A 247,619-nucleotide genomic window follows, 5' to 3' on the forward strand; every position below is an offset into this window, starting at 1 on the left:
TGAAATTCAGGTAACTTAATAACATTTAGTTTTAAAAAAGATATTTATAACATTTCAGTGGGAAAAAATCAAAACATTGTAAAGGATGTGTTTGATTAAGTGAGGTTATTTTATGGTTGATTAAGTTCAAATATTTTAAAACAGAATCCTGCCCACAAACTACTTTTCTCCCCTGCAGTAGGAATGGCAGGTGAATTGTTTCTTCTTTATTCTACAGCTTTAAGTCCAACCCGACATCAGCAATCCACCCTTTCCCTGTTGGTCTCTTTCTGGGGGGTTGTAATCCTTGGTCTGAGAGAAGAGCACAGCACTAATCCATTTCCTTGAAAGTGTTGGAGGGTGAAATGAAAATCCATGTCCTGTCTCTCTGCACATGGATTCAGTTTCTATGGTAGGATCACATTTTAATTTACAGTAGGTTAAACACCTAAGGAGCAGGTAGAAATGCCAACTGCTGGCATTAAAAAAAAAGTCTAGGGTAGTTCTTGCCTTGCAGATTTTGTATACAAGTAAATGAAAACTGGTATCTCTCGGGGGTCCCTTCGTGGCCACCACTTATCTGCCCGGGACTGGCAAGGTCTCCGGCCTCTCTAGCTGCGTTCTGGACACTGACACTTTGCTACTAGCTCAGGAACAATTGCTTTTAGGTGACTGAGGGCTATATACTTTAGCAGAATGGAGAGAGAGAGAGATGAACAGTCTTTCAGGGAAAGAAGTAGTCTTAGAAGAATAAGTCTTAGCAATCTTTAGCAGAGAGGCTCAGATGCTCTGCAGGCAGGAAAAGGGACAGAGTCAAAGCGAGCGGGTCAATGATAGAATACCTACGCTCCCGACTAGAGGCAATCTTGTGGCTCTTAACACCACAGGTGTAGAAACTGCCAATCACTGATGCTCTCCTCTCCCAAGCTCTCATGTTGGTTGACAGAGCAGAATCCCTCCCCATGCCCTTTTCACCAAGGTGTCACATTGCGGAGCTACAGGTGTTTCTTATAACTCTCACTCCTCCTTGCCATATGCTATATGGGCTGCTACAGGTATCTTTCAAACCACAGCACAAAATCGATAGATTTAACAATGAGCACAACATAACTTTCTGGGTGTGGTTTTAAAATCTTTCTCCACATCTGTCTTTCAAAAATATTTGCCTGGGAATCTGTATCTCACCTCTATGCCCCTGCCCCCAGGAATAGAGAGAAAATATATATATTGTTTGTTGCAGTGGTGGACAAAAAGGAAGGTTGAAAATATACAACACTGTTTTCATTTTGATGCTCTGGGAGTTTTCTTTAATTTTTTGGTTCTCTCTTTTCATTAGTGTCTTAGTTCCATCATAATCTCTTTCTTTTGTTGAAAATAAGTATCTTCACTTGCAGTAAGCTGTCATCGCATACTTTATGCACATTTCCAAGTAGGATCGGAGGAGCAAGTGTAGCTTTCAAAGGAACTCCCTACCTGCCAGATCATAATGATCTCGTGTCCAGAACAAAATGTTGACTTGTGCAAACAGTGAGCATATCACTAAGTTATTTTTACATTATTCCTGTTTATTTAAGACAGTTGTATGTAAAAAGATATAAACTTTTGCCTTGCCTTGTATTCCTCTTGATGTGCCAGAATACATAAACATCTTGGGCTGTGTTGTAATTTTCTTGCATGTAATATGTGATTATATATCTATGACCAATAAAGAAACCCTGATAGTGATACAAATCCAGATTTTTCCATTGTCTTTCTCATTCCTACATGATCACCAACCTGTTTTAAAAGATACCAAACCATTTTCTCAATATTTGACACCACCAGTTTTAACAGTGGTAGGCACCTTGGTGGTATGTAGTGTTATTAAGGGTATAATTTGCATTTTTCTGGTAGTAATTATGCTGAGTGTCTTGTCATATACTTTCTAGAGCTTGGAAATTTTCTTTTATAAAGTGTTTACATGAATGTTTTACCTTTTGTATTGAGTTGAATGGTGCGTTCTATTGATTCTAGTTCTTTGTAACTTCTCAATACATATCCTTCATTGGATATAAAATCATGGTCACCTAACAATGGATATGTTCTGAAAAACGAGTTCTTATATGGTTTGTCATTGTGGGCATTGTGAACATTTGGGCAAGAATGTACTTGTCCAAACCTAGATGGTAGAGCCTTCTATCTGCCCAGGCTATACAGTGTGACCTGTTGCTACTGGAATACATATTTAGACAGCACGGTTCTCTACTGGAGGCACCTGTAACACAGTGGTAAGTATTTATATATCCAAACATACCTAAATGTAGAAAAGGTACAGTAAAAATATGGTATTATAATTTTATGGGACCACTATCATATATGAGGTCTGTCATTGGCCAAAATGTTGTGCAGGGCATGATTATATACATTGGAAGTATCTTTCCCCACTCTCTGGCTTGTTTTTATGCCTTTAAAGATATATTTGGATGAACGAAAGTTATGTATTTTAATATAGTCTAACTTTCAGTGACAGTGGCTTCTACGTCCTGCTCAAGAGACATCTTTGCCTACTACAGAGAGATACTCCTACGTTTTCTTCTAGAATCTTTTACCTTTCACGGTCTACAGTTTCTATGGAATTTGTTTCCATGTGTGATATAATGTAGGCACACTGTTCACTGTAGATTCAATATGGATATTCAGTTCACCCAGTACTTTATATTGAAAAGACTATTTTTCCCACCTCGTTGTCATTTACCTATGCTATAATTCAGGTAACCCTATGTGTGGAAATCTGTTTATCTGCTTCAATGATCTGTCAATTCTGTTTTAGATGCTGTAACTTTACAGTGAGTCATGACTCTCTAGTATGTAAGTCCTTTAGGCTATTTGACCTAAAGATTGATTTTGCTATTCTTGGTTCTTTAGATTTTTCATACAAATTTTAGAATTAGCTTGTTACTCTCTACAGAAAAGGTCAAAGGGATTTTAATTAATATTAAAGTGTTGCCTGCTAGAAATGGCCTATTAGTTTGGTTAACTGGGGCACAGTATTTGAGAACTGAACAATGGAAGAAGCTTTAATTTTAGATGAAGCCAAATTTTAAAGAATTTTGAATGTCATTTAAGGATTTAATACTTTATTCAGTATACAATAAAGAGGCAACAGTGATCTTTAAGCTGGGAAGTCAGATGATTAAATTTGTATTTTTTGCAAAATTCACCAGAAGTCTGCAATCCATGCCCTACTCCAGCCACCTAAATTCCCACATACCTTACATAAATTTAGTTATGTTCATTCCTAGGTGCTGGGAGATAAGTTATTCCCTCCATAACCCAAAGCAGAAGGAGAGCCGTTTCATCCCTGGTGTTGAGGGGAGAGACCTCCCATGTGACAGAGTAAATACAACCAAAACATACTTCTTTCTGATGCACCAACATTCAACCCAAGCCTTGGTTTGAGAGGCAGGAGGGTGCTACAGCGAAGGCACAATTCTTTGGGATGTAACAGCAAATGCGACGGCCATGACTCAGGCTCTGGATCTGTACATGAATCACCCCCAGCACCCCTCCATCGCCCTTGTCCTTCCCCCTAATTCCTGAGGCAGGGAACAGACTCAACCCTGAAAATGCTGGAGACAAAATACATCAGAAGCTACACTATGCACAGTAACACACACACAACAACTGATTAAATGATATGCAACCATGACTCAGACTCCTCGCCCTCAAACTTCCAACCCAGATAGAAGGAGCGATCAGGCTGACCTGAAAAAGTACAGAAAGTTCTCTTTCAGAAACTGGCTAGTCATGCAGCTTATTTTAAAATTCATAAGCATTTGTAGGACAAGATTCGAAAGAAACAACTATTAATGAAAAGAAAATGAGAATAGTAGATAATTCAGTTATCAAAACTAGGCAACAGGAACTATCTAGTTCATTAGATTTTGTGTTGGGAAGATAAGATCTGAGTCCTCCTTTAATTCCCACCCATCTCCCATGGGGTTGTGGAATTCCAGGTGCAGTCTTGTGGCCACGTGTAACTTGGACCACTTTTCTAGGTCAAGTCTATAGTCCTCACCCTGATCAAGCTTTTTCCCCCCATATGTATCATAGAATTCATTGGAGGTGTGTTTTGCAAAAGCGAAATAGGTCAGAATAACTAGAAGCATTTGAGATCTCTTCCCTTCTTCCCTTTTAAGTCTGGGTAGCCATCCTAGACTGATAGGCTTAATCTCTGTCCAGATCTAAGGGGAAACTTAGCTCTTTTTAACATTTTGTGTTTTCCCTAGTAACAGGCTCCAAGGCCAGCTTGAAAAGGCTATGAAAGGCTTGGGCATAGTGCCCAATTCCTCTGAGCTTCCTGGTTCAGCTCTCCAGGTGAGTGGAGCCTCTTCTCGGCTTTGGCAGGGAGACACAGAGGCTCTCAGGGAATGGAGTCAGCAGACATAAGGTCTACTCAACATTTTCCCAGCACAGCCTGGTACTTATAGCACCAGCTTCCCATTGAAACTAGATATGTGTTTTCCGGAAGTATGACCAAAGCAAGTTCTCTAAAAACATCAAGACCGGGAGAGAAGGTTGAATGCATTTGACATTTAATATTCCCTAAAGAAACATCATAGAAAAATCAAAACCTCACTGGAACTTTCCTTTTTGGTGTTGGCATTTCTTCCTACTTTGATTTACACAGACCAAGGTAGGGAAGGGGATGGGATCATTATCTTGTGAACGTTTAGGACCCATAAAAACATCATTCAGTTCTGCCCATCTAGAAAACCCTATGCCACATCCCAGAGAGGCCTGCTTGGTCCCATGGGTCCCTGGCTGTCCCAAAGCCGTGAGAAGCCACAGCACACGGATAGGTGCAAACCTCTCCCTGTGTGTGCCACAGCCTCTCGCGAGCACAGCTCCTGTTCTCCTTCTCTCCCACCCCACCCCTTCCTGATTGCACCACAGCTCCATTCTGAGGCCAAACGTGTACCATGAAAAATACTCTGCCCGAGGAGAGAAAGAAAATAAGAGAAACCCCAAGGGGAATGTATGATATTAGGCTATCCTTGAACAATGGTACCAAATTTCAGCTGAATAATCTAGAAAAAGATGCCAGATATAGCAAAGTGATTCTGCAGTCTGAGCTCATCTGAATCTCTCAGACCTTCCTCCCCTCCCAGGATGACTAGGGGCCCTCCTGTCCCACCTCGGCCCTCAGCCCTCTTTCCCCACTGACCCAGCATCCCCATAGACAGTGCCTGAGACACATTCTGAAATTCAGGCACAGAAAAATGTGCAGTTCCTTTCATTCTAATACAAAGGGACTGTGACAGGAACTGGCAGCTACTTTCCACGACCCACCCATATGATGTGGAAGGAGCTGGGACTGGAGTGATTCCAATGTGTGACAAGGAAGAGTGAAAAGTTTAGTAGGCAACTGCCCACACCTGTCTGCCCCCACAAACCCTATAGTATTGGGGGATATAAAGCATCTTTGAAGGACACTCACCTTTTAACACTTTTAATGATAATAAAGATGTTAGTAAGGATACTCGTCAAGTACAAACCATTCACAGTCTTTTCGCTAAGTTTTTCATGATTGTTATCTCATTTAAATGTCATGACAACCTCATCAGGAAGTTTTGCTAGTATCCCATTTTCCAGATGAGGAAGCCAGGACCAAGAGGTTATATGCATAATGGGCTATCCACAGTAACCCAGCAAATCTATCAAAGCTATGCTCTCAAACTCCATATACCACTTCCTTCAAAAATTGTTCCCAAGCATACAGGTGACATGCTGTTGAAATATAAATAAAATTCCATGATTAAAAAAATAAAGCTAGAGGTGGGCTTATCAGAATATTATAGCTATGCAAAATGATAGAATGGATAATATAAGAATATATTTATTATGTTAAGACCTATTTGTTACCTCCAAACGTTCTAGCTTCTGTGGAGTGCCTTGCACAAGATTAACAAATTATTTTATGATTAAATAAGAGGTAAACATTTATTTACTCAGTTATAAATATTTTTCTGTAATTTAGACAGAGTAAATTCAACAGGAATCAGCAAGTTCTCTATCCTGGGGGCCACATCGAGGGCTACCAGAAATTCCAAACCCAAGGTTGTAGAGATGTTTACCATCCTCATCCAATTAGCCTATAGAACAAAACAAAAGTGGATGGTTTTTATATATAGAATGAGAGAATGGTACAGATTCATTCATAAGTGAAATTATTTGTTTTATGTGCCATGAGATCTCCAAAGGAAAAATCATTTCTGCCACAAACAGTCTGGGAAAGTTAACAGGTTAAGATAAAAGAAGTGAGTATAAAATCAGGCTCAGTGCACAGGACAAGAAGGGCGCTGGAGAAACAGGGATTCCCTGAGCCAGACACAGGAGAATGAAGAGCTCTGAAGACCCAGAACTCAGGGCTGAGACCCACCTCTCTGAATGAATATTCAGTATTCATTCGTGTCCAGCTAACATCAGACACACTGCTGAGAACTAGAAATACAAAGACAAAAAGACGTTGTCTTCTCCTTCAAAGAGTTCTCAGCCCAGCGGAGAACAAACAAAAATCAAGCCAGAGGTAATCTGTGAGCTTTCTGTGACCCCCGACCTCTTCTACTTTCCAACAGGTCGCTCCCTGAGCCCATTTCTGCTACTGCAAAATCACTAATAATTGAGATGAAGATTAAATTAGACAGTATATAGAAAGCTTTCAGAAAAAAAGTTTTTGATGCTGGTGATATTTAGAATGCCTTCATAGACAAGAGAGTCTCATCCCAGCTATTCATTATAATCATCTGTTTGTTTTGAATGCCTGGACCCCGCTCCAGATGAACCCTATCAGTGAAGTGGCTGGAGGTGGGCCTGGTCATCACTTTTGAAAAAGAGCCGCAGGTTAGTGTCACTTGCACGCTGTCTGGGTTGACATGTGGACGGAATGAGGAAGGCAGGGCAGCTTCTGTGTTTGCAGAGAGGGAAGCAGAAAAGTGAGGCTGCCTGGAACTGATGAGGCTGGACTCATGCAGCTGGTGTAAGAATCTGGCAGGAAAGATGGGAAGGGAAGTGGATGTGCTCCACGCATTGGAGCGGACAGGAGTGGGTTATCGGCCTCCCTTTTGCAACTTATGTTTCCCCTGAATGGCTCATCTCAAACTCTTCAAGTTCTCCCCTTAGACTCTCTTGCCTTTAAAATTTCTTTGAACATAGAGCACATTACAAACCAGAAAACACACTAAGAGGAACAGCTACCCCACAGGTAGAGCAATCAACAGCAGTGGCCCTTTGGAGGTCTTATGTCACTGGCATGTCACAAAGGGCCTCCTGACCTGTGGGCTCTGGCGACACTCTTCTTAGTTTACAACCATCCTTCTTGGTTGGCAACTATCTTTAAGGACAAAAAGGGCATCACTGAGGCTGCATAACCTCTAACATAGCTGTAAATCAGTAGCTGGCTGATGTTTCCAGAGAAGCAATCAGAGTGAAAGACACTTAGAGCCCCTAGCAAGTGTGGGCAGCCACTTAAATCAGTCCTTAATGTCTAGCTTGCTAGGAATTTTCATCTTCTCCACTGTGAATGAAAAGGAAGACATGATCTGCAGACAAAACCGGCCAGAAAGGAAGGGGCATTGATCCCACTGCCCACAGTTTAAATTTCCTGGTGATGTTATTATTTCTTGGCAAAAAATCACAACTGGATTAATGTAACCCGAAAGCAAGCATGCTAACTCCAGTAACACGTTCCCCTCCTGGAAGTAAAACCAGCAGAGAGGGCCTGAAACATTGATATGCGAGTCACTGTCAGGCTATGAGTCAGTTTTCTTCTCCAGGCAATTAGCAATTACCAGCATTTATTCCGTGAACTGGAGTCAGGCAAACAGACAGACACTGACAGTCTGTCATTATCACAACAAAAGAACCACAGCTTTTCTCCTCCCCAGAGGAAGGAAGGCTTTAAGAATTCTTCAACTTTCAAGCTTACATACTTCCCAGGCCTGTGATTTATTTCATCATCAACCTTAAAAATAATATAAAGTTTACCCATTTATTTTTGAGAGGTTCCTTGCAGATGGGCCTCTCAAGAATCATAATCAGCCCCAGCAAGTGCTAAGGGAGGGCACTGGACACAGACGCACCAGGTGCACCCACAGTGGCTGCGTCCACACTCACCACCCTGTGACCAGCTCCCAGGAGAGGCGCCCTTTCTACAAACTTCCTGCAACTGGGACCCTTGCCACACCCTCACTCTGCTCTTGTTTTTATGCGATGAAATCAAGTCAACACTTTCTTGTCACACGTCAATTTCAGGCCAGTACTAAATGCTGTAGAAATCAGAATGAACAAATGACCCATGCACAGACCCAGCACCTTGGCCAGAACCTCAGTAATGAACCCAAAGGCAAACCGTAATCCACACTCCCTGGTAATCTAGTTAAAATCTGGCACTTTCAAACTGGAATCAGATCCCCTCTAATTCTCACTGGACGCACGATTGAAGGCAAAGCATTTAACTACTTTGACCCTTGGTTCAGTTTTCTCATTTATCAAAAGTCTAAAGCTACCCAATGTAAAAGATGTAAAGTAGGTGACACAGGGTCCCTTACACACAGTACACAGGTAACATGTGTTAATGTTGTAAGTCACCGGCTCAGCCTAGTCTTTGCCAGCTGGCAAGTGACAATGTTCCACTGGTTAGTCCTATTCTTAAGTCTCAGTGCTATATTTCCCCCACCCCCTGATCTATCAAATCCAAAAGTCCAATTCTTTCCATTAATTCCCTCTCAAATTATTCTGTCTTGGAGGCTTTGACTGGGAGAGGCGGCTAGACTGCTCAGCAGGTCTGTGGTCTGAAGCCCATCAGAAGCTCGATACCATTTTCCCAGCACATAAGCCTCTGTTGCTGCCTCGCCTTGCATCTCTCGTGATCCAGGTTATACAGGGATTTCTCTGTAGATGTGGGGCACCTGGAACACTAAAGATTTCTCCTTCCCGGGGTGCTCAGGCATTTAAAAGGGGAAAAGGTCCAAATAGTCCACCCCTCTCTCACTCTGAACTTGTTATCTTTCCCGTCCTACCTTTGTCCCTGTCTGCAGGACTTGGACTTCCAGCCTTACAGACCTTGGGCTCTGCCACTCCTCCCACTCTTGCGTCCACCTCATCTGAGGCTCCTCCAATTCCATCAAATAGCTGTGACCTGTCTGAACCCAAGTGTGGGCCGGTCCCATCTCACGATTCTCCCAGGTTCTGTACCAATCAGAGATTGTGTTGAACTTCCTGCACATTCTCTGCCCAGAGTAGAGGAACTCCAGGCAAACTCACAGAAGAGTTTTATCACTAACTTATCAAAGAAACATGGTGGCTAATATAGGCAGACGTACACGCACATAAATGCACAGGTATTATACATGTGCAGTAAGAGGTCATTAATATCATTCCAAGCACTTTTCTACAGGAACCCAATCTGCTTCTTGTATTTTTCTGAGTTCATGCTTCTAGCCCTCTATCTCAGACTGGCATACCTAGCCCCTCTCTCACTATTGCTCCATCTACATCAGTACCTCAGAATCCAATTCAGACTTCACCTCCATGAAGCCCTCTTGACCACTACAATATGCAGTCCTTCGCTTCAGCACCATTTATTAAAATTGTGATTCATGTCCAAGGGTGGGGGCTTACACCTATATTCCCCCCTCTCCGAGAGGCCAAGGAGAACAGATTGCTTGAGCTCAGGAGTTCAAGACCAGCCTGAGCAAGGCAAAGCATTTAACTACTTTAAGCCTTGGTTCAGGTTTAGTAGTTTTTCTACTAAAAATAGAAAAACTAGCCGGGCATTGTGGTGAGCACCTGTAGCCCCAGCTACATGGGAGACTGAGGCAAGAGCCCAAGAAAGTCTGAGGTTGCTGTGAGCTGTGACACCACTATACTCTAGGGTGACAGAGTGAAACTCTGTCTCAAGAAAAATAAATAAAACATAATTATGCATGATAAAATTTGACAATACAAACTGTATATCCTTTTTAGTACAGGAGAGATAGAGAGTAAAAATTAACAAGATCATAGAATGAAATGTAAAAATACAAATTTATTTTTCCTTCTATAAATTATTGGGAAGAAGAGGCTGGAGACAGGTAGCTATCTGCTCTGATGTGAATGTTAGTCCCCTCTGAAAATCATGCTGCAATTTAGTTGCCACTGTAATAATGGACCTTTAAGAGCTGGTTGGGGCCTAAGGTCTCCACCCTAAAGGGTGGGAATAGTGCTGTCTTAAAGGAAGCTGATTTCCCTTTTGTTTCTTGCCCCTTCTGCCTTCTGCCCTAGGATGATGCAGCAAAAAGGCCAGAGGCTGGCACCTTAATGGTGGCCTTCTCAGCCTCCAGGACTCAGAGCTGATGAACTTGTGTTCATCATAAAGTACCCTATCTGCTGGTATTCTGTTATAGCAACACAGCACAGACTAAGACATGAAATTTTCTTTTAAGAGGTAAGTGAATAGCAGTTGAGGCTGGGAGGGCCTGGTAACCTACTAGTGCACCCATCAGCTGTTTCTTTTCCTAGCGGAAGCAAACCAGTGATGGAATCTGGGTGTTTGGAAAAGATAGAGGTAAGCTTTTCCCACAAAAATAAGCATGTCATAACAAATGCTTATATGTGTATCAGTTAGCTATTTCCACATTAATGCTATGATGTAACAAACACCACTAAATCTCAGTGGCCTACAGTACTGTGCCTGCATCACACATCTCCAGAGAGACTGGGATTCTGTTCTTCTAGCGTGGGCTGGGTTGGGCAGCCCTGCAGCTTGCCCCAAGCAGGTGCTGCAGCAGCTCCTTCTCATGGTTTCTAATCCTACTTGGAACTGCAAGATAGCCAGTAATAAAAAGCAACTACTGAAAAACTGCAGCTACCATTGCACTTGATGCTGAAAGTTTGGATGCTTTCCCCCTAAAAACCGGAAACAAGGCAAGGATGTCTATTCTCACCACTCTTCCTCATCACAGTGCTAGAAGCTCGGGTCAGTGCAATGAGATAAGAGAAGGAAATAAAAATCACACAGTTCAGAGAGAAAAATACAAAACTTCTGTTCACAGGTGACATAATTATACAGAAAATCCTCAGAAACGTATTTTTCTAATCTTCCGAACTAGTAAGAAAGTTCAGCCAAATCATAGGATTTGAGATCAACATATGTAAAAATTGATTGTATTTCTATATAATTGTAATGGACACGTACACACCAAAATTAAAAATATAATACAATTGGCAAACACTCAAAGTATGTGATACTTAGGTGTTAATCTAACAAAAAGGGACAGGATTCATGTACTAACAACACTGATGACATAAATCAAAGAGTTCTAAATAAATGATGAGGCGTCCCTTGTTCAGGGGCTGAAAGACTCAACATGCTAAGTGTCAATTTTCCCCAAATTAACATAAGCGTATACAAGTTTTTATGCAATTTTATTCTGAGAGTGGATGTTGCTTTGTCACCTAAGCTCAAGTGCAGTGGTGTCATCATAGCTCACTGGAACCTCAAACTCCTGGGCTTTGAGCAATTCTCCCGCCTCAGCCACACAAGTAGCTGGAACTCTAGGTTGGCACCAACACATCAGCTAATTTTTCTAGTTTTTGTAAGGATGGGATTTCACTCTTGCTCAGGCTGGTCTTGAACCCCTGCCTGAAGTAATTCTCCTGCCTCAGCCTCCCAAAGTGGTAGAGTTATAAGTGTAAGCAACCACACTCAGCCAGTTTTTATGCAACTTCTATCAAAATCCAAGTAAGATTATTTTTTTGTGTTAGTAGATATAGACAAGACTGTTCTAAAATTTACATGAAAGGGTAAAAAACTAGACTAGCTAAAACATTTTGAAAGGGAAGAATAAATTGGGCAGAAGCGGTCAGTCCTATTTCAGTAGCACAGTAATCAAAAACTGTCTGGTACTGATAGAGGGACAGAGACCCAGATCAAATGAATGGAACGAGAACCCAGAAATAGACCCACACAAATATACCAAACTTATGTTTAACAAAAGTGCAAAAGCAATTGCATGGATGAAAGATAGCATTTTCAATAACTGTCTGGAGTAATTGGATATCCATGAGCAAATAATTAACCATGATTCATAAGGTTAATAAGCATCATGTCTTCTTCAAAAAGTATCACATTGTTCTTCATGAAATGGCCTAATGATCAGGCAGTGTTAGCAGGGGACATCTGCAAAGCAGTGGGGCTTTAGCAATACGTTTGCTTAACTTACATACTTAAAGAAAGAAATGGGGGAAGAAATCTCACATAATCCTACCTTGATCAATAACTTATAATGGTTAATAAATACTTAAATTCTAGCCAAAATTTTTGAGATGTGAATGGAGTACTTTGTGCATTACTGTATAAAATTGGTGTTTATGGTGTGTTGTGTGATTGCTAGTGAATGATTCTGGTAGTCACTCATACACAAAGGTGATGAGTTAGGAAAAAAACAGCGTTTGCATTCTTAGGTGTTAATAGGTGCATTCTGCATTCATTCTAGGGGCTGACAAACCATAGGGTCAGGAGAAACACAGTATCATCTTCAATGTGCTGTGGTTCCCGGGGTACCCTTACGCAGCACGGAATACCAGAGCAGAAGGGGGAGTGACTGTCTTAGGTCAGGTTCCAAGGACAGAACCAGAGAGGGGGATTTCTGTTGAAGGGAAATATTGAGGAGGGCTCTGGGAAGCAAGGGTCTTGGGGCAGAAGGAAGGGCTGGGGAAGAAAGCTGAAGAACAAAGGGCCAACTGGCTTCCGTCTCCTGGCAAGGGATGCTCTGCAGTCCACATTGCACCACGGAGCTGGTCCTCTGTTAACACGAGGGAAACCATTTGTCTACCCTGTGCAAATCAGTTATTGGTCACTGGCTTCTGGGGAGAAGGGGGAAGGGAGCAGGACAGCCTCTCCAGGGAGGCAGCTGAGATTCAGCCACAGGCCAAGCTCAGGAGAAGGGAGCAGTGGGGAGCTGTCAGCAGCCACCTCTCATTGGGGTTTGAACCCATCTGCCTGATCAGGGGATCTAAACAGGCACCTTAAAAATCTAACAGAGTCCACCTCGAGTCTTGCTCAGGTCTTCTGGCATTTCATGTTCAGTTTGCTCTATAGGCACAGTCTCAATTTCTGAGAAAACTCCAAGAAGCAAGCTAGGGTGACAATGTCGCGACCCCTAACGCTCTGATGCCACGGCCACATGAAGGAAACAGGCGTGACACGGAGAGAAGTACAAGCTTGCAAGAGGTGGGCTAACCATAAGTGCAGAGTATCCCCGAGCAACCTCCCCAGTAGCTATTTATTGAGACAGTACATGACAGGTGAGGGGCGTATTAGACAATGACTGCGTGCCTAAGGATTGCCATGGGCTCGGGCTCTCTCCCTGGGACTCCAAAGGATGTTTACGCTTTAACACCTGCGGATGAGTTGCCCGAGGTCCGATCCCAAGCTGCAAAACATCTCGCCCAGCGGCTGTCTGGCTGTCCTTGTCTCCTACATGACAAGCTATAGCCTTGCTGTGCACTTGTTCCTAAGGCCTTAGACAAAACATCATCCCCCCGCACTCCACCACGTGTTCTGGATTCCCCTCGGCTCACACTTCTCCTGTCTGACGTCCCAGGCCCTCATCCATGAGCCATCTGAGATCCTGTCACCACACACTTGTGGAACCAGTTCCTTCCTTGCTCCTTTCCCGGGCAAGTTCTAACTGGGTGTGGCAGTACCAAGAGATGCCCCCATGGGTGTGTAAGGGCCAAACATCTTTCCACTTCCACAAAGTAGCAGCAATCCTACTTCCTTGCAATTACCATGCTCCATAACCCCTGCCAGTGTGCCAAATCCTGTAGTGCCTGCTGGTTTTCTAGCATAAGGAACCCAAAGGAATGAGGTGGCAGCCATGGTTTTAGGCTTGTTGGGATTTTCTGCCTGTTGGGGACAGGGTACCATATAACAGCCAGTGTTCTTTCAAAAAGTATGTTATATTTTGAAGAGTGATGCTCCATCCTCACAGGGTGTCTTCCATGGCAGGTGGCTCACCTGCACCTTCAAGAGACTTTTCCCAAGGTCAGCAGCTTCTGAACGTGTAGTATATGGTAGACCCCTGCTCGTCTAAAGTGATAGAATGTGGGATCCCACACATAGAGCAGACATTCCGGAGCCCTTGAATAGTGGTATTGACTGAGGCCCCGTGTAAAGGGAATTCTAATCCATACGTGGATTACTTGTCACTGATAGGATGAAGCATTGCCTCTCACCAAGTGGACGGGGTCCAGGCTAATCAACTTGCCAAGAAGTAGCTGGTTGGCTTCTCTAAAACACAATGCTTTATGGACACTGCACTGATTTGTCATCAGTGAGCAAGACATTCAGCGGCAGCAGGTGCCTTCAGCTTTGGTGAATGTGGGCATGTTTGGGGGCCATGGCTAGCCACCTGCTGCCCCCTGCCACCATGTTCTTTCTGCTCACGAGCCCATCACACAAGTGGTCAACAAGAGATAGGGAGACATCAGCCAGCAACTAATCTAGTACCCTTGGAGCTGCTCTCTGGCAAGTGTAACATTCACTGGCAGATCAGATCCTCACATATGGTGACTACCCCCACCGTGACTGCCCTACAGCCACAAGCCTCTCTCCCGGACCTCTTTGTTTTCAGCGTCCTTTGGGTCGGTTCTCTTTCCACTCAGCATGGATGGCTGGATGCATTACCTGACCCTCTGCCCTTTGAAAGCTTTTCATTCTCTGCTGGCTTTCAGAGTCACCATCTAGTGAAGTGATGGGGCAGCAATAAACTTCCATTTTTAGCTTGAACCCATTAATGAACTGAGTTCAGATATTTTCTTCCTCTGTCTGATGATGAGAACTCTCCCATGAGGTCAAATATTTTACTGGGGAAGAGGTGACTGCATTAGTTTTAAGGAAAATAGGTGGCTGGGGTTACCTGTTCATGCCATTTTCTTGTGCCCTGTGCAACTGCTTATGCCTAACTTGGATATAGCACTTCCATTTTATAATGAATTCCTTCCAGGCCTCCCTCAACGTAGGTCTGACTGTACCCAGCTCTTGATTTTTATTTCTAACTATAAAATAAGCATTTATGCCCTGGTTAGACAATCTATCATAATTATGTCTACCAGGGCTAATAGCAAGTCAGGAGCGATTTTTCAGTAGTAATGCTTCCTCTGTTGCAAATGGCATGGCATTAACTCCACGCTATGACTCTCCTATTGGAGATTGCCATACATTCCAATTTTTTTTTTTTCTGTATTGTAACGATCCCTACTACCATAGGATCCCTACCATGCCCCATTCCTGCTATACACTCCGTACTTGCTCCAGGTTCCACTCAAAAGTAGAAGCACCCCAATCATGCAATGGGTGAAGTCAGAACAAACTTCCCAAATACAGAATATGTTGCTTTCAAAAGTTGACAAGGCCCACCCAACATAATGCTTCTTTCTCACTGGCGGAAGTACAAGGTGCAATAATTTGCCTTCTACTTTGGATGAGATGTACTGGCTTGCTCCAGCCCATTGGATCCCTGAATATTTCATGTACTTGATGGTAGGCCCTTGAATCTTTCACTCTCCAGAGTTCATGTCTAACCAAAGTCTCAGAGTACATGCACTTCTTGTTCATCAAGTTCTTGTTGTTTATTACATGATATCAATAATAGAGTGGACCAACATTATATTCTGTGCAGTGTCCAAATGGTTCAAGTCCCTTTTGACCATATTGTGACACACAGCAGGGGAATTAATACAGGCCTGGGGCAAGACCACAAATGTGTACTGACATCCATTCCATATAAATAGAAATGATGGATGTTGAAAGGAAGGTACTTAACCTGGTCATATACTTAGGCTGGACTCTGCACTAGTAAAAATAGCCTACCCACCACACCAGCTACAAATGGAGATATAACTTGCTTGAGTTTTCAGAAATCCATTGTAATTTGTCATGATCCTTATGTGTTTTTCAAGGGCCAGACTGGTGAATTGAATAGGTATCAGTGGGGACCACTACCCTGGCATCCATAAAGTTTTTAAGAGTGGCATTAATCTCTGCCATTTGCCTCAGATGTAATATTGATTTCTATTTACCATCTTTCCTGAAGTATGTAGCTTTAGGGACTTCTGTTTGGCCTTTCCCATAGTGATATCAATTACTGGTCAAAGACCCAACACAAGAGTTCTTCCAAATGCTGATTAATGACCATTCCAATTACACATGTAGAAACCAATGAGGACATAGGCCATTTACCTTGCCCTCTGTACACCCCTACCCTAACACCAGGGCCATAATATTTTCAGGTAGCTCCTGGGAATCTGGAACAATTTGGACCCAGTATTCAATTTCCCTTGAAAGAGTTATATTTTCCCCTCTCCCTTGTACAGTCTCCAAGTAAATGGTTATAGGATCCTTTGGGAAAGACTCTGCGAGTTACTTGAATTTCATTGCATGGTGTTGATGAAATCTTCCTCATGAAGAACAGCCTCCTGGAAACTGAGCAAGGGAGTGTGAGTTCCTTGTGAGGTAGGTGACCTCAGCATTCTGCATACCCATTCAATCCTGTGTGTGAGTGTGCATGCACGCACACAAGATACACAATGTCTGACAATTAAGTTTGTGAGCTGGCCCTAGAAAAAGTGCTACCTACACACAGTGGTATACCACTGTGGTCACCAGATGGCCGAGGGGAGTACCTCAAAGGTGACCATGGTGATGTACAGCAAAGAGGTATGTAGCACCTTTTCTAGGATGAGTTTGTAAACTTAATTGTCTGACCTTATGTGTGTGAGGGGAGTTGGGGGGGCAGTGGGTGGTTTGTATGTACATATCCATGTTGATGTCCCATATATCTCGTCTCTTGAAATACCATCTTCTCTTGTTCTATTTGCAATCTCTCAGGATCCCTACAGTCAGTCCCAGCTCCAGGCTGTTACTCCAACCTGGCTGCTGCCTATTACAGGAACTCTGATCACCTTGTTTATGACTACTAAGTGCTGCCATCTGGCCTCCAATATCCCAGGATTCTATCAGCCCCACTGCTCCTAGAGAGTTACTTTCCTTCACAGCTCTCCTCTGGCAGCTGCTGCTTCCAGAGGAACCCTGATATGCTTTTCAATAATGCTGGGAGCCCCGCATCAGCATACACCAATTGCCTTGGTAAATGATGTCCAGCCAAGGCACATCATCAGCTAGTGGGATGAGCTAGCTACTCATATAATTCCCTTCTTCCAGCCTTTTGCCCACTTCTTGGGGCCTTTAAATCTCTTCTTCCACAGTCTGCCCAGGCAGTTCTATTCCGAGTTGGAAGTGTATCAGAAACCTAAGATTCTGAGGCCTAAATTACACTTTGCTCTATGATACTCAGTTCTCAAAAGTAACTTTTTCATGCTCTGTCTTTAAACACAGATATTCTTAAATCCTGCTCCAATTATCAAGACTTCTCTTCTTCATTAAATGTGACTACCTCCATCTCCAAGCTTCCAAGGATAGCCATTTCCACAGCATAGCAGCCTCGTGTCCCAGGACTGTTGCCAGGGCACTGACTCCTATGGCATAGAAGAGGGCTGCTACGTTGGGCCTACAGCCATAATCTCACCTTATCTGGCTTCACATTCTGCGCTTGCGTCCCTTGCTCCAGCCCCTTCGGGCGCTGTGCCCTGGATCCATGGTCAGCAGGTTCTGCAGCTCTTCTGAGGACCAAGGCCTTCCTCCTTTGCCAACCCAGCCCTGCCCCCTGTCAGGTGATGCTCAGATTGGCCGCACTGACAAGTCAGGTGGCCGGGAGGGGCAGAAGATAGAAAGCCTGACAAGGACAAGCTCTGCCAAGCTCTGCCTCTTCCCCAGGGGCAGCTGCCTCGTTAGGGCAGCTGCCCCTGGGGAAGCTGCTGAGCAATTTTTAAGCACGGGGATTTAGAACCTTCTATCTCCCAGTAAGGAGGGTTAGGCCTCCTTCGCAGGCACAGAAGTTTCAAGTGAACCTGGGGATTCCAGTTTCTCCAGAGTGTTTACCCACACAGACCCATCCGGCATCATGGGGTCTTGTTCCTTTTCTGGGGATCCTGGTTTTGGTGTTGGAGACTGGCTGAGGCCAGGAATTTAATCTTCTTAGAAATTGATCATGTGCACACACATGATCACACATGAACACAATTATTGTATAGGCACACACATGATCATCCACATACATGATCATACACATGCATGCAAGATCATACATACACAATACTACGTGCAATGATCCATGCCTATGTGTGCACCCATGATTATACATACACAATCATACTGCACACATGACCATGCACATACATGATCATACATACACATGATTGTACATACACAATCATACTGCATACACGACTATCAAGCACTTCAACTCTTTATGCCCTTTGCCTGCAGAAAATTAATGTCACTTTAAATGCTGCCAATGAGCCTCTCTTTCTCATTTTGCTGTAGATTGTCCACAGAACTGAAGCTGTTCCTCCCTTTACTGCATCAATGACAATCAGCTACTGCCTCCCCCAGTGTCTCCCTGATACCAGAGTCATTGCCCAGGCTGGAACACCCCCTTCCTCCTGCATCGCATCTCAGGTCACTGAAAGGTAAACCCTCAGCAATCACAGACCAGGAGTGGTGCTGTCCCCATTGTATCCAGCTGGCTCCACAATCAGGGAGTAGCTACCTCTCTAATGCCATCCCAAATTAGAATTGCCCATTTCCAATTCTAACCGCCTTAGGTCAGAAGCAGAACCTGAGACAGGCATCTGGTGAAAGTGATTTACTGAAGTGATGCTTTCAGAGGAGCAAGGGGAGAAAACTAAGCAAGAATGTGACTTCAGCTGAAAACTACATTCATCCTGGCCCCTCTGGGAAGCTCTGGAGCATGAATTGCACCACAGAATAGGTTCCAATTTCAGGCAAGGGGAGTGGTCTTTGTGCCACATCAGTCAGTCATTGGTTGAGGACACCATGTTTGGAATAGTGAGCATGGCCCCCTGGCCTAAGTGGCTCTCCTTTCACTGAAGGCAATTTTCTAGGAAAGGAGCTATTAGGTGTAAAAACTTACAGCACCTGGGGAATGAATGCTCTGGCAGGATGCCAGGGTCTGAGCAGGACATCAGTGGTACCTACAACAGTATCTTTCAGCACTGAAAGATCCAGACACCCTGTTTGCCTGGTAATTCTGTCCCTCCCTGTACCTCTGGCTGAACAGAACTGCCAAGACAAGCTCAGAAGAAACCCAGTGTTTATGACTTTCCAAAACATGTGACTAGAAAAACTAGCAGACTAGCATCAAGGAAGTGCCTATAAATTCAGGTTTGTTTATTCTCAGAGAAATAAATACAATGCTGGAATTGTGATTTACATAGGTCAGGATCTATGGAAATTCTACTTGATAGTACACTTCAACATCAACACTCACTCAGAAAAGCCCCCATGTGCTCTCATGCAGAAGCAAGCTTCAGTCCTGGCCAAATTCATCCATCAGTCTGACATGGCACCGGGAATATCATAAATCCAATTTCTGAGACCTGCATTGCCCTTCGCTTTATGATACTTGATAAAAAAGTCAAAAGTGGAGACGTTGGGAAAGCAAGATGGCAGCTGAGTAACAGCTTCCCTGCAACTGGGCACTGTGAGTCTGGGGAGATAAGACTCCAGGCATCTCTGGCTGGTGGGATCTGCCTATAATCATCCCTTTGAGGACACAAGGAGTCAGCAAGAGACTTCTGGACCCCAGGAGGAGAACAAAAACGGTGGAAAACTGGCAAGTGGTTGCATGTGTTCGATTAGTCTAATCCCGCCGGCAGCTGTAAGACTGCAAACTGTAAAGGCCTTACCTGTGAACTGCCTTGGTGTTTCTGGACTTGGCACTCAGTTGAACTGCCTTGGGGAGAGCTTGGGCAGGAGTGTGGAGAACCTTGCAGGTTGTCTAGGGCCCAGACTGAGCTGCTAAGCCCAACGGAGCTAATAGTGTTCAGCTATGGGCCGCAGGGAGCCATTGTGAGAGAACTGCCCTGGCAAGCTCCACCCTCAGGGTGGCAGAGCAAGGATCGGGTGGGAGCTAGTCATCTAGTGACTGAGCAGCCTAAAGGCGGGGACTGAGCCCCCTTACAGGCTTAACCCTCAGGGGCAGAATGAGACTGGTTTTAGCACACAAGGTAAGTGGATAGCCACTTCAGTAGTGATCCCAGAGCCAAGCACTTTCCTGGGAAAGCTTCTGCTTAGCCAAGTTTAGAAGTTTAAAGTGCCTTTTAAGAGGGCTGAAGAGAGATTTAGGGTCTCCACCATGTGGGGTTTGAGAAATCAGTGGAGGCCTCCAGTCGTATCAGCATTGCGATTAACATCTCATACCCCAGGTTGCCCAGACAATATTCAACAATATATATATATATACTGTTTTTTTGTTTGTTTTTTGTTTATTTTTTTGTAATGTTGTTTTTTTGTTTTTTTTTTTGTAGAGACAGAGTCTCACTTTATGGCCCTCGGTAGAGTGCCGTGGCCTCACACAGCTCACAGCAACCTCCAACTCCTGGGCTTAAGTGATTCTCTTGCCTCAGCCTCCCAAGTAGCTGGGACTACAGGCACCCGCCACAACGCCCGGCTATTTTTTGGTTGCAGTTTGGCCGGGGCTGGGTTTGAACCCACCACCCTCGGTATATGGGGCCGGCACCTTACCGACTAAGCCACAGGCGCTGCCCTGTTGTTTTGTTTTTTAATTTCAACCTTTTCCCTACAGATTTTTTCTTTTCTTTTTTTTTTCATTCTTTTCTTTCTCCATTTTTCTAGTTTAAATACAATTTCTTATTCCTGCCTTTTTCTTAGAACTTCATTTTTGCTAGTGTTTCTACCCCTATTATTTGTTTTTTTACCCAATTTTATCGGGTAAAGTTTTCTGTTTGCTTGTTTCGGTTTGATTTATATCATTTTTGTCTTTCCTGTCTACTTGGTGGAAGTGGAGTACTGTGTCTGATCAGGTTAGCAAAGAGCTGCTGACCTCAAGGAAACCACCCAACCAGACATCCCCAAAGGTTGGGGTATTTTTTGAAGGTTGTGTCAAAGTACCCTACTGTACACCTATATCGCTCTGTCTCCCTCTTTCTGGGCCTCTCTTCTTTTTCTCACTATTCCCTTTTACCCAACCCCTCTCCTTTCTCTATTTTCTTTTCTTTCTTTCTTTTTCTTTCTTTTCTCCCTTCTTGCTCTTCAAACTTCTCATCCTTCTGGTCCTGGGCCAAAAGGACTCATTGAAACCCTAGTCCACAGGCACAGAAACTGAAAGAGCAAGAGGAAGTGAAAGGAAAATTAGGGCAAGGAAACAGATAAAAGAAATCACTCATGAGGAAGAATCAGCAAAAAGCTCCTGGCAAAATGAAGAACTAGTCCAGAGCAACCCCTCCAAGACACCATGAGGTAGCTACTGCAGAGGATTCCACTTATAAAGAAATGTTAGGAATGACAGAAAGGGAATTTGGAATACACATGATGAAAACAATGAAGGAATCTGCTAATAAAGTGGAAAATAACCAAAAGGAAATCCAAAAACAGAATCAAATAAGAGATGAATGATATGAAGAATATAGAAAGGATGTAACAGAGCTGAAGGAACTGAAGCAGTCAATTAGGGAACTTAAGGATGCAATGAAAAGTATCAGCAACAGGTTAGACCATGCAGAAGAAAGAATTTCAGAGGTAGATGACAAAGTTCTTGAGATAACTCAGATAGTTAAAGAGGCAGAAAAGAAGAGAGGGAAAGCAGAACATTCACTGTCAGAATTATGGGACTTTATGAAGCATTCCAACATACGAGTTGTAGGAATCCCAGAAGGAGAAGAAGAATGCCCCAGAGGAATGGAAGCTATACTAGAGAATATTATAAATGAAAATTTCCCAAATATCACCAAAGATTCTGACACACTCCTTTCAGACGGATATCAGACCCCAGGTCGCCTCAACTCTAACCGAGCTTCTCCAAGACATATTGTGATGAACCTGTCCAAAGTCAAGACAAAAGACAAGATTCTGCAAGCTGCCAGGAGTAAGCGCCAGTTGACCTACAAGGGAAAATCCAACAGAGTGACTGCAGACTTCTCTAATGAAATTTTCCAAGTAAGAAGACAATGGTGTCTACCTTTAATCTACTTAAACAGAACAATTTCCAGCCCAGAATTCTATATCCTGCTAAGCTAAGCTTTAAAATTATGGATATACAAACATTGAGGAAATTTGCCACAACAAGACCAGCTCTACAGGAAATACTTCAACCTGTTCTACACACTGACCATCACAATGGATCAGCAGCAAAGTAAGCACTCAGAAATTGAAGAACAGAACCTAACTTCCACACTGATGCAAAAGATAAAACTAAGCAATGGACTTTCACAAAATAAGATGAATAGAATACTACCACACATCAATTATGTCAATACATGTTAATGGCTTGAATTCCCCACTGAAGAGACATAGACTAGCTGACTGGATTATAAAACACAAGCCATCCATTTGCTGTCCGCAGGAAATATATCTGGCTTCAAAAGACAAATTAAAACTCTGAGTTAAGGGTTGGAAGACAATTTTTCAGACAAATGGAATTCAGAAGAAAAGAGGAGTTGCAATCTTATTTTCAGATACATGGGGATTTAAAGCAACTAAAGTCAAAAAAGACAAAGATGGTCACTTTATATTGGTCAAGGGAAAAATACAACAAAAAGATGTTTCAATTCTAAATATCTATGCACCCAATTTAAATGCTCCCAGATTCTTGAAAAAGACCTTAATCAGTCTCAGCAATATGATATCTGATAATACCATAATAACAGGGGACTTTAACACTCCTCTTACAGAGCTGGACAGATCCTCTAAACAGAAATTAAACAGAGATATAAGAGATTTAAATGAGCCCCTAGAACAACTGTGCTTGATAGATGCATATAGAACACTCCATCCCAAAGATAAAGTATACGCATTCTTCTCATCACCCCATGGAACATTCTCCAAAATTGATCATATCCTGGGACACAAAACAAATATCAACAGAATCAAAAGAATTGAAATTTTACCTTGTATCTTCTCAGATCATAAGGTACTAAAGGTGGAACTCAACTCTAACAAAAACGTTCAACCCCAAACAAAGGCATGGAAATTAAACAACTTTCTGTTGAATGACAGATAGGTGCAGGAAAAAATAAAACAGGAAATCATCAACTTCCTCTAGCATAACAATAGTGAAGACACAAGCTACCAAAACCTGTGGGATACTGCAAAAGCAGTTTTGAGAGGAAAATTTATTGCTTTAGATGCCTACATTTGAAAAACAGAAAGAAAGCACATCAACAAACTCACAAGCCATCTTATGGAATTGGAAAAAGAAGAACAATCTAAGCCTAAACTCAGTAGAAGAAAAGAAATATCCAAAATCAAATCAGAGATCAATGAAATTGAAAACAAAAGAATCATTCAGAAAATTAATGAATAAAGGAGTTGGTTTTTTGAAAAATAAATAAAATAGATAAAATATTGGTCAGACTAACGAGGAATAGAAAAGTAAAATCTCTAGGAACCTCAGTCAGAAATGATAAAGGGGAAATAACAACTGATCCCACAGAGATAGAAGAGATCATCTCTGAGTACTACCAGAAACTCTATGCCCAGAAATTCGACAATATGAAGGAAATGAATCAATATTTGGAATCACACCCTCTCCCTAGACTTAGCCAGAAAGAAATAGAGCTCCTGAACAGACCAATTTCAAGCACTGAGATTAAAGAAACAATAAAAAAATCTTCCAACCAAAAAATGCCCTGATCCAGATGGCTTCACACCAGAATTCTATCAAACCTTCAAGGAAGACCTTATTCCTGTACTGCAGAAATTATTCCAAAAAATTGAGTAGGAAGGAATCTTTCCCAACATGTTCTATGAAGCAAACATAACCCTGATACCAAAACCAGGAAAAGACCCAAACAGAAAGGAGAATTTCAGACCAATCTCACTCATGAATATAGATGCAAAAATTCTCAACAAAATCCTAGCCAATAGATTACAGCTTATCATCAAAAAAGTCATTCATCATGATCAAGTAGGTTTCATCCCAGGGATACAAGGCTGGTTTAACATACGCAAGACCATAAACATTATCCACTGTATTAACAGAGGCAAAAATAAAGATCATATGATCCTCTCAATAGATGCAGGAAAAGCACTCGATAAAATCCAGCATCCTTTTCTAATTAGAACACTGAAGAGTGTAGGCATAGGTGGCACATTTCTACAACTGATTGAAGCTATCTATGACAAACCCACAGCTAATATTCTACTGAATGGAGTAAAACTGACAGCTTTTCCTCTTAGAACTGGAACCAGACAAAGTTGTCCTCTGTCACCTTTACTATTCAACGTAGTGCTGGAAGTTCTAGCCAATACAATTAGGCAAGACAAGGAAATAAAGGGAATCCAAATGGGAGCAGAGGAGGTCAAACTCTCCCTCTTTGCTGATGACATGATCTTATACTTAGAGAATCCCAAAGACTCAACCACAAGACTCCTGGAAGTCATCAAAAATATACAGTAATGTCTCAGGATATAAAATCAATGTCCACAAGTCAGTAGCCTTTGTATACACCAATAATAGTCAAGATGAGAAGCTAATTAAGGACACAACTCCCTTCACCATAGTTTCAAAGAAAATGAAATACCTAGGAATATACCTAACAAAGGAGGTGAAGGACCTCTATAAAGAAAATTATGAAATCCTCAGAAAGGAAATAACAGAGGATATTAACAAATGGAAGAACATACCATGCTCATGGCTAGGAAGAATCAACATTGTTAAAATGTCTATACTTCCCAAAGCAATCTACCTATTCAATGCCATTCCTATTAAAATACCAACGTCATACTTTCAAGATTTGGAAAAAATGATTCTGCATTTTGTATGGAACCAGAAAAAAAACCTGTATAGCTAAGGCAGTTCTTAGTAACAAAAATAAGGCTGGGAGCATCAACATACCAGATTTTAGGCTGTACTACAAAGCCATAGTGGTCAAGACAGCATGGTACTGGCACAAAAATAGAGACATAGACACTTGGAATTGAATAGAAAACCAGGAAATGAAACTAACATCACAACCACCTAATCTTCAATAAACCAAACAAGAACATTCCTTGGAGGAAAGACTCCCTATTCAATAAATGGTGATGGGAGAACTGGTTATCCACATGTAAAAGACTGAAACTGGACCCACATCTTTCCCCACTCACAAAAATTAATTCAAGATGGATAAAGCACTTAAATTAAGGCATGAAACAATAAAAAACAAAGAAAGCATAGGAAAAACACTGGAAGATATTGGCCTGGGGAAAGACTTCATGAAGAAGACTTCCATATCAATTGCAACAACAACAAAAATAAACAAATGGGACTTCATTAAACTGAAAAGCTTCTGTACAGCTAAGGAGACAACCAAAGCAAATAGACAACCTACACAATGGGAAAGGATATTTGCATATTTTGAATCAGACAAAAGCTTGATAACTAGGATCTATAGAGAACTCAAATTAATCCACATGAAAAAAGCCAACAATCCCATATATCAATGGGCAAGAGACATGAATAGAACCTTCTCTAAAGAAGACAGATGAATAGCTAACAAACATATGAAAAAATGTTCATCATCCCTATTTATTAGAGAAATGCAAATCAAAACCACCCTGAGATACCATCTAACCCCTGCAAGAATGACCCACATCACAAAATCTCAAAACTGCAGATGCTAGCCTGGATGTGGAGAGAAAGGAACACTTTTACACTGCTGGTGGGACTGCAAACTAGTACAACCTTTTTGGAAGGAAGTATGGAGAACCCCCAAAGAACTCAAGCTAGACCTCCCATTTGATCCTGCAATCCCAGTACTGGGCATCTACCCAGAAGGAAAAAAATCCTTTTATCATAAGGACACTTGTACTAGACTGTTTAATGCAGCTCAATTTACAATCGCCAAAATGTGGAAACAGCCTAAATGCCCACCAACCCAGGAATGGATTAACAAGCTGTGGTATATGTATACCATGGAATACTATTCAGCTATTAAAAAAAATGGAGACTTTACATCTTTCGTATTAACCTGGATGGAAGTGGAAGACATTATTCTTAGTAAAGCATCACAAGAATGGAGAAGCATGAATCCTATGTAATCAATTTTGATATGAGGACAATTAATGACAATTAAGGTCATGGTGGGGGTGGGGGAAGGGGAGAGCAGAGAGAGAAAGAAGGAGGGAGAGGTGGGGAAAGGAAGAGCAGAGAGAGGGAAGGAGGGAGGGGCATCGGGCCTTGGTGTGTGCCACAACTTTTGGGGGCAAGTCACAATTGCAAGAGGGACTTTACCTAACAAATGCAATCAGTGTAGCCTGGCTTATTTTACCCTCAATGAATCCCCAACAATAAGAAAACGTCAAAAGTGACTTTTTAATGTTTTGTCTTTAAGTGCAGGTATTGTGAAAACCTGTTCTGATTATTAAAATATCATTCCTGTTACACCTACGTACATATGAGTTTTTTGTTGTTGTTGTTGTTAGTTTGTTTGCTTATTGCTGGGGATTCATAGATGAGTAGTTTGTTTTAAAGCCAGGAATCTCTTGGTTTTCTCCTCATAAATATGGAATTATATTTTCTATCATGGACATACCATGATGAACTCAAATTCAAGTTACATAAGGACCTTCATGCTTGTAATTAAAACTTGAAAACCTGGAGTAGGTGTGAGCACTCATGCCTATAATCCCAGAACTCTGGGAGGCCAAAGCAGATGGATCTCCTGAGCTCAGGAGTTGGAGACCAGCCTAAGCTAGAATGAGACCCCCCACCTCTAAAAATAGCTTGGCGTTGTGGTGGGTGCCTATAGTCGCAGCTACTCAGGAGGTTGAGGCAAGAGAATCACTTGAACTCAAGAGCTGGAGGTTTCTGTGAGCTATGATGCCATGGCACATTACAAGGGTGACATAGTGAGACTATATCTCAAAACAAAAACTTGAAAATCCTGGAATTTCTGGGAGATATTGACGGCTCATGGCAAATAAGCAGGATATTTATAAATGAAGATTTGTGGTAAGCAGGATGACATCCACATCCTAATCACTAGAACCTGGACATAGGTGACAGGTGATAAAGGGGAATTGACCTTACAAAGGAGAGATTATCTTGGATTATCCAGGTGTGCCTATTGTAATCACCAGGGTTCTTAAAAGAGTCAGCCCAGGAGGGTCTGACCAGAAAAGGAAGGAACAGAGTGTATGAGCTGCTGAATTTGGAGGAAGGGGCTCAGAGGTCACCAGTGCATGTGACCTTAAGGAGCTGAAGAGATCAAGGAAACAAGCTCCACCAAAGACTCCCCAGGAATGTATTATCCCAGAACTGTAAGATAAATTTAAGATGTTAAATTTGTGGCATTTTGTTATCATAACAAAAGAAAACTAATATGAGATTGTTCTAGAAATCATGAACACCCTGCACCTCTGTCTTTTGCTAATCCCTTTGCTCTAAAATAATTTTTATTGGCAGGGCCTGTGGCTCAAAGGAGTAGGGGCCAGCCCCATATACGAGAGGTAGCAAGTTCAAACCTGGCCCCGGCCAAAAACTGCAAAAATAAATAAATTAAATAAATAAATTAAATAATTTTTACCACTTCCATGTGGGAGCCTAGAAATATTTGGTGGTAGCAAGAGGGGGAAAACATAAAGTGGGGTTCAGCATGTAACATGAGAAGTGGGGAAAAGGGTGAAAGGAAAGAAAAACTCCTCTGTGTTTATACATCAGGCAGGTGAGTCAAGTTCAAATACAGGCTACCTCCTCTGGTCAATGGACCCAAAGGAAAGGCAATTTATTAGGCTATCTTAGTATATTCTTTCTTCATTTTCACAGAAGTTTTTAATGTATTTTAAGGAACTTGTATGTCACAGGTTGTAACTCTTACAAAGTGCAGAGTTTTAAATTTCTCTAAATTTTGCTAACCATCTATGGATGCTTAGCAATGATAGACAAGTCAAATTGTGTGGTCCAATGGAAATTTTTGAAAAACCTAGATATCATTGTACCGATAAGCCTGTCAACTGTGAACCACTGGAGAAGACCACATCAGTTATTGCTGAAATACACTCCCCAATGTAATTAGATCTTTTATTTAAAAATAAATACAAGATGTCTTAGGAAATGCCACCAGAGGGCACTACAACCTTTGCAGAAGATGAACGAGCCGCCATTTAAAAACACTTACCAGGCAGAGGATTTTTTTTCTCTGAGGGAGCAACACTGCAGGGCAGAAAATGAACACCCGTGGCCTATTTCGATTTTTTTTTCCATGTCATTTTACTAGATACATACTTTTAATTATTTTTATTTTCATCTTAGACGTCAACCTCAAAAACAGAGCAGAAGAAATGAGCCATGCTTTTTTTTTTTTTTCGATTCAGTCAAAGGGGTCGTTGACAAAGAATGAGAGCACAGCAAAATTTAAGATCATCATTTCTACATTAACATCTTGCCCCCAAACACCATGCAGTGCTAAAAAGTCCATGCATGCAAGAACATTAAAGTATGTGGTGATTATCAATCCTGGTTTTTACCAGGGGCTATTTAATGTGGGGCATGCTTCCCCTGTGCACTGAAGGTACAGACATATCAATACAGAGCAGTTAAGTCTCCTCACAGCAAGACACATGTGAAGACATAGTTTTATGGGGAATCCATTTTTAATGTTTTCCGTGTGGCGCTGTGGTCATATGGAAAAGAGTAAAGAGGTACAAAAAATGGGAAGGAAATCAATTCCTGTCTCAAAACATCCACAAACACGTGGCCACCCAGTATCTCAGTCAAGGACAAAGCAGCTTTCCCCAAAGGGTGAAATTGTCCCCCCTCCCCAGTCCATTTCAAGTGGGCTGTAAAAACTCTAGGTCAAGGGGCTTTTAAAAAAAATAAAATTACATACTTCAAAACCCTAGGCTGTGCAGTCAACACCCCCCAGTTTGGGGACTTGATTTTTGTCTTGGGAGATAAATATGCTAAAAATTGGAAGAGAAATAAATTGCAAGACCTCAATCAAACATCATACTCTATTAGAGTGAGGGAGAAAAATGCATCCTAAAACTTCATTTGGAGATGACAGCTTTTCCATATAAAATAGATAGGCTGGTTATGAACCTCCTTGACGTACCTGTGTAGTTATATCAAAATACTGGTATATTGTCTTTTCTTACAAAGAGCTGTGTGTCCATGAATTTAAATATGGCTTAAAGTTATACAGCAACTCTCCTCAAAATAATTTAAAAATATATTTCTTTTAATCTGTTTCATCTCTGTGATATTGTTTGTGACTTAAAGGCTACCTGATGAAGTTATTATAATTACATGAGAAGAAATTGGGAGAAAAAGTCCAGGGACTAACAACAATCACTAAGTTGGGTCTCTGACAGCTGAGAAAATAAACCCTCTCTGTGTCTTTAAATATAACTCTTTCATCCAAGGATCTCACAGCACCTAACAAATATTATAATTTACAGAGGGAAATAAAGGAAGCACAAAAGCATCAGGTTAAGTTCCAACTTGCAGATAGTCCATGAGCAGGTCTCTGCAGGGCTTTTAGTGAAAGACTCGTACTCAAAGGACACAGGCCCCTCTGGGTCCCACTGGATAACTTAGCAAAAAAACCATGATGGCCCCCTGTGAGCTGAGCCCTATGTGATGGAGCACATCCTCCAAGTCACTTAGCGACTCCCTAAGGGTTCTGCCCTGACAACAACTTCACAAGGGAGCAGTCGAGGCTGGGGCTGAGTCCTGAGACTCAGGCTTCAGTTTAGGCTTCCCCACGTGGGCTCTGGGCCAGGCACTTCACTGTAATGAAAATCCACAATCTCCCCACAAAGACCAAGGGGCAGCAGGCGGGGCAGGGGTGGGGCTCTGAAACACACCAATTGGCGAACTACAAAGTGCTATGTAAATATAAGGCATGAGCTTCACATTGAAATGTGACTCTAAACACAATCTCAGGCTTTCTGGAGTCTTTGAAATCCTATACGTCAGGATTCTTTCTAGGCCTTTGATTTTTTCTGAGATTTGAGCTGTTGTGCAAAAACTAAAGATTCTTAAAAGCAGCGGATGCCCTTCAGATGTAGAACAGACCCTCAGACTCAGTGTGTATTTGCAACATATTGACTAGGGAAGGAATCACATAGGGCTCCAGTTTGGGTCTACAGGCTAACAATGGAGAGAAAAGGTCCCTTCCACAAAGAGGCGTCTTCTCTAGACCCTAATGCTTAACGGGTGCCACAGCTTTAGATCTACTTATGCAAGAGGTTCTCCCCTTCCTTCCTGAGTAGCCATGGTTCTGTGTCATTCCACAGACCCTTCAGCTATCCATGTCAGAAGTCTCCCCTGACACTCCTTGATACTACCCCAAGTCCATTTCAGAGATGACTAGCAGGCAATAAATGGAAGTAACCCCATTTTCCCAATATCCTTTAGACCAGGAAGTAACTTGGGGTCAAGAGAGGCCAGCCCATGGCCTCCCATACTTTATGTCACTCTTCCTCTCACTCCTCTCTGTCCCTCTACCCTCCTCTTCCAGCCCCAGCTGAAGTTGAGAACTCACAGATGCTGCCCACTGCATCCTAGAACAACCTGGTCCAGAGCAAGGGATTTACAGAGAGGAACACAAAAATGAGCAAGCAACTTGCGTCCAGAAGGGCAGGGTGCAAAATTGTGCAGGTCAGTCTAGCTTTCATTTCGGGAGATTGCAAAGTAAGCTTTAATAATCAAAGCAGAAAAACTTCTAGATTGAAGTGTCTTCGAAAAATAACTTTAAGACTTGGTTATCTCATGATTCTTTTCTACCTTTAAATTTGAATGGTACTAAAGAAGTTTACACTAAAAGGTCAATTAAAGTAGCCAAAGAAAAGCATTCAGATGTATTTACATGTCCTGATCAAAAGCCTGTGGAGCTCAATTTAGGAAAAACTCTTTGGAAGTGTACAGGCTGATGCTGCAAACCAAAGAAAAACAGGTGGAGAGGCGACTGGTATCATGCTGTTATTTCCACTATACTATTCCTCATTCCCTCAACACTCTTTACATTGTGAATCTTAAACAATCAACCTTCTCCTGGTGGCTAATCACAGAAAGAAGCAATGATAATTTCCAGAGTAAAGAGGCAAGAGCACTGTCTTCTCAAATCAAAGCATCAGGGCGCAATCTGCGAGCCAGAATGTTACTATTCTCAGATGCCGACTCTCAACTCACTACAAGTCAGATTCACCTGCCATTAGCTTCCGTTGTGTAAGAGGGATGTATGCTGGGCCAAATGGACTGACACTGCCTTTTATCTCAGAGAAGCTTCTGGGACTACAACTTGCTTCCTGTTTTTTTTCTTTCATAATGCTAAGGTTGTATTTTGTTTACAGAGTATTAAGACATCTTAGTAAAGCTTGGAGAAATGTTTGACTATTTCCACTTAGTTTGCAGATACAGTTCAGGGGTTATTTCCAGTTGAATATCATGCCACACTCTGAAGGCATAAAACAAAATGTGTCATATCAACAAATTTGTTGGGGGCAGGTAGGGCCAAAAAAAAAAAAAAAAGGTTCCTGGTGGGCGGTGGTTATTCTCCTGGTGAGAAAGACACCATTCACGGTGATGAGTAAGTGAAGACTTTTATATCTTTTCTCTATGGCCTTTCTTTAACCACACCGCCAAATTTCTACTTGTCTTCAATCAAAGATGACAGTTTTATTTCATTTGGGGTGATGCTTTTAGGCATAAATGGCATAAAGCTTAAAGTTTATTTATAAGAAGGTATAACCTAAAATAAGAGAGTGACTTACCATAGAACAGAGATATAAGAACTCAGAGAGTTGGGGACAGAGGGTAGAAGAAGAAAATGAAAAATTACAAATATACACCCCAATATTTTCCCCACGAGATTTCCTGAGCATTTTTTGTACATTATAGTGCAACATCCTAGCTCCCATGAATCAACAGTATTTCAATTTTTCTCAAGCAAAAAGTATAAACTTCAAGTATACACTGAGCAAAACATATGATAGTATCTCATCTTTTAAAAGACTAGTAATTTGAATGTCTATAAATATATTTAAATAACAAATATAGTTAGCTATTCACACGGCACACAAATCTACACATAAACATATAAAAATAAAACAATTACGTTATAACACTTTTGTTTCATGAAGTTTTTGTGTTAGGGTTTTGGTGGGGGGTTTTTGTTTTTGGGTTTTTTTGTTTATTTGTTTGTTTGGGGTTTTTTGAGTAAAGATATTAAAACAATTCAGATGCCAAAATCATCTTGTCAATGTTAATCCCAGGAAACGTGGATATAAAACCATACTGTAATTAGGCACCACAGCCAAGGACAAAAGCAGCTACCATTCCTTGCTGGTTCATTACTATCTCCTACGGGTGGGTAGGGAAGCTAGGAGGGAGTAGAGGTCTCTGTGATGAGACAGTTTTCTCTGGCTGTTATGAGGAAAGGAGACATTAATCAGATTGCCCATCCTGGATGAAGTGTGAAAATGCCAAGCTGTCCTTTGAGTGAGTGGAACGTAGAACACCCTTCCTCCTTCAGCTCTCCCACACACCACTGTCTATGAAGTATTTTCTCCACAAGTGGAAAAGTCACCATCATTTTCTACCAAAAGCAAGAAATATTTGTTCCACAATACCACCTTTGTCTTGCTCCACTTGCTGCTGTGGAAAATAGTCCTCCACTCAAAAAACTATTTGGGGCACTCATCTACCCAGCAGGTGGAATATCTACATTCTTCTTTTGGAAAACAGAATGTTTCTATGAATAATTATCCCTGGTAAAGCTTGTTTTTCGTCCATAGATGATTGTAATTCTCATGAAAGCCAGGAACAGAAGATGTATTTCTCACATCCCACCCAGAGCCTAGCATCACTCTGAGCACTCCCAGTACGAACACACACAAAATATCCTGTTCGGCTGAACTCCATCATTCCAGTTTTGACAGATGTATTTCTATCGGAATGAGGAGTCCTGCTGTATTTGGTCACTGTCTTCAGCTAAGTTGCATCTTTAGAGGGGGGAGTGGATGCTTGAGGGCCAGGGTTTCAGTTTTCCTTTTAAGGAAAAAATGTGAGCTCTTGCAGCATCTTCAAGAGTTGCTTGTGGTAAAATGTAATAGAAGAAAATCCTGGCTTCTTCTGAAAGAGAATTTTCAGCAACAGGCTGAAGAAGGTGGTTTCTCGAGTTCCTGGGGGGTGTCTTCAGGCGCAGGCATGGCCAGCTGCTGCTGATAGATGTCCTGAATCAGCAGTGTGTTCATGACCTTCCACTCTCTGTACTTCCTGGCCGTCAGCTTCGGATCGTCCAGCAACTGGTTAATCATGGCCAAATCGTGTTCTTTACACTGTGCAAGTACAAAAAGACGAGGGGAAGGGAGCCATTGTGAGTATCTTAATTTCAATGAACTACCTTCAACCACCATTTTAAAAATATACAAACACATTAATCATAAAATTATTGAAGCATTTTTGCACATTAATATTCTAATCCCCACACCAACCTAAGAGATATGGTAGGGCATCTGTTTACATACACTTGCCATAAAAATGTTTAGAGTCCTACCCTAGAGTTAGTGGAAGACATATAGCCAGGGTCTTTCTACGTTGCTTATCTCTGATCAATCTGTTATTCTTCACCACACTGATAATTCTATCTTGGTGTGAGCATTATTCTTCCTGAAACTTATAATTGTATATATAAGCATTCCCTTGACCATATTGAAAGAAGAGACTTATAAACTTCCATCAAAACAGTATATTCTTGGCTGGGCTCAGTGGTTAGGGCACCAGCCTGAGCAACATACAAAAATAAATAAATAAAGTGGGGTGTGGAGGCCCAAGGCAGGATGATTGCTTTCATCAATGAGTTTGAAGGGGCAGTGAGCCTGGGCAATAGAGGGAGACCCTGTCTCAAGAGGTCAAAAAAAAAAAAAAAAAGACTCATTCCTTTACATTTTTCAGATTTCACAAAAATTCCATCTTTCAAAGAGGGCTTTCATCTCTTTTCTAAAAAATCAATCTGTAAATATTCCCTATTACTGTACTTTTCTAATCTCTATCATCCATCTTTCTACCTATCTATATTTAGCATTTATAAGTCTATCATCACTTATTATACTGAAAAATTAATAATTATGTTTGTTTATTCCCCTCCTAAAATATAAGCTTCATAATGGCAGTCCTTTTTGTCTGGTATCCCCACTGCGACAGCCACCACATGTCTGAAAGAATGCCTGATGCATGGTAGACTTATGCTAAATGCTTTTTGAGGAAATGAATACATGAAATAAGGAAGGAGTGAATGAATTGATTACCTCTTTACTTTTTAATCTCTTTTGCATCATGAGCCCAATTTAGAGTCTGAGGAAAGCCCCTCCATAACTAAACAAAAACTATACAGACATAGATAGGAAGATAGAAAGAGAGATGGATAATAGATACAGAGAGATGGGAGAACTTCCTTCCAGGAAGGAAAAAAAAAATAGTGCACTAGGAAAATGAGCAAAGAGGGATAACACAGAGCTGGACCGGGACCCTGAAGCAGAAGAAAAGAAGATTAAGTGGGTGATGAGAGGAGTTGTTTACAGGCAGTCAGGCAGAGGCACGTTTCTTTCTCTGAGTTCTCAAATTCTAAGCTTCAAAAAAAAAAAAATCTTTTCCATAAAACAAGTTTTCATCCTCACCGTAGTGCTATTAATATGAAGTTATTTAAGGAGTTTTATCTGGTTCTAAAGAAATCTAGGCATATGCTTAAGACGAAGATCCTGATATTTTCTTGAAAAAAACCTAAGACCTTTGAAGATCAACAAAAATTTTGGAAATGCATTTTTAAAACGCAAAAGTGAATTAACCACTTTTTAAAACATGAAGAAGGTTTTTAGAAAAGGGTCTCTTCAACTTTGGGCATTAAGCTAACATTTCTCACATGGTTTTTGGCTCTAAAAAATTTAAGTTTCTTATCATTTGGTTCAAACCCATGTTAGTTCTTTTATGGATAAAAGGGGAAAGAAATGTAGACGAGAATATAGAGGAAGGAAATTAAGGAAATAACAAAGCCGTCCAAGCTCCCTCCTAGACCAGGCAGCCCGGGGCTCAGAGCCTCACGCGATGGCTCCGCTTCTCCAGGAGGATTCTGGAAAGCTTTGAACAATTTCCACAGCTTCTGCCTTGCTTTCTGGAAGGCAAGCAAATTTTGGCATAGGTTCCAAAATTATAGTGAAAGCGAGAATGCTGTACTTTCAATTTTTACTCTGAATATTCAGATTATGGCTTCACTCAGGCCTTATGCGTTAACAAAAATGTGCCCTACAAGAGCAGTTAGGAGGAGTGTAGAGTTCATTTCTCTTTTGACATAAGCCAAAGTAACTCTGAGAGAGTTTCAGCCAGATCCACTAATCATTTATTTTCAAATTAAAACAGAGTTAGCCAAAAATTTAGTGAATGCTGAGCTGTCAGAAACTTCCTAAACATCCAGATCAGTGGTTCTCAACCTTCCTAATGCCGTATTTTCATTGTTACAAAAGGGTCGTGCCCCACAGGTTGAGAACCGCTGATCTAGAGTTAGCATATGACATAATAGTTTGCTCGACTTCCTAGAATTTCTCTGGGGAGCATCTGTTCCAATGTAATCCCAGCATAGGCATTTTTCTTTATTTATAGAATATGGCTATTGCTAAGGTAAACATTACTATTAAAACAGTTTCCTTGTTTCTGCATGAAACTCTGTTACCTATTCTTGTCCGCACTCAAGATTTGAAGTTTTTTCTATTGAATAAATATTGTTATTGTAAGGTAACATGCACAGGAAAGAGTGCACTAGCAGAAGAAACGTTTGTGCTTCATTATCACAAAATGAACACTTCCACGTAACCATCGCTGAGGTCAGAAAACTGCCCACACTCAGAACTCGGAAGCTACCTGTGCCCCCGCCCTGTCTCGATCTCCTGTCTTCCTCAAAGACAATCACTCTCTTGACAGCTTTGAATTTTAAAAACAGTTTTAAAAAAATCACTGTAGCCTTTCACCCTGAATAAACACACATGTGCCAAGTTATCTGTCTTCATTGAATAAGTTGCTATGCTTTGTTTTTGTTTTCATTCTTCAACAAGGCCAATTCCTCTATCAGTATGTCCTCCTATCCCCTAAGGTTAATAGGACCACATGGAATTTGTTTTTTCTTTATATAATTAAACTACACTTTTTCTTTCCAGCCTCATTTTTGCAGACTTTTAGGGTGCTTACATCTTCCACTGACTAACCAGGATGTCTGACTAAGCCACTCAGTCTGTCTTTGTAGCCTTGTTCTTTTGATTGCTGACATTTCTTCCTGGGAAGGGACTCAAATTGTTAATGTAAAAGGTCATGTACAAAATAGAATTAAATTATAGGATCTGCCGAGGCTTTCCAGAATCTATGAATCTTCTGCTAATTCAGGACTGTTTTGCAAAGTATCCCGGCCTCCTCCTGTTCATGCTATATCTAAATGTGAAAGCAGAACGCTATTGTTATGAAGAACCATTTCAGTTATGTGAGGCCCTGAAAATAGCTTCGGTACGTCCTGTACATGGTCCGTCATTCCCATTGTGAAAACATCTGCTGATCTATTACCACAAAGTATATACTTCTTCCCCTGCCAGGCTCCAGTGGCATTCCTTAGCTGCAGTGCCTATAGCTGACAATCACTAAGTCTTTGCTGTATCTGAAGTGTTTAATATTTCTTTTGGATATAATACAGAAGAATGGCACCCTTGAATGAATCAGGAAAAAAAAATCAAGGTCTTATTTCTACTATTGTCAGCGTTTATTGAGCTAGGTGCTATGCTAGGTACAAAAACAATTTATACGTGACCCTTGCCATCTAAGAGTTTTAAAATCTGAAATATTATTTTGGAGTAAATGTAAAAATCAAGTCCCATTGTAAAAAACTGCCTTGGATGCTACTGTGTGAACGTCCTAGTGCTTTAAGAATGCCAAGGTCATCTCACCCTATAAAGATTTTATTCACTTTACCCACACAATCATGCTGTGGTTAACATGCATCTCTCTGCAGGACCCATCATTGTTTTTCACCCCACATCCATAGACTACATCCAGTCTGAAACTTTGTTACCTTTAATGTGCTATTCAAAGTTCGGATTTTGTGGAGTTTCTCATTTATGGATGGATTTTTGCAACGCTTAACAAAGGACTTTCTCAACTCCTTTTTGGTTGAAGGTCGTCGGTCCCCAAGAGGAGACAAACTAGCTTGCTCTAATGATTTGTACAGCTTCTCCATTTCATCATCTTCAGATGCTTTTGTTTCTTCTATTTAAAAAAAAAAAAAAAAACAGCAATCACAATAAATTCTGTTAAAATCAAGGAAAGAACATTCAATAGTGTGGTCCTAAAGCATGGCCTTGTGGACATTTTGATTTTAGACTTCTAGTCTCCAGAACTCTGAGATAATACATTTTTGTTGTCTAATCAATTTGAAGTGTAGTTCTTTGTTGCTGCAAAGCCATGCTCTCTTTGAAGACACTAGGGAAGAAACTGGTCCAGACCTCTGCCTTAGCTTCTGGTGGTTACTTGGTTTGTAGCTGCATAACTCCATTATTTACATGGTATTTCTCCTGTGTGCATGTCTCTGTATCTCAACTTCCCCCTTTTATAAGGATACTAGCATAATGGATGAGAGGCCCACCATATGTTAGTTAAATCTCTAACAACCCCATCTCTTAATAAATTCACATTCTGAGATATTTGAGTTTAGGACTCCAACATACAAGAGCCATAATTCAACCCCTTAACAGTCCACCCTCTGGCCCCCCATGTTCATGTCCTTCTTGTGTGCAAAATATATTCACATCATCCCAACATTTCCAAACGTCTTAATGCACTCCAACATCAACGTAAGACCACAATCTCATCCAAATACTATGTGTATCTTGTACAGTGAGCCCAAGGTGTGGCTCAGGGGATAATCATCCTAGGGCAAAACCTGTGAAACAAGACAAATATCTTCTTCTAAACTATAATGGTGGGATAAACAACCAAACAAACAACTAAACTATAATGGCAGGATACACACCTTTAAGTTTGAGAATCACTGCTTTGGGTGACTTCTTAATGCTCTTCTCAGAACTGCCCTTTGAGAGAAGAAATCTGCCTGTGTTCTATGGTTTTGATCAGAAAGCAATCATTACCAACTGGCCACACAGTGAAGTGACTCCCCCATAGGAACAAGCAGGGGACCACTTGTACTGGACTAAACCAGTGGAAGTTCTACCATACTGGCTAGTCATTGATTCAGAGAAAGTTGTGTGTTTTAGGTCAGGCCAACCAGGTCCAGGAAAACCCAGTTTCAGGATTTTGGTTTGGGGTATCAAGAAAGCAATCTCCCTCTTTTTTTTTTTCCTTAGACCGATTGTTGCGATGATATGAACTGGAAGCTTCCAGGAATCATCTTAAGAATGATAATAGAGCTGATCCATCCTGAGACAGATCTTGATGGCACTAATGGAAACGTCTCAGCCTATGGGGGGTGCGATCTGTTATCATCATTAATTACTCAGTGTGGTGTTCAATCATGCACCCGAGAGGACCTCAAATATTAGAGAGGTTACCCAAAGAAAATCTCAAACTCCTGATATTGCTCTAATTTCTCACTAAGAACTTCAGTCCTTTATTTCTTCTTTCCCTGAGAATAATCTTGGAAAAAAATACCCAAGGAGATTTCTTTTACCACTACATACTCTCTAATGTTTATGTTTCACTTCCTATCCTTTCCTGTCCTGAAAGCAAGCTTGAGAAAGGACCCTATAAAAAGTATGGCATTATAAGGAATTGAAAAAAAAAGAAAATGTTTCCAAAGGGAAGAAGAAAAGCATACAATGACTATCTAGGAGCATCAAAATTAAGCAAACTTTACTTACTTTATAATTTACTCTTCTAAAATTATAGATCTTTAAGCAAGAATTAGTTTTCCTCCATGGACTCCAAGAAGTCACTACAAGTATTCCCAATACTCTTTCATGAAATGGAAAGCAAACATGTTGGATTAATATTATAACTGACTTAAATATTGGTCAGCACAACCCCTTTTTCCTCTACAAAACAGTCTCAAAAAAGAGAAAAATATAAAAAAAAGAGGAAAATATTCAAAACATCTGAAGATAATTACACTTTTTTGGCTCAAGCTGTGTGCAGATATCAAAAACAAGCTTTAATCAATAAGCATAAGGAAAAATGTTTAACATCATTACTCATTAGGGAAATACAAGCTCAAACCATAAACAGATACCACTTAACTCCCACCAGGTGGCTAAAATTAAAAAGACAGACAGTAGTAAGTGTGGGTGAGGATGTGGGAAAATTGGAGTCCTCATACATTGTTGGCAGGAATGTAAAATGGAGCCATCACTTTAGGAAATAGTTTTAGTTCCTTAAAATGCTAAACATAAGTTACCATGTAACCCAGCAATTCCACCCCTAGATATACACCCAAAAGAACTGAAAACATATGTTCACACAGGAGATGGATCAAGATGGCCAACTAGACACAGGAAGTATGGGCCTCCTCCACAGAGCAGAACCAGAATAGTAGCCAGATTCTCCATTTTGAACAGATTGTCTGGAAGAAAACTCTAGGATTCACCAAGGAAGCAAAGGGAAGCACTAAAAGTGGTTAAAGAGAGGGTTCAGGGCAACTTGCATGACTAGGGACTGGCTAAGAGCTAGGAGAAGCTCTTGAACATAGCAAAATAGTATAAGAGAAGCCCCCTAAGCCACATACTCCAAATCAAGCTTTTATAATCTCAGTTAAAAGAGAACCCCTCCCCCAACCCATGCAGGTCTTGGCCTCACATAGGGAAGAGCCTAGAGATTGCACAGAGATATTACTCCAGAAAGAGAACCCACATAGAATCCCACAGACATCCAAGCCTAGAGCACCTTGAGCTAGGTGTTATTCTGAGAGCCTAAATAAAAGAGAAATGTGGCTATGTCTTCAGTTGCTGTGCAGTTCCATGGGTGGATAGAGGAGCTCAAGTGTTCCCATGTACTCTTGAGAAGATCCCCTCCACCCTGCTGCAGGCTTCTGTCCAGACTGAAATGTAAGAAGATGGCATTTGCCACACTTCTTGCAGTGGGCAAGAATCTGTGGAGCCTCTCAGGTTCCATGCCCATAGTGCCATTTTGAGAGTTAACGCTGGGCTGCACCTTTCCCTTGAGCCAAGTTCAGGCTGATGTGGCTATAGCACCTGCCTAGTTTGGGCTGATGTGGCTCTAGCACCTGCCCAGCTGAGGAGGGACCCGGGAACCCAAGCTCTCCTACATATACATAGGACATTTCCCACTGCCCTTCCATAAGTTGCTATGAGAATGAGGTGTGAGTGGATCACACCGCCCAGTTTCTTACTTTCTGAGAGGGAAGAAAAATCAAAAAGTTTAGAAAAATTGCTTAAGAAAATAATCCATAAATATTTCCCAGGATTAACAAGAGACTTAGACATTTAGGTATAGGAGACTCAACAATCCCTTCAACAATTAACAATATGACAAAAACAAAGACTCACATATAAATATTAACCTTAAACATAAGTGGATTAAACTCTCCACTTAAAAGTTATCTATTGGCAGGATGGATATTAAAAACATGACACAGTCATACACTCCTTACCAGAATCTCACCTTACCCATAACAATACATAGAAACCAAAAGGAATACAAAATGATAATCCACACAAACAAAAACCAAAAGTGAGGTAGAGGAGTTACAATTATATCAGATAAAAGAGACTTTAATCAAAAAACAGTAGAAAAAAAGACAAAGAAGGTCATAATATAATGATAAAGGGGTCAGTTCAGCAAAAGGATATAACAATCCTAAATATATATATACCCAACATCAGAACACCCATATTCACAAAACAAATATTACAAGAACTAGGGAAGTAGATATGCAGCAAAACAATAATAGTAGGGGACTTAATATTCCACTCACAGCACTAGACTGATCATCAAGACAAAGTTAACAAAGAAATATTGGACTTAACTTGCACTTTAGAACAAATGAACTTAACAGACATTTATGTAACATGTTACCCAATAACTACAAAAAATACATTCATTTCATCAATAACTGGTCTATCTTCAAGATAGACCATATATTAGTCCATAAAATGAGTCTTAAAAAATTTTAAAAGATCAAAAGCATCAAGAATTTCCTTAGAACACAGTGGGATAAAGTTAGAAATCAATACAAAGAATAACTTCAGAAACTGTACAACATGTTCTTTAATAATCATCAGGTTGACAATAAGAAGGAAGGAAGGGAGGGAGGGGAGAGAGAAAGAGAAAGAAAGAAATTAAAAAATGTTAGAAACAAATAAAAATGCAACCTACTAAAATCTGTGAGAAACAGCCAAAACAGTGCCAAGAGGAAAGTTTATGGCTTAGAATGCCTATATCCAAAAAGTAAAAAGATAACAAATTAACATCACACCTCAAAGAATCAGAATAAAAAGAATAAATCAAACTCAAAAGTTGGCAGAAGAAAAGAAGCAACAAAAATCAAAGGAGACCTAAATGAAATAGAGTCCAAAAATACAACACAAAGAATCATCCAAACAAAAAGTTGGTTCTTCAAAAAGATAAATAAACTTGTTAAACCATTAGGTAGACTAACCAAGGAAGGAAGAAGGAAGATCCAAATAAACAGAAATGAAAAGGTGACATTACAACTGATACCACAGAAACAGAAAATATCACAGGAGACTATTACAAACATCCATAATATACTCACTTAACTATAAAATTAGAGGAAATGAATGAATTCCTGAAAGCATACCAACTCCCAAGATCAAACCAGGTAGAAATACAACTCCTGAATAGGTCAATAATAAGTAGTAAGATTGAATCATTAAAAGAAATCCCCCCCAAAAAAAATGTTCAGGACCATATTGATTCACACCCAAATTCTACCAGATTCAAAAGAGAATTGCTACAAATCCCAATAAAACTATTTGAAAAAACTGAGAACAAGGGCTGGGCACATGTAACTCAGTGGTTAGGGCACCAGTCACATGCTTCAGGGTTGGTGGGTTCAAACCCAACCCAGGCCTGCAAAACAAAAAAAAAGGAAAGGAAAAAAAAAAAAAACAGGTGTCATTTTGGGCACCTATAGTTTCAGCTACTCAAGAGGCTGAGGTAAGAGAATTGCTTGCACCCAACAGTTTGAGGTTGCTGTGAACTATGATGCCATAGCACTCTACCAAGAGCAAAAAAGTGAAACTGTCTCAATTAAAAAAAAAAAAAAGATTGAGAAGGAGGGAATTCTCCCTAACTCATTCCATGAAGCCAATATTTTTGGGTCCCACCACAGGATCAGGGTCCTTTTAAGACCTGTGGATCTGGTAGTGATCGACTGAAGAAAAGTAAAGTTAAAAGCGGCGAGAGATACAGACACAGGACATGCAAAATAGAGTTTTCAAAGGTAGAAAACATAAGGGGCCACTGTAGTTTGTGAGGTTCCAGCAAATAGTCCTGAGTGTTTGTTCCACTCAGCTTTTATTGAAGGCTATTATTTCATTTAGCCCAGAGGGTAAGCTGATGAAGGGAACAAAAACATCAGCAGTTTCTTTATCTATGATCATTAACTTTGAGTTTCTGATCTCCCTTGAGAAATCCGAAACTTGAGCCTTGTGTGGAGACAGCCTCCTGTCTGTGGTCACACACAGATTCCTTGTGGGAGGGACTCCCCACTAGTTCTCTGTGGAGCAGATGCCTTGACAGTGTCAGGCTCCTCTGAAGAATTGGTGGAACAGAAGAATTTTCCTCTGATCTCCACCCCAGAGGCATCTTCCTCTGTGATAAGGGTTCAAACCCCCTTGCACATATTTCAGGGCTGGAGACACTCCTTTTATCTCTGCCCTGGCCATAATACAAATCCCAAGAATGGGTATTTGCTTTGACTGTTGACGAGGCAGGTGACGGCCTAGTTGATGTTGCCCCCTTGCACACAGATTCCTTCTACTGCCATTTTCCAGAGTGTTTACAGACTTAGCAGGGGTGTTTGCATGCTGTATCCTTACAGGCCAGGCTTCTAGCAAAAGCAGGAACTGCTCAGAAAATTTAGCTACTGGTTTAAAAATAAACTAGTTAAACTGTTTTTATTCCACACTGCTCAGCTTATTTCTCTGTTTTTCTCTTTTTCTGAGGGCATTTTCCCTTGCTAAGAATGGGGTCCTTGATCCCCATTCTGCCTACAAATATCATCTTGATACTAAAGCCAGGAGAGGAGGCAACAAAAAAAGAAAATGATAGACCATCATCTCTGGTAAAAACAGACACAAAAAAATCCTTAAAAAACATTACTAGCAAACCAAATCCAGCAGCAAATCAAAAAAAGAAAAAATTCACTACAATCAATTGGGCTTCATCCTAGGGAGGTTAGCATGATTCAAAATACACAAATCAGTATATGTGACTGGCCACATCAACAGAATTTTTAAAAAATGTATGATCATATCAATAGATGTGGAAAAAGAATTCAATAAATTCTAGCATACCTTCATGTTAAAAATCCCTTAAAAATTTCAGCATAGAATGAACATACCTCAAAATAATACAAGCCATATATGACAAATCAAAGCCAATATCATACTGAATGGGGAAAAGCTGAAAGCATTTCTTCAAGAATGAGAACAAGACAAAGGTGGCCACTTTCACCACTTCTATTCAACATAGTACTAGAAGTCCTACCCAGAGCAATCAGGCAAGAAAAAGAAATAAAGGGCATCTGAATTAGAAAAGAAAAAGTCATTTGCTGGTAATATGATCTTATATCTAGACAACCCTAAAGATTCATCTAAGAAACTCCTAGATTTGATAAATAAATTCAGCAAAGTCTCAGGTTATAAACTCAACAGACAAAAATCAATATTGTTCCCTGACTTTACCACAATGAAATATAGCAATGTAGCAAAGTAGCACTTGTAGACCAAAAATACATACAAATAAAAAATTAAATAAGTAAATAAAAATAACTAAAATTAACACAAAGGTAAAGTGAACCTGTTGTGTTCACTGAAAATGAAGACAGAATTCACCTAAAAGTCACATATAATGTTCAAAAAATGAACATTTTCTATTTGAATTCATCATTTGAATAGTAAGGAACCAATATGTTCCAGTATGATTAAAGCTGTTGGGGTGAGGAGGGAAAAAACAAAAAGCAAATTACCAATGAGGCTCTTGCCTCTCAACCATCCATCTTTCCACAGAGAAAACCTAAAACTAAAAGACTGAATCTGTGACCTTTAATAACCTGATTCCAGAATAGGATTGTCCAAACATAGGACAATAAAATAATAAATGGTGATGTTATGTGGTCAAAAGATACTCTCATTGGCTTTGTGTGTGTGTGTGTGTGTGTGTGTCATAATCTAAGAGATATATAAGATATTACTAAATACTCAGGAGACATACATACTGTGATCCAACTCAGCCCACAATCTTGTCAGGGATATAATAGTGTTTTCACTGTTGCTAATGGCCAGTGCTTAGGTCTTCATAGGACCAAAATGAATCCAATAATAATAGAAGCAGGTGTAATAAATAATAAATAAAATCATAGGACAAAAAAAGACCTAATAGTTATAGTCACATAACAACTCACAGCTCGTACCTGACCCTACAGCAAACTTGTGAGAGTCCTTCCCGAATGCTGTACTAACACTAGCATGGGCATGTTAACCCTTTCTATCTACCCTGGAACCTCTGCAAGGAAGCTTTTTATTAAAGTGATACTTTTTAAATTTCCTTTTCATTTTTTATGTAAATATTTTCCTAAATTATGATTTCATATTAGAAACACTATATTATTTCTCTCACCTTACCAGATCATAAATAGTAAGAAAGAAAAAAAAAAAGGTTGGCAGAAAACACCACTCATTCATCTCTTTGCCACTGGAAATGAAAGCCAAGTTAATTATTTCTATCTCTCTTGTTTCCTGAAAGCAAAAAAAATGAATTTGTCTGACAGCCAAAAGTTTCTAATGCAATTTTTATCCTTCTTCTCAGGTGTATATTTTAGTCTTCCTACATAAAATAGCAGGAGGTTGATTCCCATGGCTACATAAGGCCCTTATTTTATAAACAATCTCATCTCACCTCACAAGTGTCTTGTCAAGGAAGATAAGGATGTTTTTTATTTTGTGGATGAGAAAAATAAAGATTGTTGGAAAGCAGTAAGTGATTTTTTTCAAAATCTGAATCAGCCAGGGAGTTAAGAATAAAAGTTTAATTCCACATTGTACAGTTCTATGTGCTTCTAGATGACTCCTCTCACACTTCAATAGGCAAACAATCACCTATGCATCCAGTTAAAATGCAGATTCTGCTTCAGTCCTTCTGGAATGGTGTTGGGATTTAAAATTTTTTTAATACTCTTTTTCTTTTTTTATTTATTATTTGGATTCATTGAGGGTACAAAAGATTAGGTTACGCTGATTGCGTTTGTTAGGTAAAGTCCCTCTTATAATTGTGTCTTGCCACCAAAAGGTGTGCCATACACTGTGACCTTCCAACCTCCGCCCTCCTCCCCCGTCCCCACTTGCTCATTCCCCTTCTCTCCCCTTGTATTAAATCATCTGCTGCCTTCATATTAGACTTGAGTACATTGGATTCTTGCTTCTCCATTCTTGTGATGCTTTTACTAAGAAGAATATGTTCTACCTCCATCCAGGTTAATACAAAAGATGTAAAGTCTCCATCTTTTTAAATGGCTGAATAGTATTCCATATTTCATAGCTTGTTAAACCATTCCTAGGTTGGTGGGCATTTAGGCTGTTTCCACATTTTGGTGATTGAAAGTTGAGCTGCAATAAACAGTCTAGTGCAAGTGTCCTTATGATAAAAGGATTTTTTTCTTCTAGGTAGATGCCCAGTAATGGGATTACAGGATCAAATGGAAGGCCTAATTTTGAGTTCTTTGAGGATTCTCCATAATTCCTATCAAAAAGGTTGTATTGGTTTGCAGTCCCACCAGCAGTGTAAAAGTGTTACCTCCTCTCCACATTCACGCCAGCATCTGCAGCTTTGAGACTATGTGATGTGGACCATTCTCACTGGGGTTAGGTGATATCTCAGGGTGGTTTTGATTTGTATTTCTCTGATGATCAGGGACGATGAGCATTTTTCTCAAATATTTGTTAACCGTTCATCTGTCTTCATCAGAGAAGGTTCTATTCATGATTATTGCCCAGAGGTAGATGGGACTGTTTACTTTTTCTATTGATTAATTTTAGTTCTCTGTAGATTCTAGTTATCAACTCTTTGTAGGATTAATACTCTGAAAATATTTTTTCCCATCCTGAAAGTTGTCTTTTTGCTTTACCTGTGTCCTTAGCTGTGCAGAAGTTTTTCAGCTTAATTAAGTCCCATTTGTTAATTGTTGTCGTTGTTGCAATAACTGTTGAAGTCTTTGTCATAAAATCCTTCCCCAGTCCAACATCATCAAGAGTTTTCCCACACTTTCTTCTAAGATTTTTATTGTTTCATGTCTTAAATTTAAGTCTCTTATCCAGAGGTCCTCAAAATTTTTAAACAGGGAGCCAGTTCACTGTCCCTCAGATGGTTGGAGGGCTGGACTATAGTTTAAAAAAAAAACTATAAACAAATTCCTATGCACACTGCACATTTCTTATTTTGAAGTAAAAAAAACAAAACGGGAACAAATACAATCACACTGCCGCATGTGGCCCACGGGCCATAGTTTGAGGACCCCTGCGATCCATCTTGAGTCAATTTTTATAAAAAGTGAAAGGTGTGGGTCTAGTTTCAGTCTTTTACACAGGGTTACCCAATTCTTCCAGCACCATTTGTTGAACAGGGATTCTTTTCCCCACTTACAATTTTGTTTGGTTTATCAAAAATCAGATGGCAAGTAGAGACTGGTTTCGTATCTTGGTTTTCTATTCTGTTCCATCTGTCTATGCCTCTATTTCTGTGCCAATACCATGCTGTTTTCATTACTGTGGACTTGTATTATAGCCTGAAGTGTGGTAGGGTGATGCCTCTGCATTTGTTTTTATTAGTAAGAATAGCCTTAGCTATATATTTTTTTCTGGTTCCATATAAAATGAAGTACTATTTTTGCCAGTTCTTCAAAATATGGTGTTGGTGTTTTAATGAGGATTGCATTAAATCTGTAGATTTCTTTGGGTAAAACAGACATTTTGACAACGTTGATTCTTCCCAGTCAAGAGAATGGTATGTTCTTCCATTTGTTAGTGTCTTCTGCAATTTCTCTTCTTACTTAGAGTTCCATAATTCTCTTTAAAAAGATTTTTCACCTCTTTTGTTAGGTATATTCCTAAGTATATCATTTTCATTCAAGCTACTGTGAAGGGTATTGTGTCCTTGATTTGCTTCTCAACTTGGCTGTTATTGGTGTATACAAAGGCTACTGAACATTGATTTTATAGCCTGAGACATTACTGTATTTCCTGATAAATTCCAGGAGTTTTGTTGTTGAATCTCTGGGGTTTTCTAAGTATAAGATCATATCATCAGCAAAGAGGGAAAGTTTGACCTCCTCTGCCCCCTTTTGGATGCCCTTTACATCCTTCTCTTGCCTGATTGCATTGGCGAAAACTTCCAATAATAGCGGCGATAGTGCACATTTTTGTCCGGTTCCAGTTCTAAGTGGAAGAGCTTTCAGTTTTACTACATTCAGTATGATGTTAGCTGTGGGTTTGTCATAGATGGCTTTAATCAGCTTAAGAAATGTGCCACCTATGCCTATTTTCTTAAGTGTTCTTGTTAGAAAAGGATGCTGAATTTTTGTCAAATGCTTTTTCTGCATCTATTGAAAGGACCATTTTGTCTTTGCATTTGTTTCTATTGATATAATGTATTACATTTATTGATTTGCATATATAAAACTAACCTTGCATCCCTTGGATAAAGCCTACTTGATCACGATGTATAATTTTTTTAATGAGTAGCTGTAATCTATTAGTTAAGATTTTGTTGAGTATTTTTACATTGATATTCATTAGTGAAATTGGTCTCTAGTTCTCCTTTTTAGTTGTGTCCTGTCCTGGGTTTGGAACCAAGGTGATGTTTGCTTTATAGAACATGTTGGGGAAGGTTCCTTTCTTCTTAATATTTTGGAATAGTTTCCACAGTATAGGTACAAGCTCAATTTAGAAGGTATGATAGAATTCTGATGTGGAGCCATCTGATCCTGGGCTTTGTTGTTGTTGTTGTTAGCTTTTTTATTGTTTCTGTAATTTCAGTGCTTGATATGGGTCTGTTCAAGAGATCTGTTTCTTCCTGGCTAAATCTAGGAAGATGGTGTGATTCCAAGTATTGGTCCATTTTCTCCACATTGTCAAATTTCTCGGCATAGAGTTTTTGATAGTAGTCATAAATAATCTCTTGTATCTCTGTGGCATCAGTTATTATTTCCCTCTTTTCATTTCTGATTGATGGTATTAAAGATTTTACTTTTCTATTTCAGATTCATCTAGCCAAGGGTTTATCAATTTTATTTATCTTTTCAAAGAAAAGATGAATTTTATCTTTTCAAAGAAGTTTTATTTATCTTTTCAAAGAAAAGATGAATTTTATTTATCTTTTCAACTTTTTTTCATTAATTTTCTGAATGATTCTTTTATTTTGAATTTTATTTATTTCTGGTTTAATTTTGGTTATTTCTTTACTTCTGCTATGTTTGGGATTGGATTGCTTTTCCTTTTCCATTTCTTTAAAGATGATTCATTAGGTTATTGATGTGCTCTCTTTCTGTTTTTTGGAGGTAGGCTCCAAATGCATTAGGATCTGATGCAATAAGTTTCCCTCTTAGGACTGCTGTTGCAGTGTCCCACAGGTTTTGGTAGCTTGTGCCTTCATTGTTGTTATGCTCAAGGAAGCTAATGATTTCCTTTTTTATCTCTTCCTACACCCAACTGTCATTCTGCATAAGGTTATTTAATTTCCATGCCTTTGTGTGGGGATGGAAATTTTTGTTGGAGTTGAGTTCCATCTTTATTGCCTTGTGGTCAGAGAAGATACAAGGTAAAATTTCAATTCTTTTGATTTTGGGGGGATTTGATTTGTGTGCTAGGATATAATCTATTCTGGAAAATGTTCCATGGGCCAACAAGAATAAAGTATATTCTTTAGCTTTGCAAAGGAGTGTTCTATATATGTCTATCAAACACAGTTGCTCTAGGGTCACATTTAAGTCCCTTGTATCTTTGTTTAGTTTCTGTATAGAGGATCTGTCCATCTCTATAAGATGAGTGTTAAAATCCCCTGCTATTATGGTATTATGAAATATCATTTTGCTCAAACTAATTAATGTCTGTTTGAAGAATCTGGGAGCATTTAAGATGGGTGCATAAATATTTAGAATTGAAATGTCTTCTTGTATTGTTTCCTTCACCAATACGAAGTGTTCATCTTTGTCTTTTTTGACTTTAGTTGCTTTAAATCCACTTGTACCATCCACGAATGGATTAATAAATTGCGGTATATGTACTCCATGGAATATTATGCAGTCTTAAAGAAAGATGGAGACTTCACCTCTTTCATGTTTACATGGATAGAGCTGGAACATATTCTTCTTAGTAAAGTATCTCAAGAATGGAAGAAAAAGTATCCAATGTACTCAGCCCTACTATGAAACTAATTTATGGCTTTCATATGAAAGCTATAACCCAGTTATAACCTAAGAATATGGGAAGGGGGGGAGGATAGGCGGAGGGAGGGTGATTGGTGGGATTACACCTGTGGTGCATCTTACAAGGGTACATGTGAAACTTGGTAAATGTAGAATATAAATGTCTTAACGTAATAACTAAGAAAATGCCAGGAAGGCTATGTTAACCAGTGTGATGAAGGTGTGTCAAACTGTTTATAAAACCAGTGTATGGTGCCCCATGATCACATTAATGTACACAGCTATGATTTAATTAAAAAAAATCCACTTGTATCTGAAAATAAAATTGCAACCCCCCCTTTTCTTCTGATTTCCATTTGCCTGAAAAACTATCTTCCATCCCTTAACCCTGAGTCTTACTTTGTCCTTCAAGGCTAGTTGTGTTTCCTGCAGATGACAAATGAATGGCTTGTGCTTTTTTATCCAATCAGCCAGCCAATCCATTAACATATATTGAGATAATTGATAAGTGTGGTAGAATTCTATTCATCTTATTTTGTGAAAGTCCATTGCTTAGTTTTATCTTTTGCACCATTGTGGAAGCAAATTTTTGTCCTTTAGTTTCTGGGTACTTTGCTGGTGGTCCATTGTGATGGTCACTATGTAGAATAGGTCTAAGTATTTCCTGTTGAGCTGGTCTTGTTGTGGCAAACTTCCTCAATGTTTGCATATCAGTAAATTTGATTTCTCCATCAATTTTAAAGCTTAGCTTAGCAGAATATAGAATTCTGAGATGAAAATTATTTTAAGTAAATTAAAGGTAGATTAGCTTTGCCCCTCCCATTTACAGACTACCACAACCCCAATACCCTCTCTGGGAGGTTGTGGAATGGATGGCATCATCAGGGTTCATGTCCCTTTTTCTCTCTCAGACTGGTCCTACATTAGTCAGAGACTGGGTTCATTCTATACAGATCCCTCAAAATATTCTCAAGAATTTAGGTATCTAACCCAATCACATGATCTAACCTGGCATGATTTATATGTCATCCTCACCTCCACCCTAACTTGGGAGGAGAGAGCACAGGTCTGGACTCAAGCCCAGATTCATGTGGAAGGCCTGCATAGGACAGACCAAACCCTATTGGAATGCTCTAGAGCTGTTCTTGGGGAAGACCTCAGCTGGAATTATCAGACTGAGACTCCTGGAGTCCACTTCCAAAACCACATGGTCCAGTGTCTTTTAGAAGGACTAAAACAAAGCAGCCCATAAGGCCATCAATTACAATAAATTAAAAAAAAAAAAAAACAGAACTGGGATGAAAATCCTGCTCAGTTTTTAATCCTATCTTAATGAAGCTCTCCACCTATATACTTCCCTAAAACCAGAGAGTACTGAGGACGCATTATTAACATGCATTTTATCTCTCAGTCTGTGCCTGATATTCAGAAAATACTCCAAAAAATCCCCTCAGGGCCCTCAACTCCCCCCCCCTCCATGAGATCTCCTTGACCTGGATTTTAATGTCTTTAATAACCAAGAGGACACTTCTTAGTGACAATGCCTCTCAGAATTAGATAAAACCTAGCTACTTCTTGAAACTCATTGGGGCACTCTGGAGGAACTTAATCTCCCCCAGGATGGTGTTTCAAGTGCAGCAAGCCAGGCCATTGGGCAAAGCAATGCCCAAATCCAAACCATTACCAACCTGCAGAGGTTCTCTTTGGAAGTCTGACTGCCCAAGTCCTTCTGAGAACCTAGTTTGCAGTCACTACCAGGACCTGGTGAAATTTCCCCAACCTTCTAGGTCTAGCTGCAGAAGAGTGAAAATTTTTGGGAGAATCAGAGTGCCCCCTGGATGATCACAAGATCTGAGCTCCAGGGATTTTTGCTAGTGGAAGGTAAGCCTATTTATTTTCTAATAGATATGGGGGCAACCTATTCCACACTGCCATCATATAAAGGTCCTCTAGAACAGACAGACATCTTAGCGACAGGTATTGCCAGTCATGTAATCCACCCCCACACTACTTCACCTTTATGGTGCACGCTTTCTGGACACTCTTTCTCATATTCATTCCTTATTATTCCTACATGTAAGGTCCCCCTACTAGGTAGAGATATCGTCTCAAAATTATAAGCAATGCTGATGATTCCTGCCAGCTCCCACTACCCTTCCTGCTCCTCTCCAACCCCTCCCCTACAACCCCTCCATCCTCCCAAACCCACCTCCCTATAGATCCTATCATGAGGGACACCTCTCTCCCTTCTATATCTTCCCAAAACACCCATTCTCATTGCTCTCCAATCCCAACATTCATACCCTTCCCTTAAACAATACCCAATCCCTAAGGTAGCCCTCAGGGGAGTTAAACCACTAATCCTCAAACTTCTGCCAGCTGGTATTCTCAGACCTATTAACTCACCCTATAACACTCCCATTCTTCCTGGAAAAAAAAAATAATGATGGTTCATATTAGTTAGTGCAAGACTTATGGACCATTAATGAAATTGTTCAGCCCATGCACCCAGTAGTTCCTCATCCCTATACCCTGCTATCTACTATTCCTTCTAACACCTCCCACTACACAGTTTTAGATCTCAAAAGATCCCTTCTTTATAATCCCCATACAGGAGCTCTCCCAACCCTTCTTTGCCTTCACCTGGACAGACACTGATTCTTCCACCAGCCAAGAGCTAACCTGTAAAATCCTTCCACAAGGATTTAAAAATAGCCCTCATTACCTTGAACAGGCACTTCAGGCCGACCTCCACAGTTAACTTTCCCAGGGAATTCCACAATTCTTCACATATAGATGACCTTCTTATATGCAGTCCCTCCCTCACTGTCTCCCAGCAAGACAGCATTCATTTACTCTCTTTCCTTGCTAGCAAAGGATATAGAGGGTCCTCTTCCAAAGCTAAATTAAAATTAACCTCTTCCTCTGCCCAATACCTTGGCATTCTCCAGAAATTTAAATTTTTAACAAACTCCTAGTTGATGCCAGAACTTCTGGTCCAAGAACCATACTTTGAGTAACAAAGCTAGACTATCTGTTAGCAACTTTTTATGCAATGGAAGAGAAAAATATTAGAGTTACAACTAGCAAGTTGAGATTTGTCCATAAAGCACCACTTATTTTTGTGCCATATCCTAATTTAAAGAAAGAAAAGGAAGAAAATCTTACTTTCTGGCTTTGCTCAAAGGAGTATGTCCAGAATCACTGCTCAAAAGCATCAGTACCTCATATGTCAAGTTGGTAGGAATTTGGGATAAATGTTGGTGACCCTTCACATTTGTTAGACTAGCTCAGAATATCTCAAGGGGTCAGACTAATGAACTTTCTCCCAACTTAGATCAATTAGGTGACTAGGTAGACTCAGAAAGATACACACTCACATACACATACACTCTCTCTCTCACACACACACACACATATATACACACGGTGTCCATAAAGTTCGTGTGCAATTTAAAATTGACAAATATATATATATATATATGATCCTTCCTGGTGACAATAACAACCAAGAAAACATTTTTAACCAAGTTAGAAGTTCACTGCTTTCCAAGATCATGCCAAATGAGGTGCTGCTCCCTTCCCTTCCTCCTACATACCCCATGCTATTGTCTGTTCTGACAGGATAGACATGCTCTAGTAGGCTCAGAATTTGGCTGTCAAATCTGCATTCAGATTATCTCTTTAAATTCTATATTTTTAACTTTACCTCCCCCACTATCTTATTTTTGGTCCTTCCTTGTGCTTTCTAGAATATGGTTGTCTATTTCCTATTTAGACCATGTAAGGCACTTGTCACAAAAAGAAGGAAAAAACTACATAATCATCTGGGCACTAAAATGCCCTCTAAGACTCTACAGGTGTTATTTAATATAGCACCTGATGCCAAAAGATACAAAGAATTCTACAGGCTTTCTCTAATTAGTAATTTTGATAATACTACAACATAGCAAAAGACTTGAAATCAAAATGGCAGACAGAGTTAAATTATTTAATTAACAAAAGCTGAATTAACTTATTTTAGCCTTAAGGAAACTACTGACCAACAGCATTTATGCTAATGTGTAATGTTGAGAGAGAAATATCCTATTTTTGCTGCTGCTGGTAGAGATAACTCTCATACACTGAGTTTTTGCTATGTGACAGGCACTGTGTTAACTATTATAGCAACATTATCTCACTATCTTCTAACTCTATGAGGAAAGTATTATTAACCACGATATGATATAAAGGAGACGCTATCAAAACATAGAAAGTTAATCTTGGGCGGCGCCTGTGGCTCAAAGGAGTAGGGCGCCAACCCCATATGCCGGAGGTGGTGGGTTCAAACCCAGACCTGGCAAAAAAAAAAAACCCTCTTTCACCAGGCCAGGCACAGTGGCTCACACACCTGTTACCCTAGCATTCTAGGAGACCAAGGCAGGAGGATCCCTTGAGCTTGAGAATTCAAGACCATGCTGAGCAAGAGCAAGACCCTATTTCTACTAAAGATAGAAAAATTAGGTGGGTGTGGTAGCACATGCCTGTAATCCCACCTACTCAGGAGGCTGAAGTAAGAGGATCTCTTGAGCCCAAGCATTTGAGGTTGCTGTTGAACTATGATGTCACAGTACTCTATCCAGGATGACAGAGTGAGACTGTGTCTCAAAAAATAAAAAAGTAAAAAAATTCTTTTACCAAAGTCACAAAGAGACAAACCTAGATCATGATCCCAAAGCTCATTGTCTTAAATACTGCAAATATATTCGATATAGTTTCTTTTGAATAAAGTTCAATGAAAACTATATATTTTAAATCAAGCAATACATAGTCACTGAGAAAAGACTTGCCAGACCAAGGCCCAGGTCTCTGCTTGCATGATTCTGTCTTCAAAGGGAACAATCCCCATTCAGTCTCTTCTGCCACAGTGTCCTTGTTTTGTATCTCAAACCCTCATGCACACAACACACAACACATATACAAAAAGGTAGGAGGAAATGCTTAGAAAACACAAAAGCGGAGTTTAGAATACACCAGCGGGGAGAGAGAGGATTTCTTTAAATGCCAGGTAAAAGCAATTCTTTGAGAGAGCAATCAGATTAAGAAAAACGGAGAGCTCATGCAGGTATAAAACTAGTATTTTTACTTGTGCTTTTGTGCGTTTGAGAGAAGAGTAGTATCACTTTGATTTCCTTCATTTTTCTCTTTTTGTTTTACCATCTCTGCCACAGTCATTTACAGGCTTTTCTCGTGTCTGTTTGATCACAAGTGATGTTAATTAAGACAAAGCACTATGCTTCTACTGTATTATTGCTTTTATTGATAAGAACAAATCTAGTTCATTGGGTGACCTTCATATACTTCCTGTTTTGTTATCATTGTGTCTTGTGGTAGCGATTTTCTGAAATAATCTTAGGTTGAATCCATTGCTCAACCCTCTAATAAGTAGTTTACATTCTTAAAACAGAATGTAAAGCTGTTTTATGAATGTATTCTTCCAAATAGTTGAGCACCCAGGATTAAGTGAAATATTTAAAGTAAGACAAAAAAATTCAGTATTTGCTCACATCCTAAGAAAACAGAAAGCATTGGCATGCACACAAAAAAAGACATTTGGTCAGATTTTTAAAAAAATTATATTCAGGAGGTGAAGGTTGAATGTGAAAGAAATGGGAGGGAGAGCTGGAAAATCACCTAAACCAAGGGACACTAACCCAGTGCATTGTAGATAAACCTGTCAGCTGCCACCCCATAACCTGCTGGAGCCATCAACCGTGTGGATCTATGATGGGGACAAGTAAACACAAAAGATAGACATGAAAGTTTCAGAAAACGGAAAGGGAAAGGGATGATGCTGTGGCCAACCCTTCAGGACAAGAGCAGAGAGGCAAGAGGAAGGAAGAAGTCACCTCATCTCAATTTCACCAGGCAGAAAACAGAAGTTCACCTTTTAAGAGAGAGCTCTCTTTTCTCTCTTTTCCTTACCTCTGTGATTATTATCTAGTGTAATCTACACACTTGCATAACATGACCTGCATCGGCAGACACACCATGTTAACACATGAAATGACTCAATGCTTTCAAGACAGTATTCTCAGTAAATTAATTCTCAATATTCCAGAAACTTTTGTACAAATTCAAAATGTGATATTCTAAATAAAACATGAACATGTATAGTAATACGATGACTTTTGACATAAGAAGTGTGTGTGTGTGTGTACACACATAGTATAAACACAAAACCTGTACATAGCAGCAGGTTCCTTCATAATTTCCCAAACATAGAAGCAACTAACGTGTCTTTCAAAAGGTGAGTGGATAACAAACTGTGGAACATTATTCGATTATTTTTAAATGACCCAACAAGCCACAAAAAGACGTAGGGGAAGCTTAAGTTCATGTTGCTAAGTGCAGGAAGCCATCTGAAAAGGCTGGGCATTGTGTGATTCTGATATGTGACACAGTGGAAAAGCTAAGACTAAAGAGGTAGTGGAAAGGTCAGTAGCGGTCAGGTTCTTGGCGTCAGGTTCTCCAGTCCTCGGCTGGCTAGGTAGAGCACAGGGGATTTTTTTCAGGGCAGCAAAACTCTCTTCTGTCTGATACTATAACAAGGGGTACATGACGTTACATTTGTCAGAACCCACAGAACTAAACGATACACAGGGTGGACCCAGATGTAAACAACAGGCTTTACTTAATAAAAATACATTAATATTTTCCATCAGTTCAATAAGTGGGCCACACTAACGCAAGGTGTCAGTAACAGAGAACGCTGCATGGGGAAGAAAGGACATACATGAAAACTCTTTGTACTTTCTGCTCCATTTTTCTATAAAATCTAAAACTGTTCTAAGAAATGAAGCCTGGTAATTTTTTGTAAGACTATCCACAGCAGCATTTTAAATAGGAGTCCAAACTGGGGGTGGGAGGAAATGTTCGTCAACAGTAGATACATTTCTCATCATACAGCAAAGTGATGGAGTTCTATAAAGTAATGACATTGAACTAATGCCAGCTACACAGAATATCACAGGGGTTTCTAGAAAGCTGGCTAATTTCTATTCTTTGACCACAATGGTGGCCACATGGATATTGTGTGTATACGCCTGCAGGTGTGTGTGTTTATACAGTGTTTTAGATAGAGAGCTACAGAGATATAACTCTTCTGTGTACATGATATTTTTATACTGTAATAAACAACCCCCATGAAACAGGAGAAATGCTGGCGCATATTTTTTCATGAAAAAAATCATGAAATGAACTAAAAAAACAAGTATTGACTCAAACACAGGAAGTTATAAGAAAGAGGGAGAAAAACTGAAGAACTTTCTGTAATTCTCTAAACCATCTATACCTCTAGACCACATGAGAAGCACAAGAGTTCTGCCCCACCACCCAACCAACAAGGGAACCCTTTGAGATCACTTTGTCTCAAAGCCACAGGAACTTAGAAGTGACCCTATCATCAAATATGAAAGACTCCACATTTTTTTCTTTCAAGTCTGTTTCCATACTTTATACAAATAAAAAATGCTCAAATAACTTTTGATAAAACACAATTTAGGTAGCATAGCAGTCAAGGGATGTCTAACATAAGGGACTTCACAGATTTATTGTTGTCGTGACAGATGCAGTTTCTATCTGGAAGAAATGTGGGTTCTTGGCAGGAATTCTGTGGCCGTGCACAGTGTACTTGATACTCAGAGCAGATCATTTTTAATACTCCCCTCCTCTACTCCTAAATCTGTTTTTATACTCCAAACCTCACCTCTAAGTTTACTTCTGAGTACAAGATTCCTCTTTCCACAACCTTGCCGCGTCCTTGGCCTTTTGAACTTCCTCATCTCTCATCTTCTGTGTTCTCCAACTCCTTAACCCCTCCTACTTCTTTCAAACTGCATTGCCACCCTATACTTAACGTGCCCAAAGTCCAGATCACACTTGTCACCATTGTCAAAACCCTTGCCCCAGGAACTTCCCACCAGTCCTTTCTGCCAACTCTTGGGTGCCAGATAAGTTATAGGAAGTAAGAAGAAAAAGATGAGATTAAAAAAACTTTGCATACTACGAATGACCTAGACATACTGCACACATGTGCAGGTAACATAATTATCATAACTTTATGAAATGGATAGGGCTCTTTAGCCACACAACCCAGGGGAAGAGAAAGCAGGTGGTGAGTACCCACACCTGACATCAATGCCCTTGAGGCCAACAATGATATATTCCAAGTTTTACCAATATTAAATATTTATTCCCATTTTCAGATCCCACTTCTCACCCAATAGCACAAAAAATCGGAAATATTCCAGGACTATATTAAGTACTAATGGTGCAAAGCCCAAGATGAGTCTTTACCTGGCATGTTTGCTAAAGAATACTCTCTCCTATTCTTCCTCTTTCCACTGACCACTCAGCTGTTACAGAAGTTCCCTAAATCTTCTTATTTCCTGTCTCCCTTTATTCTATTCTCTATATCCTAAAGCTTAAAAAATGTATAAAGTATTGTTCGAATTATGTGATTATCCTGATCGGACGTATTCATCCATTATCTATTGAAATTAACTAATGTTTATCCCATAGTCAACACTGGCCAAATTTCCTTTCCATCCCCTTTTCCCACCTCTCCCGTCTCCGAGCACAGATCCTCCTATGTGGACATAGTCTTCAGTTCTCTTTTAAATCCCTACAGCATTTGGTTTGCATCTTTCTGGTGGCACGCGTCTTATTGCTTTCTTTTGTTAAATGTGTCAAATTCTTCCCACTCACTTCATTAGGTTTAGACCAGAAATTGTGTTTTGCTCATATTTGTATTCACTTTAGGAAAAAGTATGTGTTAGGTGCTCAGGGAAAAAAAGGCTACATTAAATCTAGCCCAGTATTGGGCTTAATTTTATAGTATCTACTTGCTTCCTGAGGACACACAGCACCCAACACCTGCAGCAACACTCAAAGTAGCTAGCTAAAATAACGTAGCACCTCTACTCCTCACACTCCGATTGTGTACAGTTTTTGCTAATATTTGTTAAATCCTAACATCTGGCTCATTTATGACATTTTCCTGTGAAGTCATGCATGCTATAGAATGCTTGTGTCTTCATTAACATTGTTTTTTACTCGGCTGATTATCTACCTGACTTCCAGATACATTCTTGCTATACCTGTACTTGACAGTTCATTTGCATAAATTGGGTATTAGTCTTGGTAGCTGACATGCAGACTTTCAGCATCCAGGGCGTGGTTACTCCGTTCATTGAGTGAGCAGTGGTGGCAGTGTCTCCACGCTGTCAAAAGGTAGCGTGTGTTGTACATGTGTACATCAAAAGCAGACTGTGTGACTTCTCATCCCATGGGCATAAGTCAGGGGCCAAAAATCCTCTCACAAAAGAAAGGAAGAACACAGAGCAAAACTGATCTGAAATGAACCTTCCCTTAAACCCATCGTCTCTTTTCCCACTATACTTTGTAGAAAGACCCAGTGAAGAATTCCTAGAGTTCTCATGTAGAGTGACAACAGGCTGCAATTAACACCCTGCTTTTACTTTTTAATAGCTCACACTACAGGAAGAGATGTCTAAAAGGATATTTAAATTCAGCATAAAATTCTAGCAGCCACAATTTTAATTGCATACCAACTGCAAAATATTTTTTTCATTGTCTATATAAAAAGAAGGGTATAATATATGCTGTCTACTTGTTTCAGAACTCAGTTATTAACCTTTAAGAATCTTTTCTAGAATAAAAGCTTCTTTCTTCAGCAAATGCATTCTGACACTGGGACTTAACCTTCTAAAATCCCAATTCCTATTTTGGAGTGGGTTAAGACTTCAGTCCCTAACATAAAAACACCCTAAACAGTATTTCAGACAGGGATTTCAGAAATTTTTTGATTGACAACTCAAAATAATTTTTAGAAATCACAAAAGTAAAAAGTCACCTCTTCTCAAACACATACACACACACGTAAAAAATGCAGAACGCGTAATTTGATTACTCAATGGCAAGTCATCACAAACGCAAGCAAAGACTGGGTTGCTGTTTCCATAGCGATGACTTTCTGGGGTTTAGCTCTTCTGGGAATTTAACCAAGTCCCCAGCAGCAGGAGAAAATCATCAGGGAAAATTCTCTAACATATGGCAACTGCCAACAAACCAGGAAGGAAAAAAATACTTTCATTTTCTTTTCCTTTTTACCAGGAGGAATGTCTTCACATCAAGCTGTTTGATGAAGCACACAGATTTTGTTGGTCACTTGGCATAGAACTCAAAACTAAACAATACCAGGTTTTTTCATTCTTACATTAAAAGAGCTGTTGGTACCCAGCCAGGCTCTGCAGCACACGCGTTCCCAGAATGGCATCGAGACACAAGCAAGAATTGCATACATCTTCCCACAAGCCTCGATGATGGTCCTAAGGGAAAACTCTCAATCTGCAGGGTCGTCTCTTAGGAAAGAACTCAAATGGCGATTTATGCTTTCGAAGCTAGGCTCATCCTGGGGTGTGGATGTGTGTGTGTATGCATGAAACTTTTTTTTGGTTCTACTTATGACCTAATGATTAAAGTAAGAGTTTGCACCAGAAAAATTATAGATGTGATACTTTTTATTATTATCTGGAAGGCTCCTCTAAGCATAAGAACTAGATGACCTCTAGTTCTCTTTCTAGTACCTATTTTCAAAAACAAAAATTGTTACTGATATGCCGTGTGCAATCAATATCCAATGAAAATGGTTGCCACAGAGTAAGTAAATACCACCAGTAATAAGGAATGCATTACTTTCCAAGGAGCCCATTCTATTTTGAACAGCTCTCACTGTCAAAAAGAAGTTTCTTATGCTAAACCTAAATCCATTTTCTTTTTACTTGCATCCTGACTTCAATTCTGTACTCCCAAGGAAATACATTTAAGCCCAGTACTTTGTCTATATGACAGCAGCTCACAAACCAGAAGCCAGCTCAAGTCTCCTCTTTTCATTCCTCATCATCTAATCTTTAAGTGCCTGTAATTTTTCAAAAGAAGTGTTGACTTTCTTTCCCTCTCCTCCTCATCCACCTCTAGAAACAGTTTAGTTTGCAATGACTTCATCACTCCAGTTTTTCTATTGTATAACAGATATTTGTCCTACATTGGGGGTATCAAGAAAAATGCCATCAGAGGGCAGGCAGGTAACTCAGCTGTGCAAAGCATCTTCAGGTAAGGCGTCAGAGAGAGGGACAACTGTCATGAATTGGAGAATTAGTACCAGCCTCAGCATTCAAATTTACATATTTTAAAATGCTACACACACACAAAAAAAAAACTTGTTTTTTTTTTTACAATCCTTAGTCAAATTACACTGATACCAAAAACTAAATTAATAAAATACATCTTAAAATATATTGTAGAAGTTAAAGAAAAATTTCCAGTTTGGGGTTGGGGGGACAGAGTCATCTACATCATTAGGCAATCTGACCAGCTATTATGGATATTTAGTGAGTCAACTTTCTCAATAGTATCCTCCCCCCCCCCCCCGAATACAACCCAAGCTCATTATTCTCTCATGACTCAGTACCTTTTATCAGGCAAGCTTGTTTTACAATAGAATGGATAAAGCATAATCAGAAAAGACACACTCTGATTGAATAGTCATAAAAAGAAGTCACCTCTGAATAAAAGGTAAGGACCAATTATTACAGAGTATTAAAAAAACTTACATTATTAATTTCTATGCACCACTAACTCTTTCCCTTATTAAGACCTAAAATGTCTTTCACAGCATAGCTTGTGTTTTCCTTCATATTGAAAGGTTCTAATGCTGCCCTTACAGTACATGTAAGTTTTCTACCTTCCTATTTTCTCTACAAGCGCATTCAGGCACCAACTGGCCAGGAAGCCAGCATTGTCTGTGGGAGTGGGAAGGAGGCCGCCCTGAGTGCCCGGTGAACCATCCTGGTGATGTTATGAATACCAAACTATACCTGGTTTAACTACCATAAGCTCCAGCACATAGGAACGGGTAGGGAACCCGTGGCCTTAAGTCAACATATGCCCTTCTGGATCTTTAAGTGATGCCTTTTGACTGAATCCAAATTTTACAGAACAAATCCTTCCTTACAGAAGCAAGATTTTGTTTCTGAGACTGGTGGAAAAGTATCATTATTTTGTGATCTCGTGTCTCATAGTTCTAGAGCATTTGGTTAGTTATACAGGAAATAATTAGCGGCCTGGTAGCTGGAGTGGTCCACATGGACACACTTCTACAAAGGCAGCCCCTGAGCTCAGCCACACTTGACTGCCTAATCACTGAATTGCCATTCGTGAGTTTAACCATTCTCATTCCAAATTAACATTAGAGAACCACATACACACAAATATTTACTCTCTAGAGGAAAATAAACAATCTCTTGGTTTACCTCTGTCCATGATCTTTGATCCTATAGGCTTATCCGGGATGGTTAGATGGTCTTGGTTGCTACTCAATGAAGAAGTGTCATCGCTAGATAAAGAGTTCAAAAATCCACTTTCTGACATGACAGAACTGTTTTCCAGGGCCTTGAGACTGCTTGCCTCCGAGGGTACAGGGGAATGAAGCTGCACAGCAAATGTCACAGACTGTCCCAAACCTTCAGCAGCAGATGAGCTGTTAACTATGTCAAGCCAGGACTGTCTTTCTTTAGATAACGAGGAAGAAAAATCGCTGGGTGTCTTTGCTGTGTTTTCCAGGGATGAGAAAGAACATGATGTTTCACTTGATTTGAGTGAAGATGAAGATGCCTGCTGTCCAGCCTATTTTTCACAAATAAAACCAAAAAAGAATAAAATAAATCATGATTAAAGCTGCATTTCTACTTTTCATTTTCAATAGAGGTGCCCCGGGGTTGTTTCAAAAAGTGACCGATGATAAAAGAATCAAAAAATAAATGTATGATATTTATTTCTGTTTCACCGCTACTAGGGCACCTTTCTCCAAAACTGAATAATACAATTTTAAATTCACTGTTCTGGGATCTGAAAAGTCTCCATACCCTGATGTCCCATATTCTTTAAAGCTCTCCAGAAACTTAAAAGACCTCTTTGGGGAAATCTGTTAGAATATTGAAATACACCTTGAACAAAAAATATTTTGCAATCTATATTGAATTTGCACAGATGGAACAAAAACTCTTGAGCTCTTGAGAAAAGTGATTAGGAGAAAGAAAAAGAGAAAGCCAGACAGAAATCAAAATAATGTTAGCTGAGTGGAGCTCGGTGATGTGGACAAAGCATAGGTATTTAAGCCCTGACTATTAATCAAATATTTCTTAGCATATAACAGTATCGGCTTATAACTGCACAGGTTAAACTAAAGGTTTTTAATTTAAAAACTTTAATGAAGTTTCGCCAAAGAAAGATACATTGCTACCCTCCCAATTTATTAAAGAGCAACAACAGCTGCACCACTGATGCTGGAAAGCAGGCTGACGATACATCTTCAGACAGCAGTTCCTGACACACACTCCAAGGACACATCGCAACATTTTCAGCAGGACGCAGAGAATACATTGATGGAACACTACCAAAAAGAACCCTCTCTTGGAAAGGACTTTATTTGTTCTGAAACTTTTGCTCTTGTTACATTTTGATGTTGAAAGATAAGCTTGATAACTAGGACCTCCAGAGAACTCAAATTAATCAACATAAAAAGAGCTAACAATCCCTTACTTCACTGGGCAAGAGAGATAAACAGAACCTTCTCTAAAGAAGATAGATGAATGGCTAACCAACACAGGAAAAAAAATGCTCTTCATCCCTAATTATTAGAGAAATGCAAATCAAAACCACCCTGAGATACCATCTAACCCCAGCAAAAATGGCCCACTACTCAAAATCTCAAAATTGCAGATGTTGGCATGGATGTGAAGAGAAGGGAAAACTTTTACACTGCTGGTGGCACTGCAAAATAATACAACCTTTTGGGAAGGAAGTATGGAGAATCCTCGAAGAACTCAAATTATACTTCCCATTTGGTCCTGCAATCCCATTACTGGGCATCTACCCAGAAGAAAAAAAAGTCCTTTTACTGTAGGACACCTGCACTAAACTGTTTATTGCAGCTCAATTTACAATCACCAAAATGTGGAAACAGCCTAAATGCCCACCAACCCAGGAACGGATTAACAAGCTGTGTATATGTACACCATGGAATACTATTCACCCACAGAAAAAGATGTAGACTTAGGGTGGTGCCTGTGGCTCAGTGGGTAGGGCGCCAGCCCCATATACCAAGGGTGGCAGGTTCAAACCTGGCCCTGACCAAACTGCAACAACGACAACAAAAAATAGCCGGGCATTGTGGTTGGTGCCTATACTCAGGAGACTGAGGCAAGAGAATTGCCTAAGCCCATTAGTTGGAGGTTGCTGTGAGCTGTGATGCCATAGCGCTCTACTGAGGGTGATAAGTGAGACTCTGTCTCTTAAAAAAAAAAAATGTAGACTTTACATCTTTTGTATTAATCTGGATGGAAGTGGAATACATTATTCTTAGTAAAGCATCACAAGAATGCAAGAATCCTATGTACTCAATCCTGATATGAGGACAATTAATGACCTAGTACACCATGAGGGGTGGAGGAAGGGGAAAGCAGAGACAGGGAAGGAGGGAGGGAAAGGGGGGTCATATTGGGTGGCTCATCTTTTGGGGGGTGGGACACAATTATAAGAGAGTCTCTATCTAACAAATGCAATCAATGTAACCTGGTTCTTTGTACCATCAATGAATCCCCAATAATTAAAAAAAAAAAAAAAGATAGGGCTTCTTTTGAAAAACACTATATAAAATCTGTCTTTATAGACTTTTCTTTTTTAACGTTCTCCATAACAAAATAAATATTCAACAACTCTATGTTGTTCCTCTATTTATAAGTTTATACGTCATTAAAATCCAAATATCTAGATTCCAGGGCTCTACAAGTCACCCGGCATCTCCAGCCGCAGTAAAGACAGAGTTGGCATTGTATGCTTCAGTTTCATTACATCATCCTGTCACTACATCAAGAATTCAAAACTCTAAGGAAGTGGCAGGAAGGAGATTCTTAGAGGCAACCAAAGAGCAAACCAGGATCCTCCCAAACACAGTCAGAATCACTGCAACTAACTCCAGAATAGTTGGCTTTCCTCCAAGTCAATATGGTCTCAAGAATTTTGTAGGTGCTAAGCTCTAAATTTTGATGGGAAAAGCCAATATTTACCCAATGTGCACATGCTAGCCTCAGCTTGCATACTAGACATGGACTGTCAAATAATCAATAAATCCACTTTTAAGTAACATGACATTAAAATGTCTAGTTAAGATGCTTGCTGATCACACGCACCATCCCAGTAATAACATATCGGCCCCAACATGAAAATTTTCCATTCAAGAAGATGTCAGGTAGCTTGGAAACTGGTTATCCTAAATCAGTCAGGCCATTTAACAACCAAGAGATCAAAGATCTGCAGTTCACTAAGTAAAAGCCTAGTTATCTTGAAGACAAAAATGTACAACCTCCAGACTGTCCAAATAAACACCAGGAATCATTTACTCATTTGCAGGATCTACAAAATAAATATTAACAAAAGTCTCTATTCTGGCCCTGTCCAGACGCATTCCCCTATTGTGAGCTATTTTTGTAAAACTCAACTTCCATGTGATCAGCTTCCTTTTTCGGAAAAAGACCAAGCGTGAGTTTTTCCTGCAGCTCCTGCTGCTGCTACTTTAATTTGATTATAGCAAACAGAGCTGTTTGGGCAAGAGACTGTGTACACAGTGGCTAAGGAAAGATCTGGTAAGTCAGCATTAGCAATATCCGGCAGCATGTTCCTGTTTGTGGTACTTACTACGCAACTCAGTGCAACATGGTGCTTTGGGGAGTCTTACAAGTACATTGCACAGAAGGCACTGAGCTTAGAGGTCCATGCTTGACGTTGGCTGCTTGTAATTACAGACTGTTAGAAATAACGAGCCACACCTCAGCCTCACACTCTCTACAAAGCATGCTCCCATGTTGGATCCCAGGTTCACTTTGATTTGTAGCTTGTCCATCTTTAAACCCGTGAAAACTCCTCCTAATCTAACAATATCTATAGTATTTTCTCATTTCCTTTTTCCTCTTATCCAATTCTTTTCCTTCATTCTTTCTCTTTATTTTTATTCTTTGCTCACTCTTCTCCATTTTAAAATCAACATCTTAGGCCAGGCACGGTGGCTCACCCTTATAATCCTAGCATTCTAGGAAGCTGAGGTGGGTGGATTGCTGGAGCTCAGGAGTTCAAGACCAGCCTGAGCAAGAGTGAAGCCCCACCTCTGCTAAAAATAGAAAACTAGCCGAGTGTTGGGGCAGGTGCCTGTATAGTATAGTTATTCAGGAGGCTGAGGCAAGAGGATTGCTCAAAAAGTGATCGGCTCAAGCCCAATAGTTTGAGGTTGCTGTGAGTTATGATAGCACAGCACTCTACCCAGAGTGAGACTCAATCTCAAATAAATACATTAATTAATTAATTAAAATCAAGTTTTAAATGTTATATGGTGTCTAGAGAAAATGAGAAGTTGAAAGCGTCAAAAGTCTACCCACTTCTAACTTCTTTAAGAATAAATAGATACCCTTCCCACTATCAATCTTCTAAAGCCTTATCAAGAAGAAAGAACATAAAAAAATCTTCTTCCTCATTATCTTGTGGAACAGGGATCAGCCTATTACAAGCAGAAGTCCGAACTGACCTGGTGCTGAAGTTTCTCTGCTGATCTTATAGCAATTAGAACAACTGAAGACTAAATTTGTTTTACTCAAGATTTTAATCTGTGATAGTCTTCACAAAAATTATTTTTATATACTGTTGAGCTCACCATCACAAAATAAAAGTTCAACACCCAAAATACTGTTTAAAGTAAGAACTTGGAGAAAAAATTATTTTTATCCCCAGCCTCAGATATCTAAGATAGACTATACCATATTAAACAAAACAATAACTTGATTCATGTTTTAGGATAAAAGTTACTATCTGATTTTTTTAAAGTTTCATTTGGTTAAATAAAAAGCCAAAATGTTATTTTAACCAAATGCCTTGCCTGTCTGTTTTTCAGAAACTAGAAAAAAACAAAAACAAAATCTGCCTGGGAAATATGTGAGCAAGTGGAATATATCCTGTTCCTAAGGCAAAAAAATCTAACTGTTCAACATTTATCTGACTATTTTCCAATATATTTCCTTAGAAAATGTTAGCATTAGTGGCCTGCCAAAAGATGCTCAACTTACAACTTCTCAAAAATAACACTTGATTGATTCCTCTGAGTTCAGTGACCCAACTTACTGGTCTCCTAAGCACACCTTCATTTATTTATTTTAAAACAAGCATTCCCGAAGTGTCGACTGCAGGTTAGACTGCCATTGTGTAATGTAATTGAGCCATGAACCTTCATCCAAGACGAGGATGTAGTTCCTTTTATTTTCACCAAGTAGAGTTCCAGACACTAGCTACTATGGAAGTGATGGATAAATAGGACACGTTCAAATCAAGAACATCTGTTTAGAAAGAGAAATCACAAAACAGAGTTTAAAAAAAAAAAAAAACAGTGAGATTTGCTCACTTTTAGCTGACAAAGGACTAATACATAGAATAATAAAGAAAATATAAAATCAAGAAGAAGAGAAAGAGGAGGATGGGAGGAGGAAGACACAGCTAAAAATGTACAAAAGACTCACCAGACCCTTCACAAAAAAGAAAATGCAAACAGCTAATAAATGTGAAAAGACTCTTGGCCTCATTAGTAATCAATAAAATGTGAACTTCTCAGGGCTAAGGTATTGGAGGATTCAATGATTATGTATTTAAACCACCTACATAAAACTTGATACATGGCAAGTGTCAAAACCATGAATCAACTTCCCCAGTGGTCCTTGTCTGACCCTTTCTAGGGGCCATCTCTGTAACAGTAAGTGCATCCAACTAAAGGAGCTCTCTGCAGTCTTAACATCCATTAATAATATGAACCTACATTAGGTGCTTCCAGAGCTCTGAATCATATTCACCTCTTCTCTAGTGAATATACAAAACCATCCCACATGCAATTTTAATGCACTGACTGACCTCACTCCTGGCTTCCTGCTATCTTTCTGACTCTACTACTTTTCTCTTCACACTGCTTTTCCATTTTCTTTAAATTTATCTTGCATTGTTAGAGTACACGCATTTGGGCAAGGCACTTAAATTCTTTTGGCAAAAAAGTAAGGCATAAACACTGTAAGACAAAGTCCTGTAAGTATTGGCCTATCACCTGGATGCCCTTCGCATGAGGAGCCTGTGGGTCACCCGGGGATAGGCCGAAACAGTCATACCAGCAGGATATTACAGAGAAGGCTCAGAATCAACACCCTGAAAACTGTACTTGCTCTTTGGCAGATACCCTAATCAAACCCATTCTAAATATTTGTTGTTCAAGGTAGTTTCTGCCCAACTGGAAGGAATGCTCTCGACGCCTCGGATCAGTAACTAACAGACTACTTACATCTGCACATACTGAAGGAGACTGGGTCTGGGAGGAGTAGGAAGGGGGTGGTGTCTCCGTGGCGATTTCAGGATCTTCCTGTTCACTTTCACTGTAACATTCTAAGACAGAAATGAACATGTTCAGTGTTCCAATGCCGTTATCACTTGACTGCTGAAATTGAAATCTGGCTACGTGATTTCAATCCATTGCAGAAGATAATTCCTCAACAGAGGTGTGAATCACATACTACAAGAACACGGAATCACTAGGGATTAATTTTAATCATAGGAATATTAATGAGCTGAAATTGGCCGGGTAACTGGACCATCAGCGGTGCACAGAGAGAGAAGGGAGTACCAGGCTGGGGGAGGGGCCGGCCCAAGTGCGTGGAGAACATTACAGGGACACAGTAGAAATTGAAGCTGAAAGGTCACTGAAGCTGGGTGATGGAAGGCCTTAGAGGCCAGGACCAAAAGGCTTCTGTGTACGTATTCACACCCCGACAATCTATAAATATGCAGTAGTTGCTTATTTTGTGGAACATAGGACCAAGAAGATGTTTCGGACACAGATTTCATGCTACAGTGTGGTATTCCTTTAACGTTTCCAATCCAGGCACCGTGTCTTCATGTCTACATCTAAGATTTTATAATTTTGTTATGACAAAATGTAAGTCTCCACTTCTGATTCCTGAGTCTTACATGGCCTGTGCGTTTCAGAAATGTTATTACCTCTGTGGCCCTGGCACCTCTTCTCAACGCTAAGGAGTAATTGCATTGTCACAATTAGACTATAGTTGATTTTGAACCCTGCCTCACAATCTGACCTTCACATACCTAGTGGAAATAGTACAAAATCAGAGAAGAAATAGTGAGACTAAAATTATCTGACCAAACCACAAGGAGATGGTGTCTACGAGGAAGAGAATTCAGCAACTGGGGCAATCAAACATTTGCACGGGCAAACTGAGATGTCAGTGAAGCCCACAGCTGCAGACGTGTGGGTGACGTGTGACAAATATTCACAGCCAGCAAGGGAAGCTTATTCTGGGTTGGTAAGTCTGTGTGAATCTGTCTGTCCCTACATATCATTTTAAATACCAAGTTTAAATACCATCAGGATCAGACTATACATAGAATCTGACATTGTTTTTTTTAATCCTATTTGCGCCTATTCTAATATTCTTGCTGAATTGCCAGAAATTTAAAGTAGAACATACCTCCATCCTTTGTAGTGGATTCATGATGGATTACAGCTAATCCAAGTTTATTTAACCACCTAAAATTCAAATAGAAAGTAAATGTCTGACCAGAGAGATTGGTTCAACTTACCCGTTCACCTCCCCCTAGAGACCCTTAAGGAGGACATCATGCCCAGCATTCTTATGAAATTAAGTCATCATTCTATTTTCAGCATGAACATTTCCAGAAACAGCATAAGTTTTCAGCATTGAAACCTAAGGCCTTGGAGTCACAATACTTAACTTACAGAGGTACCCTTTATAAGTACAAGAAGTGCCATGGCCCCTTATCCAGCTGGTGTGGTCAGCTAAATTAGATGGTCTAAATATATAAGCACATACATCTTCTTTTGTAATTGTGCATTTGCAATTTTTAGCAACCATTAAACTTTTATTGTCAGGTTTCATCACTTGGCCATTAAAGTTATTGAGTGCTCTCTCTATAATTCTTAATAATGTCTGTTTATTTTAGGAAAAAAAAAAAAAGACCATCTATTACTAACCCAGGGATATTTTTATGCCAATCGGTAAAACATCCAGTTAGAACCTGACAGATATTCCTAAACTGGGGAAAATTTTAATTTCTTATAGAATTAAAATTAATAATGTTTACCATTTTATTAACACTGGATTCCAACCATACATCAATAATGAAAGTAGAACTAGACAAACCTTAACAAACTCCCACTTGCCTTAAACCTTCAGACCACTGCAGTTCCTTCTCAGTGGTTTCGTTAAGAACATACTTTAAAACACAGATTTGTAAAAGATAGCACACAAAGCGAATCTATTTCATGTATTACTAACCACATAATCTTATACTTACAGAGAAAACATTATTTCAAGACGGTGAAAATCTAGATGATTTATTTCCCATTTCTTTTCAGTTTTCCATATTTTTAAATAGACTCCATGCTGCATATTCATTTTTTTTTTTTTTTAGAAACCAGGGCATTCAATAATAAAGTTAACCAATACTGACAAAAGCATAATAATAATGCTACGTATTTATTGACACATTTATACTTGTGATTTCTTCTACTCCTGAAAGACCTCATGAACAATTCAGCTGCCACACTTACACCAGGACATAAATATTGGATGTTCCCATGTCTATAGTTGCCAACTAATTAGGATCTTTACCCAACCCTCAGTCTTCCATGATCTTACTGTATCCATTATTTTCTTTAACAGAAAATGTACAATAAGTTTGATTTTTGAAAATAAACAAAATAGGAATTTCTAACGAAGGCAGATGAGCTCTAGCCTTCTTTAAGACTTTTACTTCAGCACCACAATAAACACAAGCTGTCTGATGGCCACATAACATTGGACCAATAAAGAGCCAGATTATGCCATTGGAACCTAAAAATGTTTATCAAGTTTCAATAGAATAAAAGGCAAAATAAAGGAACAGAAAATTACAGGAAAATAATTCTTAGTCTTGATATTATTTTAAGAAATGTAATATTCAAACACAAAATATTTTAACCACTAGATAGGAAAAATTAAAAATATTGATTTCTAAAAAAAGTGATTCCTAATAATTAGAAGAAAATGGAAAAATGAACATTCTCATCTTTTACTGAGTTGAACATGAAAACCAACACAACTGATTTTGAGCAGGCAACATGATTATATTACTCAAGATTTAAACATCCACCCCCTTCACCCAACAATTCCAATTGTAAATATCCATCCTACACATAATTTCACGTACACAAATAAATATGGAAGAACATTAATTGACCAAAAAAGGCTTGTCATGGCAAAAAGAAAATTCCCAGAGACAATATAATTGTCCATTAATAGGAAAATGGATAAATAACTTATGACATTGATTCTATCAATACCATGTTACAACAAAACTGATAAAAAGGCTAAGATGAGAGCAGGGTCTTGTACTGACCTGGAAAAGATCCTAACATACTGTCAATTGAAAAGAACAAGTATAGACCAATATGCTTAGTCTGACTTAATTGCACTTTAAAAACTGTGTGTTTGTGTATGGTCATGCATTGGTATACAGAGAAAAATTCCAGAAAGTATACATCTGTTAAAAGTGGTTAACCCTAAGAAGAGTAGGGAAGTGAAGAAAGGGGTATGAGGAATTGGAAAGTGAAGAGAGGGGTATGAGGAATTTTTCACCTTTTTTACTTCTGCACTGGTATTTTTATAAGACTATGTTTTATGTATTACTTAAATAAACATTTAAAGGTAAGCAAAACACAATAAATTATTTGGTTCACTTCTTAAAATACCATTACAATTTTTAGTTTATATCTGATTTTGTAATTGTATAAGCCAACCCTCCCACCTAAAAAGCACATTAAAGTGAAATAGGATAAGAAAAAAAATTTTTTTTTGTTTTTTTTTTTTTTTTTTGTGGCTTTTGGCCGGGGCTAGGTTTGAACCCGCCACCTCCGGCATATGGGACCAGCGCCCTACTCCTTGAGCCACAGGCGCCGCCCGAAAAAAAATTTTTTTAAGATAAAGACAAAACATAGTTTAGAATTGAGAATGTCTGAAACAAGAAAAGGCATTCTAAGCTCCTTTCCAGAACACAGAAACACAGCAAGATGGAAAAGCATTGACAATAAAGATTCCTCTCAGCCCTCACCCAAAACTCCTGCCCTTTTCAATGCAACAGTTAGTTCCTTGCTGTGAAAAACTGGTGATTGTTTACAATTGTGTTTGAATGTTTTCTTTCTAGTACACACGGGTTTGGCATACCTCCTTTGCTAAGAATGGTTTTTTAAACACAATGACAGCAGGAAAACTTTTATTTGTGGCTAAATAGATGGATGTACAAAAGGACTTATAGTTACATAAAAGAAGATGACAGATGTTTCCTGGGAGTTTGTTGTATTTTAATGTGTGCGTTTTGGAGGAGAACAAGTGTTAAGAAATCAATGCACAAAACAAGAGCGAATTCTCCCCGCAAACACTGAAAAACACTGAGAGACCAAGGCTTTCATTACCCTTAATGTCTTACCCCTGTGCTTTTAAATTAACAATCACTGCAGCACATGTGGAGTTTCTATTAAACGTAATTACCTTTCCCTTCATTGTTCCTGGGAGGAATGTCACCATCCAGAAATGCAGTTACCCAAGGAGGGGAACTTCTAAAACTTACCTCGTCACTCCAAATGCCACCCCCAGTCCCCTATAGCCCGCATCTCACTGAATGATACCCAGACATATTATGTACTGGCTCAGACAGGCTGCATCAGTAAGAAAGGAAGCTTTTCAGTGTTACTGCAAAATAAATCTCTCAATATCATCTACATAGTTTTGTGGGAGGAGGGAGAAATTTCATTGCTTATTATTAGAAAAAGTCATCTTTGGAATAACAAAACTTAATCACGACATTACAAATACAGTAGAACTTCCATACTTGACCACCTTCCTACTTGACCACCTCCTATATTGACCTCATTCTCATAGACCGGACATGCACCACATGTACCTGTCAGTACAGTAGTCCTGGTTCCCTGTGTTGATCAGTAAGTTTCAGTCCCCTGGGTGGTCAACTTACAGAAGTTTGACTGTGTAAGAAATTGGGATATATTTCAGGCACAGACAAAATGAGCCATGTACCCATAACCATTCAGATGGGTGATTTTCAATTGTCAAGGTCACTGAGAGATTCAAAAACATAGGGTTAAGACACTTCAAGTTTAAATTCCAATTCACATTTTGTTTATATGCTGGAAAAGATAACCCCTGACAGAATTTCACGCAAAATTAACCAGTCTTCACAGCGTAGACAGGCAGTAAAAGATGAGCCTTGATAACTGCAGCCAGAACATTACATGGTCGTGTCTATAGCTAATCGTCGTGCAGCTCTACTTGCCAGTGTCTACCACCAGAGAACATAAAGCTGTAGCTGAGTGGTCTGGAAATGCAGACTGACCCTGGGGAGGTAAGGAAGGGAGGTGGGCAGCTGCATAACTCTGCTGTGTAACTTAGAAAGCAAATCTGTCTGAGATACAACAGATTCAGATGACCACGGAGGGGTCTCACACTTCTATGGGTTTAAAAATGTATTTGATTGGGTCAGAGGAGAAATTCACTAGGTAACAAAATGCTTAGAAACAATTGTCTTGCTGGTAAACTCAGTGTCACCCATCCCTTGTTGGAGAGAGAACTACTTCCAGAGAATCGGCCACAGAATGAGACGGAAGGATGTGCTGGAGAAGATAGGCAGAGATGCAGGGTGCTTCCAGAAAGCAGCAGCCAGGAGTGACAGGGGACACTGAGGAGGGGTGGTGGGCAGCACTATCTCATTGCCATCAAAGACCAGACAGGACCACCGGGGACTAACTGATGGCTCAGCCTTCGTGGGGCTCCGAAACCAGTGGGCAAGACCATAAAGCCTTCCCCCCCACAGGATTTGTACCCCACGGATTTCATTACCAGTACAGGCGAGAAAGATAAGTAAAGAGCTCCGACTGTGAAGACTTTTAAATCCTCTCCTTTTATGTGCCTGCTATTATTTTTCTCAGATGCTTAAGAAAGCCCAGGGGAAAAAGCTAAAATCAGAAGGAGGGTAGAAACAATTTCTTTCTTTGTCCAATGGAATGAATGACTTGTTTGGGAGACTCAATGGTCGATGCCTGGCCTTGTCTTTCTAACACGGGGCTTCCCAAATGTCTGTGGTACAAAGTCATTCTGCCCTCACCTGACAGGCTGCAGTGGGGAGGTGAGCACAGGGGACAGATGACAATGCTTCTAGCAGAGCTGCTAACCAGATGTCCTATAAGAAGGGTGTGTGTGTGTGTGTGTGCGCGCGCACGTGCATGTTTGGTGAAAGACAGCTGCTTTCATTTTCTAGAGCAAGAGGGTAAATCAAAATTGTATAGGACAGACAAGTAAGAAAATCATTGTGAATAAATAAAATAGACTAAGCATAAACTCTGTGAATAGAGAGATGCTGTGTGGTTTTTTATTTGCTGCTGCACAGCACTGCTGCAGTGGGGCACATGATGGGTGTTCCATAAACATATCTTAAACTGGTTATGGGAAACGGACACCAGGAGTTCTGAGAATAGGGCTGGCTCTGCTGCTCGGGTCAGTACCTTAAACACAGCCTGACCCAAGTAATGGCTGTTGTGATGTGATCGCATCTGAATCTGAAGCAGCAGTAGGGACTGTATTGAGTAGGTAGTGGTCCAGGCATACAGGCCATGCATTGAAACAAACTAAAGCATAAACGGAGCTAAAGATCAAAATTTTAAGTGAGATACTCTCTGAGCATGGACATTTTGCCAAATGTTCAGGAGGAGGCCCCAAGAGGTGATAAATACGTGAATCATCATGATAATCGCACAGCGCGTGTGAAATGCCGTAGAGCGGTTTTAATGCAGAAAGCTGAGAGATCAGTTACATAATACTTTCAAATCCCTCTCCTCATTTTAACATTTTCTTATCATGGCTTCTGTCGATTTCTTTCTCAGCTCAGGGATTCTCCCAGAAAAGTCTATAACCTCCTCCTAAAATAACCATTTTGATATGCATAGTTCTCCAAAATGCTTCCAGATAGAAGCAAGAAGACTTTACAACTTCTAAAGAAAATCCCTAAAGTAACAGAAATAAATAAAACAATAATCAATATGCACATAAACTTAAAACTCCAATACCTGCCCAAGGTAATACACTCCCATAGGGCTGGGTTTACAGATGTCCTCTACTTACACATTCATCTCCTGCATGTTCTCAGCTGCAAAATAAAAGGCCTTGATCTGTGGATGGTTGACCTTAAAAGCACTGAAAAGGAGAAAGGCACAAATGTATCAGAAATTAGTGTTTATTGTCATCGATGGGTCTAAAAGCAAATCAGTCCAATAGAAGCATTCTACACTTGTCTGCTTTGCTTGTAAATTTATAAAAACTAATTTAGTCACATTAGATACCTATTGTCTAGTCCCCATTTCACATAGGGAGCTGAGGGTCAGTTTATTATATCAGAACAGGACACTTAGCTGCCCATTGAAAACATATGGACAGATCCTTTTCTTTTCACTTGCTAACTGGTTTGCTTTGCCACAAAGATACAATAAATTATAATTTAGAGCAATAGAGGTATCACTTCAAAATATCCAGATCAACTCCATCAGGCAAAGTACTTACTCAAATACAATCATATATACAGAAGAATTTCATTTATAGATCTGGAACTTTTTCATACCGTGATAACACATCAGAAACCTTATCCAAGGAACATTCTTTTAGTAAAGGAAAAATGCCAGGCCAATTTTAGTTGAAAAGTATAAAATGTTGAAGATAACAAAACATAAAACTCTTCCATTTCACCACTGAGACCGGAAGTCCTGTAGCACAGGCCAGGCTGTTTATAAATAGCCAGTGGAAAACCACACAGAATGAGCCCTGCGTGTGTCACTGCAGGTGAGCAGAGACACCAGACAGGCAAAGACTTAAAGCAAGCTCTGTTTCATCAATTTTCTTAGAAGTAAATAATCAATTTCTGCAACTACTAACATAGGATAATAAGGAAATGCCCCTTTCTGATAACACTGCAAAAGATGTCAAAGGTAGAAGAAATAATTATAAGAAGGTGAACAAGGACACATATGCAAAAGACCAGGATGTGTCATAGGAAAAGCACTCAGATGGGGATCGGGATACTGGGGTTTAGAACCAGCTGTCCCTTGAGCCTTAGGCAGGTCACGGGCTTCCTGAGTGGTCTTTCTCTCAAACAAGGACCATGAGCTGCCAACTTCTTTGATCCTTGTTGGGTCTCAAATCTTTTGGACTTGAACTATACAGAGTATAATTCTCAGGCTGAAGACATCTCAGAGAACTTAATTCCAAGGGTGCTCAGACAACTCCATGAACTAAGGAAATGTTCTTGCTGTCCTACCTGCAGCTCTGATGAAACATATTTAACTATCCATCCTCCTCTTTACAAGGACAAAAACTTGACATCTGACCTCTCTGCCAGCCCTGGATGGGAGCTTGTTCTTGATTCCATCATACACACAGTCATCAACATTCCATGCCAAGGCTTCATGGGGGGTTTAAAACCCATCTGCTCCACAAAATGAAATTTCAAAAAATGAGAGGTTAAATGTTTCTGTTACTATTTTGGGTGCCAACCCCAAATACTCAAAATTCTCAGATACTGAGTTTCCTTCACTCACTTCTAAATCACCACATCACTTGATGAACGTTTAAAAGAGATGTTATCACGGCTCAGAGTTTTGTGGCGGATGAGAGAAAACTTACTGCTTTTTCTTGCATTCAGATGCTCTTTCAACCGTGAAATCAGGCAGGTTGACAAATCCATCAGCTTTCTCTGCCTGAAACAAATACATATGACAAATAGAAATAAATACAACAATCCTAGAGTTTCGTTGATTGAGATTATACACATGAAATAGGCATAGTGCACGTGAAATAAGGGAGCTACCTCCCTCAATCAGCCCGAATTAACCATGAATGTGTCCCAGTACACAGTTTACAAGAGAAATTAATATTCTCTTGATAATGCACCCAGATCCTTCCAAGAGAAGGAACCCGACACAGCTTAAGATTGGACAAAGGCAGGCAGAGGATCTGTCCAAGCCCTCTTCCTATCTCCATGAAAAACACGAGCTAACCCATCAGAGTCCCCAGCACCCTACTCTGATAAACCACCACATAGATGAAACCTAATTAGCATTCTTAGTGTGGCAGACAGAGCCCTGACATTGGAGGTAGCCAAACTCCATTCCAATCATGGACCTGCAACTCACTGGTTGTTAGGACTTAAATGAGGTCAGATAAATAAAACACTTAACAGACACTCCACAAACATTATTTCCACTCCCAAGTCTGTAGACAGTGCTTTGGCGATGAACCTAACTACAGAGCTATGTCTTGCAGAATCTCAGTCCCATAATCAATTTCTAGGAGTTATTGCTACGAAAGAAACACTACAGAAGGAAATGTTGCTTTGCTATGTCCCCAACCCCCCAGGGTGCAGATCAGACTGGTACCGCCTGCAGCCTGTTAGCAACCAGGCTGCTCAGCATTTATCCATCAGTCACCTGAGCCCCACCTCCTGGCAGATCAGGGGTGGCATTAGATTCTCAAAGGAGCATGAACCCTACTGTAAACTGTACATACAAAGGGTCTAGGTTGCAGGCTCTTTATGAGCATTTAATGCCATCCTCATCCCAACGCCCACATCCCCAGTCCAGTCAGTAAGAAAATTGTCTTCCCTCATGCCAAAAAGGTCGGGGAGGTATACTTTTGAAGACATAGTGTAAATGTCACTTTAAATCATCAAAAATATTATAGGAATGTAATCATTGTCCCACCTCTCTAATAATTTATTAATCTATGTTTAATGAATAAGCTTATCTGAGACACAAGGAAGCTAGATTGTTTGTCACAGTTAGAACTCAAATTTCCTTTCATCTACACTGGTGTATCTGAGTAGAAAATACATATAGTCCATAAGATTAAACATAAATGAGTCAGTGGTTATCAGGAGATGAGTAAAAATTGATTTTGAAAATACAATCTTAATTTTAAAAGCTGGCTATTAAATTAATACCATGGTTGCTTTTAGTCACTTCATCATCCTGTTATTTCCCTTATTACCAACTAGAGTGCAACTTTCATTATTTTCTTCAGAAAAAAATGAACCATCAGACATCCAACTCTATGCCCACCTTCTGTCTCCTATATGACTTGATCTATCCAAATTCTTCATTTGAAATGTCTTCTTTTTATAACACTCAAAAATCAGTTCTAGTAAGTATCACTTTGTTAAAAGTATATATGCATAAGTGTGTACACTGGATAAATATATAATACATAGAAGGAGATGTTCAACTTATCTCTGGATGGGCTGCTTAATTACTGGATAGTGGTTTCAACAATTCTATCTCTAAGAGAATATAAATTATACAAAGAACATAGACTGTGTAAGTCAACTTTTTGTATAATGTACAATGCTGGCCTTAGATGGTGGCTCATGTCTATAATCCCAGCAGTTTGGGAGGCCAAAGCAGGAGGGTCACTTGAGTCCAGGAGTGTAAGACCAGCCTAGGCAAAATAGTGAGACCCCAATCTCACAAAAGCTTTAAAAAATAGCCAGTGCAGTAGCTCACATCCGTAGTCCCAGGTGTTTAGAAGGCTGAGGCAGGAGAATCCCTTGAGCTCAGGAGTTTGATGCCACAGTGAGCTGTGATCACACCACTGTACTCCAGCCTGAGTGACATAGTGAGACCCCGTCTCAACAACAACAACAACAACAACAGATGCTTCCTAAGGGTTCTCAATTAGCATTATATGAAAGTATAGTTTTGAAAAACTACGTTAAATTCCATCCGTTCCACTTCTAAATACAAAGGTTGAGCATTCCTTATCTGAAATGTTTGGGGGTAGAAGTGTTTTGGACTTTGGATCTTTTCAGATTTTGGAATATTTGCATATACATGCTGATTGCACTTCCCAAATCCAAACATCCAACAGCCAAAATGTTCCAGTGAGCATTTCTTTTGTGCATGATGTTTGAACATCACATTGGTATCCAAAAAAGTTCCAGATTTTAGAATATTTTAGATTTCAGATTTTCAGATTAAAGATGTTCAACCTGTATACCCAAAGAAATGAAAAACAAGTACTGAAATAAATACATATGCATTCATGTCCACAGAGCCAAAAAAGGTGGAAACAGCCCCAAAGGCCATCAGCAGATGAATGGATAAACAAATTGTGGTACATCACTACAATGAAATATTATTCAGCCACAAAAAAGAATGAAGTACTGGTATAGGCTAAAGGGATAAACTGGAAAACAGTATGTTACATGAAAGAAATCATCCACAAAAGGTCACATATTATATCATTCAGTTTATATAAAATACCCAGAAGAAGAAATCCACAGAACACAGATCAGTAGTGGCCAGGGTATGGGAGGCATGAAGGAGAGCAGGGAGCTGCTGCTTGGTGAGCATAGGGTTACCTTTTGAGCCCATGAGAATGTTCTGGAACTAAATAGAGAAGGTGGTTGCACAACATTGGGGAAGTGCTAAATGCCACTGAATTGTTCACTTTAAGATAGTTAATCTTCCATTATATGATTTTCATCTCAATTTTTAAAAAACTTTGTAGGCGGGCTTTTGGAGCAAGATGGCGGCCGAGTAGCAGCTTCCTTGCATCTGGGCACCGTGAGTCTGGGGAGATAGGACTCTGGGCATCTCTGGCTGGTGGGATCTGCCTATAATCATCCTTGTGAGGATACAGGGAGTCAGCGAGAGACTTCTGGACCCCAAGAGGAGGACTAAAACAGTGGAAAACTGGCAAGTGGTCAGATGTGTTCAATTGGTCTAAACCCACCAGCAACTGTAAGTAAGTACAGTAGCAGCAAGACTGCAAAACGGAAAGGCCTTATCTGTGAACTGTTTTGGTGTCTTTGGACTTGGCACTCGGTTGAACTGCCTTGGGGAGAGCCTGAGCGGGACTGCGGAGAACTTTGGCCGTTGTCTAGGGCCCCAGTCTGAGCCGCTGAGCCAGATGGAGCTATTGGTGTTTGGCTGTGGGCCACAGGGAGCCATTATGAGTGATCTGCCCTGGCAAGCTCCGCCCTCAGGGTCGCAGAGCAAGAATCCGGCAGGAGCTGGTAACCCAGCGACTGAGTAGCCTAAGGGCGGGGTCTGAGCTGCCTTACAGCCCTAACCCTCAGGGACAGAGTGAAACCAGTTTTGGCACACTGGGTAAGTGGATAGCCACTTCAGCAGTGATTCCAGCAACAAGCACTTTCCTGGGAAAGCTTCTACTCAGCGAGTTTACAAGTTCAAAGTGCCTTTTAAGAGGGTGGAAGAGAGATTTAGGGTGTCTACCTGCTGGGGTTGGAGAAATCTGCAGCCTCCAGTCGTATCAGCACTGTGATTAGCGCTCATACCCCAGGAGACCACGTGTTGCCCAGACAATATTCAACAACATATACATACTGCTTTGTTTTTGGTTGTGTTTTTTTTTCTGTTATTTTGGTTTGGTTGTTTTTCTGTTTATTTGATGTTGTTTAGTTTTTTAATTTCAAACTTTTCCGTACAGATTTTTGTTCTTTCTCAATTTTCCTAGTGTAATTATAATTTCCCATTGCTGCCTTTTTCAATAACTGGAACTTCATTTTTGCTAGTGTTTCTACCGCTATTATTTGTTTTTTTCACCCAATTTTATCCCGTAAAGTTTTCTGTTTGCTTGTTTTGGTCTGATTTATAGCATTTTTGTCTTTCCTCTCTATTTGGTGGAGGTGGGGTACTGTGTCTGACCAGGTTAGCAAAGAGCTGCTGACCTCAAGGGAACCACCCAACTGGGCACCCCCAGAAGGTTGGGTTTTTTTAAGGTTGTGTCAAAGTACCCTACTGTACACTTATATTGCTCTGTCTCCCTCCTTCTGTGCCTCTCTTCTTTTTGTCAATATTCCTTTTACCCACCCCCTCTCCTTTCTCTATCTTTTTTTCCTTTTTGCTCATTCCTCTTTTCTTTCACCCCTTTCTTGCTCTTCAACCTTCTCATCCTTCTGGTCCTGTACCAAAAGGACTCATCAAAACCTTAGTCCACAGGCACAAGAACTTAAAGAGCAAGAGGAAGTGAGAAAAAAATTAGGGAAAGAAAACAGATAAAAGAAATCACTCATGAGGAAGAATCAGCAGAAAACTCCAGGCAACATGAAGAACCAGTCCAGAACAACCCCGCCAAGGGACCATGAGGTAGCTACTGCGGAGGATTCCACCAATAAAGAAATGTTAGTAATGACAGAAAGGGACTTTAGAATACACATGATGAAAACACTGAAAGAAATGATGGAAACGGTAAAGGAAACTGCTACTAAAGTGGAAAATAACCAAAAGGAAATCCAAAAACAGAATCAAATAAGAGATGAACAATATGAAGTATACAGAAAGGATATAGCAGAGCTGAAGGAACTGAAACAGTCAATCAGGGAACTTAAAGATGCAATGGAAAGTATCAGCAACAGGTTAGACGATGCAGAAGAAAGAATTTCAGAGGTAGAAGACAAAGTTCTTGAGATAACTCAGATAGTAAAAGAGGCAGAAAAGAAGAGAGAGAAAGCAGAATGTTCACTGTCAGAATTATGGGACTTTATGAAGCGTTCCAACATACGACCTATAGGAATCCCAGAAGGGGAAGAAGAATGCCCCAGAGGAATGGAAGCCACACTAGAGAATATTATAAAAGAAAATTTCCCAAATATCACCAAAGATTCTGACACACTGCTTTCAGAGGGATATTGGACTCCAGGTCACCTCAACTCTAACCGAGCTTCTCCAAGACACATTGTGATGAACCTGTCCAAAGTCAACCCAAAAGAAACGATTCTGCAAGCTGCCAGGAGTAAGTGCCAGTTGACCTACAGGGGAAAATCCATCAGAGTGACCACAGACTTCTCTAATGAAACTTTCCAAGCAAGAAGACAATGGTCATCTACCTTTAATCTACTTAAACAGAACAATTTCCAGCCCAGAATTCTGTACCCTGCTAAGCTAACCTTTAAAATTGACGGAGAAATCAAATCATTTACGGATGTACAAACATTGAGGAAATTTGCCACAACAAGACCAGCTCTACAGGAAATACTTCAACCTGTTGTACACACTGACCATCACAATGGATCAGCAGCAAAGTAAGAACTCAGATATTAAAGGACAGAACCTAACCTCCACACTGATGCAAAAGACAAAACTAAGCAATGGACTCTCACAAAATAATATTCTATTCAAAATATGAATAGAATAATACCACACTTATCAATTATCTCAATAAATGTTAATGGCTTGAATTCCCCACTGAAGAGACATAGATTGGCTGACTGGATTAAAAAACACAAGCCATCCATCTGCTGTCTGCAAGAAACACACGTGGCTTCAAAAGACAAATTAAAACTCCGAGTCAAGGGTTGGAAGACAATTTTTCAGGCAAATGGAATTCAGAAGAAAAGAGGAGTTGCAATCTTATTTTCAGATGCATGTGGATTTAAAGCAACTAAAGTCAAAAAAGACAAAGATGGTCACTTTATATTGGTCAAGGGAAAAATACAACAAGAAGACATTTCAATTCTAAATATCTATGCACCCAATTTAAATGATCCCAGATTCTTGAAACAGACCTAACTCAGTCTCAGCAATATGATATCTGATAATACCATAATAACAGGGGACTTTAACACTCCTCTTACAGAGCTGGACAGATCCTCTAAACAGAAATTAAACAAAGATATAAGAGATTTAAATGAGACCCTAGAACAACTGTGCTTGATAGACGCATATAGAACACTCCATTCCAAAGATAAAGAATATACATTCTTCTCATCACCCCATGGAACATTCTCCAAAATTGATCATATCCTGGGACACAAAACAAATATCAACAGAATCAAAAGAATTGAAATTTTACCTTGTATCTTCTCAGACCATAAGGCACTAAAGGTGGAACTCAACACTAACAAAAACGCTCGACCCCACACAAAGGCATGGAAACTAAACAATCTTCTGTTGAATAACAGATGGGTGCAGGAAGAAATAAAACAGGAAATCATCAACTTCCTTGAGCATAACAATAGTGAAGACACAAGCTACCAAAACCTGTGGGATACTGCAAAAGCAGTTTTGAGAGGAAAAGTCATCACTTTAGATGCCTACATTCAAAAAACAGAAAGAGAACACATCAACAATCTCACAAGCCATCTTATGGAATTGGAAAAAGAAGAACCATCTAAGCCTAAACTCAGTAGAAGAAAAGAAATATCCAAAATCAAATCAGCGATCAATGAAATTGAAAACAAAAGAATCATTCAGAAAATTAATGAAACAAGGAGTTGGTTTTTTGAAAAAAATAAATAAAATAGATAAACCATTGGCCAGACTAACTAGAAATAGAAAAGTAAAATCTCTAGTAACCTCAATCAGAAACGATAAAGGGGAAATAACAACTGATCCCACAGAGATACAAGAGATCATCTCTGAATACTACCAGAAACTCTATGCCCAGAAATGTGACAATGTGAAGAAAATGGATCAATATTTGGAATCACACCCTCTCCCTAGACTTAGCCAGGAAGAAATAGATCTCCTGAACAGACCAATTTCAAGCACTGAGATTAAAGAAATGATAAAAAATCTTCCAACCAAAAAATGCCCTGGCTTTTGGGCAGATGGCTTCACACCAGAATTCTATCAAACCTTCAAGGAAGACTTTATTCCTGTACTGCAGAAATTATTCCAAAAAATCGAGTAGGAAGTAATCTTTCCCAACACGTTCTATGATGCAAACATCACCCTGATACCAAAACCAGGAAAAGACCCAACCAAAAAGGAGAATTTCAGACCAATCTCACTCATGAATATAGATGCAAAAATTCTCAACAAAATCCTAGCCAATAGATTACAGCTTATCATCAAAAAAGTCATACATCATGATCAAGTAGGCTTCATCCCAGGGATGCAAGGCTGGTTTAACATACGCAAGTCCATAAATGTTATCCACCATATTAACAGAGGCAAAAATAAAGATCATATGATCCTCTCAATAGATGTAGAAAAAGTATTTGATAAAATCCAGCATCCTTTTCTAATTTGAACACTGAAGAGTATAGGCATAGGTGGCACATTTCTAAAACTGATTGAAGCTATCTATGACAAACCCACAGCTAATATTTTACTGAATGGAGTAAAACTGAAAGCTTTTCCTCTTAGAACTGGAACCAGACAAAGTTGTCCTCTGTCACCTTTACTATTCAACATAGTGCTGGAAGTTCTAGCCAATACAGTTAGGCAAGATAAGGAAATAAAGGGAATCCAAATGGGAACAGAGGAGGTCAAACTCTCCCTCTTTGCTGACGATATGATCTTACACTTAGAGAACCCCAAAGACTCAACCACAAGACTCCTAAAAGTCATCAAAAAATACAGTAATGTTTCAGGATATAAAATCAATGTCCACAAGTCAGTAGCCTTTGTATACACCAATAACAGTCAAGATGAGAAGCTAATTAAGGACACAACTCCCTTCACCATAGTTTCAAAGAAAATGAAATACCTAGGAATATACCTAACAAAGGAGGTGAAGGACCTCTATAAAGAAAATTATGAAATCCTCAGAAAGGAAATAGCAGAGGACATTAACAAATGGAAGAACACACCATGCTCATGGATGGGAAGAATCAACATTGTTAAAATGTCTATACTTCCCAAAGCAATCTACCTATTCAATGCCATTCCTATCAAAATACCAACATCATACTTTCAAGATTTGGAAAAATGATTCTGTGTTTTGTATAGAACCAGAAAAAACCCCGTATAGCTAAAGCAGTTCTTAGTAATATAAATAAAGCTGGGGGCATCAGCATACCAGATTTTAGTCTGTACTACAAAGCCATAGTGGTCAAGAAAGCATGGTACTGGCACAAAAATAGTGACATAGACACTTGGAATCGAATTGAAAACCAAGAAATGAAACTAACATCTTACAACCACCTGATCTTCGATAAAGCAAACAGGAACATATGTTGGGGGAAAGACTCCCTATTCAATAAATGGTGTTGGGAGAATTGGATGTCTACATGTAAAAGACTGAAACTGGACCCACACCTTTCCCCACTCACAAAAATTGATTCAAGATGGATAAAGGACTTAAATTTAAGGCATGAAACAATAAAAATCCTCAAAGAAAGCATAGGAAAAACACTGGAAGATATTGGCCTGGGGAAAGACTTCATGAAGAAGACTGCCATGGCAATTGCAACAACAAAAAAATAAACAAATGGGACTTCATTAAACTGAAAAGCTTCTGTACAGCTAAGGAGACAACAACCAAAGCAAAGAGACAACCTATACAATGGGAAAGGATATTTGCATATTTTCAATCAGACAAAAGCTTGATAACTAGGATCTATAGAGAACTCAAATTGATCCACATGAAAAAAGCCAACAATCCCTTATATCAATGGGCAAAAGACATGAATAGAACCTTCTCTAAAGATGACAGACGAATGGCTAACAAACATATGAAAAAATGTTCATCATCTCTATATATTAGAGAAATGCAAATCAAAACAACCCTGAGATATCATCTAACCCCAGTGAGAATGGCCCACATCACAAAATCTCAAAACTGCAGATGCTGGCGTGGATGTGGAGAGAAGGGAACACTTTTACACTGCTGGTGGGACTGCAAACTAGTACAACCTTTCTGGAAGGAAGTATGGAGAAACCTCAAAGCACTCAAGCTAGACGTCCCATTTGATCCTGCAATCCCATTACTGGGCATCTACCCAGAAGTTAAAAAATCCTTTTATCATAAGGACACTTGTACTAGACTGTTTATTGCAGCTCAATTTACAGTCGCCAAAATGTAGAAACAGCCTAAATGCCCAACCCAGGAATGGATTAACAAGCTGTGGTATATGTATACCATGGAATACTATTCAGCTATTTAAAAAAATGGAGACTTTACATCCTTCATATTAACCTGGATGGAAGTAGAAGACATTATTCTTAGTAAAGCATCACAAGAATAGAGAAGCATGAATCCTATGTACTCAATTTTGATATAAAGACAATTAATGACAATTAAGGTTATGGGGGGGAGCAGAAAGAGGGACGGAGGGAGGGGGATGGGGCCTTGGTGTGTGTCACACTTTATGGGGGCAAGACATGATTGCAAGAGGGACTTTCCCTAACAATTGCAATCAGTGTAACTTGGCTTATTGTACCCTCAATGAATCCCCAACAATAAAAAAAAATAAAAAAAAAAATGGAGACTTTACATCCTTCGTATTAACCTGGATGGAAGTGGGAGACATTATTCTTAGTAAAGCATCACAAGAATGGAGAAGCATGAATCCTATGTACTCAATTCTGATATGAGGACAATTAATGACAATTAAGTTTATGGGGGGGAGGAAAAGCAGAAAGAGGGATGGAGGGAGGGGGGTGGGGCCTTGGTGTGTGTCACACTTTATGGGGGCAAGACATGATTGCAAGAGGGACTTTGCCTAACAATTGCAATCAGTGTAACCTGGCTTATTGTACCCTCAATGAATCCCCAACAATAAAAAAAAAAAAAAAAACTTTTTAGGCTAAGTTATTATTATGCAAATTCCCATAATTGATTTAGAAAAGAAAAATCACTTGCACTCACCATTTGCTTCTCCTTTATCCTCCCATCCATGTGCACACTCACTGAAACACCACAGGTACCATGGACTCCATTGACTTGTGTTCCACTTAATTGAACTCTACCAACTGATGCTCTGGCCCACTCCCTCCCTTTTGAAATGTCCTCCTATTTTGGCTTTTTTGGCAATACATTAGAGCTGCTCCCTTTTTCCTCCAGCCACTCATCACTCTCTCTCATGGGTTTTCTTCTTGGCAGGGTTCCCAGAGTTCTGTCCACCACAGACCTATTCCCTTCTCATTCCAATATTCTCTGCTGCTGATCGTACTGAAACTCCCATGGTTTCACACATCATTGCACACACAAATCCAAAATCCATGCCTCAGCCTGAGATTCAACCCTAAAGCTCCCATGCCAGATTTCCAACTTCAAAGTGTTCCTACTGACATGGATATTCTATGGGTTCCCTAAGACTGACAAACCCACAGCCAAGCTCATCATAAAACTCCATAAAGCTCCATAACACACCTGCTCCTCTTTTTCCCATGTTCCCTACTTCAATGAGCAGTATCCAGTTGCCAAAACAGGAAACCTGGGAGACCTTCCTGACTCTTCCATTCCCTTCTCAGTCCCCACGCATGGAAACACCACGTTGTTCCATTAACCTGTCACAGGTGTTCGGTCCACATCTTACCTGTCACCTCCTTTCATGTACCACTAACTTTTTCTTGAATTACTGCAAAAGGCTTCTGAACTGTTCTCCTAATTCTGTCCCTCCATCCAATTTAGTGTCCCAGTCACAGTAAATCTTTGTACAATGAACATTCTTCATGACACTTCTCTAGTTAAAACCCTGCTGTTCCCATTTGCCCTTGAGTGAGGGCGAAGTGCCTCAGCAGAGGATGAGGGGTGAGGGGGTGGGAGGGTGGTCCTTTAGGATCAAGCTGTAATTAATTCCACAGTTCTATCTTCTCTAATGTCCCTGCACCCTACTCAACTAAAAACAAACAGGAAAATTACCGCAATGCAAAAACAATACTCCCATGAAGGCACCCAAATGATATCTTAATTATTCTCTAGACAATTTATTTTCAGTATAAGAAACCCATCTCAAATAACGACAATACAAAAATCAGTCAACAAAGGTGAAACATACTTATATGAGGTCAGATGATTAAGTTAACGAACTCATCCTTGAAAAAGTGCTACATACCTCATTGATGAGTATCACTACAGTCACCAGATGGCTAAGGGAAGTACTTCGAAGGTGACTGTAGTGATATTCAGCATGAGGTATGTAGCACTTTTTCTAGGATGAGTTCATGAACTTAAATGTCCAACCTAAGATATATATATGTATCAGCAGTTCTCAACCTGTGGGTCACAACCCACAGGAACTATATTAAAGGGCCATGACATTAGGGAAGTTGAGAACCACTGATATATATACACACACATATATATTTATATAATATAAATATGCTTATATTATATTATACTTTATTAGGAAAAACATATATAAAGTTGTAAATCTATTTTTGTGTGTGTGTGTGAGAGACAGCATTTCACTTTGTTGCCCTGGGGTTGAGTGCATGGCATCATCATAGCTCACAGCAACCTTAAACTCTTGGACTCAAGAGATCCTCCTGCCTCAGCTTCCTGAATCTCTGGGACTATAGGTGCCCACCACAACGCCCAGTTAGTTTTTTCTATTTGTAGTAGAGACAGGGGTCTGGCTCTTGCTCAGGCTGCTCTGAAACTCCTGAGCTCAAGCCATCCGACCATCTCAGCCTCTCAGAGAGGGAAGATTACAGCTGTGGCTACTACACCAGGCAGGCTGTAAATCTTTATTTGGGCAGATTCCTTTTCTGCATAACTAAAATAGCTGAGATTCCTTCAAATTGAGGCCCAAGTACATTTTAGTAAAGATCCCTTAATATTTCCCCCAGAAAAATCTCTTTATAAGCAGAGCCATTTTTATTATTGCTCTGAAGACATTTAAGCTGTATTAAAAATCATGGATAATGGTGTCAAAAATGGTCCTTGCTTATTTGACTTGCAAAACAGGTCTCAAAAATGACAATGACAGAGGACAAATCCTGGAGGAATGACGATTCCTTCTTTTCCTCCTCGAACTCCTCTCAGATCCCTCGTTGCCTGTTCCATTAACTAAAATAACTGTCTTGAAGGATAACCTTCCTCTTCTATAATTCCTAACTTTCTAAAAAGTTTCCTGAAAGTTCTGTACTGATACCTGAAAACCTCCCTCCTCATCTAATGTAATGAAAAACTTATTATCTTGCCAGAGGTCCCAAATCGTTCTTTGACAAACTTGTTTCTCCAAATCTAGCCTTAAATTCTGAAGCAACACACTACATGTCCCCTTGTCCGCTGATGTTCTCTGATCTCAAATGTCTTCCTCCTCATCACCCGGATCATCCACTTTTCCCAGCATCTCAGATTTGGTTTGTCTCAATGGAGAGTCTTGCACGGTTGCTGTCATCAGACAGCACTCAATACACATTTTTATCAAAACTATCAGTGTTAAAACTTGGGAGGAAAAAGTCCAGGCTGCTGATGTCACAAATTACGTAGACAGCGTTTGAATGTCCTTTAACACTGTGATCTCATTTACCTACAAGGGTTTACACTTTACCTCAATATTTATTGAGGCCCTTCTCTATGCCAGGCAAAGATATATCAGTAAATAAATAGAAATCTCTGCTCTCAAAGGAAAAAGAGACAGTAAGCTCAACACGTGCCCATCTGAAGTATGTAGTGTGTTGTCAGGGACAGCTGCTATGGAACAAAGCAAAGCTGATCAGAGAGGAGGGTTCCAGGGAGTGAGCAGGGCAAGGTGTCTGCTGCTCCCTGACCTATAATGCCATTCCCACCTCATTCCCACCGACATGTTTCCAGGATTCCACTTAGATATGTCCTTCTCCAAAACATTTTGCATGCCTGCTCCCCAAGCCTGGAGTAGGTGCCCTCCCAATTGGCTCCCAGCACTAGGGCTGGGCTTCCCTTACTGAACCTCAGTATCTCTCTTACTATGTTTACTTATCTGGTCATTTGTATGTGAGTACCATGAAGAAAAGAATTGTGGCATTTATAGATATTATTTATGGACAAGGCAGGTATTCAATACATGTAGAATAAATAAATAAATTCTGTGAATGAATGACAAGAACAGTATCTTTTTCCTTTGACAATAAAGCATTAAAATAAGATGCAGAAGCCACTTTAGAAAACAGTTTGTCAGTTTCTAGAAAACACAAACACATAATTATTATTATATAATACCGTAATTATTATTGTATGACACCATACGATTATCCAGTGATTCCACTCCTAGGTACCTTCCCTAGAGAAATAAAAGCATAAGTCCATGAAGGGATTTGCATGCAAATATTTATAGTGGCTTTATAGGCCCAAACAGGAAACAACCTAAATGTCCATCAACTGATAAACAGTGTGGCATAGTTATACAATGGAATACAATTTAATAATTAGAAGACGTATCCACGGTACTCAACCCTACTATGAAACTCATTTATAAGCACCCACGCTTCCATATGAAAGCTATAACCCAACTATAGCCCAAGATGAAGGGCAAAGAAGAGAGGGAGGGGAGAGGGTAGGATGGGTGGAGGAAGGGTAATTGGTGGGACCACACCTACGGTCATTTTATAAGGGTACATGTTTTATAAGGGAACATGTTGAATCTACTAAGGGTAGAATATAAATATCTTAATACAATAACTAAGAAAATGTGGTGAAGCTGTGTTAACCAGTTTGATGAAAGTATTTCAAATTGTATATAAAACCAGCACATTGTACCCCATAATTGCATTAATGTACACACTTATGATTTAATAAAAAAAGAAAAAGAAAAAGAAGAAACAAACCACTGACACAAGCTAAAACAAGGATGAGTCCTGAAAACATTCTACTAAGTGAGACACAAGAGACCACATATCACTATGTGATTTGGTTGCCTGGGGTTAGGGGGATGGATTAACTCCAAATGGGTGTGAGGGGTCTTACTAATATGATTTAAAATTATCTAAAATTGATCAATTATGATAATTGCATCACTTGGTAAATTTACCAAAAACTAAATTCTATGAAATGTACCCCCACTGATGCTATTTTCAAAACCCAAGACGCAGGAAAAGTTTGGGAATAACAATAAAATTGCTCCTGGCTACCGGTGAGACTTGGAAGCAAGTGGAAGATGAGGCCTCCAGCAATCCCATTTATGACTCAGTATGATTTGTTCAAACTTCAGACACAAAATGTGGTTCATTTTTCTAAAATTCCATGGCTTAAGTTGAACTACAGGAACTTTGGAAAATCAGTATTTTATACGAAATTTGCCACTTCAGACACTTTAAAAATTAAAGTGGAACATTAAATTTTAATGTTGAAATGATAGTGCACAAAGGATTTTTAGGACAGTAAAAATACTCGGTATTTTTATGGTGGATACACATCATTATACCTTTATCCAAACCCACAGAATATACGACACTGGGAGTGAATGGTGATGTGAACAAAGGACCCTAGCGGATGATGAGATGTCAATGTAGGTTTATCAAGTATCACAAATGACCCACCTGGTGGAGATGCTGATAGTGGGGGAGGCTGTGCATGTGTGGGGACAGGGTGTAGAAGAAGTCCCTGTAGCTTCTTCTCAATTTTTGTATGAATCTAAAATTGCCATTTTAGAAAGCCTTTAACAAATTTAACTATAACAGGACATTATATTCTAAGAGTCAAATGCAAAAAATAAGTCTTCATTGCCATAATGATGAGTACCTCGCAAAATAGAAAAAATGACTACTTAAGACCTAGAGAAAAGAGAGGGACGTGTATTACAGAGTCAAAGTAGGTCAAAGAAAACCAAACCATAACCAAATAACATAGGAATCGTTAAATATTTCTTGATTAAAAAATAAAAAGTATAATTATCTCGCTATTTTCAATAAAACCAAATTTCCATGATTCTAAAACCTGATTGTTTTACACTTCAGTAATTCTGAAATCAAAAGGCACCTTAGAATCTATGTATATTTTCATTGTAACATTTTTCCCCTAAAACCTGTTATTAAATAAATTATAGGTCTTAAAATAATTATAAGCTTAAATTAGAGAGAAAAAAATAGTTTAAAAAAATAAAGATTTCTTTGTCATATACTTTTGTGTTTACAAGTGAATATGAACTTGAAATTCTTGAAATAAAGAAAATTTAAGAGAGGTTACCCGTTCAATATCAGACTCAAGAGAAACTGCAAAACTCTCCATTTCTCTAAATAACTCTATTGTTTGCTCAGTTCTGCCCTGAAGTCCCCAGCATGTTGAAAACACAAATTCTAAACTGAGCCAGGTTGAGTTGGCCTTTGCCACACCAGCGTGGAACATTTGCCACTAAATATTCATGGTATACATAGACTGTGACCACTAGGGAAACCTGAATTTTACTCTCTAAAATTCAAGTTAAAAGTAAACTGAGATTGAAACAAAAATACCATAAAATTACTTGTTCAAGTTCTAGTTCTGTCGAGGAACAGTCACTCTCCTGCACTGCTGGTGACGATGCAAATGGAACTCACTGGAAAGAGACTGAGCAGGGACCAGCAAAAAATGCGTTTACCCTTTTCCACTTCTGGGGTCTGTCCTAAATATACCTTGGACAACATGTGTAAAGGGATATGCCATCAGCACTATTTGCATATACTGAGGATTGCAAAGAATGCAAATGTCTACCATCAGGAGACAGCTGAATAAACTGAGGTCTCCGCACTCACTGTGAAAAAAGACATGTGTACAGACAGAGCAAACGCCAGGATACCGTGCGAGGAGAAGAAAGGGACAGGACCGCATGCACAGTATGCGGATTCGCTGTAAGAAAAGGAGTATGGGACATGACTATACATTTGCCTGTATTTATAGAACAAAACAAGGAAAAATAAACTGAAAAGAAATAGAAAATGATGGGGAGGGAAAAGGGTAGAGACCAAAGGCACGAGTGAGACTTATCTGGTCATAACATGTCACACAGATTTGACTTCGGAATTGGATGTTTTTTAAAAATGTTTTTAGAGACAACTCCTAAAATTAAAAACAAATTGAAATAAATACACCTCACCGAATGTAAACATGGTGACGTAACCCCACACAAATAGTACTCTGAGAGACCACAGAGCACAGAATTTTGAGGAGTCATAGTCCATGCCATATAAGGGCTTTTAGTAGTGACGTTGTTAAGATAGTTTGGGTAGTTTTTCTCTGCTCTTCCCCTTAAAACTCACACAGATGCTAAAGCTTTCCTCCTCCTCTCCATGCAGTAGTGCCCAGGACACTGCAACTCACCTCCCTCTCCCTTCAGAAGAGGAAAACTGAAGATTAGCACACCAAGGTAACCCGCATCCTGCAAGTGCTAATAGTACAGAAAGCCGCACTTATTAGCATCAGACTCAGACAAGCACTGCTCGGGAAGCAAAAATCTCTTTTTACTTTTTTTTCTTTTTCTTCTAGATATAAATAGCATGCCTTGAAGTGAGAGTGCTTGAAATCATTTAAAGAAATATATAACTCTGAGTGACATCTAACAGAAGCTAATGGTTATTAAATCCTAAGCCCATGCCAGTGAGGTAGCACTATTATCACAGCCATGAGAAGGGAACTGATCTCTCTCGGGGTGCTGGAACACAAGACTGATCAGCTCTTTACCTAGAACACCAAACCAGACTGCCATTATCAATGGGAACAGCATGTGCTATTAATAAAGTGGCAGAACTCAGACCAGCCCCAGTAATCAGTTAAACCATTCTAATTGTGAGGCTGAAGAACTTCTGCATAGCTCAGATAATCCCAGGGGACGACACAGGAGGACGGGAGAATCTCCAGTGGTCTCCTGCAATACCACAAAGAGCCCAGATTTGGAATCTGGATATCTTGACGCCAGCCACTGACTGTGTAATTTTAGACTGAAGACTTAACTTCTCTGAGCTAGTGTCTTCACAGTGGAAAAAATGCATAGAAGCAGCCCCTCAAGGCTAAATAGAATTAACATAAATATAAATAACACTAAATAGAATTAACATAAATGTAAAAAACACTGTAAAATTGTCTAAAGTATTTTAAAAATTAAGATTTCATTATTGCAAATGGCCAGGAAATCAGGAAACGGAGTGAAAGGAAAACAAAAGAAAAGGAATAAACCCAGAAAGAAAAACTCATGTAAAATAAGCTGTTTGCCACCATCCTCATCAGCAGAGCCATCTGGATAGAGCTTCTATGTCTGACCTCTCTCTGTCTTCCTCGTATTCTTTGCACCAGATTAATCATTGGAAAAAAAACTTTTTAATTCTTTGGAGAGCAACAATGCTAGCGAGTTTACTATATTCTTCATACATTGTTTGGGGTATGTATTTGTTAAAAACACCATTGCATTTGAATTTATCTAAGATTACCCCAGGAATACGATTAGACTCTGACCCAGAGAATCTGTCTTCTTACAAATGCCTAGAAAAAGATATTCTAGACAACATTTGGTAAATGTTTGGGGGTAACAAACAGAAAGTTCCCATTTCTTACAGAACCCAGAGATTCTTGGCATTAATTATAAAAATAGACAAACTGTGATCATGTGAATTGTGATGGTTCTGAGGCTCCCACAGTGGCAGAAGAAAGGGCTCTGGAGAAAGGAGACCGCTCGTACCAGACGCTGCTGGGGACCCTGCCACGCACCCTGCTCCTCACCACCTGGGGCCTGTGGCTGGACCTTCGACGGCCAGCACCTCCATCTCTTTGCAGGAAGGCCCCTCTGGCTCCTCTTCCTGGGCAGAGGTGCTCTGGATCACTGGCCCCACAACGAGCTCTCGACCATCAACTGATGGGACCAGGGGTAGTTCTACCCCCGCTTTTCATACCAGTTCCCTTGCCCCTTGGTATGAAAACTCAAAGGCACATATTCTTCACAGACCCTCCCAGATAGCCCAACAGGGTTAAGCTTCAGTCACCCACGGTCACACTCTGCTTGCTTGGGAGCATCATTAGCTAACTTTTTGCCCCCTCTCACTTCCCTATCTACTCCCTTTCCAAGTATTTCCTGAGTCACTTCCCTAAGAAACTACTTACACCCAAATCCTCTTCTCAGGATCTGCTTCTAGGAAACATAAACCAAGGTGCCGTTACACTCACAGAAAACATTTCTATGTGTGGGACCCACAAGCAGCCCAACTGCTCAGTACCACGGTGCATCCTAACCACCCACACTGTCACCTCAGGTCCTGGGTAAGGGGTGACCAAGACGAGGCTGGCCTCCCACCTCATCATTCTCACTTATGTTCTTCTATTCCCTCACGAAGGGAATCATATTTTAAATGAAATGATTTACTAATGAACTTTCAGGTACTCTGACATACAAAGATAGTCATTGCTTCCTGAAGGTCATTTTAAAAAACAATTAAGAGAAAAACCTCACAACGTAAAGTAGTTTTGTGTTATCGTTGTGTGTGGTGTAAAATGCTCAGCACTGCACACACGCCCGCACACGCGGGGCTGTTCACGGTCGGCCCCCTCCAGCCTCCTCTGTGTCCTGTTCTTTCAGAGCCTTTAAAGCCTTAAACCCTCCAGAGATGCTATGGTTTTCATGTAGACGGCCTGGTGACTTCAGCAGCATAGCAAAATCAAAGAAAAGTAAGAAAACAATAAATAAGAAGAAAAGAAGTTGAGTGGATGGGAAGAAATTCTACTAAAACTCAATATTACAGAATAAATTATATCTCTTACTATCTCATAATGTCCATCTACGGTCCATGGTTATTGCAGAGTCGCAGGAGAATAAATAAAGGAAAACCATTTAAGAAAATTTAAAATCGGTGCCTTTCCTTTCAATGCTTGAGATTTAGGAGTAATAAAAATAAGACTTATTCTTTTAAAATCACAGTCAATGTAATGCATAATCTTGCTTTCACACAATGTATATTCAGTCTTTAAATGCTTTAGAAACTTTCAGATCTCTACATGCCACAAGTTCCATGAATAGTGTTAAGACACTACTCAACAACATCAAAGCCAATTCAAAATTGGACAAAAGAGGGTTCTTCCCCAAATGCCCATTAAGCACAGAGAAAAAGACACTCAAGGTCACTGGTCATTAGGGGATGGCAAACCAAAGCCACAGTGAGACAGCTCCTCTCACTCATCAGGATGGCCAGTATAGGAACAAAACAAAAAATAAAACAACACAGAAAATAACAAATGCCAGTCAGGTTGTGGGAAAAGTGGAACCCTTGTATACGGAAGATCAGAATGGAAAATTGTTTGATAGTTTCTCAAAAAAATTAAAATAGAATTACCATATGATCCAGAAATTCTGCCTTTGGTTATATATCCAAAAGAATTGAACACAGAATGTCAAGAAGAGATTTTTTATGCCCATGCTCATCTCAGCGTTATTCACAATAGCCAAAAGGTGGAGGCACCCCAAATGTCCACCGGCAAATAAGGACACTTAAACAAAACCTGGTATGCCCATATGATGGAGTATTATTCAGCCTTAAAAAGGTAGGAAATTGGGACCTGCTGCAACATGGATGAGCCTCAAATTATTGTGCTGAGTGAAATAAGTCAGTCACAAAAGGACAATTACTGCGTGATTCTACTTACATGAGAGACCTAGAGAAGTCACATTCATAAAGACAGAAAGCAGAACGGAGCTTGCCAGGGACTAACAGGGGAAAAAACAGAAGCTGTTTTTATTTAAAGGACACAGAGGCTCAGTTTTGCCAAATGACCAGAGTTCTGCAGATGAATGATGGCGACAGCTTCACAACAGTGTGAATGTCCTTGATGCCGCTGAACCATCTTTAAAATGCTTAAGAAAGTAAATCCCCTGCTTATTTCATTGCATTTTTAAACTTCTTTCAAAATTTAAAAATAATTTTAAAACTACTACCCTGAACTCATCACTTGTCAGTAAAGGATGAAATGCATTTACCATGGTAAGTTTCATAAGATTCAAAGTGTGGAAGGATCAAGGAGGAAGATGCTGTCATGAGCACTGTCTCTGTCACAGGTAACAGCCACCTGGTCCCCTTTATGTCTCACAGCTAAGGAAAGAGAGGCCCAGAGAGATCTGAGAATTTGCCTGAGGCTGTCACATGGCTGCAGCAGCTGAGCCCGGGAAGTCTTCTATTTCAGCATGACAAGTCTTAGTGCCTTTTCTTCAGACATTATTTCAAATGTGTCTCCCTAAATTCTAACTCCTTAAAAAAAATTAATTTCATATCAAATGTCCAGTGCATGGCTCCCTGTTGAAATGTACCTGAAGCATGCTCTCCGAAGATTAGAACAGCAGCACAGTGACAGGTGAGTTTTTTCAGTTAGCTTGTCTGCCGAGGCAGCTGGAACTTGGCCCTTAAAAGAGCTGGCTCTGGGATGTTAAATCTTCAGATAAAGACTTCTCGGGAAAGTCTAACCAAAAGTTCAACTTATCTATGGGTCACTTCTCATTCTCATGCAGGAAAATCTGCCCACATAGTCACCACAACCTGACATGTTACCTGAACACTTCCTCCCAGGCAGGACTGACAGTAATGAAGACCAGTGTCTCATAGTCCATTCTCCCATCTCATGGCTTGAAATCATCCTTTACATACGTATATTTTTACAGTAGGTGTATTTTTGGATTCTCCAACACAGGATAGGCCATTGTCACCAGCAGAAACTCTTTCTGGTGTCCGAAAATCCTTAGCCCAATTCTTCTACATCCTAAAGTCACAACTGAGGCAAGCACATTTCCTCTGAAGCATACATAAAATTGCTTCTCTTTGGGTATATGTCTTTGATTTTGTAACATTGCTTTTAGCTATACTTGATCTTCTTGAAGTATCTTTGAATTATGCAGAGATAGTGTTCGTGGTGAAAGTTTACTTGTCAGTTCTCTCACAATGCTCCCTGCAGCCCACAGCCGAACACCATTAGCTCCATCCAGCTCAGCGGCTCAGTCTGGGGCCCTAGACAATGCCCGAAGTTCTCAGCACTCCTGTTCAAGCTCTCCCCAAGGCAGTTCAACTGAGTGCCAAGTCCAAAAACAACAAAACAGTTCACAGAGTTCATCTTGAGAGAAAATTTGGAAGAGATAGAAGGTAGAAAAGTGAAAAAATGAGAGTCAGCAAGGAAACTGATCAGAAGACACAATGAATGGGGAGAGAGGATGTGCCTATGAAGTGACGCCGTCATCCAGATGGTGGGAGAGAACACACCATCCTTGCTCACAAGGAGCTTCGTCTGGGAAAAGTGAATTTAGTATTTGAAATATTGGAACCAAAGCAAAGATGGCTGACTGAAGCCAGTTTTCCACAGAGGCTCCCTTCCAGAAGGAGAGTAAGGACAGAAATTTAGCAAGTAACCTGGTGGATTAGAGCTGCACCAAGAGAAAAGGTTGAAGAATGCACATCAACCCCGCTGAGGTGAGCTGCGACCCAAGGATACAAACAACAGGTACAAAATCCATCACCAAGCAGACGGGAGTCCCCTCCCCCACGAGACTGGTTCGGAAAAGGAGCAGAGTTCAAAGTTCCTCCCACTACACTTCACAGGAGAGACCTAAAAACTGTACCTACCTCCCCTGCTTGGGTGCAACCTCATTCTCCTGCAAGGCATAAAATTGTATAAAATTGTATATATTCTCTACCTGCAATTCCGAGCTCCCAGCACTCCCCTCCACTCTCACTCTGAGGTCTGGAGGCCTGCCCCCCCAGGAGTCCAGATTCTTGGGTGATTTCTCAAGGGGTGTGGACAGGGCCTAGACTGCAGCTGGTCAGTGCTCATTCTGTGGCACGAGAGTGAGGAGAGGATGGTCGGCTGAGAGGGAACCCATGCCAGAGCGGTGGTGCCCGGAGGCACAGAGCAGCAGCCATTTTTGGCAACAATAGGCCTCACCCCCAGATATTCCGAAGCCACACCCCCTGTCTCCCTGGGTAACCAGAGGAGGCCGGGTATCTTCTCAGGTGGCAAGCACCGCAGAACAGATCTGGGACTGAAACACAGGCCCCGTGAGTAAAGGGTTTGCCTAAGGCGGTACCAGCCTGGGTAGAGTGCAAGGACTAGAAATGCACGTGCAGAGTCAGGAAATTTTCAGGGCAGGACTGACCCAGAGGACTGCTTTACTGAGCTTAAGATGCACCTGGCCCTCAGGGGATAGTCAGGCTATAGACAAAGGAGGAAAGAGGCTAACACCTAACCATGCTACGAATACAAATCTGCAGGAGCAAAGACAGGGCCTGAGGCACAGATTCTGGGAACTCAAAACAGCTTCTCTTTTGCAGGGGAATTTAGCAGGGACAAAAACAAATTCCCTCAAAGTTGTTCTGTTCTGTCAGTAACATCAATCAGAGACAGGGCTGGAACTGTGTGAACACCCCCCAGCCTCCATCAAGCACCCGAGGTTGTCAGGCCTCACCTGCCCCTGCTGGATAGAGGCAGAGCACAGCAGCCTGGCTGAGCAGATATACATTTCCTTGTGATTCAGGCGGGTGCAAACCCCTGGAATATCTGCTCACTGGAGGCAACTAGGTCACAGCCCTGCGGGGCTATCAATGACTGGGTGTGACAGAGGTGCAAGGTGGCGAAGGAGGCATTAAACTTCACAGACTAATCTATTTGCTGGGTGGGTCCTCCTGACTTCACAGAGCACCAGAGAAAGTCATATTAGAGTTGTCACCAGACCCCTGCGATCCATTTACCAGAGACCTTTTAAACTCTCCCACCTGAGACAGGTGCTGACTGAGACAATTGATTTGGACCTTTTGAACTGAGCCAATTGCCCAAGGACTATTCAAGTGGTTCCCTGGGTGTGTGGTTGTAGGAAGGTTGGATTTTCCTTTTCCAATTGTTGCCTATGGGGGACGGGATAACTTAATTGCTGGTATTTCTCCACAGCTGAGACTTCAACCCAGAGTAACTGTTTCACCAGGGTCAAACAGAGACCAGCTAAAAACAAGACAGAACCACTTAGCCCCACCACACCAAACAGGTCCCCAGTTTCTCAGGCCGTAGCACTGTATGGGTCCTCAACAAAGCTCCAGGGGAAAAGTCAAATGGTGTAAAATAATCATGGGGCAGAATCAGTGGAAAAACTCTGGTAATATGAATAACCAGAATAGATCAAACCCCCTCTCCCCACCAAAGGAAAGATATGGCAGATGTAACTGAAGATCCCATTCATAAACAGCTGGCCAAAATGTCAGAAATCGAATTCAGAATTTAGATTGCAAACAACATTAATAGAAGGGAGGAAAATTTGGAATCAGACATTCAAGGAGCAATTCAAAATTCGGAATTAGAAATTCGAGGAGAAATTCAAAAGTTGTCTCAAGAATTTAACAAATTGAAAGACAAAACCACCAAAGATTTTGACTGTACTGAAGCAAGAATTTTTAGCCCTCAAAGATCTGAAAAATACAGTAGAATCACTCAGTAACAGAGTGGAGCAAGCAGAAGTAAGGATTTCTAAAATTGAAGACAAAGCTTTTGAACACTCCCAAACTCTCAAAGAGGAAGAGAAATGGAGAGCAAAAATAGATCATTCTCTCAGAGAGCTCTGGGATAATTCAAAGAAGGCTAACATCCACGCCATTGGAATCCCTGAAACTGATAAAGTGGCCTCACAAGGCACAGAGGCCCTTCGCCATGAAATTATGAAAGAGAATTTTCCACACATGCCAAGAGATTCTGAAATTCAGATAGCAGACAGTTTCAGAACCCCAGCACGACTCAATAACCCAATAAGACATCACCCAGGCATATCAAAATTAACTTCACTAAAGTTAATATGAAGGAGAAAATTCTGAAAGCAGCCAGACATAAGAAATCCATTACCTACAAAGGGAAGAATATTAGAATGACTGTAGATCTCTCTGCTGAAACTTTTCAAGCCAGAAGAAGGTGGTCATCGACTTTTAATCTCCTAAAGCAAAATAACTTTCAACCCCAGATCCTGTATCCAGCTAAACTGAGTTTCATTTATGATGGAGAAATTAAATACTTTAATGACATTCATATGTTGAAGAAATTTGCCATAACCAAACCAGCTCTTCAGGATATTCTCAGACCTATCCTCCCTAATGACCACCTCAATCCTCTGCCACAAAAGTAAACTCACTCAGAAACTTTTGATCAAACTCTAACTTCCACAGTGGCGAAAGTATAAAAAATTTCCACCAGACTTTTGAAAAACTCGACACCCAAAATTTTACCAGACTTATCAATATTCTCCATTAATGTGAACGGCTTAAACTGTCCTCTAAAGAGGCAAAGGTTAGCTGACTGGATACAAAAACTCAGGCCAGATATTTGTTGCATACAAGAGTCACATCTTATGTTAAAAGACAAATATAGACTCAGGGTGAAAGGATGGTCATCCATATTTCAGGCAAATGGTAATCAGAAAAAAGCAGGTGTTGCAATTCTATTTGCAGACACAATAGGCTTTAAACCAACAAAAGTAAGGAAGGATAAGAATGGTTATTCATTCTTGGTTACCAACATTTGTTAAGGGTAATACTCAATATGATGAGATTTCAATTATTAATATTTATGCACCCAACCAGAATGCACCTCAATGTATAAGAGAAACTCTAACAGACATGAGCAACTGATTTCCTCCAGCTCCATAATAGTCGGAGATTTCAACACTCCTTTGGCAGAGTAGGATTGATCCTCCAATAAGTAGCTAAGCAAAGAAATTTTTGATTTAAACCTAACTATCTAACATTTGGATTGAGCAGACATCTATAGAACATTTCATCTCAACAAAACTGAATACACATACTTCTCATCAGCCCACGGAACATACTCCAGAATTGATCACATCTTAGGTCACAAGTCTCACCTCAGTAAATTTTAAGGAGTAGAAATTATTCCTTGCATCTTCTCAGACCACCATGGAATAAAAGTTAAACTCAGTAACAACAGGAATCTGCATACTCATACAAAAACATGGAAGTTAAATAACCTTATGCTGAATGATAGCTGTGTCAGAGATGAGATTAAGAAGGAAATTGCCAAATTTTTGGAACAAAACAACAATAAAGACACAAATTATCAGAACCTCGGGGATACCGCAAAGGCAGTCCTAAGAGGGAAATTTATAGCACTGCAAGCCTTCCTCAAGAGAACGGAAAGAGAGGAAGTTAACAACTTAATGGGACATCTCAAGCAACTGGAAAAGGAAGAACATTCCAACCCCAAACCCAGTAGAAGAAAACAAATAACCAAAATTAGAGCAGACTTAAATGAAATTGAAAACAAAAGAATTATACAACAGATCAATAAACCAAAAAGTTGGTTTTTTGAAAACCTCAATAAAGTAGATAAACCTTTGGCTAAACTAACCAGGAAAAAAATATTAAAATCTCTAATCTCATCAATCAGAAACAACAAAGACGAAATAACAACAGACTCCTCAGAAATTCAAAAAATCCTTAATGTGGGTGGCGCCTGTGGCTCAGTCGGTAGGGCGCCGGCCCCATATACCGAGGGTGGTGGGTTCAAACCCAGCCCTGGCTGAACTGCAACCAAAAACTGGCTGGGCGTTGTGGCGGGTGCCTGTAGTCCCAGCTACTTGGGAGGCTGAGGCAAGAGAATCGCTTAAGCCCAGGAGTTGGAGGTTGCTGTGAGCTGTGTGATGCCATGGCACTCTACCGAGGGCCATAAAGTGAGACTCTGTCTGTACAAAAAAAAAAAAAAAAATCCTTATGAATATTACAACAAACTTTATTCTCAGAAATATGAAAATCTGAAGGAAACTGACCAATACTTGGAAGCACGTCACCTTCCAAGACTTAGCCAGAATCAAGTGGAAATGCTGAACAGGCCCATATCAAGTTCTGAAATAGGATCAACCATACGAAATCTCCCTAAAAAGAAAAGCCCGGGACCAGATGGCTTCACGTCAGAATTCTACCAAACCTTTAAAGAGGAATTAGTACGTATATTACTCAACCTGTCCCAAACTGTAGAAAAAGAAGAAAGACTACCCAACATGTTCTATGAAGCAAACATCACCCTGATCCCCAAACCAGGAAAAGACCCAACAAGACAAGAAAATTATAGACCAATATCACTAATGAATATAGTCGCAAAAATATTCAACAAGATCCTAACAAACAGAATCTAGCAACACATCAAACAAATTATACATCATGACCAAGTTGGTTTCATCCCAGGGTCTCAAGGCTGGTTCAATATACGTAAATCTGTAAGTATGATAAGTATGATTCAGCACGTAAACAAATTAAAAAACATAAGTTAAACACAAATTAAAAGACCATAAGTTCTCTCAATTGATGCAGGAAAAGCTTTTGATAATATCCAGCATCCCTTCATGATCAGAACACTTAAGAAAATTGATATAGAAAGGACATTTCTTAAACTGATAGAGGCCATATACAGAAACCCACAGCCAATATCATATTGATGGAGTTAAATTGAAATCATTTCCACTCAGATCAGGAACCAGACGAGGCTGCACATTGTCTCCACTGCTCTTTAACATTGTAATGGAAGTTTTAGCCATCGCAATTAGGGAAGAAAAGGTGATCAAGAGTATCCATATAGGGTCAAAAGAGATCAAACTTTCGCTCTTCACAGATGATATGATTGTATATCTGGAAAACACCAGAGATTCTATTACAAAACTCTTAGAAGTGATCAAGGAATACAGCAGCGTCTCAGGTTATATAATCAACATTAATAAATCGTAGCCTTTATATATACCAACAATAGTCAAGCTGAAAAAACAGTTAAGGACTCTATTCCATTCACAGTACTGCCAAAGAAGATGAAATATTTGGGAGTTTATCTAACAAAGGATGTGAAAGATCTCCATAAAGAGAACTATGAAACTCTAAGAAAAGAAATAGCTGAAAATGTTAACAAATGGAAAAACATACCATGCTCATGGCTGGGAAGAATCAACATTATTAAAATGTCCGTACTACCCAAAGCAATATACAATTTTAATGCAATCCCTATTAAAGCTCCACTGTCATACTTTAAAGATCTTGAAAAAATAATACTTTGTTTTATATGGAATCCGAAAAAAACCTCGAATAGCCAAGACATTACTCAGAAATAAAAACAAAGCAGAGGAATCATGCTACCAGACCTCAGACTATACTATAAATCGATAGTGATCAAAACAGCATGGTACGGGCACAAAACCAGAAAAGTAGATGTCTGGAACATAATAGAGAACCAAGAGATGAATCCAGCTACTTACCGTTATTTGATCTTTGACAAGCCAAATAAAAACATTCCGTGGGGAAAAGATTCTCTATTTAATAAATGGTGCTGGGTGAACTGGCTGGCGATCTGTAAAAGACTGAAAGTGGACCCACACCTTTCACCATTAACTAAGATAGATTCTCACTGGATAAAAGATTTAAACTTAAGACATGAAACTATAAAAATACTTAAAGAAAGTGCAGGGAAAACTCTTGAAGGAATCGGCCTGGGTGAATATTTTATGAGGACGACTCCCCAGGGAATTGAAACAGTATCAAAAATAAGTTACTGGGACCTGATCAAACTAAAAAGCTTCTGCACAGCCAAGAACACAGTAAGTAAAGCAAGCAGACAGCCCTCAGAATGGGAGGAGATATTTGCAGGGTATGTCTCCGACAAAGGTTTAATAACCAGAATCCACAGAGAACTCAAACGTATAAGCAAGAAAAGAACAAGTGATCCCATCGCAGACTGGACAAGGGACTTGAAGAGAAACTTCTCTGAAGAAGACAGGCTCAAGGCCTACAGACATATGAAAAAATGCTCATCATCTTTAATCATCGGAGAAATGCAAATCAAAACTACTTTGAGATATCATATAACTCCAGTAAGATTAGCCCATATCACAAAATCCCAAGACCAGAGATGTTGGCATAGATGTGAAGAAAAGGGAACACTTCTACACTGCTGGTGGGAATGCAAATTAATACATTCCTTTTGGAAAGACGTGTGGAGAACACTTAGGGGTCTAAAAATAGATCTGCCATTCAATCCTATAATTCCTCTACTAGGTATATACCCAGAAGACCAAAAATCACATCATAACAAAGATATTTGTGCCAGAATGTTTATTGCAGCGCAATTCATAATTGCTATCATGGAAAATGCCCAAATTCCCATCGATCCACAAATGGATTAATAAATTGTGGTATATGTACACCATGGAATATTATGCAGCCTTAAAGAAAGATGGAGACGTCACCTCTTTCATGTTTACATGGATGGAGCTAGAACATATTCTTCTTAGTAAAGTATCTCAAGAATGGAAGAAAAAGTATCTAATGTACTCAGCCCTACTATGAAACTAATTTATGGCTTTCATATGAAAGCTATAACCCTGTTATAACCTAAGAATATGGGGAAGGGGGAGAGGGAGGGGATGGAGGGGGGAGGATGGGTGGAGGGAGGGTGATTGGTGGGATTACACCTGCGGTGCATCTTACAAGGGTACATGTGAGACTTAGTAAATGTAGAATATAAATGTCTTAACACAATAACTAAGAAAATGCCAGGAAGGCTACGTTAACCAGTGTGATGAAATGTGTCAAATTGTCTAAAAAACCAGTGTATGGTGCCCATGATCACATTAACATACACAGCTATGATTTAATAATAAAAGAAAGAAAGAAAGTTTACTTGTAAGAAAATGTATGCAGGCCAGGTGCAGTGGCTCACGCCTATAATCCCAGGACTCTGGGAGGCTGAGGCAGGTATATTGCTTTAGCTCAGGAGTTTGAGACCAGCCTGAGCAAAGCAAGACCCTATCTGTACAAAAAAAAAAAAAAAATGCTAAGAGGATTATCCTCTAATACACCCCAACCTCTGTCACTAACACTGGCAAATTCTTCCAAATCAGCAATACCCAAGCTTATCACTGTCTGCTGAGAACTAGACAAAAGAAACCAAGCATTTCAGAGCTCTTGGGGTTTCACAACTAATTGTCAAAGGTTTGGAAGGAATTGAAAAGAAAACACTATTGGTAAAATAAGCAATCGTTCCCATATCACATGGAGATATGGAGATAACAAGAAGTCATTGTTAATACAGATGACCTGATGGTAAAGCTATGACAGGGGAGCCATTGTTTTACAAATACATTCAGGGATCTAGTTAGGTACTGTGACACATGTCTGTAGTCTCAGCTACTTGGGAGTCTGAGGCAGGAGGCTTGCTTGAGCCCTAGTGTTTAAAGCTGTAGTGAGCTATGGTGTGCCACTGCATTCCAGCCTGGGCGGTAGAGCCAGATCACCCCACCCCATCTAAAAAAAGAAAGAGGGGAGGGAGGGAGGAGAAAAAGAAATACATTCAGGGATTTAAAACAAAAATAAATAGTAGAACACAATGATAACATTGTAGTCAGTAAATAAATTAAACCAAACATCCATTTTAAAAATCTTTCCATATATGTGAAATTATATTGTCAGAAGTAGGATAATTGAAAACAGTCATCAATAGCTCCTATGTTCAGGTTTCCAGGGGGAGTTGAACTAACATTTTTACCCCTTTGATCTATGAGTCATCATTTTGAGGTAAACTGGTCACTTACAGCTGCTAAAACACCATAATTTTCTGTTTAGATATTAATATTTTACTTCATTGTCCCTTCTACTACAAATTCTAGGAACAAAATGTTCATTGATTTCAGTAATTGGTTTGAATGGTCTTCCCTGAAGAAACATTTTGAAACACTGATGTTCAGTTTGGGATCCTCTCCTAGACTGGTTGTTGGCTCTCAGTGTGTCCCAAAGACAATGAATGCAGAGTTCAAATTAATTAGAAGCCACAATTCTCATTTTGGTAGAACTCGGGGAATATTCGGGTGGTCGACATGTTTAGCTGACTTATCTAACCAATGGATCATTAGGTAACACAACATTTAATCCCTTAAAAAATATTGGTGCTTACTCTGTATCTACTACTGCTAGGATCCAGAAACACAGTTAAAATCAGACAGGAATATGTCCTCAGGTGCCAATACATCATTGGAAAAAGAAAAATATATATATGATAAGCTATGATTAAAGTATCATAAATTCTTATAGAATGTTTTCCAATCTATGAGAAACTCATTCAGATACTTTTCCCAAACTACACTATAAGATGTTTACTGATGAGAGGCACAGAAGACTTCATGTCTTTTTCCCCGGGAGAATTAACCCATTCTTCATTTTTCTTAAGCTGAAATAAAGGTACTATACATTTACTGAACCTTCCAGAGCAGTTGTCTCCCGAAAAGAGAAATGAAAAACCATCTTACAACTTTCAAGTAACATTTTCTACAAGAAATGAAAAACCATCTTACAACTTTCAAGTAACATTTTCTACAATTCAGTTGAAGCTAAAAATTGATTAGATCTTTGCTATGGAGATTCTCATAAAATTGATTTCAAGAAATCTCTTCCAAATCTAAACTCTTCCAAAATTCGCATGAAGTGCCTGTGTAGCTAAAGATGGAAAATATGTGACACAGATAACTTGAATCCTCAGACAGACAGAACCATTCAGATACTCAGGGAGAGATGTGGTCACGTTTGCACCCAGCAGATTGGATTCGTAACGGAAAGGTCTGCAGGGTAAGGGATAAACTGGATGCTAATCTATAGACCCTCTCAGTCTGCATGAAGTGTTGATGAAATGGATAGTCGGATGAGTCACTTTTTCTTGACGAGGCCCCCGGGTTGCAGAAGTCCCTTGTACTGCTGAGGCAAGGGCATTAGCGTAAATGGCGCAATCAGTAGAAACTAAAAAACACAAGTTTCTAGTGATTTTATACAAAGAAATGAGGTACAAAACTAAAATAATCCAGAAAAGTAAGTGATGAAGAGTCAAAATGAAATTCCACATTTGTTTATCACAAATGCATGCTCAATTTCCATAGCATTTTCCCAGTGTCCCCATTCAGTGATTCCAATGAAACTTGGCATAATTCTTATTTTAGGCTCAAATTTTTTGCATCCTGTATCCAAGCCATCTTGATACCTTGCCCTTTCTTATTAGCATAGCACATCCAAAATTCTGACTGTTAGCGGTCCAGTCTAAGAATTCAGGTCTGAATGCCTGCATTTTCCCACCACCTCCTAACTGGCTTTCTGAAAGAGCTCCCATCCTCCAGTACATCTGATTTATTGCTGCTAGGTCAATATTTTTCCCATGCCAATTTCACTAGATCATTTTCCAGCTCAAGAATATGCAGTGGTTCCCTACTGCCCACGGGATCAAATCCACATTCCTCTGCCGAGTGTCTGAGGCCCTGGGTCACCTCCAAATGGAGAGGCCAGGGAAGGCCAGGGAAGATGCTTGGTTGGGTGCCCGCCAGAATCTTGCTTTTAATCCCAGATCTGCCATTTACTCTTTATGAGACTCTGAACAAGTTACTTAAATTCCCTGAGCTTCAGTAAACTCACTTGAAAAATGAGAATAATAAAATCTATCTTGCTTAGTTATTATGAAAATTCAATATAATGCCTAACACAGAAGGTTGACACAGCTCATGTGTGATTTTATTCCTTTGCTCACATTAGTCCCCAGACTAGAATGCCCATCCCACCCCACCCCCTTTGCCAAAGTCCTAATAACACATCAGCAGAAAGGAAGCAGCTATGTGGGACCTATTTGGGATCATAAGGCCTTTCCAGCAAACATCAAAGTTGTTCTTTCTCCTATATTGGTTCTATTTTGTTTTGTTTTGAGACAGAGACTCACTTGAGCTAGAGTTCTATGGCCTTAGCCTTGCTCACAGCAATCTCAGATTCCTGGGCTCAGGTGATCCTGCTGCCTCAGCTTCCCGAGTAGCTGGGAGGGCAAGAGCCTCCACAACACCTGGCCAATTTTTCTATTTTCAGCAAAGACAAGATCTCACTTTCCTCAGACTGGTCTTGAACTCGTGAGCTCCAACAATTCTCCCACCTCAGCCTCCCAGAGTGTAGAATTAAAGGTGTGAGCCATCACACCTGGACTCTCCAACCTCCGTTCATTAAAAATACAGGTGGAAATCCCTTTACTAGGAAATTATTTCCTGTAAAAACATCCCTTCTTTGTGATTCCACCTCTCAAAATTCCTATGGGCAATGTAAGTGCCAATGACTCCTAATTCTCACGTATTTATGAAATTAACAATCCTTGAGTGCCTATTCAGTGCCAGACACCAAGTCAGGTGCTGAAGACACACCCATGGTTTGCCATACATAGATTATTTAATATTATCAATTATGAAAAACATCAAGTCTGACAAAGAGGAAAAGTATGATAAAAAAGGTATAGTCTGCAATCTGTGTGAAATTCAACTGTGAAATAAGGGCCACACACCCCCTTGGGTGTCCAACAAGACAAGTCCAACTGGAAGAAAACTACATAAACTAAAATTTGTCCTATGAGGAGGAATAAGATTGACAGTATGGGTAGGAGAAAGATCTCAGGGGATGCAGACAAAGAGTTTTCTGAGCAAAGAAACAGCATACGCAAAGGCTTCACAAGAGCCAGCTCCGGGGAAGACAGGAATGGACAGAAGTTCCATCCCTGGAGCTTGGGTTGGGAGCGGGGAGTGTGGGCAAATGCGGACCTCTTAAGGATCTCCCATAAGCCAGGAAATGAACCTGCACTTTCTTATAAGGACAAGAATAAACAAGGCTTGGATTTGAATACCAGGATTTTACATAGCTGGGTTGTTATGACTGTTAAAACTTGCATATGGTTTTGTGGGACTTGGCATCAACCTCGTGTGCTGCGTCACATTCTAAGCACATAAAATGTGGTGTGAAAATGGCAGATGAGTCTCTGGACTTGACCTTTCTTGGCAGATAGTGGGTAGGACAGTTGGAAGCAGCAACGTGTAGTGAAAGAAGGCACCCCACGTGTCACTTACTGGATATCAACACCACCACGACCAGGAGAGGGACGGGGTTGGCGTGCCTTCTTCACAGAGTGTCAGGGAGCAGTAGCCATAAGCACAGCATCCGAGGTGATCACTCGGAATTTCCAAGGGGAATTGCTCTAGATTTTATTTCTAGAGCTGTTCCCTCAGAACCCTATCAAGGGAAGAACAGAAGGTGGCCTCAAGTGTGTCATATGCCCTGGTCCCCAGATGGAGTAGTGGGGCATGTTGCAACAATCATGGACACAAGAGTAACAGGGGCTCAAACATGAATCTGTTTTCCTTCACTTAATACTCGTGTGACTTGGGACAATTGATACAACCCCTCAGAGTCTCAGTCTTCCCACCCTTCAAAACCCAGAGATAATTACTACTTCCGAGGGTATTTTTGAGGAGTAAATCGGAGCAGGGATGAGAGGTGCCTTGAATCCTCTATTCCTTACCTTAGAGTAGACAGCAAGAGGTGACTCTTCCCAAGATGCTGTTGGCTCTGTTACCTCTCCTATCAGGCTGTGTGAGCAAGTGTCAATGACAGGGCTTATCCTTCCTCGAGACTAAAGAATACGGAAGGTAGAACAGAAGTCTGACCATACACGAGGGTGCTTTGGGAGCGTTTACTGAATCTGAATTCTTTGAGTGGCAGAAAATAAATAAATCTTCTTCACTTGGCGGGGGGTGTTTGGCCCTTATTTCACAGTTGATATTCCCACAGATTGTAGGAGCATGACTGCTAATTAAATGTTCTATGAGTTGCCTTTTTTCTCCCACGACAAACATATAATTAAGATGTGAGGCTGTGTGTGTATGTGTGCATGTGTGTGTGTGAGTGTCAAACCAAGAGAGATAGAATGAATTCCTCTATGGAAGGGTCCTCCTGTTACAGACCATTAACTTAATCTTATAATTCCCTGAGATAACAGCAAGTTTGTTTTCCCTGGGATGTTGCTAATCTAACTTTTTTCAGGTACGTGACTTACAGCGTGAATCCTGCTTTCTGTGTTAACATGAAAGCAAGTCAGGACAGGAGTGTGTGACCGTGTCTGAGGCTCTCTCCCTTTCCTCTCTAGCCCAGTCTGCTCACAGTGGAAGCGTGAGCTCCCTAATGCCTTAAATAGGAACCTCATTGCTCCTCTAAGAGATGCAAAAGCCAAATGAGCTGATGGAACCAAATGGGCCAAATCTGTAAGTATGAGCGGTTCCGAAGGACTTTCCTTCAGTTCTACCAAGACAGAGACAGTGCCCAGAACATAGTTCGTATTTCCAGAATAATTTGATTGGCTGGGACGATGAACGTCCTGCTTCTCTCTGAGCTTTATTACCTCCCACAGACGTGCCATACTCCATCAGCACCCAGTCAGTCCAACAGGTGCTGGAAATTCCCTGGGAGCCATGAAAAGGCCAATCAGTGAGTCCTCTCATTTTATAAAAGGTGAAGATGACCATCGTTAGCCATACCTCACCAAAAGCAAGTGCCTAAAATAATATAAAACGAGAAAGAGGAATTTTTGTTAACGTTAATTCCTCTTAAGAAGGAAGCTGTACTTGTTTAGGAAAACTCCCTTATAATAGAAGGCAAGGCCACTGCCCCAGGTTGCCTTAATTTGAATAAAGCTATTAATGTTAGACAAGATGAAGAACTAACTATCCAAGTGGAGAAGAAAGTAAGAGAATGGAAGAGAGAAAAAAATAGAGAGTGGAAGCCTTCACACCTTGCCAGGTGACTTTCCGTGAATCCCCTAAAACTTTGATCAAGTTGTTGAAAGTCAGCAAATGCTTGGGGAAAAATAAAGCATATGGTTTTGAAACTCGATGAGGAGCTTTGTACCATGTTTTGAATGGTGTGAACCTGAAACGAGCTTGGAACAGGGGAGCAGAGAGGCCACAGGGCAGTGTGTTCATTCCCAGTCACTGGGACTGGATATCAATACAGCTTAAGCAAGTCTTAGACAGGGGCTGGTGCCCAGGGGCATGTGGGTAACACAAATTTTTGATTACTGGCTACTGAATGTAAATTTATCAACTAAAAATTTGACCCACAAACAATATGCAGTGCTTACCTTGCATTTATAAAGTGGTAGGTACTATAGCTCTGAGGCTTGAGTGTGGCCATAGATAAGTCATTTCCAAAGCATAGTGCCTCAGAAAAAGAATTATTCTGGCTTATAGGTGATTCCTAAGTACCTTTTCCTTAACTGATTAAAAGATATCCATTGTGATCCTCACTAGACCACAAAGAAACTCAAACTGTCCTAAGATCAACAATCAACTCCAGCAGGGCGAGAAAGTCTCTGCTCATTCAACATTCAGCATCATCATTTTCAATACATTTCAGGCTGTGAAAGACCAGCACACCTTCTAGCAAGAACTGTATTTCCAGCCATTTTCAATAGGAAGCTAGCCTGGGAAGTAGACCACACCATTACAGGATAAACTAGACAACTATCCCAGCAAGGGTTGTCCACGCACGAGTCATTCAATGCCATCACGGAACACACTGAAGAATAAGAGACAAGAATCCCCAACACAGAGTCGGCACACAGGGGAGTGACTGCAAACCTACCCACCTAACAGACAAAGTCAGACGAAGGAAGGAGCAGCCAGGTAAAATGGGAACAGTTGCACTGAACCAAATCCACTGACATCTTTGATCAGTTGTCAAGCTGATTCCCTTAACAATAGAAAGTTCCCACATGGAGCAGTGTCCACATAAATCCTGAATCTGTGAGAACCTCTCAGGAGGTTAACAGAACCTGAAAGCCTCCTTCAACAAGGACGTCCGTTTCCTCAGCCCCGTGCTCCCCCAGAGCAGTTTGCAGGCGGGTTTGTTTCCTACCCTCTGAAACACAATAGAATAACCTACATACCCACTGGACCAGAAATGGTTTCTGTAACTTATTTGTTTATTATCTCTGTTCCAAGTCTCAGAAATCAAAATTAACTTTCCCATATGGGTCCCCCGATCTGTGATCCTTCATGCACCCTTTTTCAAAGTGGCCGGGAACAGGAGGGATAAAGCAACTCACCATTTGATTGCTATACCAGTACAGCGACGACCCCTTCAGTACCACCCAGAACTTTTTCCATTTGTTGCTTAGGAAACTTCCTTTTTCCTTTTTCTTATATAGCCATCCTTGGCAGTCAGCGTGTCCCAGATCTTTACATGATATCCTCCTCCGACTCATCGTGAAAAAACCTGCAACAATTACATGAAGCCGTGGTAAAGCATTACCCTGATGTATGAGGCAGAGACAGGCAACTTTGAATTGTTTACCTTTTGGGAATGTGATTTTCATTAAGATGTGTGCAAAGTTACTGCAAAGGTGAGGGAGGCATGTGTCTGCTTTGTCTTTAAAAAATTCCTTGGAAGCTTAGAAGGTTTAAAATATGACCAAAGAAACGGGGAGGCTAATATGCAAGTATTAAGAATATCTAAGTCTAAGAATATCATTCACCAGGAGTAAACTGAAGAAATTAAAATCCTGAGGCTGGCAGACACATCATCACAGTAAGCTAGCCTCTTTCACTAACAACGGTAGCTATGCGATAGACATTGAAGGGTTAATGCCCACCTAAAAACACAGCTCCCCAATGCCAGCTCCTCTAAGCTCTATGGACACACAGCGAGGGGATTAAGCCCAATGAACAGCACGTGTTGGCATTTCTTAAAATCGATTCAAAAATAACCACAATTAATCTGCCCTCCACCTCCTCACTTGTCTTAGCAGTAAGACAGACAAAAATCTGATCCCAAGGAAAGCATCCAGGAGAAAATCCACACTCATGCCAAAGGGGATAAAGAAACAAAAGAGATCTCATTACCTTGAGTTTTCTTCCTCGGCTTCTGACGCAAAGGAACCTGCTGAAAACGCAGGAAGGAATGAAAAGAGGAAATTTCGGATTGTGTTGTAACATTTGTAAAGAGAGAAGGAGGGAGGAGGTGGCAGTGTTTATGAGCAGGATAGAATCTAAAAAAAACTCCCCAGGCAGAGCTCACGGGGAGCTCAGAGCTGAGGCACAAAATGTGCTAATTAGAATCAATATACATGGAGCTGAACCTGAAAAAAAAAAAATGTCACAGAGCATTTATCACTAATGTTTCCTGTTCCCACCCACAGGCTGCTCTCTCACTGCCGCTCTGGTTATGATAGCACCATGTTCAGAGAAGTTTTTAAAAATCATACCGTAGTTCCCCTTTTACATTTTGGTGAGAGATGGAAAAATATATCCCACTTCTATTCTTATAATTTCTCAATAACAATGATTATTTAAGTAAACCTCAAAGATAACTGTTGTCACCTAAAAACATTACAGGTTCCTTTGGGACTATTAAATTGATGGTCCTGCAGCCACACATAAGTTATACCCAAACCACATAAATTAAACGTCCCAGCAGAAGAAATTCCGCATTCTCTTTAAGTGAGATCTCAGGAACTCTCAACCCTCCTTATCTGGACATTCTTATTTGCAGGCAAATTTAAATTTGTATTCTGTTTTTAAGGATCTCTGAATATTTCTTACATGTTGTATGGAAGATAAATTAGTTACCACCTACACAAGACAATATGTCTGAAATGCACATTTTGTTTGCAATACATTTTAAACAAATGTAAAAGCAGATGACCAGCAAAAATGGGAAATAAATCCCCAAAATTCCTTTCAAATGGTTGAGTATTTGTGTGCATGAGAGAAAGAGAGGAAATATTTGCTTAAAGAAGTTTCCTGTTTCCTGCAATACCTAAACTGAATTTACTCGGGTCTATATGACAATCTTTTATGTTCACATGTAGAGAATTCAAAAAATATATATACAGTTGAAAAGTAATTCTCAAAAGTAGTGTTTAATCTTATAACAGCATTTATAATGTCAGTATTCTAGATGTACCCGGCTTGTGGTCTAGCTACATATCTAATTATTGATCTAATAGCTAGTGTACATTGTTCTACTATATATTTGAAGAGGGAATATGATAGGATGGAAATAGGATAGGATTTTTAAACCCAGAGTCCCAAAATTAATTCACGGCTGTCATAATTAATAGCTGTGTTACCCAAGAAGTCATTCTCTGAATTTGCTTCTTCGTTTGTAAAATAAAAACATCTATAATAATTCTAATCCTATAGGTCTCATAAAGATTTGGCAAGGTGTATATGTGAAGATCCTCTGGGAACTAAACAGCATTACCTTATATGATTATACAGAATACTCGTATATCATTCAGATAAACAAATTTTTCATATCTAATAAACACAAAAATTCATAATAATTTTTTTGTGATAAGTATATCTTGTGTTTTCTTCAGTATTCATAAGGAAGCTAAAGTGCTTAAGTGATAATTCCTGTAGAAAACAGATCTTAGGAAATGCCACACTGAATTTTTTTTAATGAATATTAGAAAAAATTTTATCCACAAAGAAATTAATCGTCCATAATGACAAAGGCAGTAATTGCCTCCAATGTACACCAAAGACAGACATGTCACCATCACAGCATGTTACTGAAATCCAGGCATGTTGTCATGGAAAGGCTCCGCAAACGTCTGCACGCTGACCTGCCTCTTGGTTTAAAATTCCTACCGTTTCCACAAATATTAGTCTCCTGAGGTCTTTTTTGATATGCCAATTATCTGAGATCAATAAAACCCAAGTAGTACTTACTGACAAAGTATCTATGTCCAAGTACATAAGTTTTTTGAGTGGCTAACCTGAAGCTAAGTGAGAACCACAACTAAAAGCAAAGCAGAGAGGAAGTGAATTTCAACTGTGGGTAAATTTGGGAAATCTGGAGTCCAGGAGTCCCCAAAGAGTACTTAACCCAAACCAAGAACCAAGGGAGAAAAGGGAATTGTAGGCAGTCATTCCTAGCATGCTCGGCCCTAAAGAAGGTGAAATTGCATTAGTTCATTCAAAAAAGGCAGCTTTTAAATTAAAAGGACAAGAGCAAGTAGGTCCCTAGAGGAAGACAGCTGGGAGACCTGCAAAGGTGGGGGCAGGCAACGCTCATGCGAATGCTCCTACCAGGCGCTAGAGAGTCTGTTTCCTCCACCCAGTCCCCACGGGGCCAGTGGGCCCAGAGACTCTCCAGTTTCACCATCACACCCTGTAACTGCTTCCAGGGAAAGCCCCAAATCACAGTGAGCTTTGTCTCCATTTTCATGTAGGACCAGCCCTGGGTCTGTGCTAGGTTCTTGCTCCTAGGATGGATAATACCTCAAGCAGAGAGAGCTCCCAAATCAGAAAAAGGTCTTTTGAGGAGGAGTGGAGCTTGGTCAGTGAGTTAATCCTATTTCTTCTCCTCAAAGAAATCATTTAACTGTTAAGACTGTTTTCCCTGCCCAGAGACAGACTGCATATTATAGAAATATCAGGGAGTTTCAGTTTCAATTGATATGAGCTTGCTTGGTTTCTATGAGAGAATGAAAACAATCTTTGAGAACTTCATTTGGTCTCAGATACATTTTACTTCTCACAACAGGAAGTGGAACCAGAGAACTAGTCAGTTTCAAAAAAAGTCTTACATGTGGCTTTTTCACCAGGTAAGTGAAAAAAAAAAAAAAAAAAGCAAACAACCAGTTGGGCATGTTATGAGAGTTTTTCAATAGGGGAATTGTAACTTGTCACCAGAAATATTTAGAGCCTAAGAAGGTATTTTCTCCTGCTATTTTTTTCAGGTTGAATGTTATAGGCAAAAGTGAAGAATTATTCTAAAAATCTGGATTTGTCCTAACTTGTATTAAAATTGGGGGGAAGTTTTTTCTTTGAAAATATATTTTTCCCTTTTGTTAAAGAAATATATCTTTCTTTTACCTTTTTTAAGATGGGTCAAAAACTTAATTTTGCCAATAATCACTCAAAAACACATAGAATATGTAAAGGAACCTCCTCTGATGTTGAATGATTTAGTTGAATGAACTATTACATTGATTTATAATCCATAGTAGTTAAACTTTGCAGGCACAATTTACTCCCTTGATACATTAAAATCTGCAGTATGCCAGTTTGTCATTACCTCAAATTGCATATCAATCCTCATCTTAAGCAAAAACTATATAGTGAAATGCTGATTGCGAGAGCCCTGATTTGTGATATTTATCAATTTGCAAATTTTCACATAGTTGACAATGCCAAGCTACCAAATCCTCACATCACTGATAATTTCAAGCTGCCAATACTTTACTGACCCAGCCGCAAAAATTCTTGACCATTTCAGAGCCGTGCCACATCAGCACAGCACGGACAAAACTGTTAGGGATGTTTCTCCACCAATCCCCACCATCTCCACAAACATCTTTTCTCCTTCCTGGAAAACCAAGCTCGGCTTTCAATTGATAAAAATCTTCCCTGTGAAAATATGAAAAACTTGCTCAATTTTTTCAAAAGAGTAACCACCTTCCATATTACTTAATAAATTAATATGAAATGAAAATCTCTAGTAGTGAATAATGAGACAGATAACAGAGCAGTAATAAAAACCATGACAGCTAAGAAATCTGTATAAAGCTTCTACTCACATCATGTTGACTGCGCGCCAGGTGCTCCCTCAGCATTCTCACAACTACCCTTCTGTCTGAAGTGCTATTATCATATCCATTTTAAAGAAGTAGAAACCAAGGCAAATGGAGCTTCAGTGCTTTGCCCAAAGTCACAAAAACAAAATGCAAATAGGTATTTCAAGAATAAAACCCACAGAGCAGTAGACTGTTAAAAGTATTTGCTTTTGTTGCTGCTGTTTTGCAAAGGAGTAGGGTGGGGCAAGGGCTGGAGTTGGAAGGGAAGTTGGATAGCACAGCATTTTCTACTAGAAAAGAAAAGAAGAAGAAAGGAAAGAAGGAGAACTAGGTAGATGTGCAGGAAGGAAAAGAGATGAGAAGAGGAGCTGAGGGGAGGGAGCAAGAAGAGGGGGGAAGAGGAGGAAGACAGAACGTGGAAAATGGAGACAAGCCCGCGCCAGGTAATCCCGGAGTTCCTCGATTAAACGACTGAATAAATGACAGCAATAGAGAGAATGCAGTCGGAAAATGGGTGCATTGGCTCAGTAGTAAAATATTTAGATTGATAGACACGTGAAGCATCTAAGTGGAAATAGTCATTATGTAGTAGGCAGTAGGGATTGAGAGAAAAATCTAGAATAAAGATACAACATTGGGACTCACCAGCATATAAATAGTAGAAATCTGAGTTTGAACAAGATAATCTGGAGAAGGCATAGAGTGAGACTCAATATCAGAATGGGAAGAAAGAACAGCATATCCCAGAGAAGCTGTAGAACCCTAGACAGCAGGCTGCCGTCACAGCCAACGAAAACATAAAGAACGCAGGAGAGCCACAGACCCAAGGGAAAGGTGGGTCCAAACCTGTAAGTGCTGTCAGTGTGGCAGGAAAAGGAAAGCTTCTTAGAGATCTGGCGAAAACAAGTTTCATTGTTTTGTGGGGCTACAAGACCACTGGAGGGTAGGAGGGCATGGGGGATGAACAGGAATGGAAAGATAAGGATGGCGTTGCAGACTACTCTTTCCAGAATCTTTTCTGAAAATAGAAGTCATGAGAGTGACGGGCGGGCATTTGCTGAAGGACAGAGATTGCCACCTGCCGCCTTCAAAACCAAGCTTCTTATGCGTAAACTCTTGGTTGCAGTAGGTACAGACGCATACTTAGAAAGCAGGTCTGCCACACGCTATCAAAATCCCCCCCTAGATTCATATTCTGACTCACTGATCATACATTTCTTTCTTCCTTTTTTCTTTTTGACATTATCTTGAGGGAATAAAATATACTCTGGTGTGTCTGTGTCCCCTTCCTTTTTCCATTCCCTTCTCATTCGCCCCAGGTTATACTAACCTGGATGTGATGTTCCTCATTTTCATGTATTTTCTCTGTAACTTTTTTCTATGTTGACACATGTTGCCAAAGTTCATTTTCAGTGCTGTATAGTATGGTAGTGAGTAAAAATGCCACAGTTTTTCTCTTCACTTACTGATACATACGGAGTGTGCCAAAACATGTATACACATTTTAAGAAAGGAAAAAACTGTATTATGTGTGTAATACTCAAGTCACGTTTGACTTTTGCAATGACAAGAGGTGCTCAATGTGACTTGTAGTCATCTTTTGTTATCAGTGTATGTTATTGCAATTTTAAGAGTTGTTATTTTTCCTTTCTTAAAATGTGTATGCACATTTTGGCACCATCTGTATTTAGGTTCTTTACAATTTTGCATTATCACAACAATATGGCAGCTAATGGCTTTGTAAAACTTTTATCGTGCATATATTCAAGCGCTTGTCAAGGCTAAGCATTTATCTGGAAGTAGAGTTGCATGCATCTTAAACTTTTTAAATATTCTCAATTTTATTTATAGGACACTTCATCCCCTCTTGCAATATATAAAATTTTTAGTCCTCTACAACAATGTACTTTGGTTTCCTATTTCAAAAATTAAAAAATCTGTCCCTATTTTTCTTTCTACCTGTTTCTTCTATTTTTTCTTTCATTAATTTCTGCTCTTAATTCATTATCCCTACCATGTATTATTTGAAAATTCTTTAAATTTACTGTTACTCTTTTTCTAATTGCTAGAGCTGATTTTTATCTCATTCATTTATATTATTGGTTTTAGATCACCTTTAAAAAGTAGGTTAAAGACACGAACAGAAATTTTTCAAAAGAAGATAGACAAATGACCAACAAACATATGGAAAAATGTTCAGGATCAGGGAAATGCAAACTAAAACCACAGTGAGAAACCACCTGACCCTTGTCGGAATGACCATTAATAGCAAGTCAAAGAAAATGATAGAGGCTGCCATGGGTGCCATGAAAAGGGAACAGTTACACACTCTTGGTGGGAATGTAAATTAGAACAACCTCTGCGGAAAACTGTGTGGAGATTTTTCAGAGAACTAACAGTAGATCTAAAATTCGATCCAACAATCTCCCTCCTGGGGATCTACCCAGAGGAAAGTAAGTCATTTTATAAAGAAGACATTTGACCTGAATTTTTATTGCAGCACAACTCACAATTGCAAAGATGTGGAACCAATCCACATGCCTGCCAATCGATGAGTAGATAAAGAAGACATAGTGTGTGTATATATACACACCATGGAATACTGCTTAGTCATGAAAAAGAAAGAAATAATGTCTTTTGCAGCAACTTGGATGGAATTGGAAGCCATTATCCTAAGTAAAGTAAGTCAGGAACAAAGAACCAAATACCACATGTTCTCAACTTCCAAGTGGGAGCTAAGCAGCAAGTGTACTTGGTCATACACAGTGGCATAGTAGACACTGGGGACTCAGAAGGGGGATCATGGGTGGGAGTAGAGGATGAAAAATTACCTGTTGGGTACAACATACACTATTTAGGTGATGGGTATATTAAAAACCTAGGCTTCTTGACCATGTAATTTATTCATGTAACAAAAAAAAAAAATTTGTACCCCCTAAATCTATTACAACAAATAAGTAAATCCAAGATAAAGGATAAAACAAAAATAAATGTAGAGCTATAAATTCACCTCAGAATTCTACTTTACTTATATCTTCCTGATTTTCCATTCTGAATCATTTCTTTATAACCATGAGATATTCTAGTGCATATTTGTAGGTTTCTTAACATACAGGAACTTCTTACTAATTCTTTTCTTTTTGATTTTGAAATTCATTGCATTGTGTTCAGAAAATAAGATTAATAAGATATCAATTTCTTGAAATTTTTAGCATTCACGTATAATGTATTACATAAGCAAATTTTGCACATATTCCACGTAAGACTAAATCAAAATGACTCATTTTGTCTTCCAAATCTTTCATATTGCTCCTTAATTTTTATTGCTACAGTTGTAACTTTGTCAGTATTTCTGTATTTTTATTTTCAATCTTTTTGTGTGGTTGGTTGGTCGATTTATTTTTGCTTTTTCTTTTATAAGCAGCTTATAAATGGATTTTGATTTTTTGATGTTTATTTGTGTCTTTTCACAGGTAAGTTTAATCTACTTACATTTATCATAAAGTTTACTTTGTGTTTCAGGTTACATTCATGTTACTTTTGTTTTTCACTTCCTTCTCTTTCATGTCATTTCTCTGATGTGTAATATTTCTAAATTCATCATGAATAGAACATAACTCAAGACATTTTTAACCTCTGCTTGAATGCCTACTCCCTTGTTATTGCAATCTAGATTTTTATTTTCCATTAAAAATGTTATAAAAATTATTATATTATTTATATTATTATAAATTTATTATGCTTAAATTGTTATTATTTGTCAATCAGAAATCATAAATTTATCAATTTCTGCGCTCACCTTTGTTTCATTTATCACATATCATCCCATGAGAAGCACTTTTCTGTTTAGTAAAGTACCTCTTTGAATAATCTTTTTAATGAAGGTCTGTAGGTAGTAAATTCTCAGTCTCTGTGTGTATTATAATGGCTTCATTCTGCCCTAAAAATTGGATAATACTTGAGGTGAGGGATAAAAGTATTTTCATCTAGCACTTTGTATATTTTGATCATTTATCTTCTATCAACCATTGTATGGATTTCTCCTATCAGTCTGTCATTCATTGTATATATTTTTTCTTTTTACTCTTTTAAGACTTTCTCATTATCCCTGATTTTCTGTGTGTCTAGTTATGGACTTATTTTTATTTACATTGCTCAATCCTCAGAGTGAATTTCTTGATTGTAACTGACATATTTTTTCAAGCATGGAAAATTAACAGAGATCTTCAAATAGTGTTTTTCTGACATTCTCTCATTCTCTTCTTTTGGGACTATTATTAGATATATTAGGGCTATCCAGAAATCATCCAGACATGTAACACAAAAAAATATCAAAAATGGTTTGAGACTTTCTGTACAGCCCTCATATATTAGAGTCCAGTGATTTTTTTCAATGTCTTAGCTCCTTTTCCCTACTTTTTAATCTCTGCATCTTTCTATGCCTTAATATCTACATCCAAATTACTAATACTCTGTTTTGAAAGTGCCTAATGTAGGTTTATGTCATCTATTGAACTTCCTTTATCAAGGAAGTTTTTTTGAGTATTTCTACATTTTTTTCAAAACTCACTTATACTTTATTATTTATTATGTTATTTGTTTTGTTCCTAATTATTTGTTCCTAATTAGCTTCCAAAAATTGTTAAAAGATTCTTTGAACCCCATGTTTAAATTTTCAGTTAGGGTTTTAAAATTTTATTAAATTTAAAATGAAGTTATCTTCTAATTTTTAATTCTACAGCCTGTCTTTCTTAATGTTATTATTTTTTAATGTTTAGAGATTTTTCTTAGTCACTTTGGTCTACTATAACAGAGTACTATAGAGTGAGTGACTTTAACAACAAATATTTCTCACAATTCTGGAGAATGAGGAGTTCAAACTCAAAATGTGGGCAAATCCAGTGTCTGATGAGAGCTCTCTTCTTAGTTTGTAGAAGGCTCATTTTCTCAGAGTATCCTCATATGACAGAGAAGAAAATCGTATCTCTGTGGTCTCTTCTTTTTTTAATTTTTTATTTTTTATTAAATTATAAACACATAGATCATGTATACATTAATACATTTATGGGGTACAAAGTGCTGATTTCATATAGAATTAGGAAAGCTTACATCATACTGGTTAATATATACCTCATCTCGTTTACTTAATTATTGTGTTAAGGCATTTATACTCTATACTACTAGATCCAATACATACCCTTACACACCCTAGGTGTGATCCCTCCATTCACCCTCCCTCGATCTGACCTCCCCCCATCCCTCCCAACCCCCCTCCTCCCTCCTTCATCTTGGGCCATAGTTGTGATCTATTCTTCATATAAATAAAAGTGTGAGTGATTGTAAATTGGTTTCATAATAGTCTTGAGTACATGAGATATTTTTTCTTCCATTCTTGAGATACTTTACTAAGTAGGATATGTTCCAGCTCCATCCATGTAAATGTAAAAGAGGTAAAGTCTCCATCCTTTTTTAGGGCTGCATAATATTCCATGGTATACATATACCACAATTTATTAATCCATTCATGGGTCGATGGGCACTTGGGCTTCTTCCATGACTTGGCTATTATTAATTGAGCTGCAATGAACAATCTGGTGCAAATATCTTTGTTATAAAGTGATTTTTTGGTCTTTTGGATATGTACTAGTAGAGGAATCCCATTCATGATGGCTTCAGCCTCATCACTTTATTACTTCCCAAGGCCCCACCTCCTAATAGCATCACTTCAGGGATTCAGGTTTCAACATATGTATGGGGGAGTAGTGGTACACAAACACTCAGTTCATAGCAGAATTTAAGTTTGCAGAATTGCAAATGGAAAGGTTTTATGTCTTTTCTTTGTCTGGCTCTTTTTCTGTATGTGGGAGGATGTATTTGTTTCACTGTCTCTCTACCTCTCTCTCCTCTGTCTCTCTCTTTACCTCCGTGTTTATAGCTTCCTATTTTGTGCTTTGGAGGTTACCCCTACCTAACACAGAACTAGTCATGTGCTTATTAATGACAGGGAATCTTGTATAGCCAGTCTCAGACTTATTATGGTTCAACATGTAATGACTTTATGATAGTACAAAAGGAATATGCATTCAGTAGAAACCATATTTTGAATTTTGAACTCTGGTCTTTTCCTAGGCTAGCAATATACAGTGTGATGTTCTCATAGGAGCTATTCAAAACTTCCTTCTAAAATAGGATTTGTGTTAGATGATTTTGTCCAACTGTAAGCTAATGTAAGTGTTCTGAGCATGTTTAAAGTGGTCTACATGTAGGTTAGATATATTAAACACATTTTTGACTTACAACATTTTCAACTATGACAGGTTAATCAGGACATAACCCCACTGTAAGTCAAGGAGCATCTGTATATCCCAGCACTAATGTAGCTGATGACTAGTTTTGGAACCTGGTTTGTGCTTGTATTTCTTCCTTCCAAGGTCAACAGCTTGCTAAATGTGTAACTTCAGGCAGTGGTTTGGCAACTACATTCTCTTTTTATCTTTTTTTAACCCCACACCCTTTAACCTAGTTATTTTCAACTGGTGTTCTGTGAAATGATCTTAGGTACGCTGTGAACATTTTTAAAGATTATTCATTAAATTATTTTCAAAAGAAGTTCAAAGCACAGTAAGTATATTCTTTTTCACTCTTTTTTTATCAACATAATCTGAGTGTGCTGTGGAAGGTTTAACTATAAATTCAAGTGTGCTGTACAATAAAAATGGTTGAAAAACACTGCCTTAACCTATGGCAGGAGGCAACCTTCTCCCTGCTTCCAGATCAGGTGCCCATCAGGCCCATGACTCAGTCATGCTGCTGCTATTCATTTCTGATCCACAGAGATTATTACCATGTTTCTGAAACTATGCCTTTTTGGTTTTCTGTTTCTCTTTGTCTGTCACTGTTGTACGTTTGAAGAAGAATGGAGCATCAAAGTGTGAACACACAGGACCATCCCTGAATGGAAGCCTGTCATTTCATTTATAAGAGTCCATCTAAAAACCCCAATCTAAATGACAAGCTAGTACCTTCCTATACTGGCCTCGATGTACAAGCAAAATTTATCTATTTCCTATTTCCTTAAACTTTTCTCTATTCTTCAGAAATATCAGACTCTAACATCTCCATGCCTTTGAATATTTTATTTCCTTCCCCCATTCTTCACCTGGTTAACAGTTATTCATCCCTTGATAACCAGGTCAAGCACCACCTCTATTAAGCCGTTTCTGACTTTAGAAGGCAATTAGTTCTTACAATAATCTCATATTTGTCCAGTAATTTCTCTGTATAGTCACTGTAATAACTGATTAATGTTATCTCCAAAGATCTTCATGGTAGATACTGTGTTTATCCTCTTTGTCACAGATGAGGAACTTCAGAGTGGTGTGGTTAATTAACTTCTCCACGGAGAAGTTAAGCAACAAAGCCTAACTTACATACATAACTAAGCAACAAAGCCAGAATGAGACTGAGGCCAGTCAACCTTCTAAGTCCATTGTATGATTACACATTCCTCTCATGTCCTGTCTTCTATAGTCCCACCATGCTTTGCTGGTATCTCTGAAATAGATATTATAATATGTTTATCTGTATGTACACTGCAGTAAGTGTGATAGTAACACTATCCACCCTATAATCAAACCCAGAAACTGTAAGTGATCTCAGTCTGGCCCCTCCCCAACATTCACTCAAACATCACACCAGGTGAGTCCTAATGTTTATCCAATCTCTCTTCCCTCTCCCTCTCCACATTCCTGCCTCAGTCATTATCTTATAAGTTATTATCTTAAACAATAACCATCTCATTGCTACTCTCTTCATCTATAGCCTACACCCTCAAAACTCCATTCAACACACCAGTGAACAACTACAACACTGTTAGAAATACTTCATTGTCTTCAAATTAGAATTGATGCTCTGGAACATGTCATGCCCTCAAAATTTAGTGCCAGCCCAATGACGTAGTAAGCACTCAAAAATATTTACAAAAAGACTAACAGTCTTCTATTAGTGTTTCTTCCCTATGATGCCCTTAGTAAGTATGATGCCTTCCTATGTGCCTGGAACAGAGTGGAGATTTAACAAATATCTGGAAAGCCATCTACAGTTTGATTACCCAGAGCTGCAAAATACCTTCACTAGTAAAAAAATATATATATATCAATGAAATTAAGCAATGGAAAAGTTGTTCTAATACTTTCCTCACCCCCAAAGTGGCACATCCATATAGAAAATCCCATAGGATTGACTGATATTAAATTTGAACTCACACAGGGAGTTGATTCTTTGTGTTTTCTTGAAGGTAAAATGGGTTTTTCATGAACAAATCTCTAGTTCTATCTAATCTATCTATATATTTCCTTAAAAGCACAATACTTTTCTCCATCATTCTGTTTCAACTGATATTCCATATACTGAGAATCTAGAAGCCGGGAAATATAGAATGCACAGGGCTGAGGAATGGGGACAGAAGTGAATGAGCCACTCCTACCCTACCCAGAAATCTATTTCCCAGGTGGCTTTTGTGAATTTCCCATTGGAGGTTCTGTGACAGCAAATATGTTCAACAGTCTCCTGAGTTTGACTTCTGTACAGAGCAGTTAGGGTACCATCATCTCAACATAGGCTCATGCTGGTATAGTCTAAAAACAAACTGCCAAAGTTTTTAACTCCTTTTAATAATCAGAAATAGCTTACCCCTCACTCCTTCCCTGAATATCACCATATCCCTGAGGCTCATGCCACAAGCACAGACATGGAGTGCATTAAAAGTAAGACAGATTTCAGGTAGGTGGAAATTTTGTCTGAGCTGCTCACTGCACATTGTCACATGTAGATCAGGTGATATATGTTTTATGAGTAATGAATGCAGGAAGACCTTTCTTGTAAAGCAAACACAAGTACCAGCCTGTGTTTAGGTAGATCATCTCACAGGTGAGAACCCAGACAACAGCAAATATAAATAATTAACCACAGTGTCATACATAACCATTCATTCCCATTCACTGAACTCTCCCTCATCAGCATGAAAACTGAGCAAAGTAACCATGATTTATATACAAAAACTTCTGTTTTAGGGAAAAATATTTAGGAGATTTGGGGAAAAGAACAGTGTATAAGACTGAAAGAGATGATCTATCTCATTCCTCGTGGTCATCCTTAAATCAAAGCTGCTTTCCATTCTTTACCAAAACATTGTTACTAGAACTATCTAAAACCAAAGAACTTTCTAATCAAGCCTTGAAGATTCACGCATGCTATTATTTATTACAAGAAAGCTAAGCAATGGTGATTTGGTACACCACACTTTGTTATACACAGTGTGGTGCATGGAAAATCATATCAATATCAAGGACTACATAAACAGATTCTTAGACATGTTTGAGACATCTAATAATTCTATAAAAGATTTCCCAACATACTATAACCCAGACACTAAAGGTGGTTATGTTAATTCTTTCTTTCAGGCCACAATTTATAAATGAAATCTTTGGTTTATTCAGCAATAAGTAGTAGCACACTTGGTGCCACACACAAGGAATTCAATGGCAAGAAAGTCTCCACTCCCTTTTGAAACATGGAAGGCAGGGGCGGCACCTGTGGCTCAGTCGGTAAGGCACCGGCCCCATATACCAAGGGTGACGGGTTCAAACCCGGCCCCGGCCAAACTGCAACCAAAAAATAGCTGGGCATTGTGGCGGGTGCCTGTAGTCCCAGCTACTAGGGAGGCTGAGGCAAGAGAATCGCTTAAGCCCAGGAGTTGGAGGTTGCTGTGAGCTGTGTGAGGCCACGGCACTCTACCAAGGGCCATAAAGTGAGACTCTGTCTCTACAAAGAAAAAAAAAAAGAAACATGGAAGACAGACAATTCATGAATCATGATCCTTGGATCATGAGGTCTGCATAAGAGTGTTGAAATGGGGCAAAATGGAAACATGGGGTGAGGCAAGTCACCCAGAACTGGGGAGTCAGGGGGGAAAACCCATGAGCAGATAAAATCAAAGACTTAAATAAGCATTCCTTTCTCTCTGAAACGCTGTCAACATCTGTTGTTTTTTGACTTCTTAATGATGACCATTCTGACAGGGTAAGGTGGTTTCTCATTGTGGTTTTAATTTGCATTTCCCTGATTATTGTGATGTTGAACATTTCTTCATATTCATCTGTTTGTTAGCCATTTATCCATCTTCTTTTGAACAACTTCTGTACATGTCTTTTGTCTACTTTTTTGTGATGCTTTTATTTTTTTTAATTTATTTTTTATTTCAGAGCATTACAGAGGTACACACATTTTATTTACAATAATATCCTCCTCCCCTTTTCCCCCACTATTTTCCCATTGAGTTTTACTTCCATATGTGCACATAAGCATTAATTGACTAATCCCAATTTAATATTGTGTACATGTGGTGGTTGTCTTTCCATTCTTACAATAATTCACTTAGCAGAATGGTCTCCAGTTCTATCAGGGTTGTTATGAAAAGATACTAGATCACCACTTTTTCTGGCTCTGTAGTACTCCATGGTATACATATGCCACAGAATTTGTTAATCCTTTCATATATTGATGGGCGCTTGGGTTATTTCACATCTTTGAAATTGTGAATTGTGCTGCTATGAACATTCTGGTACAAGTGTCTTTTTTTATAAAATGTCTTTTCTTTCCTTTGGGTGAATGCTTAGTAGTGGGATTGCTGTATCAAAGGTAGGCCTACTTTTAGTTCTTTGTGATACCTCCATCCTACTTTCCAGAGGTTGTACTTGCAAATCCACTAACAGTGAATGAGTGTTCTTTTCTCCCTGTACCCATGCAGCATCTATTGTTTTGGGAGTTCTTTATATTATCCCTTAGTTGATATCTCACTGTGGGTGTGAATTACATTTCCCTGATGATTAGAGATGTTGAGCATTTTTTCATGTTTTTTTGGCTATTAGGCCTTTAACAAATTTCTGTCCATGTCATTTGCTCATTTTTTAATGTGATTGTTTGATCTTTTTCTTGCTTATTTGCTTGAGTTCTTTGTAGATTCTGGTTATCAGTCCTTTATTGGATGTATAGCATGAAAATATTTTTTCTCATTCTGTAGATTATCTATTTATTATATTGTTCATGTCCTTGGCTATACACAATAGACACCCACAATGTAAAATCTCCCAAAATCTAAAGTTCAGAGCCCAGATACCATAGTGGCTCTAGAAGTAAAAAACAAAGCAATAAGAGTCTACTCAACAGAATGAATAAAAATCCATCATGTGTATCAATATTTTCAGTAAGTATTAACAGATTGAATTTCCCACTGGAGGAACATAGGCTGGCTGAATGGATAAGAAAATATAAGCCAAGTAGGTGCTGTCTTCGGGAAACATATCTAACCCACAAAGATTCATTTAGACTCATGGTGAAAAGCTGGAAAACAATATTCCATGCAAATGGAAACCAACAGAAAGCTGATGTAGCCATTCTCATATCAGACATATAGACCTTAAATCAACAAAAGTAAAGAAAGATGAAGATGATCACTATGTAGTGGTCAAGGGAACAATTCAACAAGGATACTTAACAATCATAACTATTTATGCACCCAACACAGAAGTACCCTGATTCTTAAATCAAATTTTACTCAAACTAAACAAATGATAAATAGCACCACCATAATCACTGGTGACTTCAACACCCCATTGACAGAAATGGACAGATCCTCCAAACAGAACCTAAACTAAGAAACAATAGACCTAAAACAACTATAAAACTGGGTTGTCTAAACCTTTATTTTTTTTTTCTGCTGCACATTGGAAAAATAAGAGTTGCCTTGGACCATACAATAAATGCACAAACACTAACCAAAGCTGATTAGAAAAACTAAAACAAACAAACAACAAAAAAAAGAAAAACAGTCCACACATATGTTTTGTGATATATGACACCACAGATAAGCGAAAAAAACCTCTCACAAAATCAGCATGTGGCCTGCAGGCCACAGGTTGGACACCCCTGCTCTAGAACAAATAGACTTAACAGACATTTACAGAACATTCTATCCCAAAATGACTTAATATAGTTTTTCTCTTCAGCACATGGAACACTAACTATGATTGATCACATCCTAGGCCACAAAACATGTCTAGACAGGGGAGAAAGGAGAGGGGTAAAAACCTACCTACCAGGCACAATGAACACTATTTAAGTGATGGGCACACTAAAATCCCCACCTTAAATGCTATAAAAGATATCCACAGAACAAAAAAAATTGTACTCACTACTTTGAAGTAAAGAAAATCAAAGATTTGCAAAAGACCTGAGCATAACATGATCTAATAAGGAGATGCAGGTGTGGTCCAGGCTTCATTCTGGCCATGGAACAGAGAGACAACCTGATAGCTGTGGCAAAATCACATCACACGGGCCTTGTAAGTTGTGTTTTAAACTATAAGGTTTTTTCAAAGGCCAATGAGACTTTGAACTGATGTAAGCAGGCAAATAGCATAATCAGACTTGTGTTTAAGAAAATTCACTCTGGGCTCGGCGCTGTGGCTCAAGTGGCTAAAGCGCCAGCCACATACACCTCAGCTGGTGGGTTCGAATCCAGCCCAGGCCCACCAAACAACAATGATGGCTGCAACCAAAACATAGCCGGGCGTTGTGGCGGGCGCCTGTAGTCCCAGCTACTTGGGAGGCTGAGGCAAGAAAATCACTTAAGCCGGCTTCCAGATATGTCTCTGTGTCCCTATCTGACTGTGGAACCTTGATAGATAACTGAAGAAAAGCCTCACTATCGTGGACGACCCAGCAGAAATGACCTGACTACCTTTCTTACACCTGAGAGCTTATCAGAAAAGGTTTTCCTGAGATTTCTGGGTAGTGCCTTTCAAAGGAGGCGGAGAAAGATGGCAGCCGAGTAACAGCTTCCTTGCATCTGGGCACCGTGAGTCTGGGGAGATAGGACTCCAGGCGTCTCTGGCTGGTGGGAACTGCCTATCATCACTCCTATGAGGATACAGGGAGTCAGCAAGAGACTTCTGGACCCCAAGAGGAGGACTAAAACAGTGGAAAACCGGCAAGTGGTCATGTGTGTTCAATCCGTCTAAACCCGCCCACAACTGTAAGTTCAGTAGCAGCGAGACTGCAAGCCAGAAAGGCCTTACCTGTGAACTGTTTTGATGTCCTTGGACTTGGCACTGAATTGAACTGCCTTGGGGAAGGCCTGAGCGGGAGTGCGGAGAACTTTGGCCGTTGTCTAGGGCCCCAGTCTGAGCCGCTGACCCAGATGGAGCTAATATTGGTGGTGGGTCACACGGAACCATTGTCAGTGATCTGCCCCGGCAAGCTCCGCCCTCAGGGTCGCAGAGCTAGAAATGGGTGGGAACTGGTAACCCAGCAACCAAGTAGCCTAAGGGTGGGGTCTGAGCCGCCTTGCAGCCCTAACCCTCAGGGGCAGAGTGAGACCGGTTTTGGCACACTGGGTAAGTGGATAGCCACTTCAGCAGTGATTCCAGCGAGAAAGCTGGGAAAGCTTCTGCTCAGCAAGTTTACAAGTTCAAAGTGCCTTTTAAGTGGGCTGAAGAGAGATTTAGGGTGTCTACCTGCTGGGGTTTGAGAAATCAGCAGCCTCCAGTCATATCAGAACTGTGACTAACATCTCATACCCCAGAAGACCACGTGTTGCCCAGACAATATTCAATAACATATACAAACTGCTTTGTTTTTGGTTGTGTATTTTTTTCTTTTTTTTTGTTTGGTTGTTTTTTTGTTTGTTTGTTTATTTTGACGTTGTTGATGTTCTTTTGTTTTTTAATTTCAATCTTTTCCATACAGATCCCTTTTTCTTTCTCAATTTTTATAGTTTAATTATAATTTCCCATTGCTGCCTTTTTCAATAACTAGAACCTCATTTTTGCTAGTGTTTCTACCGCTATCATTTGGTTTTTCACCCAATTTTATCCCCGTAAAGTTTTCTGTTTGCTTGTTTTGGTTTGATTTATAGCATTTTTGTCTTTCCTCCCTACTTGGTGGAGGTGGGGTACTGTGTCTGATCAGGTTAGCAAAGAGCTGCTGACCTCAAGGGAACCACCCAACTGGGCACTCCCAGAAGGTGGGGTTTTTTAAGGTTGTGTCAAAGTACCCTACTGTACACATATATTGCCCTGTCTCCCTCTTGCTGTGCCTCTCTTCTTTTTGTCAATATTCCTTATCCCCACCCCCTCTCCTTTCTCTATCTTTCTTATTTTTCTTATCACTCGGTCCTCCTTTCTTTCATCCCTTTTTAGCTCTTCAACCTTCTCACCCTTCTGGTCCTGTAACCCTTAGTCCACAGGCACAAGAACTTAAAGAGTAAGAGGAAGTGAAAGGAAAATTAGGGCAAGGAAACAGATAAAAGAAATCACTCATGAGGAAGAATCAGCAGAAAACTCCAGGCAACATGAAGAACCAGTCCAGAACAACCCCGCCAAGGGACCATGAGGTAGCTACTGCAGAGGATTCCACCTATACAGAAAAGTTAGGAATGACAGAAAGGGAATTTAGAATACACATGTTGAAAACAATGAAAGAAATGATGGAAACAATGAAGGAAACTGCTAATAAGGTGGAAAATAACCAAAAGGAAATCCAAAAACAGAATCAAATCAGAGATGAACGATATGAAGAATATAAAAAGGATATAGCAGAGCTGAAGGAAATGAAACAGTCAATCAGGGAACTTAAAGATGCAATGGAAAGTATCAGCAACAGGTTAGACCATGCAGAAGAAAGAATTTCAGAGGTAGAAGACAAAGTTCTTGAGATAACTCAGACAGTAAAAGAGGCAGAAAAGAAGAGAGAGAAAGCAGAACGTTCACTGTCAGAATTATGGGACTTTATGAAGCGTTCCAACATACGAGTTATAGGAATTCCAGAAGGGGAAGAAGAATGCCCCAGAGGAATGGAAGCCATACTAGAGAATATTATAAAAGAAAATTTCCCAAACATCACCAAAGATTCTGACACACTGCTTTCAGAGGGCTATCGGACCCCAGGTCGCCTCAACTCTAACCGAGCTTCTCCAAGACACATTGTGATCAACCTGTCCAAAGTCAAGACAAAAGAAAAGATTCTGCAAGCTGCCAGGAGTAAGCGCCAGTTGACCTACAGGGGCAAATCCATCAGAGTGACCGCAGACTTCTCTAATGAAACTTTCCAAGCAAGAAGACAATGGTCATCTACCTTTAATCTACTTAAACAGAACAATTTCCAGCCCAGAATTCTGTACCCTGCTAAGCTAAGCTTCAAAATTGACGGAGAAATCAAATCATTTACGGATATACAAACATTGAGGAAATTCGCCACAACAAGACCAGCTCTACAGGAAATATTTCAACCTGTTTTGCACACTGACCACCACAATGTATCAGCAGCAAAGTAAGAACTCAGAAATCCAAGGACAGAACCTAACCTCCACACTGATGCAAAAGATAAAACTAAGCAATGGACTCTCACCAAATAAGACGAATAGAATACTACCACATTTATCAATTATCTCAATAAATGTTAATGGCTTGAATTCCCCACTGAAGAGACATAGATTGGCTGACTGGATTAAAAAATACAAGCCATCCATTTGCTATCTGCAAGAAACACACCTGGCTTCAAAAGACAAATTAAAGCTCCGAGTCAAGGGTTGGAAGACAATTTTTCAGGCAAATGGAATTCAGAAGAAAAGAGGAGTTGCAATCTTATTTTCAGATACATGTGGATTTAAAGCAACTAAAGTCAAAAAAGACAAAGATGGTCACTTTATATTGGTCAAGGGAAAACTACAACAAGAAGACATTTCAATTCTAAATATTTATGCACCCAATTTAAATGCTCCCAGATTCTTGAAGCAGACCTTACTCAGTCTGAGCAATACGATATCTGATAATACCATCATAACAGGGGACTTTAACACACCTCTTACAGAGCTGGACAGATCCTCTAAACAGAAATTAAACAAAGATATAAGAGATTTAAATGAGACCCTAGAACAACTATGCTTGATAGACGAATATAGAACACTCCATTCCAAAGATAAAGAATATACATTCTTCTCATCACCCCATGGAACATTCTCCAAAATTGATCATATCCTGGGACACAAAACAAATATCAACAGAATCAAAAGAATTGAAATTTTACCTTGTATCTTCTCAGACCATAAGGCACTAAAGGTGGAACTCAACTCTAACAAAAATGCTCGACCCCACCCAAAGGCATGGAAATTAAACAATCTTCTGTTGAACAACAGATGGGTGCAGGAAGAAATAAAACAGGAGATCATTAACTTCCTTGAGCATAACAACAATGAAGACACAAGCTACCAAAACCTGTGGGATACTGCAAAAGCAGTTTTGAGAGGAAAATTCATCGCTTTAGATGCCTACATTCGAAAAACAGAAAGAGAGCACATCAACAATCTCACAAGAGATCTTATGGAATTGGAAAAAGAAGAACAATCTAAGCCTAAACTCAGTAGAAGAAAAGAAATATCCAAAATCAAATCAGAGATCAATGAAATTGAAAACAAAAGAATCATTCAGAAAATTAATGAAACAAGGAGTTGGTTTTTTGAAAAAATAAATAAAATAGATAAACCATTGGCCAGACTAACTAGAAATAGAAAAGTTAAATCTCTAGTAACCTCAATCAGAAACGATAAAGGGGAAATAACAACTGATCCCACAGAGATACAAGAGATCATCTCTGAATACTACCAGAAACTCTATGCCCAGAAATTTGACAATGTGAAGGAAATGGATCAATATTTGGAATCACACCCTCTCCCTAGACTTAGCCAGGAAGAAATAGACCTCCTGAACAGACCAATTTCAAGCACTGAGATCAAAGAAACAATAAAAAAGCTTCCAACTAAAAAATGCCCTGGTCCAGATGGCTTCACTCCAGAATTCTACCAAACCTTCAAGGAAGAGCTTATTCCTGTACTGCAGAAATTATTCCAAAAAACTGAGGAAGAAGGAATCTTCCCCAACAAATTCTATGAAGCAAACATCACCCTGATACCAAAACCAGGAAAAGACCCAAACAAAAAGGAGAATTTCAGACCAATCTCACTCATGAATATAGATGGAAAAATTCTCAACAAAATCCTAGCCAATAGATTACAGCTTATCATTAAAAAAGTCATTCATCATGATCAAGTAGGCTTCATCCCAGGGATGCAAGTCTGGTTTAACATACGCAAGTCCATAAACGTTATCCACCATATTAACAGAGGCAAAAATAAAGATCACATGATCCTCTCAATAGATGCAGAAAAAGCATTTGATAAAATCCAGCATCCTTTTCTAATTAGAACACTGAAGAGTATAGGCATAGGTGGCACATTTCTAAAACTGACTGAAGCTATCTATGACAAACCCACAGCCAATATTTTACTGAATGGAGTAAAACTGAAAGCTTTTCCTCTTAGAACTGGAACCAGACAAGGTTGTCCTCTGTCACCTTTACTATTCAACATAGTGCTGGAAGTTCTAGCCAATACAATTAGGCAAGACAAGGAAATAAAGGGAATCCACATGGGAGCAGAGGAGGTCAAACTCTCCCTCTTTGCTGACGACATGATCTTATACCTAGAGAACCCCAAAGACTCAACCACAAGACTCCTAGAAGTCATCAAAAAATACAGTAATGTTTCAGGATATAAAATCAATGAGCCTTTGTATATACCAATAACAGTCAAGATGAGAAGCTAATTAAGGACACAACTCCCTTCACCATAGTTTCAAAGAAAATGAAATACCTAGGAATATACCTAACAAAGGAGGTGAAGGACCTCTATAAAGAAAACTATGAACTCCTCAGAAAGGAAATAGCAGAAGATATTAACAAATGGAAGAACATACCATGCTCATGGATGGGAAGAATCAACATTGTTAAAATGTCTATACTTCCCAAAGCAATCTACCTATTCAATGCCATTCCTATCAAAGTACCTACATCGTACTTTCAAGATTTGGAAAAAATGATTCTGCGTTTTGTATGGAACCGGAAAAAACCCCGTATAGCTAAGGCAGTTCTTAGTAACAAAAATAAAGCTGGGGGCATCAGCATACCAGATTTTAGTCTGTACTACAAAGCCATAGTGCTCAAGACAGCATGGTACTGGCACAAAAACAGAGACATAGACACTTGAAATCGAATTGAACACCAAGAAATGAAACTAACATCTTACAACCACCTAATCTTCGATAAATCAAACAAGAACTTACCTTGGGGGAAAGACTCCCTATTCAATAAATGGTGTTGGGAGAATTGGATGTCTACATGTAAAAGACTGAAACCGGACCCACACCTTTCCCCATTCACAAAAATTGATTCAAGATGGATAAAGGACTTAAATTTAAGGCATGAAACAATAAAAATCCTCCAAGAAAGCATAAGAAAAACACTGGAAGATATTGGCCTGGGGGAAGACTTCATGAAGAAGACTGCCATGGCAATTGCAACAACAACAAAAATAAACAAATGGGACTTCATTAAACTGAAAAGCTTCTGTACAGCTAAGGAGAGAATAACCAAAGCAAAGAGACAACCTACACAATGGGAAAGGATATTTGCATATTTTCAATCAGACAAAAGCTTGATAACCAGGATCTATAGAGAACTCAAATTAATCCACATGAAAAAAGCCAACAATCCCTTATATCAATGGGCAAGAGACATGAATAGAACTTTCTCTAAAGACGACAGACGAATGGCTAACAAACACATGAAAAAATGTTCATCATCTCTATATATTAGAGAAATGCAAATCAAAACAACCCTGAGATATCATCTAACCCCAGTGAGAATGGCCCACATCACAAAATCTCAAAACTGCAGATGCTGGCGTGGATGTGGAGAGAAGGGAACACTTTTACACTGCCGGTGGGACTGCAAACTAGTACAACCTTTCTGGAAGGAAGTATGGAGAAACCTCAAAGCACTCAAGCTAGACCTCCCATTCGATCCTGCAATCCCATTACTGGGCATCTACCCAGAAGGAAAAAATTCCTTTTATCATAAGGACACTTGTACTAGACTGTTTATTGCAGCTCAATTTACAATCGCCAAAATGTGGAAACAGCCTAAATGCCCACCAACCCAGGAATGGATTAACAAGCTGTGGTATATGTATACCATGGAATACTATTCAGCCATTAAAAAAAATGGAGACTTTACATCCTTCGTATTAACGTGGATGGAAGTGGAAGACATTATTCTTAGTAAAGCATCACAAGAATGGAGAAGCATGAATCCTATGTACTCAATTTTGATATGAGGACAATTAATGACAATTATGGTTATGGGGGGGAAGCAGAAAGAGGGACGGAGGGCGGGGGGTGGGGCCTTAGTGTGTGTCACACTTTATGGGGGCAAGACATGATTGCAAGAGGGACTTTACCTAACAATTGCAATCAGTGTAACTGGCTTATTGTACCCTCAATGAATCCCCAACAATAAAAAAAAAGAAAAAAAATGAATATTTTATAAATAAAGGTACATTTAGCTACAAAAAAAAAAAAGAAAGAAAGAAAATCACTTAAGCCAGGATTTAGAGGTTGCTGTGAGCTGTAATGCCATGGCACTCTACCCAGGGCAACAGCTTGAGGCTCTGTCTCAAAAAAAAGAAAAAGAAAGAAAAGAAAAGAAAAGAAAATTCACACTGGCTGTTGTGTGGCAAATGGATTGGAGGGGACCCCAGCAGAGGCAAGAGCCCAGCAAGGAGCAGGAGAGGCAAGAGCTGTGTAACTGTGAAGATGGAGAAATAGTTAAGAGATAGAACCTTTAGAACTTGATGAATTAATCCTTTCAGTTCCATAGGACACCTTACCTTTCAAAATTCTGCTGTTTCATTTAAAAGAGAGAATATTGCAAAAATAAAAAGGTAACTACAACAAAAAGGTAACATTCACATTGTTGGATAAAAGTATGTCTATCACAGAATGCTTTGACTCTGAGGTTCAGTATGGAGTCATCAGTCACCACTTTTTTTTGCATTATTATTATTGCTCAATATTTCATTGCAGAAATCATCTCATTTCTTTTCTGAATATATTTATCTTCATTCATTCTTTACAAGGTTTTGTTTGTAGTCCTTATCTCAAACATTGTTATTATTATTAAATTTTAAGCCTCTTTAATTTTGTGAAGGCAAAAAGTGGAAACCAAATAAACACATGTATTATGTATAGAGAAAATAAATAAATAGGAGAATACTTTCAGGAAACAAAAAAAATCTTTTTGAATAGTATAATACTTAGAATTTAGTTTTATGTTCTAAGCAGTTTTCTTAGCACCATTTCCCATACCAGCCTTAATGATAACCATCAAATTAAGATCAACAAAAATACCGTAAAGTATATATTCCTTCCCCTACAGGACGGCGAGCTCTCAACATTCCTACCCCAGCACCAAAAACTCAGAGCACTCAGCCCAGATAACTCAATAAATGTTAGTTCAGTGGAAACGAAGTGTAAAGCAGGATGTGATTAGGTCAAATGTGTCAAACCTACTGAAACTGCCTCGCATAAAAATAGGTCTCCTGTGCTACATTTTACTTAGAGAACAAATGACAGCAAAAAATTGAACTAATTTTCTGAATGGAAAGATAAAGTAGGGTAACTGCTGGAAGAATTGCTTATGAGAGAAGTTCAGCAGTGCCGCCCAGACACTGATAGCTGAGAGATGAAAATAGCAGGCAAAGAGACGCACGAGGTGGGCCGGCTGACTGAGTCTAGGAGTGGAGATGGCTCATGAAGTGAGAAAGATGTATAAATAGCCAGAGTTCCCACTAGTAAGAATAGAAGTCATGTGTGCTCAGGACTAGGAGGAACCAGGTTATTTATTATGCAGGTAATGGCTCTAGATTGGGAGTGATACAGATGGTATGTTAGTCCTTTGGTAACCACATCCGTGATCTTATTCCAATACTCAGGGTTGTGTGTCTCTGTGTGTGTATGTATTTTTTTTTCACAGAGTCTGGGTCTCACTCTGTTGCCCAACCAGATTACTGTAGCCTCAAACTCCTGGACTCAAGCAATCCTCATACCTCTTGAGTAGCTGGGACTATAGGTGTGTACCACCATGTCTAAATTATACTTTTTTTCTTAAAGGTTTAGAGATTTTTAACTTGTCTAAAGTCAATTAAATCTCCAGTTCCCACCTGGTGTAATGCCTGAGGCATGATAAAATAAAGATAGGCAATGGGTGAAAATTAAATGAATGACTTGGTTGAAGTGTTCAAGTGTTCTCTTATTACCTTAATTTCCATTTCTTCTTAACCATATATGATGAACTTCTTCCAGATGGAAGACTACATTCTTTCAGTGAAAAGGGTGAAGCAATGTAAGAGTTAAACATTGGATTACCTTTCCCAAGGATCAGGCGATCTTAATTCTTCCTTTTTATTTCTTTGTCCCATATAACACAAACACACATGCATATAATCACATGTATTTTTTTCCTTTTAAAAATTTTCATGAGCTGGGTGGCACCTGTGGCTCAAAGCAATAGGGCACTGGCCCCATATACCAGAGTAAGCCACCTTCATCTACATTAAAACACATTAAAAACCTATTCAGGCAGATATCCTTTCTTAAATGTAATGGCTTCCTTTTTTTTTTTTTTTTTTTTTTTGTCAACAGAGTCTTACTCTGTTGCCCTGGGTAGAGTGGTGTCATAGCTCACAACAACCTCAAACTCTTAAGCACAACCCTTTCCTCATAGGCTGATCTTCTTGTCTCAGCCTCCTGAGTTGCTAGGACTACAGGGGTACACCACTATACCCAGCTGATTGTTTCTATTTTCAGTAGAGAGAGGGTCTCACTCTTTCTCAGGCTGGTCTTGAACTCCTGAGCTCAAGCAATCCACCACCTCAGCCTCCCAAAGCACTAGGATTATAGGTGTGAGCCATAGTGCCCGGTCTAATGGCATCTGAGAAACTCATCGGCAGCATATTGCTTGGCAGAAGCTACTTCTTTTGTTATTTTGACTTTTTTTAAGCCAAACCTTTTCCTAAGATTTTCAAACCATCTTTTGCTGGCATTAAATTCTACAGCTTCACATCCTTTACTTTCCCTTTGCCCTTAAGTGTCATATAAAGACTTTGCTTTTTCTCAAATCACATTAGAGTCAACAGGTACATCTTTCTTATACAATCCTACATCCACATAAAAGCTGCAAATATTTTAGAAAAAGTTCAAGTTTGTTGTGTCTGCTGAAGTTGCTGCAGCCACAGTTTTATGAATTTCCTTTACTTTCTTCACAATGGATTCATTGATCTTAAATTGGTGAGAACCACAGCTTCGGGTCTCAATCTCCAGGACATATCGAGCAACTTGACATTTTCTTCCAATGTCATGACTTTTGTCTGCTTCTTGGAAGCAGTTCCAGCATGACTAGTGGCTCTTCATATTGATCCTATAATGTTATTGAAGGTTTACGGTCTCACGCTAGACACAGTGAAAAATACCCAAAATCTGTGAGAAATCACTGTTTACTACAATATGCAACTTACTGGGCAGACATTGCCTCTGGGGAGATGATTGGTGTCAGGTGGAGTTTTAAATAAATATGAATAGTTGGGTACTCTCAACACTTAAGCTCACCAAATAGACCACAGCAAGTGTCTACAAACTTATTACAACAGTACAGTATGTACTATAACCAATTTTATGCAGTTATGATTTAATACTATGTCTTTACATGAGTTTACATCTCTTCCATCTGCAAACGGCACCATGTACAGTCTGTGTTTATGTGCAAAATTTTTGATAAATTTTAACTTTCTATAAAATATTTGTGTATATTTTATGGTAGCATGACATAATATGGATTAGTATCTACATATATTTTATAGATTCATGATATTCTCAACTTTTTCTTAGGTTTTAGAGGTTATGTAGTTCATCTGTGAGCTTTTTCCAATTGTCACAAATCTCAAAAACATTTTTCAGCGTATTTAGAGAAAAAATAAAATCTATGTATTGAGTGGACCTGTGCATTTCAAACTCATGTGGTTTGAAGGTCAACTATATTCTCTTAGTTGCTCCTCTTATTTATCTTCATTGTAATTATTCACATTTTTATTGTCAAAAAACACCCACCATTCACGTGCAAGAGATCACATCTTACTTTACTCTTAAGTTTTAGATGGCCAACTTCCTACCGTACGTAACTGACTATAATTTGTGTTTACTTTTTTTTTTTCTTTCAGACAGAGTCTCACTCTGTTGCCCCTGGTAGAGTGCCGTAGTGTCATAGCCCCCAGCAACATCAAACTCTTGAGTCCAAGTGATCCTCTTGCCTCAGCCTCCTAAGTAGCTGGGACGGCCACAATGCCCAGGCACCCGCCACAATGTCCAGCTATTTTTTAACGACAGGGTCTTGTTCTTGCTCCAGCTGGTCTTGAACTCCAGAGCTCAAGCAACCCACCTGCCTCAGCCTCCCAGAGTGCTGGGGTTACAAGCGTTGTGATATAATTTGTGCTTTCATTTTCAGTTTCTACAGTCCCGTCTCAAAATGTCTCACATTTTTCATCACTAACAAACTTTTCCTCCTTATTTATAATAAGCAACAAAATTCAAATGTTTTCATTGCCTTCTCTTCTTCTGGGATATAAAAATGTTAGCAAAACAAGCAGAGATTTATCAGCTGACCTCTCAAAAGTGTCTAGCTAACTCAGTTTCTACATCACTATGACCACAGCCTGCGTTACTGTACATCTTGTCATTGACATCAGGAAATCCCAAATCATTGTCCACATTCTTGATTTGGCAGATAGTCTGTACTATATTTTACTTAAAAAAAAAAGAACACATCGAAAAAACTTTTGATTCTCCTCTTCCCTCCACTCTAAAAACTCAATCCTTTGCACCCACTATGAGATCATTAAATTCTCCCAAAGACGCACGTCATACAACACCACTTGATCCTACAGCTCCTCCTATTAGAAATGTCATGTTATTCATATAAGCATTCTAATTTTCTTCTGCATAAGTTTTGTCAGATAATAGTGATAATATTCCTGCTCAATTATATACCTTCCTTAGGCAAACTTACGGCCATACATTTTTTAAAAATAAATTGCAAACTTTCAGCATAATTAACAGAATTTTTATGATAGACTTTGCATGAGAGGCTACACTGGTACAATAGCTACCATCTTCTTAAAACAGAGATAATTATGTACAGCGTATTAAATTATTTAATACGCTGTACATAAATTATATTTCCTTTTATATTTCCTTTTTGGTTTGGGGTTTTTGTTTTTTTGAGACAGAGTCTCACTCTGTTGCCCTGGGTAGAGTACCATGGCATCATAGTTCACAGCAACCTCAGACTCATGGGCTCAAGTGATCCTCCTGCCTCAGCCTCCTGAGTGGCTGGGATTATAGGCACCTGCCACAACACCCAGCTGTTTTTTAGAGATGGGGTCTCACTCTTGCTCAGGCTGGTCACAAACTCCTGAGCTCAAGCGATCCACCTGCCCCACCTCCCAGAGTGCTGGTACAATAGGCAGGAACCACCACGCCTGGCCTCATGGTTATGTTTCTTCATCTTCAAGCAAATAGCCAGAGGTCTTAAATGCTTAGAGACCATGAGATCCTTGAAATCTAACAAGGTAATTTGATGCTATTGTGGTTAACAAAATGAGGGACAATAAATAGCTAGCCATACTTAGGAATAACTTGTCTATTATTTGATTCATTTATCAAAGGGACGATATCTAAAGGTTGCAGTAATCCAAAGGGTACTTACAAGAGCATTGCCATCAGTAGCCATGTATGACGTCAGATGGTAAAACAACAGCTAGAAAAGAAAAGATCTTCAGTTAAATATGAGATTAAAGCAGTTGTAAAAGCATAGATCTCGTTGGGTGGGAACAGAAAATATTTCTCTTATGATTGATGAATTTCACAATGAAAGCAATGCATTAAAAGGCTTTTTATTATAGAACTTAATAAACTAACTGTTTAAAATTGAGCTTGTGGCTCAGTGCCTGCAGCACCGTGGTTATGGTGCCAGCCACATGCACCGAGGCTGGCAGGTTCGAACCTGGCCCAGGCCAGCTAAACAACAATGACAACTGCAACCAAAAAAAAAAAAAAAATAGCCAGGCATTGTGGCGGGCGCCTGTAGTCCCAGCCACTTGGGAGGCTGAGGCAAGAGAATCGCTTAAGCCCAAGAGTTTGAGGTTGCTGTGAGCTGTGACACCACGGCACTCTACCCAGAGTGACAGCTTGAGATTCTGTCTCAAAAAAATAATAATAATAAAATAAAAAATAAAATAATAAAATAAAATTGAGCTCATAAAATCATCCAGAATTTCTTCTGTGCATTTGTCAGTATTCTTACACATTTAACATTGCAAGGTACATATTTCTGGAGAAGGAGAAATATTTTCCTCTTCCTGATGAACAAGGCAAGATGTGGAAATATTTGATGCTTTGCTATTATCCAGTTTCAAAAATGGAACTGATCCCCGGCCTCAGAAGTCCCAACTTTAATACCAAGACGAGCCCCTTTTGATGTCTCAGACTTTGTAGTGGAGTACCTGAAAAACAAGACGCTCTTGTGGTTTCAAGAAAAGCAAATGAAAACAAAAGGAGAAAAACCTTCATGTTTTCAGACTTTGACAAGCAAGAACTTGTTAAAGATCCAAAGCCACTGAAACTCTCCTCAAAGCAGAGAACTTCTCATCATTTTGCTGCGACACCACAGGTGCAGATAACACGCCCCATTTTAATTCATTTCTTACACTAGTCCCCAACCTGTGAAGAATGGATACCCCCATCAAATGTCAAAAATGCCAAATTTATATTATAATACATAGGTATGAAGAAGACATTTATTTGTAAAATGCAAAGAAAGAACCCACAATAAACACATTGACAAAATTACTTAATTTTAATTGCTAAAATCTTAATAAAAAAATTGAATTACAAGCTGGTGGAAATATCTGAAATATACATTTAATATAGAAGAACTATAATACAGTTATTATGTACCAGTAAGAAAATAATAAGCAAAGTAATAGAAGAACAAAAGAAGGAAAATTCAGTTAAAAATACAAATGACTAATGTATAACCTCAATAATGCTAAAATAAATGCAAAATAAAACCCCATGACTCCATGTTTAGTCTTCAAGATTTGCAAAAATAAAAATAAAAAACTAAGTGATAGAAGCCAAGTCTGGTGGAATGGAGATACGTTGAAAATAATATTTTCATATGCTGTTGGAATGTCAAATTATTACCAACTTGATGGAGGGCAAAAATGAAGACAGTCACATTGGCAGCTACATTCAGTGAGCCTTTAATATGCACCATGAACTGTGCTAAGCACTACCTTACCAAACATCAAAAGAGTTTCAGAATATATCACTAATTTAAAAGTAGGTTAAAAATGGGCCCAGACACAATGGCTCATGCTTGTAATCCCAGCACTTTGGGGGGCCAAGATGGGAGGATCTCTTGAGGCTAGGAATTTGAGGCCAGCCAGGGCAAATAATAATACCCCTGTCTCTACAAAAAATAAAAATATTAGTTTGACATGGTGGCGTGTACCTATAGCACTAACTACTCAAGAGGCTAAGTCAGGAGGATCACTTGAGGCTGCAGTGAACTATGATCCCACCATTGAGAGTGATTTTAAGAGACAGAGTCAGACACTGTCTCTTCAAAAAAAAATAAGTAAAAAAATAAAAAGATAAACTTACACATATCCACACTCATACATCAATGCAGTAAAGGGAGTGGGGAGTCTGAACGTATTTTCAGTGAAATGTGTACAGTAACTATGATACTTGGAATAACCTTTTTATTCCCCTTTGTATTTATTTTCTATAATAAGCATTCATTTGTAGAATTAAAATGTTCAAACAAAATGGTATAAATATTTTATTGACTCCTTACAGCAAGTATTTTTAGTATGCAATGATTAAGATAATACATAATAAGCAACAGCTAGTTTGAAATCAGCAACATTTTGATGAAAGAAGGAAAAACATTGCAGAAGTTATGAGTACAAGCTTTGGATTGGACAAGGCTGGATCTAAATCTCAATTTGGCAAATTACGAATTGGGCACATAACTGATATTCTGAGGCCTCAGGACTCCTATCTGCGAAATGGTAAAAATAATAGTATTTCTATTACTGAGGATGAGCTAACCCTAAGGAAGAAATTCTGTTGTAATTGAATGAAGAAATATCTTTATAATGCTCACCGTAGGATCTAACATGTAATAAATTCTCAATAAATTATTTTACTATAATTACTATAAAACATACTCATTCCTTACATAAGTATTTATTAAAGATCAACTATGTGTATGTTTTAAACTAACATATAAAGCATCATTGTGAAACCTTTCCTGACTCTACTTACACGGCTGATCAGCCCCTTCCCTTTAATAATATAACACCTAAGTTTATTACATTTATTAATCAATTGGTATATGCTAAGCACATTGATAATTTACATGCATCATGCATGTATATGTACTCGTCAGAGTTGCTCTGTGAATAAGGTATGATAATTAGCCCCACTTCTTAGGTGAGGAAATTTAGGCAATTTGGGTGAGGACACTGGCATGTGAACATATCAGAATTCCAACCCAGACTACAGAGCCTGTTCTCTTCACCATCCCAGTACATTCCAGCTCTCCTACAAGACATGGTTCATAAATGACTCCACAGTGGCCAAGGTAATGTAATCTGATACTGTGGGCATTTCTGTCTCCTTAGTTGTACAAGGTGCACATTCAATGTGGTGGCCAAGCCCCGTCGTCTTTATGCCCTGGCAGCTCGCCCAGTGAAGGGCACAGACTGGGCAAAAGTTGTTAAAATAAAATTTTTAACTCATAGACTACACCTTCAGATGACTCTACTTCAGTAGAATTCTGAAAGCTTTCACTCAGCCCGATTTCTAGAAATAAAACAAGCACAGAATTAGCAAGAGATGGTGGGAGGCAAAGAGAAAACATTCACTTCTAATTCTTCTTTAAGCACTGGGATTTGTTGAACCTGCACTACTCTGGCTGCTAATATTAGGCCTTTCTTGGACCCTAAGGAATCTTCCTTCTGTGCGTATTCTAGCTCCTTCGAGCCTAACTATGCCATAAAGGTGTCCACACTGTCCGCACCCATTGCTATCTATCATCCTATTCCAAAGCACCAGCCCCTCTCTCTTTGACCACTGCCAGGCATCCTAGCTGAGGTCCCCACTTTCTCTCTGGCCATAATGGTGGGGTTTTTCAATGCACACCTGTCTTTAAATATTCATCTGTCTTTAAATCCCTTATGTGCATATATAATAACCATTGGTCTTAATATAAAGATCAAAGTCATGAAAATCTCCTATAAGACAGATTTTGCACCAGTGGGCTCTGCCTCCTCTTCACCCCTTTCTTGAATCATTCCATGTTTCTTTTTCTCCATCTCCCCGACTCACTGGCTTTTTGAAATTTTTTAAAAACACTTCTCTCTATCTCAGAAACTGGATGTATGTTTTTCCTCAATAGTCCTCACCCAAGATGGCCTAAGCCATGAAATTCTTTAACTCTCTGGCAGACTGTCACTTAGTCAGGAAAATCTGCCCTGCTCCTTGTGAGAAATCAGTCTCCTTTTATACATTCTCATATCACCTTATCTTTTATCTCTAGAAGTTCTCATCTTTGTAATGATTGATTAATTTTGCAGTTTGTTCTTTAATATCTAATTCCTCACTATAAGATACGTGTACTCTTACTGGGGGCAGCACTGCGTCTGTTCTCATCCCCTTCTTTTTTTGCAGTGGTTCTCAACCTTCCTAATGCCATGGCCCTTTAATACAGTTCCTGTGGATTGAGACCCACAGGTTGATAACCACTGGTATGGAGAGTGATTCAATGGATATTTGTGGAGTAAATGAATTACATATACAAACAATAAAACCAATAAGCTATAGATGAATTTCCATCAAAAAATATATACATTCCATGTTTTTGTTTAGCATAATAGTGCCATTGTGAATATCCCATGAAAAATCTCCTTTCCAATCTGCAGGATATGGTAATGAAACCATGCTGATGTCAGACACCCTTCAGCCAGATTGGGTAAAAATAATGCACACTCACTGGCCTGGGGGAAGGAGGTAGGAAGGGAGAAAGTTTTAGGAAGGATGCTTCTTTTTGGAGGCTACGTGTGAGTGGTGGGTTCATTTTGGAGCACTGGGACTTTGTTTCTTGAATTATTCAACATGTATTAAACCTAAAATTTTACCAAAATGATTCAAAGATAATTTGGGGTGGAAGAACCATCAAAATAATCTAAACTCAACTTTTATCTCTCCTCTTCAATATAAAGTATGGAACAATTGGAAGTGAAATGGTGGTTATGGAGACACATATAAATACATTTGATTATTGTTTGTACAGTGAGAACTAGTTCTCCCAACCAGGTTAACCAAAGCACATGGTATCCCTATATGGATAAGCTAAACAGATTTCTGCAAGGTTTTAATGAAAATATATCTAAACCATACAGTAAATGTAGTTTGTGAAAAAGTAACTATGCTGGCAAAGAGGTCCTAAAGTAATGATTTTTTGGTATTCTTAACTCTTTCCAAAAATGTCAGCTTAAACAAAATGCCTATAAATAAAAGAGTTGAAGGCAGAAATAGTAGTCATTGGATATGCCTTGATAAAGAATTTTTGTGTTACCAGAAATTTTAAAATATATAACAGTATAATGACAAGGTAATAAAACTTTGTAAATCAAGAGATTTCCAGTTCTTTGCTTTCAACAAAACTTTCCTTAAAAATTATTTGAATTGTCTGTTGATCTTTAAAAGTAATAGTTGTGATAAAGCGTCATGTGATACTTGTACTTAGAAGCCATTCAAAAGCTGCTCCATCCCCCTCTATTTACTTGCATAAAATATATCTGTATTTACATATGTAAAAATCACTGATATGAATAGAATGGTCTGAACTCTATTTCTAGCAATAAATAGTACATAGTCAGTGAGTGGTGGCAATTACCTAGAATGAGAGTAATCACCTACCCTGTTTCCCCAAAAATAAGACAGTATCTTATTTTAAGGTGTGCTCCCAAAGATGCACTAGGTCTTATTTTCAGGGGACGACTTATCTTTCCTGTAAGTAGGTCTTATTTTCGGAGTATGTCTTATTTTTGGGAAAATGGTAGAAATTACCTTGTTTTACAAAACTATTCTTCCTAATGGAATTAGAACACAACTAGAGGGTTTGAACAAGTGTGATACCCAGCTTCATCAAATAAAATAGCTTTCACACTTCAAGGGTGATTAAACTCCCTAGCCAGGTCTCCCAGCAACATTTTTGGTGTCTTGTTTCAGAGTTTAAGAGAATGGTTTTCTGTAGTATATTTAAGACAATTAATGTCTTTAAAGAACAATTTCTTTTTTTTTTTTTTTTTTGAGACAGAATCTTATTGTGTTGCCCTCGGTAGAGTGCTATGGCGTCACAGCTCACAGCAACCTCCAACTCAGGCTTAAGCGATTCTCTTGCCTCAGCCTCCCAAGTAACTGGGACTACAGGCGCCCGCCACAACTCTGGGCTATTTTTTGGTTGCAATTGTCATTGTTTAGCTGGCCCGGGCCAGGCTGGAACCCGCCAGCCTCGTGGCTGGCACCCCACTCACTGAGCTGTGGGCACCTAGCCTAAAGAACAATTTCTTAACACACCACAATATGACACATTGCCAAACAGATAAAATTATAAATATTTTTTCAAGTTTGTGAAATGAAAATAAAATGCATTCTTGATAAACTCTGGGGCTTAAAAGTAGAAAACAGGTTTCATCATCAAATGAATAAGAGTTAATTTCAAAGAAGAGATTATCCTTCATATGCACAAATGAAGAATCATTCCATTTTGTTTTAGGCACAAACAAAATGCATGCTTCTTAAACCAAGTATATTCTAGCAATTTTAGAAACCATTTGGTAAATTGGTTAAGACAGAAATATAAACTCTAGTCCTATATCATTTAAAAACCAATAAATAAAGCAGGAATGACAATATGCAACAAATGCTCTGTTGATAATTTAGTCTAATTGATAAGTTTTTTTAAGATCTAAGAAAAAATTTTTGCTAAAGGGATTTATACGTTCAATTGATCCAAAAGTAACTACCTTGGTTATTCCCCAACAGACATTATAATCTTTGGCATGAAGCAAAACAAGCATCATGCCTAATGTTTGAAACATCTTTAAAAAGAAGATGCTTTATTATAATTTAGAAATGATTTTCCAATTTGAAATAAGATATGGGTCTGTTTGATGCTCTTTTTCACAAGACCTTCAGGGAAAACAAAACCATTCTGAACTAAAATGTTTAAAACGCATGGATTAATTCATTATTCATTCATCCTTTAAAATTAAAACATCTACATTTGACATTATCAGAGCAGCAGATGGATTGACAGAAGATCTATAAACACAGGCAAACATAGTGCATTAGTCTTAATCCACAAAGAGCTAAAAACAAAACAGAAGGTGTTGGTCATTCTGTGGCAGGAGTCTTAGTCATCCACAGCACATAATACATGTGACATCAACATCTTCTGTTAAATGACAACCCATGGAAGCAATACCGTGGAAAGCAGAAAAGAACATGCATCTTTGCTCATATATAAAAGCAAAAGACAAGAAATAATCCATTGGTTTTGCCAATTAGCTGGAGATATTCCTGTCAGGGCAGGGCAGGAAAGAAAAAAACAAATTCAGGGTGACTATGAGCCTCTGTTAGGTGACATCATAGGGGTGGGGTGGGGATAAGAGGTTATTACTTTGTCCAAGAAATGTATGAAAGGGAAAATGGCTCTATACAAATTATTTCAAGCTTTATTCTTTTTAATTTAAGGTCACGCTGTCATTCTGATTCCAATCATTTCTACCTGCTTTAGAAATGTCTCGTCCTTTCTTTTCGCTTTCATTTATTTTCTCATTTTTATTGTTGTCTTTTCCAGTCATTTCATTACATGTCTCTTCTATTTTCTCTACACTTTGAGGATTAATTGCCAGATGGTTTTAAGAACCGTAGCTTTTTTTAAACAGAGAAACTATGATGCCTAAAATTACTTTATTTTCAACACCATAAACATGCTGCCGCACACCATCTGAGGAGACGGGCAGGCCTCTGCCCAAGTTTCCCTTCACGCATTCCCACACGAGCTGTCAACTCTGAAAATCAAGGCTCAGACACACAAAATCCACAAATTTAGGGGAGATAAAAACCTTCTTCAAGCCAATAATGTCAATCTTTGCTCCCAGGGGACCTCTTTATCCTAGTAACAACCAGGTAGCAAACTGCAAGGTCCCTTGAGTCCCTTATCCAGGGTCCCAACTCCAGGGTCTCTTGTCCCTCTGTGGCCTCCAGAGCTAAAAATTTCTACATATGGTCTGCACCCACAGCAAGCCCTTAGGTTGGGGCAGGCGGAGACCTGCTGTGGGCCACATCCCAGCCTATTCTCCTCCACCCAGCGCCCCATGTTGGTTGCCCCCAATTAAGGTGCTCTTCCTTCTCCAGCATGCGGGTTCCACCAATGCCTCAGAGACCACAGTACTTGTTTCTACAGAGCTGACTTTGTCAGGCTTGTCCTGAATTCCATGTCTGCCTGGGAGAACAATGTTTCAGCTCTCTGAAACAGGGCCTCACGCTGACTTTCAGCTATTCAAATTTATTTATATAGGCAATTTTATTTACATAAGCACATTTGCATACACACACACCAACATATGCGTGCGCGCTGGCACACACACATACCCCTTGTGGCAGCCTGTGTTCAATTTTGCCAATGCAGATAGAATGTACCCTCACCTCTGCCTCCTTGTAGGCTAAATCAAGATCCAGGGTATGTCAAAGAGCCAGTCATTCTGTTAGAACAGCAAGAGCTGTATGTTTAGGTACAATTTTAAGGGATTGTGATGGGAAACTCCAGGAGTCATCTCAGAGGTGTGTACTGGCCTCAAGGTGCTATATCACACAGAAAGGGACACCAGGTCCATAAGGAGGCCACAGGCAGCATTGGTAGTCCCTTGCCCCCGCAAGGCATCAGTTACTAGGCCACTCCAGTGAATTCCGCAGCCACACCCTGCTCCTACCAAGTGGTCGCTAAGTATTGCACCTGCTTCCTAGCTCATTCCCTGCCCCCCTGGGAGTGTGAGAGCAGGGCCAGGCAGGAGTAGCCAGTGATGGCTCTTACCTTTCTGCAACTTGCACCCCTCAACTTCTCCCCATGAATAACAATCATATTTTTTCTCTTTAGAAAATAGTTTTTCTGCTTGGTGAAATTTGGACAGTGTGTAGCCTGCCCTTAAAGCAGCCAGTCACTTTAGTCCAACTTTGCGGAAAAGAGTTCCACTCAATAAACTCTTTACACCAAACATAATAGCAATGCCCCACACTGCAAGGACTCATCACCTAGTCCCACAACAGGAGCACAGCCAAAAAAGTGAAAAACAATGATAAAAGCTGCCAGCCCCCTGCACCTGTTGCTCTGGATTTTCAGCCAAAATTCTTCCTTTGTCTGGCTAGTTTTTCATTAGAAAATTAAACTTTAATGGGCCTTGTGATTTCGCAAAGGTAGTTCCAAAGGGCTATTCAGGAAAGGTAGAGACCAGAGGAGCCAAAGTTGTGTGCAGAATGACGGAAAAGGCTGCCTTCACCAATGAGAAAGTGACATCCCTTGGAGGCTATTAAAGTGATATTCAGTCAAATTATTGCTAAATATCATTATCAGAGTCTTCACAACAATGCTGTGAAGTAATAACACTTATGCTGATGAAGAAACTTACAGAAGGAGCAGGCAGACTCAGCAGACAGAGCTGGCAAGTTATAGAAGCAGCATCTGAATTCAGATCTTCAAGCTCCAAGTCCAGGGTCTTCTGGTCATCGGCAATGCTGTCTCAAAAATCTCAAAATGATCTTTGCCGTTTCCACATTTCCTTAGCACTGAACTTCTTTGCAAACAGTAGATCTCATTAGTTTCTTGCAGAATAAATGCATCTAAGAATTCTTTCAGTTGCTCCAGGCCACACACACACATTAAGCGCCTAAAATCTATTGACTTACATTGACCCTTAAACAAATGAAGGACAAGTTAGAGGGGATAAGCTATTTACCAAATTTGGACAATTCAGAAAAGAAGTAACATGACTCACAGCTATAATGTGTCTGCTGAAAGGGCTACTCACTGGTCACAGACCAGCTGCCACTGGGAGGTTTGGAAGGGTCTGGTGAGCAAAATATTGCTCTTAGAAAGAGATGCTGGAGAGGCAAACACAGCTTGGTTTGAAATTTTACATCCTAGCAGATGCTCTGTTCATAAAGAACGTGGGGCTGGTTCCTGATCAGAATCCTAATGGACAGGCACAGGGACCCGAAATTTTACATCTACTGACAATTCTGGGTTAGTGTCTCCAAATGTGTAAAGCAAGAGTGAGAGTTGTAGGTTAAAATACACCTATGTATTCTTTGAAGATAACTATTAAATTAAAGTCATTCTTAAATACCTGCCAAAATTGAGATATTTGTTGACAAAATCCACACAAGCTAACGCCTTTAGGACTGGATCAGCTTTCTCTGCAACCACAACATGTCTGCAGAGACACCTAGTGGAAAGACATGTAACTACAATATGAGCTTGAGACAAAAACTTAAAACATCATTCTGACTCCCTCATTTGACATTCTTTTGATTTCAATAGAGCATTTTTGAAACTATTGGAATCATAAACTCCAAACAGTATAAGTTTTCTGCAAGAAAATTTTGCTCTTATTTCTCCAGGAAGTGTTTTCTCTTTTACTTTTTTTTTTTGTTTTAGTTATACTATCTTCCTGTGTATAGCGTCCTGAGGAGAAATAAAAAAATTACAGAGTAAGTTTCTTGAAATTGGCCAGCCACTCTCCTTCACCTCCTTCACATATGTGCTTATTTTTTGTTTCCATTCCTTTATAGGCCTTCCTTGTAAGATTTTCCACTGGTCTTTGAGTTGTTTTTTCTTGCTTCTAATTAGTTAAAGCCAAAGACTTCTTTTTTTCCCCAGCCAGCTTCCTGTGGTCCATCAGCTTCCTGTGGTCCACCCACTCTCATGGTTACATCCTCACTTTCTCGGTGCACATCACCTACACACCATCCTCCACCCACATCCTCACCTCCCACTTACACCTGCCACTCTCACTCCTACCCCAGATAACTGCATCTCACCTCAAAAGTAATCATCTGCTATCGCAAAATATAAGGAAGCATCTATTATTTTTCTTTACTCTATGGTACCAACATTCAGTCTGTCAAAAGTTTAGGTTATAAATTGGTTTTTAATTAAATAGATATGTTTAATTACAATTTATGTGACCTTGTGGGTTCAAACTCATAGTATTTTAAATCTAGAAGGGAAATATGTGGTCTCCTGTGCTGGGAAGATCCAAGCCCTAGGGAGAGACCCAGAAGAATGAGAAGCTGAGGGACTCAGGCTTCATATACGTGGATGAAAAAGTGATCTTACATAGATTCACACCCCTAGCCAACACCCCTAGCTGACACACCTAAAGCCATATAAATGGAAGATGAACCACCATACCAAGCCCTCCCCAAATTCCTGTCACAAGCACATCAAAGAGTCCTTACCCTGCCATGTTTGGTAAGCAAGGAGGTCCTTACTCCCTCCATCACAAGGTTAATAGCAATATATTGAAACCTTTTCCTTTGATATTGAGAACAGACCAAATATACTCTTTATCATTTAACAAGTTTGTATTAGAAATACTGGGGAAAATCAAGTAAAATGTATACTGATTAAAAAGTAAGAAGTTAAGATTGTCAGTGTTTTCATATTATATTATTTTATGTGTAGAGAGAATCTACACATGAATTAGTAAAAGAAATAGGTGGACACAGGAAGGCTGCCACATACAAAGCCATATCCAGCAACCAAAAAGTCAGGGACATTTCTGACAATTTGAAAATTAGATTTCTAAGATGTTGTGATGGCCACATCATAAAATTTCAAATACATTAGAATGAATCTAATAAAAGATGTATAAAACTACTATGAAGAAATGTATAAGACATTGTTGACAGTCAGAACTAAGGAAGATCCAAGTAAATGGAAGGATAAGTTGTGCTCATTAACTGGACAATTCAATATTGTAAAGATGATTTTAGTAATTTTCCTGTGCTGTTATTTTTATTATTCTGTGGTCATGAGGTTGTTATACCAACTTTTTTCTTCTAGAAATGTTCGTGTCTTGCCTTCTATATTAGATCTACAATATACACACAATTGATTTTTGATTATGGTCTCATCTAAGGGCCAAGGTTCATTTTTTAAATTAATAACCAATTGTCTCAATATCATTTATTGAAAATAATTTCATTTCCCCACTGGTCTCTAACCATAATGGAAAAATATAAATTGGAACACATTAAAACTAAGTAGTCTTGGGTGGCACCTGTGGCTCAAAGGAGTAGGCCACCAACCCCATATACCGCAGGTGGCCGGTTCAAACCCGGCCCTGGCCAAAAACTGCAACAACAACAACAACAAAAAAAAAAAAAAAACAACTAAGTCGTCTTATTCACCAAAGACAATCTTCGGGATTGCAAAACAGGCAAATTGAATGAGAAGAGACAAGGCGGCGCCTGTGGCTCAGTGAGTAGGGCGCTGGCCCCATATACCTAGGGTGGTGGGTTCAAACCCAGCCCCAGCCAAACTGCACCAAAAAAATAGCCGGGCGTTGTGGCGGGCGCCTGTAGTCCCAGCTGCTCGGGAGGCTGAGGCAGGAGAATCGCGTAAGCCAAAGAGCTGGAGGTTGCTGTGAGCCATGTGATGCCACGGCACTCTACCGAGGGCAGTAAAGTGAGACTCTGTCTCTACAAAAAAAAAAAAAAAAAGAAGAGACAAGTGCAATACCTAGAACCCAAACAAGGCTGTATATCCAGATATGTAAAGAACTCCTACAAATCAATGAGGAACAGGCAGAAAACCAAAGAGGGAAAAATGAGAGAAGACTCAGTAGGCATTTCACAAAGGAGGATAATCAATTACCCGGTATACATATGAAAGCTCCTTCACTTCATTACCCATCAGAGAAATGCAAGGCAGAGCTACAAGGAAACAACATTAAACACCCACCAAAATGGTGAAATTTTAAAGGATTGACACTGCCAAGTGTCAGCAAGTTCATAGAGCCAACAAACTAAACAATGCTGGTGGGAAACCATTTTTGGAAAACTGGCAATATCTGCTAAAGTTGATCACATGCACAGTCTATGCCTCAGATCCACATGTGTACACTGAAAACATGTGTAAGGATATTTCTATTCACTTTATTAATAGCTAGAAGGTGAGAAACAACCCAGTGTCCATCAACAGGAATGCGAATAAATCAATTGTGATATAGTTGTACCACGCACTACTTAGCAATAAAAAGGAAAGAAACTACTTCTATCCACAGTGCGATTACAATGAGAGGAAGAAGCCAGTGGAATCTGATTCCACTTATAGAAAATAATAAACCAGGCAAACCTCGATGGTCGTGTTTAGGGAAGCACTTGGGTCATAAAATCATAAAGGAAGGCAAAGACATGATGACCACTTACGGCAGGAGAGAAGTTATCTTTGAAAGGAAGTCAGGGATTATTTATTGGAAGGGACAAGAGAGGGAATTTGGGGGTCTCAGAAGTATTCTTTTTCTCTACTCAAGGAGTAGTTACCAAGAGTCTGCGCTTCATGATAAATTATCCAGCTATTTAAGTTTGTTTTATATACTCCAATGAATGTATATCTCAGAATAAAAGTTATTTTTAAAAGCAGAAGCTAGCAATGTGTTATCTAAAAGACGAAACGCAGACAACCAAAAGTTACAGAAGGTTAAAAATAAAACGATAGAAAGGGATACTCAGGTAAACGTACACCAAAAGGATGCTGCAGCAATCATTTTTAGTATCTGAAAATATGAAAAATGTATGTACGAGAGAAAGATGTTATCATTTGTTTTTTAAAAACCCAGGAAACTTAGCCTTCATAAACATACAAATACATTGCCGTAAAATACATCAAGCAACCATGACCCATAGAAGAAGAGAGAAAGAAATAAAAATAATTCAGCAATTACAACTGAAAATTATAGCACACGTCCCCAAGGAATCAATAGTGCCAAAAGACAAAAAGTAAACAGACACAGATGATCTAAAGAACACAAATTAGTAAATTCAGTCTACTAGATACAGAGAATTCTATCTACACTTAGAGAAACAAACAATATGCACAAACTGTCTATTGTGAAAAATTAGCAAAGTATTGTATTACAAAGGAAGCCTTAATAAATTTCCCAGACTCAGTTTAATACAGATTGTGTTCTAATAAAGGACTAACTACAGAAATTAACAACTCAGGCACAGTTTGTAAAATTCTATGCATGTGGAAATTAGATTTCTTACTCCCAAATAATTTTAGGTTAAAAAGAAAATAAAGTGGGAAATATTTTACATTTTGATATCTAAATAAATAGAATCTATCACCATTGAAAACACATTGTCAGAATTTTGGGGGGACATGACTAGAGCATCTTCAAAGAAAACTTTATATCTCTAATACATTTATCAAAAGGCAAGAAAGAATGAAAAAAGCCAAGGGCTTAGCACAAAGTGAGAAAAATAGGCAAAAGAGAAATGATAAAAAATAAAGGTACAAATCAATGAAATGGAAAAATCTAGAGAAGATTATTAAAACCAAACGCTAGTTCAGGGGGTGGGGGAGATTAATAAAAGAGAATTCCAGAAAGATGAATGAGGAGGAAAAACTAGATACAAATAAAACCTTCCAAGCTACAACTCTCAACCTGCCAATTATTTGACCTATAATTTCTAAATTCAAACATTTCATTTAGATGCAAGTAAATAGTTAAGAAGAAATGTAATACTATAGAGATATTGCCAATCCATCCTGCAGTCCTGTTTTCTTAAAAAGAAAAGAAGAAATATTCTTTGCCCAAGTCTCACTTATTTTTGCGTACATTGCTCATTGGAAGTAAAATACCTAATTGGATTAGAAACAAATTATTTGGGAAATCCGAGAAAATTGTCTCCCTCACAATTTTTCTAGGCACAAGCATCTAACTGGTAAAGACCATTATAACATATAAAGAAAATTATGTACACTTGAAATTCAATTCATTTTTGTCTTTCAGTTTTAGGGCCTGAAAATCTGACAGTGAACATAACAGGTACCCATGACACAGACTGGAGTTCAGTAGTGAAGTGACTATCAGAACCAGCGAGAATCCATGGAGGCGAGACAAGAGGTCGTCACTTCTGAAGCAGCTAGTGGAGCACTTGGGGGACAAAAAGGGCTCTGTCACAGAAGCTCTAGCAGGTAAAGCTGGAAACCAGGAGCCAATCTAGCCAGCCTTTAGGAGTGGGATGGGGAGAGGGGCTTCAGTGAAAAAAAATGTGCCAATCCCCACCACCTACCCATGAAAAAAAAGAGTCTTTGATGGAATCAATGAGAGAAAGAAAACTTGCTTTAGGAAAGCAAAAACCAAAAAAAAAAAAAAACCTTCCTGTGTCCTAGGATTTATATTTCATGGGGGTTAGATAATTAACAAGATCATTATATAAAATAAATGGTATATCAGGTGGAGATAAATGAAGAAAAGTAAAATACAGAAGATTATTTTAAATAGGTGAACAGGGAACGTCTCACTAGCTAGCTGACATCTGAGTTACGACTTGTGAGAAGTCAGGAAACGGCCCATGGGTCTGGAGAGGGTAGCGACTTTGTCCAGAGAACAGCCAGAGCGAAGGCCCCAAGCTGGGGCTGGAGAGTGTGTGGCTTGTGTAAGACACAGCAAGGTAGGTGGCCAGTATGGCTGAGGCCGTGTGCATGTAGGAGGAGATGGGGTCAGGAGTCAGAGGAGGCCAGATCATGAGGATCAGAGGTGGTCTTCCAAGCCTGTGTTGATGACTTTAGCTTTCCTTGGTGTGAAACAGGCAAGCTTTGCAGGGTTCTGATCTGACAAACATGTCAACAGCTCTGCCTCTGGCACTGAGAACAGACTGAGGCGGGGAGAAGACACGAACAGATAAACCAGCAAAGATGCTGCTGGACTGGTTCAGAGGCGAGGATGAGGCCCTGGACCAGAGCACCAGCAGTTCATGTGGCAAGAAGTACAGGGAGCAGCCTGCTCATCCCCTTTGCCACAACAACCAGCTCAGAAAAAAGGACATGATCCACGCCAGCTACTCAGGAAATTCTGCCTGAAATATCGGGAAAGAGACTTATCCTTCTTTCCTGAACTGTTAGCCAAGAATGCACCGCACTCCTGGCATTAGCAGTGGCCTTTTGGGTTACCTGGTGGGAAAACTAGATGTAGAATGAAGCCAAAACATCCAGAAGCAGAGCCCAGAGCATTGGCAGAGAAATCTCATGTACACCTGAATGCATCTTGTCAATGTTCAGAATTCCCAAGATACACAGGAAATCCTAAAAGTTTACAAACAGGATGCGCAGGTACCGTCTGTAAGGAAACAAGTACAAGGCTGGCATCAAATTTCTCCTAGGCAACATGGGGTGCCGAAGGATGTGTGGGCAACGCCTCTGAAGTTTTGAATGGAAGCAAATTTGTACATAAAGTTCTAGATCCAGTCAAACACAGTCAAGTGTGAGAGCAAAATAAACACATTTTTAGACTTTTTTTTTTTTATTCCTTTGGTGCCCTATGTGAAAACACCGCTTGATAAAATACTTTAATAAATTGACAAAGAAATTTAAAGAGAAAACCATGAAATACAAGATACAAAAGAATTTGAGATTAAGAGTCAGAGAAAGCTGAGCACAATTTAAAAAAAGAATGTACAAATAAATTACAGGCAGTCTACAGAAACTGGGCAAGAACAGTTGCATGTCCCTAGTTCTTCACTGTATTTGGAGTTATACTTAATTTCAAGTAACGGCTTTATTGAAAGGGGGAAAAAATTAAGTACTATTTATGATACAAATAAAACCTACAAACACATGAGGGCTAAAATATTACTAGACATTTTTCCATTATGATTGTATCTATCCCTCCACGAACTCCTTCTCAATAATCCTTGTTATGCTTATTCTGATCTGAAGTCAGTAAGTAAAATCTATAATGTTGGTTTAAAAATATTAAAACAACTTACCTACACAATAAAACCTAAGGAATTATAAGTGTGACTGATTTAGGAAGGAAAGTTGTTGTCAATAGATTCTGAATAGGGGACTTTATAGCAAATTTCATCAAAGAAGAAATTCCTAGTGCTTTCTCTATTTAGTTCTCCTCCCTTCCCCTAGCCCCCAGGAAGACTTCCTACCCCACACAGTTAAAAAAGGCCATCGGAATGGTTCTGGCCATTGGGGTCTGGGCAGAGGGGACGCCTGTCACCTCCTGGCATGGCAAACTCTAAAGCTATCTATTGACACGGCAGTGCCCCAGGGTGAGAAGCTTCCATCAGCTTGCATCCCTGAATGACTGTGTGGGGTAGAGAAGCCTTGCCTTCCCCGCCAACCTCCACTGGACATGTAGGGTGAATAAGAAAGAAATTTTGCTGTTTTAGGCACTGAGATTTTAGCACAGCCTAACCTAGCCGAATTAAGAACGCCTTGTTTCTCATGAATTATTAACAAAAGTCTTTTCTAAAGCTCTCTAAGTTTTGCTTAAATTTTTTCTGTATAAACTGACATCTACCCAAGGTAGTTAGATATCTTTTTGAACATTTTTGTTGGAAGGTGATTTTACTAGGGAAGACATTGGCATCTCTACCAAGGACAATAAACTAAAGGAAAATGAAAATACCTGGCAACAAGAAAGCCTTTCTCCCTGGGTAAGCTTGTTCCTCGCCTCTCTTTTCCTCACTGTCCACAAACAATAAATGTGAAAAATTTTCTAGGAAAATGTCTCATTCATTTGTGGTAATAACCTCAGAGGATTTTGCAATTTTCTGCTAACACCTCTTCATTCTTAGAATTAGGTTCTTCCCCTTAGAAAGCTATACCTAGGCTCAGCTCCTATAAGTCAAGCAGCTAAGGAGCCACATACACCAGAGGTGGCAGGTTCAAATCCAGCCCGGGCCCGCCAAACAACAATGATAACAACAAACAAAAAATAGCCGGGCACCTATAGTTCCAGCTACTTGGGAGGCTGAGGCAAGAGAATTGCATAAGCCCAAGCGTTGGAGGTTGCTGTGAGCTGTGATGCCACAGCACTATACCCAGGGTGATACCTTGAGGGGAAGGAAGGAAGGAAGGAAGGAAGGGAGGGAGGGAGGGAGGGGGAGGGAGGGAGGGAGGGAGGGAAGGAATATCTATATCTATAGTTTTGAAAGAAAAATTTTAAAAGCGCCAATATTATTAACCAGGAAAATAGTAGCTCAAATGTTAACCTCCTCTCTAGAAAATTTGAAAAGCTTGCAGATTTCATTTTCAAAGAATCATCTCCATACAAGCATCCTTTCAACTAGCCAATCCTTTGTAATCCACTTGTCATCATTCCTGTCCACATTGTTATATTTTGTGCAAAAAATAACAAAACCCTGTGAGCCAGTAAGAAGAAAACCTATGGGGTCATCTATTTCTTCACTGGCAGCACACAAGATTTTAATATAGAATTTGAAAATCCTGGGAATCTGAGTTGTTTCTCAGTTAGAGGTAGGAGAGTTGGCCCCACATGTTTCTGTTATGGGAAAAAATCCATCGACACCCTGAATCGCTTAGTAACATAAATCAAAAATTAAGTAGTTCTTAGAGCATAACTTTCATAGGCACAGCACATAAAAAATAATAGGAAAAATATAGCTTTACATTCAGAATGCATTAACATAAAACTTCATATTTACTGTCCAACAGGAATATGTCAAAATAATTAGACAAGTATTTTGTACTTAAGAATTCTGTGCTGCTGGCTCATGCCTGTAATCCCAGCACTCTGGAATGCCAAGGAGGACAGATTGCCTGAGCTCACAGGTTCGAGACCAACCTGAGCTAGAACAAGACCCTGTCTCTAAAAATAGCTGGGCATTGTGGCGGGTACCTATAGTCCCAGCTACTTGGGAGGCTGAGGCAAGAGGATCGCTTGAGCCCAAAAGTCTGAGGTTGCTGTGAGCTGTGACACCACAGCACTCTACCAAGGGTGACAAAGTGAGACTGTCTTAAAAAAAAAAAAAAAAAAAATTCTGTGAAGAACTTAAAATGGTCACATGGCCAGAAATTGAGGCACATGTGAATGAAAACTGAATATGAATGGTTTGTTCCCACCACACACACTCTAGGAACTGTGCCTGTAATCTCCGTGTATCGGAGTGACTAGATAAGCAAGATGCCCTCACCGCTGCTTAATGACAATAATAAAGATGAAAGTTGTTAATACACTTTTACATCAAGGAGGAAGACACTGTTATCCTAATAGTTGGTTCAAGGCTTTCTCTTAAAAGAACATTGGGCAATGCTAGAAAAATATCACACCAAGCCCCTCTGCCATAAAGTCCAAGATGCAGAGGTGCCTGAGGTGTGCAGAAAGGGCTGTGTAGACCATGAGAGGAGGCTGGAGGAGGGCCATGAACATGGAAGAAGTGATACCACAGTGTGGTCACCAGAAGGACACTACAATGGCATTTTAAGTGGGAAGCAGCAAGGAACCCGAGCTTTGCCTTTATGTCGGCTCGGGTGGAACCATAGCAGTACGTGAACACACCCATTCTTGTCAATTCCATAGACAACCAGTTGAAAACCATTCAGTGCAAAGTATGAGTAGGAAAAGCATCCCTTAAAATTCCTCAACAATACATGGACTTTCGTGGTAAATAAAGCCTTCTCTACCACAGACAGCAACATGGGAGCCCTCTGGGCTATCTCAGCAGTGAGTGTGCATCTTTTGTATACTTGTGGAAACAATAGGAATTTGTATATTTGAAGACATCTGATCGGCTAAGGTACACACCAAAGCTAATTTGGATGTCAATGAGTTGGGCAATCAGGATGCTGGATTTTCATAACTACAGGAGGAAAAAGAGAAGGGCAAGTCAGGAAAGGCACAGCAGTGACTGGTGGGTTAGGAGGAATGATGTTTCCAAGAGGGTGGGTTAGGAGGAACCATGTTTCAAAGATGGTTTACATAATTGAAAATGGTACAAAGCAGGGCAGCGCCTGTGGCTCAGTGAGTAGGACACCGGCCCCATATGCCGAGGGTGGCGGGTTCAAACCCAGCCCTGGCCAAACTGCAACAAAAAAATAGCCAGGTGCTGTGGCGGGCGCCTGTAGTCCCAGCTACTCGGGAGGCTGAGGCAAGAGAATCGCTTAGGCCCAGGAGCTGGAGGTTGCTGTCAGCTGTGATGCCACGGCACTCTACCAAGGGCCATAAAGTGAGACTCTGTCTCTACAAAAAAAAAAAAAGAAAGAAAATGGTACAAAGTAAACACTATGGAAAATAATGAGTATCCCCTGGGTCATAGAAAAAGAATAGCATTTAAACTAAAACAACAATTCACTGGAAAAAATTACCACAATTTCAGTAATGTCCATAGAGTCACAAAAAGATGTCCCTTTGGTCAACAGCTGGGAAAACAACGTGTCCTGTGAATCCCCAAGAAAGTTTTTAGCATGATGTTTCATCTTTAAAATAATTAAATCAAAGAAGAGATGGATATCCCAGTGAGGAGCTAAGATATATAATTCTCTTAAAATCACTTTATAAACAGAAAATCAAAGCAATAATAAAAAGAATGACACACATATTTACAGAACCCCAAGCTTGCCTAGATGATTAGGGATAAACTTTAGAGGTGCAAACGTCTTAAGATTATTTTACTTTTCTAGTATAATTATTAAATAGAAATATTTTATTATAGTTATTAATAAGTTCAGATCAGTAAGTGCCACGCTTATAAAACATTCAAGTTACATTTAGGCATCAACACATAGAGTTGCTTACAAAATAGATTCTTCACATAATTATAGTTCTGTGGCCCTTTGATAGATACAGGATGTTCCTTACCCTGGGGGTGGGGGATTAATTCATGAAGTAAATAAATAAATCATTTTAGTAAACAACCTCCGCCCCTGAAAAGCAATCTCAGAAGACCAAATAGAGTTGGTAATTTATCAAAACAATTAACTTCCTTCTGCGTAAATCCTGGCCTAGGGTTAGACCTATCTAGGCTCTGGTTCACAAATTGGAATAACAAAGTGGAGTTCAGACCCTTTGGGTCACAAATATCACTGCGAGAGAGAATTTGGTTCAAGAGTTTTCAATTACATACCAGAAAGTTGTGAATTTCCTTTGTCCAGTTCTGTTGTCTCTGACCTTTCCAAAAGAAAAGCAGACAGCCTGTTAGGAGATTTGTGCTCAGTCTCCTCGGAGGAAATGACAATCCTACCATGTGGAATCCAAGGAAGGGTAACAAAATAGTGTAATAAGTTGGTCGTCGTGATAACTCCCCAGTATCTCTCTCAGAGAATGAGATAGAAAGTTCTATCTCTTAGGAGAGAAAACTGGGTACTAAGTTACTGCGAAATCATTAAAGTGAGATACCTAAAATTGAATGTTTTCTAAAAGATAAAGTGAAAATAATGTTCTAAGCCTTTGAAAACTACCCAGGTTACATTTTTACTTCACTTTTAAACGCCATGAAAGATGTGCGTGAGGGTTGAGAACTTTCATCTCTTTTCCAAAAAATTTCACCTTAGTAAATTATCACCTAAAAGCATAAATTTATGAAAATGCAAAATCTTCTTTTTTAAGGTATATATTTGTATCTCACAGTAAAAATAAGATGGTGGAAAAACATAATTTTTAAAGGACATATCTTATGGTCTGTTTTTTAATAACTAATTTGAGTATTTAGATTTTTAACTTTTTAATATTTTCCTCCAACTTTCTATTTTCAAAATGTTCCAAACTATAGAAAAGTTACAGAAATCATTAACAGTGAACACTTTGATTCCCAAATTAGCATTCTGCCACATTTGCTGTCTGTATACGTAAATAATTTGCTCAAACATTTGAGAATTACTCATAGACATAAGATGGTTTACTCCTAAATGTATCAGCTGGTACCTCCCAAGAGCAATTATCCTGGTGTGATTGTATAATAATGATCACACTCAGGAAAGCTTAAATTGATTCAAAACAATTATCTAATGTATAGTCCAAATTTCCCAGTTGTCTCAGTAACGCCCTTTCTGTGTGGAAGATTTTATTTTAAGTCCGGGATCCACTCAAGGATCACTGTGGCACATACTGATAAGTCTATTGTCTCCTTTTGTCTTCCACAACTGACATTTTTATAGCATCCACGCCAGTTGCTTTGCATAATGTCCCTCAATTTGGAATTGGTGCCTCACAACTAGACGCAGGTTAAACACTTTTGTTAGATGTACTCACTGGTTGGAATTCTTCTCTTCTTTTTCCTCATTAGAAAAAGCACATAACGGGTTGAGTTAACATTTTCTTTCAATCATTTAATAACAGTTGGTGGTTGCCTGCAATAAAGTAAATTGAGTGTCTGGTTAGCAATTTACAAAATGCTTTTGATATGGATTAATTTACCCAATTTGTACTATAATCCTATGAAGTGGGTATTTTTTGTTGTTGTTAACGTTTCTCTTTTGAATAGAAATCTATCCAAGTTCATATAACCAGTAAGACTACTTCTGTGGCCAAAATGGAAGTATAGAAATACTGTAAAATCATGCTAGAGTAAGAAACCCTGGATTTTCATGTCAAATAAATCCCTCTCTTCTGTAACCTACAATCCTCATTGTCCAATACTGTGTTGTGTTAAATTACAAGGTAGTGGGGATATTATGTTTCATTGAAACATTTCCAACTATTATAATTTCAAATTATAATAGCTAAACCAGACACACTGTATAATAAAAGTAAATGGCTATTCATTTAAAAGTGAGTAACAGTGTTAAAGTAAACGAGGGTTACCTGTATTGAATGCCAAGTAATTGGCTTTTCTTGGTGTTTTTGCATTTGCATTGGTGGAACTAAACTAATCATGCACCAGATCTTTCTTTTTGCCCAGAACAAGATTTTTATATCATTTCCTTCTACTTCCCAAAGCAGTGAAAACATCATTTCATGTAATCAGCATGTTTCAATAACTTCTTAGCATATTAAATTAAGTAATTTTTCTTATTTTCTTTTTGACTTTGGGCCTCAGAATCCCAGTGTTGTTTAGTTTAGGGACAAGTCAAGAAAAGTTTGGAAATCAGTGTATGTAACTTGAGTCACAAACAATAACATGGATCTCTAAGTAGACATTCCAGCCAGAAAGAGAAATAAACAGGTTTCTGCACCGTATAGGGCATAGGTAGTGAGGGTATACTACTGAAATTTAAAGAGCAACCCCACTCAAGTCCAGGCAAGGCTGACTGCAGATGCTTATCTGGGTGCTATTAGATCGAGGTAAGCCATCTACATCATTTCCAGTTTGGAAAGACCTTGAAGAAAATAGGATGCTATTTTCCACTGACAAAAACCACTTTATAAAACCTCAAGCTGAGAAGACAGATCAAGATCCACTTAATTCTTCATCCATGCACAATTTCCCTAACGCTCAGCAATTTGAATATCTCATTTCAAAGTAAAAGAGTAATTTAAAACGTCTGAATAAAGACTGTAATAGAATTGCCCTTGTCCAGTGTTCAATTCCATAAAGAAGCAGGGACAGAATCCTGAATAATAACCAAAGAAGGAACTGAACTCTTTTCAACTTTCAACTTTCAATGTTCTTCAAGTGGAACATTATTTTCTTTTCATTGTACCCGTTAGGTAGGAACTTACCAAATTCCATCTCCCCAGACCCCCCCCCATTTCCTTCTTGAATTTAATTATGTTTTCCTTTCATGTAGGCCTATAGTTGTTGATCTAGTAGTTTCAACATAGTATTAAGTATATGGAATGCCTGCTTTTCCATTCTTGAGATACCTTACTGAGGAGAATGGTCTTCAACTCCATCCAGGTAAACATAAAAGAAACAAAGTTTCCATCTTTTTTACGGCTGAACAGCATTCCATGGTACACACATATTATAGTTTATTGATCTATTCATGTGTTGATGGACACTTGGGTTGTTTCACATCTTTGCAATAATGGATTGAGCTGCTTTTCATATACATTCACGTGCAAATGTCCTTATGATAAAATAATTTTTTCCTCTGGGTATCTAGAGGGTATCTAGTAATGAGACTGCAGGATCAAACATAAGGTCTACTTTTAGAATTCTCCATAGTTCTTTCCAAAAGGGCTGTATTAGTTTGCAATCCCACTCAGTGCATTAATGTTCCCCTTTCTCAGAACCCACACCAGCATCTGCATCTTTTCGAAATGGACTCTTCTCACTGGGATTAGGTGACATCTCCAAGTACTTTTGATTTGCATTTCTCTGATGATTAGGGATGATGAGCATTTTTTCATGTGTTTCTTGGCCATTCACCTGTTCTCTTGGGAAAAGATTCTGTTCATATCTCTTACCCAATGATTAGCCCCTTCCAATCCAATTTTTCTGCCACCTGCATATTCCCCAGCTCTAATTTATTTGGGCTGGGCCTTTGTCCTACAAGCACAGTCACCTGTTCACGTCAAAACACATGGCCTGCCAAAAAACAGAAAGAGTACAACCTGCACTGTCTGTTGACTAGAGTCTGGACCACATGAGCAAACACGTCAGAAGGCTCTGACAGCAGAGCCTGAGAACAAAAGAAACGACAAAAGGCCTGTTGGACGTCTCCTGACGTCAGAGTGGAACTAGACAATCACCGTGTCCAACGAGGTCCGACAGAGGGATCAGAGAGGGTTCAGGGAGGGTTTGCTCTTTTCTTGTTGATTTGCTTGAGCTCTTTGTAGATTCTTTTGTCAGTTTGTAACATGCGGCTATCTTCTCCCATTCTGAAGGTATCTATTTGCTTTGCGGACTGTGCCCTTAGCTGTGCAGAAGCTTTTTAACTTGATCAGGTTTAATTTATTCATTTTCGTCGTTGCCGCAATTGCCAGTGGTGTCTTCTTCATAAATTCTTTCCCAAGGCTGATGTTGTAAAGAGATTTCCTCACACTTTCTTTTTTTTTTAATGTTTTTTAGAGACAAGATCCCACTCTGTCACCCAGGCTGGAGTGTAGTGGCACCATCATGGCTCACTGCAGCCTGGATCTCCTGGGCACAAGGAATCCTCCTACCTCAGCTGCTTGAATAACTGGGACTACAGGCATGAGCCACAGCACCCAGCTATGCACCCCCATTTTAAAAAATCTACACTTTAATCCTAGGAAGAGCATTATTCTTGCTCTTCATTCAAATCATTTTTTAGGCCAAATACAGTAAAGAAAGTTGCATTAATGATTATGCCTTGACAGAGAGTAGTAAGAAATATTTCAACTGCGAAGTCTTTAATAGAACGTGTATCATTCATTTGCCCCACTAATCCTCAATAGCCTCCTATTATCTTCAAATAATAAGAGAAGCTGCCTGTAGTTAATTTAATCACTGTAATTTTCTAAGAAATAAAGACTGATGTCTATTGAAAATTATTCCAATTACATTTTTGAACATAAGTTCAAACTGTTAAAATTACTACTTTCCATAAAATTGTAACCTCCAAAGTGTTATTAGTTATTCTCACAATCAACCTAAAGCACAGAATGACATCAGGGCTCCATTTTTTTAGTTGGTAAAAATTCAACTTTGAGACACAATTAGTTTTAAAACTTTGCTGATGAAGTTCAGCCCACTTCTGGCTTAATCTAACATTTTTTTAATACCATCCTATGGAGCAATTTCTCTGATGAAAAACAATGCAAGGCCAAATCCATTTTAAATTGCATAAAATCAAACTATGTAACCACTTGAAAATAAATAGAAGTAGAGAAAAATTAAGTGGGAAGAAAGAACTTCATGAAAACGCCAATGAGAAAAGTACCAATCACTGATATCATTTAATAATAGCTACTAATTAGGTGAGTATCATTTAATTTGTAAATGTGTGCAATGCTATACTTGCATTAAATATTTGCTTTTCATAACGCGTGTCATTGGTGCTGTTTTTACACATGAAGACGGCTGCCCTGGTACCTTCTATTCTGGCTGCTGTCGACTGCTCTGTCAACAGTTGCTACTCCACTGCTTGTGGGCGGCTGCTGGACTGTCCCCAACCTCCTCTGGACAACACACACAGAAGCCCCCCTTTCTGCTCATTAATTGGAAGCGTATTTTCCCCGGTGACACATGCTTTCCTTTGAGTGTTACTTGGAACGCAGAGCAGAGGCGGTGTCTGGGTCCACGACCTCTGCACCAGAAGCTGCTGCCTCCTCCCACGCTGCCAGACCTCGTCCTTCATCTTGGTGTTGCCCAAGGGCCCAGCGGCTCTCCCTCCAGGCCAGCCCTTTGGGGGCCTTCAGTCCATCAGCTAAATCTGTACATGTCTAAACCACAAGTGCAGAGAAGTTTAGCTTCAACCCCCGAGCGCTTGGACCCACGCAATGCTCCTGACAGTGCCTCTGTCCTGAACTTTCTGAAGCTCCTCTGACAGCCAGCAGGAGACCCACTCACAGCTTTTATCAGTCGTTGGCTTCAGGCTAATGTGGCCGGTTGTATTAACAGACTGTCTTCATGAAACTGTTCAAAACACTTAGGTCTAAATTATTAGCTATGCAAAGAAGCCAAAAGTTACTGTGCTCAAGCTTTTCGGTTTGGGGAGTTTTTGAGTCTGAATATACTGTGAGTTCAATGCATATATTTTAATGAGGATAAAGTACAACACAGGGGGAAGGAAAGAAAGGGAAGAAGAGGGGAAGGAGGGCAAGGAGCTCTCTGGGCGGCAGCTGTGGTGGTGCCAGAGGCCCGCGAGGGCAGAAGCACTGGAGGCGGGAAGGAGCCGCATGCCACAAACCCAGGACACACCAAGACAGGGGAGTGAAAAACACAAAAGTCACTTCTCTGCGCTTCTGTTGCCCTCTCTGATCCTCCCTGAGCCAATGTCATGTTTCTTCACCTCTTCCGTCCACCCTGGAGGGCCACCACACTGCCTAGAAAATGCCAGAGTTGGAGACTCATTTGTGGTGACCACCAGCACCCAGGAAGAACTCCTGGACCTCCTCCTGACCAAAATGTTCTGACCAACAGAACACACATGAAGTTCTGTTAACATGAACACCAGCGTCAGCAGCGCTGGGTACGGACAGAAGGAGCAATGACGTGAGGGATGCCGGCAGGTGCGAGGCAGGCTGAGGAGCAGGGCTCGCTGCAACCCCAAACCGAGGCTGCGTGATGACGCTGCCCCCCTCTGCCCTATTGATCCAAAGTCATTACATTTCTAGTTGGCCGGCCCTTCTGGCACAGAGCAGTCTCCTGACTCAGCACCCCTGCCGTGAGCCTGTTTTTAAACTGCAAGTTGAGGGGCAGGTCTAGCAGCGCTGTCCAGCCAGGTACATTCAGGGTTCACACTCACTGTTTCCTGATGCCTAGGGTGGCTCTGCCAATAACTACAGCATCTATTCTCCTTTGTAGAAAATTAAGTTGTTCTGATATTTACAAATACATATTTGCATTGTAATGAAATCAAAATAATTGTGCGTCTGCAGGGCCTAACCCGAGAGCCCTGCCCAGGTGGGGACGACGGCCAGGATTTCAGCTGCCTGCCAGGTCACACTGAGATCCTTTCATCATGGCAGAGGCCCTGCCATTCTACTGACTTTATCAGGCATGTATGAAATTTTGGACAATGCCCTAATGAGCGGTAACGATCTGAAGAGCATTCTTTCCTTATCTCAGTTGTTGAGCATGAAGTCCCAGGGTGCAGAATAACATCAAGGTCCATACATACATTTTCAGAGTTTGAAAACCATCCTGTACATTACAGAAGGGCTCCAAAAAGCAAGATTAAGACCACTTTTTGAGGCTCCGTGGGTATGGCTTCCCCAAATACTTTATTTCTTTAACATTTCTACATTTTTTTTAGGAAAAAGCAACATAAACGGCATAAATTCAAAAATTGTTTGAACTACGCTGGGTGCAGTGGCTCATGCCTATAAGCCCAGCACTCTGGGAGGCCGAGGCAGATGGATTGCCTGAGCTCACAGGTTCGAAACCAGCCTGAGCCAGAGCAAGAAATCGTCTCTAAAAACAGCCAGGCATTGTGGTGGGTGCCTGTAATCCCCGCCACTTGGGAGGCTGAAGCAAGAGAATCACTTAAGCCCAGGAGTTGGAGGTTGCTGTGAGCTGTGTGAGGCCATGACACTCTACCAGGGGCAACAAAGTGAGACTCTGTCTCTAAAAAAAAAATAATTGTTTAAACTAAAACTTCACTGTTTAGTAAGAAAATGTAGGATTCTGTATTCTCTGGCTCAAGTTTAGAGAACTATAAAAACTTCTGTAAGAACAAATTTTGAGAACGAGCTTTCCCGTCCATAACACTCTGCGTTCACAATTTCCATAATGGTCCCCAAAACATGTCTTTTTAGAGTTGGTTTACAGAGAACTTCTTAATCATAATTTAAACAAAATTTACTCCAGCAGCTTCACTTTAACTTTCCAAACATTTCATGAGTTATTACAGTCAGTTACATAATCTCAAATCAAGAGGACATTTTTATTTGTTCCCATAAGAAACGGACTGTGCCCTGCTATTTCAACTGAAAAAAAAAAGAAAAAAAGACTCAAACCCAAAGAAAGCAAAGGAAATGGAGAGCAATCTCTCTTTAAAGAAGGAAGAATGGTTTGGTTCTCTTCTATTTCAACAATGAGCAATTGCCATTAATGTTACCAACATCAGCATTACATACTCTTCTCTCTCTCTCTCTCTCTCTCTCTCTCTCTCTCTCTCTCCCCCTCTCTCTCTCCTTCCCTCCCTCCCTCTCTCTCTCTCTCTCTCTCTAAGGAAGAAGTATGCCAGTGTTTCTCTTTAGCCCAGTATATCACCCCAGACAGTTCACAGGAATTATTTCTATTTCTTCCACAGAAAGGTTCTGCTTCATCTGAATCTTAACGTGCTGTTGTCTGTGGTTAGCCTCCTAAAACCTCCACCAGTACCCCCATGAGTGCTTTCTTAAGTTTGGCCTCCGCCCTACACTCAGTGACAAGCCAAGCTGTGTGCTGGTGGGAGAAGAGGCCAAGGCAGGGCTGCCAGGGACTGGGTGAGATGGGGGGCTTCATATGTGTGGCTTACTTCTGCTGCGGGGCACACTTTCTTCAAAGAAAGGGGTCTATGACTTTACAAAAGAAAAGAGGGATGGAGGGAGGAGGGTGGGGCCTTGGTGTGTGTCACACTTTATGGGGGCAAGACATGATTGCAAGAGGGACTTTACCTAACAATTGCAATCAGTGTAACCTGGCTTATTGTACCCTCAATGAATCCCCAACAATAAAAAAAAAAAAAAAAGAAAATCCCATTAAAAAGAAAATAATTCCATTAAAAAAAAAAAGAAAGAAAATCATTTCACTATTGAGTGCATGGATTCTTTCTTCTCCATTCATGTGATGCTTTTCTAAGAAGAATGTGTTCAACTTCATCCAGGTTAATACAAAAGATATAAACTCTCCATCTTTTTAAATGGGTGAATAGTATTCCATGGTCTCAAATTTTTGAATCTATACTCTTCCAATTTATTTTTGCAAAATTTAGGAATTATGTACCTGAACGATTTATAAAATTCATCAGTGGGCTTATTACTTTAAAAATGGAAACTCATTTCTAGAATTATCACACGCAATTGAAGGGACAGTCAACTTAACACTGCCTCACCACTCATTTTCCAGCCCCTGTGCCTGGAAGAGGTCATGTCTCCTACTCTGTGTATGCTGTTTTATATTCCCTCCCAGAAGGGACGAACAACTACTTTACTTTATGTAAGATGAAACGAGCCAGATGCAGTGGCTCATGCCTGTAATCTGAGCATTTTGAGAGGCTAAAACAGGAGGATTGCTTGAGGTCAGCACTTTGAGCCAAGCCCAGGCAACATGGCAAGACCCTATCTCTATAAAAAATGAAATTTAAAAATAGCTGGATATGGTAGTATCCACCTGTAGTCCCAGCTACTAAGGAGACCGAGGCAGGAGACTCTCTTGAATACAGAAGTTTGAGGCTGCAGGGATCTCTGATAATGCCACTACACTCTAGCCTAGGCAACGAAGGAAGATCCTATCTGCCCCCCCAACAAAAAAAATAAATAAAATAGAATGAAATAAAGTGAAAACTTGGCTTCTTTGTGGGTAAAGATTAAAGTAGAAGAAATTTTAGGCTAAACATATTCTTACTTATTCTGATTCTTCAGTTCTGAGTCTCTGGAAATAATGACTTTCAATTTATTTAAATGTGGGCATTGAGAGACATGGCTTTTTGTTTTCTTTGACAAACAAATAAAGTAAAACCCACACACACACCAAAAATATATATAAAGTCAAGCACATGAACACAGCACTTCCCGCCGCCTTTGAATCAGCAGATATTTTGTGTTAGCAACTTAATCTTCTCTTGCACGAAACGGACAGATACTCCACTTCTGTAATAAAAGAAGAGGTCTCATATTTAAAACAATACCCTTTACTGTTATGAGTTAGAAATGACTTTAATGAAAAAGTTGCCTTGGTACCTGACTACTGAAAAGAAAATCTACAGACCAACAACTCTAAACCCAAAGTTTTCATCTTGTTAGACTTAGCTCCACAATTAAGCAGCTTATCACCAGTAAATCCATAAAACAAGTTGACTCAGCCACTTAGCAAAGCAGGTGTTTTGCAGCCAGTCATCTAAGCGCATATACTAGGAAGTTATATTAGTAACAGTTAAAGTGTTCTGTGGGCTGTACTGAAAAAGTTTTATAGTTGAAGTTAACATAAGGTTGTTTCCATTTAGATTTTCCAGGTTAAAATCATTGTTGTATTACTCTGTGGTCTGTGTGTATATAGCCTCAAACACCTGGTCTACTGCAAACAACAAAAGATTTCAAACTGTTTCAAGTGGGGCTTACTCATACTGGTCTTACAAAGGTATCTTTTAAGATATTTGCCCCATTAGAGTACCTGTTGGGTCCCAAACCCCTGCAATTGAGAACAAGATCTTTTCAGAAGGGCGTATACATTCCCATTGTTAATAAACTTGCAAAAATCTTAAATCTGAGACATGTTAAGAAAAATTTTCCTACGCTAGGCAGGTTGGCTCATGGCCATAATACTAGCACTCTGAGAAGCCGAGGTAGGAGGATCCCTTGAGCTCAGAATGCCAGTCTGAGCAAGAGAAAGACACTGTCTCTACTGAAAACATAAATAGAAAAATTATCCCGGCACCGTGGTAGGAGCCTGCAGTATCAGCTACTCTGGAGGCTGAGGCAGGAGGATTACTTGAACCCAGGAGTTTGAGGTTGCTGTGATCTAGGCTGATGCCATGGCACTCTAACTAGGGTGAGAGTGAGTCTTTAAAAAAATAAAAAAATTTCCTCCCCCTTCTATCTGGGCCTTGTTTTGAGCTTGTACTCTAAGAAATCTTATTAGAAGGTTCTATTATAGGAATGCAGAGATGCATCAACCATGTGAAGGCTGACCATGGAGCAGGTTGAGGCAGAGGACAGCAAAGAGAGGATCACATGAGGAGAAGCGAGGACCAATGAGCTCTGAGAGCAAGAATATCTAGAGATGGGGACACACATGTTTTGTAATTTATGGAATGTATTTATGCTGCTTGCAGTCTCTTGCTTGCATAGATACAGCTATCTGTCCCAGTGTAGGAATAACTCCAATAAAACTGTTTCTCACTGTGCCAACTCACTCAGCATGGTGATATGATGGCCCAGGACCAGATGTCATATTACAACATGAAAAGATTTATAGGTGTGACCACTGTGCCAGGTCTGTCATGCCTTTTAAATATTAAGTTTCTTACAACTCACTATTTATAATTTCATATCAATGTTCCGAAAGAGCAACTCCCTCTAATTGTACAGGCCCCCAAGTGCGAGGATTATAGGCCTGAGCCACCATGTCTGACCTGGGATCCTCTTTTAAATGAAAGTAAATGTTAGAAACTGCCTGGATCATCTAGTCTTTTTGAAAAAGGAGATCATAACGACCATGATTGTGACTTCCAAAAAGGCATTTAACAATTTAATGCAACTTTGGGTCAACTTTCTATTACTGAGAGAAGAAAGCAGATCGACTTAACATTTAAAGTGTCTATTAAGAAGCAGTACATTCGAGGCTGGGGAGGTGGCTCATACCTGTAATCCTAGCTCTCTGGGAGGCCAAGGTGGGAGGATCTCTTCAGCTCAGGAGTTTGAGACCAGCCTGAGCAAGAGTAAGACCCCATTTCTACGAAAAATAGAAAAACTGGCCAGGCATTGTGGCAGGCTCCTCTAGTCCCAGCTACTCAGGAGGCTGAGGCAAGAGGATGACTTGGGCCCAAGAATATGAGATTGCTGTGAACTATGACACCATGACACTCCACCCAAGGTGACAGAGTGAGATTCTGTCTCAAACAAAAAAAAAAGAAGAAGAAGAAGAAGTACATTTGATTCAATCATCTAAAAACTCATTTTTTGTTTTGCAAATTATTCAAGCACCTTCTTAAATTTTTCCTTCCTTGTATTCAGACTTCTTCAGCATTTTCATCAGATACTTTGACACTTTTAGCACAATTGGAATAGGGCAAGAAGAAGGAAGTGAAACAAAAGGCTGTCAGCATGAATACTTGACACACAAAAATTATTTTTAGTTACAGTTTGGACATTTACAAGTGGACCTGGTACAGAGGCGTGCACGTGTATTAGTGTGTGTGTGTGTTTGGGGGCTGGGAGGAGACAGGGCACATGTGATGAGGCCACCGCAGGAAGGCCACAGTTGAGGGCCTTTGTCCCTCCTTCCCAAGATAAGCTGACCTAAGATCAGGAGAGGAAGTAAGAACCAATTTGGGGTATGTTCTCTAACCACCACCATCCAACATAGCAATACCAGTGCGAGTGGGGAGTGAGGACACCAACCAGAAAACTCCCAGGAGTTAATGTCAGTTAATCCTCACAAACACGGTGCATCCTAAGTTACCTTTTGTTCCCTTTACAGCTGAAAAAGACTTGGAGACAACATTAGTTTCTCCAAAGTCCCACAGCTGGTAGGAGACATGGAGGGTTTGGGGGGTGGTGGAGTTTCTCTTCTCTCTTTTTTGGACCAGCAGGTCTAGCTTATGCCTGGGCCTCCTGCCCCTCTGCCAATAGGTTCTAGCTGGAAACTGGAGTTCGCCATTAACTGATCATACACCAGATGACTGAGACACCACGCATCACTTTGCATAAAAACGCATTCTCCAGACGACCAAGTTCACATTCTCGTAAGCAATGACATGTTTTGGTGTTAGTTATTTTGGATAAATATTACAAATGTACTATATACTTCCTACCTCCTTAGAAAAGTATCCTGAAATTAATGTAATCTTATGGCGATGACCTCAGGTCGACAATGAAAACGTCTGCCTTCTCGCATGACATACTACAAGGGTAATCCAAGGATTCATTGAGGGTCATTAACAATAATCTGAATTAATGCTGAGATCTTTGAATTCTCACAGCTGCTTTTTCCATTTTTTTTTTTTGTCCAATCAGACATCTCTTCCCACTGTTTTCAATAATAATAATGAAGAGTTTCTTTCATCCTCCTATAGATTTGAAAATCAAGTAAAGCATTAATACACAGATTCTAAGTGAGAATGTCAAGGCATTGAAATGGAATAAAAAGTATGGCGTGTGGGATTTATTATTCATCATGTACGGCATCCACTTGAGTGTTCATGGAGCTTTGCTAATATCCTGATTTTTTTCTGTGTGCTAGATGTGTTTATAGTATAAATAACTGCCACACAAATGAACTCCAGTTCCCCATGTGGTTTTCTACGGAAGCCGTCCAGAGAGGCCTCAGTGCTTGCGTTTGTGTCTACATACCAACTCCAAGAAATGCTCGTTTCATGCTTTAGCTGACAGCAAACTTCTGTTATTAAGTTAAATCTCCTGAATCCAGGAGCTCAATTGTTTATAGACCTTGACTCCACAAACCAGCAGGTCCTGCTGTCAGAAATCTGAGTCACACACTCTTGTCCACGGAGACAGCAACACCAAGTCTCCCCACTTCCTCTTCCTTGGTCACTTTATTTGCCCCATTTAGTTACAACCACACAATGTGGTGGGAGGACAGTAGACACATATTGAAATCCTGCTTCTGCCCCCAGAGAGCTGAGGACTTTGGGGAGGCTGTGATTCTTTCAAAGCCTCAGCTTTTTCATCTATCAAGAGATTACAATATAACTTAGGACCCAGAGTGTCCTGAGGATGAAGTGACATGATTTCTGTGAATTTTTCTCAGTTGGTATCAGATATGTAGCAGATGCTTAATAATTATTTGTTTCCTCTTCTTTCTCACCTTCCTTTATTTTCCTATTTATTAATCTATATGGACCGTGATAACAGCCGGATATATAGACCATGGTGAATAGTTACCATCTTCAGTGAAGCACTGTTAATCAGCAGCCTAACATCTTAGCAAATCCTCCTAAATCCTCATCCTGAACACAGCAGCACCTTTCACATTGTCGTGCGATTTCTGGTGCACAAGTCTGTCCGTTCTTAGACCAGCAGATTCATTTTTCTTTCTTGCTAAACTTCTTCAATTTTAATGATATAATGTTGGGGAGTAGAGACAGAAAGGCTTATTCTCCCTTCCTCTTTTTTAACATTTGCTTTTAAAAGAACTAAACACAATTCCCATAAGTCCTTCCATTAAAAGTATTATCATACTCTAAAATGCACTCTTGGTGGCCAGGTGCCTGTAATCCTAGCACTCTGGGAGGCTGAAGCAGGTGGATTGCCTAAGCTCAGGAGTTCGAGACCAGCTCAAGCCCGAACCAGAGTGAGACCTCCTCTCTAAAAAAATAGCTGGCGCTGTGGCAGGCACCTATAGTCCCAGCTACTTGGGAGGCTGAGGCAAGAGAATTGCTTAAGCCCAAGAATTTGAGGTTGCTGTGATCTGTGACCCCATGGCACTCTACCAAGGTGACAAACTGAAACCGTGTCTCATAAAAAAATAAAATAAACAATCAGTCAATGACACTAAAAAATGAACAAAAGCAAGAAAAACAAAAAAAGAAACATTCGTGTGAAAGGACTATAAAAGAATCATAAACACTCTAGCTCCTATTACACTACAGTGGGGAGGGAATCTGCATCAGCAACATCTGGATTATCCATAAGTGGGTTTGAGGAGGTTCTGATTTGTCAAGTTTTATACAGGATGAGACTTTTTCAACTTAAATAATGTGTGATTAAGTATAATATCTGCAAGTCAAGAACACAAAGAAAATCTATTAAAAATGAGTCACACAGTCCTTTTTCTTTTTTCATTTTAAAAGTGTAAACATGTATATTTGTTGTTTTTCTTTTTTTTTTTTTTTAAGAAAAAAAAAAGGACTTCCCTTGAAAAAATGTCAAGTCATCTCAGATGAGGAAAGTTTTGGAAGGTCACTGTTTGCTAAAATAACTATCTCTTCTAAGTAATGTAATTTCTAAATTAAGAAGAAAAACTAACAAGAATTAACTATCATGTACTTAGTACTTCTCCACCTCTCCCAGATAACATATTCTGAGCTCTCTCTCTGAATCAAACTACCCATTAATGGTCTCAGAACATCAGAAACCCTCATTCACATCATTTATCAATGTCACCAATTTGGATATATTTGTGTGATTAAGATTAATGTCTGTCCCCCCACTCTGTGGTGGCAGGCATAACCATCTAATCCTCAGACAGTACCTGAAATGTAACAGAGCTCACGATGTGTCGATGTGTCTCTAATCGCTGTCCACTGATGAAAGACTCCAATTGTTATTTCCATTTTTGTATCCAGCATGTCCTTCCTGCTGTCCCTTTGTTCAACCATCTTACCTTTCTTCACAGAGGAGTCAGAGACCATCTTCATGTATCTGCCATGCTGCATTTCCTGCTGAAGATCATCCCTCCACCCACAGAGGAGTTAGAGACCATCCTCATGTATCTGCCATGCTGCATTTCCTGCTGAAGACCAAAATCTCCACCCACAGAGGAGTTAGAGACCATCCTCATGTATCTGTCATGCTGCATTTCCTGCTGAAGACCGTCCCTCCACCCACAGAGGAGTTAGAGACCATCCTCGTGTATCTGCTATGCTGCATTTCCTAGTGAAGACCGTCCCTCCACCCACAGAGGAGTTAGAGACCATCCTCATGTATCTGCCATCCTGCATTTCCTGCTGAAGACCGTCCCTCCACCCACAGAGGAGTTAGAGACCATCCTCATGTATCTGCCATGCTGCATTTCCTGCTGAAGACCGTCCCTCCACCCACAGAGGAGTTAGAGACCATCCTCATTTATCTGCCATGCTGCATTTCCTGCTAAAGACCGTCCCTCCACCTACAGAGGAGTTAGAGACCATCCTCATGTATCTGCCATGCTGCATTTCCTGCTGAAGACCAATCTCTCCACCCACAGAGGAGTTAGAGACCATCCTCATGTATCTGCCATGCTGCATTTCCTGCTGAAGACCAATCCCTCCACCATATTTGGAGATGACACACTTGCCGTCACTTCTCTGCCCTGCACCTTTAGACAATTCCTCTCTACTTTCTTTCCCCTCGATCCAGAATCATTCTTAAATCCCACCCACCTTTTAAAATATCCTGTTCGGGCTTGGTGCCTATAGCTCAGCAGCAAGGGTGCCAGCCACATACACCAGAGCTGGTGGGTTTGAATCCAGCCTGAGCCTGCCAAACAATGACAACTACAACAACAAAATGGCCAGGCATTGTGGTGGGGAACTGTAGTCCCAGCTACTTGGGAGGCTGAGGCAAGAGAATCGCTCAAGCCCAAGAGTCTGAGTTTGCTGTGAGCTGTGATGCCATGGAACTCTACCCAGGGCAATAGCTTGACACTCTGTCTCAAAACAAAACAATCATAATAATAATTAATAAATAAAATATCCTGTTCACCAAAGCTACTTGAGTCAGTGCTTATGTTGTCTACTTTTCCTTCCGTCAAGCTTTGTGAAAGACCTCTGTTCCCAGTGCCCCAATTCTTAGCACACTCAGTTCTCTAAAACCCACCAGTGGACTTTAGCCTCAGAAATGCTGGGCATTTCTCAGAAGAGATATGAAACATCAGGGAAATAATGAATAAAAACCACAATGTTATCACCTCTCACCTGTTAGAACAACTATTATCAAAAAGGTGAATGATAAGCATAGGCAGGATGTGAAGAAACAGGAACCCAGCGGGACTGCCAGGCACTATTGCTGGGAATGTAAACTGGTACAGCCATTTTAAAGTATGGAGGTTCCAAAACCAAACTAACATTAGAACGACCACACAATCCAGCAATTCCACTTACAGATACATAACAGAAGGAAATGAAGTCAGTATGTGAAGAGATAGCTTCACCCCCACGTTCACTGCAATATTGTTTGCAATAGACAAGATTCAGAATCAAGTTAAGTGTCTAACAACAGAAGAATAAAGAAAATGTGGTGCAAACGCACAGTGGAATACTAAGCCTTTAAAAAAGAAGGAACTCCTATACTTTGTCACACATGGATGAACCTATGGGACATTTTGTTAAATGAAATAAGCCATGTACAGAAAGACAAATCCTTCATGATCTCACTTATCTGTGAAATCTTTAAAAGTTGAACTCACGGATGCAGAGAATTAATTATCAGAGGTTGGAGGATGCAGGGGAAAGGTTGGTCAAAGGATACAAAATTTCAGTTATACATGAACAGTAAGTTCAAGAGATCCACTGTGCAGGATGGCGATTATAGTTAATAACAACGTACTATACTCTTGAGAAATCACTGAAAATAATTATGTGAGGTTATGAATACATTATTTCGTTTGATTTAGCATTTCCACAATGTATAAATATTTTAAAACAAAATGTTGGATATGATACATGCATACAGTTTTTGTCAATTAAAATTAATTAAAATAAGAATAATACTGCTGGAACAACTGGATATCATATGAAGAAAAAATGTAACTTCAATTACTACACTTACAGACCTAAACATGAAAGTTCCAGAAAGAAATATGAAGAAATACTTTTGTGATCTTAGGGTAGGCCAAGATTTCTTACCCAGGATACAGAAAGCACTAAGCTTAAAAGAAAAAAAAAAAAATTCTGTTTATCAAAAGTGACAAAAAATAAGCAAGCCAGAAATATAGGGAGAACTACTCATAAAAAATCATAGTTGTCAAAGAACCTGTGTCTAGAATACGTAAAGAATTTCTCCAAGGCAATAAAAGAATGGCAAACAGATTAATTAAAAATGAGCAAGTGACCTGAACAGATACTTTATAGGAGACCTACAAATGGCCGAGAAGCACAAAAAAAAAGCGTTCAACAAAGTGAATCATTAGGAAAATGCAGTTACGTCACGATGAGAAACCTCTACGAACCCAGTCTAATGGCAAATATTAGAGATGTTGGAACATCTAAGATACGAAGCAACCAGAACTCTCATATACGTCTGCTGGGCGTGCAAAAACCCACAAACATTTATTTTTTAATGTTTGTTAGTTTCTTACAAAGTTAAATACACCATACCCCACCAGTTTGCTCTTTAGTATTTACTCAAGAGTAAGAACAACGTACATCCACACAAAGACCCGTATATGAATATTCATAGCTACTTCATTTATAGTCACCTCAGACTGGAAACAACCCAAATGTCCATCAACAGGAATAGCTACACAAATGGTGATGTATTCCAACCATCAAATATACAGCAATAAATAGAAACGAAACACTACCAGTAATTTATGCAACAACATAAATTAACCTCACACTCATTATGCTAAACAAAGGAAGCCAGATAAGGTCCCAGGCCATGTAATGCCTTTGACATGAAGTTCTGAAATAGGCAAGACTAATCTATGGAGAAAGAAATCAGAATGATGGCTGCCTCTGGGGAGAGGAGAGAATGGTGGAATTGACTGCAAAGGGCATGAAGGGAAATATCCTGGCTCTAGGTAATGGTTGTGTTCCATGAATGCATGCATTATCAAAACTAATAGCATTTATCAAAACCATGCACTGCAGCGTTAAAAAGCAGGGAACTAACAGAAATCATGAGCTTGTCTTGCAGGACTCAAGTAAAGAAATTATTTGTTACAATGCCCTCTGCTTTGGAAATTGCCTGAAATAGGTTGAAACCAACATAGATGACCGGAGCCTGAGCAGGTAAACTTGCTCACCTGATGAGTGAACTTTTGACACCACAATCTGCATGTTTTATACCAACTCTCCCCCCCCCCAACATGTGTACATATGACCCAGGACACAGCATGAAGGGACAACAGAGCAAGCCCACGGGGTTTTCTAAATGTCTCTTCCTTTCTGCCAGTCACTGACCAGTCCTAACCCCCCTCCCTTAAATCTGCTGTAAGGCCAGTTGGGGAGAAAGATTTGAGTGACTCCTGCCTCCTTGCTTGGTCACCTGGTGACAACCTTCGTCTACACAGCTCAAGCCCCTCCGCAGTCAGCTTTCCCTTGCAGATGAGCCGACGGACCCAGCTCCTTTTGGTAGATTTTGACCTGTGCATTTCACTATATGAAGACCATTCCTCAACAAAATAAAGCACAGAAAGTGATGAGAGAGTATTATTTTGATGAGATAAAATTTTAACTTGAAAACCCATTACAAAAATAAAATGGAGCAGAATCATTCCAGTCTTCCTCTCAAGTATGTGCCCCAGATTAGCCGTGAGATGGAAGTCACAAACCTGTTTTTATTTGTACCTGCCTACAATCATAGTGCACTTTCAGTTTTAACATATATTTTCCGCACAACATGCACCTGATGTCAATAATTGCCTCTTTCCTCATGTGGCTCATGATCAAAAGCAAATGTCATCATCTGGAACCTTCAGAAGAGAGGAAGACCCATTTCTGGCAGCATCAGCAGACCTCTGTATGTCTGTCTCAAACTGGATAACTTCCAAGAGCACTTTCCAGCATGAATCTAAATATATGTAATTTTTGCCTTATGCACTGACTTTAAAACCTAATTGAAGATAGATTATAATTCCACAGTAGTTTGGCCTGTGCAAGGTGATAACTAAATTCCTATCATAATATTCTGTGTACACTGCTTATCATTGAATGTACTGACTATGCTTGAGTGAAGCATATTAAACTTCTTACTAATCTCTTCCCTTCCCTCCCTTTACCAAAAAACATGAACTATTTATAAAACTTTCAGCATCTTTTCATTTGGTTTTACTTATCTGGACTCATAAACCATGCATGGTAAATTTCAGACCTATAATTTGTGGTTTCCTGCTTCCAAGATTGCTCCAGAATAATTCTCCTGTGACTGTTTTTGTAGTCAAATATTTATACATATACACGGGGCGCACAGGCCGTGCATATTTGACATGATTTAACAGCATCTATATCTGTTTCTCATCAAAACATGACTGAAAAATGTGCCTACTCAACATTTTTTAATATGCTTGTTCAAAATATTTTTTCCACTCTCATCCTGAGACGTTTTCCATGTAAAGGAAAACCAAAAAAAAGTTGGCCCCTCCCACGCCCTTCTGCTTCTGGACCGCACTTCTCCAGTTCAGGGCTCTCTCTTGCTAAGGGTCATTGCTTTTCCAAGCCTAACCAAAGTGTGTGTCATGTCTTATTTTTATCAGTGAGAAGCACAAAATTAAATTGAGATATGAAGGGGGCAAACATAATATTTAAATAAAAAAGACTCCAAAAGCAACAGCTGATTTCTTCATGGTGACACTTGAAGGTTAGCAAGACTGTGTCTGGATGCACCCCTGCTGGTGGACACAGGCCTGAAGGGGGTTTTGTGCTCCCAATGCACAGCTAAGGGGTGGACTTTCCAGACACACACACACTTCTTGGCTTTCAAGAGGTCTTATAATCATTTCTATGTCCATAGAATTCCAAATCACAAAATAAATACCTATTCTAATTCTCCCACTATTTAAAGAGGACAATCATATTTTATTTTATTTTCTATTTTTTTTTTATTAAATCATAGCTGTGTACATTAATGCAATCATGGGGCACCATACACTGGTTTTATAGACCGTTTGACACATTTTCATCACACTGGTTAACATAGCTTTCCTGGCATTTTCTTAGTTATTGTGTTAAGACATTTGCATTCTACATTTACTAAGTTTCACACATACCCTTATAAGATGCACCACAGGTGTAATTCCACCAATCACCCTCCCTCCGCCCACCTCCTCCCCTCCCCTTCCTTTCCCCTTTTCCCCCTTCCCCCTATTCTTAGGCTATAACTGGGTTATAGCTTTCGTGTGAAAGCCATAAATTAGTTTCATAGTAGGGCTGAGTACATTGGATACTTTTTCTTCCATTCTTGAGATACTTTACTAAGAAGAATATGTTCCAGCTCCATCCATGTACACATGAAAGAGGTAAAGTCTCCATCTTTCTTTAAGGCTGCATAATATTCCATGGTGTACATATACCACAATTTATGAGTCCATTCGTGGATCAATGGGCACTTGGGCTTTTTCCATGACTTAGCAATTATGAATTGGGCTGCAATAAACATTCTGGTACAAATATCTTTGTTATGATGTGATTTTTGGTCTTCTGAATATATGCCTAGTACAGGAATTATAGGATTGAATGGCAGATCTATTTTTAGATCTCTAAGTGTTCTCCAAACATCTTTCCAAAGGAATGAATTAATTTGCTTTCCCACCAGCAGTGTAGAAGTGTTCTCTTTTCTCCACATCCACACCAACATCTCTGGTCTTGGGATTTTGTGGTATGGGCTAATCTTACTGGAGTTATATGATATCTCAAAGTAGTTTTGATTTGCATTTCTCTGATGATTAAAAATGATGAACATTTTTTCATATGTCTGTAGGCCATGCACCTGTCTTCTTCAGAGAATTTTCTCTTCAAGTCCCTTGCCCAGCCTGCGATGGGATCACTTGTACTTTTCTTGCTGATGCGTTTGAGTTCTCTGTGGATTCTGGTTATTAAACCTTTGCCAGAGACATAACCTGCAAACATTTTCTCCCATTCTGAGGACTGTCTCCTTGCTTTACTTACTGTGTTCTTAGTGGTACAGAAGATTTGAAATTTGATCAGGTCCCAGTAGTGTATTTTTGAAGCTGTTTCAATTGCCCGGGGGGTCCTCCTCATAAAATACGCGCCCAGACCGATTTCTTCAAGGGTTTTCCCTGCACTCTCTTCTAGTATGTTTATAGTTTCATGTCTTAAGTTTAAATCTTTAATCCAGTGAGAGTCTATCTTAGTTAATGGTGAAAGGTGTGGGTCCAGTTTCAGTCTTCTACAGGTTGCCAGCCAGTTCACCCAGCACCATTTGCTAAATAGGGAATCTTTTCCACACTGAATGTTTTTAATAGGCTTGTCAAAGATCAAATAACAGTAAGTAGCTGGATTCATCTCTTGGTTCTCTGTTCTGTTCCAAACATTTACTTCTGTTTTTGTGCCAGTACCATGCTGTTTTGATCACTATCAAATTATAGTGTAGTCTGAGGTCTGGTAGCATGATTCCTCCTGCTTTGTTTTTATTTCTGAGTAATGTCTTGGCTATTCGAGGTTTTTTCTGATTCCATATAAAACAAAGTATTATTTTTTCAAGATCTTTATAAAGTATGACAGTGGAGCTTTAATAGGGATTGCATTAAAATTGTATATCGTTTTGGGTAGTATGGACATTTTAACAATGTTGATTCTTCCCAGCCACGAGCATGGTATGTTTTTCCATTTGTTAACATTTTCAGCTATTTCTTTTCTTAGAGTTTCATAGTTCTCTTTATAGAGAACTTTCATGTCCTTTGTTAGATAAACTCCCAAATATTTCATCTTCTTTGGCACTACTGTGAATGGAATAGAGTCCTTAATGTTTTTTCAGTTTGACTATTGTTGGTATATATAAAGGCTACCAATTTATGAATGTTGATTTTGTAACCTGAAACACTGTTGTATTCCTTGATTGCTTCTAAGAGTTTTGTAGAATCCGTGGTGTTTTCCGGATATACAATCATATCATCTGCGAAGAGCGAAAGTTTGATCTCTTCTGACTCTATATGGATACCCTTGATCGCCTTGAACTCTTCTGATCCTATATGGATACCCTTGATCGCCTTGAACTCTTCTGATCCTATATGGATACCCTTGATTGCCTTTCCTTTCCTAATTGGCTAAAACTTCCATTACAATGTTAAAGAGCAGTGGAGACAATGGGCAGCCTTGTCTGGTTCCTGATCTGAGTGGAAATGATTTCAATTTAACTCCATTCAATACGATATAGGCTGTGGGTTTGCTGTAGATGGCCTCTATCAGTTTAAGAAATGTCCCTTCTATACCAATTTTCTTAAGTGTTCTGGTCATGAAGCGCTATTGGATATTATCAAAAGCTTTTTCTGCATCAATTGAGAGAATCATATGGGTCTTTGTTTTTTAATTTGTTTATGTGCTGAATTATACTTACAGATTTACGTATATTGAACCAGCCTTGAGACCCTGGGATAAAACCGACTTGGTCATGATGTATAATTTGTTTGATGTGTTGCTAGATTCTGTTTGTTAGGATCTTGTTGAATATTTTTGAATCTATATTCATTAATGATATTGGACTATAATTTTCTTTTCTTGTTGGGTCTTTTCCTGTTTTGAGGATCAGGGTGATGTTTGCTTCATAGAACGTGTTGGGTAGTCTTCCTTCTTTTTCTACCTTTTGGAAGAGGTTTAGTAATATAGGTAGTAATTACACTTTAAAGGTTTGGTAGAATTCTGACGTGAAGCCATCTGGTCCCGGGCTTTTCTTTTTAGGGAGGTTTTGTATGGTTGATGCTATTTCAGAACTTGATATGGGCCTGTTCAACATTTCCACTTGATTCTGGCTGAGTCTTGGAAGGTGACATGCTTCCAAGTATTGGTAAATTTCCTTCAGATTTTCATATTTCTGAGAATAAAGTTTCTTGTAATATTCATTAAGGATTTTTTTAATTTCTGAGGAGTCTGTTGTTATTTCGTCTTTGTCATTTCTGATTGATGAGATTAGAGATTTTACTCTTTTTTTCCTGATTAGGTTGGCCAAAGGTTTATCTATTTTATTGACTTTTTCAAAATACCAACTTTTTGGTTTATTGATCTGTTGTATAATTCTTTTGTTTTCAATTTCATTTAATTCTGCTCTAATTTTGGTTATTTCTTTTCTTCTACTGGGTTTGGGGTTGGAATGTTCTTCCTTTTCTAGTTGCTTGAGATGTCCCATTAAGTTGTTAACTTCCTCTCTTTCCGTTCTCTTGAGGAAGGCTTGCAGTGTTATGAATTTCCCTCTTAGGACTGCCTTTGCAGTATCCCAGAGGTTCTGATAATTCTTGTCTTCATTGTCGTTTTGTTCTAAAAATTTGGCAATTTCCTTCTTAATCTCATCTCTGACCCAGCTATCATTCAGCAAAAGGTTATTTAACTTCCATGTTTTTGTGTGAGTATGCACATTCCTATTGTTACTGAGTTCAACTTTTATTCCATGGTAGTCCGAGAAGATGCAAGGAATAATTTCTATTCCTTTAAATTTACTGAGGTTAGACTTGTGACCTAAGATGTGATCGATTTTGTAGTAAGTTCTGTGGGCTGATGAGAAGTATGTATATTCAGTTTTGTTGGGATGAAATGTTCTGTAGATGTCTGCTAAATCCAAATGTTGGATGGTTAGGTTTAAATCTAAAATTTCTTTGCTCAGCTTCTTATTGGAGGATCGATCCAACACTGCCAAAGGAGTGTTGAAATCTCCAACTATTATGGAGCTGGAGGAAATCAAGTTGCTCATGTCTGTTAGAGATTCTCTTTTAAATTGAGGTGCATTCTGGTTGTGTGCATAGATATTAATAATTGAAATCTCATGTTGAGTATTACCCTTAACAAATATGAAGTGACCATTCTTATCCTTCCTTACTTTTGTTGGTTTAAAGCCTACTGTATTTGCAAATAAAATTGCAACACCTGCTTTTTTCTGATTACCATTTGCCTGAAATATGGATGACCATCCTTTCACCCTGAGTCTATATTTGTCTTTTAAGGTAAGATGTGACTCTTGTATGCAGCAAATATCTGGCCTGAGTTTTTGTATTCAGTCAGCTAACCTGTGCCTCTTTAGAGGACAGTTAAAGCCGTTCACATTAATGGAGAATATTGATAAGTCTGGTAAAATTTTGGGTATCGAGTTTTTTGAAAGTCCAGTGGACATTTTTAATCCTTTTGCCACTGTGGAAGTTGGAGTTTGATCAAAAGTTTCTGAGTGAGTTTACTTTTGTGGTAGAGGATTGAGGTGGTCATTAGGGAGGATAGGTCTGAGAATATCCTGAAGAGCTGGTTTGGTTATGGCAAATTTCTTCAACAAATGAATGTCATTAAAGTATTTCATTTTTCCATCATAAATGAAACTCAGTTTAGCTGGATACAGGATCCGGGGTTGAAAGTTATTTTGCTTTAAGAGATTAAAAGTTGATGACCACCCTCTTCTAGCTTGAAAAGTTTCAGCAGAGAGATCTACAGTCATTCTAATATTCTTCCCTTTGTACGTAATGGATTTCTTACATCCGGCTGCTTTCAGAATTTTCTCCTTCATATTAACTTTAGTGAAGTTAATTATGATATGCGTGGGGTATGTCTTATTGGGATTGAGTCATGCTGGGGTTCTGAAAATGTCTGCTATCTGATTTTCAGAATCTCTTGGCATGACAATAGATTTTTAGACATTTTATTTTTAGATATTCTAGTTTATGAAACAATGCAATAAGTTACTTAAAGTTGGCTGTCACAACCACAGAAGGTTCCAAACATCCCTCCTAAAGTCGCCACAGAGGGAACATGAGAAATTATAGCTAAATACAGCTTTATTTACAAAGTATTCATTACAAAATTTTACAAAATATCCTCTATGTGTTGGCCACCTCTTTGTAAAATTTAGTAGGAAATACTTTATAAATAAATATATATTTAGCTACAATTTCTCATTTTCCCTATGTGTAGTGACTCTATGGGCAACTTTTGAAACACTCTGTACCTACCCAAAGAAGAACTTCCTAGGTGCTATATATTTGCTCAAACAAACAGAAATGTATGTACATGATAAATGTTACCTTTGGATTACTATTCTGATGCTTCAAATATCTGTGTCAATTTTAGGAGAAGATGAGCAATTACAATGTATAGATAAACATAATCTATAGATGCTACAAAATATTTTTTACTCATGAACTTTTATTATACAGTAGGTAAACATTTCAGGAAATGGTATGATATATACATTTAAATTTCTTTCTCAACCCTTGGAGAACAAGGAACCTTATAAAACCTTTCAGGAGACAGGGGAGAAAATAGTTCCCAACTCTTTCTATGAGGAGAATAGAACCCCAGTACCAAACAGACATGGACATTTTAAGAAAGAAAATTATAGACCAGTATCTCTGATGAATATAAACACAAGACTTCTTAGCAAAATAGAAACAGTTAATTCAGTAATATATAAAAAGGATATTCTGTCATGCCTATTGGAATTTGACCCAGGCTTAACATCTGAAAACTAGTCAATGTAAATCACCATTTTAACAGAATAAAGGGAGACAACTGTATGATTTTAACCATTTTAACAGAATAAAGGGGAAAACTCAATAGATGCAGAAAGTACATTTGCCAAAATCAAAACATATTTATGATCAAAAAACAAACGGGCGGTACCTGTGACTCAGTGAGTAGGGTGCTGGCCCTGTGTACCAAGGGTGGCAGGTTCAAACCTGGCCCTGGCCGAACTGCAACAAAAAAATAGCTGGGTGCCTATAGTCCCAGCTACTCGGGAGGCTGAGGCAAGAGAATCACCTAAGCCTAAGAGCTGGAGGTTGCTGTGAGCTGTGACACTACGGCACTCTACCGAGGGTGATAATGTGAGATTCTGTCTCAAAAAAAAAAAAGGCATAGAGGCTCATGCCTGTAATCCCAGTGCTACGGAAGGCTGAGGTGGGAAGGAGTTTTGAGACAAGCCTAGGAAACACTGTAAAAATATTGTCATATGAAAAATTTTATAATTAGCCAAGTGTGTTGGCATGCACTATAAGGTCTAGCTACTCCTGATGCTGAGGCTGGAGGATCACTTGAGCCCAGCAGTTGAGATTGCAGTGAGCTATGATCAGGCCACTGCACTCTAGCCTGAGCAAGTGATATCCTGTTCATAAAAAAGAGCCCAGCCAAACAAAAAACATCCAGGCATGAAAGTAATAACAAAATATCAGGGATTTCATGAGATAAAAGATCATCTACCAAAAGAAAAAAAAAAAGCTTAAAGCTAATATCACAAAACTTTTAACAAAATAGAAACTAAGTTATGAGATAAAATAGAGACAAAGTTTATGGCAAAATATTAAACACACCCTAGGGTTGAGAATAATACAGATGATGTCTTATTTCACTACTTCTCTTATTATTATACTAGCAATAATAGCCAATGTAATAATGTAAGAAAAGAAAAAGAACAAAGACTTAAAGATTTGGAAAAGAAGACATAAAACTACCACTTAAAAAATATTACATATATTTTTTAGAAACTTATGTAGAAAATCCTACCAAATCTACACTACAACCCACAGAAATAATCATGGAGGTTAGCATGGCCACAGGAAAAAGATTAATATTAAAAAATTCAATTATATTTCTATATAGCAGCAAAAACTTAAGCAGAAAATAAAATTATTTTTAACTTCCCCTTACAGTATCTTCAAACACTACTTAGGGATAATCTTAATAAAAGCATGTGAGACCTAGACATTGAAAACCATCAAGCATTGCGGAGCAAAGATCTAAGGAAGACCCAGGTAATGTGCCAACCAAGTTGTCTTCTTTACTATTCCCCACTTACTGGTTGTGTGACCTGGCGTAAGTTAATTCATCATTCTGGGCATCAAAGAAGGTAAAAAGCCAGAGAAATGTGACTTTGTAGACATGAAGGTAGTATGGTTTTTACCATTGAGTCAAAGTGGCAGAAGTCAGCCCAGGGGTCTAGCATTTAACCTGATAAGAATACTCTACTTGGAGATATTTGTAAACCTTTGCTGGCTGCTCCTGACCACACGGATCATCATTCTTTTTGTTCTGAGGACTATGCAATCCATGAAAGACCGTTTTGCACTTGTTTTCAGTTTTCTCTATTTGCCAGTGCATACCCTATCTCTTGGTATCATTTGGTTTTAAGATTATGATGTAGTTTTTAACTCTTTTATACCTTTCACAGACACTAATTTGGGTGGAAGGTATACAATATATATTTGTAGAAAAATTTGTCCTCTTTTTCCGGCCGGAACCATGGCAGGTGTTGAAGAGAAGAAAAAGAAGGTTCCTGCTATGCCAGAAACCCTTAAGAAAAAGCAAAAGAATTTCGCAGAGCTGAAGATCAAGCGTCTGAGAAAGAAGTGTGCCCAAAAGATGCTTCGAAAGGAAGGAGGAAGGTTATCTATGAAAAAGCTAAGCATTATCATAAAGAATATAAGCAGATGTACAGAACTGAGATTTGGATGGCTAGGATGGCAAAAAAAGCTGGCAACTTCTATGTACCTGCAGAACCAAAATTGGCATTTGTCATCAGGATCAGAGGTATCAATGGTGTGAGTCCAAAGGTCCGAAAAGTGTTTCAGCCTCTTTGCCTTCGCCAGATCTTCAATGGAGCTTTTGTTAAGCTCAACAAGACTTCCATTAACATGCTGAGGATTGTAGAACCGTATATTGCATGGGGGTACCCAAATTTGAAGTCAGTAAATGAGCTAATCTACAATCTATAAGCGTGGTTATGGCAAAATCAATAAGAAACGAATTGCGTTGACTGATAACAATTGATTGCATGATCTCTTGGTAAATACGTCATCATCTGCATGGAGGATCTGATTCATGAGATCTATACTGTTGGAAAACACTTCAAAGAAGCAAATAACTTTTTGTGGCCCTTTAAGTTATCATCTCCACAGTGGGGGTGGGAGGGATGAAGAAAAAAACAACCCACTTTGTAGAAGGTGGAGATGCTGGTAACAGGGAAGATCAAATCAATAGGCTTATTAGAAGAATGAACTAAGGTATCTGCCCTGGTTGTTTTTGTAATCTCGTCAGTTAATAAACAGTGACTGCTTTCAAATTGAAAAAGAAAAATTTATTTTTCTCAAAACAGGAAAATACAAAGGAAAAGAGCCTCAGGCAGGATGAAAAAAACATGCTTGTGAGTTGGAGTATTTTTGTACGTGAGTTGGATTACTCACCTTTTTTGCATGAATTTTGCCAGGTGTAAAATAGAGCTATATATCTAATACATGTAATAGATCTATTGTTAAGATTAAATTAGATAATCGTGTCAAGAGCTTAGTAGATATCTGATACATTTATTTACATTCAATAAATGTTAGCTGTTATTATGGTATTTAAAAAGCCAGAAGAGATTATAAAGTAATACTTGAGAGTTTGGTAAAGAAGGATAAAGATTGAGTTGGAACACATTCTTCTTAGAAAAGCATCACAAGAACAAAGCAGCAAGAATCTAATGTACTCGATCCTAATAGGAAAGCAGTGGATGAACTCATACAAGGTAGGTGGTAGGGGAATGAGGGTGCAGGGAGAGGGGAGAAGGAAGGGGGATGTGGGGTCACTGTGTATGGCAGGCACACCTCTTAGGGGAGGGACACAATTATAAGAGGGTATTTACCTAACAAATGCAATCCGTGTAACCTAATTCTTTGTACCTTTGGTGAATCCCAAACAATAAAAAAAAAAAAAAAAAAAATCAAGTATAAAACAAAACACAGAAAACAATTAAGGAAATCTGAGACAGAGGAAAAAAACCTTAAGAAGCTTTTCCTTGAAATTTACTTAAATCCAGAAAAGGTAGAAAATTGGGGAATGGGTATTACTTCGGCCCTCTAAAATTTGTTTGTATTTCTTTTTTCCCATTACTTCCTTATTTTGCAAAAACTATGTGTTTAGAAATAATCTTTAAAAAGAGGTGAGGACCCCATAAATTAAAAGCAACTTTAAAACAAAATATCTGTAATATCTCAAAATGAAACAAGTTCTTCAAAATAATGCAGAGAGGGAGGAGGTATTGAAGAGAAGTGATTGATTATGTTCAAAGAATTATATATAGACTGTACTGAAATCTATGCAAACCAATAAACAGCATAAACAAAACAAATGTATGAAACAATTAGGAAAATTTGAACACAGTGTGACATTATTGTGGAATTTTGTTAATTTTTCTAGTTGTGATAGTTATATTGTGGTTATGCTTTATTTTAAGTGATATTAGCCGTTTTTGTGAGCTCTGTATCCATATGACCTTGGTTCTTCCCATTGCCTTGGATATTTGCCCAAATTCCAACTCCTAGTATCTGGGAACCTTTACCTGAGGCCTTCTCTGGTCCGCAGAGCCTCCCGTGCATGATAGCCTGGAAGTGTTGAGGAATTCTCACCTCTGTCCACTTCATTCCTACTCCACACAGCCCTCAGCCAATGACTTTGAGGGCTCATGAATACATACCCCAGTTTCTTTGCCCCTTGGGGTCAGGGAGTGTATATCACTAGGGCTTTTGCTCTCTACCGCCTCCGAGCATTTCCCAGCAGGAGGAAGCCACAGTTGTTGGTAACAGATTTTTTGACATTCTCTCTACCCATTTCATTTCCTCTTCTCCCTCATTTTCCCACTTCCTGGGTGGCATTTACAAAGAAAGGATTTGCATCAAATCTTTGTCCAGAGTTTGCTTCTGGGAGGTCACAAACTAAAATAGATACATTGGAATATCTCAAAATGAAACACGTTCTTCAAAATAATGCAGAGAGGGAGAAGGTATGGAAGAGAAGAGATTGATTATGTCGAAAGTTTTGAAACAAAACAATGGGTATACTGGGATTTCATCTTACTGTTTTATCTACTTTTACAGGTTTGAAATTTTTTCATAACAAAGTTAATATTTTTAAATGAATGCTTTAATACATTGAAATTTAAAATATGAAACAGGTGACATTTCAAACCACTAAGGGCATGTGGCTTATTCCATTGGCTAGGCATCTGGAACACATCTACTAAAGCTAGCTTTCATCCAATAAATAAATTGCAGGTGAATCAAACATTTAAATATATAAAATGAAATTATAAAACTATGAAAAGTAAATATAGGTGAATGTATTTCTTTTTGGAAGTGAGAAGACTTTTCTGAACAATACACAAAACCCAAATTCCAAAAAGATTAGTGAATGTGACTGCATTTAAATGTTTGGGAGGTTTTATGCATGGAAGTAGAAATACCACACAAAGTCAAAAGAGAAATGATCAACTTGGAAAAATATTTCAATATATATGACAGTGAGTTCATTTCTTTAATATATAAAGATCTCTTACAAATTAGTCATGAAAGATCATTAAACAATGGAAAAACTGGCAAAGAACTTAAGACAGTAGTCCAAAGAAAGGAAACATAGAAAAAGAGGTCAGGCATAGTAGCCCTATGAACATAGCAAAAGAGGTCAGGCATAGTAGCTCTATGAACATAGCAAAAGAAGTCAGGCATAGTAGCTCACACCTGTAATTCCAGTAGGGAGCCTGATGCAGGAGGACTGCTTGAGACCAGGAGTTTGAGATCAATCTGGGCAACAAAGTAAGACCCCCCAACTCTACAAAAAAGTTTAAAAATTAGCCAAGTGTGGTGGCAGGTGCCTATAGAGTTTGAGGTTACAATGAGCTATGATGACATCATGGACTCTAGCCCTGGTGATAGAAAAAGACCCTGTCTCAAAAAAAAGGGGGGGGGGAGGGGGGAAGACAGTCAACTTCAATCATAAAATAAATGAAAAGTAAAAATCAATGACATATAAGTGTTCATTGTTGGAAAGCAACTCTCAAAATTTCAAAATATATTCATAAGATAGCTATTAAGTGAACAAAAACCAAGGTGTAGAATAGTCTTCTCTTACTCCACTACCTCCTACCTTTTAAAGAATCAAACTATGTTATGTCCTGAAGATCTAAGACAAAAACAATCTCAAAGACTTTTACTGCCATCCATGTACATGTAATCTCATCACTGTTTTAAGTTCTCCTTTCCACTGTTATCTTTATATCTTTTGTTCTATGCATAGACCAACGATGCCAATAGCATGTAAAATTAAAGTCATTAAGATTGTTTCACTTAGTAAAAAATAACATAATTTGGTTCAAGTGTAGGACAAACTCAGGAAAAATATTTCTGTGTAGTGGACGAACACTAGGCTTGCCCAGTGCTCTGTCTACAAAGGGATCCTTGGCCAGTCAACTGGGAAATGCTGCCTATTAAATTTGTCCAAAATTTCTTTCTCTCTCATCTCTTTGCCATAGTTAAGTCCTGTGACTTCATTTAAGACTCTCTTCATGCTTAATATTCTCCTTTCTGAAGTGTGAGAGTTGAGAGCAGGTGATGTCACTGGCTCCCATTCTACTTAATCATTCTGGATTCTTGGCCTCATTTTAGAAAACTTGAGCAATTGAAGAATTTTTAATGTTGTTGCTTTCAAAGCCAGCCAAACAAATAATCAGCAGTTATTACTGAATTTTTAAAGTATGCTTTATGATTGATTAATGTGATATGGAGTGATACTTAAAACACTGACTGATGCATTATGAATAGCATGAAAAAGTATTTAAATCTCAAAAGATGACAGAAAGAAATAATTCTAGACTCTAGATTGCATGAAAAGGTATTAGCTCAGATTCTAATTTTTCTGGGAAATGGGGGAGGGAAAGTTTAAAATTTACATTTTAAAAATCAACTAAGAGTAATATTTTTAGATTGACTATTCACATAAATAACATTGTCATGGCTTTCTAGATCAGTCATGCAAAAAGGAAATATATATATATATATTATGTGTGTCTATATATATATATTTTTTAATGAATTTTCTACTCAATTAACTGTAAAAGAATTCTGTACCAGCTTTGTGTTAGGAAAGTTCAAATGCCACCAAAGATTAAGGAAGTAAATGATGAAAAGAATTAAATCTCCTGACATCAGAGGAAATTATAATCTGAGCTTAAATCAGGATAGTCTTTGAATCTTTGTTTTCCTCCAGTAAACTCCAAAGTCCTTCCTGGCCTCTCTGGACTCCATGCTTTGAAAACTTATTAGCTCACAGCTAACCCAAAATGTCCATCCTTAAAAATGTAACTCAACCTAACTCTGTTTATAAGGAGCACACTCTTGGTCTCCCAGCAAAAAAACAGTGAAAAGACAAAGTATGTGTGGGCTTAGAACTTAAAACAACTGAAATTCCATATTACCCATCGGATAACTTCCTCCTAAGGATAATCCTTTCCAATACAGCACTGCAATGACTAACAAAACAAATACAAAATCCAACTCAAAAAATATGAGACAAAAGAGGTGTAATTCAAGCCACACTTCCAAAACAAAACATGATGGGAAACAACTTTTTTTTTTTAACAGAATACCAGCAGGACTTGTACAATTAGAGCCTCTCTTTCAACTAATGCTCTTCCTAAGAAAGTTTTATTGTATACAACTTTAAATTAATCCAAGAATTCCCTTTCTCTATACCCACAAGAATGTTCAGCTATGAAATGAGCTTTCATAAGTTCTTATTCCCTTTCGCCTTTATCACAACACTTTACTTCCAATCCCTTGACAAATAAAAATACTGCTTGGCTTAGTCCTGAAGGCTGACATTTTCTACAGTCTATTGTCAAAGGTAAAACTTAATGAAGGAATCCTTTGTTTCCATATTTTTTTATTTTTTTTTAAATCATAAAGAGGTAGATCATGTATCCAAAGTATTCAGTACTATTATGAAACCAATTTATAATTACTCACACTTTCATATGAAGAATAGATCACAACTATGTTTCCATATTTAAAAGATGCAGTTCCCACCAAGAAAACTCTGCCACCATTTTCATTAAATCATCTGCAGAACAAATGTAACTGAAATATCAAAGACCAAGACATTTTCATGTTTCTTTCCCTACACAGCGCCTGATCTGTGGGTAATTTATTAAGAGACGAATTCATCTTCGGGTGAAGGCCTGTGAATGACAAAAATTTATTTGGGAATCTGAGCTTAATACACCAAGAAGCTATGCTTTGAGAATCAAGTTTTCTGTAATTTTGTGTTTAAAATCTTTTGATTTAAAAAAAAAAACTTAAAAATTGAAGAGATTTTCTCCTTCAGCAAATAAAACTGGGAACTCTAGCATTTTGTGTTGGTTCTGCTTGAGTTCCCACATCTTCTATGCTCATTGAGAAGACATTCCCCACCCCACCTTGTGAGGACGTCTAAATCACTGGAGAGACCAGGAGCCAGGGAGTCAGCACAAATGCCCTCCATTCTAAGAGAAGCTGACACTTAAGGAGAGAGGCTTAGAGAGCAATGGACACTGGGTGAGGGGAGCTCTGGTGGCACATCATAGGGTCAGGAAAAGCCATCAGTTAAAAATACGTGTGATTAGTAAGTCCCTAGACATAACATCTTGGTGCTCATCTGATCTTCAACCAGGCCTGGTGGGGACCGCAGAGGGGATGGTGGTGAGGGAAAATTGAAAGAAATTTTATCTAATGGAAAACCCAGCATTTATTGCCCTCAATTAACTCCTGCCTTCTGGAAATACAAGGAGCCTGGACTTTTCTCCTGTCCCAGGCCCCCAAAACTAGATTAACTTCATTTCTTCATGGTCCTCAGAGTGTTCCTGAAACTAACATCAGGATTGGATTCCGAAACAAGCCAATTCATTTAGAATTTTCCTGAGGCATAAACTGTTTCCACAACCCTAACACTTTGTTCATGCAGGGCCTTGACTTAAGAGAGTGTTGGGGTGGAAGAAGGATGATAAAGGAAATCCAACAAGCAGTCCTCTTGCCTCAGCCTCCCAGGGAGCTGGGACTACAGGCACCCTCTTCTATTTTTAATAGAGACAGGGTGTCACTCTTGCTCAGGCTGGTCTTGAGTTCAGGCAATCCACCCAGATCAGTCCCCAAGAGTGCTAAGATTACAGAGGTGAGGCACTGTGCCCGGCTGAGGCAATGTGCCTGGCCATGAAGATTTCTCAAAAAATAGAAAATAGAACTGTAAGAGTCAGCAATCTTCCTACTAGGCATTTATCCAAAGGAAAAAAAATTAATATATCACTCACATGTTTACCAAAGCACTATTCACAATAGCAAAGAAATGGAATCAACCTGAGTGTCCATCAGTTGACAAACAGATGAAGAAAATGTGGTATACTTACACAATGGAAAGCTATCTTGCCAATAAAAAAGAACGAAATAAAGTCATTTGCAGCAACGTGGGAGGAACTGGAGGTCATTGTGTTAAGAGAAATATGCCAGGCACAGAGGTACAGACATCACATGTTCTCACTCATATGTGGGAGCTAAAAGAGATCTCACAAGGTAGAAAGTACAATGATTAGTATCAGAGCCTGGGAAGGGTGTGTGTGTGAAACCAGAGACCCCTAAGCATGACAATTAAGGAAAATGTTGTGTTCCTTCAGAGGGAGTTCCGGAAACCTGGCCAGCCCTGAAGAATGCATGAGCTACCTCAGGAGCACAGAGGCATCCAAGCAGAGTCATGACATCTTCTAGCCCCTTGTGGAAAGGAGAAGGGAGTACCTTAACATGTGCTCCCCAGTTGTTTTCCAGATAAGGGGTGACTGAGGAACTGAATTCTGACCATTTTCAGTGTTTTAAATATTCCCCTGAGGGGCCCGTCACACCCATCATAACATTCCAAGAATCTCTGAATCCACTTACATCCCCCTTCCAACTTCAGGATAGCCCACTTTGCGGAGGCAGACTGATGTATAACCTCTACAGCTGTCCTTACAAATTGATGAAGGGGTGCAAGGCAAGAACTGAAGAAAGGGCCCCAAAATTCTGTGAAGGAACAGGTCTAGCTAAAATGATAATCATTAAACTCTGTGAAGGAGTAGGCTTACCTGAAATAATGATAATAATCAGCCACTGTCCCCTCATTTGCTTGTTAATGGCCAGTCACTGTCCCCTCCGTTGCTCCTCTATAATTTCTACTCTCAAGGACACAGCTGGTAGCCATAAAGATCTTTTAACTTTTCTCTGTAAATAACATCACCTGTTTGAAACCTAGGGCCAGTTTTTGAGACGTCTTCCAGGTCCTGTTTTCCAGGGGATTGACTGAGCACCCAGACTAAGAAACTGACTCAACTGGTCTTGGACCCCTAAAGAACTACATTCCAGTAGTATTGGCTGATCCATACAGACTGTGGCCCGTCCAAAGGACTGATGGAGTTCTGCCCTGAAACCAACCACATAGCAGACCCTGATTGCCTAATCCTCTACCCACCAAACCTTTAAAAACCCTGTCCCTCCAATTCTTGGGGAGGCAGATTTGAGAAATTGCTCTCCTTTCTCCACTTAGTGCCATGCAGAATAACTCTTTCTCTGCTGTAAACCCTACTACCTCTGGGTACTGGCTTTCTCTGGGGCAGTGGACAGATGACTCTGGCTGGGAGGCAACACCTCCGTGTACTGATGTGCAGTTCTGCCTGCCTGAAACATACCCCTGCCTGCAAAAACCCCAACTTATGAGATGAAGGAACTAAGGAAATTTCACCCCCAAATGTGACTCCTTGGTATAAAGAATACTTTGAATTAAAGGCCATTCAAAATCAGGAAGCATTAGAAGGGGGTTTCCCTCTATCTGCATAAACCAGATTAAACTGATCAAAAGATCAAAAGGGGTGACTGACTTCCTTTCCCCTCCCTGTTATCTCAATATATTTCAGGAAGGAAGATGGAGAATGCAAGCAGACCTGACCCAAATTATTTTAAACACAATACCTGTCTGTCAGGTCAACTTATTAGTCAATCTATTTCCCGCATCTACTCATCCTCCCTCACAACCACTTGCTGCACCTATAATCCACTTCTCCCTTCTCCTTTCTAAAAGGCAGTAATAAAGGTATCTGACCATCATTGAAATACACACACATGGTGTTTAGAGATAAATATTTCTTTCATTAATCTGCCTTAATTGTGAGTTGATCTTTCAGTGGCCTTTCAGGGGGAAAGGGCAAGTTTCCCCTCACCCCTGCAGAAACATCAGTGAGCTCAAGTTGTAAGCATTAGCATCTTGCTCTCCTTACAGAGACCCCTGCAAACATAGTCCCTTTCTGAGCTGTAAGTCTCAGCTTTGGTGTCTGACTTGGCTGCGCCAGGTGAGCAGACCCCAGGTAGGTTCAGTAATATGTGAGTGGTAAGAGAATGAAGAGAGGTTGGTTGCTGGATACAAACATATAGGTAGATGGAAGGAGTAAGTTCTAACGTTCAATAGCAAAGTAGCATGACTATAGTTAACAACAATGTATAGTATATTCCTCTAGAAGGGAGGACTTAAATGTCCCCAACACAGAGAAATGATAAATATTCACGGTGATGACACCCTAAATACTCCAACTGGAGCATTACACGTTCCATACATGTAACAAAATATCACAAGTACTCCTTAAATTTTATGTATCAATGAAATATTGTGTATTAATGAAAGAAGAAAATGTGCATAATTAATCAGTAAAATATAAAACAGTCAGGTCTTGGAGTTTCCATGTGAACCAGCGTTTAGGATTTAAAGGGAGGTCTTTTTCTCAAGAAATAAAAACAAAAAGGCTAGGAAAAAGACATTTGAGAAAACAGCTTTCTACTTGCCCAGTCAAGAATAGATACTGTTGTGAATATATCGAAGGAGCTTAGGAAATTTTTCCCCAAAATATGACTCTTTAGTACAAGGAGTATTTTGAATTGAAGGCCCTTAGAAATCAACAGCTTTGGAAGGGGCTCTCCCTCTGCATAACCTGACAAACCCACCAAAAGGAAAATTTGACTTTTCTTCTCCTCTCTAATATCTCAATATATTGCAGGAAAGAAGATCCCACTGTAACCAGAGCTGACCCAAATCATTTTAAATGTAATTCCTGGGGGAGGAGGGAATGCCTACAAATCTACCAAGCAGAACTTAGTGAGCCAAGAGCAAAAGAATCTGGAGGACTCCCCAGCCACAGGCAAAGCAGTACAGGTACAATAGGGTCTGGGAGGTGACCTAGAATAACCTTAAGGCTAATTATCAAATCGGTAGCTTAAATCTGCCTTGCAGTTCACCCCAAAAAATGGGCTTTCAGAAAGGCTCTTCAGAGGTCTGATGTGATGGAAGTTATATGATCAGTCATATGACTCCCAACTGTCCATCAGAGTGGTTCCATGATGATGTTTGACCCATGAGGAGGGTCCAATCTAGACATTATAAAACAAGAGCCCAGACCATAGCCAAGGCCATTTTTGTCAAGACAAGGGGCCCCTTTATTGTCTGTGGCAAATGCATCTTGGTCTAAAAACCTATATCTTGCTCTTGCTCTGTAAGCCCATCTTTCTCTTCCTCGATAAACTGTTTCATGCTTGTCTTGCTTTTGGTGGGTCTGGTCATTCTTCTGCCAAGAGCACACCAAGAACCAAGAAGATGGAACAAGATTAGATTGTCAAATCCAATAGTCTCAAACTCCTGGGGTCCCACTTCAGCCTCTCAAAATGCTGGGATCACGTGTGAGTTACCACAACCTCTGCCTCTAAGAGTAACTGTTGAAAGCATCTTGTTCCTGACTTGCTGCCTCACCCATTATCTTTCTGTCCTTGGAATTTGTGATTGGAAACACACAAAGAAAGGGATTTGAAGGGAGATGGGAGCAAACCCTGGCCTGGAGAACAAGGAAATCTGGAGGCCCATAGGATCATTCACCACTCAACCAACAGAAAAGGGCGATAACGCCTGGTGGTGCAAGGAGACCAATGACTGACAACCAATTTCAAACACAGGGATGTTTACAGCCCTGCATTTCTGGGTCTCTCACTTTTTCTCCATCATAAGAGGGTCCCACTTTCAACTCTCTTTGGGAGTTCTCTAAACTTTCTCTTTGTTCTTCTTAACGTGCAGGTTACTTTGCTCTCTATCCACACTGCCTGTACTGCTCCAGTTTTATTCTCAGTTTCCATTCATTTTTGCTTTCAGTACTGCTGTGCTTCAGTTGAACTTTCTGGATCAGCTGAGTAATTGAAACATGTCAACTAGGTCCAGAGAAGTGGGACCCATCACCCCCAACAGTGATACAAAAAACAATGTATATCCAGTCAATAACTTTTTTTATTTCTTTTTTTTTTTTTTATAGTAGGGCCTACTTTTGGAAACTTGGGTCATTTTAATGTTAATTTTTCAGTAAACATCTTAGGAACTGCATTTCTTTTTTAAATTCATGTGTAGATGCTACTAATCAGAGCCTGTATTCAAGGCAATTTGAAATCTATCCTCCCGGGTGACCATCATATTTTCGGAATCTCATTGTTTGAGTTTGATGAATGTGAATAAATAAAGCAAATTTCTCAATGGGGAGGAGGAGAGCCTAATTGTTTATTAAAAATTAAATTTAACTAAGTTAATTTGCTTTGATCAGTTCTCTGTGAATTCTCAAAAGAGTATCAAGAGTGCAGCCAGAGAATATTGGGGGATAATTCAATTCCATACATGTTTAAGTTCCAATATTGTCAGTGATATGAGAGGAAGCCTGTTGGCAAGAAGAAGCTGGGTGGATATCCAGACAGAGATTAAGATTGGAAAGATGGCTGCTCGGGATGAGAGAGAAGACCTGGGAAAAGTGAGGTCTAAGAGAAAAGAGGTCTTCTCAAGGAGTCCCAAGTACACACCTGCTAGGTCCTCCCCGTGGTGACTCAGCTCTTAGGAATTTGTAGAAACTTAACTTCCTGGGACCTGGAAACTAACACTTGCTTCCACTTCCGTAAAAGCCCACAGTTCTGTAAAAGCCCGAGCCCACTTCTCCAGCTTGATTCATACTGAACAATGAGAAAGGTGTCCATGGGCTGGAATTTTGACTGGAGATAAAAAGAAGACTGAGCCAGTCAAGGAGCATGGCCATTTTGGACTCTGGTCTGCCATCGCTCAGCGGGCTGGAATAAAGCCCTCCCTCTTTTAAACACAGTGTTTGGGTGTTCTTTCTCTCCTTTGGGCCTCATCTTCCTGCAACAATATCATATTATGGATATGATATTATAGAATAATAATTGAGGTTAGGGAACTTTCTCAAGAGAGAATCGCTAGGGAAAGCAGGACCAGGAACTATAAGATGGCTTAGAGTTGAAAGGCTCAAGGGGAAATTTGAGAGAGAAGGAGCACAGGTCTTTGACCTTGATGAAAGAAAGCTCTAAGATTTAGAAGAAAGCTCTGGGGCTTGGAATCTACAGAAGGGATGCTTTGAGGATTTAGGAGATGATCAATACTGAAAGGAAAGCCGATTCAGGAAGTTTAGCATGATAAAGGTCTTAGATTGACCCAAAAAGGGCCCTTGAGAGCAGTCTGAATAGGGTGTAATGAATAAAAACAGGCAGGTAATCTGCCAGGCTAATTCACTCAGGAGCCTTTAATTGAGTGCGTGAATTTTCCAAGCTTTCTCCTCTTTCCTCTCCTTCCTGCTACACGCTTTTTGGCTTTTCCTTTATGTCCACCAGATTGTTCAATGCATAAGTGAAGATACACCTAATTGTTAAACCTATTAAATGATTAAGGAAGGAATGATAAAAGCACCACAGTTGAAATGTACCTTTATAGATCCTCCTCCATTCATCCTCTCTTTGCTTACCTGCGTCACTGGCAGCAATAAAATGTGTATGTACTAAAGAAAAATATTTTTAAAATTTAAGCTGCAAATAGCAAGAGTTGATAAAGTTTGCTGTGAGTTGAATTCAAAGTATTTGCCTAAAGAGATATTCCCCCCCCCCATTTATCTAATCTAACATATACTATTTATTTTTTCAAGATAATTTTCTGGTCTTAGAGTATAATAATAAACAGAAAGGATGAATGGAGACTATTCAAGCACATTCCCTCAAAATCCTGCCTTCTTATCTTTTAATTTCCTTTTTTCTGGGATTCCAAGAATTCTTAGAAACAAATGCCCCATCATCCTAGGCCCCAACTCTCCTTAGCTTTGATCTGGAAATGTTTTTTGTTGTTTTTTTTTTTTGACATTGAGATTTTCCTCAATGCTCAGGCAAATCTGTGCCACACACTCCTCAAATAAGCTACCTCCAGGACCTAACTGGGATTAGATTCCACACATTCTCAGGAATGGGGGGAAGGTGGACCAGCTGAAAGCAAATTTATAAAAAATAAATAAATAAGCCAGCTACTCAGGAGGGTGATGCAAGAGAATCACCTAAGCCCAAGAGCTGGAGATGGCTGTGAGCTGTGATGCCACAGCACTCTCCCCAGGGCAATAGAGTGAGATTCTGTTGCAGAAAAAAGAAAGAAAGAGGGTGGTGCCTGTGGCTCAAAGGGGTAGGGCGCTGGCCCCATACGCCAGAGGTGGCGGGTTCAAACCCAGTCCCGGCCAAAAACTGCAAAAAAATAAAGAAAGAAAGAAAAGAAACTTCATGGTATCTTTTCCTTAGATTAGATTATATTTCCTTGAGGCAGCTATATATTACTAGAAGTCAGGTCAAACAGGACTAGATTCAAATTCTGACTCCAGAGTCAAACCACTGGGGTGGGATCTGATTGTACTGTTTCTTTATTTTTTTCAGACAAGAGTTTCACTCTATTGCCCAGACTAGACTGCCATGGCATCAGCTAGCTCACAGTAATCTCAAACTGATTCAAGCAATACTCTTGCCTCAGTCTCCCAAATAGGTGGGACTACAGGTTCCAACCATAACACCTGGCTAATTTTCCTATTTTTAATAGAGACGGGGTCTTGATGTTGCTCAGGCTGGTCTCAAACTCCTGAGCTCAAATGATCCTCTTGCCTCGGCCTCCCAGAATGCTAGGATTACATGCATGAACCACCACACCCAGCCCTGATTGTACTATTTCTGGTGACCTTGAGCCAGCTTCTTAAGCTTTCTGAATCTGTTTCCTCCTCAGAAAAAGGAAGCAAGTTATCATAACAGCACTTCCTACAAATACTTAGAGGTATTTGACTAAGAAATTAGGTAATGAATAGAAAGCCTGTAACATCTTTCCAGGCAGACACTGTATGTTAACTGTTAGTAGTAACAATTGCGCTAACTAACGTTTCAACGACGATGAAATGCAAAGTGAAAATGACCTTGCCTACGATCCTGCTAGTACCAGGAACACCAACTTGAAAGGGAATCAGGAATCCCTGAGCCTCACTTACTGTGCTTTGGTGACTTCTTGGTGTCTGTCTCTCTCCCTGCAGTGGCTTCTCAGCTCAGAATATCTGAAAGTCTGGCACTGCTCTCAAGGCAGCTGATTTATGCATAGCTTTGGAACGCTTGTGAGTGTTCACTAAAGGAAACTAAATAGTACTCATGTGCCCAGCTCAAACCTTGCTTGACAATCCCTCCTTTGAGTCTCCATTACCTACGTAAAAGTTGCTCTAGTTGATTAACCAAGTCGAAAATCCAAGTACAGAAAATCCTGGTAGCTGTGTTCCAGAGTCAAATCCAGCTCGAGCTGGAAAACCTTGACCAACCATATGTGATCAAGGGAGTTCAACTTCAGATCCTTCTCCTTGATAGTGTGTGGCTGTAACTGAATCTGGTCAGAAGAGTTGATAGCGATTCACATGATTATAAGGGAATTTCAAAGGTGATCTTACGCATTCTGCTTCAGTGAAAACACCTGCCTCATTACCTGGAAATAATTAGATACTCAATAAACATCTGACGAATGTTAAATATTTATAACTGGGCCCTCATCATATTATATGATTAACATTCACAGTTGTGAGAACAACTCTTTGTTTTGTCAGGACAGAAAGAGAGGTTGAGATTTACGGCTTATGAAGGAATCAGAAATTATACTCTTTCATATCATTTGCTTTAAACATTCAATGGGTAGAAAGAACAAAGTTGTTATACATGACCTGCACTCCAAATCAATCAATGGAATGTTCCTGCTGCAAACATTAATTTATAGGAAAGCAGAATCTTTAAACATGTTCCAGAAATTGTTGAGATCATATATATTCTCATCAGTCAAAAAACTATCTCAAACTTCCCCCATATTGAGCTGTCTAATCTATCCAAACAGAGAATCATTAACAAGTAACCTAAAAATTACAGTTTTTATGTGTATAGCCATTTGCTTAGCTTTTCAAGGAATCAAAGACATCTTCCTTAAAACATGTATTTGTGTAGATACAGCCAAGTGTCTTTGGATGAGTTATGCCACCTTACACAAAATTATATGCTATAGAAGTGGATAATGCTATACTGAGGATCCTGGGTAGTGTTTTGAGTAAGCTTCCACATTCTTTCCTTTCTGAGAGGTCTAATTTTCCTATTTTTGGCCAACAAATTCAGTGTCTATATATTTGCCTATAAGTGATTAAATGCTCTGTTTCTCTCTAACATTAGATTTCAGTGCGTAAAACTAACAATGCAGCTTCCTTCATGATAGTCAGGAAAAAAGAACCTCTAACCTGTTCAAATGTGAAAGAATCTATTCAGCCACAAATGTCTATTGAACATTTTGGAAAAGATTATATAAAATGAATAACAAGTCTACAGAAAACAAAATATGGATTAATTAAAAGGAAAAACAAATAGATATTTTCAGTTTTGCACAGATTAACTGAATTAGTCTCCTACAATGATGTTTGCCTGTTAAAAGAATGTTGTTCTGCTGGGGATAATTATGGTAATAGGAATTAGCGTAATTTAAACTCAACTGGAAAGGGGATTTAGGAGATTCTCATGTTGCACAGAAATACAAGAATATGCTTGAAATCTTGGCTATTTTACACTGCCATTAAAGAACCTATGCAGGTACCAAACTAAGTTTATATATCAAAATGATCAACAATTAGAGAGAAAACCACTAAAATAATCGAACATCCATTAAATGGGAATTTTCTACTTGCTATACACTTAGATTGGAGCCTGAGATTTTATATTTGGACCAAAGTTCCATCATATTGCATCATTTCCCAATTCAGAGTATTTGAACTTTTCTTTCAATATACAATCAGGGTAAGTAAATATCCACCCCACCACACCTCCGCCAATAGACACTAATATTCCATATTGAGCAAATGACCACATTGACATAATAACCCAGGATCCTCAGCAAAGCTCAACTGATGAAAGGATGCCCTTTTGTAAATCTCACAATAGCCTGATTCTCATTTTGTAAATGTGTTTCAATGTTTGGTGTCTTCATTCATTCCCATTCAGTGATGAAGCGACTCTCCTGTTTGAGGCCCAATGCCACAGGTTAAAGTCAGAGAAATGAGTCATGTTGGATCTGGTCTCTACAAGTGCTTGCCAGCAATATGCACGGGTTGTTACTAGCACTTAAAATGACTTTCATTCTCCACCCTCTGTATTTGTTTCCTAGGGGTGTTGTAACAATATCACAGACTGAGTGGCTGAAAACGACAGAAATGTATTCTCTCACAGTACTGGAGTCCCGAAGTTCAAAATGAAGATGTTGGCAAGTCTACACTCCCTATAACACTTGTAAGGCGGAATCCTTTTTTCTCTTTTCCCAGCTGCTCGTGGAAGCCAGAAACCTTTGGTATTCCTTGGCTTGCAGCTGTAGAATTCCAACCTCTGTCTCTGTGGTTACATGGCGTCCCCTGGAGGTCTCTGTCTTCACATGTCTGTCTTCATGTTTGCTTAGGGGCCCATATCACCCCAGTATGACCTAATCTTAATTTAACTACAGTAGAACCTCTAGAAGTTGACCACCCAAGGGACTGTAACAAACTGGTCAACACACAGAGGTCAACATAAGGAACTAAGCCCACTGTACTGACACATACATATGGTGTGTGTCTGGTCTATGAGAATTAGGTCAACTTAAGGAGGTGGTCATTGTAGGGAGGGGTCAACTATGGAGGTTCTGCCATATTCATAATTACATCCACAACTATCTAACTATCTTATTTCCTTTTTTTTTTTTTGAGACAGAGTCTGACATTGTCACCCTCAGTAGAGTGCTGTGGAGTCACAGCTAAAAGCAACCTCCAACTCTTGGCGTTAAGAGATTCTCTTGCCTCAGCCTCCCAAGTAGCTGGGACTATAGGCACCTGACACAACACTCAGCTATTTTTGTTGTTGTTGTTGTTGTTGTCATTGTTGTTTAGCAAGCCTGGGCCAGGTTCAAACCCACCAGAGGCACCCTAATCACTGAGCTATGGGCACCAAGCCCTTCTTATTTCCAAATAAAGTCACATTCTGAGTTACTGGGGGTAAGGACTTCAAAATCTTTTTTGAAGCATAGGGGAGGCACAGTTCAATCTGCAATACCCCCTATTATTTTTAATCTAATCCTTTTCAGCCTTGTATGTTAATTGAGTCTCTATATGGTTAAAAATATATTTTTTATTATATAGTCCATGTATATATACACACACCTTGTATGTATAAATATATATTATATATGGAACCTGAGCAAAGACAGGGGGCTCCATTGGTTTATGATACTTTTCTTTTTTTCAAGCATATATACTTCATCTCATTTGATCCACACAACAAAGCATATTATTTATTTATTTTTTTTTTTTTTTTGAGACAGAATCTCAAGCTCTCGCCCTGGGTAGAGTGCTATGGCATCACAGCTCACAGCAACCTCCAACTCCTGGGCTCAAGTGATTCTTCTGCCTCCGCCTCCCAAGTACCTGGGAATACAGGTGCCCACCACAATGCCCAGCTATTTTTTGGTTGCAGCCGTCATTGTTGTTTGGCGGGCCCGGGCTGGATTCGAACTTGCCAGCTCATGTGTATGTGGCTGGCGCCTTAGCCGCTTAAGCAACAGGCGCCGAGCCTGTTTATTTATTTTTATCTCAGCTTTTATAGATGAGGTTTTGTTAGTTTCTTTTCTTTCAACTTTTTTTTTATCATCAGATTATTAAAATAGTCCAGATATATGCCACTATTTAAAAAATTTAGAAAAAATAGAAAAGTATAAGGACAAAAATAACCATCAGCTATTACCCCACTATTCATATATTTGCATTTTAACCTATTTCACCTAAATCTTGCTTCCCTGCAGTATTTTTCCATAGTCAAATAAGTTGTGTTCTTGCTTTTTTGACTTAGAATTACAGCATAAGAATATTTCTGTAAATATCTTTTTGTTGATGCCATTTCTTTATATACCACCATGTGCTTAAGCAATCTGATAACTAGGCTTATGAACATTTGTTTTTAATGAACAATTCTCTAAAAAGACTCATGTTCCTTTTACAAAATTTAGGAAATGCTAAAAAGCAGAAAAGAAGTAAAGATAAATTTGTTAATTTGTAATTTTTAAGTGTGGCTGTGGCAATGTGAAAACTGACCACCTCCTTAAGTTGACCTAATTTTCATAGATCAGACACGCTCCACATGTACACAGTGTAGAGAGAGCCTACTTCCTTACCTTGACCACATCCATATGTTCAACTTACAGAGCTTCTACTCTATATCGATAGCTGCCATTTAGTGCAATCATATTTCTAATCCTCACAACACAACCCAAAAAGACCAGTATATTACAATTACTGCTTTATCAGTTCAAAGGTCATAGAGCTAGTCAGTGGTAGATACAGACTTTAAACAGATGTGCCTGATCCCAAACTATACTTTCTCTTGACTGTCTCACACTGATCTTCTCATCATTACCTCCATCAGCACCTCTATCATCAATACCTCAACTACCACCTCCACCATCCCTATCATCACCTCTACTACCACCATCAACGTCACCTCTACTATCTACAACTACTACCACCTCCACCATTTCTATCATCACATCTACCATCTCTAACCACCACCTCCACCATCTCTACATCTCTTCCACCACCTCCAACCACCATCACTTCTACCACCATCATCACCACTAATGCCACTTCCAACACCAACACCAACACCTCCACCACCATACTGCTACCTCTTTCATTTTACTCTCTTAGGGTTTTTTACCATCTTTTCTACATACCCTTTCTTCATTCCACACCTTCATATTCTCCTTCCCTTCTGGTTCACTCTGATATTTTCCAACCTGTGCCTGGGTAACAGAAAGAAAAAAATGGCTACCCTACCACACTCTTCTTATGAACAATCCCAATCATTCATTCATTCAAAAATATATACCAATAGCATGTGATAAGGCAGGAACTGTTCAGAATGCTGGGACTACAGTCATTTCCCCAGTTGCAGAGTTTTCTTTAACACCAACAAGCTTATTTTTTAGGGTTTTATTCACATGCACATGCTTGCCATGGTAAAACCTTCTCGCAAATGGTTAACCTGCACTTTGGTTACCAGCCCGCACTGCCTAGCCTCCAAGCTGGATGGAAAGCAGAAGTGAGCTGCTCAAGAAGGACACGAGAGTCAAAAGGAAAGTCTCAGGCAATAGTGATGAAGTAATTTCTTATATCTTATTGCCATAGCAAACTACCACAGGAAAGAACTTCCTATTTCCATACTTCAATGATGTAGCTTTGCTTAATGCAGCTTGCCTGAAACAGTTCATGCCTGGAGTCACTCCAAAAAATACACTTGATACATAAAGAGAGGAATTGGGGAAATTGAAAAGTAAACTGAAGAATCAGTACGTCAACACATATACTCTATCCCACCGCAAGTCCCTTTCCTCCTCACTTGCATGATGTGAGCAGAGAGAAGCCTGTGTTCTTTCTGTTTCTCTTTTCTATGTAAAATAAATAACCACATAGGAATCAGACTTTATATATCACTATGCAATGTCAAGAACAGTACTAGAAACATATAGGCCCCTCAAGACTAATAAAATCCACAGCTTTAATCAACGATGGCGTTGGTGGGTTGTGACTCTGACTCCTATAATTAAATTTTTTCACAGATACCCAAGCAAAAAAAAAAATCAAGCACCCCAGATGCCCTTAATAGTAAACGTCTCTGAACTAACACCACTTAGCTCTCATTTTTATATCAGTGGTATTTTCTCAAGCCTGTGACCTTTATCTAAAAGCAAAATTCCCTCCAGCCGCCTGCACGCAAAGGGAGACCCTCCACAAAGAACACATTCTCAAACACGGGTGGTCATAGAGCATTTCCCCAAATGAACTCCTCAGGACCCAAACAAATGCTGAATTGTGCTTTTCTAAACCAAACCCATGGTCTGCAGTCTAAGTAGCTCTCAATACAACACCCAGGGTAGAAAAGGAGAAAATCAGAGTGAGTACACAGCTCTCTCCTTCCAGGCTCTGACAGAGGCCTGCAGCCCTGCAGCAGGTTGCTGAGGAGCTGAGGGGCTGAGCCATAAGCATATCCCAAAAGCCACATTTCCAACCTCTCTACTCTAAAGGTAGTGCTGGGTTATCAAACACTTTGCCATCTTGATATGCTAAGCAGTTCCTTCTCACACATCAGCCAAAGAGTGATTTTTACTCACATACAATAAGAAGAGCATAAATCCAAGAGCCGCCTCTATTCCTGAAGTTGGAAAACTCACAATCCTGTAAAGCAAAAGTTGAGGATCCCCTAGAAGCAGTCACAGCTCTGGAGGCTCAGTCTCCACAGGACTGAGGTTAGAAGCTGATCAGAGAATAAAGCTCTTGTGAAAGAAGAGGAAGTGTCATCTCCACTTCCTCAATTCTGTTGTTCCTTCTTCTTACTATTAAACCCCTCCTCGATTCCCATATCCAGGACAACACATGCAAAGCTGGCGTACCCCACTGTCTGACTTCATTTGTCATTGAACACTGCCCAGAGTATTAAGATCCAGGACACATACACAAAACAATACATGGCTTTTCTTTTCTGCTTTGGGGCAAAGATATTTATTTACAGGGATGAAGTGTGCGATGATTTGCAGATCTGTTGTCAGCATGCTTGGGGGAGATGCCACTTTTTAATCATCAGCCTCTTTTAGGTTCAATGTCCTTTCACATTCCCTTCCTTTCTCTTCCCCTAGTTGTTCATAAGGCTCTCCTATGTAGAGGGTACAAATAAATTTGTAAAAAGTATTTTAGGATAGAAACAAGCTGCCATTCTTTTGCAGCACACACATCAGAGACGTCAACTTCAAAACTTTTCTTTCACGCAGTGGAGAAGGAAAATGGCAGGTGAAAGTCAGAGAGATTCAAACTCACAACTTACAACTTCCCACCCTCCAGCCTCTCTTTTTCAAACAACCAGTTTCTTGTTTCTCTAAAATTTCTTGGGAAAAGAAAACATTCTCACTATATTTATACTCTTCTCCCAAACCAAGGGAAATAAATCATTAGAAATGGGCTCATGACCAATGCAATCTTCCAAATGTGGTAGCTATAACATGAGTATGTGAATTAATCTTTCACCGTGTAGCAGGTTACCCTAAAATTTAGTGGCTTAAAACGACAAGCATCTATGAATTCATGGTTTCTGTGGGTAAGCTGGATTTTCCAGCTTAAGCTCTCCTACAAGGTAATCAATCAAAGTGTCACCATGTCCTCTCAAGGCTCACGGGGGAAGGAAACTCTTCTAAGATCACTCATGTGGTTGTTGGTATGATTCTCATGGGTAATTGGACAGAGGGCCTCAGTACGATGTTACCTATTGCCCTGAAGTCACTTTCAGTTCCTTGTTATATGGACTTCTCCTCAGGGCAGCTTCCTAACAAGGCAGCTGGCTACATCAATGTGAGTAAGAGACAGAGAGAGGAGAGAGTGAGAGTGAGATTTTATAACCTCATCTCAGAAGTGACAGCCTGTCACTTTTGCTGTGCCCATTCCTTAGAAGCAAATTACTTGGTCCAATCCATACTCAAGAGGAGGAGATTATACAAGAAGTAAACTCCAGTTAGCAAGGGTCCAAGGGCTCTGTCTTAGGAAGCTGCCTACTACAGTCTGTAAAATTTTTATCCAAACTCAAGTTGCATCTGTCATGCCAATATTAACAAAAGCAAAAAGCCATCCAAAGGTAAAGTCACAAATATAGCCACAGTGCTGAAAGAAACTGTGAAATATTATATTAGACTATATCTCACCCTCATCATTACCAAGATCACACTGCTCAGACATATAAGACTCTAGGTCAAATTATCTCCAGGAAACAGAAGAATTAACATGCAAACACAAGCTTAAATTACAAAACCAGCCTAGAATCTGGAAGGTTTCTGATACAATTTCAATTTAAAAAATGTATTTTTACTTAATCACAAGCATGAGAAGGCTTCAAAGCAAAGCATTAAACTTTTCTCACGGGTTGATGTAGTCACCTTAAGTATTCATCCACGGGGACCAGAATTCCCGACACACAGCCTTCCTCTCCTTGGGCTCAACTCAGGTGCTCCTTCCTAAGAAAGACCAGCTGGGCTCCATTGCCTGCAGACCCCACAATCCCACGTGTTACAAAAGCAGATGACTTCTTCCATCTTCCTTTGCAAGTACCAACTGCTTACACTAAGACAGATAAAAGGTCTATTTCCATAGACAACCAGGGCAAGGAGAAAAAAGACAACTTGAGTAGAAAAGTTAATAATTCAGTTGACCTTTGATTTTTCTAATTTCAAAACGTATTATAACAGCTGACATTCTAGATAGAAACTGATGTCACTTGATTGCAAAGGTTAAGGGTAACACTTTCAAAAGCACAATGGAAATCTTCTGTGTGGCATGTTTTTCTATCTGCTTTTTCAGTTTCTAATTCACACATTAAACATAATCTGCCTCCTAATGTACCCCATACCCCACAATCCAAATGCCAGTAAAACCTATGTTTTCAAAAATGTTGTTAGAGAAGCAGATAAAGAGAATATGTAGCAAAGTTACAAATATGGAGCCAGGAATAGAGCCACTTACATTTCTCTGAGCATACATCACCTAGTGTATAGAGTTAGAATAATTCTCAAGGTGGCTACACTTACAGTTTAAGATGATGGACTGACCACAGATTCTATTTCTCCCTCCCTCCCCCAAAGACTCCATTAAAATTATGGGAAAAGTATAAAAAGATATAAACCTACAATAACAACAACAACAAAAACTTGGAGGGAGAACATCAGTGCTTGAGAGAGCTCAACAGATTTCTGGAGGTTGAGAGCTGTTGAAGGAGGGATAACAGATCCCACAGCATCCCAGTAGTAAGGAAGTTGCAGCAGAGAACAAAACCACTGCACCATCGGTGGTGCCAGCGAGCATCGGTATTCAAAAGCCAAAAGAAGCTGAGCAACCTAAGTAAGGGATGGGACTGAAAACAAGAAGATGAATTGAAGGTCTGTAAGAACTTGGCCCTCTCCCATAGCCCTCTTTCAAATACAGAAGAAAATCCATGACTGACCAACTCCCTAAGTTGGCCTAATTTTCATAAACTGTCTGGACATGCACATGTATATATCAGTACAGTAGGCCTAGTTCCTTATGCTGACCACCTCTGAATGTTGACCAGTTTGTTACAGTCCCTTGCATGGTCAACTTACAGAGGTGCTACTGTGTTTCTATCAGTCCGGCCTTACAGCAAACACACACAGTCCTGCCAGGAAGCCAGTTCACCTGCCCTGGGCGCATTCCTTCCTAAAACCCTGAGCACACGCAGAGGAGACAGGCAATGCACGCTGATGTGGACACACAGAGGGAAAACTCCACTCGCTGGCATTGCTGTGAATTCTTCCAGCAGGTGGTAGGGCATGACAACACCTCTCTGCTCTGGTTACCATGAAATGTTGTAGAAAAGGGGGGAAAGTGGCATTCTAATCAGTATTCCTAGAGAGATTCCTGAAGATATTGTATCCATAAAAAAAAGAAAAAGAACAAGGTGCTAAGAAAGATGAATAATCTGACAGCAAGAACCCTTGGATATTGCAAATATAATTGTTAAATAAAGATTATAATGGAAAGCATGGATGATAAATTCAAGTGACTATTTCAGGAAATATTAGTCAACAGAATCAAAGAAAAAACATAAAGGATTTCCTAGAAGTGAAGTCCAAGCATATTTGGATTAAAAAGTCTCACAGAATGCCCAGGATAAAGAACTCCAGGCCAGGACCTCCAGGAGAGCTGCGCCACGACCCACGATCAGCACCCACACGGATCCGGTAACAGCTATGCCAGGACCCACTACCCTGCCCCCCAGGCCTCCTCATGCCCTGACCAGGAACTCCAGGAGCCACACAACCCTGCGTCCTCCCTCCTGTACCCTCTCTGTCTCCACACTGGCCTGCTCATCTGGCCAGGGACTCTGGTAACTGCGTGCCCTCTGGAGCCCTCCCTGCCTCTGCGCTGAGCCCTTCTCCTGGCCAGAGACTGCTAGAGCCTTAGGCCCTCTGTGCCAAAGTCACTGGGCGCCAGGCACTCCCAGAACTGTGTGCACCACCCCCTGCCCTGTTGCTGCATCCGGGTGTGTCACACTCCAGAGCTGTTCCCACAACCAGAACTCCCTGGCTGGGGCAGCCTCAGAGGAGCCACACAAGGTCATTCCCTACAAAGATCCAGCAACAATAGAGTGATCCCGCTGGGGTCTCATCTTGGAAAGACACCTCCCCAACTCTGAGGACAGCCAGAGGCAATGGTGAAAAACAATCACGAGGAGAAATCAAAGGAAATACTCTGGCAATATGAATAATCAGAGTAGATCAACTCCCCCAAGGAACAATGGGGCAGACACAGCACAAGATCCCATGCACAAACAAATAGCTGAGATGTCAGAAATAGAATTCAGAATCTGGATAGCAAATAAGATCAAATTAGAGTTCCAAGCAGTAACCCAAAAGATGTCTCAAGAATTCAATGAATTCAAAGAGTAAATGACCAAAGATTTTGACACATGGAGACAAGAAGTTGCAGTCCTCAAAGATCTGAGAAACACAGTAGAATCCCTCAGTAACAGAATGGAGCAAGCAGAAGAAAGGATTTCTGACATCAAAGACAAAGCTTTCGAACACTCCCAAACTCTCAAAGAAGAAGAGAAATGGAGGGCAAAAACAGATCACTCTCTCAGAGAGCTCTGGGATAATTCGAAGAAAATAAATATTCGTCTTATAGGGATCCCTGAAAGTGATGAAGTGGCTTCACAAGGCACAGAGTCTCTTCTCCATGAGATTATGAAAGAGAACTTTCCAGACATGCCAAGAGATTCTGAAATTCAGATAATAGTTTCAGAACTCCAACACGACTCAACCTGAATAAGACATCCCCCAGACACATCATAATCAATTTCACTAAAGTTAATATGAAGAAGAAAATTCAGAAAGCAGCCAGATGAAAGAAAACCATCACCTATAAGGGCAAGAATATTAGAATAACTGCAGATCTCTCTGATGAGAACTTTCAAGCTAGAAGAGGATGGTCATCAACTTTTAATCTCCTAAAACAAAATAACTTTCAACCCAGGATCCTGTATCCAGCTAAACTGAGTTTCATTTATGATGGAGAAATTAAATACTTTAATGACATTCACATGTTGAAGAAATTTGCCATAACTAAACCAGCTCTCCAGGATATTCTTAGGCCTATCCTCCATAAAGACCAGTGTAATCCTCCACCACAAAAGTAAACCCACCCAGAAAATTTTGATCAAATTCCAACTTCCACAGCCGCAAAAGGATCCAGAATGTCCACTGGGAGGGGGGCGGAAACAAGATGGCTGACAGAAGCCAGCTTTCCATAGAGGCTCCCATCCAGAAGGAGAGTTAAGGGACAAAAATTTAGCAAGTAACCTGGTGGATTTGAGCTGCACTAAGAGAGAAGATTGAAGAACACACATCAACCCCGCTGAGGTGAGCTGCAACCACAAGTATACAAACAAAAGATACAAAATCCATCACCAAGCGGACAGGAGTCCCCTCCCCCATGAGAACTGCTCAGAGTGCCCCACAAACAAACAGGCAGACTTCAAAGGTCCTCCCACTACACTCCACAGGAGAGACCCTCTAAAAACTGGACCTACCTCCCCTACTAGGGTGCCATGGTGTTCTCCTGCCAGGCATAAAACTGTATAAAACTGTATATATTCTCTACCTGCAACTCTGAGCTCCCAGAACTCTCCTCCACTTGCACTCTGAGGTCTGGAGGCCTATCCCCCAGGAGTTCAGATTCTTGGGTGATTCCTCGAGGGGTGTGGACAGTGCCTAAACTGCAGCTGGTCAGTGCTGACTCTGGGGCACGGGAGCAAGGAGAGGATGGTCAGCTGAGAGGGAACCACACCAGAGCAGCAGTTCCCTGAGGCACAGAGCAGCAGCCGCCTTTTAGCAGCAATACGGCCAGGCATAATACTGTGTAAAACTGTATATATTCTCTACCTGCAACTCTGAGCTCCCAGCACTCCCCTCCACTCTCACTCTGAGGTCTGAAAGCCTGTCCCCCAAGAGTCCAGATTCTTGGGTGATTTCTCAAGGGGTGTGGACAGTGCCTAAACTGCACCTGGTTAGTGCTGACTCTGGGGCACAGGAGCAAGGAGAGAATAGTCGGCTTAGAGGGAACCACAACAGAGCAGCAGTTCCCTGAGGCTCAGAGCAGCAGCCGTCTTTTAGCAGCAATACGGCTCACTCCCGGATATTCTGAAGCCACACCCCCATCTCCCTGGGCAACCAGAGGAGGCCGGCAACCACCCGTGAGTAAAGGATTTGCCTGAGGTGGTACTGACTCACAGACCCAGGAAGTTATCAGGGTGGGGCTGACCCAGAGGACTGCTTTACTGAGCCTAAGACGCACCTGGCCCTCAGGGGATCGTTAGCCTATAGACAAAGGTAGGCAGCAGGATAGAACTGACAGGTAACCAAATACAAACCTGCAGGAGCAAAGACAGGGCTTTGGAATTCAAAACAGCTTCTCTTCTGCAGGGGAATTTAGCAGGAACAGAAACAAAATCCCGCAAAGTTGTTCTGTTCTGTTATGTCAGTAACATCAATCAGGGGCGGGCTGGACCTGAGTGAACACCCACCAAACTTCATCAAGTGCCCGAGGCTGTCAGGCCTCACCTCCTCCTGCTAGATAGAGGCAGAACGCAGCAGCCTGGCAGATTTCCTTATGATTCAGACAGGTGCAACCCCCCTGGAGTATCTGTTCACTACAGGCAACTGGGTCAGCCAACTGCAGGGCTATCAGTGACTGGGTATGACAGAGATGCAAGGTGGGAAAGGAGGCATCAACCTTCCCAGACTGATCTATTTTCTGGGTGGCTCCTCCTCACTCCACGCAGCACTGGAGCAAGCCATATCAGAGTAGTCACCAGACCCCTGTGTTCCAGTCCCCAGAGACCTCTTAAACTCTCCCACCCGAGACAGGTGCTGACTGAGACAATTGATTTGGACCTTTTAAACTGAGCCAATTGCCTGAGGACTATTCAGGTGTTGCCCTGGGTGTGTAGTTGTAGGAAGGTTTGATTTTCCTTTTCCAATTGTTGCCTGTGGTGGGCGGGGTGAATTAGTTGCTGGTATTCTCCACAGCTGAGACTTCAACCCAGAGTAACTGTTTCACTAGGGTTGAACAGAAACCAGCTGAAAACAAAACAGAACCACTTAGACCCACCACACTGAACAGGGCCCCAGATTCTCAGGCCACAGCACTGTACGGGTCCTCAACAAAGCTCCAGGGGAAAAAATCAAAGGGAGTAAAACAATCATGGGGCAGAATCAGCGTAAAAACTCTGGTAACATGAATAACCAGAATAGATCAACCCCCCCAAGGAAAGATATGCCAGGTGTAATTGAAAATCCCATTCATAAACAACTGGCTGAGATGTCAGAAATTGAATTCAGAATTTGGATTGCAAACAAGATTAATAAAGTGGAGTAAAATTTGGAATTAGAACTTTGAGCAGCATTCAAAAGTCAGAATTAGGAATTTGAGGAGAAATGCAAAAGTTGTCTCAAGAATTTAATGAATTTAAAGACAAAACCACCAAAGACTTAGACACACTGAAGCAAGAATTTGCAGCCGTCAAAGATCTGAAAAATACAGTAGACTCCCGCAGTAACAGAGTAGAGCAAGTAGAAGAAAGGATTTCTGACATTGAAGACAAAGCCTTTGAATGCTCCCAAACTCTCAAAGAGGAAGAGAAATGGAGAGCAAAAACAGATCATTCTCTCAGAGAGCTCTGGGATAATTCAAAGAAGGCTAATATCTGACTCATTGGAATCCCTGAAACCGATGAAGTGACCTTGCTAGGCACAGAGGCCCTTCTCCATGAAATTATGAAAGAGAATTCTGCAGACGTGCCAAGAGATTCTGAAATTCAGATAGCAGACAGCTTCAGAACCCCAGCACAACTCAACCCCAATAAGACATCCCCCGGGCATATCATAATTAACTTCACTAAAGTTAATATGAAGGTGAAAATTCTCAAAGCAGCCAAACGGAAGAAAGCCATTACCTACAAAGGGAAGAATATTAGAATGACTGCAGATCTCTCTGCTGAAACTTTTCAAGCCAGAAGAGGGTGGTCATCGACTTTTAACCTCCTAAAGCAAAATAACTTTCAACCCCGCATCCTGTAGCCAGTTAAATTGAGTTTCATTTATGATGGAGAAATTAAATACTTTAATGACATTCATATGTTGAAGAAATTTGCCATAACCAAACCAGCTCTTCAGGATATTCTCAGACCTATCCTCCCTAATGACCACCCCAAACCTCTACCACAAAAGTAAACCCACTCTGAAACTTTTGATCAAACTCTAACTTCCACACTGGTAAAAGGATTAAAAATGTCCGCTGGACTTTCAAAAAACTCGATACCCAAAATTTTACCAGACTTATCAATATTCTCCGTTAATGTGAACAGCTGAAACTGGCCTCTAAAGAGGCATAGGTTAGCTGACTGGATACAAAAACTCAGGTCAGATATTTTGTGCATACAAGAGTCACATCTTACCTTAAAAGACAAATGTAGACTCAGGGTGAAAGGATGGTCATCCATATTTCAGGCAAATGGTAATCAGGAAAAAGCAGGTGTTGCAATTTTATTTGCAGATACAATAGGCTTTAAACCAACAAAAGTAAGGAAGGATAAGAATGGTCACTTCATATTTGTTAAGGGTAATACTCAACATGAGATTTCAATTATTAATATCTATGCACACAACCAGAATGCACCTCAATTTATAATAGAAACTCTAAAAGACATGAGCAACTTGATTTCCTCTAACTCCATAATTGTCAGAGATTTCAACACTCCTTTGGCAGTGTTGGATTGATCCTCGAACAAGAAGCTGAGCAAAGATACTTTAGATTTAAACCTAACCATCCAACATTTGGATTTAGCAGACATCTACAGAATATTTCATCCCAACAAAACTTAATACACATACTTCTCATCAGTCCACAGAACTTACTGCAAAATCGATCACATCTTAGGTCACAAGTCTAACCTCAGTAAATTTAAAGGAATAGAAATTATTCCTTGCATCTTCTTGGACCACCATAGAATAAAAGTTGAACTCAGTAACAACAGGAATCTGCATACTCAAACAAAAACATGGAAGTTAAATAACCTTATGCTGAATGATAGCTGGGTCAGAGATGAGATTAAGAAGGAAATTGCCAAATTGGTGGAACAAAACAGCAATGAAGACATGGATCATCAGAACCTCTGGGATACCACAAAGGCAGTCCTAAGAGGGAAATTTATAGCACTGCAAGCCTTCCTCAAGAGAACTGAAAGAGAGGAAGTTAACAACTTAATGGGACATCTCAAGCAACTAGAAAAGGAAGAACATTTCAACCCCAAACCCAGTAGAAGAAAAGAAATAACCAAAATTAGAGCAGAATTAAATGAAATTGAAAACAAAAGAATTATACAACAGGTCAATAAATCAAAAAGCTGGTTTTTCTAAAAGTCAATAAAATAGATAAACCTTTGGCCAACATAATCAGGAAAAAAAGAGTAAAATCTCTAATCTCATCAATCAGAAACAACAAAGACAAAATAACAACAGACTCCTCAGAAATCAAAAAAATCCTTAATGAATATTACAAGAAACTTTATTCTCAGAAATATGAAAATCTGAAGGAAATTGACCAATACTTGGAAGCACGTCACCTTCCAAGACTCAGCCAGAATCAAGTGGAAATGTTGAACAGGCCCATATCAAGTTCGGAAATAGCATCAACCATACAAAACCTCCCTAAAAAGAAAAGCCCGGGACCAGATGGTTTCACATCTGAATTCTACCAAACCTTTAAAGAGGAATTAGTACCTATATTACTCAACCTGTTCCAAAAGGTAGAAAAAGAAGGAAGACTACCCAACACGTTCTATGAAGCAAACATCACCCTGATCCCCAAACCAGGAAATGATCCAACAAGAAAAGAAAATTATAGACCAATATCACTAATGAATATAGATGCAAAAATATTCAACAAGATCCTAACGAACAGAATCCAGCAACACATCAAATTATACATCATGACCAAGTCGGTTTTATCCCAGAGTCTCAAGGCTAGTTCAATATACGTAAATCTATAAGTATAATTGAGCACATAAACAAATTAAAAAACAAAGACCATCTGATTCTCTCAATCGATGCAGAAAAAGCTTTTGATAATATCCAGCATTCCTTCATGATCAGAACACTTAAGAAAATTGGTATAGAAGGGACATTTCTTAAACTGATAGAGGCCATCTACAGCAAACCCACAGCCAATATCATATTGAATGGAGTTAAATTGAAATCATTTCCACTCGGATCAGGAACCAGACAAGGCTGCCCATTGTCTCCATTGCTCTTTAACATTGTAATGGAAGTTTTAGCCACCATAATTAGGGGGAAAAAGGCAATCAAGGGTATCCATATAGGGTCAGAAGAGATCAAACTTTCACTCTTCGCAGATTATATGATTGTATATCTGGAAAACACTAGGGATTCTACTACAAAACTGTTAGAAGTGATCAAGGAATACAGTAGCATCTTGGGTTACAAAATCAACATTCATAAATCGGTAGCCTTTATATATACCAACAATAGTCAAGTTGAAAAATCAGTTAAGGACTCTATCCCATTCACAGTAGGGCCAAAGAAGATGAAATGTTTGGGAGTTTATCTAACAAAGGACGTGAAAGATCTCTATAAAGAGAACTATGAAACTCTAAGAAAATAAATAGCTGAAAATGTTAACAAAAGGAAAAACATACCATGCTCATGGCTGGGAAGAATCAACATCGTTAAAATGTCCATACTACCCAAAGCAATATATAATTTTAATGCAATCCCTATTAAAGCTCCACTGTCATACTTCAAAGATCTTGAAAAAACAATACTTAGTTTTATATGGAATCAGAAAAAAACTCAAATAGCCAAGACATTTCTCAGATATAAAAACAAAGCAGGAGGAATCACACTACCAGACCTCAGACAATACTATAAATCAATAGTGATCAAAACAGCATGGTACTGGCACAAAAACAGAGAAGTAGATGTCTGGAACAGAATAGAGAACCAAGAGATGAATGTAGCTACTTACTGTTATTTGATCTTTGACAAGCCAATTAAAAATATTCAGTGGGGAAAAGATTCCCTATTTATCAAATGGTGCTGGGTGAACTGGCTGGCAACCTGCAGAAGACTGAAACTAGACCCACACCTTTCACCATTAACTAAGATAGACTCTCACTGGATAAAGGATTTAAACTTAAGACATGATACCATAAAAATACTTGAAGAAAGTGTAGGGAAACTCTTGAAGGAATCGGCCTGGGTGAATATTTTATGAGGAGGACTCCCCTGGCAATCGAAGCAGTATCAAAAATACACTACTGGGACCTGATGAAACTAAAAAGCTTCTGCACAGCCAAGAACATAGTAAGTAAAGCAAGCAGTCAGCCCTCAGAATGGGAGAAAATATTTACAGGTTATACTTCCGATAAAGGTTTAATAACCAGAATCCACAAAGAACTCAAACGTATTAGCAAGAAAAGAACAAGTGATCCCATCTCAGGGTGGGCAAAGGACTTGAAGAGAAACTTCTCTAAAGAAGACAGGCACAAGATCTACAAACACATGAAAAAAAGCTCATCATCCTTAATCATCAGAGAAATGCAAATCAAAACTACTTTGAGATATCACCTAACCCCAGAGAGAGTAGCCCACATAACAAAATCCCAAAACCAGAGATGTTGGCGTGGATGTGGAGAAAGGGGTACATTTCTACACTTCTGGTGGGAATGCACACTAATACGTTCCTTTTGGAAGGATGTTTGGAGAATACTTAGAGATCTAAAAATAGACCTGCCATTCGATCCTATAATTCCTTTAGTAGGTATATATACCTAGAAGACCAAAAATCACAATATAACAAAGGCATCTGTACCAGAATGTTTATTGCAGCCCAACTCATAATTGTTAAGTCATGGAAGAAGCCCAAGCGCCCATCAACCCACGAATGGACTAGCAAATTGTGGTACATGTATACCATGGAATATTATGCAGCCTTAAAGAAAGATGGAGACTTTACCTCTTTCATGTTTACATGGATGGAGCTGGAACATACTCCTCTTAGCAAAGTATCTCAAGAATGGAAGAAAAAGTATCCAATGTACTCAGCCCTACTATGAAGCTAATTTATACCTTTCATATGAAGGCTATAACCCAACTATAGCACAAGAATATGGGGAAAGGGCCAAGGGAGGGGAAGGGAGGGGGGAGGTTAGGGTGGAGGGAGGGTAATGGGTGAGGTCACACCTACAGTGCATCTGTATCCTACAGTACAGAATGGGTACAGGCTAAACCTACTAAATGCAGAATACAAATGTCTACATACAATAACTGAGAAAATGCCATGAAGGCTGCATTGAACAGTTTGATGAGAATATTTCAGATTGTATATGAAACCAGCACATTGCACGCCTTGATCACACTAATGTACACAGCTATGATCTAATAATAAAAAAAAATTTAAAAAGCAGGAGTCAAGATTAACCTTGACATTTTAATACACTGCTAAAGAAAGGGGGGGGGGAAGAATTCCAAGTCATTGTAAGATTTCCAAACACCATGGATAAAGACAATATCTTAATAGCTCCCAAATAGGGAAAATGTCATTTCCAGAGAAACAAGGAATTGCAAAGTACCAGATTTCTCCTAAGTAATATCTAGTCAGACTATGCTATATACCAAGAAAAGAAAGTGTGAGCATGTTACTTTAAAAGTTATCCAAGTAACAAAAGCACTGGCCAGAAAGAGTGAATTATAGCACACAAGGTCTCTGCAATCACCTTGAAATGAAGAGGGCCACAGCAGGAGGATGCAGGATCAGCTTGGAGTAGAAAGAGCTGCAGCAGGAGGATGCAGGATCAGCTTGGAGTGAGAAGGGCTGCAGCAGGAGGATACAGGATCAGCTTGGAGTGAGGAAGGCTGTAGTGGAAGGATCCAGGATCAGCTTGGAGTGAGAAGGGCTGCAGCAGGAGGATGCAGGATCAGCTTGGAGTGAGAAGGGCTGCAGCAGGAGGATACAGGATCAGCTTAGAGTGAGGAAGGCTGTAGTGGAAGGATCCAGGATCAGCTTGGAGTGAGAGGGCTGCAGCAGGAGGATGCAGGATCAGCTTGGAGTGAGAGGGCTGCAGCAGGAGGATGCAGGATCAGCTTGGAGTGAGAAGGGCTGCAGCAGGAGGATGCAGGATCAGCTTGGAGTGAGAAGGGCTGCAGCAGGAGGATACAGTGTTGCCCTTCACTCTCTTCCCCTAGAAGGCCCCTGGGCCCTCAGTTGTCTCCATTTAACACAAGTTGACCATCCTTCCAGGTTTAGCCTACTGTCACTTCCTTGGGAAAGCATTTCCTTCTCTCAGACTTAGCCACTCCCACCTTGTTCTCACAGCACCCATACATATCTCTAAGTGAATATTGTCATTTTTATCATAATTATGTCAAAGGAAGGTGTGCAGCTTGCAAAGCCAAGGTCCCTGTCCTGAGAAGGGCCCTATGTTCAGTTTAATGCTCTGTCTTCATTTTTTGAAGTTTTACATATTTTATAAACAAGGAGTCCCATATTTCATTTTGAGCTAAGCCCAGCTATTATTAACTGTCCAGTTTGTAAATTGTGGCCCTCTAACTGGACAGAGCTCAGAGAGCAGGGACAGACTATTTCTGAGATTCATGCCCTCATGAGCTAGGATAGTTCCCTCAGTAAAGGACCATTTGCCTGGTACTTATATATAATTTACTTGTGAGGGCAATAATTTTATGCTCCAAGATCCAAGGACATAATCAGTCTTTCACAAAAGCCGTGGTTTGTAGGCTGTCAGGAGCCATCTCACACCATCCATAAACCTTCTCTGCCTTTCTTTGATGCCTGAAATGCTGTAATCATATTATCCCTTCCTCTTAAGGCATCCCCTTCTCTTGCACTGCCAATCTCTCTGGGGGAGATTGCCTTTAAATTTCATTATTGAATGATAACAAATATGAATTTGTCAGACTCCTTTGGTTCCAACAGAACCAACCACATCCCAAGAGCCAGTGAATCATTTTAAGTTCACGTTCTGAACACATAACACATAACCTAGTTATGGGGTAAAACACGGTGTACGGATCACTCAGACACCTTTCTGCGCCTCAGTCATTGTAAATCAGTGAAGTAAGACTTTTAGTGTTCTGTGTGAAAATGCATTGATACTCAAAATTTTCTTGAAAAACACACATTGTCTCCAACACAGCTGACATTGTTTCTCAGCTGAAACATTTTTTTCATCTTTTCATCCAATCACATGTAAAAATCTTTCCCTGCCTTGTTTGCTGTTTGATGAATTTATGGAGTACATGCTAGGTTCTGGGTGTTATGTCACTAGGAAAGGAGGAGTGTGCAGAGAATCAGAGATCGGAGGGCGGGAGGCAGCACCTGATAGATGCCATCCACCTAGTACTGAACAGAAGGACCCCAAGGGGTCAGGGATGGACAAAAAGAACCGGGGGGGGCTGCACTTCACAGAGGACATGGAACAGGCCCTGATCCTTGAAGCACAGATGGGATATTGCGGGAGGGGATCAGAAGGATTGGCCAGGGGGTAGCAATCCATATAGTGACAATCTCAGATCAGCCAGGTGACAAGCAGCTCAGTGGTTATCTCTGGGATGGTACAACCTCCTAAGGGGCATTTTGGAGACTTGTGGGAGATTTTGCTTGTCCCAGAGACCAAGCATGTTCCTGGCACTTATTGGGTGAGCGGTGGAAGTGTTAATGGCTAAAGGAGTTTTATGTCCCTCAAAACAAAGGGCATTCCCTCATGCCAAAGAATCGCCCCATATCCCATGCAGTTTCTATACTGTTCTACCATATATTCATATTGAGTTGAGTCTTGAACAAATGAGTGCCACATGGATTGGACAACATGCACATGACCCCCTGCACAGTCAAAAATTTGTGTGTGACTTTTCACTTTCCGAAAACATATCCACTAATAACCTACTGTTGATCAGAAGCTTTACCAATAACATAAAATCAATTAACATACATTGTGCTTGTTACATGTACACTGTTTTCTTACCATAAAATAAGCTAGAGAAAAGAAAATGCTATCAAGAGAATCATAAGGAAGAGAAAATGTACTGTTCATAAAGCAGGAAAGGGTTGTCATAAAGCCTTCCTCCTCCTCCTCGTCACACTGAGAAGGAACTTGCTGTCTGGGCAGAAGCAGAGAGGTAGACGAGGTAACTTTTATTTCTAAAAAAAGTACCTACAAGTAAACCCAGGCAATCTGAACCTGTGTTATTCGAGGGTCACGTGTAATAAGAATAGTAGTTAAGGGCGGTGCCTGTGGCGCAAAGGAGTAGGGCACCGGCCCATATGCCAGAGGTGGCAGTTCAAACCCAGTCCCAGCCAAAAACTGCAAAAAAAAAAAAAAAAGAATAGTAGTTAAATTTTAACAAAGGCTTTTTGGCATGGTTTTACTGTACATGATTCCAAAAATGCTTGCTGCTATACCTTATGATATATCTTGTCAACTTGTTTAGAAACTTACAAAGAATTATTCACCCTTTCAGAAAATCACATTAGCACTATAGTCCTGCGTGTGTTATCAGGTTAGTATCCATCTGTATTACTATAACTGTCACATCACTGTGACCTGACCTATGTATATGAAGATAGAAAGGCATTACTTCAAACACCAAATATTTTTTAGAGCCATTAACAATGTTTAGTTAAATATTATCTTACTTAACTTAAATCAAAACGTATTCCTTATAAATTAGAAGCTATTTCATTTGTTTTTATACTGTGGTCACGTCTGAGTGTTTATATATTAACATATTGTGCACATTGTTTTATTTTAAATGATTTTTATGTCTCCTTTATATTTATATTGGAGCACTAAGAGTTAATAGGTAGAGAATTCTCACTGTGTTCCAGAGATGCCAAAAGCTGTTCATATAACTTACTTGAGGTCCTCAATAACTCCAGGAGGCAGGGACTGTTGTTAACTCCATTTCGGAGAGGAGGAGAGTGAGTGACAGAGAAGTTCCAGGGCTAGAACACAGCAAAGCCTGGCTCCAGCCCTGGGCAGCTTGGCTCTGGGCCTCGTGTCCATGGCCCCGTCACTATATTCCATTACATTATCGTTAAGCTGGTATGCCGGCAGATTACATTATTCGTGCATCTCATTTCAAGAGGGCAAAGAGGGTATTTCAACATATATTTACAATGAAAAGGGAAGCACAGAAATGTCTGCCTCGAATGAGAATCCTTGGTATAGCTGAAAGCTGAGACTGATGTGAAGGAGTGAGCAGTGAGAAGTAAAACAGAGAGAGGCCCGGAGGGTGAAACCAGGCAGCAGGGGGCGCCTGGAGCCTCAGCTACTTGGGAGGCTGGGACAGGAGGACAGCTTGGGCCCAGGAGTTTCAGACCAGTCTAGTGAATATAGCAAGACCCTGTTTCTAAAAAGGAAAGAAAACAAAAAAATCCAAACACCTGAGGGTTGGACGAGCTCATCTCAGCTATTGAGCTCAAGACTATGGAAGTGATTATGTAGCAGGATACCAGGCTCCTTGAAGAAAAAGCATGTGAATATAATGTTTTCCTAAAGTTCTGTCACTTTTCTATGCAGAACTCATCTCCTTGTAAAAGAAGCAAGATTCTCAAAGGCAGGAACATTTTTTCCTTTTCAGTGTAACAAAGACAAATTGCATTTAGGAAGAACAAAGAGAGAGTTTGGAGCACTTCCAAAGACAGTTGGAAATGGAGAGAAGGTGAGAAAGAGAGAGACTAGAAACTTTTTTTTTAAACTCTCAACCTCCACATAAAATGTATGGCACATTATGGCCATTGAATGTAGAGTGAATTAACTATGTGCTCCAAAATTAAAGTCTGCAATGCAGCTCCAGCCTCTGCTCCCATTGTCACAGCACCTTCCCTGTCACTGACCTTCCTTCCTGTCTCTTATACGGAACCTTGTGATTACATTGGACCCACTGGGATAAGTCAGGATAAATCCCCCCCTAGATTTCAAGAGCTTTAACCTAATCACATTTGCAATGTCCCTTTTGTCATGTGAAATACCATATCCACAGGCTCTGGAGATTAGCACACGGATGTCTTTGGGGGGATGCATCATTCAGCTTGCACACAGTCTCCTGGGGTAGACCCCCACACTCACCACATTCTAACAGTTCACCACCCTCTCCTGCCTGCACATTCCGTGAGTAGCTGGATCTCATCAAGCCCCAGATGTCAGACAAGATAGTGCCCTTCAAATCCCTAGCTCGGTTAATAACATCAACAGAACCATTAGATGTTTCCAGATCACTTACTTTTCTCACAAATAAATTGCTGAGTGTTATCACTTTAGCCTTCTAATATTTCTTACTTGTAACTCCCTCCTTCTCCCAATCCTGCCACCTCGCTTCCCTCTCAGGAAGTGAGAGGGCATTTTGGGCACAGTGGCAATGCTTCCCCTACCCAGAATCCTCACTTCCAAGTGAATTTCCCCCACCCCTTCCTCCATGATCAAATGTAATCCCTTTCAGCTGCAATTCTGTCACTCCCCAGAAGCTGAGCTTAGCACCTCTAGAAATGTTAACCAGAATCAGTGATAACAGATACTAATTTGAAAAAAAAAAAAACAGGTCCTATCATCTGGGACCTCCTCCTTCAGTTCTTATTTGTGAGCGATTACGTGGTAGTATTTTGATCCCATTCACCTATTTCAGTGCTGTTGGAAAGCCCATTACTTGGCAAATTCACGTGGACTACATGAATCATATGTATATGATGATAGATTTCGAAGACTCAGAAGGTAAATCTCAAGAATGCTGTACTGACTCCTCAGCCTGGACTAAACTGATCACTGCCACCAAGTGGCAAATGTTGTCACTGGAGCAAGCCAGTGCGTGGACCCAGGGCTGCTTTCCTTTATCCGTCCTGTTAACCAGCCTCAGATGTACAGGGAAAGCTGTGGAGTCTGCCTCGGACCTGCAGCAACCCACAAGGAGCCGAGGTTTAAAGGGGCAATTACCGGGATTTTTATATCAAAGCAGAAAAAAAAAAATAAAGATACTTGTGAGCTTCTCTATAGAAATGAATTTTTTTTCCTTCGGCTTTCCCCCTGCACCCCGATTTGCAGCTTTACAAATCATAATACCTTGTTTACTTGACAGTAACTGGGATAGGATCACCTGGATGGTTATTTTCAAGGCAACTCAAGATTATGTCTTTAAAAACTAAAATTTATCTTTAAAAAGTTAACCACACGTAACGAGCATGGATAGATGGCTGGCTACCTGCAACGAGAGTCTGAGCAGATGACGCAGCAGGGGTGGCCCGCTGGCCGAGAAGGCTGCTCGCGTGGGGTCACAGCGAATTCGCCACAGGGCAGGGTCAGGCCCACCCTTGCAGGTACAGAGACTCCATTTTTTCTCCACCTTGGGATTTCCTGGTTATAGAGATGCTGACTTATCCTGACCAAGTCACATACAAAAATCACAAAGCAAACGTGTGTATCCCTTTGAGATAAGAAGCATAACACACCGTCTATTGATATATTGACAGAGGTCTGCCTGCTATTTTCTGTGCCTTTTTCAGGGGTTGGGCTCAGAGGAAGGATGAAGAGGGGAGGAATTAGGACGCCCCTGTCCTGGGCTCATTCTGATGACACTTCTGCTCCTGCTCTGCATGTGGGCTGGTGGTCTGTCTCCTTCTCTGTTCTATGAGGACAATTAATGACAATTAAGGTAATGGGGGTGGGGGGAGGAAAAGCAGAGAGGGGGAAGGAGGGAGAGGGGTGGGCCCTTGGTGCGTGCCACACCTTCTGGGGGCAAGACATGATTGCAAGAGGGACTTTACCTAACAAATGCAATCAGTGTAACCTGGCTTATTGTACCCTCAAGGAATCCCCAACAATAAAAAAAAAAAAAAAAAGAAAAAGAAAAAAAGAAAACCAAAGGATGAGCTAAAAAAGGTTATTAAACACAAGAGGCCTTAAGGATGGCGTTTCAAATTTTTGTTTTCATTTTGGAGCATTTGAGGATTTCTGTTGTTGTTTCCATCTTTGCTATTTATTTCTAGTTTTATCACGAAATAATAAAAGAGTGTAACCTGTATATGCATTGCAAAACAGACTTACATATTCTTCTGGCCCAAGCATTTATATTTTAAATGTTCAAAAACCTCTTTTAAAAAGGTGAATTCTCTGTATTGTAAATAATTCATATCTACTAACTTAATCTTTCGAATTACGTCACTGGGCTGGGCACCGTAGCTCACGCCTGTAAGCCTAGTACTGGGAGGCTAAGGGAGATGGATCACCTAAGCTCAGGAGTTTGAGAGCAGCCTGAGCAAGAGTGAGACCCCATCTCTACTAAAAATAGAAAAACTAGGCAGGTATTATGATGGGTGCCTGCAGTCCCACCTACTGGGGAGTCTGAACCAAGAGGATCTCTTGAGCCCAGGAATTTTTTTTTCTTTCCTTTTTTTTTTTTTAGAGACAGAGTCTCATTCTGTCGCCCTCAGTAAAGTGCTATGGCATCAAAGCTCACAGCAACCTCTAGCTCTTGAGCTTAGGTGATTCTCTTGCCTCAGCCTCCCGAGTAGCTGGGACTACAGGCACCCGCCACAATGCCCAGCTATTTTTTGCTGCAGTTTGGCTGGGGTTGGGTTTGAACCCGCCACCCTCGGTATATGGGGTCGGTGCCCTACTCACTGAGCCACAGGCACCAGCCTCAGCCCAGGAATTTGAGATTGCTGTGAGCAATGATGCCACTGCACTCTACCCAGGGCACAGAGTGAGACTCTATCTCAAAAAATAAAAAACAAATTCTGTCACTGCTTTTAACTAATGTCTTATCTGGCTATTTGATCAAAGACTAAGGGAGGCATGCTAAGTTCTATGATATTTGCATATTTTTCAATTTCTCCAAATACTTTTAATAAAAGTTGCTTTATAATGTTTTAAACTTATGCACTTGGTTCATAAATGTTTTTTTTACTATTGCATCTTCATTATAGCTTGCGCCTTTTATCTCAATATAACACTCCACCCTGTTTAATGCTTTTGCCTTGAAATTCATTTTATCTAAAATTAATATTGCCACTTCCTGTTCTTATTTGCATAACTAATCTTTGCCCTTTTTTTGCAACACCTCTAAGTAATTTTGTTTCAGGTTAGTTTTCTTGTTTGTAGTATATAGTTTCATACTTTGTGGAGACACACTCTGAGACCTTCCTCGGTATAATCTGCAATTTCGTCATCTTGTTTTATGCCTTCTGCTCTTTCAGGCTCCATGATGCTCCTGGTTCCATGGGAGGCCAGAGCATGGCACCAGGCCTGAGCCAATGGCTGAATTGCATGTAACCTGAGTTGGCCCAATCAGCATGAATACCAGCATTTGCACAGGAGCTCTCAGGAAAAGGATCTTTTCCCCACTAAACTTAAACTTGTCAAGATGTGGACTTAGAGCAGCTAAATAGTTGAGAGGCAGAAAGAAATAAGACTTTCAGAGATCTTCTTCAAACCCCTTGCATTCAGCTGTAATTGAAGATAAATCTACCTGCTGGCTAGCAGCAAAACTTCCAGGCCTGTCTAAAAGAACTTCCTTCAATGATGGAAATGTTTTAAAATTTGCACTGTCCAGTGTGGTAGTCACTAGCCACACTGTGACTGCTAAAATCTAGCAAGGGCAGCTAGGGAATAAATAAAGACAGCACGTTATTAAGAGGTAGGGAAATGCCAACGGAAATTAAACATCTTGGCTAAATTCACAGAATTCGTGGCAAAGCCAGAAATAGCAGCCAGTTCTCCTATAATCTATTTCCATGCTCAAACTATATGAGCTGAGATTGGCAGTAATTAGTTAACAAGGTAATAATGGGTAATTAAAAACTAAGGTCTTTATTTGATGTGTAGATTTCTGATTTTTTTTGCTTATATCCACTGGCATCAAATATAAACAACAGTCTTTAGAGATAAATTATATCTAATTATGCCAAGTATAAACCAATTCTTCTGTTATGTTTCCATCTGTGAAACTAATGTGCCACTTCTTGCTAAAGACTCAGGAGTCTTGTTTGGGAAATTTTAAATGACTCTGATTCTTATCTTCTAATTCCTCATTTTTATCACTTATTCTGACATTTACAAAGATAAGATGGAGACTGTCGCTCTTTTTTTTTTTTCCTTTTTTTTTTTTTTAATTTCAGGTTATCGTGAGGGTACAAACAACCAGGTCACAATATTTGAATTTGGGGCAGTGCCTGTGGCTCAAAGGGATAGGGCGCCGGCCCCATATGCTGGAGGTGGCGGGTTCAAACCCAGGCCCAGCCAGAAACTGCAAAAACAAACAAACAAAAAAAAAAACAATATTTGAATTTGTTGGGTAGAGTCCCTCTTGTAGTTGTGTCCCACATCCAAAAGCTGTACCATACACCCCTACATCGTGCCCACAAAAGTGGAAGCACCCCAAACACTCCCTCCTCCCCCTACCCCCTCCATGTTTCCCCTCCCCCCAATTTGAATTGAATTGAGTTTTTCCTCTGTGTGAATATGAATTAGATCATCTAATGGCTTCATATTAGTATTGTGTACGTTGGATATTTGCTTTTCCATTCTTATGATACTTTACTAAAAAGAATGTGTTTCAACCCCATTCAGGTTAATACAAAATCTATAAAGTCACCCTTTTTTGTGGCTGAATATTCCATGGTATACATATACCATAGCTTGTTAATTTATTCCTGAGTTGATGGGCATTTAGGTTGTTTCCACATCTTGGGGGTTGTAAATTGAGCTGCAATAATCTAGTGCAAGTGTCTTTATAATAAAATGAATTTTTTTCTTCTGGGTTGATGCCTAGTAGTGGGATGGCAGCATCAAATGGGAGGGAAACTGTTATTCTTGAGGAAGTAGGTATAGAATCGGCTCTCAAAACTATTTGGACATACACTTTGAAAAAAAAAAAAACATATTAACTGTACCAAAGGTCACAGTATCATAATAATAACACAATTTATTTTCCCTTCTCCACAGATGCTACCCATTATCTTTTGCCTCTTAACCACTCTCTTGCTTGAATCTTTTAAGTGTTTGTAATAATATTGTGTTACTTTTGGATCGTGATACTTGGTAAAAATGCAAGCCATCAATTCTTTCTGAGATGTAGCTAGTCATTCAGGAAATTTCTGAAGCTCAAAAATGTTTACCTATGACCTCTCAATGATTACCCAATTACTGCCACAAATATGTCCTAATAGGGGTTGCCAGGAAACCATGAAATCCAAGTAGCAGCAAAAATTGAAATGAGCTAAAATATAGCTTCTACTTTTGGGGTTATTTAACGTGACATTTCTGATTTAAAAATTTGCAGACCCAAATAAAGGGAACTATTTCTTCATGTTAATTGGATGAAGAAATTAACATGAAGAAATGTTAGTCAGTCAGTTTCGGGGTCCATGCTGCATCAGTCAGAGAGCAGAGAAACAAGGAAAGGACACGCCCCAGGATGCAGGGACCGCCACACCCCCTGCACGTTGGACAGAAAAACACCCAGGACTTCATGTCATTCAACTCTCAAGTTAATTGTCAGCAATTTCTACGGTAAAATCTCCCTTACAAAAGTTCTTCTTCCTTATCATCAACATCCTTGCTCTGGGACAGTCTAACCCTGTCTTTCTACAGATTTGACTCTTGCTCTATGGTCTTCATTTCAAGGAGGAAAAATTGCCAGAACATCCTTCTGAGGGCTCACTGCTTTCATCCTTGCATACCTCTAGGCTACTCTACTCTGGGAGAAGGCTCATGTTAAATTCATAAAACACACCGCAAGCATCACCACTGATCAGAAGTCAAACTTCTGTTCCCACCGAAGAATGTCTGGGCTCCCCAGATCTGTGCAGTGAACAGTGGGCAGCCTCCTGCAGGGAGGTCTATCTGGGCTCCCCAGATCTGTGCAGTGAACAGTGGGCAACCTCCTGCAGGGAGGTCTATCTGGGCTCCCCAGATCTGTGCAGTGAACAGTGGGCAGCCTCCTGCAGGGAGGTCTATCTGGGCTCCCCAGATCTGTGCAGTGAACAGTGGGCAGCCCTCACACAGGGAGGTCTATCTGGGCTCCCCAGATCTGTGCAGTGAACAGTGGGCAGCCTCCTGCAGGAAGGTCTACGCACCTTTCCCTGGAATTCCTGGTGCATCCTGCTTCTAACAGACGTTTATACAGAAACCCTCAAAGGCACAGGGAGAAGGAAAACAAGGGCTCCATTTGAAAGACTAAATCCAAACTGAGATTATAACTAACCAGAAGGCCACGATGGGCAGCAAAATACCTTTAGGGATAAATGGACATGAAATTGAATATAGCATTTAAGGTTGCATCTATAAGTTTTACCTGCACTATTGAAATTAAGAATACAGGAAGGAAGATACTATTGGAATAATTTTTGACCCAGAAAAAGGAAAAATGCTGGGGAAAAATTGTCAGAAATTAATTAGTCTAATAAAACTTTATTAGCAATGATACCTTTGAACAAATAAACTTAAACATGTATATTAGGATGATAATAGATGACATTATTGTAAAATTAGGTCATTATCAAAAATTAAGAAATATAATCCAATTGGATACGATACTCTCTCATACAAGCAGCCTAGACTTTGCATAGTTCCAGTATTGCACAAGATACAAACCGTGCTTCTCACTTTCCCGTCCCTGAATCACTGTGTAAATAACAGATGCACACCATGATCAAGTGACCAATCACATCACTTCTCCTGTGGTCTACTACTGGTCACAGGACAGCTGCCACTCAGGTCACATACAGATAGCAAGTGTGTACAAAAATGGATACGCAAAGGAGGGAGTAAGAGAGAATCAGCTCCTCTAAGTGGGAGCTAAGTAACAAGTACACAAGGACATGGACAGGGAGGGAGACTTGGAAGGGGGGAAAGATGTGGGGGCGTGGGATGAGAAATGACCTGATTACAACCCACTAATCGGGTGAGGGTTACACTTGAAGCCCAGACTTCCCCACCACACCATGTATTTGTGTAACAAATCCACACTTGTACCTCCCAGATCTACACACATTTCAAAAAGACACCAAAGTAGTATGGTTAGAAGTGAATTTCCAATCAAATGTAAATGAAGTTATAGAAGAAATAGCCAACTGTGGATACGTGGACACCACTGCTGTTCCAGAGACTGAATCTACAGCCAAGCAACTTAGTGAAGCTGAACTTGGTGAAAGTGGTTGTGACACACAGCATGAGGATGTCCCAGAGGAAGTCACAAGGGCAGGGGAAAAAAAAAACTTAATCACATTAAGGGAATCTCAGAAATACTTGACATTCAAGCACAAAGGATAAAATATCGGAAGTTGATTCGCACTTAGAGTGTGACAATCCTCCAAGATATAGAAAAGACATGTGCTCCAGGCTTATGGTTAACAACTTGAAGGAGACGCAATCGCTGCACAGGCTACTCCTGAAAACACTGTAGTGCTCAATGTTTTTAACAGGTTAAATTAATTGATACTAAATAAATATTAGTTTTGCTATATTTTTATTTCTCTATACATTTGTAACGGACAGAGAATTTTTGAAGTTTTGACAAAAGTTTTTAAAGGCCTCAGAACAATTATATTTTTTTCTGTTGATTATTAAGATCACTTTGCATGGTTTCAGTTTGCACGATCATTTTTATGGCCCAGCACGTCTGTACAAAGTGAGGATTGTCTGTACTCTATTTTAAATGGAAACATGAATCCTAGGATTTTGGCCTCTTTTTGCTCAAGGCACTGAGCAAAAGACCCATAGATGTGGGTTTTTTGTTTGTTTGCTTGCTTGCTTGTTTGAGCTAGGGTTTGGGTTTTACTCTGTCACCTAGGCTGGAACACAGTGGCATTATCATAGCTCACTATAGCCTTGAACTCTTGAACACAAGGATCCTCCCATCTCAGCCTCTCAAGTAGCTGGGACTGTATGCCCCCACCACCATACACCAGCTCATTTTTTGACATTTGTAGAGATAGGGTCTTATCATGTTGCTCAGGCTAGTTTTGAACTCCTGGCCTCAAGCAATCCTCTTGCCTTGGCCTCCCAAAGTGCTGGCATTACAGGTGTGAGCCACCGCACCTGGCCCATCTCTCCTTCTTAAACTTTGTACCATTTCAGTAGGAGGCACCCTAGCTTGTTCAATAGTCCCCTATTGGTGGTCATTAGTGATATGTCCAGTTTCATAAAGAATGCTGTCTGTCAATGAACAGTATTGGGCATATGTGTTGCGTTTTGTGTTTTTGCCAATTGTAGCTTTGGGATAAATTGTTAGAAAGGTAGCTCCAAGTCAAAAGATAAATGTAGGTATAATCGCGCTAAATATTGCTAAATTCCCCTCCCCAGTAGCTGTATCGTTTTGCATTCTCATCAATGCCGTGACTATGAAGCAATTTATAGAAGGATTTTAGAAGAAGAAAAGGTAATATCAAAGTTACCTGGATTCTAGCTGTGTCCACGAGAAAGGACAGAGTTAAAAGGTTTGGAGCACGAAGGGATTCAGGGCTATAGAGGCAGAATCATGAAGCAGGCTTAGTCAGCCGCACCTGAAAGTGTTGCTTTGGAAGCATCTCCTACTTGCATTTTGCGTTCTTCATATATAATCATATCGCCACAGACAAAGTATTTCACCATTTGTTGTGAATAACACTCTTCCCCAGACCTACCATAAAGTTTCTGTGATGTATCGTCTTCAAGTTTTAATAAAAATTACTGACTTACACCAATTGAAAAAAAACAAAACAACAAAAAACGAAATTTATATGAATGGAACTAAATACAGAAAAATAAATAAAGCTTCTCACTAATAAAGCTTCTCTGTTGTTTTGTGCAACAGAACAAAACAAACACACAATGTCCCCTGACGACCAGGAAGAAGTGAGAGCCTACATATCAAGCCAAGGATAGGGGAAGGAAATGAATTGGACATTACTCCTCCTTACCAATTCAAAGTTTCTCTGTTCCCCAACTTCATTGTTCCTCTCAAGTAAATCTCCAAACTGTAAACTTTTCCTGCCCTAGAAGTTTTCAAGATCTTTAGGGAGCCCTGTCATACACATCCAAGCTTTTCCTCTGAGCCTGAAGTCTTAATTTCCCCCGCACAGAAACAGGGTAGCAAGTAAAGTTACATCATTTTAAAGCTGAGCAATTCAAAGCAGGCAACTCAACCCCTGCACCTGACTTCACCGGCCTCAACTCTTCAATCAGTTTTCTGGGGTTTTTTGTTTACAGGACAAGGGAGGCGGACTGTGTTGTTTCATTTACTTATTTTTCTATATTTTCTCTACATAAAAATGTTACATATATATTCAAATGCAAACACAGTCCACCCTGCAACGTAAGAATATGACGCTATCCTTGAAGCTACCGGGGTGTTCCTGTCTGATTCCATCCCCTCTCGATCCCAAATAGAAACTCTTCTGAAGAGGATGTGTGCATTCATTTGTTCAGAGTTAGGTGACTACAGGGGCCACTTTCTCCTTCTTTGAGTCTTACTGTGTGAGTCTCTGCAGTCTGAGCACGGCTGAGTCCCCATGTCCCAGAGCTGAGGTTAAGTGTTTGCCATTAGAATGCCCCTGGCTTTCCTGGCTGTTCAGGACTCGCCCTCCCAGCTCATGGTTGTTAGTCTCATAAATTCTTAACAAACCCAGCAATGCCTTATAAAATATCTTCCCAGTGATTTACCCAAGACTGAGGGCAGGCAGTGCAGCAAGAGTTGGGTCCTCGGGTATCTAGGAGCCTACACCGTGAGTGGAAGACTGCGGTTCCACGATTCTTGCCTCTGACCTTGGGACGTATCTTCCCGTCTTGCCGCAGTTTAAGGAGAGACTACAAACACTATGTTAAGTCCTACTGCCCTTTAAGAGGTTTGTTTTCTGGGGCAGTTCCATGTAATTGGTAGTGGTCACCTGAAATTCTATCTTGAAGAAATTGAAATCGTTTTTCAGGAATGTGCACTCGGATCCAACGGCAGTTTCTCCATGAGGAAGCCCCAGGCCAGTGGGAGCGTGAGGGGCTCGGCAGCCCCGGGTCTGACCTCTGCATTTTTCAGATGAACACGGCTTGATGTGTTACTCTGCGGGAATGAGTCCTTGGTGATGGAAATCTACCTCCTGATCCCTACTCATTAGAAAGTCTGACTGGAGGAATTTGCAAAATGAGCATCTTCTTTCCCTGTCCCACTTCTTATCTCTTCCTCCCTTCGTTCATGACCTGCCGTATTTCACGCACTGCTTACAAATCAGTCTCTCCACTTTTCATCTCTTGGAATCACCTTTGATTTTCTAAATTCCAGGAAAAAATGACATATTATGCAAAATTACATATTACATATTATGCACTTTATTACCTGAACATGTGCCTCATATCAGTTTCTATTTTGATCATTTTAAATGATTGATTCTTATGTTTTAGTTAATAGTCATCACCATAGTCATCACCTTAGATGATATTAGTTTATCGATAACTCTGCAAAAAATGACCTAAAATTGAAAAGTTGGAAAACAATAACCTTTTATTTTCCTACCTAGTTTCTGTTGGCCGGAGATTTGGGAATGGCTTAGTTGGATAGCAAGGGAACTCGTGCGAGGTTCAGCTGTCAGAGACGCTGGGGTCAGCTGAAGACTTCACTGGGTAGAAGACCCACTTACGAGCTGGCTCACTCATCTGGCCGGCAAGTCGGTGCTGACTGTAGTAGAAGACCTCAGCTCCTCAGCACATAGTCCTCCACGGAGGACTGCTTGAGGGCCCTTCCAACACGGCAGCTGGCTTCCCCCAGGGTGAGTGATCTGAGAGAGAGGGTGGACACCTCGGCATCTTTTATAATCGACTTTGAACATCACACACTGTCATTCCCACATTATCCCTGTTGGTGTCACAAGTCATCTTTATACAAGGTAGGAAGAAACTATACTTGATCTTAGCCAAAGGCCAAGAAGCGAAGTAGGAAGAAACTAAAGGGGGCCGACTCCCAAGGGATGACGGTGACTGGGTGTCTTCCTGTAGGCTGCCTACCACACCTGGGAAATCGTTTTCTTTTTTTTCATTTGAAAGGGAATAAAGCCAGATATCCCCAAACCTGAAGCCTGATAGTTTGTAAACTACTCCAATGCATTGCTAAAAAGAAAAAAGTAAACTTTCACATTTCTTATGCAGAAGAAGATAGAGTTCATATCTTTGCAAGAAATCTCACAGCCTTGGGGCTTATAACATTTTTCTGAGATTCCAAAGATGAAAATACATTTCATGATTAAAAGAGTGAAGAACAAGAAGGTGGGCAGACACAGTGGAGTCGTGGCGGAGAGTTGGTCTTCAAGGTTCTTCAGTGCTCCTCTCCACTGTCGTTTGGGGTAGTTATTTTCCACAGAATAATAACCTCTATTCAATGAGAAGCTTTCTGGCCCTTCTACTTCTGACAGTAACTGTCATCATGGAATAATGCTGGACTACATTTTGTTTTGTTTTGCTTTGCTTTCTGGAATGCCTGAAATGATAGCACCCACAGAATTTCTGGAATTTCCTTAAGATCTTCTAAGGAGCTAGACAGCCGTAGGTCTAATTATAAAACAAAGTTAGCCTTGTTACTGCTGGGTTAGCAAGCCAGAACCTGGCAAAGATCAACAAAGCAGACGTTTAAAAATATTTATCTAAAACTTTTGTTTAGTTGCCAAACCCCTGAAGAGCTCATGGATTTTTCCACAAGGTGCACCAGCAGCATCAGGTAGTATTTTCTAAGCCCTCTCTTCCTCATGAGTAATCAAATTCAAGAGGAATTTATGAGCGAATCTACCACCAGCCCGTGCCAGACATTTCCCCAGGCCTCCAGGAGACATCAAGAAAGCGAATATCCCACCCTCAAGGAGCAAGCAGATCTCCAGTTAGTGTGGAAAACCTGGAGGCCAAGCAGCGGGTCATTACACACCTGCCTTTTACAAACTTATAATAAGACGTATTAATAAAGCCAGTCACACTGGGATTCCTTCTTCCTTTTTCCTCTTCTACCTCCCTGTCCACCCTCCACCTCCTCCTCACTTTCCTTGGAACAGCCACCTGGACAGGACAGCAGCCGGCCTGTTCTAGAAGGTTTCTCCCTCCGTGTCTTGCCTATCCAGAGCCTTATTAATTCTGTCTCCGTTTGCCCCAAATCCAGTCAACATGTGTTGTGAGCCAGTGGAGACATTTCTGGCAGAATTTAGACCCTTCGTCCTATAGGGTTCTGGTTTTGTATAATATCAACCTGAAGCAAACCTCAGCCCTGGTGACCTACCGGGAGGGTCCAGGGTTGGACCACGGCCTGGAGAGCCAGGAATGACTGTCCCAGTGAGACAGGAGAACACACGCATCCCAGGGAAAGGGAGCAGCAGAAGCTCCAAATGGGCCCTTCTTCACACATCCCAAAGCCTTTCTTCTTTTCCTAAGGAAGAAAAAAATAGTCCTACCCCATGTAAATGAAAGACTCACCTGATCATTTTTATCCTATTTAAAGGATGCGTCATTGCCCTTCTTCCCTTTCCTTCAAATCACTCTGAGGTCTTTGCAAAGAACAAGACATAGCATATTTGCACTTGAATGTTATTAGCTCAATTCATAGTCGCAAAGCTATGGAAACAACCCAAGTGCCCATCATATGAGTGGATTAATAAACTGTGGTGTATGTATACCATGGAATACTATTCAGCTATAAAAATATGGAGATTTTATAACTTTTGTAACAAGTTAGATGGATTTGGAGCAAAATCCTAAGCAAAATATCACAAAAATGGAAACACAAGCATCACGTGTACTCAGTACTAAATTGAAACTAGTAGATTAACAACTGTGTGTTCACATGAGAGAAAAACTCAATTAAATTCAAGTGAGGGAGAGAGGGAGGGTCAGCTCCCACCCCATGGGTGCATTGCACAGGGATGTGGCTCACTTCCTGGGTGAGGACACAACTGCAACTCAGATTTCAACCTTACAAATGCAAACTGTGTCACCCAACTCTATGTACCCTCAGTTTAATCTGAAATGTTTTTGAAAAGAAGAAAACCTTAGGACATAGCAGCTAGATTTATTCCTTCTCAAAAGAAATATCTAAATTTTCTAAAGGCATCTTTCTATACAGGGATTGGTGATTCTAAAAACCAACACATAAAAGCACTTGTGGATTACATAGATACGAAGATTTGCAGTTACCAACATTTCTCCCTCCTTTTCCCCATCCCCTAACATGGAGCTCTTGTTTCCTCCATTCTGTCCATCCCTGGGATCAAAACACCAGTAGATGATCCCCAGAAGCCCAAAGGTGAGTTTCCCCTATAGAACGCTTTCTGCTTCAGGCCACAAGTTGGTACCCTCCGTGGACCACCCCATGAACTGGTTGGCTCTCTTGCCCTCTGGCTTCTGCTTGGGTCCTCCCAATAGGAGAAGAAAGAAACGGCAGAGTTGACATTCTTCCCCCGCCCTCCCTCCCTCACTCCCCCCTCTGTGCTGGCAGGGCTTCCACCAAGGCCCAAGGCCCCTCTTCTACTGCTGCATTAGTACTGGGTTCCGGGGACCTGGCCTCCCATAACCCTTGCAGTCCTCTTGCTGGTACTGGATGGATCATCCCTCCCTGTGGAATCTCTGACGTTGCCCATGCTTTTGTAAAGAACCCATTCATGGCACTCGCTGAGGACCCTTTTTAAGGGTCCATCTATTTCCTGCAGGGACCTTGGCCAGTACCATGCATGACTGATGTTCTTAGCCTTCACATCAATGCATCCAGCGTTTCCCTCTTTTCCAAATGAAAACTACAAAAGAAAATAATAAGCTAGCCAAGCTAATGACAGCTACTGCATAACTTCCCATAACTAATAATATACTCATATTTTAGGCATTTTGCCCAAAGAAAATGAAAGAAAGATGTTTGTTATGTACATTATTTAATTGAGAAATGTTTAAAAAAAGCCAGAATTTGTGTCAAGCTCATGGTCCATGATGACCAGATTGCTGTGCGTTCCAGCCACATGAGTCACTCACACCTGACATGAGCGTGCATTTGTGACAACTCTTTGCTTTTAATTAAACATAAGAAACTGGCAGTCTTTGGACATTGGAAATATGCATATACAATGGTTTAGATTAGACCTTAAAGACAGAAGTTTCCCAAAATCAAAATGTATTGTGCATTACCTTTTTAATCATATGAAATATTAGCTTATGAATAAAATTGGTCAAGACTTGATAATTGAATTTTTAAGGATCTTGATTCTTTCTCTTCCGCAAATAGGTTTAAATTAGCTTTTCTTTTTTTTTTTTTTTTAATTGTTGGGGATTCATTGAGGGTACAATAAGCCAGGTTACACTGATTACAATTGTTAGGTTTTCAAAATAACAAACTAATTTTCTGGATGTAAGGCCGCCATTTTGTGATTGTTACCTTTACTGTGCTGGTTTTCGGTTTGATATAACATTGCTTGTTAATTTTTTTTATTATGCTTGTTTATTGTTGTTTTGGTTGTCTGTGCTTTTGGGGGTCATACCCATGAAATCACTGACAATGCAATTGCAAAAACCTTTTCCCTTATGTTTTCTTCTAGAATTTTTACAGATTCAGGTCTTACACTTAAATATTTAATTCATTTTGAGTGGGTTTTTGTGTATGGCATAAGGTTAAAAGTCCAGTTTCATTTTTTACATGTGAATAGCGGTTTTCCCAACATCATTTGTTGAAGAGATCATCCCTTCCTCACTGTGTGTTCTTGGCATCCTTGCTGAAGATCAGTTGACCATAGAAGTGGGGATTTATTTCTAGGCTCTCTATTCTGTTCCTTTGGTCTACAAGTCTGTGTTTTTGGAAGTATCGTACTATTTTGATTACTGTTGCTCTATGATTTATTTTGAAATCAGGAAGCATAATGTGTCCAGATTTGCTCTTTCTCAATATTAATCTGGCTATTCATGGTCTTTTGTGACTCCATATGAATTACAGAATCGTTTTGTCCCTATCTACAGATGACATAATCTCATATAGAGAACACCCTAAGACTCCATTTTAAAAAGGCCAGAACTAATAAACAAATGCTGTACAGTTGCAGGATACAAAATCAAAGTACGAAAATCAGTTGCATTTCTGTACGCTAACAGTGATCTAAAAAAGAAATCAGGGGAACAATCCCATATATAATAGCATCAAAAAGAATAAAGTACTTAGGAATAACTAAAAAGGTGCAAGATTTGTACAAAACATTGATGAACAACACTTTAAAAGACAAGAACAAACAAAAGCCATTCCATGTTCATGGGCTTGAGACTTAATATTCTCTTTTTATAGAAAAAAATTTTCAGGAACACAGAATTAAGTTAACCATATTTTATCTTTGATTCACTATACATTATCATCATCAAAAGAGGGAGCATACTTTTTTTACTTTTACTTTATTTCATTCTGAAAATAATAAAATGTGCACCCTTGTACCCACTCTCCTAACCAAGAACTAGAACAGCATAGGTCAGTCTCAAATCTGGTATGCCTCCTCCCTCTCAGCCCCACCTGTGTCTCAGACCTCAACCATTTGCTCTGCCTCAGCCCCCCACTCATGCCTGGCCAAGCCACTTAGGCTATCCAAGTCCCCTGGCTAGGGCTGATTAGGCTGGACTGTCCCCTTGACTTTCAACTATGCAGCTGGGCCAACTGTATACATCCAGAGTTTCCAGCTCCTCCTGCCCTTCATGGACTCTGATGAAAAGCGACTCTGCAGGGCATGGGCTCTGGTATCTTGAGCAGTCACCAAAGAAGGGCAGGTGACATAAAATGAGAGTATAGGAACGTTAACTCCCCATGGGCAAACTCTGACCAGAGGAAGAGGGAAAGGAAATGGGGGCACTCCCAGAGGACAAATCCCCTCTTCGTCCTCTCTCCTGTGGACCACTCCTTACAGTTTTCCAGAGAAGTCCCACGGAGAAGGACACAATGGCCTAGTGACCTGCTGTGTCTCTGCATGGCTCACTCTGCCGTGACAGCCAATAAGGTTGCATCACCTTGTGGATTGTCTGCCATAACAGACGCCACCCACTGGGCACAGCCTAAACCTCAGAAACGTTCTCACAGTTCTGGAGGCTAGAAGCGTGAGATCAAGTTGTCAACAGGGGTGACTTTTTCTGGGGCCTCTTCTCCCTGTGTCTTCACAGGGTCTTCCTCTGTCGTGCACATCTCCGTGTCTAACTGCTCTTGACTGAGCCCACCTTAGAGACCTCATTTTGACTCATATCTCTTTAAAGACCTAATTTCCAGATACAGTCACATGCTGAGGCTCTGGGAGTTAGGACTCCAACACATGAATTTTGAGTAGACACAATTCAGCCTTTCCTTTTTGTATCACTTCATACCTTCTCTCACCCTAGTTGCCCTGGGGTTCTCTTACATCAGTAGTTTTATCCTTGATGGCAGCTCCATGTGTAGAGATTTGGGCTTGTAGAGCAAACACCTATATACCTGTGACCTACATACCTGTGGATTCCTTCTGTTTCCGTGCTCTTGCTGCCTCACCACAGGCAGCCAATATTCTGGCCTTGACCTCTAATTTAAGTGTTGTGTCCTAATAATATATTAGGTCAGACAATTAAGTTTGTGAACACATCCTAAAAAAAGTGCTACATATGTAATTGCTGAATTCAAAGGTGACTGTAGTGCTATTCAGCAACGAGGTATGTAGCACTTTTTCTAGGATGAATTTGAGAACTTGATTGTCTAACCTCATATTTTTCAGTTTTAGCATTTTTGGATGTTTCAAAAGAATATGAAACTATATGTTGTCTTATGAAATTTATGTTTTCCACTCAACATCATGATAATAAAATTCAATAGTTTGATGTGAACAACTTTCATTCATTTTCACTTGCTGCAGAATATTTCATATGGAGCTTTTTTTGTCAATGGACATTGGGTTGCATTGAGCAAACAAAGACAGATGACCAAGAAGCACACATGACAGGTCCACTGGAACCATTGGCTGGGGACATTCTCAGGAAAAGCAGAAGTAATGCAGACCCCATTGTCAATGGCATCTGGGGCTCTAGACACAGGTCTACCTGAGCCGAACTTCAGGATCTAGGAGAGAGTCCAGTCCCCACCTTTGTGGGGAATTTAAGCCGCATGGTTAAGGAAGCACCAGTCTCTCTCCTGGCATGATCAGCAGATGTGTTTGCAGCTGAGTGAAACAGCCAACTAGCAGCAAGACTTGCTTCATTAGCATCCATGGCTGGGGAACAACTCTCCCTTCCCTCCCCTGGCAGTAGCAGCAGCAGAGTGGAGTTGAAGGCTTGCCTGTGATTGAACTTGATTGCCCTAAGTAGTAGGTCATTGCCGGTTTCCATGGACCTCTGTTAGTGCCCAACTCCCTTTCTGAGAGACCAGCTTATAATGGGTCAGTTTATAACATATTAGCATTGATCTCTCAGGTAATTACTGTTTTACTCTCCAGGAGCAAAACTGCTGGGTTGTAGGGTTTATGAATATCCAATTCTAACTTAACCTTGTATCAGCAATAAAACAGATGCCACTACTCAGTCTCAAAAAAAAACAGATTCCACTGATCTAGTTTATCACCCAAGTATTTTAAAATTACTTCCCTTTTGCCCATCATTAGGAATAGAATGTTTCCTCCCTACGGTTTTGATTTAGATTCCCCTGAGCACTAGTGAGTGTGTCTTCATCTGTTTGTGGAACACTGGTGTTCCCTTTTGTGAAATGCTTTTTGCTCTTTTTTGTATGATTTTTCTTTCCCTTACCCATTTGTAAGGGCAACATATATATTCTTGATACTCATCCTAAGGATTTTCCATCTTCTCCCAATTTGTAGGTTTCACTTTCTTTAAGGTATCCCTTGATGAAGAGATGCTCTTAATTTCATCATAGTTGAATTTGTTTTTTCTCTTGTACTCAGCCTTTTTATTGTCTTCTACAAAACATCCCCTCATCCCAAGGTCATAAAAATATATAAACTTCAAAATGATGCATGCATCAAAGAATAAATCATAATGGAAATGAAAAGTTAGTTACAATTGAATGATAATGAAGACTATATACTGAACCTTGTAAAATATGATAAAAGAAATATTTTAAGGTAAATTTATAGTCTTTAGCAAAAAAAAAAAAAAAAAAAGCTGTATGTTATTAAGCTAAGTATCCACAACTTGAGAAACATGTCAGAGACCATTCGTCCTGAGCGCTGTCCCCCACCAACCTCCCTTGCACCTGTGGTGGCCACGGTGGTCATTCCTGGGCCAGGTTTTGAGTATTCACTTTCCCTTGGCTCATCTCCCAATCTACCAGATGGATAATGCCAGGTAGCCTGGAAGACTCAGACTGAAGAAACCATGAGAGAAGAGTGACCTGAGTCCTCAATTCACCAGCAAGAAGAGGGCCACGATGGGGTGTTACTCAACCTGGAGCACCCACAGGGGACTTTCATGAGGAAAATACAAACTCTTAGTGTGTGAAGTCACTGGGGGGGGGAGGTTTTCTGTTACAGCCTGAGCCTAATAGAAGAAGCAAGAATAACCCAAGAGAAATAGAAGAAAAGAGAAAGTAAAGAATAGAAACCAGTGAAAAGGAAAACAAAGAAACAACAGAAAGGCCCAACGCAAGGTCAGCTGTTCTTTCTTGAATCCTGGGAAAGCCATCAGATAGCTGCCTGATTCTGTTCCTGGTCCTCCTGCCAAGTGTTATTTTCATCTTCCCCATGTTGTTCAAAAGAAGAACACACTGACAGCCTGCAGATGTGAAGCTGTGTGGGCTGGATTATTTGTTGCTTATTCCTTCAATTGCTAAATAAAAGCAATTTAGCTAAATAAAAGCTAAATTTTCACCATCACAGAAATCCAAGGAAAGAGATCGTCAAGAGGATGGAGGTCAAAGCCAGGAGACAGACGTGACTGGTTTGAGCTGCATCAGGAAAACACAAAGGCTGAAGAACAGAGTAAGAGACCAAGAGTGAGTGAGAACAGGGGGGAAAGGGCAAGGGGAGAGAAGGAACCCAGATCAGGGGAGCAGGGCTTCCTAGGAAACTTAGGACATGTGCTCCCCCTGCAAGGACAGAAGGTGAAGCAGAATTTTCTCATTTGCAAATCTTTCTCATTGCCAAGAATAGAATTCAATTCCATTTCCCATGCAATGAGTGAAAAGTAGTCTACTTTTTCAGTTAATTCTACAAGTGCTTTCAATTAAAGCACCCCAAATTGTTAATTTGGGAAAACCACCGCACGTTGTCCCAGTAATAGTCATCATCATTGATTGCTATTTGCAAAGGAGTCTCTTCATTTAATCAATGTGATCTCTCTTCCTTTTAATTTTTTTCTTTGTTGAACTGTGTCATCATTGAATTCTGCTCCCTCTCATGCTCTTGGTGTGCAGGATACATGGGGGGAGCAGCTTTTCTGCTTACTTTCTAACATCCACAAAGCAGAACACCGGACATTCAGATGAGCCTGATGTAGCAATGTACAAAGGACAACAGTATTTTATAACTCAACTTTCATGCCTTAGACTATTTTAACAGCATAGTTTGTTGTCTACAAAATAGCAACAGCAATATTCTCAGTGGTTCTGTCACTCGGCCCCTTGGGGCAAAGTTCCTTAGTAATATTTCACTACTCAGTTGACAGCCTTCGTATATATCCACTTGCTTTTCTGAGGTTCAAATTCCTCACCTTCCACCGCACATCTACAATGGTCTTCCATCTTACCTAAATTTCCAAGAGCATTCTTTTTCCTTTCCTCTCTACCATTAATTTTCCTACGGTCCATTTGAAACTGCCTGTATGAGCCTTACATGAGCTCTTTGTAGACTTCTGAACGTGTTTACCTTCTCAGCAGTTACTGTAGCACTGTAACCAAAGAAGCTGTTGTTGATGGCCAAGGTTTATTCTTCCTATAAAAATGATTGAGTTCTGACACCTGGTATAATGTTGTCTTTAAAATGAGAGCCAATGAAATAAAATTGTATGTGCAACAGTCTGCCAAAAAGAAAAAAAAAAAAACATTCATATAAAATGAAAGTGTTTTTCACAGAAAATTTTAATACTATTTTTAAATTTTGGTTCTGACTGCACAGTTATGAATTTTATCATCTAATAACTTTAAAATTTGCTCTGTCTATATTGACTGAGTTACACATATCCTGCTTTATAAAGGCTCACAATCAAAGCCAGAGAGCCAAACATCTAACTAATAGGATGAGTCAATGCTATGGAAAAACAGGAGAAAACAATTCTGTCCAGCACATGGTCAAGGCAAGCCTCGGGTGGATGACCTGGGACACAGCTCAGTGGCTGGACCTCAGAGGATGAGTCCATAGTCAAGATTTAAGAATCCAGAACTGAGTCCTAAGTTAGAAGTTTAAGGAAAAGCATCAGCTAAAATTCACTAGCTGTTAGTTAAAATTACCACACATACTAAATCTTACATCCTGCATTTGTATTTTATGTTGTTTAAAACCATGACCACCTATAAGGGCGGCTTCAATGGCGTTCTTTCATTGAGGAGAAATCTGGAAAAGGGTAGCATTTCCAAGTAAAATATAACACTTTAAACAAAGTTAGTATAAATGGTCTTGCATCTGTTTAAATGCCCTGAAAGCAAAAAAGAGAAGCAAAATCTTGAAAGATCTTGGTTTAATTCTTCTCTTCTCTAAAAGTAGAGTTCTAGTTTGGGAGGAATTGTTTTGTCTTGTTCAATTGCACATCTGATCTAAATGCCCATGACCAACCTTTGTTTATCCTTGGCATTTTCCATGAGCACAAATAATATAGAATGAAATGACAATTTAATCAATCCCCATGATTGTGTTCCCTTTTTCCTAGGAACCAACAATGGCAGGCCCTGGAAATAAGCAGATGAGTAAAGCCCAGATTTGGAGTCATCACTGGGTATTCAGTGCAGAGGGGACGAGATGTTCACGGGGGTGGACACTGAGTACAGAATGCCACTGTGTCATAGGTCACAGGACAGAATGGGGTTTGGCTAAAAAGAGAAAGGAGG

The 247,619-nt window shown here is 39.7% G+C and overlaps 1 protein-coding gene across 1 annotated transcript; it reads right to left on the minus strand.

Annotated features, from left to right (window-relative positions):
• Positions 1 to 27,996: 27,996 nt before the first annotated feature.
• IPCEF1 (interaction protein for cytohesin exchange factors 1) lies at positions 27,997 to 209,766 on the minus strand. Its single transcript, XM_053591327.1, has 13 exons — positions 209,634 to 209,766; positions 163,492 to 163,589; positions 162,368 to 162,411; positions 141,825 to 141,875; positions 113,374 to 113,413; positions 112,578 to 112,747; positions 76,698 to 76,771; positions 75,147 to 75,218; positions 69,429 to 69,487; positions 68,228 to 68,328; positions 62,121 to 62,493; positions 37,189 to 37,382; positions 27,997 to 33,424 (listed from the first exon to the last, which is right to left on the minus strand). The coding sequence occupies exons 2-13, from the start codon at positions 163,520 to 163,522 to the stop codon at positions 33,233 to 33,235; spliced, it is 1,401 nt and encodes a 466-aa protein (XP_053447302.1). The 5' UTR covers positions 163,523 to 163,589; positions 209,634 to 209,766; the 3' UTR covers positions 27,997 to 33,232.
• Positions 209,767 to 247,619: the final 37,853 nt, after the last annotated feature.

Source organism: Nycticebus coucang, chromosome 5, assembly GCF_027406575.1.
Source record: "Nycticebus coucang isolate mNycCou1 chromosome 5, mNycCou1.pri, whole genome shotgun sequence".
NCBI lineage: Eukaryota > Metazoa > Chordata > Mammalia > Primates > Lorisidae > Nycticebus > Nycticebus coucang.

Excerpts from the sequence above, each read along its gene's own strand:
- IPCEF1 (XM_053591327.1), bottom strand. The coding sequence starts at position 163,522 with ATGAGGAAAAAGAAGAGAAGAATTCCAACCA. Across the intron at positions 113,414-141,824 it reads CTACTGATGGCAATGCTCTT|CAGGTTCCTTTGCGTCAGAA; the intron begins GTAAGTACCCTT and ends CTGCGTTTTCAG. Across the intron at positions 37,383-62,120 it reads ATCAAAGATCATGGACAGAG|AAGAAACAAAAGCATCTGAA; the intron begins GTAAACCAAGAG and ends TTTTTTAAATAG.